This window comes from Hippichthys cyanospilos, chromosome 19 (genome assembly GCF_059441005.1).
Source record: "Hippichthys cyanospilos isolate Australia breed blue-spotted pipefish chromosome 19, RoL_Hcya_1.0, whole genome shotgun sequence".
Lineage (NCBI taxonomy): Eukaryota > Metazoa > Chordata > Actinopteri > Syngnathiformes > Syngnathidae > Hippichthys > Hippichthys cyanospilos.
In genome coordinates this window covers 12,352,398-12,597,979 of record NC_142387.1, presented here as the reverse complement: position 1 = coordinate 12,597,979, position 245,582 = coordinate 12,352,398, and the positions used below count along the sequence as shown (strand labels likewise).

The window sequence follows — 245,582 nt, the reverse complement described above, 5'->3', positions numbered from 1 at the left end:
AAGCCAGGCTGACTGACATCTGCCCTCACACTCTTGTCACCACATGGCTCACTGACTGATAGAGGGCTCAAGCTTCTTTTTCCACGCCGAGATCCCTCTGATGCCCTGGGAGCTCCCTGCAAACTGTCACTTGTGCAGGCTGTGACGTGCAAAAACGAAAACGATGTCATGAAAATCCTACTAAAAAGCCGATTAAAAATAAATAGATATATAAAGGGCTCTGAAGACATTGAATAACATTTTTTAATTTGACATCAGATATTAAGAGGGTGTGCACACTTATGCAAACACATCCGTTTGTTTTATATGAAGACTTTGGAAGATTTTATAAAAGATTTCCCGAGATGTATTTTTTGGGTGGAATATGAATGGCAGAGTTGGTTTTGCATTAATAAACATTGATTAAAAAAAGGACAGTTTAAAATATGAAAGTATCTAAAACAGAGGTTTCAAACTTATTTATACTTGCGTGCGATAAGACTTCAATTTGTGGGCCAGACCAATAAAATCATAGTAATATAGGTATATAACTTTAAAACAACAACTTCAAAGTTATTAGTCTTTTTTTAAAACTGTCAAATAGTGCAAATACAATATCACTGTCAATCATAAAAACATGAACATCACTATTACTCATAAAACATTTCAAGTTTTCCATTTATTATTAAAAAAAATAAAAATAAAAAGAGCTAATTTTCATACTTTACATCACAAATCCATCTCGCGGGCAAGATTAAACCTGTTTGCATGTCACAACTGGCCCACGCGCCGTATATTTGACACCCCTGATATACATATAAATTAGTGGTGTCAAATATTAAAATAAATGGTTAAAAATGTCCAAAAAAAAGGTGTTTGGGTCGCAGTTTAAAAAATAAAAACTGTACCAAAGAAGACAAATGCAATTTATTTTAATGTAATTTTTTTTTATCAATCAATGCAAAAAAAAAAAAAAATCAAAGTGACCCTTACATACTTAGGGTTTCCTGTATGTGGCCCTCGGAGGAAAAAGTTTGGACACCCCTGCTATAGCTGGACAGCTTCATTGATGGACAACAGTCTTGTCGAGGTGAAAGGTCACCTTCAAATTGGCAAACTATGGAGGTTCAAACAAGTACATGATTTTCGCAGCCCCTCCCTCCCCGCCATGTATACGACCCCCCTGGGGGGGGGGGGTCTACACCAAGGAAAGCCCCCCCCCCCCCCCCCCCCCCCACCTTACTATCCCTTGCACTTTGTGGCTGGATTGGATGAGACAAAAGAAAGGCAGAGAAAGAGAATGAGAATCAAACAGGGAGATCATCCACATTCTAGCCCCGCCCCTCCCGCCCCCCGATTGGTCTATTTAGACATCAGCTCTTTTGTTTGTATTTATGCCAAAGCTACCACAGTATGTGATTGTTCGATATCAGCACGAGTTCTCTAGTAGTCACCGATACCATGAGCCGATACCATTAGTTCTTTTGATACACAAATGTCTTCAAAAACAAATCGGTTTTTGGTATATCCCTAATATATATGTATCTTCATGTAATCTGTAAAGCCCGTCCATATGTGCGAGTTTGTGTGTCTCCTCTAGGTGGGATTGACTTCCAAAAAAGAAGAAGAAGGGGGCAGATGGCCTCACGCTTCTCCCCAGGGGCCGCAGCGGGGGTCCGCCGTGCTCCCGCGGGGCCACATTTTCCGGCCCCTTCCATTCTTCAAGATAAGACAAGTGAGTGTGCTAGAAAGATGATGGCGGTAAGGGAGGGGGTCCATTCGCATGCGAGAGGGGCCCGATGAGCGTAAGGCCTGACGCTCGCCTTTTGTCATTCGGCGTGTTGCGCACTCTTCCGCGCAGGTTTCCTCTCGGCATGCGCCTCACAAGACCCTTTTGTACTGCCACTAACAGCACTACATGAGGTATGGGAGATAAAAATGGGTTCCCGCCTTGGCCACCGGGGGCGGTATAGTTAGGATATACATTTATACGGACGCACGAATAAGAACACCAAAACTATGTCTTTGGGTTTGAATGAGTTAAAAAGCTACCCTGCAGTTTTTATTATGTTAGCAAGGTTCCTGTTTTATCAACTAAAAAGCCTTTTTTTTTTTTTTTTTTTGCTAGCTGGCTACCTATGTTTTTGCTAGCCCTTCCATGTTTTTCCCATTATCAATCAGCAATCTAGCTGTATTTTGTATATTAAAATACACATTTTTTCTAATCAGTCCATATATTTTTTCTATTATTTTAGCGTTGAGCTAGCTGGTTATGTTTTGTATACTAACAAATTTTACCAGATTTTTTTTTTTTTGCGAGCCAATACATGTAGTTTTTCATTGTGTTACCATTAAGCTAGCTCTATGTTTTGTATACCAAAAAAATATATTTTTGCTAGCCAGTTCATATAGTCTTCCATTATGTTAGCATGGAGCAAGCTATATGATTTATAGACGAAAAAACTATTTTTTCGCCATTCCTTGTCGATTTTTTTTGTCATAGTGTTAGCATTGAGGTAGCTATCCATGCTTTATGCAATATTTACTTATTTAATATTTATTTATCCAGTCCATGTAGTTTATTACGTTAGCATTAAGCTAGCTTGTAATGCTTTATATATGATAAAAGCCTTTTTTTTGGCTAGCCACTCCATGTAGTTTTCCATTTTGCATTAGCATTAAGCTAGCTATCTCAGTTTTGAGTGTCCAAATATTTCTTGAGTAGTATCCTTGTTTATCCAGTGCAGTTGAGGAGCTTGCGTTGGTCCCCGAGGGAAGGCTTTGCACCATATGGACACTTGCGGCGCACGGCACACACACACGTCCTGCGCGTTTCTGGCCCTCTCAGTGCGGATAATCCCGCCTAAAGTTAAGTCCGTTTACACACACGCGCTCACGGACAACCCCACCAGCTTTTTTTCTCCCTTTTTTTTTTCCTTTTATTTACAAAAGGCGCTATTTGTAAAATAGTTAGCTTCAAGTTGGTTATAAATATTTTATAATGTTGAATTTAATTGCTAAGAACTGGATTTTAATCAATATGTAGATTTTGTATTCTTTTTAATTAATTTATGCCGAAAGAAATATGTACTTGAAAAAGGGAAGTTAAAAAATATATATCCCTCATAATAATATCTATTTTGAAAATGAGTAAATGTAATTTTGATACTAATTATGACTTTCTTTTTGATTGGCTGTGAGGAATCACATGATTCTCTGTGATTATTCAGAGGCATAAAAAACATTAAATTAGTTTGAGTTGGGGCTGCCTCTGATGGTTATTTCAATATTAATGAATCTATCAACTTTTGTCGATTAACCAATGAATCCGATTTTTGAAAACGATGTTTTAATGCTTTCATAAGAAAACAGATTTTCTTTTTCAAAATTGACAGCAGAAATGTTCTATTTTTTATGATCCTTTTACCAGTTTGGTCAATCATCTCATGGAATTGGCTAAAATATTGATTATTGATGTTATTTGCTATCATAATATTCATCTCACTGTACATAAACAAATCAGCTAATGACGCTACCGTATCAATGTCACGGTGCTCCCCCGCCTCCGATTATTTAGCACCTTAATCGGTCTGAAGCGAAAACATCCACTTGACCCCGCGTGATGCGCCTCTGTTGCCGGGCAGATCATTGACCGTGACCACCCGTCACTTGGGAGAGCAGGGGTTAAAGGTCAGAGTATCCTGAAGGGCTTGTGGTGTGTTTAAGGTTGAAAGCATGCCCTCCCCTCTGGCTGAAAAATTCATGATGCCTTTAAAGAGCCTCTAATGCACCCTAACGGCCATTTTACGGCGGTTAGCGTCACCTCCCGCCCGCTAGCCGGCTAGCCGCCCGCTTCCCGGCGTCTAACCTCTTAACACCAAAGATGATCTTGTTTTTGGTCCCCTTTTTTTCTCGCAGTATTGCTCGGGCTATTATTGGGTACCCGCTGGTCATGTGACGTCATCCTCGGCGTGCGGTCGGAAACGCGAGCCCCTCGTTTGGGACGCATTGATTTGTTGGGATTGCCAGCCTCCATTAAGGTTGAAGCTTTGACAGCGGATAGCAACATCCTCGTGACCCACTAGTCAAGGGTGGAAGTAAAGGTGCGCGCTTGGTGCGAATAAAGGAAATGCCGATAGAAGGTCTGGACATGAGCCTCTCAAATGAAATCCCATTTGTGACCAAATTATATTCGTGGAATGAGTACTGCCATGTTAAATGTAAAAATTGCCTAAAGCACTATGGACTCTGGGCCCTGACAGTAAGGGTATCTCCGTTTTGACGATAGCGCTTCTTGCCAATATATGTTTTGCCGATAGAAATCACGTTTATGACCATTTCAAAGGCCGTATCGTTTGTAAGGAATACCCCGTCGCAAAATGAGTAGTTCCGTGGTGAATGTCAAATTGACGTAATCTTCTACGGACTTTTGCATTTATTTAGCTTGTATGGTGTGTTTGATTGTTAATTGCTTGACTGTAACGATGCACTTGGCCAACAGGGCTAAAGCCGATGAAAGGCCTATTTATGACACCATTAAATGATACCGCATTTGTAAGGAACACGCATGTGTGGAATGAATAGCGCTACGGTAAATGTTAAATTTGCCTAATCTTCTGCGGAGTCTTGTTTTTAGCTCGTATGATGTGTGTTTAGCCGTTCGTTGCTTCGCCTTAACAATGCATCTTGCCAATATAGCTAATGCCGACTCAAGGCCCATTTATGACCCTTTTAAATGATAGCGCATTTGTAAGGAGCACGCATTTGCGGGATGAGTAGCACCACGTCGTATGTAAAACGTGACAGATCCTCTATGGACTTTTGTTTGGGGCTTCTGCCGTCCAGTGGATTTGATTGTTAGCTCCAAACAAGACTCCATAGAATAGTCGCCTTATTTTTACACACGCCCCTGTGCTGCTTGGCCCACAAATGTCCATTCCTTACAAAGTTCTTGCATTTTAGAGGATCATAAAGAAGCTCTCCAACAGCCTAGTGTGTGGCATGTGTGCGCTAATGTGCAGGGCGCAATGTGCTTGACCATCCTCCGCGGCTCCCCGCTGTGTTTACCCCGCTGATGGTAAAGATGCCATATGCTAAATGAGCTTGTGTTACAGCTCTGGTTGCAAGGTGGCCACACACACACACACACACACACACACACACACACACACACACACACACACACACACACGCCAGGATTGGGTTATGTCAGCAATATGCAACCCGTGAAAGCTCCATTGATTTGTTGATGCTCTTTTTCAACAATCTTGATTCATGCTGGACCATACAGACAATCGGCATTGATTCATCTGCCAGACATAGCGTCAATTCATTAACGCCGTTGTGACATATGCCCCCCCCTCCAAAAAAAAAAAAAAAAGAGACTCCCATCAGTACTTTTAATTAAAACAAACCACCAAAAAAAAAGTTAATAGAAACAATGCATCCAAGGACAAGAGCACTATTGAGTGACAAGCTAATAGAAGTCACAGATGACGGCTCGGGCTGGAGTGCATACGGTAAAAGCTGCTCCATCCATATTTCTCATAATGCGCATCGCAGCGGAGAAGAAAAAAAAAAGGGGAAAAATGCACAGCTCGGCATTAATTTTCTGCACTTGAGACAAGTTTCTTTTGTGGGGATTTAATGTAGCCACTAAGTGTGCACGCACAGCTTGGAAACATCGCAGTAACTTTTTAATGGCTTTTATGACATCAGGCCTTGAAATGTCCAAGCTAAGTAGAGAAGTTTCTCATTGTCCGTAAGTGGACGAAATAGACATAAGTCTTGTCCATTTTGCAAAATTGCCAATGTGAGGATCCGTGACATTTTTTGCTCAGAATTTTCCGAGTTTAAAATTGCTGAGTCGAAGCTATAAAACGTTAGGCAGATTTGTAAATAATTCACAAAATTAGGGATATGTCCGAGAATGAAATGAGATCAATATCGATGTATTCTAATACTACGCAAAATTCGCTTTATAATGACTCCCTGAAGAGGAACTCAAAAACTCAATCTGGGGAAGGTAGGAAACCTTCAGAAGGGACAGCAGGTGGGAGGAGCTAAAAATAACACATTGTCCCATATGAAGTACATTGAATCGTGATCAATATCATGAGACGGCGAGCGAAAAACGTCTATTGTGTGTTTGATTGGCCATTCCATTTATTCCTGATGCGGAATGGCGGCGATGTCACCTTTGGGCACATCAAAGCTTCATGGCACGGTGAAGCGCTTCTATTAGCGGCAAAAAGATCCTCGATGATGAGCTCCGATTCCTGAAAAGCCCCAGCGGAGTGGAGGGACCGCCCCGCGGGGAATCGGGTTTATTCTGACCTTTCCTCATCTGCCGTGTCTCCTGGTGGTCTCCCAAGTAAAAGGAGACGGCGGACGGGTGCGTGGGGTTGGACCGGAAACCTTTTGAGGTTTCTTTCGCGTCCCACCAGAATTTTTCGATTGCAGTAATGTAAATGAAATTTACATTATGACATGAACAATGTAACGTGTGTTACATTGTATTGTCAAAGTTATTTTTTAATACATCTTTTCATAAAATCAAAAATAAAATGTGATGCTGTAATAGATATTTCAAATTTTCGGATAATTATGTGACTTGTTTTTGAGAGAAATATTAAATTATTACACGTATTCAGAAAATTACCACACATAAAACTCATGTTGTATTCATGCAACCTGAGAAATTACAATTTTGCGACAAAGCAATATTTGTTTCAAACATTTGACACGGCAAAAAAACATATTTTTACTATTTTTTGTAAAATTCATGCTTCAATCTTGTGACTTTACAAATTGTTTTTTTTTTAATATTATTTTCCTTTGATTTTCTGTTTTTTTTTTATATGATTTCCCTTGAGTGCAAAATATGTTTTTATTTTTATTTTTCCCCTGGTGAGGAAGCAATCTGTTTTTGAACGAAAGCATTACTTTGTAGGATTTTAGCAGATTTATCCCGAATTTTGTCATTTTCCTTCGATTGTTAGCATTATTGTTAGCACGCCGGCTAAATCGTGTCCGGCAAGATTTCAAAGAAAGTGTAGGGGGGAAAAAAAAAAGCTTTTAAGCTTCTGCAACCGAGCCTAATCCATCCGAATCAATACACCTGTACTCCTCTCTCCATATTGGCTACACGGGCTAATCATGTGTCTTTCCATCATGCCCCCCGCCCTTGCGTTTCGAGGTCCGGCGCCTTATTGATCGTCGGGGGGGGGGCGGCGAGTAAGTTAATAAGCTTGGGAGTCATCCATCAGCGGGGTAGAGACTGGAACTGCGCGCGACAGCCTTAATCAAGTCATCAGCCGCCATCGGGCATGACCACGGTAATTAAAAGCTACAAAATGACAAAAAACAAAAAGAAATGGAACGAAGGGATAGGGAACGTCCATTTTCAAAAAGCACTCTATTCCGCTCGAGGTCATCGGGAAATACGATGGGCCGGACGATCCGTTGGGTGAGCCCATGACGGGGCCCATCCGTCCAGGCCCAAACGCACTTTTACCTTCCTTCCTTCCTTCTCTTAATGACACTCACGGGCCAATAAACAATATGGGCCATATTTCAAGGGGCGAAACCGAAAAAGGACGAGCTCGTTCGGGGTAAAATGTGGCCGAGGATCTTTCCGACTGATGATATGACCGCGGATGTTTGCTAACAAGCTCCGTCAATCAGTTCAAGCTCCCCGCTCGGTGGTAAAGTTAGCGTTCTATCATTTTAGTCTTACCCGGACAGTAATAACATCATTGAATACAATGAAAAAATAATACCGCTGTTTTTGTGTTTCAGGTAGCTGTTGCTTCAATAATTGCCACATAGATTTGCTTTGTTTTGTTGGAAATAAACATTTTTTTAAGAATATACACTCACTAGAGCGTGTGAAAATAGTCGCAATGATGCTAACTCTGAACTAATGTGGGTTTCCCATAGTATGCTAGCATTCAAATTGTAGCAGATATGAGGTTTTTCTCCTAAATTCACAGCAGTTATTTTTTTTTTGCGTTACATTTTTTTGAAAAAGAAACCTTTTTGAAGAATATATACTCACTAGAGTGTGTGAAGAGGGTCGTTAAAGGGTAAGAATGATGCTAACTGTATGCTAGCATTCCTTTGGGTTTTCCCTTTGTATGTTAGCATCCACATCATGGAGGTTTTGAGGTCTTTTTTTTTAATCTATTTTCTTTGTTTTGTTGGAAATTAACCTTTTTTGAAGAATACATATCAACTTGTGACAGTAGAGTAACAATCATACCTGTGAGCTAGCATTTCTTGGGGGTGTTAGCATGAAAATCATAGACGATATGAGGTTGTTCCGTTTCATAGGCGGGTTAATTTTCTTTGCTCTATGTTTTGTTGGAAATAACCCTTTTCTGAAGACTATTCACTGGACTGTGTGAAAATAGAGAAACAAAGATGCTAACTCAAAGCTAAAGTGACCATGGAGTTTCCCATAGTTTGTTAGCATTCAAACCATAGCTTTGCATACGCTTCCAAAACATTCAAAACGTTTTGTGGTTGAAAACAAATTACAACAGGCGTCAAATTCTGAAGCAGGGGCTTGCCGAAGTTCCTTTTTTGACGGTGAAATATTTTTCCTTTTTAATCAGGCAGTGTAAAGGGCAGCCCCAACACTGATCCCCTCTGGGACTCCAACCGACAACCGCAATCACTCCCTTCTCTACAGCTCATAATTAGCACTCTGAGCACAACAAAAATACACAAAAAGGAGCAACAGGGGCGTGGCTAATGGCGGCTGCTAATCCCGCATGTGTGTGTGCGTGTGTGTGTAATGTCCCTAAGAGCAAGGCAATTACGGCCTCCCCGGATCCGTTAGCCGGTTGTGATCGGCGGATCAGCGGGTCGATGGAGAACAACCGCAGAGGGTTTGTTTAAGCCTTGTGATCATTAATGTGTGTCCCTCGCTGCAAACTCACACACATACACACACACACACACACACACACTGTGGGAAAGAAAAAAACAAAACTTTTTTTCCCTCTTTTGGTATGAAACTCATGATGCGTTCATATTGCCTGGGAAATGACACTTTTGTGGCTTGTTTGTGAAGAAATGATTAATTATTTAATGTTCATGGTAATGTTTTTCTTTTTTATTTTCAGAAAATTCATGCTGTGTTGGTATAATCTGGGTAATTACTATTTCAATTTGAATTTAATAATTATTTTATGAAATATTTCAACACGGTAAATATTTCAACATGGCTCCCAAAAAGCACAAGTTTGAATCATGTATAGAAATAGGTCATATTATGTGTGTGTGTGTGTGTGTGTATATATATATATATATATATATATATATATATATATATATATATCTCATTTTCAGATTTAATTTCAGAAAAATTAAGTTTTTTTCATAAATCAATATGCCTCTTTCATCATGGAGAATAATAAAAGAAATTACAGTACAGAAAAGCCTTGATGGTAAATATATTAACATGCGTTTGTTTTTGTGGGGGAAAAAAATCAATATCCAAACTTAGTAGTATTTATATTATCATAAAACATGTTGCAAATAAAATGATTCACCATAAACTAGGCTGTGTTGAATACTTCCTGGTTCCTTGTCTTTCAAATTTACACGTAAAAAATAGCACAAAACAGGTGTGCTGCCATCTAGCGGTTGATAGGAGAATTATAGCCAATTAAAAACAAGAATTAAGGAAGCATTGTGATGACATTTGTTATGTCGCTAGATCTTCTTTTAACTCGTAGTGCAGCAACTAACAATGATTTTAACAGATTAATCCGTCTTTTATTTTGTTGCTCGAATTTCCATGCATTTATTCAAGCACCTGCCATTATAAATACGACAAGACGCTTTTACTGTTTGTATTATTACATGTGCATGATAATTACATCCCCCCCCCCCCCCGCTGAATGTTGTTTCATCTCCCAGCATGGGAGAGCGCTTGAATGTGCGCGTTATCACTGCTCAACATCAGCGCGGAGAAAAAGCTCTGCATTATTCTTAATGTCCTCATCATTTATTAGGAAGCCATCTTTTGTCATTCGCCGGCTCGCCTTTTAGCATAAGCATCAGGTGGGAGTTAGTTGAGCCCAATCTGCTAGAATTGCTCATCACGGCAGGGCTCTTTATTTTTTGACACTGGGGGAGGAGTGGGGGTGTCCTTGCACTTTTTAACACAATTCCACCAGTCCCTTCCAGTGCTTATTCTTATGCATCAGATGCTCGCTGGTTGAAAGGCTCAGTTAGGGAGCGGGGCTACTGTAAGCTATTCTTAGCATGCAACACAAAAGACTCATTCAAAATCAGGCCTTATTTACTTGTAAGATGCTCAAAAGAGGATCTGCAGAGGTTACGCTAGAGTCCCTCTAAGCTCGCACAGCGGCGACGGCGTCGTGATTAAAAGTGTAATACTGGAGTCATGTTTGAAGTAAAAATGTGCAAAAACAGGAGCAGAATTCAGCAGTTATTTAAAAAGAAATGGTTTATAAGGGAAAATTTGTCAAAAGGCTTGATTTATTAATTCCTGAGGGAAATTTTCGGGCTTTTTGATGTGTAATATATTGCATAGATTTTCAAAACATGACAACTTTCATGATGCCATGTTGCCGTCCCTTCTAAATGCTTGCAAATGGGATGTCAAGAGGTGCACCCATTAAGTGTCGAATTTAGCCCATGTCAGGCTCATTTACTGCCATTCAAATTTGGAAATATTGTCTATTTTGGACATATTGAAAACCTGATTTTTTATGCATTTCCCCTGATTTTTGCATTAATCCTTCCAATGGTAACTCGCAAATAGACATTTTTGCTGTAATCTGGAAAGTACTGCGTATTTATTTTGTGGCATTACACACTGCATCTCAAGGCTTTGTTCATTTTCTTTTGGACATCAAGCTAAAAGTTTGTCAAGGATGCAGACATTGCAGATCACTGTTACTTTATTTTAATGAAAGTATACATCACAGTCAATGCCCCGAAAAAGAAAGAAAAAGGTCAAAACAGTTAATTAAAACAAAGTAACGGCAATTGGCTCCATTCTTTGATGACCGACTAAGCTACTCATAGATTTTTTTGGTGCTCGTTGACTTTCATTGGTCGGACTTCCAGTTATGCCGTGCCCCCTTTTCCCGTACGCGTCGCAGCAGCTAGCCAAGGCTACCGACAGTTTTGTGCGTGTGTTGTATTAATGAACACCAGCCGGGGCGGGAGAAACAGACAGACTGTCATTAGCGATTCCTGTCTGTGTCAATAAAGTTGGCACTGCTGACAGGAAGCGTGCACGCTCCCCTCCTCCAAGGCCAGCGTCTACATAGGTGGCTGATGACATCATGAGGACGCTTTAGGAAGTGATGGGCAGCATCGGCCCAGCACACTCATCACTCAGATTGTTAGAATACCGCACCAACACCAGAGTAACACGTTTGATTGTGTTTACTGGTAGAGATTGGCTCCTGGTGGCGACTAAAAAATAAATAAAACTGCAGATACGCTGCAATTGACTTGTATTGCTGTATTTGAAATGTGTCGCCATGGAGACACAATAAGGAGCTGCATTTGAACCACATTGGTCCTGAAGAAAAAGCTATTTTCTTTTTATGGCTTTCAGTTTGTATTGTGGTAAAAAAAAATCAAAGGTTTGTATGATAAGCAGCCAAAAACACCTCTAACACATATTTTTTTCACTCAATTAGTATTTTTTTAAACAATAAAGAATTATTTCATCTTTATATCCTAAAATAGAATTCTGTAATGTGGTGTCTTGAGGATATATTGTGCCCTGGTTAAGTGACAGTAGTATATTTTCTTTTTTAATTCACTGATTTCAATTAATTGTAAGCATATGCCCATTGCGTCTTCAATATTGCAACAATTATATATTTTGAAAACCCTTTCAAAACCTCATGCAGCGTTACTAGAACGCCATCTCGCGGTGAAGTTGGGTTAACGCAAAGTACGTTGAGATTCATAGGATCCCCTCGCCTGTGTATTTTAGCTGCCACGAGTTTGGGAAAAGGCAATTGATTAACGTGAATTGTGATTTGTGGTGGTATTGTTTTCTCAATTATTTTTGACTTCCATATTTGGTGTGATTCATGGTATTTTATGTGTCACCCTGCGAACACTCGCAGCACTGGGTCAGCATGGATCCCAGCTGTCGATTACGTCATGACGTATGGCGGAGTCCTCAACCCTTACGCTGCCGAAATGCATGCTGGTACAAAGTCCTCGGAGTATTCGATTTTCACTTTTTAGATTTCCAAATGTCAGTGAAATATATCTTAAAACATAATTACTGACACACTCTAATTGGCTAGAAGTTAGCATGAAGTGTTTTGTTAAGAGGAAGCGATACAACGTGAGCTTTTATGCCAATAAAAACTGAAAACTACAAGTCCCAAGATGGCTGAACAAATTTGTTGCTGGTGGCGCGGTGCCTTCAGGATGCCTCTTCTTGTCGGAATAATAAGTCTTCGCACACCTGTAAACTATTCTAACTACTTGATTATAGCCCACAAACGAATATTTACAAGACTTTTAATTAATAACACCGTGTGATCATTTCCTTTTGCGTAGCGTTTTTTGGGGAAGCTACTACAGTTCCCTAATCTCCGACGGTCCTTGGAGGGTGCAACAGCAGCAGCTGCCTGCGAGTCAGATAGATTTCATTCAGCGAGCGACCGCTACGAGGACAACAACAGTCTACCTCTCCTCTGTCCTATGTGAGTAAAACAAAGTCTTCTTCTACAACTTATTCACGTTATGTATCTCATATTTAGGACAAATTAGCACAATAAAAATATTGTGGCGTTGTCGCGACGTGTTTGTCGTTAGAGTGACTGAGTGAGACGTTTAGTGACAGCGTGCTCTTTTGTTCTCACTGTTGTTTGTGTCGTGACAAAAGGAGAGATGCTGATGTTTATATTCGTCTTTTCGTCTTTTGGGACGTTTTGACAACGATGTCACTCGGTCGCACGCGTTGTTTGGCTTGTTTTTTCGGCGTCCGAATGAAAATTCAGCTGTTTAGTCAGGAAAAAGTGGGCATTCTTGGCAGGCGACTTACAGCACTCGAATGATGTTATCAGAAATTGTGGCAGTAAACAAAAATAATTGAATTCAATCTATGTGTTTTAATTGTTGGGTTTGTTTGAAATTCAAAGCAAAAGAATACTTATAAAGTGCGCAATGCCCTTTCAAAAAGAACAGTCTATAGAACAAAAAGGACAAAATAACACGACGTCAAACCAAAGGCTCGTGGGCCAGATAGTGTCCGCCACATTATTTTTATGAGGCCTTCGAAAGCAAATCATGTCAGCTTCCATGATTGTTGTTTAAAATGTTAACCAAACTTATAAATCGTCTGTTGGAATAATTACTTCAAGATATTTTTGTTAAATGTAATTGTATCACATGTAATTTAATGCAACCATGAACATTTTGTTGTTGTTTTACTGTCATAATGTCCCAAATTAGAGAAGCCATAGCTACAAGGTAGTCCAAGACCAAAAGTTTTCAGTTTGACAAAAAAATGTCCAAGAGATTTCATAAATGTAACGTTTCACCAGAGTGTTAAACAGTATAAACTCTGCAAGTTAAGAAAAACAAAAACAGAACAATTCTTGTACCTAACTAATTTCCTCCTTCATTTTTATTCTTTTTAAATTCATGAAAAGAATCCAATTATGTGTCAAAAGCTTTAAAGTACGGAACGGTAACAGATTCGGAAAAGGATCTGAATTGTCTTGCCTGCGGATTTCCTGAGGCATAAGGTGTACGCGTTGTGATTCTGGACATTAATAATTGTTGTTTGTTTTGTCTGTAGGCTGCTGCTCTGTTGCGGAACAAAGAAAACAAGCATCTTACAAAGAGCCGTATCAAACAATGTCAAAATGAGAGCCTAAGCCAGAAAAAGTCCAATTTTTTTAAAGGGGGGTGGATTCCTTGCCCCCGCCCCCACAAAATCACACCTATGAACTATATTTGCGGGTTTTGCTTAGGGGCGTGTGAGGATGATATGGTTCTAGGTGTGCTGTTTTAACAGCAGATGGAAACATGCCCGTAACCAGAAGCGTCCAGTCCACTGCGGGGACACCGGGAGGGTAGTCTTTAACTTCGTCCTCGCCGCCGCCCAACCGAGACCCCATGTGGCACTAGAAGACTTCCCGGGCCCCTCTCAGAGCTGCACCTCTCGTCCCCCGCCTCCTCTTCCTCTCACCTAGCGCGCACTATGACGTCGTCCGACAGCGACGAGACCGGCAGCGATGCCTCCGAATCCCTGGAGATCCTCCGGCTCCAGGACCAGTACGTGGACTCTGAGAGCTGCTTCAAGTCCAAGAGCTTACCCATCCTGAACGGACCCTGCCCGACGGACCGCAAGGAGGCGGGGCTGCTTGACGCCGCCGCCGTTCTCGTGGAAGTGAACTGCCAGCTGCAGCCCAAAAGCCCAGAGTCGCCGTCCTCTAGGACGGACTTCTCGCCTTCGGTGTCCAGCATGGTGGGCCTCAGCAGCTCCCTACCCGTGGACCCCCGCAGGGCCGCGGGGGGTAAAAAAGTCGGGTTCTCCCTCTCTCGCCTTATCCGCGTCCCGGCCAGGAAGTTGGTTCGCCTTACCCTCAGAGACTCGCGCTGCTTCCTGTTCTGCATGTGCTACCTGACTTTCATCCAGTCCCTGATGGTCTCGGGCTACCTGAGCAGCGTCATCACCACCATCGAGAAGCGCTACAGCCTGCGCAGCTCCGAGTCGGGCCTGCTGGTCAGCTGCTTCGACATCGGGAGCCTGCTGGTGGTGGTCTTCATCTCGTACTTCGGGGGCCGGGGTCAGAGGCCGCGCTGGCTGGCCGTCGGCGGCGTGGTCATCGCCGTCGGGGCGGCGCTCTTCTCCCTACCCCACTTCATCTCGCCGCCCTACCAGATCCAGGAGATGAACGCGTCGGCGGGCCAAGAGGGACTCTGCCTGGCCGGCAACGGCAGCGGGCGGGAGGTGGCCGACGCCTCGTGGTGTCAGAGGGACCATCAGGGCAACGAGCACGACCTCTACGTGGCGCTGTTCATCTGCGCCCAGATACTGGTGGGCATGGGCTCCACGCCCATCTACACCCTGGGGCCCACCTACCTGGATGACAACGTCAAGAAGGAGAACGCGTCTCTCTACCTGGGTAAATGCGCCCTCGCTACACGATGCGCTTTTTTTTTTCTCCAATCGCAAGTGCGCAGTATGGCTAAATGCGTCGACCGCAGCAATCGCCGTGTGCTCGGGAAGCAAATCCAGATTTTGTGTCAGCACCTTGGGCTCGGTCAATAGTTCTTTAAGTGGGCTCTGATTCACAAGTATATACAGTATTTTGGGAGAAAATCAATCACACAATTACACTTGGCCTTTATGGTCGAGTTTTATAGGATTTTTCTTCACACTTATAATGCTGCGTATAAACTTTTTTTCTAATATATAATCACCTGAATCCTTTAAATCACGATTCGACAAGACGGGTAATTTACTCAAAAGTATAAAAGACTCTGCCACTGTTTTAAAAAATGGCATTTAAGCAAATATAAAACATTTGATACTGACTTATTTAGTCTATAATAGCTTCCTTCTACATCACTTGAAAAGATGGCTGCACAGGGGCAACATCTTTTTTTTGTTTGTTTGTTTTTTTTTTTAGGGGGGGGGGGGCGGGTACCAGAATAGAGGAATACAACTTAAAGGTGCAATATATCTAAAATGCTGCTATAAATGACATCTTCTCGTTTCATACGTTGCCAGAAAGCGAAGCGCGGAGAGCCTCTGTCACCAAATAGCACTGGAGCATGTTTTTTTTTTTCTGGTATACCCCAACGAGATGGTGACCCCCCCATTTATTAGTTGTTTTTGTACGCTTCTGGTGAAAGATGGCTAATTTTTTTTTTAATCACTGGATTTCCACATGAAATTGCTGTAATGCGAGTTTGTTTGCTTTTTGATAAGCCTGTCAGGGTCGGGGCTAGTGCGGAACCACGGAGACTGCAAAGCGGACCTGCGGCGCCGCGAGAGGGAACGCGGCCTCGTCGGCAGAACTGGGTTGCGTATGATTAATGGAGCGGTACAACGTGTGCTCGCGCGTGGGAGGGCGCGCACCGTCAAACGACAAGTTCTGGCGGCCGGGCGGGAGGAGATGGGCGTCACGGTCGTAGTGCGCGCATAGCTGGGAATGTAATCCTCCCATGTGACCGCCTTGGTGGGGCACCCCTCAATCTGCTCAAGGCTTTCACGCAGAAGCCGCTGGCCCACTGACCTCTTATTACGAGAGTCATGTGATTAAACCTGCTAAACCTTTGTAAATGTAAATACAAACTCTTTTAAAGCGCAGGCATTGATTTACATCCTTTCGGTTGGATTTTATGACCTGACTTGACCCTTTGATTTTTTTTTTTTTGGTTTCAGTGGTAGAGTATCAAGCACCATTTTTAAAATAAATTTGCAGGTTTCTGCGTCTGCACCTTTCATACAGTAGAGTGAAAATCCAACATTGGGCAGAAAGGCGCAATCGCCCGAAGAGGAGAGCGGGAGTCGAATGCAGTGATCATTTCCTGTTAAAGGTTGCTCACCCCTGCGCATTTAGATGCCCGGCATTACACATTGAACTCGTCCTCATGTTGCCTCCACTAGCCTCAAGATTGCCGTATCGATCTTATCCTTGCGTCACCGCGAATCGCTGCAGCCCCGCTAAAAAAAAAAAAAAACAACAACCATGCGTGGACGCTGTCCATTTTGACCTTCACTTTGGCTGTTTTTCAGCGCTGACATGTTCTCACATGTCCGCCAGGCTAGATGTACTCCATTTGCATCCCAGATGCTGGCACGTAACCATGGCAACTTACCCCGACGCAATTATTAGCTAGTGCTTGTCAAAGCTTCCTGTGAAAATTCCAGCCAAGCAGCCCCTAACCAGTGCAAAGCATTTTTGGATAGGAAAAAAGAAAAGACTTAAAATAGTCTAGTCTAGTCATATGTTTTATTTCTGGATTGTGTGCTGGAAAATTGAGACAAACCCCTATATAAAACCCAACAAAACAAAGACACGGTACTATAATGCGATTTTGCAAGAAATTCATTCATGTTCCAATTAATTTGCTCCTAATTTGAAAGAGATAAATGTACTGTTCCTGCTGTTAAAATCTCACGTACCCCCTGGAGTGACTTTACGTACCATACAGCAGCTCCTGGGGAGTTTCCAGAGGTCGTCCATTTTGGGATGTCCTCTTCTATTTGGACATCGTACCCTTTCGACAGATTTCAAAGGCTTATAGAGTGCTTGTGATGGGGCTATTGTCCAAGAAATGTTGTAGTGATGGTCATTTGAAAATGTGAAAATTGATGGATATTTATAGAATATATATATACATATATAATATACTGTACTTGAGAAGTCTTTAAAGTGGCAGCTTGAGGTCAACGGATTCTCCTTGCTTGGTATTAATAGTCAAGTAACGACTCATATGACTGTAGGACACATTGTTCTAGATTCTGTACAGTGTCCAATAATAATATTCTTCCACTTTTCATCTGCTAATAAATAGAATTCGATAGGTCAAGGGCTCGAGCTTGACGAATTACAAGTTGCTGGCGTTGCGCTCATTGACTTATCTCCTGATGACTGTTTTTGTGTAACGCGCGCACATTTAGACAAAACATGGCTTTGTTGTGCGCGCGCGTAATGGATTCTATAGTAAACATCTTGATTGTGTTAAATGGAACCACAGCCAATCAGGAACCTTGCTAAAGCTGCCCCTGTTGCCGGGCAAGCTTACAGTTTGGCCTCACAGTCTACTTCTCCTGCCGCTACCTTCTTGCTTTATGTATCGCGGCGATGTGTACGCCCGTTTTATATTCAAAATATCGGTTTTATGGTAAGACGCGCCACACTGGCGTCACGGATGATCTTTGCGTCGACTAGTTTTCCCTTGTACGCCATGTGACCTTTCCGATGACGCTGGAGGCCGCAATGTGTGTTTATCATCTTCTTCCGCCTCGAAGCAAGTGTGGGAGTCTGGTTTGAGGTGTGTGTATGTATGTGTGTGTTCGGTCATTGCTAGACATCATTTTCCGGATGCCCGCTGGCCATTATCGGCGCACCGGCCGAATTGTTTTGACAGTGTGGGAAGGTTCCTGGGGAAATGCCACAAGCGAGGTTGTGATTGCAGGAACACTGAGAAACCTTTTGTTTTCGGTCATGTCGCCGAGGGGGGGGGGGGGGGATATTTATTTACCCCTTTGTTCTTGCTCACTCTTTGGCCCGCGTTGTTTCACCTAATCCTCCCTTCATCCCCGCCTCTGGTTGAACGAGAATTCAAAGAATGCACAGTGAATAGCGTTTAATTGTCCGCAAACATCGATGGCAGACATTAAACAATGTTCCCTGTTTTCTATAGATAGCCCCCCCTTAAAAAAAGATGAAGCGAGTCCATGAACAAATCGAACTAGCAGAAACCCCCCCAGCTGTCCGGGGGTTCCATGACTTTTAGAGTTAAATCGGCAGACACAGAGGACTTAACGATTATGCTATCCATGCTCTTACGCAAGATTTTCCACAGTACGCGTGGAAATCTTGGTATTGTTCGGCATCAAATAGGGATTGTCACTAGCGAATATTTCTAGGGTTGATTATATTAAACATTTCATTTCCCTAGAAAGTGTGATTGTTGAATGATTGTTGTTTGCTTAGCGGCGCGGTGGCACAGTGAATAGCACATCCGCCTCACAGTTCAACGGTCCCGGTTCAAATTCGCCTGGCTCCGGCCTTCCTGTGTGGAGTTTGCATGTTCTCCCCGAGCCCGCGCGGGTTCTCTCCGGGCACTCCGGCTTCCTCCCACTCCCCAAAAACATGCACGGCAGGTGAATTGGACATACTAAATTGTCCTTAGGTGTGATTGGGCGTGTGATTGGTCGTTTGTTTCTGTGTGCCCTGTGATTGGCTGGCAACCAGTTCAGGGTGTCCACGCCTACTGCCCGAAGCCAGCTGGGATAGGCGCCAGCAATTCTGCGACCCCTGTGGGGATAAGCGGCTATAGAAGATGGGTGGATGTTGTTTTCTTTGTATTGTTTCACGGTTAAAAAAAGAATGATGACGCAACATTACACTATCTCATTATTACTTTTTTGAAAAAGTTAAGCAATGGCTCTGGCCATTATGTTTCATAAAAATCTTATGAATTTACATCAAAATCGATTGTTCTAGTTTTTTTCCTTTAATGGCCAGTAAAGCGCCTAATAAGCCATATTTATTGACATTTCTTAAGATTGGCGGTCTGTTTCGATTACACGTTTTCGTTACCCACGTTATCCTTTTCCGACTTGAAGTTGTTGTTCCCACCCGGAGGGCCCCTCTGTTCCGAACATCCCAAGTCTCGAGGGAGACTGATGGTTTTGAACATCGTCTGGCCACACCTGGCGAGAAAGCCGCCGCGAGAATAACGCGGCGCGAGCCCAAAAAGATGCGACCTGACAAGTAAATTTCACTTGTGAATCCTGGGGCCGCTTCCCCATGTTCCGTGATGCTACTAAATACGACGTTCGACTTCAAGCAGACGTTCTCACGAGGAGCTCAAGGGGGGGTACGCTATTTTAGCCAAGTTTCTGTTATGATTTTAAGAACTGCATGGCTTTCAAATTAAGAGAAAATTGATTGGAAGCTGAGGCAGCTCATTGCTAAATAATTGTGTTGTCAGTAGTGATGCAAAACGTTTACAGGATTGTGTGTCTATGCGAAAGTGCTGGCATTGGGCAAGATTCCACTGTACTCACGCCGGAACTCCGCCGTAGATTTTTTTTTTACCCTTGTCGCGCACGCCGTGGAGATTATGCGGCTGCCAGCAAACAGAAGAGCAGTAAATACGATTACAGACAAGCCCGGATATCTCGCATGATCTCATCAGATATGTTGTTATGGTTACACAGCGAGATATGACCTCTTGTGGGGCGGACCGCTCTGGAGTACCGGGGACCAGATTATCGCGGCGGTAGTGGCAGCCAATGGAAGGAGGCTGAAAAGCTGCAGGTGCAAGCTCATTGCAGAGACAGTTTTTTGTCATGTATCCAAATGAGAAGGGTACCCAGATGCTCCGCACACCCAACGCCCACTTACGCAGCCCCATGCAAATTTTCGGGGGGGGATGATTCAGTTGTTCTAAGACAGCTCAAATGGGGAATTTGAGATTTTAAAAGGGTTTCCGCAGGTATCGGCTATTTTAATATGATCATTTTTAATGCTGTGACAGTGCATATTTCTTTCAGATTAATAAGCAATTAATCGGAAATTTTCTGAACTTTTTGCTACGCTGTGTCGTTGTGAGTCTTTTGACAAACAATACTTGCCTTTATATTCATCAGTGACACAGTTTTCCGCCAGATCAGCCTAAAAGAGGGGTGTCTAGTTCATATTTATCGGGGGCCGCATTGTAGTTATAATTTTTGTCATAATTGTGAAATCAAATCAATTTTAGGTGTGTTTGTCACACTTCTAACTAGTTTTGAAATAAGAGCCCGGTAAAAACTGTTCAAAAGAGATATTGGGAACAAAAAACGCTTCTTATTTTTACCCCCAAATTTTTAAATGTTGAGGACAACTTGCAAATTTAGTATTTTAACCAGAAATTTGAAGTTTGCTCGGGATTTCGCGGGTCACATAAATTGATGTGGCGGGCCGGATCTGGTCCCCGGGCCTTGAGTTTGACACCCATGGCCTAAAATAAAACATGCCGTAAATTTCGCACCATAAGATGCCCCAGTATATAAGCCGCAGGGGCAAAAATTGAGCAAAGAAACTATTTTGGTCTATACTACTATAAACCCTAGGACGCAAATCATGAGACATTTACAGTCTGAAATTTACGATATATTGATTACGTGATTTATCTGCTGGGGTTTCTGGATAAAATGCACAGACAAAATTATTGGTACCTTTTTGAATTTATGAAATTTTACCAATGAAAGTCAGACATTGCTTTTTAAACACGCTTCAACAAAAACTCAAGAAACAGGCATGGATAAAAATGATGGTACCCTTAATATTTTGTTTGCAATAAGCAGTCAATAAGACTTGTGCACAGGCGGGTTCATTTCTTCAAGAAATGTCCAAAGAAATTTGACAAGCAATTTTGGAAGGGGTCAATATAAAGATCCTGCAGAAGGAATGTCGAGCGTCTTGGGTGAAAGCTAAGGGGGATCCCACAGCGAGGATCTTGTGAGAGGCCTCCTTTCGGGTTATATCGACAGGCTTGAGTGTCCGTGTGAAAGGGGTTGTAAAAGCAAAGATCTTCGATAGTTATTTGGATAATTGGAAGGCAACACCAATGTGAAAGAAGGAGGCGGCAGGAAGGATTTGGCCCATCGCCGTTCCCGTTGGCTCTGTTCTTTTCGGTGATTTTCCATCGTTCGGCCATTACTTTTTGCCGCGCTCTACTTTACCCGCTTTGAGACACGTTTGTGATCCAGTCTTTCTGAAGTCTAATTGCTTCTCTCATGATGATACTGTATTTGAAAAGAAAGCTTTTTTAAAGTATACTCTTCTTATCTGGAGTGCCGTGGTAGGGAACTGACATCTCGCCGTCTGGCTCCTTTTTATCTCCTCCATTTTCTGATACGACGAGGGAACGTTTGAGGAGCCATGCCTCCACTATAGTGTGTTTTGTCCCACTCAGGGTTTGAGAACGACTAAGCTGAACCCCCGAGAGTTCACTTTTATATAAAGAATAAAACCCAATACAACGCACGTGACTTTGTCAGTCGAAAGTCCAAACCAAAGGACAAGTGGCATGCAAAGTGACTCGTGGCATTCATTTCAGTAAAGTAGACTGCGTTGCACCCCTTGTGACCAGTCGCATCTGGACTTAGGAGAAAAGCACGCGCAAATAGTCTCTCAACTGGTTGGGTGGCCTCCCGCTGATAGAACAAGTCAGGAGGGCTTTCGGATCGTCTGATGGTTTTCCTCCCTTTCAAGTCTAAGCGCTCTGCCTGTACCGGTTGGTACCGACGGGCCGCCCGGATTACGCATCGTTACTACGCTTTTAATCCGTGAAAACATTCCACACGGCTCGCTTGCAACGTCTGCTTATATCAGGGCCTGTTCAATTTTGCGTCCGTTTTTGCACTTGGGGTACCAGAACTTTTTTAAATGTGTTTTATCTTCTTTTTTTATCAGCAAGTGTTCACTTTAGTTATTTAGGTTCATATACAAAAGTTCGACAGGTATGTGTCCTCTGTAAGGATGGACCATTTAAGAAGATGCTGCCGTGTCAGCAAGTTTACATAGCGTTGCTGTTTCAATGTCACACTTGAATTATTCGGTCAGATCCGGAATGCGTGTATAACGCAGCTTCATGCATCACCCAAAATAGAGAACGCCGTCGTGTTTTGAAGGTCGCAATTTGAATGCAAATTCAAGGTTCTCGCGTGCCGGTGCGAGGGAGTCACCGAATTGTTTGGATGCCGAGCGAGAAAGGGAATTTATTAAAGTCATCTCCCGATAGAGCGCACGAGACGACTTATTAAAAAAAATGAATGCGGGTGTACGCTTTTGAAGAGAACAATCCGATGATTTGTTTGGTCACTTGTATCTCTTATATCCTGTAATTAAATCACATCATTAGCCCGAAGTAATGACTTTGGCCACCGGGGGGGCTGCTTCATTAGCCAATGTGCTTTCTCATCAAGTGTTTGCTGGCTCCATTGTCAAGGGGAAGGGGGGGGGGGGGGGGGGGGGGGGTGAAGACAAGGTCAGGGGAGCTCAGGAGGGAGCGAGGAGGCCAACGAGTTATGCGCCGCCGACGCCGTTCCATTGTTATGCCTTCAAGTTCCATTTACAGTCGGGACGCAGCCGGGCGCCGTACCTGCCGGGATTCTCAGAATTTCCCGCAGTTAAACTACAGTTGTGGCTGTTTATTGTTGGAAATCAAGTTGTAAAGGTGAAGGTGGGAACATTTGCCTCTAAAACCGCTATGGGTACATTGAAGGGGTTTAAGATGAATGTGCTGGGAAAAGGAGGAGGAGTTTGGGGTAGATGTTGGGAGTGTGATGTAAATTTCATCTGATGTGAATGCTTCCTAATGTTTGTTTGTCCGCGACTGTGCGGCGCGTGGAGGAGGCAGACCGGAGTCAGTAGAGCAGCGTTTGGTCCCTGATGGTGAGCGGATGTTGCTGAGAAAGCGTTATCAGGGTTACATGGCAGCATTGGTAGCACCCCACCTCGCCCTTATCGCTTGGTCCGTCACTTCCTGAACCGACCGTTTCCTGTCGTCTCCGCTTAATGCTTGCCGCCGATGGGGGGGAAAAAATAGACATATGCAAGTGATCTCGTTCAAAAGCCGTGTCGCTGTATTGCTCGGGGGATGGTAGAAGGTTATTGATCGTATCACTTTTCTGCCTTGTCACGATTGGATCACTTTGTTGTCCCAAAGGTCAGCAAAGGAAAGTCCGATAGGAAATTCCAGCTGCTGCTCTCTTTCTGGATTAACGTCCGCTAAATCTTTTTCGGCGCTTCATAGCCGCGGTATCGTTTTTATTTCTTTTTTTTTTCCTCCACGCCCATTGAGCACGGATAAACGCCGCCACGTATTGCGAGTCGGACCCCGGCGTCCACGCAAACGCTGACTCGGTCCAAACGCAAGCGGGGAAAGCCGATAGCGCCCCATGGATCAAGTCACTCCAAGCCTGTAAGCTTTTGTCCTTCACGTGCCGCCTCTGAAGGTCTGTTGCGTAATTGAGCCAAGCAAGTTTGCAGTCAAGCGGCCTTCCCTCATTGGCATGCGCTCCCCGTGCGCCACTGCGACCCCCCCCCCCCCCCCCCTTTCCTCGCTGCCACTAGCAGCTCATGTGATGCAGCGTCGCCACCGGCCGCTGTTGCTGCTGTACCAGCACATCTGTCAATCTGAAGGCTCTGTCCCGCGTGCCCTTTACAACGCTCGCCAGTCTTTTCCTGAACAGTCTGGGTTCGGGTCCTAAGGCTGAAACTCTATAATTCATGTATTGGTACATTTCATATTTACAAAAAAAAAAAAAAAAAAAAAAATCTGTGTTTTCCGCACCATATGGCACATGGTATTATTAGGTGCATTCGCATAAAACGTAACAAAATAAAGGCATACATTTTACAAAAAAAGTCACCATAACACAATTTAGCTGTGTTCGATAATGTTTCAATTTATTTGCTCTTCAATTGAAAAGATGAATGAACTGTTACTGTCATGGCATTATATCCGATTTGCTACAAAAACCCTGTTGAAATGCCATATATTCCCAGAAGTAATTTCATTCACCCCCATATGCAAATCTAAACATGCAATTGTCATCAAAGTTATGTTTTTGGAATATGAGTTGAGCAGCCAAATTCTCCAATGTTTATCCGTCTCAGAGGGTGGCCATTTTGCCACTCGCTGTCAACTGAAAATGACATCACAATTGCTCAGATACCACCCAATCACTGCTTGCCTATTTTGTGACTTTGCTGCGGCATATTTCCAATATAAGCGTTTGTCTGTAATACTTAAGATTATTAAGAAACATATTTTATTTGACTGCACTTTTTCCACCCAACATTCCTGCAGCCATTCCCCTACTTCCAAATTTGCTTCCCCTCCCATGCACATGTGCCAATAATGACGCGTATGAATCCAATTTAAGGTGAAGCGACTCTGCCTTCGTCTGAAACTCTCCCGTCACGCACTCCTTGTCTTGTTTTATTTCATTCCAGACTGTCCTCATGCCATTTACGGGCCCGTGAGCCATTATTCATCTCAAGGAGGAGATAAAAAGATAAGACTTTGCCTGGCTTGCCCGCTATAATTAATAGTTTGTCCCCGCTAATATCCTGCCACATTGTGTTACGACGCTCTCTGCCTCCGCTCCGGATTGCGAGAGACCGCGGTGTTAAAAGATGATAGATGTGCATGCGATGTGAGCCAACAGGGGAAGGACACCTGCTTTAGGTGCTTAGAGGACTGAGTCAGGTCTGACGCCGTGGATTTATGGCGCTCAAGAAAGCTGACCTGCGTACTTAAGTAAATATGCTTGATATCACATCTACATTCTGTGCATGGTTCGTTCATTCATGCGGTCCAGTGACGACAATGTAAACAACGTAAATAACGTGCACAAATAGCAAATCAAATGCCAGTTTTTTCTGCCGTTAATAAATGGCCAAAAATCAATGAGATTTTGAAAACGCTGTCATTGCAATAATCCTAGAGGAAAAACACAAACATTAGGGAAAAAAAAGAGGCAATATGGTGTAAATATATCGCCTGGCATTCATCAGTGACATCGGTAATCTCCATCAAGGATAGTTTGACTGTGTGTGTATACTGCATATATAAATATATAGTGGCTTTCCACTTTGAATGTTGAGACCCGTCAAGCAGATGTCAGCAGGAAACATGTGGCAAAACAACTTCCAGTGTGACAAAAATAAACGTTTTAACGCCAGGAAAGTGTTTGAGCATACGCAAGTAGTTATGTAACGCCCTTGCTTGGGGAGGAGCTATTCCGTTGCCGTCTGGGGCCCAGATTAAAGATGCCGTCGGGTTTGTCGCCGTTTTGATTTTTTTTGGGGTGTGAGAAAAAAAAAAGTGATGAAGCAACAAAGGGTTAGTTGAAGTAGTTACCCTTTTGTGTCCAAATGAAGTCTGGGTTTGAGCGAGGCATTTTTTAATGGTCTCAAAAAGTACACACACACACACACACACACACACCACTCTGAAGTGCTAATCCTAGCACCGTGATGGCTCGAAGCAATGTTCCAGGCGTAATTATGGAAAGTTTGACCCCCTCGATTGTCGCCCCTAAATGGCTTTGACTTGTGTCTTTGCTGCAGGCGGCTTTATTTTTTTTTCCACTCGTCCAGCTTTAATGAGTTTCTTTTTAGCCGGATGGGCCAGGGCCCTTTCAACAGCGTTTTAGACACTCCTTAAGTCTAACAATTGAAAGTAACGGAAAAAAATATATATATACAAGTACCCGGGATTTAATGACTGGATTTAAAAATGTAAAATTTGGGGGATTGGGTGAGTTAATTTGATAGATAAATGATTTCGCATGTACGATTAATATTCTTAAAAACGATTTTTTTTTCACCCGCTGACTGCTTCTCAAATCCATCAAGGAAAAGGTTATGATCGTCACATGACCAACAGCGCAGGTGATGTAGTTTTAGTCGACAAGTAGATATTTGTTTAAAGGTAGTCATCGTTCATGCAAAATAATTTCGCTATCAAATTAATTAGACAAATTGTTTTACTGCTAAAAGAAATGATCTATCCCGTTAAGCAAGTTATGCGCAAGCTAGTTTATAATTTTTAATTTGTTTTCTGTTTTTCCATTATAATCTTATATTGCCCGGTCCTAATATACATGTATAATATCAAATAACGGTTGAATTGATTGTCCCCCCTAGAATCATCTTATCATTTTCGATTTTTTTTTTGTTTTCCCACAGCTGTCATGTACGTGATGGGCGCCCTGGGTCCGGCGGCCGGTTACTTGCTCGGAGGCGTCCTCATCGGCTTCTACGTGGACCCCAAAACGCCGGTCGCCATCGACCAAAGTGACCCTCGTTTTGTCGGCAACTGGTAAGTGTCAAAAGCCTTCTTTTATTTTTGGGTTAGTGTCCAATCCGACCAATGACCGTGCTTCAGGTGGAGCGGCTTCTTGCTGTGCGCCATCGCCATGCTCCTGGTCATCTTCCCCATGTTCGCCTTCCCCAAGAAGCTGCCGCCGCGCCACAAGAGGAGGAAGAAAAAAATGGGCTCGTCGGCGGCCGACCTGTCGGGCGACGACGAGGACGACGTGTTGAAGGAGAAGTCTGGCGCCAAGGGCCAAAACGTGTCCTCCTCCATGGGCTTTGGGAAGGACATCAAGGGTGAGGAACTGTGACAATTTCTGAAGTGAGGCAGGGCCATGTGGCCCAAAAATCCAAACTAGAATATATATTTTTTTTAAAACGATTTTTGTAAACATTTATTTTAAGATTTAATTCAATGGATTGTCCCACTGACGTTTTAGCAGCCTTGTGTGCATACTCAGTAAGTAGCAACTAACCCAAGAAGCTAGCATAAGAGGCTAAATCTTCAATCAAACAGATGGAGCGAAATGAAAGGAAGACTGGCGTTTTGCTTTGAAGCATCCGTTTTAGAATCATTTCGGACATTTCCAGCTGCTCTTTGATCCTGGCAAGTTCTGGCCAAGTCCTACATAAATCATCAATCTCCCCAAAAGACTGCAATGTAGTCGTTTGGGAGTGGCCTTTTTTACTGGCTCTTTTTAGCTCCCAAACGTCTTTACTATCCACACGCCATTCATGTTAGCGCAGGATGCTAATATAGCCATCTCGGCCGAATGTGACGCAACGATGGCAAGCTTCTCTATATTGCAGATGTTAGTTCTATCAAGCCAATAAGACGCGGAATAAAGACATCATCGAAAGAGGATGTAGCACAACTGTTAGTTCTTGCAACTTGAAGGGGCTGCCGTTTTTTTTTTTTTTTTTGCCTACATTAGCCGTAAGCTAATGATGTACAAAGTGCCTGTAATCCAATCAATGGCCGTGATTAGTCTTCTTATCCAACAGATTGGAATCCGTTCAGATATCCAGCGAGGATGTTATTGATTTCAAGGGCTTGTCTAATGAAGCGAATAAACCAGCGGAAGCGCTTAAATGCATATTTTACTTCTTTTTTTTTTTCGAGCCAAGTGAACCAGGAACCCCCCATCTTCCCTCCATCTTGCTACTTTTTTAAAATTTTTTTTTAAAATAAGCTCCCAGGGGAGCAGAGTCACGATTCATCGAAATACAGCAGACAAACTCACCCGCCGAGCAGAATAAAAAGCAAAGCATCCATCACAGAAGCCTCATTTATCATTGCGACGTTTTTCCCTTCCGTTGAAATATTGTCGAGACTCAAAATGTTTTTATTTATTTATTTTTCGTCCTTCAGACGACTAAAATTTCCAGCGGCGAATCTCTCCGATCGTGCGCATACCCGGAGTGGCGCGGCTCACTTTTGAAACGTTGCAGATGTTTTTTTTTTGAAGGAACGCGTGGTATGAATAACAAGCAAGCGCATATCAGTCGCGTCTACAAAGTTGTTTTGAAAATACAGATATGCTATCTGAATGGCACTTGGAGACATGAAATTCAGGAGACACGTCTGTCATAAATGGGACCTAGAACACATACCAAGTCTGCCGCTTTGGCTAGAAAGCTGCCATTTTAGGCAAGGAATTTTTTATTTAAAGCACATTTTGTTCACAATGTTGTTGAAGGTTGTTGTTGGTGTCTGTATTACCGTAATTCCCCAAATATAGGACGCACCTTTAATTTTAGGCTCAAATTCTGCTATTTTCTATGTTACCGTGTATATGACGCACCAACAGTTTGGTAACTATGTAAAAACTATAGCGAAACAGAATAAATCTTCATATTTTCTTGTGTTCATATGCATAAGTTTTATATTTTCGTTGCAGGTTATGCGTCGAAGATTTCCCGCATTGTGTAACGTTGAATGCGCTCAAAGCCATAAAAACCTGGTTTAGCACCATCCATTTTCCTTCGGGTTTATGATTGTGCGTGTATATGCCAAAAGACCACAATAAATAAGTCAAATTTATGTTCTTTCTCTAACCGGAGCACTCAGCTGCATATCTTGCCGTTTAATTGAATCGGCTAGAGACATGTGAAAGAGGATGGACTCGTACGTTGGTTCGGTCTGGTCGCTTCTTTTATTGAAGATAATGCTGTGCCAACATTAGCTAACACTAGCTGCAGTTAGCTGCAACATGGGCTGCTAACAGCTTACTGATGTCTGTCCTCTAGCTCATCACATTACCGTAATCATTGTAAGAATACGGCCGATATAAAAATGCACATCCGTGCGTCAAAACTCGGTTGTACACGCCTGTACTTTTGGCCTTCATTTTTGAGGAAAAAAGTGTGTCATGTTTGGGGAATTACGGTACTTTTCTGTAATGTCACGATCGTGTCACTTTGTTTTCCTAAGGGTCAAGAAAGAAAGGTCTCTGATTAGTCGAAGGAAAGAAGTAAATTCCATTTTAGAGAGTTCCAGAAGTCATGAAAAAGCCAGGAGAGCGACGCGCTGGATAGAACGGGATAAGATCTCTTCTGCAGATCTTCTGACTCAGATTATGTTCTCGCCTCCTCTCTCTTATTGATAACTCTGACCTCCAATGAATAGATGAAGGCCTTCGGAAGCCTTCATAAATCCCGTTAACTGGTCGCCCCGTTATGTTGCAAAAGAAACAAGCCAGCGGTGCGTCTCGCCGGAGGGGAACAGCTGAAGAAGGGCTCGCCATCTATCCCCCCCCCCCCCCCCCACCTCCATAGAGCGACTCCTGCATGGAAATGATCTTTGCAAGTCCAGGAATCTGCCTAGCAACAGCGACACGATTATTTACGCCGAGCACATAATTGGCGAGTGACAAGATCAACGCGGGGGCGGCGAATCGTGGAGACGGCGCCCTCGGGCGCGCGTAAAGTCTTCGTTCGCCCTTGACGGCATGAAGCTGGACTAACTGCTTTCTAACTGGGCTATGAGTCATAAAAAAAAAAAAAAAACAGCTTTGTTGATCCTATCTTGTCTGTCTTGTCCCTATAGATTCCACCCCAGGTTTAATCAAATGTAGCTTCACAGGAGGCCCTCCTTAATGGCCATCTCCCAGTAACGAGCCAGCGCTGGTCCCGTGTTTCCGCAGACCTTCCCAAGGCGGCGCTGAGGATCCTCAGCAACGTGACCTTCCTCTTCGTCAGCCTGTCCTACACGGCCGAGTGCGCCATCGTCACCGCCTTCATCACCTTCATCCCCAAGTTCATCGAGTCCCAGTTTGGAATCCCCGCCTCCAACGCCAGCATTTACACGGGTGAGACGGATCATCTTGTCCGAGTTCCTTGTTGGTTAAGCAACCACTTTGACTAGTTAGTAGAGCTGGATGTGCAACATGAAACAAAAACATTGAAAACGGTCTCTAAAGAACACAATGAATTTTAATACGCAACGAATGTTTGCTAGTTTTCGAAACCTCAACAGTGATATGGATCTTCAATAGTTTTAAGTTTTACCGTAATTCTCCAAGTTGAGAACACACCAAAAAATGAAGGCCACTAGTATGGGCGCATCTTATAAATGATAACTTAAAGATGAGACTTTTTTTTCAGCCAGATAAGCCGATGTAAAATTATGGTAATGTGACGAGCTGGACCAGACGCAGTTGCAGTGTTAGCTTCAACTGCCGCATTACTTTCAATAGAAGAAGCGAGCAAACTGAACCGGCGTCCGAGTTCATTCTTGTTAATGCGCAGGAGTATTGCAGTAGCTTTCAAGAACAAAGCGATTATTGTAGTGGTTTGGGCTAACACGCTAACGGCCCTCACGCGTCCACCGAGACTGGAGCTTGTAGCCACAGAGAGGCTAGCAAAGGTTTACATTTATTTCAGCAGAACACTGTGAAAATTCCCCAAACGCTCATTTGCGCTCTCGAACGCTCCTCTCGCTGCGTGAGACTCCGGGCTGCCTCTCTCACTCTCTCGCCCACTCGCTCACCTGCAAGCCACACATTAGCTCTCAGCAGGCACCATACCGGCAACAAATATATAACTTACAAAAATAAATACAAATTTGATGTAAGTCTGTCTTGTTCAAGTTTTTACGTTGTCGCTAAATCGTTGCTGCGTCCTAAACGCGGTAACATAGAAGATACCAGAGTCATGCTCTCCTGCTGATTTTCTTTCAGAAATAAAACTGCTCCTGCTGTCCCTCAAGCAGGCGGACATTTCTTTTTTTTCGCTTTTAATTTGCCCAGCGCTCATCTAATCCTCGAGCGGCGCCGACGATGACGACGCACAGCTCTCGGGATTATCGCGGCACCGACGCGGCCGCGTCCGAGTGCCTCGACGGCCGACATATGCTCGCGCGCGGACATGCGCGCTAAACGCTATTACTTAGTTGCTAACCGCCTGTTGCTAGGTTACAAAGGGGCGGTGCTGTTGCCACGGGCACCTAAAACACGCGTTGAACCGGAAGACCGCGAAGATCATCGACAAGCGAGAAGAACTTCGGAATCCCAAAAAAAGACTGTTAATTTTCACGTCGCTTCTTGTTTTTCTCCTCGCAGGTTTGATCATCGTGCCGAGCGCGGGCGTGGGCATCGTGCTGGGCGGCTACATCATCAAGAAGTTGAAACTGGGCGCCCGCGAGTCGGCCAAGCTGGCCATGATCTGCAGCGGCGTCTCGCTGCTGTGTTTCTCCACGCTCTTCATCGTGGGCTGCGAGAGCATCAACCTGGGAGGCATCAACATTCCCTACACCACCGGGTCAGCTGCTTTTTTTCAACCGTGGAGATATAGGCTAGCCCAAATGGAAATTGCATTCAAACGAGCGCGCCGTCTAGAGGAGTCACAAAATATCACGGGTGCTTCGCGAAGCTTCGTTTGTCCATCGCTACCGAAAAGTCGCGGGGAGCCGGCGGCCGTCGTAGTTGAAAGCGGTCTGTAAAATCAAAACCAAAAATCAAAAAATGCCCCAAATCAGTCTCGTTTTCATCGTTTGTTGTCATTGCTAATCTAAGCCTTGCAGGGTGCCCGCTCAAGCTCTAATGAGCGAGGGATAGATGACGTGCGTCGATCAATATCCAGCGTCACTCGCACAACTGAATCACTCTGTCGCCTCCGCCTCATTTCATTGACACAGCTGCGAATTACAGTATGATGCCATCGTATGCATGGCAAACATTTTGCACATCTAGAAGTGTGAGTGTCGCCCAGTGATTACAAGCCGCATTTAGAAAAGAGAGCAAATGGCAGGGGGGAAAAAAGGTGAATTCAAACAGTCAAATACCTAATTGGGAAGAAAGAAATTCGTGATGCAAAACTTTTTTACAACAAGTATATTAAAAATATAATGTAAAAAAAAAAATAATGAAAACATGTTGTAATTTACTTAAAAATAGTTGCCCAATTGTGACAGAAATATGCAAAGTGAGTGAACATGCAGAAATAATCCAAAACTAAAAGGTGAAAAGGAAAACACTTAAATATTTGAAAAAAAGGATATTTATTTTACACATGCCCCGAAAATTTGCATAATACACAAACACGAGCAACAGTATAAAACGACTAAGATAAAATTAGACAGATTAAAAGAACATTAGATCAAAAAGCACAAACGTTTCTTCACATATATTTTCTGTAGTGTTTTGTTTTGTATTTACAATGAAACCCATTAAAACATTGATTGTCAAAACATGTATCGTTGATGTAAAAATGATATCATCTAACTTTAAAACCGAAATTATTTCTGCATGAAGCAGTTTCCAAACCAAATAGAAGGCCGCGCCTTTTGTGTTGCGAACAAATGTGGCGTTTGTCAAGCGGGCTGGGTTTTTCAGCACCATCGCGCGGAATGTGGAGCCTGTCCTTTTTCGCCCCGAGAACGCGGGCTGCTTTCCTGCTTGCCTGTCTAGACGCCGGGGATGGGGGTTTGGGGGGGGTCATACAATGATCCAGAACCTGACGCTAAATAAATACAGCGGACCCCGCCATCTGAGTTGGGATCGTAAGGCGAAATCGTCCTATGGCGGGCAATAGAAACCTATGCTAATTAGCTAACGCGTGCAAAACATCTACATTTTATATACATATTAAAATTTGGCAACAAAATAGTGTAGAAAGTACTTCTTAGATATGATACACATGTATATAATTAAATATCGTGAATAAAAAACATATAAAGGGGAAAATTAAGTTTTGTTTACCTTTGGCGTAGGCTAGGTACGGCTAGTTACTATTTCCCAATGTGCAACTCTCCATAAAAAACGTCCATTTTTACCTCATGTATCCCACGCGGTTGCAGTCCCACGCTGACGCTGACGCAACACAGGAATCTGACGGGAAGTTGCAACGTCAACTGCGGCTGCCGCATCCACGAGTACGCGCCCGTGTGCGGCTCCGACGGCATCACCTACTTCAACCCTTGCCTGGCTGGCTGCAGCGCCGTTGGCAACGACAGCGGCGGGGTACGTATGAATTCAAGCGGGGACTAGCAGCGGCCGCTAACCGGGTCAAAAACCGCTAATTATTACGTCTTTGTTTATTTCTAACAATAAAATGGATTGTTTTCAATGGAAAAAATAAAGCGGTCATTTGCCCAGCGGGGGCCGAGGACGGACCCTTGGGGAACCCCGTTTTTCGAGCGTTCCGAATATAAGTTTGAAGCACGCGTCCTTCCCGCCGCGGCTCAGGTGAGGAACTACACGGAGTGCGGCTGCGTGCAGAGCCGCCAGGTGATCACGCCGCAGTCGGGCGGCGGCCCCGTCAACCAGCTGCAGCTGGTCATCGTCAAGACGTACCTGAACGAGAACGGCTTCGCCACGTCGGGGAAGTGCGAGCGCACGTGCAACACGCTCATCCCCTTCCTGGTCTTCCTCTTCATCGTCACCCTCATCACCGCCTGCGCGCAACCCTCCGCCATCATCGTCACGCTCAGGTAAGACCATTGTTTTAATGCTGCCGTACGAAGAGCCAAGTGATAAAAAAGAAGTGTGTGTGTGTGTTGTTGTTGTGTTCCTACGTGTGTTTGTGCAGGTCGGTGGATGAAGAAGAGAGGCCTTTTGCGCTTGGCATGCAGTTTGTGCTTCTCAGAACTCTTGGTGAGTCGATTCAAATTTCAGTCGATGCAACGGGCTTTTTAAATGGGGAAATGCTGCCACCCAGTGGTGAGAAATAGAAGCTTCTGCTTGCATAGTTATGTACATTTCTTTGGGTAGACCTTTAACAGTCCAGGCAAATGCTATATAATTCAAAATTCCAGATTTGTTTTTCACTCATATGACACCAATCCACATCACCACAGTTAAAAAAAAAAAGATTCAGTATCATTAATACAATCTTTTCATCAACACGTGGAATCATTCTATTCAATGTCATTCTATATCATCATGTGCTTTCATATCATTTTCAATGTCATACCATATCATGTGTCGTCATATCACTTTCCATATCATCCCATATAGTCTCTTGCCATTTGGAAATCATTTCATTATTTGTTTGTATCACTTTCAATGTCATGCCATATCGTCATCTGTTTTCATATCGCTTTCACTGTCATTCCATATCATCTTGTGTCTTCATATCACTTTCAATATCATCCCTCATCAGATAATCCTCCCATACATTTCAATGGCAATTCATATCATCATTTGTGCATATCACTTTTAATGTCATTCCGTATCATGTAATGTGTTTTCATCAAGATCGCTCTTGCATTTCCCCCGACACTTCGTCTGCTTAAACGTTTCATTTGTTTGTTTGTTTTGTTTGTACATTTCATCCACGCAAATTGTCTTTTTGTGTTTTTTGTCAAATTTGAGCAGCGTACATCCCGACGCCGATCTACTTCGGCGCGGTGATCGACACCACGTGCATGCTGTGGCAGCAGGACTGCGGCGTGCACGGCTCGTGCTGGGAATACGACGTGACGGCCTTCCGTTTCGTCTACTTCGGCCTGGCGGCCAGCCTCAAGTTCGTGGGCTTCGTCTTCATCTTCCTCACGTGGTACTCGGTCAAGCACAAGGAGGAGCGCGTGGACCGCTGGCGCCCCGGCCCGCCGCCGCCCCCGCCCTCGCTCCCGGGCGCCCCGGGCGAGCCCCCGGGCCCGCCCGGGCCGGGCCGCAGCAAGAGTCACGCGCGCACGCGCTCCTGCCCCGTCTTCATCCCGCCTGCGCGGCCCGAGGCGCCCGCCGCCGCCGCCACGCTGCTCCTCTGCCACGGCAGCCTCAAAGCAATAACGCCCGGAGGCTCTACGCTAGCGTGAGCATTTTGGGGGGGGGGACAAAAAGCCAAGGGCTGACTGGCACGCCGCCGTCAAGGTGCTAACTCCACGTCACACTCCAAGCACAAACTGCGTTCTATGCAAAAGCCCCACCCACGCAACTACTGTACTGTCTGTCCCAAAGATGTGATCCCGAAAGAATCCGCAGTTTATCTTATCAGTAATGCCGCCATGATTAATGATTGTATTATGTACATAGAACAGTAGGATGCTAGAAAGGTGCCGTGCCAAGACACCGACTCTCATCCGTTTTCTTAACCGTACCGCAACATCGCGGTACCCTCACCTACACACGAGCGGATTGTGTCCATTCTTTCTTTTGGCAAATGTTGAAAAATAAAAGAAATACAAAAAAATAATCAAGCTTCGCGTAAATTGTCAAGTCCACTGGGGTAAAACGAAGGTAACACAATTTTATAGCAAATCTGTAATAGAATCAAAAAACAGGCAAATGTCCACAGGGATGATTGTGACATGTGCAGTACTATATAACCCCAGCAGAGGGCGCAGTGTCAAGTGGTTGAAATGTATTTGGCTTGGCGTTTTTCATGTTCGACAAAATGGAAATGCATACACGTAAAATACAATTTTATGTGAAACAAGCACACACACAAAACGACAGTCTATAGTAAGGCTTTTTTCGCCAAAAAACGAGTCTATAGTAAGGCTTTTTTTTAATCAAAAAATCGACAGTAAGGCTTATTCTACAAAAAAAATGACAGTCTATATAGCAAGGCTTTTTTCTCAAAAAGCGAGTTTTGTTGTTGCAAAAAACAACCATGTATAGTATGGCTTTATTTGTTCACAAATAACAATTATGTACCCAATGTAACAAATGATCCCTAATAAACATGATTACTGTTACTGATATCACTTTGATAATGGAGAATACTCAACAATTATTGCTATAAAACATTCGAACTTTAATACATATTGCAAAACATTACAATTATAAATTATAACACAGTGCACCACCTTTTGTGTGATTTTTTTTGGACAACTGAAAATGGCCACAAGCCATTCCCTATCACCAGAAAAACAAACAAACAAAAACAGATTTTCGCTTTCCGGCCTGATAAAAAAAAAAAAAGAAGTGAAAACGTGAAGTAAGCAACGTGTGGATCGTGTTGACAACTGTGAAGATATTACAGGATGACGGCACACAAACGTTCGAAGATTTCCGAACTTTGACCCGAGCAGGAGGTCAAAGGTGAAAATTGGTCATGTGAAAATATAAGGCAAGTGGAAAGCGCTGTTTGACGGCCGCCCCATCGCCGTACTTGGTAAACTATCGATACTAAACACCAATACTCGATTTTTCTTTTTTCTTTTTTTACAAAAAGAAAACAACATTGTAAAGCGCGAGACGACTTCCTAGTAGAAAAACAAACTAGCAATTGGGAATTGCCGTTATTTACATACTACTACTTCTATCGCAAAGTCATTTTGTTTGTCTACGTTGACGATTCGATAACAAATGCACTTTTTTGTTTAAAAAAAATGCTTTTTATAAACAACAACAAGGCTGCAGGCTGACTAAAACTTGCAATGTTGTTGTTTTCCTATGATCCGTTTGGAATAGCTAAATACGCTATTTTTGTCAACGAAAAAAAAGCGCACACCTGCTGACATCTTGAAGGGATGTTATCTCTTTCCAGCATGGACCGTCTTTTAATCGTTAAAATGATGAACAATAAGGCATACCGCCATTTTTACGCCAAGGTTAGCGTATGGCAAAACATATTCCGTGATTTTCTTGTACTCATTCACTGCCGCTGATGGATACGCACAGGACGAGCCTCGCAGTCAATCGCTTGCTTAGCGTCATCGTTTATTCAATCCCAAAGACACATTTTTGTTTCCCGTGTGTATGTGTACATATTAAGTACAAGAAAAGTACCTCGAGAAATTGATTGACTAGAGTAATTGATGACTTTAGTACCAGTCGTTTTTAGACACTCCTTCAGCCAAAAAAAAAAAATTAAAATAAAAATCAGTAAGTAGTTGCAATTGAATGTGCGGAATGTCTTTGGGATTGAAGGAGGTTTCCGCTAACTTTTTCCGCGCGTTTGATTTGTGACAAGCGTGTTCGAACCATTAAGGCTAAACGTTGACATTTGCGCCCATGCTCCAAATTGCACTTTGACGCGAGTGCGCCATTTCGTATGAAGTAGCAGCACATAATAAGATGTACCTCAGCGCTAATGCTAATCCACTGATGACTCAACGAACGACTTGTTTTTTTTTTGGTAATCCTCCACCTACGTTGGGAGATAAAAGCGCAAAAAGTCGAGTGGCTAGCTGTGCTGTGCTGAACGCAAGGCAAGCTTGTTTCTTGAGATTGTGCAAATGCAAACATCCGACATTTCGAAAGGACACCAAACGCGACGATCCCACAAATACACTGTAAACTTTTGTTTTTTGTTTTCCCCTCGCGGTTTTTGACTTATTCCTAAATGGCGCGCGCTCCTTTTCTTTGGCAGTAGTGGTTTTCTTTACAGCCGTAGGAAAACAAACAAACAAAACATAACTGCTAGAATCTGAAGGTGAATTTAAATATATATTTTTTTTCTTCACATCTTTTCAGCGAGTCCCGATGTAATAAAAGGCCGTTTAGCTAATGGTGAGCTGAGCAAAGCCCATCAACTTCACCTCATCCGCTATCTCCGAGCCCTCGATTCCGGAAGCCTGCAAAAAATTGCCCTCAGAATATCAACGCTTTCTCTTAAGCGGAAGACGCTACATACACGCTGAGAAACTCACCAGTTTAAAAACGACATTCTTATCGGTTTTGGGCTCATCCACAATTTTCTGCAAGTTTGCAGCGACTGCAAAGTAACAAAGAAAATAATGATTACCGTTTTGTTTTGTTTTTCCACGGCAACACAGTCAAAGAAGTTAATGGCGGCACGAGCACTGACCGACGACGACGTCTCTCCCGTCCACCAGGCCCGCTGACACCAGCTCCTGAGACACTCCGTCTGCCGTGTCTGAACGCACGCACGCGCACACGCACGCACACACAATTGTCAATCAAGCACGAAGTATTAATTAACGTTAACCGTCCTTCGACTGTGATTCTTTGGCGTACCACTAGAGGGAGCCCACGTGCCGCAAATGCTTTGAGACGTACATTACATTACATTAAACGTACATTAATTCACAAATTGGAGAAGCATTGCCAGAAAATATATGGACAATGGTTTAGAATATCTATGAACTTATTATGACATTCAAGCTAGTTGTGCACAAAGTATGAATAGCTTTTTTTTGCACAAGCTATGAATAAATTTACATTAAAAATGATTTAAAAATCACTATACATTTTTGTTGTCTGGATTTTTCGCGCATTACTCAAAAAGTATTTTTTTCACGAATCAAAAGTCGTGAAATAAATGTTTGTTGGGTTTATTACTTTGATTTAAATCATAATCTTCCAGATTAACTGGAAAAAAAAAGCACTCAGAGCGCTCCAAAATGTTTTTTGTTGATACACTTGTCTTACCTCTGCCTGGCATGAATTCAAAGCGGATATCATTTAGCTCCCTCTTTTTATTTCTGTAGAGAATATGGGGTGGGAGGGGGGAGGGGGGGGGCATCCAGATTAGTGTAATAAGGGATAGGCAATAAACTGAAGTAAATGAAGCACCTTGAACGCACCTTAACCGTAGGACCAAGCTAATAGGAGACGTCATGTCACATGAGGAAGAAGGAACCTGTGGAGGATCATGTTTTACACACTTTGCAAACTATACACATTGCGTTTTTTTCCTATATTTGTAAATGTTTTTAAAGGCGTAATAATAAAAGTTTTTTTTTCCCTTCAGCAACTCAAATTGTGGCATCAGTTATATCCATACGAACGCAGGTTACATTTTAACACCCACAAAAATTGAAAAATTGAAAATGTCTTTGTAGTTGGCCATAAACTGGTCTCTACCGCCACCTACTGCCTTGAGGCGAAACACAAGTCAACAAAGAATTTTCGGTTTGCTGCTACCGACGGAATGTAGCAAAAATCGCAGGAAAATCACTGTCCTGAATCTTATCAAAATGCATCTCAAAAATTGTAGTTATAATGGTTTTATACAGTCCAAAATTTGGACAATGTTTATTTTTGTACATAAAAATCATCTACTGGAAATTTCAGCTCCCTCGTGTTTTTTTCTTCATTAAGAAAAAAAAAAGTAATCTCAGATCCTTGTTTTGCCTTGTTTCCTGCATTGCAAGGAGCCATTTTTTTTTCTAATTCCCCTAGCGACGCAATTAGAGCGTTAGCGTTCCGCCATTTTTGCCAGCCCAATCCAGGTGCGTTGAGTACCGACCGGCGTTGGAGCAGCAGCCGCGCTGGCGTTTCCTCCATCGGTTGCGTGCGATGCAGGTGGAGGTGCGGGCGACGGGAGCGCGGCCGCAGCCCGAGGTAGTTCCGTTTCGGCGGCGGCAGGCGCTACGCTCGCAGGCTCCGTCATCTGGAACATCTGAGGGGGGGGGGGGCAAAGGTCACAAGAAAGGTCATTTTTAAACCAAACCATGTGATTGAAAACGTCATACGGGACTCACCGAGTTTTGCGGCGCCTCCTTCACTCTTGGAGACTGGCAAAAGATCAAATTGAAACTATTACATTGTGCATACATTATTGAAAATTATGGAGAGCACACAGGAAGTCAAAGGCACACAGGAAGTGCAGGTGCGTCTCAATACATTTGCAATACTGGAGTGCAGGGCTCAAATCATGAGAAAAAAGCCAGTGGTTTTTCAACCATCCATTACATGAACGCTGGAAAATACTACTCTCTTTAATACTTTAAAAATCGATTAAAATCGCCATGGTCCAGAATGACGGGTGAAAATCCACATTTCATTTTTTGGCCATATCGCCCCGCCTTATTTTTAACATAATACTGACCTGAATCGTTATTTTGTTTAATTAAATCATATAACAGATTTTATTAACAGTATATACAGTATTTATTTTTTTACATTTTTACATTACTCGAATTATTGAAAGGCAATTTCCAACTGCAGGTCAATTATTGAGATGCACCTGTCAGAGGGCACACAGGAAGTGAAAAGCACACAGGAAGTGAAGAGCACACAGGAAGTGAAGAGCACACAGGAAGTGAAAAGCACACAGGAAGTAAAGGGCACACAAGAAAATGAGAGGAGTTAAACAGCTGACACATTTAGTGCCATGAAGCCCTGCCGGCTTCCATGACTGCACGGCTAATAGGAAAAATAAATGATTAAATAATACTTGGATTACTGTTAAACATGAAAAGTTGGAGTTTAAATATTTACCGTTCCTCTGACCTGTTTTTTAAAGCTTTTTTTTTTTTATCTTGAGCGTAAATGTACCGTGAGTGAATGTCAATCAATCTAAAATCAGTACTTTTTTTTTTAAAGCTAGAATAAAAAAAAATCATTGCACACACACACACACACACACACACACACACACACACACACACACACACACATCATCTCATGAGAACCAGAAGTGAAAATACCCTTTTAGTGATTTAAAGTTTTTGTCAAAAATCACACCATGAATTAAAACTGCAATGTTAGCAAAAAAAAAAGCAGCCTAGGACCAAACGGGGTTAGTCCCAAACAGGAAGCGCACATGTACTCGCACCGATGCCGTTTACACAACACATCAACTTATCCGACATGCGGCCGAGAACAAAGCGCGGAGTGGCGGGAAAATGAGGCTTCGTGAAGCATTTGTGACATTTTTTTTTTTTATCCACTGGATGGCGCCTTAGGTTTGAAGATAAAGGCAATGGAAATGTACTGAATTTCCTCAAAATCTTTAAGCCATGAGTGCCATCTAGAGGAGTCATAAAATATCAAAGGTGCTTCACGAAGCTTCGTTCGTCCATCACCGCAAAGCAGCAACTGAGATTTCCACAATTTTTGATGAAAGGTGCAACTGATTGGAGGTGATTTGGTGAGTAAACAAATGTAATTAAAAAAAAATAGATACTGAAGAGAGAGGAATGAAAACAATACAGATGGCTTCCAGGAAAAGGAACTCTCCGTGAAATGTGCTGGATGGAGCAGTTTTGTTTTTACTTGTTTTCTTTTTTGTTTGTTTTTGCTTTATTTTGAACTGACATTAAGATAATACAATAAACTGAGTTTTATATATGGTTAGGGGTTTCAAACTAAGGTTAGGGTTTCAAAAAGGCTTCAAACTAGGGTAAGGTTTCCAACTAGAATGAAGGATTCTAATTAGGGCTTGTAAATAGGATCCCCGGTTTCTAAGTAAGGTTCTAAACTCGGTTTGGGGTTTCTGATTAAAATGGTTAGCTGGCTACAATTTGCTCTTGTTCTGAATGTGGAAACGGGATTGGGTTTCTGTGCAGTGCAAGGGTGGGATTCGGGGGCATTGGGCACCCCAAAAATCCAAAATATTTTGCCATCACTTGAAAAAAAATGCTCTGTGTAGTTTACCAAATTGTGTGTAGTTGAAATAGGCACCCACACAACCAAAAAGTTTGGCTATCCATGCCGTATTCCAATTAAAAAAAAAAGTGATTTACAAGCAGTACATTTGACTGTTTTTCCCGGGTTAGGCAAGTATACCAAGTATTGGGATTGGGCCAATATATGGGTATTTCTTTCGAATGATCTGTCATTGTTTCTTGTGGGAAATCAAAAGCACTGGTAGTATAAGGGAAATCTGTCTATTTTTGCGTATTTTTTAAACGTTTGAACGCCCTGATGTTATCCTTACATAAAAATGTGTCAATGCGGCGTCAATCATCTGCTTTTAGCCAAATAGAAGAGGTCTAAGATGGCGTGGCCGAATGTGTGGAGAGTCCTTCCTTGTTAAGGGAAAGCCATGCGTATTGCGCTGGGCAAGTGAACAACCCTGGACGCCGCCGGCAGCTCGAGTGGATAGGAGAAGCGAACTTGTCGCCTGGGGGCGCCAGCAGGCTTCACCTGCTGCTCCTTCGCCGTCAAACAGAACATACATACGCACAGGTGAGGCACGGATACAGATGCCACGGACGCCACAAGACCAACAAGGCCGGGGTGGGGGGGGGGGGGAACACGGGCGCCGCCGGGCGCGGCTCACCCTCAAGGCGGCGACGGCCGCTTTGCCTTCCTCGCTCTCCTCATCCAACTCGTCGTCGCTCCATTCCCACTCGCCGTCCTCCGTCTTGTGGAGACGTCCGCTAGAACCCGGAACGCGACGCACCTGTGGCGAGCGGCGTGCCGAAAAGATTGTTTTCAGTCGCTATTCCAGTGACTTTTCCCTCAAGTACCGCTAGAGGGAGCCTGTGTAACACTAGAGCGATATCTTGTTTATAACAGTCAACTTTTTTTTTTTTTTTGAGCGATCAATCCCGTCATTTCTCTGTGAAAAAGATACCTTTTTTGATCTCTCTGATATTGAAGGAGCCCGCTGAATAAGTTTGTCCAGGAGGTAGTCGTGGGTCTGTAAAAAGTGCAAAAGAAAATCTACATTTTTTTCCCAAATGGAGAAAATATGGTAAATTATAAGACTGATTGGAGTTTTTGTCACAAAGTTTTCCAGATTAACTCATTCAATCCCAAAGTCATATTTTTATGCTTTATTTTTAAGAGTCCAAACATTCAATCCCCAATACCTACTCAATTTTTTTTTCAATTCTCCATTGAAATGGTCTTAAAATGCCTGCTACTAAATAAACAATGTACTAAAGTAATCACTTTGATATTAAGTACCAAAATAACTGTTTATCTAAATAATTAATTAAGCGCTAAATTAATTGATTTGTTTAGCATTTCTTCAGCCAAATTTGGAAAAAAAAAATGTTATAGCTGGAATCAAATGTCTGAACTGTTAAAAAAAGGTAAAAATATATCTTTGGGATTGAATGTCAACAAGGTAAACGTAAGAAAATGTCCCGACAACCACAGCCCGCCCTCTACCGTGCACCATTGGCAACACTGACGAGCCACGTTCCAATTCGCGCGCCGGTTTTACCGGTCCAACTGCTTCGAAACATTTCGGCATTGCCAAAATGGCTTTGCGAGGTGCGGGCCAAGCAATTGCTGACTCACTCTGCTCCGGCTTACCTTGGCTTTCTGGAAGAATTTATTCTTCAGCAACTCCGAGGACGTTGGCCTGAGAAGCACAACGACCAATGAATCATTAGTGATGTTTGTTGAACGAGGGGCAGCAAGAGGCTTGTAAACATCTTTTATGAGAGCGCAACACTGTGCTGTAGTAATAAAAAAAGGATTAAAAAAATAATGAACTCGAAGAAGAAGCTACATTCTAACCCCCGCCCCAAAAAAAAACACAACAATGGAATAAACCACATGCTAAAAAAACAATAACAATGGAGGAGGACGCAATAAAATGACAGTAATAAAAGATAAGGTAGCTACATGCTAACAAAAAAAAACAATGGAGTACATGACATGCCAACAAACAATAGCAATAGAGGAGGAAGCTAAACACTAACAAACAACAATGGTGCTACATGCTTACAAAAAAAATGTAGTCCATTAAATGCTAACAATAGCAATAGAGGAGGAAGCGACACACACACAAAAAAAACTAACAATGGAGAAGAAAGATAAATACTAACACACAACAATAGAGGAAGTTGCTAAATGTGAACAAAAACAACAGTGGAGCACATTAAATGCTAACAAACAATAGCAATAAAAGAGGAAGCTACATGCTAAAAAACAATAACAATGGAGGAAGCTACCTATTAACAAAACAACAAAGAAGGAAGCCGTTACATGCAAAAAAAGAAAAAAAGGAAGTGTAAACTACATCTAACAAACAATAGCAACAGTGGAGGCTACTACATGCTAAAAAACAACAACAATGGAAGAAGACGCTACATGCTAACAAACAATAACAATAGATAAGGAAGCTAACATGTTAGCAAACAACCAACTCTGCCATTGGCCCTGTGAGGCTTTTGGACACCCTAACGGTTTGAAACTCATTCGATCCTCAAAATGTTTTTATACATTTGATTTATTTATTTATATTTATTTTTTCTTGTGTTGAGCTTAATGAGAGTCTAAAATAGGCTGGACTGAATGAGTTAAACGCTCATAATTTCTATGCCGTATTGCATTATTATTTCCAGCTGCTTTCCTAACATTGAACCAGATGTATGACTAACCGTGTAAATATCTTAATATGTTTTTACACGCATGCGTGCAGCCACCTTTTCTCCGGGTCCTTCTGTAGACACATGGAGATCATCTTCCTGAAGGACTTGCCGTACTTCTTCACCATCTCCTTGTCGCTGACGCCCGTCTCCAGGCCCGGCGGTTCGTTTTGCAGCGTCAGCATCAGCACCTGAAGGCATCAGAGTCGTTTGTCCCTCGGGTGACGACGGCGGCGAGCGAAGGCGCCGCCGACCTTCATGGGAGGGTATTTGTGGTACGGCGCCGCTCCGGTGGCCAGCTCGATGGCGGTGATCCCGAAACTCCAGATGTCTGCTTTGAAATCATAGCCCTTCACCTGGAGGAGAAGTTTGTAAGATGGGAAGCGTTTATCGCCATGGTGACCAAGGACTCACCTGCTCCATGACTTCAGGCGCCATCCAGCATGGCGTTCCCACAAAGGTCTTGCGCACTTTGTTGCGGGTCATATCGCCGCCGGTGGCAAGGAAGGCACTCACGCCGAAGTCTGGCGGGATGACAGCAGACTCGCAAAATTAGGGTTTCAAAACCACCGTTAAGGTTTCAAATGAGAACGTCCAGGCAAAATAACAAAAGCAAACTGAGGAAAGTACTTCCTGTTACCTGCAATTTGCACGGAACCATCTTCAGCCAGAAGAATGTTTCCAGCTTTCAGATCTCTATGGAGGTTGACAATTTTAGACAACAATACAAGACAAATTTTTTTTTAAAAAAAAGAAAGAAAGTGGTCGGCAAAAGTTCTTAAAGATAAACAGGTGGGTGGATGCATTCAGATGGCGCTGTTCTTCCTGCCACCACTTGGAGGCGGTAATGTAAAACGCTTGAAATGACGCTGACAATGTAGCCATCGAGGTTAAAGCTTGGTTGGAAAAAAATAAAAAGTTTTCTTCAATCACTAGGGTTTCAAAAGAGAAAAAAACATATTTAAAGCACAGATTTATTTAAAAAAAATCATGTGGGACATGATGAATACTTAAAATCATAAGTTGCTTTAAAAGATAATCCATTCATTTTATTTTAAACAGTAAAAAAAATACTGTTTGTGCCCAATTAATTTGATTATTATTTTTCAAAATGTTCTACTTATTGGAAACTGAAAATGGCATCAACGACGCTTAAGGCTTAGGGACCAATCATGACACCTGTTGGTCATGTGATGTGATTTGTGTGTTCATAAACTGAACCATGATCGATTGTGATGAAAACTGCTTTCAAAAGTATTAACTGTAGATGAAAAATAACATAGGTATCAAAAGAACTCATTCAATCCCAAAGACATCATTTAACGTTTTAAACAACCCTGATGTTTATTCCCAGTCACTTATTTATATATTTTTTTCCAAATACTTTCAAGTATTAGGCTAATAGAACACCTAAAAATAGCTGATGGTGAAAGAATTACAGAATTATTAAAGGTGGCAGAACGGTTAGCAAGTCTTCTTGTTAATCTGTTATGAATTTCCCACCATACGTGAAAGGCCTTAATAGTTTGCTAATTTAATTTCTTCACATTTGGTAGCTAAAGTTGGAATATTTTTTATTTCAGACAGGCCACAGCTCTGTTCTCCAGCCACAATTCATTCATCTCAATCACGTTGGACCGATTGAAGGTCGCAATCGGATTAAGATTCCTCAAGTCGTTGTTGTCCCATTCAAGTCTCCGTTCCGCTTGGAGCGATTTGTACGGCGGCCCTCAAACGCAACTCACAAAAAAACAAATCAAACAAACGAAAAAAGGTCATCGCAGAAAAAAAATGAAAAAAAACTTGGGACGCATAAGACTAAAAATAATGTCAAAAAAAAATAGCAAAAAGATGAGTCGCAAAAAAAATGCGTTAAAAAAATAAAACCTATCAAATTAAAATAAAACAGTCGCAAAAATAGGAAACCAACAAATGTCATTACAAAAAAACATGACAAGACTAACAAAAGAAATAAAAAAAAAATCAAATAGGAAAACATTAAAAGCATTTGAAAATGACTGAGTGAAAACCTCGAGTCTCCTTGGATCACTTGATTTCCCGACTGCGCCTCCCATGTGCTATGAATGCTGACATTGTGGCATCACTGAGAATAGGGCATGATCTCATACGAAAAAGCCAAATAAAAGTCCGCGCGTGACATCATCGCTGCAGTCATGGCGGTTGGATCCCACTCGCTCTCTTTGCTCCATTCATGCTTCACTGCAGCAAATTAGCGCTCGCTAACATTCAAAGGAGGGGAACAAAAAAATACAAAATAAAATAAATACTTGAATTGACTTCTATTGAAATGAAAACTCGCACTTTATGCACCGTATAAGGCACCACGTACGCCCCATGAGACGGGAAAAATGGAACTTGAATTGAATTGAGTGATTCCTTCGCATACCACTAGAGGGAGCCCATGTTACAAGACTGCGGATCACTTCATTTTTCTAGAATTATTTACTAAAAAATATTTTCTTAATTTCTAAATAACATCCACATCCGCAGTCACGTCCAGCTGCTTTCCTTTGCGTCCCGCGGTCCATCTTTAGTAAGTATGAAGTCACAAATTGACTATTTTTTGGTTTGGGCGAAGGCTGGCAAAAATTGCAGCACCACACATTTCCCGTGACGTCTTTTTATGACAGCTTGTGAGCGTCAACCATAAAAGGGTGACAAATAAAGAAGTGGGCGAGGGCGGCTCGGGTGAAATATTAGCCAGGCGGTTGCCAGGTATGAAAAGTGTCAAGGAGATGGATGCCTGTGACATCACATAACATGTGAATGACAAGCTCAACTTTTTTTTTTTTTTTTTTTTTTTTGTGGGTTGGTGTTGCTCAGAGTGGAGCGGTTCACCGGCACGTGGCAAATATCTGCCGCCAAGACTCTAATTGCTTCGGGGGAAGACGGGACCGTTTGAGTGGGTCCCGACCCCTCCCGCCCCCGAGTGTCCCTCGCTTGCCCCCGAGCGCACACTCATGTGATCCGGCTTAAATGAACTGGGAATGCGCAGCCCCGCGTTTCTCACATCTGAAATGTCATCCTCTCTTACTTAGCTGAAAGTTGAGATTTTTTTTTTTTTTAATAAAAATTAAAATACCATCATTTTCAGACTATTATCCACACCTGTTCATGGGCCGCAATAGCAAAAAATCCTATATAGTTTTTTCCCCCCCAGAATTTTTAGTCTGAAGATTATGGTAATTTTATATATATATAAAAACTTACATATAAAAAATATATGTATATACGGTAACACATAAATTAAAAAAAAAAAATATATATATATATATATATATATATATATATATATATATATATATATATATCTGAGACCGCGAAGTAGGAGGGATCACTGTAATCGTGCCCAGCCAATTGCAGGGCACACAGAGACGAATGACCAATCACGCGCCCAATCACACCTAAGGACAATTTAGTATGTCCGATTCACCTGCCGTGCATGTTTTTGGGGAGTGGGAGGAAGCCGGAGTGCCCGGAGAGAACCCGCGCGGGCTCGGGGAGAACATGCAAACCCCACACAGGATGGATTTGAACCGGGACCTTTGAACTGTGAGGCGGACGAGCTATTCCCTGCGCCACCGAGCCGCCCAAAGAAATACAACAAAAGTTAATTCCCCATAAATTTGACTTTTTTTCCCCCAGTAACATTCAAAATGTAGTCCAACGAGCGGCCGATCCCGCCGAGCGCCTGACCCGAAGAGTACACGTGAGGGAGCGTGAAAGGAAAGCGACGCGGAAGGCCGTCCCGGGCCGCTCGCGAGGACTTAGCCCGGTCTTGAACTGGCTTAGCGGAGAGCTTTGGGGATGGCATTTCCCGCGGCACGCAAAGCCGCCATTGACACATTCCGCTCATGCATATTCATGCGGCGGAGTTCCCGAAGATCCCGCCCGGCGACTCCGGTCAGGCAGGTTTGATTTCTTTATCTCCGTGACCTTAAAAAAACGGCCCTCCTCCATTTCCTCCATTCATCCCAATTCGGTAGCGATAAGCCATAAAGTGCTCGGCCAGACCCGTTTACAGCTTCATCTCCATGACATCGCTGACCTTTTGGGCGGGGGGGGGCGGAGCTGAGTAAATGCCACATCCTTGATATGGTCGCGAGTGGGAACACGCGGCCCGCGTTGGGCGTTTCCGCAGATGGGCCAATGGAAGTTCACGTTTTTTTCTTAGCGGCGATCTCGAAAGTCGTTGGTTTTGTTGGGGGTGATTTTCTGTTTTGACAGACATTTTTTGCATCTTTTCTCAGGGCCGCGATATCATTTGGACTTTAGGAACCACGTGGTCGTTTCTTACCGTCCAAACGTCCTGAGTTTTGACCATAAAAGTACCTAGTATATTCTTTAAAATTAGACTACAAAATTTCACACACCCTCTTTAAAACTTTGTTATTGCACAAGTCGTACTTGTCTAATCATATTAAGACTTTATCCTTGTATAATTACTTTATTCCTAAAGGATACAAATAATGTTTTTTTTTACTTAACTTAGCTCTTCTATTTTTATAAATTCAACTGTCACTTTTTTCCAATACACCTAGAATGAAATCACGATTTTTACCAGCCGTTTTGGGCGATTATGATTTGGGTCGACTTTAATTATTATTAATTAAATTAAATCTAATTAAATTAATAATTAAATTAAATGTTTAAATTAAATTTAATAAATGACGTTAATAAAAGTGACTAAATATTAAATCCTGGGGTTAAATAATCAGACAATGATAATGTATATTGATTTCACATATGTTTTAACATAAATTTAAAATCGATAGCTTGAGCATAACTTGCTTAAATGTGACAAATTAACTCTTTCCTTCCCAAACACGTATTTTACACATTTTTCACGAGTGTATGAATTCGATGCTAGTATCCGTTTAATTCTTCATTTATTTGAATTAAGAAGTTAGTATTGACTGAACGAGTGAGGTAATTATTGTAAACATGTATCGTTAACCACTCGTCTACCATTCTGCCACTTTTGCAAAAAAAAAAAAAAAAAAAAAAAAAAAAAGGATTCACAGTTTTTAGCAAATCTTATCAAAATCCAATTAATCTGAGTCATTGCCCGGCCTTAATTAAAACCTTGATTTTTTTCATTCACTTTTTTCCACATAACAATAACATCTTATATTTTATTATGAAATAAAAAAAAATATTTTTTTCCATAATAAAATATATATATACATATATATATATATATATATATATATATATATATATATATATATATATATATATATATAAATATATAAAATATATATATTTAAAAAAAAAAAAAAATATATATATATATATATATATATATATATATATAAATAAACACATTTTTTTTTCGCATTTTTCTCTGCTTTCCTTATTGCCAAGTATTTACCTGTGTATCTGTCCGTTCTTGTGTAGGTACTCGAGGCCCTCAAGAACATCTTTGAGGACGGTGGCTATACTGGCCTGGTCCAGGACGCCCGTTTTGTGCTCGCCGCGTGAGATGATGTGTTTGATCACATCCAATACTGAGCCTGATGAAGAAAAGAAAGACCTTCAAAAAGACGTTTTTTTTTCAAACCGATATTCTGCATTGTAAAAATACAAAAAAAAAAGAAAAGAAAAACTGTTTATGTTTATTATCTCGCACGCCAGACACAATTGGATGGGCGCCGATAAACTTTGAAATTGAAATGTGGTGAAAAGACAATCCAAGATTCATTAGCTTGTCAAAAAGGAAATCCCCCTATCAGGAGCATCTTGTGCTCACAATTCAAGACTGACAGTCTTTTCCCAGAATTTGCAAGGGAACATTTCGTCATCCCACACTCAGCCAAAACACATCCTGTCAAAAGTGAGACTTTCAAAATAAAAGCCCACACCACAGTTTAGTGTGGCTGCGAAATATGCCATCAACGTGTGGTCAAATTCTAATGCTTTTTATTTATTGCTGTTGCTATTGTTATTAGCTGGAATTGTTCATAAAACTCATATTGTTGACGACAACTTGCTGTTTGTAAGAATTATTTTGGCACAAAATGATCGAAAGATTCCGAGTGACAGCGCTTTGATTGAAAAAATACAAATAAAGTCAGGCAAGAAAGCCTAGAATTTAACAACAAATAATAATTCAAAGTTTAAGTTCAAACTTAACTATTTAATTTGCAATTTAACATTATTATATATATATATATATATATATATATATATATATATATATATATATATATATATATATATATATATTATTATTATTATTATTATTACAGAATTCCTAGCCCTGCAGTGCAATTAATACAAACAAACAAAAAAAACTAAGAAAGCAAAAAAAGGTCATTGCAAAAAATAAAATAAAACACCTTACAAGAGAGAAGCACACAAAAAAGAGTAGGCAAGAAAATAGAAGCGCACAATAAAAAAAAAGAGCATGCATAAAGAACACACAAAAAATATATATTTTTTAAATTAAAAACAATTAAACAATTAAAAAAATAAAACACTTTTTTGCTATCATAAATCGTACACTGTGATTTATTGTGTCGGAACAGATGATTAGATTTACACCATTTTCTATGGGAAATATTGCTTTAGATTTTGTTTGATTCGGTTTTAAGAGCACACACGAAAAAAAAGTTGATAAAAGATAAAACTTGAATTTTGCTCGAATAAACACTTTTAGAAGAATAAAGTAATAGGACAAGTCCATGTTGCATTATTTATTAAGCTCTTATTTCTCTCTGCGCAAAAAAGTTTGGTTTGCTAAAATGCCAGGTAGCGTCGGCGCCTTGAAAACATGCTAATGAGACTTGACGTGTTCGGTCGGTTGAATATGAAAGCAGCTGACAAGGTTGCCCTTAAGCGACCCCCCCCCCCCCCACACACAAACACACACACACCAAAAATGAATCATCCTTTAAATCCTCAAAACACTTCAGAACTTCGATCCCGCAAAATTTTTTTCCCTCGGTACTTTGTCTTGTCACTTTGACAAATGTGTTGAGAATTTCTTCAAACTTTTTAGATGTCTTTCTTAAAACTACACGTGAACATATTTAACTCATTCAATCCCAAGGACATATTTTTACGTTTTCTAAATGAACTTCAAAAGACGTTTTTTTAATGAACTTTTTTTTATTTTTTTAAAACACTTAAATTTTTGAAATTTTGGCAAAAGGAAGTTCTAATAATAGCTGTTATGAAAGTACTACCACTTGACGTGATTAATGTAATTTAATTAATTTAATATGATAATTTATATTAGATATTAAAGTAAGTATTTACTTTATTAGCAGGCTTTTTAGCCAAACACTTTGAGCCGGATCCCTGGGATTGATTGTCTTGACCCTTTTAAAACGTAAAAAGACGTCTTTGGCATGGAATGAGTTAAGAGCGCAAGTGGAAAAGTGGAAAGCAAGGCGGCGGGAGGCATGGAGCGCAAAAGCAACGACGAATGGCGAGTTGTCACGCGGGAGGTGGAGCCGGACGCTGCGGCGTGGGCAAGTCGCTGGCTCAGACCGAAGAAAGAAAGGTTATAGATTACTCCGTTTATGGGACGGAATAAGCGAGGAGTCATCATCAAAGTCCGCCGGTCAGCAGTTAGGGGGATAATTGATGCAGCAAATCCACTGACTGGCGCGAAAATTCACAAAGTCGATCTGGATCGGGCGTCCGGTGCGAGCCGCGGCTTCTTTATTTTCTAGGAAGACATTCCTCCGCTTGCTGCGGCGTGACTCATGTTCCGTCCCGCCGGCTTTTGTAGCTGGATGTTTCTCTGATGGGAATTCAATCAGTGGCCGGCGTTGCGGTCGTACGTCACTTTCCCGACAGGAATTTCCGGAAAAGCCCAAGAGCCAAACGTACGGTTCCAAACATACGGCCCGCGGGCTGGATCCGGTCCACGAGGATAAATAATCCGGCCATTTCTATGTGATTGCAGCTGGACGTGTGAGATTTTGTGTACGGAAATAATAATTGTCCAAATATTGGACCATATAAAACCATGATAATTACAATTTCTGAGATGCATTTTAATAGGCCTTATGACATTGATTTTCCTGCGATTTTTGCGACAGCGGCGGTCAAACTATGTCAGCAAACAGAAAATTCTTTGTTGACTTGTGTTTCACCTCAAGACAGTAGGTGGCGGTAGAGACCAGTTAATGGCTATGTCTTTAAATGTCCTCGTCGCGTCACAGACTACAAAGCCAGATCGTACAATGTTGGTGTAAATTTAACCTACATATGGATGGATAAAACATACATAACTTTAATTATTATGCCTTTGAAAGCATTTACAAAATTATGTCGAAAAATGCACTGTGTAGAGTGTGTGCACTGGGGTTAAATTCCTTTGCACTTCACTATACTCCTTAAAAACACGAGATGTTTTGAAGACATTTACCATGATTTTACCGGTTGAAAATGGATTTTCCTCCATGTGGCCCCTGAGCTAAAATGAGATTGACACCCCCGCCCTAGAGCGTAACAACTGCCGGCCAAGTCTGAATGACGGCTATGGGCGTGTTCATCCGAAGGCAGTGCTCAAAGACGCAGTTTTCTAACATGAAAAGAAAGCGCAAGGAAACGTCCGTGAAATTTCTTGCGGGTATCGTCAATGAGAATCGCTTACGCAATCGGGCCAGAAACGAGAGCGGCCTCGCATGGCAGCCGAGCGGTGAAAAGACAAATCAAGGTTCACGTCCAACATATGACACAGTAAGAAGAAATGCCAGAAGCTGGTGACACATGCCGCTACCAATCGTCATGTGGAGGCTTTTTTTTTTTTTTTTTCCCCATGCTGTATCCATACAGTAGCGCAGAGGAAGTCTATAAACCCGCCTTCCTATCCGGCCATCTTTTAATTGCCACACGCAATAAAAGTCAACATTGTGTGGGCCGAGTGAAACCAGAGAGCGAAACCCGCCGAGAGGCCCGCCGGCTGCTTTGCTCGTGTGCTCAAATCCATCCTAGCGCGCCAGACAAGTCATCTGGATGCTATCGGTTACACGGAGCGCAACTAGAGTCGATTCATTTCATTCACAATTTAACGCACATCTGATGAGTCCGTGACACCTGATATTCAAAAAGATAGAAGAAAAAGAATCGCTAGCTAATTGTGATTATGGAAAAATGTTGTGATAAACTTGTTCAAATAATTTTGAATAGTTTTTTTTTTAATTTATTATTTTAAAATAATTAAAAATAAATATTTAAATGAATAAAAACAAATAAAAAATAAATATTTTATATTTAATTGATAGCAATTTATATACGTATATATATATATATATATATATATATATATATATATATATATATATATATACATATATATACATATATATATATATATATATATATATATATACACACACACACACACACACACACACACACACACTGGATGGATGGATGGATAGACTGATAGGTGGATAAATCTAACAGCCTGTTAATTCTCGATCTTGATAAGACAGACAGACAGATAGACAGATAGATAGATCCAACAGCCTGTTAATGCTCGATCTTGATACATAGATAGATAGATAGATAGATAGATAGATAGATAGATAGATAGATAGATAGATAGATAGATAGATAGATAGATAGATAGATAGATAGATAGATAGATAGATAGATAGATAGATAGATAGATAGATAGATAGATAGATAGATAGATAGATAGATAGATAGATAGATAGATAGATAGATAGATAGATAGATAGATAGATAGATAGATAGATAGATAGATAGATAGATAGATAGATAGATAGATAGATAGATAGATAGATAGATAGATAGATAGATAGATAGATAGATAGATAGATAGATAGATAGATAGATAGATAGATAGATAGATAGATAGATAGATAGATAGATAGATAGATAGATAGATAGATAGATAGATAGATAGATAGATAGATAGATAGATAGATAGATAGATGTATGATGACACTCGGTCTTAAAAATAGTTCTCTGCATTTCATAGGCTACCAGATGTTAAACATTGGCCGTTACGCCGACATGGAGACGGATCCACAAAGCCATGACCACCGCTTTCATCACGTCTGCCCCCCGTAGTGATTAGGAAGCGGCCACATATTTCCTGCTCGTCAAATGACTCGATACATTCCTGGGGCTAAGGAACAATGTAATCAGATACAGCTGCACTCCTTCCTCGGCGGCGGCCTCCTCCGAGCGGCTCCCCTCGCCGCTTAATTGCCCCTCTGCCACGCGGACGCCTCGACGCCAGGCCGTTATTACCCCGACTCTGTCATTAGCTTTTGGCGCCGCGCGGAAGCGAAAGCACCTCGCGCGGGTACACAATGAGGATCGGCGCTGTGACATTCCCCGCAATCATGGCCGACATCGGCGAGAACAACCGCCGTTCCTCCAAGCGAGGGAACGACAAAGCTTTCGCCGCAAAACATGTCATTTTTCATAGTAGTATAATCACTCTTAACTCACTCACTGCCATTGACGACTAAAGACGTCGTAGATTTGAAACGGGGTGGCCGCGAACGCTATCTAGGCATTATGGAAGCGCTTTATGGGTGACTTCCACTTACCGCCGCTTAGCAGCTTCATGACCAGCCACAGCTCATCCTTCACCACGAATGAGGTGTAGTAAGACACGATGTTGGGGTGATGGCACTGGCTCATGGCTTGGATCTCTTTCTGAAACACAAGGAACGGATGGATGCTCATAATTAAATCATTAAAAATGGCAGCGCCAAATTACGATCAAAGAAAAAGGCAAATATGCCTTGGGTATTTTGAGCAAACTCATAACTTTGCTTCTGTTTTCTTAAGCCTTCTCGTATGTGTTTGCAATAATGTCACTGGGTCACTTTGACCCGGGACGTATTTAGTCACCCAAACGTGTCCGAAACATGTAAAAACCGAATTCTATATTTTGTTTCAACAAGAGATTTATGTTCATTTCTCAAGAACAGCAATGATGGCTCTGGGTCAGTTTGACCCGGGATGTATTACGTCACCCAAATGTGTCTGAAAGGTGTACAATCCAAATCCAAACTTTTGTTTTAACAAGAGACTTCTCTCAGTAGTAAATACTCAATTTATACCAGTTTTGTTGCATTTCTTCCTCAGATATAATATCATCATCTTGGGTCAATTTGACCCGGGACGTATTTAGTGATCCAAATGTGTATGAAAGGTAGAATCCGAATCCAATATTTTGTTTTAACGAATGATTTATGTTCATTCCTCAAGAAAAAGACTGGTCTATGATTAGGCAATATTCAATTTATACTCGTTTTTATTGCGTTTGTTACTCTGGAGTAGTAATAACTCCCTGGGTCGATTTGACCCGGTGTCAAGCGTAATTGTCCAAAAGTTTAAAAAACTTATTTGTGATTAACTCTGCTAACTAACCATGTGATTCCCTCCATTTTCCGCCACAGAAAGAGCAATAATATTCTTGGGTCATTATGACCCTGGCTCATTTATAAAATAGTTGCAAAAATGTGAAAAAATATAAAAATACTTCATAGAAATATTTTAATGGACATGTTGATCATATATAATCCAAGCAGAGGTTTTGTCCTGAAAAACTACATTCAACATTGAATACAACTTTCAAATGGGTCAATTTGACCCACAACATAACAAAATGGGTTTCCAAAAATATCAATAATATTGTCGATTTTTTAGGATTATATCCCGGACATTTTCACCAGGATAAAAGAACTCACAAAATTGTATGAATTTCCAGGGATGTTGAGGTGATTTATTCTTACCGCCTGGTGCTCGAGCCTCCTCGAAACAGTAACAGTCCAGTAATGCTGACATATTTCACGACGAGGCAATTAAGGAAATGAAGTGCCATACTTGGCACGGACATGACGTCAGAGGCCCGCAACGGTCACGACGACGCTTAATATGTGCCGCGGTGAAAGAAAAAAGCTTTTATGTGGCTATTAAAAAAAAAGTGTGTATGTGTGTCCTTGGAAAGCAGCGAGAGTGAGGTCATGCTGGAAGCGGAATCCAAATGAATCACCCGTTACTTCAAGATATTTGCGATGAGCCATTTCAAATTCGGTTGGTGGTTGCCAACATTTTGCAGAACAGGGCTTGTAATACTTTTTTAGGTTGAGGGAGCACTTTGAACGGGGACAAATGAGCAATTTTCCATGTTTATCTATTTTTAAAAAATGTGATGATAAACTCAGAAAAAAAAGTTGGAACGCTGTGACGATAACTTTTTTTTTTTTTTTCCAAAAGATCATCTGTAGACTTCAGTCGTGCTTTTCCAAGCTAAGTTGCAATATTAAAATGAAAGGATAAAAGCCATTTTACAACTTTTTTTTTAATCATAGGATGAATGCCCATGTCTTATTTTTAAAACATGACTGTTAAAAATGTGCTTTTTCTAAGAAAAAAAAATCCATTCTTGCACAAAAAACAATAAAAAATTATAATTCTCATAACTAAGGTAGAGAGAAGTCATTTTACTATGTTGATATTTAGTAGTTACTCTATTATTTAATTTCTTTGCAGTAACTAACACCATAATATTGTAAACAAGCCCACTTTTATAAACTAGAAACTCCTGACAATAAATGGTGGCGTATTTATGATAAACAAAGCAGAAAGCTTTAATGAGGTCTTCCTTTGTGTTGTAATAAAAACTGCTAAACACTTTATCGCAAGTGATTTATTCATTTTCCGAGCAATTACCCGCCCCTATTTCGTGCATGTCTACAATGGCTACAGATTTTCCGCCAAAAACAACTTTTTTTTTTTTTTCCATCAACTGACCAATTAGGTTCTTATGACAACAGGTGAAGCAACACTCCGCTAACCGTCGCCGGCTCGTTCTAATATCTTCCGGTCTGGCGGGCCGGGTAAAAATCTCGGCGGGTTGTCTTGCCCATCTTTCCATCTGTGGGCACCAGAGAGAACAATAACGGTAGCGCTTTGACTCCAGCCTCACCCCCATTCCGTCCCGGGACCGCCCGGCTCGTTGGGCCAGAAGACAAACAATGGGCTAACGTGGAGGAAATCGTACTCCGGTTGGCAGGTCTGCCCATCTTTTTCCAGCGGACAATGAGAGAACCGGGGAGGCTCTTTGTTGCGGGGATTAGGTCACTGTGAGCATATGCCGCCAGGGAAAACGACAACAACAACAAAAAAGAAAGACTTCCTGACATGTTCTCATGGTTGGACGCTCTCACACTGACATATCTGTGTGGAGAAAATGTGTGCGCTTTGGCTAGGACACAATGGAGAACATTCGGGCGCCATTGAGAAGGTTGAAATGGAACTATCGACTAGATTTTGAAACCACGAGGGGCAGGAACGCTAGCGCTAAATTTGTAGTTTTGGATGGGAGGATGTTTCGTGGACGGGCGGCATGGAACCACATCATTAAGAGGGTGAGGCAGCCACGAAATAAGAGGTGCCGCTTCAGTAAACGAGACCTTTCACTTCTCGGTTAGAAATACAGTGGGCCCCCGGTTAACGAACCCCCCGTCTTACGTATTTTTCATCTTGCGACGTGGACCGCGCGTTTTTTTGTCCCCCTCTTACGCACAAACTTTTCGTCTTACGAACCATCCAACATGCCGGTCAATGTGTCCGCACTATTTTTTTCGCTTTGCTGCATCAACAAAAACAACTTTTCTCGCATGTCACGGAAATCTACCATTCAAATTTTGGTCAAAAAAAGCAGACGAAAATTTGGCGAATGCTTTCAAAAAATATATTTGATTATTAAAAAAAATTATGAAAAAATGGAGGTGCCTCACATTGAATGTCTGACCTCTTAAAAAAAACAAAGAAACGTTAAAATACGTCTTTGGGATTTAATAGTTTAAGCTAACCCTATTCAAATTTCTTCCCCAAAAAATCCAGATAAAAAATTCATATATGCTGTCAAAAAATATATTTAATTGTTAAAAAAAAGACCAATACTCTAACCTGCACGTGATAAAAAATATATTTGATTGTTAAAATAAATAAATAAATAAAAAAAATTGAGGTACCTCACATTAAATGTCTGGCCTCTTAAAAAAAAAAAAAAAACATTAAAATATATGTTTTTCGGATTTAATGGTTCAAGCTAACCCCATTCAAATTTCTTCCCCAAAAAATCCAGAAAAAAATGTATAAGTTCTGTCAAAAAATATATATAATTATTATTAAAAAAAAAAAGACCAATACTCTAACCTGCATGTACCAAAACACGAGTATGTATGTGCCGTTAATTCATACTATGATATGAAATACAGGCCAAATCACCTCGCACAGATGCAAGTCATGTACATCAGCGACCTTTAGCAACAAAGAAATAGCATCCCACTAGGTGGCGCTTGTGAGGGTTTACCTCGCATGACCTCACGGGCATATGGAGCGCTTTCAAATTATGACGTGGAAAGCCGCGGCCATCGACCAGACGCTGAGCATAATCTGCCAGTGGACTTCAAATGGAAAAATCAAAACGCTACCGATAAAATGAAGTGAACTCTCTCCAGGAAACAAAATTCTGGATGCGACAGCTGTTTTTTTTTTGTTTTTTATCGGGTCTGGCGGCCCGGCGCCTAAATGAATGATTGTGACGGTCCGAGCGTGGGGCTGCGTCGCAAACTGGTGCGGCGGCGGCACAGAGAAGCCACTGTGGGGAAACAAGGTGGCGTCATAAACATCAACATTGTTTCACCGGGAAGGCGCCGGATGAAGAACAGATGTGCTTCAGATTTCCCACGTTGTGATCGGTCAGCGAAGGCCTCGCCAGTAACATTGTATACGTTCAAAGCGGTAGTTTTTCCTTCTCGCGAACAGCTCCAATTGTTTTTGCCGAAGTTGCGCACCGTTCGCGTTCCGCCAAGTTTATTATCGTGTCAACATGCCAGAAGACCACAATGGATAAACGGCTCAAATGGAATTCCGTGTTCTCTAACTCTTAAATCAATCAGACGGAGACCTCATAACTTTTACGTAATCCTCTCCGTTTTAGTAATATTCTTGTGCACAGGTGTCAAACTCCAGTCCTGGAGGGCCGGTATCCTGAATCTTTTCCAAACCTCTCTCTTGAACACACCTGATTCAAATGATTAGGATCGTTTTCAAGCTCCTGCAGAGATTGCTAATAAGCTAATGATGTGAATGAGGTGTATTGAGGAGATAAAACCAGAAAACATGCAGGATACCGGCCCTCCAGGACTAGAGTTTGACACCTTAGTTCCTGTGCGTGAACAAGGATGGACTCGGGCTATGGTTCGTTCTGCTCGCTTCTTTTATTGGAGCAGCTGGTAGCTGCAACCGGCACTGGCTGTAAACAGCCAACTGACATCCGTCCCCTTACGGTAATTCACCGATAAGAATAAATATGCACATCTGTGAGTCAAAACTGGACTTATGTGCCTGACGGATTGCAGGGGGACCACAGAGAGAAAAACCAACTGTAAATCTGCTAATCGGTCTAATTCCTACACTAGAAAAAAAAAAATTAAAAACCGAGGGGAGTTGGCAAGCTCACTCAGCAGCTATTTCGCTTGGTCACAAAATTTGCATTTAAGAAGCTGATCTCACGCGCCAAAGACCACTGAGTCACACTTTGGGATCCTTTCCATCTCCACTGATAAAAGAAGTCATAAGACAAATGATGAGCTCAGCGGCGAGACCAGATTGCATCAAGGTGGCCCGATAAGGCCTGGAACCGGCTCGGAGGACCGATCGGACTTCGGATTAGCGTTGCCCAAATGTATGAAAGATTTGCAACTCAGTATTCGGGAGACTTGACTGACTTGAACCATAGAACAAAATCTCCATTTTCAGGTTTATACTTTTTTTTTGTGTGCAAAAATAAATGAGGTACATAATTTTACGTTTTTAAGTGCCCTATATGCACTTCCGGGTATTTAAAAAAAAAAATGTTTTCAAGTGTTAGTCTATAATAGTGTCTAAAATGGCTGGTACGAAATGACAAAATATTGTCATTTTTGTGAAACTCTTAAGCTAATTTTCAAAGTGTTGATTTTTTTAAATGACAAATGATCAAATCAATCCAATTTATCTCCCAGTCCTAGAAGACAGTATGAAGTGTTGTGAATGCTAATTTAGCTAGCTAACACAAGTCCAGAAACTGAGTGCAAAGTTGCACATGCGCTACCGAATAAAAGTGACTTTTTGCAGGTTTGTTTCTTGATTTTCATGACAGCAAATTGCTTAAAACCCAAAGGTAAAAATTCCAAACTTGACTAAAACGTACACAACGTTACCCTAATAGCATACTAGCCTGCTAGCATATTTTCCGAGTCCTGTTTTTTTTTTTTTTTTTGGTTTGTTGTTTGAAAACAAAATGGAAATTCAACCTTTGTGGATTTTGTGACTCATACGGCAACGATTATTTCAGTAAAAATGTCTCTGACAACATTAATAATAATATGACTTAAGCAATTATCACGCTCTTAAGCTAGCAAATTTGCGCTTACCAAGAGTTCGTCCATATTGGTTTGGCACTTTTCTAGGTTGATGCGTTTGATGGCCACCTTCTCCTTGCGCGGTATGCAGTAGGCGGCTTGAACCACAGCTGTGGCCCCGCTCCCTGGAAAAAAACCAAACAACAAGACTCCCATTATGGATCACGTTAACGACAGCCATCCCGCTCGGATTAGCGCGTCCCGCCGTACATAACAGGCCGGTTATTTTTACAGCTTTCAACTGTGCGCGCTGGGCGGCGATGCTGTGAACCACAGAAGAGGGAATCTCCTGTATGGCCGAAGAATGCTCACATGGTGCTTTACTGACAGCTGTTTTTAACCCTTGCGCCTCCGCGCTACCGACGCGGGACCTTTTTGGTGATTTCTTTGTGAAATCAAAGGAGAAAGCGTTGAAAAACAAACACGAGGGAGTTGAAATTTCACGCTAAGAATATAATCGTGTTCAAGTTCAAAATACAGTCTGCAAATTCTGAACTGTTGCAGCTTGGCGGACTAAATCATTACCACGCATATGTTCGTGGGGACCGGGTTGGGCATATCCACGCTCATTATTATCCACGTTTTTTCGATGGATGTTAAACCTATTTGTTATATTGCATTTCCTGCCATTTTTGACCCAAGCTCTTCAGCGGTGGCTGAGATAGGCCAACAGATAGAAATTTCTCGAATGACTTGTGCGTAACACTTTAAGATAGTAGCTAACGCCCAAGACCACTTAATGGTTATTTTTTTTTGTCCTTTTTCATGGCCAAAGAAGAGTGTGTTCCGCACTGACGATAAAAATAAAAAGAGTAGACGCTGTTCTTCCTTGCTTCTTCTGTTTTTTTAGTAGCGAAGATTGGAACATGATTTGGTTTGACCAAAAAAAAAACATTCATGCAGAAGCAGATCAACATTTTCTTTTTGCGACGCCTCAAAGTAACTAAAGTAAGAAATGTCTTTTGGGTAGAGAAGAATGATTGTCCACCCTCCAGTAAGCTTTTCCTAACCCCCTTTGCCCCCATCTTGGCTATGCCCAAATAATAACAAAGTGTCCATTGTTTGGAGCGTTCATTGAGCCAATGAGCTGATGAATATTTGAAAACGGGGAGGTGAGTTGGAGACAAAATCCGTTGGCGGAGTTTAATTAAAAGCCTGTGAGTTTCACTGTTTACGTTTCGAACAGAGTTTGAGGAAAAACTAAAAATATACCCCGCGAAATAATTTAACATGAGGTCAACTCGGCTCTCCGTGGTAATCCGATAAAATTGCAATTTCCCGTGTTATTTCCTGTATGCGACGGATGCGAAAAAGTTCACTTCTTTGATGCTTGAAAATATCGCAGGACATACTTGACATTTTTTAGTTTAACATTCCATCCTTTTATTAAAAGAAAATGTTAAAATCGACAGTGCTGAAAATGCATTATATATTTTTTTCATGATTTGCTTCACAATATGTGAGAAAAGCAGCAAAAATGTTTACCATTCTTCAAAATAAACATAGAATATTGTATATGTCTTATTCCGATTTAACACAATGGTAATTGATCTGTGTTCAAAGAGAACTAAAGAAGTTTAGGGAGTATTTCTTGTAAAAAAAAAAAAAAAAAAATTCTAAACATTTGGACGGTTTCAGATCTTTAAACGATTAATCGATTATTCGGTGATGAATTTGGCTAATTATTATAATTTTTTATTATTATTTATATTAAAAAATAAACAATAATACTGAATATTGTTTATAATAAAAATAAACAAAAATAATAGAATAATAATAATAATTCATTAATAATCTTGTCAATTTTGTCTTCAAAATAAAGTTTTACTTTCCATCTTTTTTTATCAAAATAAAACTTTAAAATTGACAGTACAGAAATTGCAATATATATTTTAATGATTTGGTTCATATATATATATATATATATATATATATATATATATATATATAAACAAGAGAAAGTCAACCAGTTACATTTGAATTTGATTTTGATCTTACAATAAAAAATTGAAAAAAAAAAAAGGATATAAAAAAACAAAAAAAACAAAAACAAGGACATTAGCAACACTGATTGAATGATTGAAACCTCGGGGTCCAAAGATGTCCAAAGATCGAAATTACAAAATGAATTATTATGGCCCTAAAAAACAAGATGAAAGTGGAAAAAAACCTTTGATCATTTTCAACAATATCTCAGTATTTCCTCTCATTCTTCTTCAGTGAAATGAGCACTGTCTCAAATTGAGTAGGCTACCCTCTTGTGGTCAAAAGTGGAATTAAGGAGAATTTTAAACGGGAGTTAGACCGAAAAAGTGATTAATTGTACAAAATAAAAACTGCTGTTGTTCATTGTAACACGAGCGACATTTTATTAGTAAAGTTGAACTAAACGCTTTCAGTAAAGATGATCGGGAAAAATAAAAAAACCACGAAAGTCACCTGACAGGCTATCAGCAGCCATAAATCATCGTTCGCAGGCTTTGTTCGGAAACTGATCGAAGAGAAAAGAAGTGGAAGGACCGGCCGAGCGAGTCTGTTTCTACCAAATCCATCAAAGTGACAACGTCCTCCTCCTCCTCCTCCTCTTCCTCTTCTAGTAGCGGCCTTCTACTCTGACATTTTTGTGGCTATCTTTCACAACTTTTGGATGGAAGAACGCGGCGGTATTGACCAACTGTCAGACAATATCAATTGTCTGCTGGTGGTTGGCGCTGGCGATAGCAGTGAGCGGGCGCCGCTCCAAACTTCGCGCCCGCTAATGATGAGGGAGAAGACGACTTCATTTTCCGTCGCAAACTCGTAAAAAAAAAATAAAAATGCTTTTATGCCAGCTCCGATTTGACAAACCTGATTTTGACAAACATGATTCCATACCGCATCGATGTATAATAAATATAGGGAGTGAAACGACTTGTTTACTGTTTTTTTATATTATTTTTATTTTAGCAATGTCTGTGTACTTTTCTAGCCCTTTGAAACGGAAAAAAACGGAATAAAATAAATACAAGGAGTGAAAAATCTTGTTGACTGATTTTTTTTTAATTCATTTTTATTTTAGCAATACCTGTGTACTTTTCTTGCCCTTGGAAACGAAAAAAAATACTGAATAAAATAAATATAGGGAGTGAAATGTCTTGTTTACTGATTTTTTAAAATATTTTTATTTTAACAATATCTGGGTAGTTTTCTAGCCTTTTGAAGTGGAAAAAAATAAATAAATATAGGGAGTAAAACTTCTTGTTTATTTATTTTTAATTTTTTTTTAGTAATATCTGTGCACTTTTCTAGTCTTTATAAATTAAAAAAATACTGAATAAAATGAATATACGGAGTGAAAAGTCTTGTTTAGTGATTTTTTAACATTTTAGAATATCTTTGTACTTTTGTAGCCCTGAGAAATGGGGAAAAAAAAGAAGAAAAATACACAGAATAAAAACAAATGAATGAATAAAAAAAATGAAGAAATAAACATTTCCCAACCGGCCCTGATCATCTGATAATGACATGCACGGGTCTGTTGTCATATCACGTAATCAGGATCTGGACATCGCTAAATATTGTAAAAAAAAAAAAAAAAAATCTAATATTAAAATCATTCATTGTTGTTTTTCAATATGATTTTGGCCACCAGGGGGCAGTAAAACGTACATTTCACAAGTACTGAAAGTGAATATTTTTTTTTAGAGGATAAAGAATACATGCGAGTGAGTGTTGTAATATTTTGTCAACAAGAACATTAATGCTATTTGTATATTATAGTATATTCTTATACCTTATTGATATTCAACGTATCAATATAGAATCCATGTGCCACATTAGTATAGACATTTTCTTTCCTCTCGGCATTGTTTCCACCACAGCCTTGACATAAATATCACAAATGATTACAGTATACTGTGGGACAAACGTTCACAAATGTCACTCTCAAGTCAAGTGTCCTCCGCGAGACGGCGTCCGAGCTTCAAAGAAAAACCTGATACATTGACAAAACAAGCTTGCTCTTTGCCAGACTTTGCCATTTGTTTTCTGTAAGCATAATTCTGGATGAGACATATTGTGACTGTTGCCATAAAGCGTCCGATGTGTGAAAGTGACATTGTGATAAAATCGCTTAACTTTAAAGTCCAACATGTCCCAAATTTGCGGTTGCGGGGAGGACAAATGACTTGATTACGACGGTTTCAGCCCTAACTAAAACATCTTTTTTTTTTTTTTTTTAAATGAAATGTCGTTTATGACATATTGTTTTGCAGAATTCCACTACAAAATTCCTCAGTTTGACTGAGTGTATTCACAAATCTTTGGATAAGCGTCCCGGAGAAGCAATCAAAAAATTGATCGAGGCGGTGCGAAAACACGAAGAGGCGATCGCGGTTACTAATGAGGAGTCTCGCTGGGGTCAGCTAGAGTTCGTTAAGTGCAAACGGCACATTATCAGATTAGCATGGCCTTGAATTAGCTTCTTATTGGGGCAGCTATACAAGAGGCGCGCTATGAGTCGCGGCTTGACTTAAAAGTGGGAAAGGACATTTGGAAAAATGTCATTATTGTGATTATTTTTTCAACATCTTTCCGTGTAATTTCTTTTACGAGCAAAATGCATAAATTAACCTGTATCGTAACGAAAAATTACAGAGTTAAACAGAATTACCGTAATTCCCCAGATATAGGACGCACATGTTTATGGGACGCAAGCTCAATTTTAGGGTTTCCTCTCGACGCAGCTCCAGTTCATAGAACCAAAGTTGCGCACCGTCCACGTTCCGAGTTTCCGATTGTATTTGCCTACGATTAACTCTTTCAGTGCCATGGACGGGAATTCTCGTCTTTTAAAATAGTAATAACAATGATAAACTGTAAAATTCTTATCAAAAAACGTTTTTTTGTGGAAGGTAGCTGACAACCTTGATTAATATTACCTAATATTAAGCCAATTGAGTATTGTAGTGATAACTGTGACCAATGGATGGCAGTGTTTCCACACATATAACAAAGCTATGACCTTTATAAAATTTTGAGGAATGGAAATCGTATGATACCATCCACAATAAATTGACATAGCACACAATATTCCTTTGGCCTTGAAAGATGTCTGAAAATGCTAAATATTATTGTCTTCTAAAAGTTTTCTTTTCCCAGAATGCTTGGCAATGAAAAAGTTTAAGAGTCAAATGGAATACGTTTCGTGTTGTCGAACCGGTGGCACTCTTAACTGAATCAGCTGGAGACATCATAACGTCTCCATTTTGTAATATTCCTTTGTCAACAAAGATGCTCGGACGTTGGTTCAGTCTGCTCGCTTCTTTTATTGAAAATAATGCCGTAGCAACCTCCGCTAACACGAGGGGCTATTAGCTGCAACAATCACTGGCTGCTAACAAGCAATTGACGTCCACCCTCTAGCTCGTCCCATTACAATAATTATCGTAAAAATCGTAAATGCACATCTCTGCTTATGTGGCTGACCCATCAAACTTCGTCCAATAGTGTCGAATAAAACAACACTCTAATATTAAAGTTACAGTTTACAGGACGCTCCCATACTTTTGGCCTTCATTTTCTCTTATATATGGAGGATTACTATCATTGTTGAGACGTACTCTATAAAAAAAACAGTGATGTAGCGGGGGAACACTGTAAAAAGCGCGATCAACACCAGGAGCAGAGCACAGTTAGTGTACCCTGACACCGACACATTAGCTTTGTGACTGTGTAATCGCTAGGTCATTAGCGGCATTCAATGGTGCGCTTGTAGCCGTCCGCCCCCCCTTTCTCAAATACACCAAGGGAGGGAATATGTAGAAAGTCATGGCACCCATGTTAAAAATATATAAAAGGGATATCGGGTGGGGAATTAAAAGCCACAAAAAAACATTATAGCTAAATTTGAATGGCTTATCGAGAAATGTTCAGGAGAACGTTTTAAAATGGGAGAGTTTGTCGGAGAACCTTTTGCTTTGATGATGTTCACACACCTTTATGTTCTTAGCAAAGTGGGGTAAAGTAAAGGTAGGGTCTCTTATCTGAGGGGCGGGGCAGTGCACAGCTGCTAATGCTGACTAGGCAATCCTGACCTTGTAATCAGAACATATATATACATATATATACATACATATATATATATATATATATATATATATATATATATATATATATATATACTATAGTGGTAAAGTACAGCATATATGCATGTTTTACTTTCATTTTTAAGGGGAAGAAACGCACAGAAATATTATCAAAAGATATTTTTTACACAAAAATACATTTTAAAAATTCAACCCCTGAGACTTATTTATTTGTGGGTCTTAAAATGGCTGGTAATGAATAATTGCTAAAGTAATTGATTACTTTAGGTCAGAGGTTTCCAAACTATGGCCTGAGGGCCATTTGCAGGCCACCATCCACATTTTTTGCAGCCTGTGGCATATGATATACATTTTGACACAGCCCGCAATGCTATTGTAAAAATTAACAATAAGCTTTGAAGGGAGCCACAGTTAAAAGTATTTTTTTTACCTTATTCCTTATATTTATACATAAATTTTTCAAATATTTATTAGTATTTATTAGTAAACACCAAGTTTATACATTTTAAAATTTTGTGTCAGCCATTTTTAGACCCTTTTTTTAGCCAAACATTGTAAAAAAATATGCAAATATGCACATGGGATTGACTGACGTAAAAATACGTCTTTTGGGATTTAATGAGTTAATACATTAAAAGTAGTATTAATGTTTGGACCATTTCAATGGTGTACTGTATGACCGTTTTTTTAAAGAAAGGTTTTGCCCAGCAGCATTTCGCTGTCCCGTTTTATTGTAATGACTCATTTATTCGAGTGGTTTATTTATTCATGATTTATTACAATACGGCGGTGATCAACCTAGTAAATACTCTATTTACATCTTTTGGAAATTTCCATTCAGTCAACGCGAAAGATTGATAGGGACTCGAAGCACCACCTTTTTTTTAATTCCCCTCGTAAGAGTCTGGAGAGTCAAAACGAAATCTTTGTGAATGATCGCTTTCTCCCACAAAATCTTTCGCCATGCTGCACACTGTGTTCAGCCTCACGCGCTCGTTTCCCCACACCGGCGTAGCCCAACCGGGCGGGGTCGTTTTTCTCGGTGAAATCCTTACACATACTCCCCAAGTTCCAACACCGCCCGGCAAAGACTGTCCCGCGTTCGAGTCGCCCTCCCTTTGGATCGGGGGAAAAAATAAGGATGCTTCGAGGATTAAATAATAAAAGGAATGCTAAAAATCTCGGTTTGAATTGGCGTTCGGCGAACCGCGGTAAGCGGAAGGAATGCTAGCAAGCAGGAACGTCACATACCAATCACCTCGTGCAGCTCGTAGTCATCTTTGTTGATGGACCACGGTTGGGAACTCAGGTCCTCCGACATGGCTGAGGTATCTGCCACTTGACACCGTCGAAGAAAAAAAAAAGTGCCGGCGCCGCAGGCAGGGCGTTGAAAAGGTGGAGGATTAAAAAAAAAAAAGGCAAGTCTCAAGTAATCCAAAACACGGCAACGAAGGCGACACTTTCCCTTGTAGGCGAATCCTGCAGCACTCCTGCTGTCATTCCCAAAGTTTGACACAAGGTCCGCGGCCACGCCTACCGCATTCCTCCTCTGTAAATGTGGACTCCCCGGCGGCCATGTTGGATGTGGTCACTCGGCGGCCATGTTGGATGTGGTCAACGGAGGGCAATAAGTAAATACCGTGGCTGCGTTCATCAGAATATTAAAACACGGTGAAGCCACACGGCTGTCAACTAAACCGGGATTACGTCCGGTATTTGTGTTACGTCACGTTCACGGAACACCGCATTTGATGAATGACAAGTTCGAGAGTCGAGTGGATTCTGCTAAACTTTCAATGGTGGCTACATACTTACTAACATGTGTCGTCTTATGTTAGACTTGCGATAATTTCTTCTCCAATACACAATTAAAAAAAAATTCTATTACTGACCATTCTACGTTGGACATAGTTTTTCCTTGAACTATTAAAATACGACTGATTGCACTTTGCTCGTAACCACGCTTGAAGTGCAACCCGCAGCTGAAAGTGAAGGCTAATTGGGGAGGAAAAATGGAGGCGTTAACTGTAATTTTGATTGGACCAGGATACAGTATGTACTGTTGTGATTGGCTGTTTATTACGGTTACTCGTTCGTGCCGTTTTCAATGGCGACGTTGGCGAGACTTGCACAACAGCGACACACTGTGGACAGTTATGTACAAATTGTTTCGTTAGTTTTCCCAAGTGGTTATAAATTCATAAAATGTTTTTATTTATTCTCTTTATTATATGTTTTGTCAAGGATACGTTGTAAAAAAAAACATGACTTTTTGTGTTTCACTTTTTGTAGTAACATATATAAGAAATGTAATAAAAATCAGTAAAATATAACTATATATTAAATCCAAAATGAACAGATATGTAAACATAAAAGTATTATTTGTGATTTTCTGTCAAACTACGTGGATTTAAATGTATTAATCGCTTTTTATTCATTATTTGCTTGAACTGTTTTGTTCATTTGTGAAAAAATATCTTTTGTATTTATCTTTTTTGCAACAAGCAAATTGTTTCGTCTCTCTAAAACGTAAAAACTTTTTTTTTTAAAAGATATGATCCATAAGTGTAATCTTAAATCACAAATTTCTCATCCACCATATAAAATAACCGGTTGTCGGCTGTATTGTAAATAGTAAAATATCTTTAATAAAATTGCGGTATTAAAAAAAAACAGACCATCACGTACAAATAGAACATGAAATGAAAAGGCACAGACGAGAAGTGAGAAAAGGAATCAGTCAAATGTAGATGTATCAGCACTTCCCCTTCCTTCTGCTGTAATCTCAAAATGATTATCAAAAAGGAAGGTGAAGCGCAAGCTAGCAAAAATATCTTTGTGCACCTGATAATAATCATAAAATACATTCTGAGAAATGTATTTAAAAAAAATCCAGTGTTGCAGTTTGGAAATACATTTCGTCTGATATTGCGTCCAAATAGTTTCTTTACAGATAAAATCGCACGCTTTCAAAATACTTGCAAAAGAGTCTCATCTACGGCAGAGAAAGCGATTTGGCCAGCCGTTGCCAAAACCAGGTCTGCGTGTACGGATTTGTGTAGTCGCACACGGTCAGGAAGCTTAGGATCCTCGGGAATTGTTTCGTCATCGACTTGTAGACCACGGGGATGAGTCGTTTGTTCCGAGCTCCTATCACGTCGGAAGGACGCAAAAAAAAAGGATAGATATAGATTAGGTCAAACGCGCTGTTATCTATAAATCATGTATATATATAATAAATGCTCACCGGGAGAAAGGCTGAGCGCAAACTTTGTCTGGAAGTCGCAGGCGTCACTTTCAATGTATTCGTCCGAGATCACGACAACCATCCTTTTACATCTGCACATAAATAAATAGATGGATTATAAATTGACAGATAGATAGATGGATGGATGGATAGATAGATAAATAGATAGATAGATAGATCTAACAGCCTGTTAATGCTCAATCTTGATAGATAGATAGATAGATAGATAGATAGATAGATAGATAGATAGATAGATAGATAGATAGATAGATAGATAGATAGATAGATAGATAGATAGATAGATAGATAGATAGATAGATAGATAGATAGATAGATAGATAGATGGATCTAACAGCCTGTTAATGCTCGATCTTGATAGATAGATAGATAGATAGATAGATAGATAGATAGATAGATAGATAGATAGATAGATAGATAGATAGATAGATAGATAGATAGATAGATAGATAGACAGACAGACAGACAGACAGACAGACAGACAGACAGACAGACAGACAGACAGTTATGGAAGTATAGATAAATGTATGTATAGATCGATAATTGTATAGAAATATAAATGTATAAATAGATGTATTGATGGATAGAGATTCGTATAGATGTACAGAAGTATAGATAGATAGTTGTTGTATAGCTGTTAAGAGATATAGATAGATACATGTATAGATAGATTTTGCTCGTGCAATACAAAGTCAAGTAAGTGTTATTGTGACATGCTTCTGGGAAGAATTTCAAAATAAAAGTCTATCCCCAAGGCGCTCGTGTCAGTTTATGGGAGGTTTATCAGCGTATTGTCCCGTGTTTCTCATTGCAAATGTGGCTTAGCGAGGAAAAATCAAGCCGATTCTGTGCAAGGACAAGAAATCTGGTCCTACCTCTTCTCGATGAGCTCGCTGGTGATGGTCCACACGCACGATCCGGGCAGGACGTTACGATCGAACACGCAAAGCTTCAGCCGATAATCCGTCTGCTCCAGCTCTCGGATCATCTCGTGAACGAACGCAATGTCGCTCTTGCAGTAGCATATAAAAGCGTCGAAAAGCTCAGGAGAACCTGGTTGTCAAAATATAATTATACAATTACGAAAGGCTTTAAAAAAAGTTTATGTTTTTTTTTCATTGTTTACTGACCACCTGGATCGTCCTCCAGAGTGAGGCCGGACCCTTGAGGCGTGCGAGGGATGCAGCTGTCCACCTCCGGGACCTGCAGGGGGCGGACGGCCATTTTCTTCAAACTCTCGCGATACTTTCTCACGTCTTCCTCTGGCGGAAATACAGAAAAGATACTTAAACCTCCTACACCCAAAGATTTAGTATTCAAGGTTCCATTGTGCACATTTGTATTGTGCCTGTTTATTTGGGTGCAATTCCATCGTTGGCCGTTAGATGGTAGCACTTTTATGACAACGAAGCAAAATAAAAACATTTTGAGCTAATAATTTTTTTTATCTTGCTTTTCACACCTAGAGAAAAATTAAATATTTGGAAGTGATTTTTGACATATTGTGGAATACGTTTTTGACCGGAATAAGATTTGCTTTTTTAACTGTAAACCCGATCAGTAAACTTTACTCTTGCTTTCTCGATATATAATGCTTTTGAACGTTTATATGATTTTGATAGTGTGTTGGAAGACCTTTAATACAACTTAAAATATAATTAAAGACGCCAGTATTTTTTTTTTTTTGCGGTGATATCATTCTGTCCTCATTTTTACAATAACACATTAGGTCGTGATAACATAATTTAATAACCACGTCATTTCGTATTTTTTCCCCCTGAAATGTCAGCTAAATATTACAACGTATTCATATTGCCCAAGCTTTCAAATGTCAAACTTAATGAAAATAAAAATACACTGTATAAATAAACATCCAAATAACATTTAAATGCATTAAGCTACTTTTGATTAAAGACGCTTTCGTGAATATAATTGATGTGAGATACTTTTCGCTTATTGGGCCGTGGAGGGTTGTTTACCACACTTCCGGTACAGTACACAAGTAGACTTTTCACGTTATCTTTTTCAGATTTTAAGTTTTATCCTCGACGTTTGTAATGTTTGTTTCTTATCGCAAGAGAAATTCGGAGGATCTCAACTTTGCCGCAAAAAAACAACATAACTTAAACAGATGTCACCCGCAGTTAGCGGAAGTGTAGTTTTTCATCATGCCACAGTTTCACTTTAAAACAGGAAGTGATTAGATCGATAGAATTATAGATCGATCGATGGGGAAAATGTGACAAATTTGTACCCATCAGAGGACGAAGGTCCTCCATGACGTCGTTCCTCTCCACTTCCTCCAAGATGGACAACAATTTTCCCACGGTGGCCTCGCTCGGGCACGCCTGCCAGTCCTCCAAGAGCCGCTTGGTGGGGTCGGGGACCGTCTGGTAGTTGAGAATCTCCAGGTAAGAGAAGCCCATGGCCTCGGCCACCAGAGTCCAGTCGGCGGCCACCACGGTCCGGGGGTTGAGGTAAAGGCTAAGCTTCTTCCTGACGGTCATGTTGAGTGCGACCAGAGGGGCGGTGGACAAGTCGTCCGACGGCGCCGAGCAGCTGCCTGCCATGTTGACTTTTCGTCGTCTTTTGACAAAGACTACAACTTTGCGCAATCTACCTGACAGGAAGTGCGTCACGCGTAGGCGGAACTACCCCCCCCCCAAAAAAAAACAATGCCTCCAACCGCGCCTTGACGTTTCATTACATTTTTCGGTTTACTCTTTCATGTTGAAACAAAATATTAAGATATTTAAAATAAAAAAAATCGTGTGTGCTTGCAGTAAGAAATATGAAATTGACATAATTGAAGACTCCGCTAATAATCAAGCCCAACTTGGCTTGTGACTGTCACGTGATCAACAGGTGAGCCGCGATTCGTTACTCGAGACGAGAGCGCATTTTCAAGTCGACAGCAAGTTGAAAAATGTACTTTTATATGAATTGTCATGAAAGTAAATATGTAATGTGTGTTTTGGTCGTATTTTTCATATTTGAATGACAATACATATAAATTACAATGCAGAATATGTCGATTTCTTTGATCTGGAAAGAAAAGTGAATGAATTTTCATGAAAGTAAATATGTAATGTGTATTTTGGTCGTAATTTTCATATTTGAATGACAATACATATAAATTACAATGCAGAATATGTCGATTTCTTTGATCTGGAAAGAAAAGTGAAAAACGTGTTTTCCACGCTTTCAATGTGGCTTTTGCTTGCTGTGGTTATGTTTTCTTGTGTTTGTGAAACTTCCACAAATCATGCCCCGCCCCTTTTGGTCTCATGCTATGAGTTTCCTGTAAACGCGGGCTGCACAGATGGGTTACCAAAAAAAAAAAAAAGATTTAAACAAAAATGAAATGAAAACTCTCCGGAATGACAGCACCATTTAATCTGACCATTTAAACAAAACAAAACATTCAAATAGGATCATAACTTAAAATATTCTGTGTAACAGAAGAAGGGAAAAGCACTGTGTGGCATTGTGGCAGCTGGTATTGATCCAAGCTCACAAGTTTTTGCTTCTGGAGAAATAGAAATCAACACCTCTGTTGCCGTGCTGTTTGGGGGTGTGAGACGGACCTTTTCTGCCTCTTGGGTACGGCCCGCTTGCATTCTATGAAACAACAAAGCGAGTTTTTGTTAACTGTGTGTGCAACTTTGAGACAAGTTTTATGTACTGCGTGGTAAAAGAGCGAAGATGGTGCTACTAAGACTGCTATATTAGCTTGTTTTGCTAGCGAGCACATTAGCTTGTCTCGCTAGCAAACGACAGGCTAGGTGCTGTGTTTTATATTGGTTATGTTTTCAAATTTTACAATGCATTAGCAGAGTTAAAGTTTGGGGGTTAACTGTGTTTTTCATGTGTGTTGTTTTGAGTAAAGAATTATTTTTTTTTTAAATTGGTTTTCTCATTTTACACTCAATTAGTGGTATAAATGTTTTACGGTTTATAATATTTTGTATTTAGTATTTCGTATTTTTGTGTTATCTGACAAAATAACCGACACCATTGTTTTCAGTCGTTAAAATTACTCAGTAGAAATGAGGATTTTTAACTTAATGGTCTGGTGACATGCCTGCTACATTAGCATTTTGGCTAGCTTGTTTAACTGCTCTTAAAGGACAAAAAGTAAGTTTTAAATTTGGAATTCAGTGCCTGCTGCGATGCGTTTGAAGCACATGCGACTGACCTGTTTCTTGCCAATGTGTCGGCTCCATTCGGGCGCCATGACGACAGGGGTGGGGTAGGTCTCACCTAGGCTGACGTTGGCGTGCGCTAACGCAGCCTTGCTAAGTGTCCACGGCGTGTGCACGTCAGCGCCCCGGATTTTCTGCAGCTCAGGAAGCCAAAGCCGCACGTAGTCGCCCTAAAAATGAGCATCGGGGTTAGAATTCGGAGAATAACATCAATAAGACAACAGTGAGACCATACATCTCATATTCTAACTATGTTTAACTTGGTTCTCAAATGGAGGTATGAGTTCCCCTGAGGTACATGAAGGTACTTCAAGGGGAATGTGAGAATTTGTTTTTCGGATTTAATTCAATGCCCTTTCGTGCCGTGACAGAAGCTGTGCATTTGTCTTATGAAATTAAGAGCAAATCAATTGGAACATGAAGCAAATTGTTCCTCGATTGTGTTGTAGTGACTCCTTTGCAAAACTGTGAGTGCCTTTAAAGGTATGCTTATTTTCATTAGTGACACTTTTTTACAGCAGACCAGTCATAAATAAAACTGATATTATATAACCTATTTTCTGTTGCTGAATAAATCGCTTGTCAAGCTATCACTACAAATGGCACAGCATCTGTTTTCACTTCTTTTTTTTTTTCTTTTCAAATCCAAAAGTGATGAGCTGGTTAGGGTATCGGTATCTTAGTATCGATACATTTTTTTCAACAATTTTCACACCATTAATTACCGCGGGGAAACGTACATTACTGTCGTAGTCGAGTCCTTGCTTGACCATGTTGAACTTCCTGTTCTCCCGGGGGTCATTTCCAATGCCAGCGCTATACAGCCAGTTGCCATAGTTACTGCAGACGTCATAGTCAATCTGTAGAAGGACATTTACACGCAATTAGAAAAACGCTACCGGGAAGAAGTGAAGCCGAAACAAATATGGATTCATCAATGATAATAAAATTATTACTTCATTTTATTAACTCAACACAAAAAAATTCAAGAATTACCAAAAGGGACTCAAAGTACTCGGCTCCCATCCTCCAATCAAGACCAAGATCCTTTGTGAGGAAACTGGCAACGTTCTGGCGCCCTCTGTTGGACATGAAGCCCGTCATGGCCAACTCCCTCATGTTGGCGTCCACAAAGGGGACCCCTGTACGTCCCTCTGGACACAAACAATGATTAAATACTTTGGACAAACATTTATACATGAAATGGAGCTTTGCAAACCTTTCCATGCATTGAAAAGTGTCATGTCAGTCTTCCAGGGAATGCTTTTATCCTGAAGTCCTGTCAAGGAGAAAATACATTTTCTTGACATTTCCTGTCGCATTCATAAAACGGACAAATTGAAGGGTAATTCACCTTTGACTTGAAACAGCCGATTTCCATATTTGAGCGCTACGAATCGGAAGTAATCACGCCACAAAAGCTCAAAAATAACCCTGTGATTAAGACCAACGATAACACATTTAATTATACTAAATTGATTGAAAAAATACGATTGTAATCCACTCACCAATACGTGCTCTGATTGGCAGTTCGCTCCCTCTCGTATCGGCGTATCTGATGATAAATATATCTCGGCGAAACGCAGCCCATTGCCAGCCTGCAGATTGCGCAGCACTGATTAGTAGAAGTCGCTTTCGTTTCCACGAGAGACGTAAAAATAACACTTGCCAGGGTGCGAATTTGGTAGAATAGTCCACGCCCACTAAGCCGTTGCGAGTCTCCTTGTAGACTGCAACTGCGTCCTAACAGAAAAAAAACAAATACAACATTTCTTAACCGTCTTGTTATGTTGTGGGTCAAACTGACCCGTTTACAGTTAAAGTAAATATTGAATGGAGTTTTAAAATAGTGTTTGTATGCATTTTTGTTACAATGCTTTTTGAAATGTTTTGCAACTTTTTTTTTTTCAATAAAAAAGAAAAATACGGGTCAAAATGACCCAAGAGTATTGTTGCTGTGTCTGAGGAGGTAAAAAACAAAAAGTAATAAGAGGATTTGTTAATTAGGATTTCACAAACAAAACAAAAAATAGTTTCTGAAACTTGTGGATAATTTCGCAAGGCCCCGGGTCAAATTGACCCTTGGATGTTATTACTATTCCAGAGAAACTCACGTAACACATTACTTTGTTACTGTTACTTTGATAGGTTTTCAATCTATAAATGTTTCTAGCACTTTTGGATAAATGTATACACCTCCGGGTCATATTGACCCAGCGAGATTATTGCGGTTTTTGAGAAATAAACATATCACTGGTAAAAATGAAACCCTGGATTTAGATTATACACATTTGGGTAACTAAATACGCACCGGGTCAAACTGACCCGGTGATATTATTGTCGTTCCTTGCAAACAAACATAACAGGAGGATTTAAAAGTGATTTATTTACACATTATTATTTGTGTAAAATGAACTTACCGTGTCCCAGAAATAATGCTGAAGTCTGCGCAGCGCCTGACTTTCGCCACCAGTGCACGGAAAAGCGGAGCGAGGGTCATTCAAAGGCTCTGGAAATAAAAATTTAGCATTTTATTTTAGATATTGCATATTATTTTTCCCATCTGGGAATTATATACATCAAAATTCACAAAGAAGTAATTTATGTCAGCTATTTTTTTAATGATTATTTTAACAATATATTGTAGCTGCTTGCCGGTCTGCTGCAGGTCAGCTGCAGTGGGAATGTCTCCCTCTTGAAGCCCCTGTGGAAGCGGCTTCAGACGGTCCGGGGTCGGCAACTCTTGCCTGACCTGACTCTTGGATTCCACTTCCTTCCTGAACTGAGTATAAACATCTGGCAGCCTGGTGTAGAAAAAATGGTTGAATAAGTGGGCTATCATTTCAAATGCTCTGCTCGGTAGATAGTTTTTTCTAGTTGAAATTGTTGACATTTTTTGAATGTTTTAAAAATATGAGGCTCTGACCTGGAAATGTGTGGAAATGGGAGATCGTCTCGGTGGTAGAGCGTGGACCCCCAGCAGGTGTGCACTTGGACCTTCATGCGTGCGCACACATCCTTCACACTTTTCTCCACCACCAGCTCTTCAGAGGTTACCTGTTGCGCAAGTGGTACAAGAATAAATATGACGACGATGATGATGAAGGCCACTGGAGGGCGCCAACCTCTTGGTGGAAAGCGACAGCGCTGACAGATCCCAGTTGCTGGATGAGGTCTGCGACCACTTCTTCCGGTTTGCCCCGTCTTATTACCAGGTTGCTGTCTCACACACGCACATTTTATAAGCTCATCTTATTCCATGCTTGTAATAGCAGAAATAAAAGGAATCTCACAAATCATTCGAATCGTAACTGCGTCAAATCGTAACTAAGTAAGTCAGCAAACCTGTCTAAATTTTATTGTAATCCCTAAATATAAGACTTTTTTTTTTAGCTGTTAGCAGCCAAATGTCTGTTGCACTTCAATTGTTACATTATTTACAATAAAAGCGAGCAGACTGAACCAACGTGTACACATGCAGTAAAATTACTAAAACGTCCTACACAGTAAAAGAAAATACCAGAGTTTTACCTCAAAATTAAGCATGTGTCCTATACACAGGTCTGTCATATATTTGAGGAATTACGTTTTTTTTTTTTTTTTTTTTTTTTACATCCTACCTCCGCCTATATTTAAGCTGTACAAATGCTCCAGCAACAGAAATTCACCTGCCCCTGTTTATCAGCGTGTTCCTGAGATCTCGGATGCTTTCCAGCAGGAAGCGCAGGCGAAAAGCTCCCGTTTTTGGAAGCTTGTACTTGTATGTTCCGACGTAGTGTCTGGGATCGAAGCAGTAGAGAGGCACGATGTGATCTGCGTGCTTTTGTGCGAAGTGGAACAACTAAATGGAGAAGAAAATAGACATCATGAAAAGGGTACTAATACACACTGTGTGGTGTTTCCTCATTGGGAGGTTACATACTCAAAAATGCCCGCAGTAACCAAAATTCATGAAATGTGATCATAAATGAAAGCCCATGCAGTAAAGTTGATTTTTATTATTATTTGTTTTAATTGCTATAGTTTGTCTCGTAGGACTTATAAGGAAAACAAATGCAAGAAAAATAGCAACACAAACCTGTAACAGAAAAAAGTTAGGATCATAAATGTAAATCCACGAGAGTGAAGCAGCAAACCGTGATGAAGCGAGGGAGCACTAAACACACCAAATAACACATGGATGTCAAAGCAATAACCTTATCAGGCTTTTATTTTGAAGTTTTACCTAGGATCGCTAGTTGCTTGGCAAATCTTGACACGTCCAAGAATGGCGCTTTCAAATGCAGTCGGGCATTTCAAATGTTTAGGATAAAACGCCATTGATGCATTATTAAACCATACATTTTAGAATAACATCCAATTCAATTCTAAGTTTGGTTAGTACACATGTTTAAATAAATAAAATCGCTATTTTCTGATTGGTCTGACTTGAAGAAAATTGCACGGAAAAAGTTCTGTTCATAAACAAAAACAAAACACGAAGTTGCGAGGGAACACTGGTCTGCAGATATAGCCAACTTCAAAATTATTGGAACAGGAAAGTAAATCCTTTTGGGTTCTACTAAACATTTGTGTTTCAGATCAAAAGCGAACTATAAGATTCAGAAGGTCAGATTTTATTTGATGATGTTTACATTTAGCTGTTTTAAACAAATCAGGACAAAGCATCTTTTGCTCTGAACACACCCTTTTTTTAATTGAGCAAAAGTATTGGGACGGGCGATATTAGATTACTCCTACGCTTCTTTCAGGTCAGCAATCCAATCTTTCTGTTTAAGTTTATTGGGAACCAAATTTCCAGTCAAATGAAATTTGTCACGCACTCTTCTACTCGTGGACACTAATTTGCATAACCAAAATACTATATTTGCTTTTTCCGCATTCTTTCAGCACCGAAAATATGCAACTGAATGCATGGCCTGCGGTATACGTTACGCTACTATTCATATAACATAGAACGGAGCACTCGCCATCAAGACAACATGCGATGATACGAAAGTTAAGTTTTCCAATGATTATGATCGCCGCATATTTTAGACGGACACGATAAGCAAATTTACAGCGCTGGTCATTTTATTGTGGAAAGCAAGCCGGAACTTTCAACTACTAGCTTAAAAGCTACATTGCGTGAAACTTGCTTATTGCAAAACAGAGCACAACAACAACAAAATATCACCTCCAAAATATCACCAAAATATAAACGTATAAACAAACAGTTTGCCCCCAGAAAAAAATGAAATCGAGTAAGCTCTAAAAGTATATTTTAAATGTTTGTTGTTAACGTAACATGGAGATATTTACAATTCTTACCTCATTGTCGTGGATTCGTAAATCGTTTCTCAATAAACATATAATCGTGCGGGAGGCAGTCATGACTAAGTGTCGATAACTGCCGTGTAGAACCACGACAAGGACCGGTTCCGAAACACAAAGAGCGGTCTGTAAGGAAGCCTCGTTCCCGGGCTGAGGCAGTCTCGTGCGGGCACGTTCTGGTTGAGGAGTCGGTCACGTTGTCAGACACGCGTTTGTGTAACGACACTTTCGTAAGGTGTTTTTTTTTTTTTTTTTTTTTTTTTTAAATTTAGTATGGACTGCTTTGACATAACCTCAGGTGTGAATTAGTACTGTGTGCGTGTGTGTGTGTGTTTTTTTAAATAATGCAAAAATGCCTTGACAAAACTTCTGTCGTGAATAAGTGCCGTAAAAATAAAATTGACCTGATTTGTCTCTTTCTTAAAAGCGTACTTGTGTGTCATTTTTGTTTGTTCCTTTGTCCACCACTGCAAAGTAATTGGACCAATCAGATTTTGTCCTTGCATGATAAATACCTTAATACACGACTTTAATATGGACTCAAAACAAAAAAAATAATAAAAATATCGCTGTCAAATTCTCAGATTTGAATGCAGTTATAAATGCAGATTTGCATGTTAAAAAAAACCCCACAGACGTCAGTTCAATGATTAACTGGGATTGAAAAAGTTTTCCTTTGCATGTTGTTTTGCAGCAGAGAACATTTCACCATGAGCACCTTCGCTCAGATCCTCAAGGAGATTGGCGAGTTTGGCTTGTTCCAGAAGCGCCTGGTGGCGGCCTTGTGCATCCCCAGCATCTTTGTGGCCTTCGACACCATCGGCCACGTCTTCGCGGGCCTCGACTTCCCGAACTACTGCAACACGGATTGGATCCTGGAGCGGGCGGAGGAGTCCAACCTGACCCTGGAGAGACAGAAGGAGCTCACCATCCCCGTAAATCCAGATGGAAGCTTTAAGAGCTGCCTCATGTTCACGCCGGTGGACTCCAACCTGGGAACCATTGAGCTGTACGGCCTAAACAAGACCACGAGATGCCTCAACGGATCTGAGTTTGAGGTGCCAACTGGGGCGTCTAGCATTGTGACAGAGGTGAGACAAGGATGGTCACCATGGCAACGCTGAATTGCACATAGCCCATTTTTGTCATGTTTTCGCTGTGTTTCTTCGCCAGTTTGATCTGGCCTGTGACAGGAGCACGTTGATCGAGGTGTCTCAGTCTATTTACATGGCCGGACTTATGATTGGAGTCCTGGTGTCTGGCACCATGGCTGACAGGTACAACTAAGGTCTACCCTGAAGGACATGACATGTTTTGCGTGTCCAAACCAATAAAAACACGGAATTTTTGTGATGTCGCCCACTTCTGGGAGATGATTGGACAAAGCTCATACGTATTATTTTAGAGAACTTTTTTCAAAGTCTAGTGTGCCTCCAGTGGACATTCATGGAAATGTGGTGCAGTTTAGTGATGCGGTATCACTAGTGCTTGCAGAGTTGACTCAACAGGTCGCCTCTGAAAATAACAAGATGGCAAACGCTGTTTTTTTGTTTTGTTTTGTTTACTTTCTTGGCATGCATGGAGGAGAATTTGGTCTTTGGCTAGCAGATATAAATATTACATAGTATATTAGACGGACAGAAAAGAATACTGTATTGTTCCAGTTGCTAATGCTATTTTTTGCAATTTTTTCTTTTCAGAATTGGTCGTCGTATCGTGGTCTTGCTCTCCCACCTTCTTCTTCTCTTGTTTGGCGTCAGTGCTGCGTTCTCCCCCAACATCTATGGGTATTTTGTTTTCAAGTTCCTGTGTGGGGCGTCCACGGGGGGAATTCTCACCAATGCTTTCGTGATAGGTGAGTGACAAAAAAAAAAAAATCCCGTAAAGTTGCTATTTCTTTTCCAACTTAATTCCAGCCTTGTTGTTTCACCCAAGGTGGTGAGTGGTGCGAGTCGTCCAGGTTCGGCTTTTGCACCATCGTCATTCAGGGTTTTTATTCCGTGGGTCTCTTACTGTTGGCTGGTCTGGCCTATTTCATTCGGGACTGGAGGATCCTCCAGCTGGCCCTCTACAGCCCTCTTCTTCTAGTCCTAGCAATATTTTACTGGTTGGCACATGACACTCCGGTACTCATTTATAACGTTCGAGTGAGAAGATACAACAAGCTAATGTGCACGTCGTACTTTTGAACCCGTCAGGGTTCTACCAGAATCGGCCCGCTGGCTCATCACTCAAGGCAGAACGGAGGAGGCCGTGAAGGAAGTGTGCAAAGCGGCAAAAGTCAACGGGAGGGAAGTGTCGCAAGATTTGCTGGACAAGGTTAACACCCACGCTAGCATCAAACATCTTCCGTGCCTTAAAAGGGAACCCAAAAGATTTCTGATCAATAATAAGGAACTTTAGGCGGTACTGCAGATTTTAAATAAAACAAACATGCAGATACCTTTTCTAAATACTTATTGAATGAATGAAATGTTTCAGGAAAATATAAAAAAAATAAAGTTCATATGACAAGTTTTATGTTCAGTAGGTTATTCAATTTGAATATTTTAAAAGCCCCCTCATCCCATAGGAGAATGGTTGGACCCAACTTGACACGTGCCACCTCTCGTTACCTGAAAAGTTAATGATTGATTTTTGGGAACACATCTCTACTATGATGCTAAAAGAGGACACTTTATAAATTGAATATTTTTCTGTGGACAAATATTTATTCATAATTATTTATTTAGCGAACAGGTCTGACACTTTGTTAATTATTTTTTGTGGTTGAATATTTATGAATAATTAAGTTAATGACTTCTTTTTGCGAAGAGAGCTCTACTGTAATCCCAAAAGAGGACTCTTTGTTCCTATTTTTCTGTGGAGAAATATTTATTAATAATTATTTATTTTCAAGAGCAGGGACGACACTTTATGTTGATTTTTTTTTTTTGTGGGCAAAATTTATTTATAATTTTTTCTTTTTGGTAACAGATCTTTTCTGTGAATCAAAAAAAGACACTTTATGTTGATTTTGTGGACCAATAGAAATGAAGTTTGAAAGGTTCTAAAGTTTAACAAATCTGACACTGATGGCATGTTTTAAGTCTCTTTTTTTTTAACCCAAAAATGCTTTGCACTGATTAAGGTGTACTTGTCTGAAAACATATTTTCACTGGGGGTACATCACTGAAAATCATTGATCATTTGGTACTAGCCATTTTTAGGGATTCATTTCACCCAAAACATATGGGAAAAAATAATAAGTACCTGGGATGACATTTCTGAGTTTGTGAAAAACGTTCAAATATGCCTTTAGGATTGAATGAGTTGTGCAAATTTGTGTCCAAAAAAAATGCATGAAGTATAATATCATGCTGACATGTTTAGATGGAAACACATGAGACGCGCAACAAAGGCAGCATGTTGGACATCTTCAGGATACCATATCTACGGAGAAGATCGCTCGTCACGTGCTACATCTGGTGAGTATTTAACACCTGACTGTGCACCGCGCTCAACGTTCTCTACCATTGACGGCAATGCACGTCAAATATCCATTTTTACAAAGTGGACTTCAGCGAACGTATTCACTACCATTGACAACTACGTATATGAACAAAAAAAAAAATATTTGGAGGGGGTTGGCAAGTAACTGAGATAAAAATAAAGAAATAATGAGTGATCTTCGATGGGTATTGCAGGTTTGCGGTCAGCTTGTTGTACTACGGCCTGAGTCTTAACGTTGGCAATTTCGGACTGGACATCTACCTGACCCAGGTCATCTTTGGACTGGTGGAGCTTCCCGCACGTATGGCCTCCGTGCCGCTCATCGGGCGCTTCGGGAGACGACGGTTCGAGGCCAGCTTGTTGATGTTTGCAGGGGCGACTTGCCTCTGTATTATTGCCGTGCCCAAAGGTAACAAAAATACGTTAAGTTTTTGACGTGTTTTTATCCCGATGAGAAATGACTTTACAAATTTTTCTTAACGTTATCACACTTTTTCCTTAAAATAAAATCCAAATCTGACTTCACTTGCAAAGTATTCAACTCAAATAAACTAACTCATACTCAAAAATATTATTTTAAATAAAAAGGCAATCTTTTTGTCCCTAAAAAAAAGAAAACTTTTTTTTAAATCCTAGAAATATACAACATAAAAAAAATCATCAATATGAAATTAAATAAATTGAAGTCAAATACGTTTTTTTTTTGGAGTGGAGCTGTCACTCTTGACGAATTCCTAACATAAGCCAATTGAGCACTGTAGTGACAACTGTGACCATTGGAGGGCAGTGTTTTCACATTTACAACACAGCTCTTACCTACATCAACTCTAAATGAAATAGTGAATAATGAAATGAAATGATGAAAATAAATAATGAAATATGACTATTCATGTAATATGAATTTAATATCTCAAAAATGACCTGACTTTTTCTCAGATACAACATTATATATATATATATATATATTTGTAATATTTTTGCCTACTCATTTTAGATCATTCTGTGGTGGTGACGGTCATAGCCGTATTTGGGAAATGCGCATCCACTGCCTGCTTCACCACCATGTATGTTTACACGGCCGAGTTGTACCCCACCACTGTAAGGTAGGCACCCCTCAAAATGTCATTCGTTTGTGCTAGTAGCAAAGCACTCTGTTGGCTTTCTGTGTGCTAGGCAGAGTGGCATAGGTTTCAACTCCATGTGCGCTCGCATGGGGGGCATTTTGGCCCCCTTGATCAGGCTCCTGGGAGCCTACCATGATGCCAGTCCCATGCTGGTGTATGGAATCCTACCTGCTATTGCAGGCGGTCTCTGTCTGCTGCTGCCGGAGACCCTCAACACAGAACTTCAGGAATACACCCAGCAAAGGTAACTTGACCGATCCTTTGAAAATCAGGAACAAATTTTGTATTAAATATCACTTTTTTTTTTTATTCAGGAGGATTAACAAGGCATACGAAGAAGAAGGAGGCAAAAGCACAGCATTGTAAACGATACGGGCGATTAAGCAACAGAAGCTCAACACAAAGTGCCAGAGGATTTTCTCAACCTTTGTTACAATCATTGTGATTAGATTTTTTTTAATAAACTTTTTAAAAAAACCAACAAGCAATTGTAGTAGAGAAATAAATTCTACATTATCTTTAATAGTGCTATTGTTTATTGTTTATATGCATACACACAATTTATTTTCATCATTTTTTCAGATATAAAAAAAACCCTGATTTGGCTCTTTGTTCTTTGTTCCTGTGCATAGAGAGAACGTACTTAATGAAACACTGCCCCCTAATGGAGGGGGGACAATCCTTCAACTGCGTAAATGGTCACGCATGGGTGCCAAGTCCATTGAAAAATGCGAATCGGCTCCAAACTATTTTGATTGCGGTTTTTTTTAATTTTTTTGTTTCGCGTTTTCAACTCCACTTACAGTCCGAGCCAAGTTTTTAAGCATGCGTTGGTCACATGTGTTTGTCAAACCACAATTGGTCGCGTGGGGTGTTTGTACATCCTAATCGAAGAAATTTACAAGGTTAATCATACAACTGGTTCAATGAGACGGGAAAATAATTAGAATTTGAGAGCAACTGCAACATTAAAAAAAAGGGACAAATGCAGGGTTAATATGGCGGAGTCATATTACAAATTAATTAAAAACTGGTTAAAAAACAAATACAACAAGGCGAATCGCAAGTTGCTTTATTTACACACCAAACTGGCAAAAGCTGATTAGTGTTAGTGTATTGCCACACATGCTACACAAACAGTTATTGACTTGTTTTTCAGTTCCATTTTTGGCCATTTCAATCGGTGAGTGGTTTCGTTCAAATATTGAAGTTGCTGGGTGGAAAACAACCTTTTGGGGAATTTTCTGCCATTTTAACATCGTCAATCTTGGAAGTGTTACTATTCTTTTTCTCTATTGTCTTTTTTTTTTTTTTTTGCTTCTGTCAGCAGGTATTTGCTCAAATATTGATTTTGATTATGTAAAGTGTCTAAGGACAAACTATTGTGGTGTAGTGAGTTGCTCCTGCTTAAAAGTGGGATTTTTATGATCGTTATTCGCAGACGTCCGCCAATTCATGTATGAAAGGTTTTAGGGCCGGCTGGATTTTGCACTTGCTTGATAAAGATGTTAATAAATGACCATGGTTCCAACTGTAATGTAAAAAAAGGGCATTTTGGTCAACGCTTGTCAGCAGTTTCTCACTTTCGAGTACAGTAATGAAACAGCAGATTTGGATCATAAAAACCACACATGTCAGTTTAAACATTAACAGTAGGGATTGAAAAGGCTTCGCTTTGCACGTTGTTCGACAGTCCGCCGAGCGTCTCACCATGAGTACCTTCGCGGAGATCCTCAAGGAGATCGGCGAGTTCGGCTGGTTCCAGAAGCGCTTGGTGGCCGCCTTGTGCATCCCCAACATTTTCGTTGCCTTCGACATCATCAGTCAGGTGTTCACCACGCTCGACTTCCCCAACTACTGCAACACGGACTGGATCCTGGACCGGGCGGATGCCAATCTGACCCTGGAAAGACAAAAGGAGCTCACCATCCCCTTAGGTCCAGATGGAAGCTTCGAAAGCTGCCTCATGTTCACGCCGGTGGACTACGACCTGGAAACCATCGAGCTCTACGGCCTGAATAAGACCAGCGGCTGCCTTAATGGATCAAAGCTTGAGGTGCCAGCTGGAGCGTCCAGCATTGTGACCGAGGTGAGATGGGGATGGTCGCCACGGTAACAAGTGAATTGGTCGTTTTTGTCATGCTCTCTTTTGTTTTCTCCATCAGTTTAATCTGGTGTGTGAGAGTAGGACTTTGATTGAGGCGTCTCAGTCCATTTACATGGCCGGACTTCTGATTGGGGCCTTGGTGACGGGCGCCATGGCTGACAGGTACTTTGCACGGTTGACGTTACAGCACCGCTTCTCATTTAAGTCACCGATGGAACTGACATGAGCTGCCTGAAAAAAATGAAGAAAAAAAAAAAACAATGACAAAGGGAGGATACGGAATGGGAGTCTGACGGGTCATCTTTCAGTTCTCGCAGATAAAAAGAAAGAAATCCGGTACCTAGGTTTGGCTTACATTTGGTCCACAGTGGTTCTGAAACTTAAACCCTGTTTAGCAATGCTTTGCTTCATGATATATTTTTTTTATTTTTTAGGTTTGGTCGGCGCTTTGTGGTCTTGCTCAGCATTCTTTTTCTTTGTGGGTTCGGTGTCAGTGCTGCGTTCTCTCCCAACGTCTATGTTTATATTGTTCTCAAGTTCCTGTGTGGCGTGTCCATGGCGGGAATCCTAACCAACTCCTTTGTGATAGGTGAGTGGCGTGTGGCCGTGACATTGCATTTGGGTTTTGCCACTAAAAATAATTTAGACTCTGAAGACGTTTTTTTCGCACTATAAATTATATTTCGGACTAAAAAAACTATAAACCAATAAAGAGCTCACAAAAAATTTGCCATGTATAAACTGCACCGGACTATAATCCGCAAATTCTAACATCAGATATTTTCGCAGAAAGATAGTATATGGACGTTTTTAATTTGTAGTTTTATTAATGTGTTTAGAAATTAGAGCAGCTGCAACATCATTGATAAAAAAATCGAAACACTCGGATTGTAAGAATACTGCACCAACACAACAGTATAATGTCTGATTGTGTTTACTAGTGAGAGTCCCCCTGGTGGTGAATAAAATAGTTCAACCTCAAAATCAAAGCTTAAATAGTATCTCCTTGTGTTTACCTGGAGATTGCCCCCTGGTGGCAACTTAAACCCTTGAAAGATGAGTGAAAATGCTAAACGCTTGTCACTGAAATACTTCATGAAAACACACTTCCTAAAGCCTTGCGTTTACACAAGTGATAAGAGAGCGATAACGCTTCTTAGTTCAAAGTCTTCAAAGTCCGCTGGATTGTTTTCAATTGTGTCTTTTTCAGCGGCGGACGTAAACATTTTTCCACGCTCATCTGTTCTTTTCAACGCCGAATTTCATCTTGCGTTTCACTAAAGGTGGAGAGTGGTGCGAGTCATCTAAGTTTGCCTTCTGCACCATCATCAGCCACAGTTTTTATCCCATCGGTCTCATGCTGTTAGCGGGGATGGCCTATTTCATCCGTGATTGGAGGATCCTCCAACTGGCCCTCTATGGCCCTCTTCTTCCTGTCCTGGCCATGTATTACTGGTGGGTTCCATCACGTGACACCTGGCCAATCACTGGTCATTTTTGCGTGAAAAAAGCCAATGTACACGTGGTACTTTTGAACCTGTCAGGGTTCTCCCGGAATCGGCTCGCTGGCTCATCACTCAAGGCAGAAAGGAAGAGGCCATGAAGGAGGTGTGCAGAGCGGCAAAGGTCAACGGGAGAAAAATTTCAAAAGACCTACTGGACAAGGTTACCCCCCGACACGAACCTCAAGCATCACGCACGCCCCAAATTCATACAGAAGCACCTAACTAACCGCGGAACGAAAAAAACTCAAAAAGTGGTTTCCCGTTACGTGTGTAGATGGATGTGGATGAGCCGTCCAACAAAGGAAGCATGTTGGACATTTTCAGGATGCCGTATCTGAGAAAACGAGCACTCTGCATGGGCTACGTCTGGTGAGGATAACACCGCAAAGCTCCCTAAACGCAACACGAGAGCTAAATGAAATACGTTTCTCAATGCGCGCAACAGGTTTGGAATTAGCGTGATGTACTACGGGCTGAGCTTGAACGTTGGCAGCTTCGGACTGGACATCTACCTGACGCAGTTCATCTTCGGTCTGGTGGAGACTCCCGCCCGTCTCGGCTCTTTGCCGCTCATCGGGCGCTTCGGGAGGCGCCGGTGTGAAGCCGGATTGCTGTTGCTCGGAGGGACCGCTTGCCTCGCCATTATGGCCGTGCCCAAGGGTAACGAGAAAATACCGTCGACTACATAAGGCTACGTTCACACTCCTTCACGCTTCTTGAAGATGTGACTTCCTATAAATATACTATTTACGCATTTTTTTTTAATATTCTTCGGTGTTATTTCAGATCTTCCCATCATTGTGACGGTCATAGCCATATTTGGGAAATTTGCCTCCACCGGCTGCTACTGCATCGTATATGTTTACACGGCGGAGCTGTACCCTACCTCACTAAGGTAAGGTCCGTCTTAGATAACCTCCAAGGTTTCAAAGTATAGCTACAGCTAGTAAATATTTGACGCAGATATCACACGATCCGGATTTGTGGGGCCGATGGGAAAGTTAAAAAACAAACAAACTATAACTGATCCGATCACACGACGGAGCAATATGTCTATTTAAACAATTGGTGACATTTCTGCGTGTACAGTAAATATTTATATGTTTAAAATTAAGCATGTTCGACATGGTTAAACAATCTCTGCCGTGCACAAGTAAAAACATCAATGATCTCTAGAAGGCATTCAAAAACTAGCCAGACATAAAGTGAAAGTTCAGTCAGGTCAAACAAAAATAAACAAATGGACGACAAAACTTCGGTATATTGTAATTAAATTATTTTGCAGCGCCAAGTAAAAGGCTGTTACTATTTAATAATCTTAGAAGTGACAATTGTATTTCATTGAAAAAAAATGCATTAAAGTATATTGCAAAACCACTTTGTTTTTGTCATGTGGAATATGATTGCAATAAAGTAAAAATTTTCATCATTTTCTTTTAGTTTCAGACACTTTGGTGCACTTGCTTCTTTTTTTCCATTTTAGACTAAGCTGTAACCCGTATAAACGCAATAAAAATAATTAACAGTTGTTGAAAGTTGATTTATATTGCGTTTTTCTGTAGTTAATGTTAAAAAAAATACGTGTAGGTATGCTTAAACAATTTTCATCAATAATAATCGTATTTATAGTCAGTGCGTTGACTAGGGGGAGTGGGGGGGCGGGGCACAAAAAGTTCTCTTTTCTAGGGGGGGCCTGGCAAAATATATTTGAGAAACCCTGCCCTAATATATTATTTACCAGTGTGAAATGGCATTGAGTTTCTCACCTGATTCATAAATTATACCGCTACAGTAAAACGGCAACTACGGTAAAAATCCGTGACCGTGGCTTTAAAAGGCGGGGCCGAGACTTGTGATTGATGTGGGTGTCAGCAAATGAGTGTTAAGTTGCCTAATGTGAGCCCCCTTTTTTTTTTGCATTATTCTAATCCTTTAATCTTCTCAGTTACATGGGTGCAGAAACGACGTTAAATAAAAAGAAATGTTGAATTTTTGTGTGTTGCTAGGCAGAGCGGTGTAGGTTTGAACTCCATGTGCGCTCGTGTGGGAGGCATCCTGGCCCCTCTTATAAGGCTCCTTGGCAACTATCATGACACCCTGCCCATGCTGGTGTACGGCATCGTACCTGTTAGTGCAGTGGGACTCTGTCTGCTGCTGCCAGAGACTCTCAACGCTGAACTTCAGGAAAATGTTGCACTCAAGTGAGTTGAGGAACTCTACAGAAACAGATGTTTTTTCTTAACGTATTTATTTTTTTTTGTTTAGGAGGATTGATACAAATAATGAAAAGGCTGAAGACGAATGAAGCAAAAGCGAAACTTTGTGGTTTACAGTTTAAGGAAGATTACAGGCGTTTGCTCTGTTGTCATGGCAACATTAGGTCATCAACGCAGAGTACCAGAGGATTTTGTCCAACACATTTTGTTACAACCTCTTGTCTTTTTTTAAAATGGAAACGTGAGACCCTCTTCATTTGTGTCCATTGTAGGGGACATTGGTTTTCGGTCTAGATGTTTTGACACATTGAGCTACACATCAAAGTTCTAGTTTGAAGACATACTGGCCTCTTCTATGGATGTCTCAGACACAAAATGGACACAACAAGGGACACAAAAGAATAGACTGGGTCTCAGGAGGATATTGGAGCACGACACACGAGGTGGTCATGATGTACACTGCACAAAATGTTCGGAATATTTGCTTGGAATTTGCACTGTGACCTTTACAGTTGAAAAAAGGACAAAGTGTTAAAACACTGAATAGTTAGACATTTGAAAGTTTAAAAGTCAAAAGTCACCTGTAAGGCTTTGAAATTTTGCCAAAAATGTGAATATTTTTTACTTTTCTTGTGCGCACAATATACTAATTTGTGGGTTTGATATCAGAGCCACAAACTTGGACATCTGCTTAAATTTTTTCTCTTGACGTATTTGCTGACAAAACAGCGCAAGAATGATAATAACATTATTTATTTGTATATTATATGTTAAGCTTACTTCCTGGCCACATGATTATTTTGTTAGTTTACCATTTTTGTGGGAAGTCATTAATGAAGATGGAGAATGACAGAGGATCTAAAGATGAACCTTGAGGTACACCTGTCAATATACTTTTAATAAAATTGTAATTTTGTGCACGTTGTATCAATTTTGTGGCTTTGTCATGGCAAGAAGTCCGTAGAAACTGAACGTATGTCCTCCGCACTCCTGCCTATAAAGAGGTTTTAATTTCATGTAAATCTTAGGACCTCTTCGCACCCATCAAAGGTGCAATTAAACAGCAGAGCAATCTTTAGTCACCTATTCAAAAAAATGTGTCTTTAATTAGCAAGATACAATGTATGTTCCACGTGGTTGCTATAGGTAACATAATTACTCTACATGTAGCAATCCATCAAGCTAACATGAATAAATTCCAAGTGAGCACTTAATATGCAGTAACACAAAAAAGATTACCTCACACTATCGAGATTTTTGAAGAAAAATTCAGAGGAATAGGCCTTTTTTGTACATGGGAAAAGTAGAATTTATTCAGAAATATTAGCAAAACGAAATGTTGCATTTATGTCTGAAATACGCCACAAAACTTAAATTGTGTGTTAACAGACATTTATGAAAGTGATGAAAAACGGATTATTCCGATTTTTAGAGGTGAAGTAGTTATTTTTTTCTTTCCCCAAACCCAGTAGCTAATTATGGAAAATTTCTGCAATGCATTGAAATATGATAGGTCAAGTGTTTGATAAACGTTTGGCCAGTAGATGGCAGCAAAATTCCAAGCTAGACTGACAATTTAATGGCCCATGCACGATTGGAAAAACAGCTTTTACTTATTTTAAACAACACACACACACACACACGCACGCACACACACACACTCCACCTCATCTATCACCAAGTCGATTTTGGGGTGAAAATTACACAATCGTCGTTTTCCTCCCTTTTCACACGCACGGGTGAGATTGATTGGTTGACTTGAAGACTGCCAGACGCACAAAGAGCAGCGCAAGACAGATTACACTTCAGCACCATTTTCCAAACGAGGGTTTGTTATTGCTGTGGAGGATGTTCTCCAGCTGAAAGAAGGATGACTCGGATTTCCAAGGTCATCCGGACACTTGAACGCGACTTAAAACACGGCGTGGACTGGTGAAAAATGAACAATTGTGTGCGTTTGTCACTGTCATGCCGCGGCAATCTTTCCCGAACTTTAGAAGCCGTGCACCACCTTTGACATCCTTGTACACATACTTAAAGTCAAAAGAAAGACTTTTGGATGCTTGTACTTTTAGTCTATCAACTTCCTGACAAAAAGTGGGCACCATTCAACTCACTCTCGCCAGCACAGACTACAAAAGTCCAAATTTTGGGGGAAAAATGGTTGTCATTTTTTTTTTTTTTACAGATGTGTGCTGAAGTAGTGGTAAAATATTGGTTATCAAATGTTTTTTTATGAATGAGCTGAAGCTATCGAGTATTTTGGTATTTGGATATCTAACAAAATTCTATCAAATAATTGGGTAATGCGATATCAATAAAATGTATTTTTTTTAAACTTAATTTTGAATTATATCAAGCAGTAGACAATTTTGCTTCCGCACAATAAGATACTTCAATTTAAACTGTTTTCATAAATAGGGCACACTGCATTATAAGGTGCATAGAATAGAAGCTACCGTAGTGGCTGAGGTTGCGTTATGCATCCACTAGATGGAGCTGCGCTAAAGGGAAAGTCAATAAAAACGTGTCTAAGAACTCAGCTAAGTCAGTCAAACTTTCAATCAGAAACTAAGAATAAAGATGATTTGTGAAAAGTACTATCGAAGGAATGGAAAAAAAATACCTCTTGATTATATTGAAAGACTGCTTGGATCGAGAGTTTAAAAAAATATAATGATTCTATTAAATGTTACATCTTTCATCTTTTTAATCAATTTGCAACCAAAAACCTAAAATATGTTGATTTGTTTCCGTTTTTTTCTTTATAAAATTACGCTTTATTTTACAAAAAAAAACAACATGTTTTTCGTCCCTATATAAATTGCTTCAAAATAGGAGCATACATAACATATCAATTTCAAATGGAGTTATAAAAATATATGACTCACCCGAATATAAGCTGCAGCAGTAAAAATTGAGCAAAGAAAAAAACAATTCTGACTGAGAGCCCGAAATCAGACAATTAGCAAAATTTTAAGCTCCAAAATGTCTTGCCTTTGATAAGTGCAGATTACTTTTGACGGTATTGTGCGCAAAAGGAGCCTCCTGAGGTCTGCTCATTAATTTGAAATCAATGTGAACGGTCGTCATCTTGAGGGAGGGAGGGTTTGTGTGTGTGTGTGTGTCTGCCACATCGCCAGCGAGAGCGTCCATCGGCGCATTTGCCTGTGCGCGATGGCACCGAGCGCACCGGGCAGATCGCAGTCGCCGCGCTCGCTCCGCGCACGCATGGGCGCGAGGACCCGACAAGTTTAAACTCCGCACGGATTCTGCTTGCTTTTTCTCCAATGGGATCTCATGATTTCTCAAGTGGGAAACACTAAAAAGTAGGTTTTGTCTTTTAAATGACACTGGAATCGTTTCGGAGTAGGGTTCTGATTCCTCCCACTTGGAAGGAATTCTCTCATGTTTTACATTTTTATGTATATGGAATATGATGAAACAAATGATTGAATTATATTGCAGATAAGATTCTGCATTTACTGGCGACGGTACATTGTGTTAAAGTGAGGAGATAAGACATTCATTCATTCAGCCCCAAAGACGTTTTTTCAAGTGCCATTCAAGAGTCTAGGTATTCAATACCGGATACTTATTTATTAGTTTTAATTGTATGAAGGTGGTTTGCAAAATGGCTGGCATTGAATATTTTGTTAATGTATTACTTGAGAAATATATATATATATATATATATATATATATATATATATATATATATATATATATATTTTTTTTTTTTTATCTTGGACTGTATAAGCCACACTTGACTATAAGCGGCAGGTTGAAATAGCAGTTATGTAGGAAGGTGATACCTGGAAGTTTTTATTTTTCGTTCGGATTACCATAACACTGATATAATTTGATTGTTCGAATACTACAGGAAAACAACAGTAACACGCCTGATTGCATTTTCTAGTGAAGTGTCCCCTTGTGGAGAGTAAAATAGCAGTTCAAACTCAAATTCAATGCTTAAATAGTGTCTTTTTCTGTCTCCCTTTGTTTACTAGATTACCCCTCTAGTGGCGGGTAAAAAAAAACAAACAAAAAAAACCCTGCAGATACACCGCAGTTGAACTATTAGGCAAAGTGTTCAAAGCAAATAAAAACATAGTGGTTTATAGTCTGAAATTTAGTATGGCTGAGTATGGTTTGTTGTCAGTCTACATGTATTGCTGCATCTTTAGCATTCAAATTTCCATTGTCTGAAGTAATAGTCCTCAAATAAGAGACTTGTGAAGGCACTTCAGGGGGTATGTGAAATTTTAACAGGGTTTCTTCAGGCCTTTTCTAATCTACGTAAATGATTTTTAATGTCATGACAGGAACAGTATATTTTTGCTTCTCATATGAAATGTTAAATAACACTTAAATGTGCTCTAGTCACTTCTTTGTAAAACATTGTTTGCCTTTATTTTGTTATGTTTTATAGCGATGCACATTTTGATTAGTGACACAATTTTCCGGCCAGAAATATAATAGATAATATGACACGGTTTATAGTTACACCCAAATTTACCACTGCAACTGCAAATCTAAAGTTAAACAAATCAGAGGTGGCTGGCTGTGCTTTAAGTCTTTTTTTGTCATTCAAATATGCTTCAAGCTGGTTAGCGGCATACCTGGCTGAAAAAAAAAAAAAAAAGATATAGCAGGGGGTTCATTATTAAGACGCGAGTCAGAGACAAGAGCCAGTGTGAACTCCCAGAAAGCTCACCAAAGTGCTTGCTTGCCTAAGACAGCAAGGGATAAAATTTGTGTTTAAATTGAGAGCGTCATCGCTCTGCAGCCAGACGGCGGGAAGGTCTCTTTGGTAATAAAAGGTGAGGATGGATGGTGTGCAAACAGAAGCCCACAGCGACACACACATCATCGGAACACTTATAAAGTCCTCGCCGCTTTCCCTTGTTTTGTATGCCAGCCTTTCATTGATTGCCCTATCCAAGACATAATTGTGTGTTTGTGTGATGATTATATTGTGAAGTTACAGAGATGTTTACAGGATTGAAGCGTGGATGTGACTAGACAAATGGTTGACTGACGTATGGATTATATATTGTGTGTGTTGCTTTCTTTATGTACATCGCAGTACATACAGTACTGTATGGGAAGAGACCATCACAAGATTACATTGTGTGTATGTGAATGATTTGATGGATGATTACTGTACATGATGGGCTCTATTTTCATGAATAGCGACCGAGCAGAGAGAGCGGGCGCTAGAGAGGGAGAGAGAGGGAGAAGGGAGGTCTGCGCCACAGTGGGGGTTGCCCAATACAACTTTAATAACAGCGGTACCTCTACTAGCGAAAGTAATTTTGTATTTTTCGTAAGAAGATTCGCTTTTTACATGTGAATTGCCTAATACGTTTCAAGCCCCCCAAAATGCTTCTAAACCCTTGAAATGAATGTTTATCTCTTTCAGTGCTAAGCAATATTGGAAAATGAAACTAGAAGGCCAGGATATTTTGCATTTTTACTCACTTTTCAAGGCAAACAGAATATTGTGTGCTATGTCTATGTAAATATGGGTGCTGCCATATGAAAGTTTGACTTCCATTCTTCAGTTATACTTGCATGTAGGTAACAGCTGTGTTGTATGTGTGGAAACACTGCTATCCAATGGTCACAGTGGGCACTACAGTGTTCAATTAGTCAAGGGTGTCAGCTCTTTTCCATAAAAAACAGGATTTATTATTATCTCATCCATGGCACTGAATGAGTTAATAAACGAGTTAAATGGAATACCTTTCAGTGTTCTCTTACCAGCGCACTCTTAATTGAATCAGCGTTATCATCATAACTTTAACATGATCCACTCAGTTTTAGTAATATTCCTGTGCCTAAACAAGGATGGATTTGGATGTTGGTTCAGTCGGCTTGGTTCTTTCATTAGAAATAATGCCATAAAACCTCGACTGTTAGCTGCAGCATGCACTGAATGCAAACAGCCAACCGATGTTCGCTCTCTTACTCGTCCCGTTACAGTAACTATTGTAAGTAAGAATACTGCCAATATAAAAATACACATCTGTGTGTCTAATTTCATTTTATGTGGCGTACAGATTAATCCTCCTAGAATGGTGTCAAATTAAAAGAACTAAAAATTGATTTTCTGTATCAAGGTCCTACAGACTACCCTGGTCTCAAGCAGCAAAATTTGTAACCCAGCCTATTCATTTGTGTCCACTGTAGTGGACTTTGGGTCTCAGGAAGGTATAGTCCTGTATGCTGACTTCATGCCACTGATGACCACTTACAGGTCTGCCAAAGGTGTCACCCCCCATGTCGGCGGGACATGGCAATGCTTAGCGAAGCAGCGCAGCCATGGTGGAACGTATCGGACGAGCGCAACGGCAGCGCCGTGGCGCCGGAGGAGGACGGGCGCAACGGCGAGCGCAACTATTACGCCATGCTCTACTCCCTCCTCATCCTGGCCATCGTATTTGGCAACGTGTTGGTGTGCCTGGCCGTGCTGAGAGAGCGCTCCTTGCAGACCACCACCAACTACCTGGTGGTCAGCCTGGCGGTGGCCGACCTGCTGGTGGCCTCGCTCGTCATGCCCTGGGCGGTCTACCTGGAGGTAAGAAACGTTTGTCCTATTTTTCTTGGATTTGATTTGAGTCAGCGAATCACAGCCCGAGTAGAAGATCAACAATTTCGCTGTTGTTTAGCATGCTGCCCCCAGGTCAATCGTAATTCATGAAGAAAGTCCAAAGTTTATAAAAGGCTGCAGATGGAAATCAATCCTAACCTCCCGAAGGCGGACATTTGCCCACTCCAGATCTAAAATTCAGTCGGTCGCAAATATGTCGAATAAGCAGCCGCCTGGCTTGCGCCCTGTCAGCAGAACGCTTCGTCTTCGCTCGGATTTCAGACGACCGGGCGGCAGACGGGAGAGAGCAAATTAACGGGCTAAAAGATAGATGGCCGACTTTATTCAGGTGCTCCATTTTCTGCAGGAGTGCACGCCCTCACTTTAAATTCGAAAGGGAGGAACGACTCATTAAGACGTCAACTTTTCACTGGGAGGCAATTTAAAGGGCATGGCGAATTCGCCTCGCAAACGGGAGTCTGTAGATTAAACGGTTATTGGGTGGCAGTCAGCGCTCATCATAACACGTCGGCAGCCGATTGACGATATAGGTATATATATATATATATATATATATATATATATATATATATATATATATATATATATATATATATAATATATATATATATATATATATATATATATATATATATATATATATATATATATATATGTAAGAGATTTACAACGATCCAGTAAAGCCTCTTTCCTCCTCCAAACAGCATGTGTGTTTTATGATTGAGACTGGCACTGCTTTTTGGGTCTAGCTAACGAGCGGGAGTTGGGGCGGGGGTAGATTACAACATCTGCCCTCAATGGTTGCTGGTCGGGCCAGGAGCCAATCACGTGTCTTGTAGGACACTCACACACGCTTTCAGGCGGGAGATGGGCACTCCTACAAGATGCATGATTGGCTCATGGCCCGACCGTCGACAAATGATAGGTGGAGTTGTTATCAGGCTGAGTTAGGTTTAAAAATGGGCAAAAATTAATTATCAAGTGTCTTTCATCAAACAGAGCACTAAAAATGACTTATTTACGCTGATATTTTATTTTTTTGTGTCTGTTGCCAGCATTTAGCGCAGCCTCTAGCAAATATTAGTGGCTCCCTAGCAGTGCTCGAGTACTCGCGAGAGAAATCGGAGAGAAATCGGATTACTTTTCAGGGGCAGTTTAATGGACATGAACAAAACCACATAGTTGCGTTCATTCTGACACGATTGCAGTTGCTACTGATCACTTTTCAACATACCAAACTGAGTCAAATGTGCCACAAGTTGTGACTTGCTTCCACAAGTTGTGACTTGCATGGAATTGAACCCTGAACCTCTGAATTGGAAAAAAAAAAAAGACTTTAATTCCAACGCCGGCTTATTTCGTCATTTTATTCATCGGTAATGGCCGTATCACAATGTGTAGGCACAAAAACGGCCAAGCGCAGGCAGTCGTGCTTCCCGTCGGCTTTCCCTCCCTAATTGATGGCGCCCCCCCGCTACGTTCCAACAATCAGAACACCCGCTGAGTCGTTTTGCACAGTATGTGTGGGTGGGTGGTGGCGGTGGGGTGGGGGGGGGGGCGGTTTTCCCACACTGTGTATACAATGCTCAAGATCTCAATCCGTGTGTGTGTGTGTTTTGTGAATGAATGGAAGGTTTTTGGATGGGTGATTGAAGCACAGGCCAGCCATCTCGATTTCAAAAACACAATACACAGAATACGCTGTATAGGGACTCAGTAGTGTAATTAACATTATGGATTGACACTCCTGTTATGTTTTGATTGCAAGGAAGAGCAATAAAGTCCACGGGTCAGTTTGACCCAGCGCATGTTTAGTTCTCCAAACAAGTCAGAATTGGAAAAAAGAAAAAAAAAAATCGAATTCAAGCCTTTGTTTTAATTGGTGCGTTATTTTCAATTCTCACAATAAAATCTCCGGGTCCAAATGACCCGGCGGTGTTTTCAATTAACCAAAAGTGTCAAGATACATTTTTGGGTGTGTGTAATGCCGCTAGGTATTAAATCTAGCAATTCTTGTTTTCATTAATTTGTCTCGCTTAATTAGCCTGGCCCGTTAAAACACAAAAGTAAAGAGCAGTCGGTGACAGGCGTAAGTAGGGTGGTCATCACGTAGATAACATCAGGAGGCAAACACAAGCGGGAGTTATGTTTGTGGGTGTGTATTTGCCAACATCAACTCTTTGTGTGTGTGTGTGTGTCCATGTGTGTGTAGGGGCAGACTGTATATAGTCCCACTAGAGTCCATAAATCACAGCAGTGACAGTTATTCACCAAGACTATGTCGCAGGATAGAAGCTTCTACTTTTTTTTTTCAAGCTATGTTGTTGTTTGGCTAAATGCTAAATGCTGAAGATAATTCATGACAAGAAAGCGTGCGAGAATGTTAAACAAATTAAGTCCGAAAAAAAATGTAAACATTTAAGTCGTGATGTATTGTGCAACAATTAGAATTAACAAAGATCGAAAGACCCAAATATTGGCACCGATAATTGTCAAAATGCAAAATATTGGCGCTGGTAATTGTAAAAATGCCAAATACTGACACCAATAATTGTCAAAATGCCAAATATCCACGCCGATAATTGACAGCACATCAATTATCAGCTATGATAAATATCAAAACGCCAAATATCTGCACCAATAATCGTCAAAATTCCAAATATTAGGGCTGAAAATCGTCAAAATGCCAAATATCAGCACCGATAATCCGTCTAACTTTGATAACGATGACGTGTAAACAAAAAATAAGTCACAATGAGTTCAATCAATGCCATCATCACTACGACTAAAATAACTGCAAAGTTTGGAATCAAACAAAACAAAATCCAACAGGATTGGATTTAAATCAGTGAGGAAAACCAAAGGGCCAAAGCACGGACCCTTGAGGCACACCTGACTTCAACCCGATCGCATATAGCCTTCCTTTCGATCGTTTTCATCATGACCTGTGCTCATTTGCGAGGGAATTGCCTTGTCATTAACATTAGCTCGGCCTCAGCGGAGTTTGGCGGACGCGTGACAGTGACAAACGGGCGGGCTAATCTTTGGCGTGTGCTTCGCGCAGGTGGTCGGCGGCGCCTGGCTTTTTAGCCGCCTCTACTGTAACGTCTTCGTCACGCTGGATGTGATGATGTGCACCGCCAGCATCCTCAACCTGTGCGCCATCAGCATCGACAGGTGAGCGCGTGAATGCGCGCGTGACAGACGTCAGCGCTCATTTCGCCACGGCGCCGCTTGTGGAAATGTCAAACGGAATTACGGATTTCCAGGTGTGCTAAGATTTGTGTTCGTCATGTTTCCAGGTGGAAATTGAGAAGACGTGCTGTTGGGTGTTGAGGTGTGATGCGTGAAAATTGAGTGTGGCGTACGTTTTTCGTCCTAAGACGTCATTTTTTTTGTGGCTACGGAATGATAAGGAATTTTTTTCTTTAAAAGTTGTGACGTTCTAACTTTGAAAGAGTAAACTTTTTTTGAGTAAACTACATTTTTCTGTCTATGTTGAAAACATTTTTTTTTTATTTGGTAGAATTTCAACTATATTCTCATTAGGTTACCACTTTCCGTATAACGCTAAATAAATTATAAAACTGAAGTTTAACCTTTCTAATAGTAATATAACTTTTCAAAATGTTTTTTTAAAAGTTTTCTGTAACGTAATGCAAAACTATTATCATAAAAGTATGTTTTTGTAGTTTTTATTTTAGGTTTGTAAAAATTGCTGTTTTGATCACTGTTTTTGCGTAAAATTGCAGATATTTTCGTAAAGGTGCAAAAACTTTATTCGAAACAGAATGACTGTTTTTTCATTTAAATGAAGTTACGTAGAAACATTTTTTCTACTTTGGTAAACGTTTTGTTTTCTTAATTTAGGAGAATTCCAACTATATTCTCATTAGGTGACCAATTTCGTTCCGTAGATTGTTGATCGTAAAATTTACTAAGTTTTGATTACGCTTTTTGCAACAATTGCAGATAACGACGATAACTATGTTGGTAACCATTTTGTTTTCTAACAAATTAACTTAGTTTTGATCATTGTTTTTACATAAATTGCATTTCATAAAGGCGCAACAGCTTTTTTAAAACATTATGACTGTTTTTTCACTTAAATTAAGTTATAAATCGACATTTCTTTCGGCGTTGGTAAACATTTTATTTTCTTAATATAAGAGAATTCCAACTATATTCTCATTAGCGGACCACTTTTTTCGCAGTTTGCTCAATCACTGGCAAAACATCTACATTTGTTGTACCACGACTTTGCACTGAAATATATATATTTTTTTATGCGAAATAAATTTAGTACGGCCCTCGGGAGCCCGAATAAAAAAGAAGCTCCCCACCCCTGATTTTGAGTCGGTTGTTGCTTGCGCGAGTCACCTTAATGACTCAAAGGTGAAGTGCGAAGTCTCATACAAGTCAAATTTATATTCGGCGAGCTATATTTGCCTGGTGAAAAACTAGAAGTAGCGTTTGATCAATTCTCCGGTGACTCACTACTGAGTGGACCCGCTGCTTTTATTCCAGCAGAAAAAAGTATATCTCTGGGAAGGATTGCCGCGTTTGTGTATTTGCCCTGCGTTTGGCCCCACGGAGGAGCTGGAGTAATTAGTCCGATGAGGATAAACAATGGTGGCAGCGAGCTGGCCCCAAATGACATAAACGTGGCATCCGCGTTGGCTCCGACTCCGGCTCGCCCGTTAATTGCCGCCCCTTCCGCAGCAACGTTTTGACAAGCGCATTAAGCACACTTCCTTTCTAGGACGCCCCCTTTTTAGCGTTCCGATCGAAAAAGTTTAGCGATCAAAGCCGCAACTTGTTTACCTCGCCACGGTCGGTCTTCCTATTTCTCACAGCGGTATTTTTTTTTGTTTTTTGTTTTTTTTTTGTGGGCGAATAATTTTCCGGAATGTTCGAATAAAAGGGTTGGCTTTATTTTTCTGCGCCCCCTCAAGAGTGTGCAGTGTTATAATTATGGTTTGAGAATAAAACACGGGGGGAAATTGCTAGTAGAATGAGAAATAAAAGTAAGTTGTATTGAGAGTAAAAAAAGAAATGCTACAAAAAATGTTGCAAAGAAATACAAACTGGGAACTTAATGTCATTTGTTTCTAATGTTAAAAGTATTATAAATACATTTTTAATACAATCTTGTAGTTAAAACACATAAGACAAATTTTTACTATGCAAAATGACTTGAGGATCAGCTATTTTTCTAACATTTCTTAATGAATGATTTTCAGGGGTAAAATAATATTTTTTTCATTCAAAATTATGAGTTATAAAATGTTGACTTTGTCCTATGGAATTATGACTTTTTCTAGGCATATTGTTTTTTCTAAAATTATAATTTATCAATGGATGTTCTGTGTGCGAAAAAAAAAATTCTCATACGTATCCAACTTCTCGTAAAATTGACATTAAAAGACATCATCAAAGACATCATTAAAAAAGTTTTGTAAAGTTAAAACTTGTAAGACAACTTTTTATTATGCAAAATCACTTCCTGTTAATGGTTAACTTTCTATAAAATATAAAAATTCTCATTAATGAGTGAATATTTAGACAGGTAAAATAACTCATTCAAAATTATGAATATATATTGGATGATTATTTTATACAATATTATTATAAAGTTGTACTTGTAGTTTGTAGATTTATGACTAGTCTGATTACATGTATTTTTTTTGGCTTGTAAAATGCTGTTTTCTTCATATAAAAGTATGCTTGTCTTAGCATATTTTTTACACCTCAAAATTTTACCTATTTCTTTAAATTTCATGGAATAAATTTTTTCTCATGCTTTTTCTAATAAAATGTCCATTTTCTTCTCTCTGTCAAAGTGATGACTTTGTTTAAAAAAAAAAAAAAAAAAGTGGTGTGTATGTTCTTGTATGGCTGTACTTGTGAGAACCGCTTTGACTTTTCTGCAGACAAAGTGAGGACATTTAGGCCGGTCTTCACTTGTACACACTTTCTGAGTTTCACACGTGTGTGTGTGTTTTCACGCAGGTACACAGCAGTGGTGATGCCCGTGTTGTACAACACAACACACCGCTCTCGCAAGAGAGTGTTCGCAATGATCGGCACCGTGTGGGTGCTGGCCTTTGCCGTGTCCTGTCCTCTGCTGTTTGGCTTCAACACCACAGGTCAGTCACGAGAACGTGATCGAAAAAGTCTCTTGTGAGCGGTCAGTGAATGCCTCGCCAGTGTAATGTTGAATGTGCTCGAAGCAGTTTATTTTGTGAGTTTATTTTGCGATAACTACCCAAAGTTAAGCATTGTCCATGTTCCATCAACTTTACGATTGTGTGCATATATGCCAAAAGACCAATAAACGAGGTAAATGGAATAGCTTTTCGTGTTCTCTAACCGGTGCACTCTCAATTGAATCTGCTGGAGACATCCTAACTTTTATATGATCCTCTCAGTTTTAGTAATATTCCTGAGTGTGAACAAGGATGGACTTGGACGTTGGTTCAGTCTGCTTGCTTCTTTTATTGGAAATAATGCTATAACAACCTCAGTTAACACGAGCCGCTGTTAGCTGCAACAGGCACTTCATGCTAACAGCCAAATGACTTCCATCTACTAGCTCGTACTGTTATGGAATATAGAATTCCGCAGCTGTGAATCAAAACTTAAGTGACTGAGAGATCAATCTTCTTCGAATGGTGGTGAAGATATTTAAAAAAAAAAAAAAAAAAAAACTAATCTTGAAGTTACAGTTTATAGGATGCACCTACACTGTTGGCGTACTTTTATGCATAGGAAAAAGTGTGTCTTACATTTGGAGAGTTATGGTAACTTTTCACAGTTTGCTAAACAAAAAAAAATATTGGTGTTTGCACATTATACTGTGCATTATGACTGCCAATCAGTTTGCTTCTGACAGATTGTTTAGTATTGCGCCCGTCAGTAACCCAGCTATGATTATTATCTTTATCTGTTTTGTCCAAAGCCAAAAAAAAAACATGTTGGCTGGCTGAACCGCCACCTCATTTGTCTTGTGAATGAACTCCCCCGAGCAGCGTAGCGCGGCCCGTCGTTATTTCCGACCCAATGACAACACACGCGTCAACAAACTGTATTGCCGCATTTTGCTCCATTCCTCAATCAGTGGCAAACAATGGGCGGGAATATGATGAGCGGGTTCACGTCAGGTGCATCGACCATCATCTTCATCAAGCACAAACAAATACTTCCAATGAACTCATTCATCAGGCTTTGTCGCCAGAAATCAGACGGGAATAAGTCGGAACTCTGAGACAAAGTCACAATGTAATAAGGGCAAAGTGATAATTTTTGGGCGTATGTTTATATATACATATATATATGGAATATTTTGAGACAAAATCGGAATGCTAAAACTTATATATATGATAGTCTACCCTACTGGGACCAAACAAAAAAAACAACCCAACAATAACACAATTTGTTCTCAAATTGCAACGTTCAAATGTATTCACATAATTGGAGTAAATCGCAGCCTTTTTGAGGATTTACAGATGAATGCATGATTATTCTGCGCATACACAGTATGGACAGTGAAGACAGTTCATCTTCGCTGTAATCCCTCCTCATCTTTTTTGAGTGTTATTGATCCTTGGAGAGGCAATCATTTGCAGTGATTTTGGTACATAAAGTAGGCGACAAATATTTAACAGGAGAGCTGGTGAATGAGAAGGCAAGCTCCGGATGCCGCTGGCTTGATGTCGAAGGCAATCACGCCTACAGTAATAAACTGTGAGCCGGAGAGTACAGTTGAGTATGTGGCGAGAATATCAAGCAGGGAAGAATGTGGACAGCAAGCCCAGGCACAAATGAGCAACGGAGAATTCGAGTGGGCTAACTCCATTTTTGTCAGTTTTAGTTACGTGTCAAAATGAATAGGGAAAAGGTAAATCATTTCAGATAGGAGTGGGAGTGAGTAATGTGGATGTTGTGGAGAATTCCTGTTGGGCCGCTGCAATGCAACTCTAGCATATATTATGCCCGATATACAGGATCATGACAAACTTTGTTCCTCAAGGTGGCAATCACCACGTCACAGTATTGCTTAACAATAGATTTTTTTCTGGGCCAACATCATTACTGATTATTTGCGATCAATAAGGACAATAACCCATAATTGGAGATCAAATTCATTTTCAGTAAGAGGGAAAAAATATTGGCGTCAAAATTAAAAAAAAAAAAAAAGGATAAAACGTTGTTCAAATATTTTTATGCGAATGTTGAACAACTTTTTTGCTGCGCAATGTGACTGTGGTATTGTAAGCACGTTCGATAATAAATTTGATTTTCAAAGCTATTTTAGACTTATATACTCATAAGGGTATAACTGTATCATCATTGTGAACTAAGGTGGAATAGTCTAGGTTCTGAAACTCCAAGTCGCCCCTTGAAATGACAAAAATGGAGTTAGCCCACTATAACTCTGGTTCAATAATAGTTAGCCCACTGCCCATTTTGTTTCTCCAGACGACCCCATGGTGTGCTCCATCTCCAACCCCGACTTTGTGGTGTACTCGTCAGTGGTGTCTTTCTACTTGCCCTTCATGGTCACCCTGCTGGTCTACATCCGCATCTACGTCTTCCTTCGCATGAGGAGGAAGAGGATTACCTTCAGCCAGGCTAGCGGCAAAGTGCGGCCTGGCTCCACGCTGCCCTCTGTGGTCAGAGCTTTTGTATAAACTCTAACCCTGAACTACAGCAGTAGATATACTTAGTTAAATCTTAAAAGATTAAACCTTATACTGTAACTGTACTGTTATCCCTTCCCATCCGTTTGGCTGTAGTCTCACGGATGGAGAGCTGCGGTTATTTTAGCGGCGCCAGGAAGCCTAATTAGAGTGAAGCTTGTAGCTGAGTGAGTTTCATGAGTAAGCACAATTCTCGGGCACTCCTACAAGACACGTGACTGGCTCCCAGCGCGACCATAGACCAATGAGGACCCCAAATCCCATGGTTACCACAGTACAGTTACTGTATAAGGTTTATTAATTTAAGAATTAAGTAAATATTTGTACTGCACTAATATTTGTCATACATATGTAAAGTATAAATACTTTTGTGTTCAACTCAAAGTAGGGGCTCTCCGGCAAAATAAAGACACACCGTTTAGACCGAGGCTTTTATGTACATTTTTTTCTCTATGTAAAGTGAGTGAGTGAGTGAGTGTGTGTATATATATATATATATATATATATATATATATATATATATATATATATATACTGTATATGCTTTCACACTGTATTACCACAAACATTTCAGCACCCTGAAATTAATCTGCTGCTTTGAGATACTACTGAATGGAAACTAAAGACCTTAAATGGACTAAATGATGAAAAACAGGAATTTACATTAAGTCTGACAAGAGGAAGTAATTGTCAGATTGCTGGTATTGAGCCTTGTGCCGTATGCATAACAATTGCATTATGCATCAAATTCACCTTTGCAGCGGACCCCTACTTTCACAACCAATAGACGCTGGCATATATGCACGTGCGTGCACACTCTGTGACCTTCGGCGATGCGAAACTCAACGTGTAATCATGCTGATGGACGGCGACAAGCGGGGCTGCAATATGGTATCATTATAATGGGAAACCGGTTATTTGGCCTCAGTCGGGAAAAGTAATTTGAAGGAAATTGCATGGCTTAAAAGTTTTAAAAAAAAAAAGAAAAATGTTTATCACACCTTAAATAAAATTTTTTCGATTAGGTTGAACGGATAATTAAGGACAAACACTGAAATTGGAATATGTGTCCCAGTTACATCCGTCATTGTGATATTTTTTAAATGGGCTTGATCAAAGATCGAACTCCACACTGCCTAATATTACAACAGACTCCATCCCATTGGCTGACACGTGCCACTCACCTGAACAAGCCCCGCCTTTTAGAGCTACAAACCACCAAAGCATAAAATATAAAAATAAATCATGATATAAGTCACAGCCCTACCTTTAAGAGTCCAAATGGCTTTGATTAGTGTCCAGATGATTTCTTAATCCAGTGTCTTTTGTCTTCCAACAGGAGACGTGTCTACAGGACGACACGCCCAAGACCAATCACGACTTGTCGCCTATAAGGATCAAAGTGGTGAGTCTTAGTTCCGTACCAAATCCAATGACTTTTTCACATATTAAAACTTTTTACCACACACTATTAACTATTTATTTATTGTCTTGTTTTTTCTTTATTTTTTTAAATCATGACTTTATATTTAAACATTTTGCATGAATATATAGACAAAACTCAAAATTTTTGTTTTAATATTTGGACTCATCTTCCTATTTCTATGTTTTCAAATTACTATTTTAGTTACTATTTACTATTTTGTCAAACGTTTTTAAGATAATTAATCATGGCATTTTGTCATTTTTCTTTTCTTTTTCTTAAAATATTCCAACTTTATTTCACAATATTATTTTGATAATTCTTTACTACATTTTTTTCAGTAAAATCCTTACTATTCTCTTAAATTACTCATTTTTATTTGCAATATACATTTATTACGGTAAAGAATTGGATTTTTTTTCGTGATTTTTTACGTGTTATTTTACGACTTCATATAACAATATTACAACGTTTTGTCTTGAGCAAAAACAGGACTTTTTTCCCACTTAAAAGTGGCACTGAAAGTGTCATGAGTGTGCGCCTGCAAAAGAAACCATCGTATTACGATTGTACTTTTATTTTGTACTTCTGTTAACGATTTTTTGCGACTTCTCCTTGTTTACGATGAAGTGCGTGGAACCGTCGGGCCCGTCCAGGTCCGACCTGCTGTCAGGATGTCTGTGGCGCAAACGGCCCAAAACGGGACCTGCGGAGAACTCGGCGCTGCCCCCGGTGGATTCGCAGAATTACTGCAGCATAAGCCACGCCTCCTGCGGCCGCACCGAGCTGGACGCCGAGCGTGACGACGGAGCGAAGGGGTCCGGGAGCAGTGGGGCCAAGGCGGCGGAGAACAGCCGGCAGGCGGCGCTGTCGGCTGGCGCTAGCTGCGAGGTGAAGGATCTTTCCAACGGACGCACGCATACCACGCTGCGATCGCATACAATGCTGCGGCCGCTTAACACCAACAATTCAAGATTCCGAAGCATGCACGCCCGCGAGAAGAAGGCCACCCAGATGCTAGCCATCGTGCTAGGTGAGGAGACGCTAACATGCGCTAACACTATCTATATTGACACTAACGCTAGCAGTAGGCTACTGTACAAAAATGTAACAAAGTATAAGGGTCATTTCTTGAGTTTTTATTCTTTGTTCCTTTTAATCTGACAACTAAGATGGGGCAATAAATAAAATTGATTCGATTAATTCTTTTTTAAAAAATCAATATTTATGTACGCATTTAAGCTGGTTTTGTTTTGAGTTTATGTTTTTTATTTAAAATCAGTCGACATTATGCAATTTGTAAAAACGCAAAGCCTTTTTAAAATAAATGCTTGTTGGGTTTATTACTTTAATTAAAATCAATTACAACCAGTCAGAAGGATCTCACAGGCCGGATTAAACTCATTAGGGGGCCAGAACCGGCCCACGGGCCATAGGTTTGACACCATTGCATTATTCAAAATCAACACATTTATTGTTGTCTTAAACACTTGGCCCTGGATTTATTTTCCAATCAATCAAATCTTTTTTTTTTAAATCAATGTTTGTTGGGTTTATTACCAAATAAATATGAGTTATTCTTTTGTTTCCTACCTTTTCAGGGGTGTTCCTCATCTGCTGGCTGCCCTTCTTTGTCACGCACATCCTCAACACACACTGCAGGACGTGCGAGGTCCCACCGGGCCTCTACAGCGCCTTCACCTGGCTGGGCTACGTCAACAGCGCCCTCAACCCTGTCATATACACCACCTTCAACGTGGAGTTCCGCAGGGCCTTCATCAAGATCCTCAGCTGCTGAGGAAGAAACAAAGAAGACACCAGAAAAGTCACTTTTCTAGCTGTGAGCGGATAAAAATCGGATTTTTAAATTTCCTTTTCGGAAAAAGGGCTGCGGCACGGATCGGGTGGAGATTTTGTGGAAGTCTTTGCTCCAACGTTGTATTTGCATTTTGCACTGTGTGGACTAACTCATACATGACATACTCCAGCCGTACAGTGCATGAAAAAAAAATTGGAATATTGTAATATATACAAAAAAGTGGACTTTTTTTTAACAAAGATCTGGTTATTGTATTTTTGGCAAATGTCTGTGGTTTGGTGACACTACCATGCAATCGTCTGAAAAAAATAAAATACAGGTCCTATTGTATGTTGTAAATAAAGACATCATTCCATGCACATGCGGCAACGTTATTGTCAGGCTAATAATGATATGCGGATATGACGATGGGAAATCTTAAAAAAAAAAAAAAAAACTGGAGGAAAAAAATAGAGTGGTTCAAATCTCCATCAGGGTTGAACTATAAAAACAAACAAGCAAAAAACAATGTGGTCCTGTATTTTCATTTATTTTATTAGCTAGCAGGCCACTTCCTGGTTCACAATGACCAAGGACATCCCCGTTTTGGAGTCTGAAGCAGGGGGGAACTTCTTTTAACCTTAAAGCTAACAAACAGAAGGTTTCTATTTCGACTCGACAAAAAAAAAAAAAAAAAAAAAAAAAAAAATCATGGAGTTTGGTATTTTTATGAGTTTGCTAGCTACCATGCTACGTCCTAGTTCATAGAGGACAAAAGTTGAAAGGACATAACCGCTTTGGATTTTGGTATGGGTCAGTGCCTGATTCAATTTCAACTCATAGTGAAAAATAAGAAATTGAATTTCATCACAGAAAAAAAAAATCATGGAGTTTAGTATTTTTATTAGTTTGCTAGCTAGCAGGCGACTTCATGGTTTACAGAGGATCAAAGGTGAAAGGAATGTACCATTTTAGATTCTGGTGTGGGGTCATTCCTGGTTGCATTTTGATTAAAAAAGGATGAATTAAACTCTAAGAAAAAAAAATGATCGGGTTTGTATTATTTTTTACTTTAAATTTGCAAGCTAGCAGGCTACTTTCTGGGACTACCATTTTGGGATTCTGGTGTGCTGCGGTAAATTTCGTTATACGCTGTCATTACAGGATGTGTGTATTTTGGGGACATAAGTGAATTTTGGGAAAAGGTTGTAACTGTAACAAAATATGTTAAAAAAGTTTTATCACGGTGAATTTGCCAGATGCACTGAAAGGCTCTTGTCTTCGCGTTTTTATCCTTGGCTGAGGTTAACTGCAGTCACAGTGGTAAGAGGGAATATAATGATCAGAATAACTTACGTTTTTTTTTTTCAGATATCCAAAAAATAAAATAAAAAACCGTGAGAACTCATGAAGTATGAATAATATATATTCAGTATTTTGCAATGTATGCTGCATCCCCACTCACTTCATCACTGAAGAAAGCGCCAATGTTCACACAGCACATTCTTCTCTGTTTTTCCACTTGGAATGTGTGTGAAATCAATATTTAATAACTAAGCGCATATTTAAGCGTTTGTAATCAGGGCGTACAGTATGAACTCAGCGTCATGGTGATGAACACTGTCCAACCCCGACCCCCCAACTCCTTTAATTGAATTTGAATATGGATGAAGCGCAGCTGTGTAATCATTTTTCCTGTGTGTATGAAAGTATGCGTACTTGAGGCCTTTTTGTTGGTCTACTCATAATAGACACGCCCACCAAATTTCATGTCGTCCAGTGATACTGATTTTGAAACTATTTTGGGGTAGTACCAAGCCATTTTTGTGCTCACTCCAAACAAGTGTAGCATATGTCCTGTATGTATGAAAATATGGGTACGTGAGGCTTTTTTGTGGGTGTACTTGTGATAGACACACCCACCAAATTTCATGTCGATTCAGGATACAGATTTCAAAACTATTTTGGGGGTACTATAATGCCATTTTTTGTACTGACCCAAATCAAGTGAAATATATTTCCTGTGTGCTTCAGGACTTCATGGGCTTCAGGGCTGAATCTTAAAAATATTTTGGGGGTCACTAGCAAGCAAAATTTTTTCGGACTGACCCCTACCAAGTGCAATAAGCTCCCTGTAGCTTTGAGAGCATGAGGACTTGAGACTTTTTTTGTGGGTCTGCTCATAGACATACCCACCAAATTTCCAATTTTTGCTAACTGTTGTAGGAGGCTAAATTTTGAAATATTTTGGGGGGCACTACCGAGACAACTTTTGGCCTGACTGCAACTGAGTGTACTTGACTTCCTGTCTCTTTGCACGTGTGGCTTCTGAGACGTTTTAAGTGAACGCGCCCAACAAATTTTATATTGACTTTGAGGGTGAATTTTCGAAACGTTCGGTAGGGGCGCAGCCAAGCCAACTTTTCGGTAAATGTAAATTCTAACCAGGAGGAACACGCTTGTAAATTCATGAATATGGATGTGTCGAGTGCCCGGAGAATAAGGGCGAAGAAACAAATCAATTTCTATCTTAGGGGCCTGTAAACATTCAACCCACAAATGCTGGTGATACATAATAATGAACATTTTTCTATGCTTGCATGGTAATTATTTGTAAATTTAGCTTGGTCCTCAAAGGACTTTATATAAACTGATAGGAAAAAGCTTCTACGGTGTAAAATGAGGGGAATATATTAAGCCGAGGCCTGGAGTCGCGTTCAAGTTGCACTTTTCATCTCCGCCTTATTACAATGGCTGCGAGGATTTTACACGCACACATGCACACGCGCACATTGATATTGTTACTTTTCACCTCTCAGTAAACGCTAGGTTTACAACATACATGGGAAGACAAAGGTAAGCAGCTCATTCAAAAAAAAGTTTCTTCCTATGGGGCCTTGAATGCGCTCATCCAATTTCATGGCAATCTGCTTTGGTCATCATAAGATCAAAAAGTGCGCGGATTTGTGCAGGGTTGTCATTTGCTCCTGGAGGTGCAGTTAACGTAAGCGGAATTGAACCCTTCTGCCCACATTTTGCAAGCTATACACATTGCATTTTTTCCCTAATTTTGTCTCATTACGTCACTAATATACATACAGTATGTACATATATTCGAGAGCTGTGCACAAGAGTAGTGTCCCAAAGTGCTGCCTAAAAATTGTTTTACTAAAAATAAAATTTGAGCAAAAAATGGTGGAGGAAAAAATATTTTTTTTCTATGACCGTTATGCCCCGCTGCTACTATCACATTTAAAAGAAAAAACAAAAATAGCTCACCTGAGGCTACGCAATTGTTAAAGACTCATGTCGATGTCTTTCTGCAGACGGAATATAAAACGGCTTTTGAGTTCAATCAATAAAATCCTGCATGTGTGCGCGTCCTACGCGGCCCCCAGTGACGACTTAACACCATTAGAATGTAATTAATGTGTGCTTTGCACCCCCGGGATGACGTTTAAACCGTTAAACGCAACAGGCACTTAAAGCGGATCAAAGAGAACGTGTACTTGAACATGTCGCGCATTCGACACACATACACAAGCTGTCCAAATAATTTGGTACACTCCTACATATCAATTTGCATGTTTGCCTTCAATGTATTAAATAATATATAAGCAAGAAAACGGATGATGCGGCACATGCTGAGTGACTTACGCCACATCTTCGCAAAGTTAGCTTAAGCCGCTACGTGCTGCACTAGCTCGCCTCTTGGATCAGAAGGAATGTCATGCAGACAATTATATTATATTATATTATATTATATTATATTATATTATATTATATTGAATTCTTTAGTAATTTATTAAATTTATTTTTTGATTAAACAAAGAATCAGATACATATTTTTGAAAAATATTAAATTCTCATCCCTTTATTAGGAAAAAAAAATTATATATATATATATATATATATATATATATATCAATATAAAAAAACGTTAGAAAAAACAATAGACAATAGAAAAGAGGACATTGATTTTCATGAATGAAAAGAAAAAAAACTGTGTCCTAGTAACACAACCCTGATTGATCACTTGAGCTTTCCTCCACTTTTCCAAGCACCGCTGATGGGGGGATGGTGAGAGGAGGGAGCGTCACCTCTGATGGGATGCAAATCTCCTTGAGCTGCTGCACACAAGAGCAACGCACCTCCTCGCACATGCCCCCAGCTACCGCGATAAGACACTCGCCATGGGAGAAGGCAACGTGCAGACGCCTCGAGAGAAGCAGGCTTCTCCGTGACTTCCATTCATTAGAGGCCATTCGGGACTGATTTGAGGTGTCTATTAGTGGGAATAATCATATTCTGGGTTCATAATTTATATGTGGGTTGAGGGGATCATTTGGGAAATTAGTACGATGAAATGATGAAGGGATGTGGAAAGATGGCAAGTCTTCCCATTCAAAAGCGCTTCCAATGAATGCAAAGCGCGCGCACTGAAAGAAACGGGGCGCACTCTGGAGAGCCCCCGTTCGCCGTGTTCCGTCAGATGTTCTTCGCCGCGCCAGATTAAAGGGCAAACGCTGCCGCCGCCCTGAGTATTTGCATCACAATGTCGCTCTTATCTGAGGGGCCGCTGGATAATGAGCAGGGGAAGAAGAGGCCGGACATCGGTACTAAATCTTGTCGGTACAGTGGATAAAAAAACTAGTCTAAAAACCCTTGCTCAACACAGCTTTTTGGGGGGGGGTGGGCTACAAGTGTAGCTCCAAATTTTGAATAATTAGACGCAGGCGCAGCACTCTATTTTAAAACAAATATTTCTTACCGAAATACTTTGCACAAATTAGCCGTTAATTGCCCCCCCCCCCAAAAAAAAAAACAATGGCCAAAAGTATGTGTGCATCCTTACTTATAGTAATTACCATAACGGGATAAGTCAGTTAGCCGTTAGCAGCCAGTACCTGTTGCAGCTAACAGCGGCTCGTGTTTGCTTAGGTTGCTACCACATTATTTTCAATAAAAGAAGCGAAGAGACTGAACCAACGCTCGAGTCTATCGTTTTTCTCACACCGGAATATTACCAAAACGGAGAAAATCATGTAAAAGTTATGACGTCTCTAGCTGATTCAATTGAGAGTGCGCCAGTTAGAGGAAACAGAAAGATATTCCATTTACTTCATTTATTGTTTTTTTGGCAAATACACACAATCATAAACTTGGTGGAACCTGGATGGCAACTTCAGGTATTTATGGCAAAAAGAGCGCATTCAACGTTACACTGTTAAGGTGTTCACTGGGCAGCCACAATGTGGGAAATCTGACCCTTAGAGCGCAACAAATGTGTAACTTACAGATATGTACACAAGGAAATATTAAGAATATACAAAGATTAGATTTTTTTTCTGTTTTGATATAGTTTTTATACTGTTGCCAAACTGTGGGTGCATCCTGCATCCTGTGGGTGGTTACACGGTAACTTTATTTTACATTTATTTTCACCAACCCTTTTTATGATATATATTTTTTTACAGATTGAGCCTAGCTCTTTTAAAAAACGACATTTGAACAGGGCTGTGCAGACTTTCGTGATCTACTGTACATAGCACTTTTGCCATTCTGGAAGTCCAACAGGTGTAGGAGGCAATTCTCCATCATTACCGCGCTGCAGCCCTCCTGAGAGATGCCGCAAATTACACCAATGAAATTAAACGGATGAACGGAGCACATATTGGAAAAGGCACTTAGTAGCAAGATAAGCCTTAAATAGAGGCCCCTTCGCATTCAATTATGTAGCTGCGGCACATAAGTAATGCTTGGCATGCACGGTCACACATCTTTTCTCAGTGGCACCCACCGTAGCTATGCAAGCCGCGCAACCTCCTGGGCTCTACCCCTCAGCCTGTCAATCTTGACAGCAATTACAGCGAGACCTTGCCGCCATGTTGGCAGCTTGCCCGTGATGGCAGCACACAAGAGACGGAAAAAAAAGTGACAAAAAAAGGAAGCTTGATGGTGTTATTTGCATTCAGACTTTTGAAGACGCGTGCCCCCTTCATCGCCGAGTGGTTTCAACCTTTTTTCAATGATGTACCCGGGGCGATTTTTTTTTTCTTTTCTTTACAGATGAGCACCCCTCTAACCAGTGCATAGTGTTTCCAAATTGGGATGGGGACTTAAAACAGAGTGCCAAGACGTCCATGTCTGATTGAATAATCTTTGGAACTACATTTGTAGAGGTATCTCAAGGCGTATTTTAATCCTTGTTTTGTCCAATCTTTGGATCTTGCATCAAAGGCATTTCAGACAAAATTGAAAGAAGACACCCAGTGAGCTGAAATTCCACCCTGATGGCACCCAAAAAATGTTTTGTGTTCATGTTAAAAAGGACGTAGTTTAAGGTATATTCCGTGTAATAATAATCACGCTTATTTTGGTCAATATGGAAATCACGATTATTAATAATGTTTAGTTGGCTATATTTTATTGTCCTTTTTTAAACAAGCAGTTATAAGCAAGCAATAAAAAAATTAAGTAAATAATGATTCATGTCAATACGTTGGGACACAGGCAACTTACAGGCTAACTTACTTGCTGACTGCAAAACAATCAAAACAATGAAGCCAACTTAGAACCAAGCGTATCATTTACTTTTAAGCAAATTTTAATCAATTAGCAGTCAAAATGTCATTTTCAGTCATCTCAAACTGAATTTATTCATTTTTTTCTTCTTAATGGGTCTCAATTGACAGCTAGCGCTGTACAGTTTATATTAGGAATTGGGTGAGAAACTCAACGCCATTTCACACTGGTAAATAATATATTAGGGTGAGAAAAGTTGAAGCTTTTGTCAGGCAAACGTGTGAAACATTGCCCCCTGGTGGTAGGATGACAAAGTGCTTGATTTAACATACAAACACCGGTTTTTTAAATGTTGATATTGCCGAGGATGAGCTTAACTCATCGTGGCAGCCAATATCGTGATCGCGATTAAAATTTGATTACTTGTGCGCGCTAATTTTTAATCAGACCATAAACCTAATTGTCCTCAAAATGATCCCGAACCCAAATTTGTTTGTATCTGGTTTCCTTTTGTTTTGCTAAGCTAGGCTGACTGTCTCCTTGCGGCTCTGTGTATAATGTTGTGTTAACTACAAAATGAACATTGAGTTCAAGTCAAACCTTCAATCCTCCAACTCCTTTTTCTATTGTCAAGCTTTTCTTTTACTTCGCCCCTTTAATCCTTCTCCTCTCCTATCGTTAGACCTCCGCAAACCTGATAATTGAATCACAGCAGGATGTCACAAGAAGATGACTCTTTTTCTCACACAATCCCTCAAGGCCGACCGATCTTTCCGTCGAGGCACTTTGACGACCTTTGACGCTAACAATTCTCCCTTGGTCGAAGAGTTTGTTGATCTGGAGGCTTTAGCAAATGAGACTTTGTTTTAATTTGACATAGAACGCTAATGGTAGCTTTATCTCTGGCTTGATGAGAAACGGCTGTTGGGTTAATAAAGCCTACCGGGTTTTATATTAAAGGCGTTGCATTTACATCAGCGCACAATTTATCTGCGGCTCCCATCTTAATAGAGCAGTATATATCTGCTACTTTCTAATCAATCAGTATGCGTGCGGTCTTCCACTGATAAGAATCTCAAATCTAAAATATAAATTACAACCTCTGACTGGTTTCACTAAGGGATGATGATCACTTTCTAAACAGTCTGCCGAGGATAAACAGGAGACAAAAGTCGGAATATTGGACTTTACTCGTCTCCGTTTACTTTAAATGATGCATCTTTGTTCATCCGTCAATAATCGGGTACGTGACAAGCAAAATAAGTAAATGGCGGAAGAAAGAACTCATTCACTGCCATCGACGCCTATAGACGTTAAATTCACCGGTTGCCAATCATACACTGTGTTTGTTTGAATGAGCCGAGATTAATACATGGAACGATAGCAAATATGCATGCATGCATACAGTACATACCAAATACACTTGCTTGTCGCACACAGCAGGGGAGGGGGCGGGGTTTAGTCCAACTACAGGCCGTGTCCCATGTTGCCCAGCTGTTCTTTTGGCTCCCGAGGCGTATGTCTTCCGCCCGCCCCAGCTGGCTGGCTGCATCTTCATCATCACCGTCATGGCTGAAGTGCGTTCACAGACAGAAAACATCCAATCAGCAGTCAAAACAGTTGTCTAAAAATAGCTCACTTTCAAAGACGCAGACATTATCAGTGACATTGTGTTTATATATTTATTTTTTTAATAAGTTGAACTGATAACAAAAAAAAAAAACGTTTTATTTAAGTGAACTTCCGCTGCTTCGGTTGCAAAAATGAGTTCCAGAAAAAAGTGGTCTATTTACTAAAGATTCCGGCAGTCAAAATGCAGCTGCTGTCATGTTCATTTTAAAATAAGTCTTGAAGTGGGCTGGGCTTGGTGTTGCCAGGGCGATGATCCAAGACATTTTTGCTCTGCACTACAGAAAGTACATCTCAGAGAGGATGTACAGCAACTTTATACTTATTACTTAATATCGTGACATGATATATTGGTTCTCAAATGGGGGTACGGATACCCCTGGTGGTACTTGAAGGAACGCCAAAAGTACTCGAGATTTTAAATAAAACAAACATGCAGAAATCCTTTAAAAAAATGATTGAATTATTTAAATGTTTCAGGAAAATATAACTTCAAAAAACACATTTTATGTTCAGTAGGTTTAAGCCAGATTTTCCCCATACTAAAATATTTATTAATACTTAAGTTTTTTTTCTCTGTGATCGCATATCTCTTCTATGATCCAAATGAGGACACTTTGTGTTGATTATTATCTTGTAGACCAATACAAATGAAGTATGAAAGGCTCTAAAAGTTAATAATAAATCAGACACTGAAGGCATGTTTTGTTTTTTTTAAACCCAAAAACGCTTTGCACTGGTTAAGAAGTACTTGGTTGAAAACATATTTCACAGGGGGTAAAAAAGGTTGCAAACCACTGACATATTCAATAGGTATTCAATATCTTGTATTGGGCGGGAATCATCGTATCGATTGCGATATCATAGATACATTGATGCATCACAGGTGGTATTATGATATTTGTGAAGTATCATAAATTATGTAACTTAACAAGGATGCTTTGCAGGTGGTATCATGATATCGTTACTCCATATCTTGCTGTATCATTGATTGTATCGTATTATGATGACCTATCTTCAATGGCTTAATGTCACATACGTTGATGTATCACAGATGGTATGGTGATATCACACACACGGTACTGTATATTTAATATGTTGCAGAAGGTATAATCATTTTTTTACAGACACAAAAACTTGGTTCCAGTAGTTTCCACCACTTTTAAATGAGGTTATAATCTCTTCAGTGAATAATTCATTTACCTTTATTAAAAAGGAAAAAAAATCAGGCGTATACAAGTGTATCTACATTTAGCATAGTTTAGCCCCGGCAGAGGGCCATTCTCAAACAAGACCAGGCTGTCAAAGATCTGCCCCCTCTGGATGAACTGGCGGTGCAGTTAATTGCCTGTCAAAGTGACACTAGCTAGCCTAGAGCAATAATAATTATAGTACAGTACTGCATAATAAGTACGGTTATAATATGTTCGCTCTATATTTATCATCAAGAACCCTCAGACTGAAAGTGATGTCGATAAAATGCTCGAAATAAAATTGATGCAAAAAATATTTGCGTTTGTCGAATTTGTTAAAAAAAACAACAATATTTTGTCATTGTTTTTTGGGGATATAAAAGGAACGCAACAATTTTATGATGGGAAAGTGTAACCTTTGCGGGAGTCGCACAAATAAAAACGTAATATTTATCCAACGCTGAAAAAGCAAAACAAAGAGTTGATTGCTTGCGCCCGATTTTGCGTCAGTAAACTGAAGCGTGTCATTGCGCCGTCGCTTATTGGCAGTGGGTATACTCGCGGCCCACGCTATGCATTTGAAATGAACATATAGCCGCGCGTACGCCAAACCAGATGCAAACACGTCACTTTGCGCGCTCGTCTCGGCTTGCGATGACACCGACGCTGCCATATCTCTGGCCCCCTTTCCCAAGTGGGAGGGGACTGAGGGGGCGAGAGTCGTACGTTCTTCATATGCTGCCGCCGCTTCTCGGCAGCCTGTTCATCAACAAGGCCGCGGCACGGCTGTGCTGACAACAGAGTTTGACTTCATTCATTCATAATAGATATCAAAACATTCCCCTCTGGGCAACGGACACAGAGATGGTGGAATTGGATTACTTTCTATCTTAAGGGAACTAGAGAATAGGATCAAATCAGTGGAGAATTCCTATCCGATCCAATATATTGTATGTGATGTCGGTATCTTATTACAACTTTGACATATTACATTATTTTACTGTATAGAATGTATCTCGTACGGTATTTAATTAACCCTTGTGCACACACTGCAAACTATACACAGTGCATTTTTTCATTCCTAATTTTGTTAATGCTTTTAAAGGCGTAAGAAAGTATTTTATGAATTATTATATTTATTCACTCCCACCAAAAATATGAAAAATGGTAAAGGTCTATCTCTTTGTAGTCTGTGACGTGAGGATGACACTTAGCCAATAACTGGTCTCTACCGCCACCTACTGTCTTGAGGTGAAACACAAGTCAACAAAGAATTTTTGTTTGTTGACATTGTTGACATGTTGCAAAAATCGCAGGATAATCAATGTCATAAATCCAATTAAAGTGCCTCTCAAAAAATGAAATTATAATGGTTTTGGACAATTTAAAATCAAATTTGGACAATGATTATTTTCGTACACAAAACCTTGCACGCTGCAATCACATAGAAATGTCAGAATCGATGCATTTTGATATTTACATGTTTTAATCATCTGCTGGAAATTTCAGTTTTCCTTCCCAATGAATTTGTAACATAATGCCAAAAGGGCTAAGGATGTAAATAGTGGAGGAACATTTTGGTGGTCATCATGGGAAGCTTAAATAAAGCTAGCCTCATGTAACAATGATAATGTCTGCAGTATGGAAGTATTTTAACTTATTCAATCCCAAAGTCATATTTTTATGTCTTTACAAAATCCCTACATTCAATTCCACGTACTTATGGACGTTTTTTTGTTGTTTTTTTCAAATACTAGAGTCAAAGTGGGTCTGAAAATAGCATGTCACATGGTGGAAAGAATAGCGCTGCGTTGAACATAAATAACATAATCAGCAACGTGAATCATGATATTTAACCCTGACTATCGGTAAATCCTCAAAATCATAAAGGTGACTCAGATGCAAAAAAATCTGGGGTTCTATCAATAACTTGTAGACTGTACTGTAAGGTAATCAAAGAGATTGGGATGTATCACGATAAGTAGTTAAATATCAGTTCATTTTATCAAGTGAGCTTCCTATTGTGCTGGAAATGGCATTCTGTTGAAGTGACATTTATGCCGTACGGTCGACGTGCCGGGTCTCTCGCATGTTAAAAACCAGATGTAACAAATTGGTTTGTGTGCCCCACTGTAGTCGCTCTCATTTCAGAGAGGCGATTCTTCAACAAAAAGGCCAAACGCTCACGGCCTTTTCAACTGTCTAGTGTCCGACCAGAGCCAACACCGCTGACCTTTCCCTCAACTTCAACCTCTACGCCCGCCTGCGAGGCAACAACTTCACTAGGGGAAGGGAAAAAAAAGAAAACAGAAGCTCTTTCATGGCCTCTTTTTGTGTCTGAAATTAGCTTCACATTATCTACAAAAAAAACCCAGTCTAGCCAGTATGTTTTGGATATGGCGCCATGCATAACCAGGGAAACTTTTAGCTTTCGGGCGCAGCATATGACTTCATTCCAACATGGATCCTCAGTGCTGCTGTACTGTTTTTTTTTAACACAAAAATAAAACATTCATTTATCCATTTTCCATAGCGGTTGACCTCATTCGGTTCACAGCTGGTCCAGACTCATCCCACTTGACTTTTTTGATGTCTTTGCGAGACTTAATGGCATTAACAGGTATGGGGACCAGGGGCGTAGCTAGACAAGTTTCTGTCGGGTGGCCAGGGTGACACACCCACCTCGGCGAGGGGTGTCCAATGATGGTACATGCATTTCATCATAGAAATCTTAATATGCAGTTCACATAATATTTGCGTTGAAGAATACTGCATGCGTGTTAAAATGACAAAAAACATATCTCTCAAAAAATAATTGGTGTAAAAATAACCCAATTATGGGCCAAAATAATATTCACGATTATTTTTCTATTTTAAGCAAATTTTAATGAATAAGCAGTCAAAATGTCATTTTTCGTTCATTTCAAACCGAACTTATTCCAATTTTTTGCCAATCGGATTTTTTAAAATGGGTCTCAAATGACAGCGAGCACTGTATATATTAGGAATCAATTGGAAAACTCAACACCATTTTACACTGGTAAATAATATAATAGGGTGAGAAAAGCAGAGGCGCTTGTCATGGAAACGTGCGAAACATTTCCCCCTGATGGTTGGATGACAAAGTGTTGGATTTGACATACATAAGATAGCCGGCTTTTTAAATGTTGATATCACTGAGGATCAGTGTAATTAATCGTGGCAGCCAATATCGTGATCGTGATTCAAATTCGATTATTTGTGCAGCAATACTTAGTCGGAAAAAAAAAAAAATAAAAATCCAGGACACACCCCTAAAACAAACGGAATGATGGCGGAGAGGTGATGCCAGTATTGATATCGGAACCACACTATTATTGACCCAACAGATTTACAGCTCGGATATCATAATTTTCCACTAAGTGTGGGCGTGACCAAAAAGTCACCGCCCCTGGCCACCATGTAGCTCCGCCTCTGATGAGGACTCATACTTGTTTAGAAAAAGAGTCTATCATAGCATTCACATTAAATACTTATGTGAAACGTATACAAATACAAAAGTGCCTCAGTTTTATTTTTACCAACTAATTTGAGAGGATTGACTTGACAAGCTTCTCCTGATACAGAAGTCTCCACATGGTCATTAAAATTTAAAAATACTAAAAACATCCATAGGCGAGAGCTTCTCCAGACCTACAGTAGGTATTTATAAGGTTGCGCATCCACCTGCCGCCACACTTAAATCCCCTCCGCCTTCTAAAAGCCTCCCTGGTGGAGACCAGCATCTTTATCTGATCTTTATCCTTTTTTAAGGAGCGCCAAACTCTCAGCTGTCAGCTCAAACCTTCACATAACCTTCTTGAGTTGAAAAAAAGAAAGGTATAAAATAAACCCGCCATGTGCAGCGCACTCCGCAAGCTGCAAGTGGCAAACCATTTCAAAACGGCATTGAGTTGTCTTGAACCCTAAATTGAGGTGATCGGAATGTTCACTGAACAGATTATACCGGAAAGAAAGAAAGATGACTGCAATATATCAAGAGAATGAGGTGACATATTGTCGATTTTATAACGCAAGATGACTATGACGGCACTCGGTATGCATGTTGGATGATCAAAGTGTATCCAAGTGGTCATCTTGGCTATGACGCACAACTTGGATGCGCGTCAAGGGCAGATTTAAAAAAAAAAAAAAAAAAAAGTCAAATTGAAATCAGGCCTCTTCCAAATAAGGCTAATATATATTACACACATATATATAAATATACACATACACACACACATATATATATATATATATATATATATATATATATATATATATACATATATATATATATATACATATATATATATATACACACACACACACACACACACATATATATATATATATATATATATACATATATATATATATATATATATATATATATATATATATTATATATATATATTATATATATATATACACACATATATACAGTATACACACACACACACATTGATATTATTTATAAATAATAAATATTAAATAAAGATATAACTATGCACACACATATATAAAAACAGCAAAAAGTTTAGACAATTGTGTAAGGTAAGGCATAAATTTGCTAGATTACAATTTTTAAATAACTGCGCCTTGAGTGCAATTTGTGCTGTCAGTGTAAAAACAATCTGTCACTGAAAATGGACGTGGAAAAAGATTTATAAAAGAAAGATAAGATTTCTCAAAAATGGGCACTTCTGCAGCGTAAATGTAATCGGAGATTAGTGATTTTATTTATTACTAACACAATAATAGTCTTAAAAAAAAAAGCCCAACCACAGACAGAGTAAAATACCCTACTTCAAATATTGTGCTAAAAATGAAATACACTTGCATTCATCCAAACATTTTAAGAGTTTGTCCCTAATCTTCACAAATGTTTCTCGGAATTCTACTTAGTTCTTTGGAGCGGGATCACAAACTTGAGGTCCCCTGAGGTTGAAAAGGATGACACTTCACACTTTATTCAATTTGGAGAAATGTCAACAATTTGCAACACATTTCTGGAGAGTCACTAGCGTATGAAATTTGTTGCTGATAACCATTAAGGCAAGCACGATAAAACAATTCTGGTTTCATAATGTTAACCGCGGCGCCAACAAAATAAATCAATCCTGGATTGACCCATTTTGTAACCAATTTCTGTGAAAATCTATTGATGTCCTTTTTTTTTGGGAGGGGGGGGGGGTCGTAACAAATATATTAGAATGGCGCTGAGTCTAATCTCAAGGTCCAACAAAATAAACATTCAAGCTTATTTTACCGAGAAATTGTAGAAAATGTCAAATATTTCCCGGTCAACGATGACGCAAGGAACCAAATAAAAGAAAAGTGCTTTCATGTGAATTTGATGACCTTTTGAGGTGAAAATATGTTCAACAAAGGGCTTCAGTTTTTACAGCAGATTTCTTCTTTCAAACTAGATTTTTGCTTGCTCTTTTTTTTAACAAAAGATGATTTTAAAAATACAAACATTTTATACCCAAATATACCAAATGTATATGCAAAATATACATCAAAATTTATCAGGGCACAACTTATTAAAAATAAGAAGGGACCATCGAGAATCATAGTGTTTTAAATGCAGATTCTTACCATTTCAAAAGGCTTTTTTTTTGTTTTATTATTAAACTAATGTGTCACCATTTTGTTCAGGCTTGTGAAAGTCCCAATAAGTGGTAGAGGTCAAAGTAAAACCTTTTGCAACGTTTTCTCTTAAAAACTCACAAAAATGTTTTTTTTTGTTTTTGTTTTTTTTAGAAATATGGAATTTTTGTAGGAAAACCAAAAAAAGTCAGATAATCATTAACAAACAGCGGGAGGGAAGCAAACTTTCACATCCATAATAACTGGATGTAAAATGTTGCTATTTTTACAAAAAAATCATCAATTTTAATTGCATAATTTTTTAAAATTAAAATCAGAAAAAAAGTGAAAAAAGAACAACCAAATATTTAAAAAATAATACAAAATTTTTAAAAAAAAAACAACATTTTTCATCATTACAAATTACACTGGTTTGTTAGTGTACTTTTTCAAGTGAAAAAGTGTCAACTGTATTGACTAAAGGAATTATGTTGAAAATAATATAATGTCCAAAAGGGGGCGCTGTACAGCACTATGAACACTTTAACATCGGCTATAAGCTAATAATTACCATCTTTATCAGTTTTTTTTTTTAAGATATGAAAATTAATGGATGCCTACTTTATCATGAAAACAATCATTTTGGTAAAAGCTCTTACATTTATTGGCAAAAATATTGGGCGGGCAGTACATTGTACTTTAGAACCCGAATTCTGCAATACAGTATTTCATTAAAATTGCATAAGTAAGTCTTTCAACGAAGAAACTAGAGTAGTGGCTGGTACACTCACCTTTCAAATAGACTTTAACTGTAATCACGATGATTAAAGGATGATCCAATGAGGAATCTGTCCGGGAGAAAAGCGCTTGGAAAAATCCTTGGGTTTTTCCCCAATGGCCCTCACCCAGACTTATTAACAAAGTTTCACACCAGTTGGCTATGGGGTCGTTACACCATCCTGACAACGACAAAAACATTGTTACAAGTGAATGCGCACAAGATATTGGTCATGTGATGAGCTGCTTTCAATTTTTTTATTCACGGGACCAGATGGGCTTACGTTAGCATGAGCGAAACGTGGAGTATTACATAAAGGGGAGGTCAACCCATTCATTTTCTACTTCAATGTTTGATTAATATCTGATTAATGTTGTGTTTGAGGAATATGAATGAACCTGTTTTAATTCATCTCAGAGGGCGGCTGTTTTGTCACTGTTTGTCCCATGAAAATGACATCACAGTTGCTCAGGTAATGACCAAATCATGGGTAAGCTCGCAAACGTCATATGACTATAATCGGAAAACAGGTAACTGGGTGCAACTGTGACAAAGAGACAAAAATGGCCGACCCTTGAGACTTAAAAGAGTGGACTTTGCAGCTTAATTCATATTTTACTAGAGTAATAATAATGAGAATACCATGTTAAGACTAGTTGAGGCATATACGACATATGATTAAAAGTAAATAAATAAATAAAACAATTCGGTTAGTATTTTAGCTTAATGTTAACACACAATGCAAAACACTATATACAGGCTAACAAGTAGCATTGGTGTTTTGGTGTTATAATCTTTGAAGCTATGATATATAACAAATATGTAGAGCAATATCATACTCACATGCATGTATTTTTTATCCTCTGTGAAGAATGACAACTATTACTGCTGAGGAGTAACCCTCTTCATATGTCAGTCTGTAGTATACTGCCCCCAGCTGGCCAAGGGCCACAACAGGAGCTGCACAAAGAATTAATTATTATACAGAAACGGTTTATTTCCATTCTACATTAAAGACATTATTATTGTCTGGTTCTTAAGATGAATACTGTAAAAAAAAAATAAAAGCCTTACAAATATTTTTGGACATTAGGTTAGACTGGATAAATGGAATTTCCATTAAAAGGCGACAGAAGATTAAAGCGCGGTCACGGAACTTTCGAGTTTTAAACTTTTCACTTTTATTTCGAGATATGATTTCCCTTAAAAGTGGCGTACAGTAGCAAAGAGGTGAGGGCAGTCGATAGCAAGCGCCACCATCCATCCAAATTGGGATCAATAGCCGGAAGAAAACACAAGAGGTCGATGAGTTCTCTCTGGTTGCGCGGAGAGCATGTGGGCAAAGTTGCTGTATTTGCCAGGGACCCCAGCGAGGGCCAAGGAGATAAAACTTTTTGATTGCTTCCGTACGGCAAAGCCAATCTGCTGATCCGTGACAATAGCGCAGGGATGATTGTCCGCACAAACCCTCCTCCCGGCTCAATCCATCACTTCTATCTGATGCCGTCTCATTTTAGGCGTTGGCTTCCGTCCGGGCGAGGACTCGTCTTTTCAGGAGGTCCAATTTATCGGCGGCGATGGCTTCTCGGAGGGCGGCGAAGAAGGCCAGATAGTGGCTCGTGTTGTGGAGCGTGAGCAGCACCCCGGCCAGAAGCTCATTGGTGGCCAGCAGGTGGTGCACGTACGCCCTCTTGTGGTTCCGGCAGCAGTAGCAGCTGCACCCCTCCACCAGGGGGCGGAAGTCATCTCGGTACCTGGACAGTCCACGCAGACTGTAAATCGTTTGCAAAATGGGGCGCTGATGGATGGGGTGAAATAATTGGCATTAAAGCCAAGTCAAGAGGGTACACACTCTCTTTGAGTGTCTTTTTCAACTTTCCAATAAAACTCAGAAAAGATGTGATTTGGGGATGCCTTTGAGTTATTTGTTTTTGCATCCCGATCTGCTCAGGACAATCGTAGATGTTTAACAAACTCAGTGCAACATTTACCATATTTTCCGCATTATAAGGCGCAGCTTCAATAAATGGCCCATTTTAAAAACTGCTGTCACATATAAGGCACACCGCATTATAAGGCGCATGGGATAGAAGCTACAGTAGTGGCTAGGGTTGCGTTATGCATTCACTTGATGGAGCTGTGCTAAAGGGAATATTGACAAAACAATCAGGTAAGTCAGTCAACTATCAATTTAATTGATTCAATTCAATTACATTTCAAATTTAAATTTTGTTGTTTATGGCAGTTTGGACGTCATGCAATACTATGTTGCCCCTCACAGGTCAAACCTGGTACTACAATGGACATCCAGATAGGGGGCTAAGACCAGTAAACCCACGGTTTTGTGTCAGATTAAAAAAAGTATGTGTCGAAGTACGACTACTAAGTCCTACCTCTTGTCTTTGAGGTCCATCTCGAAGGGCGTCATGCGTGTCGGGTCATCAGGATGCTGATCTCCATTTTGTTCAGCTGTGCAATCTACACACACACGCGCACACATGCCCAAACCTCATTAATCCTCATCATCATCTCATTTCCAAGCAGATCTACAGAACCAGGACCACTCTGCGGCAGGCCCGGCGGCGAAAAGAAAATGCCAAAACATAACATCATTTGACCCCTATTACGCGACATGGTCTGCACCCCCCACCCCACTCCCCCCACTGTAATACAACGGAATTACTCACCGCTAAGTGAGTTCAGATGAGCAGCTGGGTGAGTTTGCTTTATTTAATGAAAGTGAAGATTTTATTTCGCACTTAATGCTTGAGAAGGGAGTAATATGTAAATATTATAACTTATATGGTGACTGGAGAGAGGTTGAAGCTTATATTGGGGCAAGATGTTAATTTGTGCAAATAAACAGACATATTTGTTTCAGCCACAATAAAAGCTTTCTTTAAAAAAAATTGCGCTAATCTTACGAGAGCATTCATGTTTATTAGAGGAGAGGTGTTTTGTTTGGGATTTTTCCCCGATTTTAGGGTGAGCTACTGCCCATAAAAATCTTTATACATGCATAGAACCAAAAATGAGCAATCAGTAAAAGGCTGACAACCCATGTAAATCTTCATTATTGATCGATAAATAAGCAGATTTGAATTTCCATCTGTTTATACAAAAACAGAACATGATAAAAAGTTGAAAGTGCAGGAAATACACAAATAAATGAATTATGATTCTATTGGTTTGGTTTGTAAATGTCAGAAAATAGGCATAAAAAATATCATAGTGTTCCTAAATAAAAGACTGTCAAAAGAATCAGTCTGCTTTCATGAATGGCTATGGAAATTGGAGAATCTTTACTATTTTCTTTACTAAAAACTGGTCCAAACAATTAGAAAATTATTCAACTAACCATTGCACGTCTAAAGTAACAATGGTGATGTTTTTAGAAATCTGTTCCGAACACAAAAAAAAAATTGGGGGGCATTTTGGCTTCTGGAACTGAATTTTGAAAAGATGCCTTTGTTATTGTGAGGATGTTTTATTTGCATTTGTTGAGGTATTAATCTAGATGAGGCCATTTCATCAGCAGTAGTTAAAGAAGTTGTCATGTCTATCATCCCCCACTATGTCCATTTTCTTTTTGTTTCTGCCGCTGACCATGAAAAAAATGACAGAGGGACACAAATGGCCCTCAGACCCTAGTTTGGATGTTGTTGATATATTTGGTTATCCTTGGTGACAGATTTTTGTTACAGACTCTGACTAACAGACGATCTGAATAGCAGGTTCTCCAAGCAGCCCAAAACAGCTCAGATGGTGTCGCTGCCTGATGGTGTCGATTTGGATTTCACACGTCAGGCACACGATACCTGCTCGACTTATTTCATTTTTTTTTTTTAAATCTCTGACCGGCAGGCAAAAACCTGCACCCGCCACGTCCTGTTTATTTGAAATGGAGCTGGTGCATTCAAACAGATAAGAGGATGAGTGGCTGAATTTACACTGCATGCTTTAAGTGAGAATTCAGATGTGTTTGTGTGTGTGGTTGTATGTGTAGTGGGGGTATAAATCCAGCTCAAGAAATATTCATGTACCTTCTTTTCCATTTTATTTCCTCAGTGCAATTTAAAACTGGAGGTCAGAAATTGAAGGCACCTATTGATATAACCATGTATTCCAAACAGTAGAAAAAGGAGCATTATTTCATTCTAGCATGAGACGCTGACTCACTCTTCTTTGATTTTTTTTTTTTTTTTTTTTTTACACCATTACTGTGCTGCTATTATACCTTGAACTTTTATTTAGTATCTTTGGAGTGAAGCGGGCAATGTTCTTGGAGTCAAGCCTGATGAAATGAGAAGAAAGGAAGCAGCCAGTTGTGACGCACACCGTTATCAATAGGCAACAATTAGCGATGGGGGGATGGAACAGAGTGCGGCAGTGGATTAAGAGTTGCTTGTTTTAGTGTACAGGATTCACTGCTGTGTTTTAATTAGTTTAATTTAGATCAATACCATATTTTCCCCACTATAAGGCGCACCGGATTATAAGGCGCACCTTCAAAGAATGACTTATTTTCAAAATGTTTTTCATATATAAGATGCACCGCATTATAAGGCGCATAGAATAGAAGCTACAGTAGTGGCTGCTGTTGCGTTAAGCATCCACTAGATGGAGCTATGCTAAAGGGAATGTCAACAAAACAGATAAGTCTGTCAAAGACAATATGATAAAGATTATGATCAGATATTAAGAATAAAGATGATTTGTGAAAAGTAAAAAAAAAAAACAAAAAAAAAACAATGATTTCTTAATTTTTTTTAAATGCTCTAGGTTACTGTGGGTTTGTACAAACTTAGTATCTGACTAACAGCAAATCTTGTAGTATTGCGGAGTACTGACGACGCCGGTCAAAAATCGCCCACATGAGAGTGGGTAAGAAAGCGAGAGTTCGTTAGCATGAGTGCCATTGTGTCAAACAGGACTTGCACCCCGAGCTCTCTGGCGGGTGCTTGTAATTGGTCGAAGGGGGACTGGGAATTACTGTTTAACACCGCCCGGCCTGCTCTCACCTCCTTGCCAGCACGGAATCGATTAACGCTGTCTTGAAACGGGGGTTCGCATCAGGCAAGTTTAACGCAACGTTTTTTTTTTTTTGTTTGTTTTTTAATGAAAAGGCTCGGGTCCTGGTCATAACCTTGTTAAGTTTCTCACTTTGGGAGACAATGCTTGCAACCTATCATTGCTTTACCTCCACTGCGGAACTTACTTTGATATTATTATCTATGTAATATTAATTTTCTGTTTGGGTGGGGTGGGAGGGAGGGGGGGGGGGGGGGGGGGGGTACTGCTCTGATGTGACCATTAAGCTAGGAAAATTAAAATAACAACTAGGGTACTGTTCAGATGGGTGAAGATACTCTTGATTTTCTATAATGTTATTCCAGAAATAATGACCAATTAGTGAATCAATGCATTTAGCCCTCTGCAGTTAAGTCATTGAAATTCAACTGTGAGTAGACATTTGAGCCTTGGAGGTTCACTCGGTTTATCACGCTTTCTGGTGGAAAAAATTAATCAAAGAAGGTTTGAGAGAACGGCAATATTACAAATGTCATCAATTTGCTTTTAACCTTTCGTCCTCCATTTCAGATCCAGTGTATGCGCCTGTGTTTGTGTGTGGCAAGAGTGGAGGGGAGGGGTGATATTTTAGTTAAGCAGGTCACACTGCTTGCGGGAAAGAAAAAGGTAATTTTGCCACTAAAATGTGGACTCTGCAACGTAGTGGGCATGCTTATAAGAGGATTTTTCTGGCTTTATCCGGTTCATACCGGATTGGATATGAAGGATGAACTTTTTGGAGCTTGTTTGCAAGCAAAAATAAGGAGATCAAGACAAAAGGTGAAGGTTTGCTGCTAAATAAGGCATACTTATCTTCGCAGAGGATAAAGAATCTATGCCTGTGGGTATTGTGATATCTATGTGTGTTAATTCACTGTGTTCAAATATTTTTCAAATTCTATCTTGAGGGTAATCGCCAGCTCAGCTATGGTGTTACTTATTAAGTGTTAGCATTAAGCTAGTGTATGCAATTCTAATTCATAACTGTGTGATATACATGACAGTAAACTTTTCTTTTTTAAAGAATTTGTCATTTCCTGGCAAATTGATTCATATAGCATATAAATGTATAGAATATCATACTAAAGAAAAATTCACCCCACCTGAGGGTGGCGTCCCATCGTCGTTTTCCGGGTACATCGCCATGTCAAAGCGAAAGCAGAGGGCGCAGCCTCGCTCGGTGACCAGGAATGGGAAAAAACCCTCGAACAGATCCACGCCAGCCTCCACGCATGCCAGAACCTCATCGGGTCGACCCACACCCTGCAAAAGCCTGCAAGTGCAGCCAAGAAAACCGGTAGCTGGAAACAGTAATCATCGTTGGATAAGTTTATTACAAAATTTCTGAATTTCTTCTCTTGTTTTGTCATAATTTTACAATATCTTTCTTTTTTTCACGTCCAACTAAAAACTCATTAAGTACTCAGGTTAAACTTCATCATAATTGCAGTCGGTAATTGCTCTATATAAACACAAGAGCAGCACGTTTACTTCTCTCCACTGTCAGCACAAGAATATTTTGTGCGCTCACTCTCTGGCCTGGCAGATAACCAGCTGCGGGCGTCAAGGTCGAGGACAATTTAGCATTCGAGGAAGACGGCGCACTCTAGTCATTGCGCAAGGTAACTCTCTGATGTTAAAAGAAAAAAAAACCTGCTGATTTATTATTCCTGAGAAGTCACTCAGAACAAAAAAAAAAAAGAGACCAGATGAGGCCTACGACACACTGACATAGCGTTCGTGGGCCTGTAAACGTCAAGTCGATTGCGTGAGTGGAAGCGGAGAAATTGATTGGAGCGTGCCACAGACTGTCATTTTGTATTATCAATGCTGCAGCCTCGCATTCATGGAAACAGCAAAAAAACAGCCCTTTCATTTCTAAATGCACATTTTCATAGAAATCCTCAAACAACTGGCCTGATGTTAGATGAATTATGGAATTCTGTCAACCAAACTGTGCTAATGAAAAACTGTGGAGAGCACAGAGTAAAGAGGCCGTGACAAATTATCAATAAAGCGGGCTAATTTATTGAGCGGAGGAGCCATGAGTCACAAACATTTAGCATGGAATAAACAGATGGATATCAAATAGGACTCATTTTATCTATTGAATATTTGACCAACTCATGGACATCTAATCTGCTGATTGGCATGTCCACAAACAACTACAGTGTTTTTTTTAAAGACACGCTTTTGATTTTATCGATAAGCTCGATGGTGGTAACAAACTCAGCTCACATCAAAGCTAGTGGAAATTGAGTAAAATAGAGAATGTTTCTTGAAAAAAAATATTTATAGAAGTTTACTGTCATCAAATTAAACAAAGCAAAAATAATTACATAATGTATATTTAAAACAGACAGAATAACTGCAGGAAATTTTGCTAAATGCTAAAACTTCATTTAATCAATGGAGATTAGAACAAAAATGTTAAACAATACACACAGACACACAATATAACAATGCCCGTGACAGGGATTCATTATCCTCTGTGAAAAGCGACTGTTACTGCAGCTCATTTACAGTAGTTATGACCATTTAATTAGTGTATATTTGCATTATACTGCCCACTGGTGACGAAGACTTTTCCCACCAGGAGTCATGCAATGAGTGGGTATGCACATTTGATATTTTACATTCTTGTGTTTTTGTTGAATGCACAAAGAGTGTGATAGCACCACTGTACTTACAACTGCAAAATCACCCCTCCAGAAATATAAATACATTATTGTAATTCTTGAATATTTTTTTTTCTCCCAGATAGGTCTTTATACTTCTTTACAGGCTATTTGGATAAATAAAAAAAAATAAAAAAAGTAATTGTCTCCGATGTTAACTGCCAGTGTCTAGCATCTATCGCCTCCTTTCTAATTGCAATCAATGCACCCGTTAAAACCGGCGGCGCTCACCTGGGTTTGTCCTCGGGCAGTTCCTTGGTCATGGCGCCGATGAGCTGAACCCTCAGAGTGCCGTCCAGGCGGCCCGACTGGAGGCCATCCAGGGAGAAGCCCGCCACGGGCCGCTTGGCCGTCTCCCGGGCCGAGCGCGACCTCTCCTCCGGGACATCCCCGCCCTCCACCGCCCCAAATAGCGCCACTCCTTCCAGCTCCTGGCGACCGGTCAAAAGTATCGTACAAATCAAAACCTGCAAACGTGAATCCTTAACATGTGAGCCGATAAAGGGGCTCGGTTGTCATGACGACATATGATGGATTCTTCTTTAACTGATCGATAGTGTGATGACTCATTCCATTATTGATTACACCATACTGGAGAGGTGGAAAATACCATCATTTATCAAAATCAGTCAAAAGTTGTTTTGTTTTTTTTTTTTGCAAAAACTATGTTAGCAGCAGCTAAAATAAAGAAGAGAAGACTGAAATAAAAAAAAAAGAATACAAATAAACATCAACAGCCAAGTGTGTCTTTTCTCTATTTTTCCCTTTCCACCATCCAAAGTAAATAGATAATCACAGTCCATCACAATAATGAGGATAATGGAGAAGCACAAGCAAACGCGCCCACAAATACGAGCACTCAAAGTAGTATAATGACAGTACAAATAATACTGATCATAATAAGGTCATTATCATGACGATCATTACAGGCGTATACAATGTGAATTGATGGATCACTTATTATTATAGCAATCATGATGAAATGGCGGGAAGGAAAGCAAAAAGTGTCAACAAATAAATGACAAGACCAATTACATGATTTCATCAGTTTCATATTTTCATGCTGCTACGATGAAAATAGTTTGAATGAATGAATCTTATTTAACGCATTACCTGGACAGATTTTTACAATGGAACTTCTAATTCACGTTGCATTATTTTCTCCAGGCCAAATGACTCTCAAATTTGAACTGTGCCTCACCTGCGCCGCCTGATGCACCAGCAGACACTCGTCCAAATGGGCCAGGGTCCGTTCAACCGACTTGCGGACCCTTTTGCGAGAGGTGTTCTCCTGCCAGGTCTCGCCGTCTGCCATGCTCACGTAGCAGTCGGGCCGCACCAGCTTCTGCAGGGCCATGAACTTGGCCGCTGTCAGCTCGATGCGTCCGCCGCTTCCCCACACCGACACCGTCTACACGCCAGACAAAAACGGACATTTGGGGACAAGGTTCATTGTTCGCTGGAGTTAGAAAAAAAGAGCAGTTGTGGTTTGTGAATGAGCAAGGTTGTATTGTTGTTGTATCAACATAAGAATACTAATAAACAGTATTTATACTATTTTCCCAGTCCGTCCTTGACCACCAGGCTCAGCAAGATTTCAAGGGGAAACTATTGCTCTGTAGCCTTTGACCCTGCTTTTTCCTATTACAAACTTGACTATAAATTCCTTAATAAAAATGTAACACAATTATTTTGGATGATGTCTTTGGTTTTTCGGAAAAAGTGATCAAAAGAATCAGACAAATGAGCTCTCAGTGATGAATGAAACAAGAAAAAAGGAGAGCGCCTAACCTTGTTGGTTGTGTAACCGGTGGGGCTTGAGGCTGCGGGGTCATGCAGCGAGCAAAACAAAACAGTGTCATGAAGACCTGCGGAGGACGAAAGGTTGGCGGGGAAAATTGCCTCATAAATTCAAAAAAATGGGGCAAATTATTGCAGAATTTGTCACAGAAAGGTAATAATAATCCCATGTTGTGGTTTTAACATATGACACTGTAACATTTCCGCTTCAGATGCCTGAGGAGGCAAAAGCTCACAAGCACATTTACTTTCATAAAGCGATGTTGAATGGAGGTCATGATAGGGCATTTCTATAAATAATACACAGTTTGCCAATGACTACTCAAGGAGAAATCATGTCAAACCTAACTCCATACAACATGACTGTAATCAACCAGTCGAATAGTTTAGAATGGTTGCATAGAATACTTCAAGGTTGCATGTTTGTCTAATAAATATCAGGACTTATTATAATCCATGTTATAAATTATTACAGATATCACATTTTACTTACTCGGGCCACTCTGATCTACAACATTAAAGTTATCGGCAAAATTAAGTTTCCCTTCATCTTAGCCGCTGTGGCATAAGCACGTCCATCTTTCACCTGTGACATTTGTTATCACTTCATGACAGTCTGTTGAGTTTTCAGATGTAATTATTCTGACATGACTGATGTACAGATAAGAAACCAGAATTGAAACAAGATTGGTGGACATGTGTCCCAAATGCTTTTGAAACTTTAGGACAAAAGTGCTTCATGACATTTTTGCAGGCACCTCTATACTTTTTAGTCAGGGCTTTAAAATCACGAACAAATTACTGATCCTTGCGCAGTACATATATTAATTAAAGAGTAATTAATAGTCACGTAAATTTGTCAGCCAAAATACTATTTTCCCAAACTGTCCCCCTTTGAAAGTACCTGAAAACTTCTTAAATCCTTCTTTGAACTCTTCCAAGACCTCCTGATGCTCTGCTCTGGAAAAAAAAAAAAAAAAAAACATGCAGATAAATGATATTATTCAAAGTAAAATACGTGTACAACAAATGCAATGCAATATTTATGGGCATGACTTACAAATGGTCCAGCGAGACTTGGGTGACAGAAGGAAGTTTTTCCAGTGTGTGAAGCGTATCTTGGGTTAAGTGAGGGACTGTACCGCAGTGCGTGTATAGTATACAACCCGGTACCTCCAGGGAGTGTTGTCCCGTCCTGCCGAGCCCCTTCAGGACGCCGAGTCGGCTTCCACCCTGGAGAACTCGAGACAACTCGAGCTTCAACCTGCTAGCAGCCATGCCGCTAATAAACAAGGTTTTGTGAAGCACGTGAATTAGCAATTTAGCTAGCAGGCTGGGGTCTTCTAAGTTCTCCTTTTGTCTCGGAATGCTATTACTACACCACACAACATTCAGCAAAGGCAAAACATATAGTTGCTCGCAAAAAATGAATTCACGCAGCCTTTATTTGAAGAACTATCGCCTACTTTTGGCAGGTTTGAAAGGAAACAAGGCGATGGGTTATGACGTCACGGCGCGCGACTTCAGCAACTCGCACTAAACATCATGGATAATTAGTAATTCTAAGCACTAAAAAACTACTATATCAAGAAAAAATACCAGGACATTAAGAACCACTTTTAGATTGGTTTCGTTTTAATGTGTTCTTTTTACGTTTCGTAAATCTTATTTAGTTGCTATGGTTACCAGAGGGACGCTTAAACGCCCAAGTGCATCAAGGAAAATCCAAACAGTCCAAACAGACATTTCTGCCGCGATAAAACATGTTAAAGGACTACATCAACCAGGAATCATTACAGACGTATTTGATACTCTTTGTTTTGTGACTTTTTAATTATGACTCGACTTTTTTGACACTATCGACAATATAGAAATTACTGTATCTTCGTAACAGATGGCGGCATCACCCGGCAATGAGACTTTGTTCAGGTGTCGGAAGAGCATTTGCAAGAATGCCACAGCAAGATCATCAGGATATAAGGTATGCGTCCTCCATAATGACCATGAACATCATTCCTTATCATAAAGCTTCCTCAATACATTCTCTAATCTATAAAGAAAAGCCTCAAGGATTATTAAATTGAACTAATGTAACACATTTATGATTTTCCCACCTAATCTGCCCATTTAAAGCAAAGGCTAAGCCTTCTCTGGACTTAATCCCCCCGACATTGGCTGAGGTGTGTGTAATCTTTTTGGCAACAGGTTAAAAAAGTAAACTTTTTCAGCTTGTGACTTAAATTAGAACTTTCGGCTTTGACAGCTAGCAAATCAATGTAAAGGCGTTTTTCGTGCGCCAAACGTATGTTTGCAGTTTGATTACATTTGAATCTACTGCAAAAGTTTAACTTTTAAATTCTTAAAATAAATACGTAGATTAATAAATAACACTATTTAAAGTACTGTAATTGGTTGATTACATGTCGGTGTCATTTTTTTTCCATTCCAGAAGCATGCAAGCAAAGGGGACATCGAACATTGGAGAAAAGTGAGCATCACTCAATGTGCAACTCAATTTTGTGTTAAGTCTCAGAATCTGATTAGTGCTGGAACAAGCATTTCACCTGGTGGAATGACTTTTGGGATTTTCTTATTTTCTCCGTTTGTCAGCAAGTGGAGAAGGCCTCGGAGTTTGCCTTGTCCAAGGTCTTCTTCCCCAGAAGACCCCAAACGGGAAGCAAGAGTCTTGCCACGGCCCTGCGAAGCTGGGAGCAGCTGAGGGATCATGATGACGCCTACGCTGAAGGTAGGATTTTTAGAAATAAACGAAAAAAGAAAAAAAAAGTGAGAAGGGTTGTAATGATGACGTGCTTGGATGTCACAGCTCAGAACCTGTTGGGAGACTGGCTGGACAAGACATGGAAGCCTGAGCTGGAGATACATAACCTGACGTGTGAGAAGGGGAGCCCGGGCACGCCGCCGCCCCCTGATTTCAACTACGACAACTTTGATGGTAAAACACTTGCGAGATTAGTGACGATATAAGTATAATAAAGTAAAAGTTCCAGTCAAAAGAGGCTCAAATTTAAATGTAAATACAACTAAAAAATAGTAAAAGTACTCAACCCGGAGTCATGGAAAGGAAAACACACCAAAAAAAAAAGCTCACTTTTGATTGTACGCGATTCAGATCTGTACGACCACCTGGCCGAGGAAGAGGAGCGCAGTGCCGTGGACAACTTCCTGCGAGACCTGAAGAAGCAGGATGTCTTGGATGAAGGGATGATGGAGAAGCTGACGTCAGACTGCGGCAGGACCAACAAGTCCTTCACGGACCCTGTTGTCACCATGGAAGTGCGCCACCAGCAGGTTAGTGCCGACCGAATCTGTTGTGTTGAAAAGGGTGCACATCTTAAAATGGACACTTTTGTTTACTTCCTGCTTTATTAAAAACAATCACCACCTTGGATTTGTATCGGGGATCATTTTTTCACATGAATTTCCATGTCACTTAAAAGCCACGCCCATTAAAGCCATACACACTCAAAGTCACAGTAGAATTTCAAGATGTTAAATAACAAATGTATTTATCCAATTATTTCAGTGTTTGAACAGAACATATATATATATATATATATATATATATATATATATATATATATATATATATATATATATCTCGTATCAAGTACATCGCTAAAGTTACCCATTACTCCTGGTAATTAAGTACCAAAGTACAGTAATAGGTTAACCTAGGTAATCAAATACTAAAGTAATTGAATACTTCAACACCTAAAATAATTAAGTACTTTGCATTCATATTGGACTATGTAGGTCTTTAAAATATCATTTTTTTCTGGAGGGGGCAAATTTTGTGTATCAAAAGTATTAGTGGTATCTGTAATTGATATCGGTGAGTACTCAAGCCTTGCAGACATAATGATATCTGTCTGGAAAAAAAGTGGTATCAAACATCCCGATTAGCCGAATGAATTAACTCTTTCATCGCCGGTAGTGAATGAGTTCTTTTCGCATATCTACAGTTTTTTATTTTTTTGTAGGTGCGGGAGAACAGGGCCATCAACGATGAAGAGGCCAAGCAGAGGCGAGAGAGGGAGCAGGAGGAGAGAAAGAGGCAGGAGGTCAGGAGGAGGCAGCAGGAGATGGTGCAGCAAGAAATTGTCAGGATGCGGCGGCAGAGGGAGGAGAGGAAAGGCCTGGAACAGCGCCTCAAAAACAGGTAACTCCCACAGTCAAATGAAAGGATGAATGAAATTGAAAGAAAAAAAAAAATCTGCTCAGCATGACTCACCACTCTCAATTACACCCGTTGTATTATCCAATGGAATGTGACCTTGTTGAATAGTTTTGAGATGGGTTTTGAATTATTTGAATGGTTCTGAACTTACAGACTAGAGAAAATGATTCATAATGGATGAGTGGTTTCAAGCGGCTGTGAAGGGAACACAAAAAAAAAAGTCAAGGAGCCACTCATGCCGGAATAAATGTGAATTACGAGGTATTTGGGAAATTATTTTCGCCATAAGTGCTCTTGTGAAAACAAGTCAGAAAATGTTGTTAAAATGTTGCCATGGTCAACCGTTTGTAAAAAGTATAGGCAAAGTTTGTTTGATATAAACATTTTATTTAACTGCATTGCATTATATTACCCAACTCCCGAAAAAGATGTAAAATTAGCTTTAGCTTTAGTGGCTATTTAGCTATAGGCCAATAGAATGAGTTTTTTCATCCCCTCTTATTTTACGGTATTTTCCCCGCTTTGCGACAAAAAGAACTGTCATGACCCTAGGGGCTTGGCTGTATTGTGTTGTTGAGTTTTTAGGTAATTGCACTAATCAATAACTTTTGAATGATCAATTGCGTTGAGACTCAAGTTTGTAAGCAGACTTTTTTTTATCTTGGGTGTTCAGTCAACAACAAAACCTTTAATTTTATTTGGGGAAAAATAAGTTCTCCATTTATTAGCGTTTTTTAAATATTTTTCATATAAATAAAATAATACAAAAAAATAAATACAAATAAAATAATTTAAAATCAAAGCATGATTTCTTTTCAAATTTAATTAATTAATGGATCAACAAATAAACAATAATTGTTAATTGCAGCCCTAATCTAGATATTTCTGCATAATGAAAAAAATGGAATTAGAGGGCGCTCCTAAACTTTTAAATTAGTGTTTTCACCAAGCGGTGCCCAATATTTGCTAGATGTTAGCATACCAACAGCTAGCATGTTAGTTTTTGCGCTTACACACACATCCTCACTTTGACAGGGAAAAACTGGAAGGTCAAAGGGCAGCCAAAAGCCTCCAGCTAGCACCTTCCTCTCCCACAATGCAGCATCATCAGCAGCCGCCAGAGGAAAACATGCAACGGCGCCAAGACAAGAAAGTTGAAATCTTTGTTCACCTGCATAACCTGAAGGTCAGTTAGCGGCGGTGCCTTCGTGCTGGCGTGGAGCTTTCCCGCATGTTTACCGTTAGCGTTGCAGTGCCTCCAGAGGCATTTCTCACGCTGGTACTCGGCGGTGATGGAGCAGAGGCTTCGTATGGGCAAGGCCAAGGCTCTGTGTGACTGGAAGAGGCAGCTCGGGGCCTGGCGAGCGTGGCGAACCGTCACGTGGGCGGGAAGGAATCAGCGGGAGGTGTCCAGGACCGAGGAGGAGCTCCGCACTGAAAACAAGTATATATATACAAGAAATTGTAGAGGTTTTGTACAAAATCATCCAATTTTAGGGGTCTTTTGAGCAAATCACCACGGAATATTTAAATTATATTTTTGACCCAAATTGGGTTATTTTGGAAACAAATATTTTTGGAGTATCATTATGGCATCATTTACCGTAATGCCCCAAATATGTGATAGACTTTTTTTGTGATTTTTTCTGGTTTACTATAGTTTTTACATTGTTGCCAAAGTGTTGATGCGTCCTAAGAATGACAACATAGAAAATACTAGTGGGCACAGTCATTGAAAGCGTCCTGCTCTGAGATTTCCCACCATGCACTGTGTTGGTTTTGTTATTTGAACAAGGTGATATTAATGCACAATTCATTTCGTGCACCAGTAAAAAAAAAAAAAATCATATTTTATTTTTTACTAAAGAAGGATTCGGTGAATGGGCGTATGAAACTGTTGGGGTTCGCTGCCTCCAACAAGGTTAAGAACCACTGTTTTAGAGTCTAAAATAAGAGTCTGCAGGTGTCAAATTCTGGTCCTCGAGGGCCGGTATCATACATATTTTACAGGTCTCTCTCCCCAAATCACCTGATTCTAATCATTAGCTCACCAACAAGCTCTGCAGAAGCTTGAAAATGAACCTAATCATTTTAATCAGGTGTGTTTGAGAAGGGCAACTCAAAAACATGCAGGATACCGGCCCTCGAGGACGGGCGTTTGACACTTACGGTATATTTTAGACTCTAAAATATACCGTAAGTGTCAAACACTCGAAGACATGCAGGATACCGGCCCTCGAGGACGGGTGTTTGACACTTACGGTAAAATATACCGTAAGTGTCAAACACCTGTCCTCGAGGGCCGGTATCCTGCATGTTTTCGAGTTGCCCTTTTCAAACACACCTGATTAAAATGATTAGATTCATTCGACTGCAATTTCAACCCTCTTTGCGGGCCATATCAGTCCATTTTTAGTCATTTTATCAAAAATGCATGCCGGGCCGCAAATGTACCCTCGGGCCGTAGTTTGGACACCAATGGGTTAACTATCCCGCCTAATTCCGATACTTTTGTTGCGTTGTTTCCGTATCGGCCTTCCTCCAGACAACAGCAGCTGGCCGAGGAAAGCGACCGGAGGCGCTTGCAACAGCGATGCCTGCACGAGTGGCGCCTGTGGTGCCGGCAGGAGCGCGACCAACGCCAGCTGCTGGCCCAACAAGAGGAAACCCGGCGCAAGATGGCCGCCTTGATCGACGCGGCCACGACGGGCCAGTTTAAACCCTCCGAGACGCTGACGAGCGACCTGTCTGATAACCCCTCGAAGGTACGGGCCACTCAAAAATAGCCGTAATGGAGATTCTGTCCTAACACTTTAGTCCATATGATCCAATATGTTAGTCACACGCACCTTCTGACCTTGCACCTGGTGACCTAAATGCGTCAAGTGCACAATTTTCCACAACTCTGAAAGCGGCTTATGAGGTGAGCTGTGTATATTGAGGGCAGGATGGCGTACGGAGCAGATGGAAATACGGTTCCGTTTTACAAAATAGAAGGTGGAAGGATAGTGGAACAGAGCTCGGGGGACATAAGGAAGCGGCGAGCGGGAGATGAAGTTATACGGTGTGGAGGTCAGTGCGGAGGGCGCGCTCATAATCAGGTTTGCGCTGGTTATGTGTGGAATTGTGGGCCGAAAAAGTCACGGAGGAATTATACGATACGTGCGTTGTCCAGGAGGATAGAAAAGCAAAATAAATGTATTTTTTGATGGCTTTTCATTTATGTTTACTTCATTAATTTTTGGGGGGTACTTTCCCCCCACCAGACATAAAAAGATATACCGTATTTTCCGCACTATAAGGCGCACCGGATTATAAGGCGCACCCTCAATTAATGACATATTTTAAAACGTTTTCCATATATAAGGCGCACCGGATTATAAGGCGCACCCTCAATGACATATTTTAAAACTTTTTTAAATTCAAAGTAATAACAATAAGTCTAAACTCTCAATAGCATAATAACTCAATGTTAATATGAGCAACCTTGTTCAACTGTAAACACACAAAAGAAACAGGTAAAGCTTACTTTATCACTTTATTCCCCATCTACCAATCTCAATATTGATCCATATATAAGGCGCACCTGATTATAAGACGCACCATCAGCTTTTTAAAATAATTAAGGCTTTTAGCTGCGCCTTATAGTGCGGAAAATACGGTATGTATTTTATGTATGTAATTAGTTGTTAAACAAACTAACAAATCGGGAACAAAAGCAAAAAAAAAAAAAAAAAAAAAAAAAATCCTGGATTTCGATTACTGCGGGTATTTTTGTGAAAATAACCTAGCGATGAATGAAGTAACGCCTTATGATTTTTATTATTATTCCAAGTATTCACGTTTAATGCATCGCTGGCCTTTTAATCTCTGAGTTTCAAATATTCGACTGCATTTGAATGCACCGTATGCTCGTCTTTACATCAGCGGCTACCAGAGATTTGTTGAGTAATTTTCAGCTAATGAAAAAACTACAAATTGGCGGGCGTTTCTAAACTTTTGACCGGCACTGTAATGAAAGCTGCCGCGCCCAATAAACTTTGGATAACATCTCCCAAGATCATCTTAAAGGGTTCATCCCCCTCTAAAGTAGTTGGAAAAGGTGAACCAACAGAAAAGGGAGTTTTATTTTGGTGTAAGCCTCTTTGCCGTGACCTGCAGGATGACCCCCGGAAAGCCATCAAGACGCGACATCGTAAAACCCCTTCGGGTACTCGGGTCCGATTCAGCCGCCGCGAGGAAAGTACCAAAACGGAAGAGGAGGAGGAGGAGGAGGAGGAGGGCCAAAACGGAGACGGCGCGGCCGAAATGGACGATGACTCATCCGGCCCGAAGACAAAAACCTGTCAGGGGGGGCGCTTTGAAAACCGCCACGCCGCCCAAAAGAAGATCATCATGCTGCAGAGGAAGCAGCTGAAAGAGCAAGAGGAGGAGATCGCCATGCTTAAGCGGGAGAAGGTCATGTGCGCCTGGGAGCTGGAGGCGCACAAGAATGCTGCCTCCAGACACACTGCGCAGATAAGGTGGGATTTGTTTTCAATATTTTTATGGCGGCTTATCAAGCCTCTATGGAGGACCGAGAGGGCCGAAATTAAATCAATAAATGCGCCGTTAGATAATTCAATAAAAATGTCAATGTTTCGTCAATTAATTACATTTCTTGAAAGCTCATGAAGGTCCCCTATCATCGTAGTCGCCACGTTTCCATCATCTTCAGGCCATACCGATTGATCGGACAAGATTCGAGCGGAACAGGCTTTGGCCCCGCCTACTAACTTTGATGAGCTAGTTTGACAGATGAAATTAATTGAAACACGGCAACAGTAGATCATAAAATAATGAAATAATTGTGTTTATTTTTTAAATATATAATTATTTTTTAAATATATCACGATTGATGATTTAATTAATTAATGATGCATTTAATGAAAAAATGATTTAATGGATTCCGTATTGAAAGAATTAATGAAACATTTATTTCATAAATGAAACATAATTAAACAATGAAATGTTTACATAATTAATGACCCTTTATTTAATTATTCAATGAAACAGATTGATTTAATTCTAATCTAATTAATTAGATATTAAAAAAAATAATTACACTTTTATTTAATAATTTAATGAATCACTGATTTATTTAATATTTAATGAATCATTGATTTATTTAATTTTGCAATTAAATGAAACATTTGGTTAATTAATAGCACTTCATTCAGTTATTTAATGCAGCAATTAATTTATATTTAATTATAATGCATTTAATTATACATTTAATTAATTAAACACTGATTGACATGATTTTATTTCTAAAACATGTATTCAATTAATGAAACATTTAATTAATGAAATTTTATTTCATTAATTAAACATTTAATCAATGAAAGACGTCATTAATGAAATGTTACAATAATTAAACATCAAATTAATTGATTACACCTTTATTTAATTATTGAATGAAACATTTATTTATTAATTTTGGAACTTTCGGCCCCCCAATAATCCTCTTGGTGAACATTAAAAAAAAAAACGCATTCGAGTCCAACCAAGAGTGAAATCATGACAAAAAGTCAAACTCGCATGTGTTCAAATTTCAACAAAAGTTCCAATCTGCCGTGCGGACCTTTCCGAACATCTCCGGCATGAAAAGAAGCAAAGGTAATCATGTCACGTCCCTAATAAGCTTGCCGCCGTTGCAGGGCGCCGACGCAAGCGGCAGAAGCCGACGCCCCCGATACACCCTCGCCGCAAAAAAACAAGCTGCAAACGTGCCCGATCATCTCAGGTGAGAAAAGCGCGTATTCTATCAACGACATTTCTCGAGAAGGATTTGTTTGAAAGTATCATTCATTAGGTTTTTTTAAATGCCATATTTAAAAAAAAAAAACAATGAAACAATGCAGCTTTACAGCTGATATCGTATCGGATCAATATCGGTATCAAACTACTCAAGGCTGTCGTATCTTAAGTGATTTATCAAGGCACCTCGAATTATAATCTGGGTTATAATTGTTTTGGAAATGTCAATACAGTTTGTTTTTATTTCATTTGGATTTTTCATTTATATACCGTATTTTCCGCACTATAAAGCGCACCTAAAAGCCTTAATCTTTTTAAAAAGCTGATGGTGCGCCTTATAATCCGGTGCGCCTTATATATGGAAAAATTTTGAAAATGTCATTAATTGAGGGTGCGCCTTACATATGGAAAACGTTTTAAAATATGTCATTGAGGGTGCGCCTTATAATCAGGTGCGCCTTATATATGGAAAAGGTTTGAAAATGTCATTAATTGAGGGTGCGCCTTATAATCCGGTGCGCCTTACATATGGAAAAAGTTTTAAAATATGTCATTAATTGAGGGTGCGCCTTATAATCCGGTGCGCCTTATAGTGCGGAAAATACAATGTATATATAGAGGGCTGTATGGAGTCAGTCTGGACAATTACAGTTTTAAGCAAAGTAATAAACCCAACATAAATGCATCTAAAGAAGGTTTGATTAATAAAACGTTTTTAAATTGTGTGCAAAATGTTCAGAGAAAATGTATCCTGATTTAACATCAGTCTACTTGTTTGACCCAATTATGGGTCAAAATTGGGTCAATTTGGGTTGTTTTACACAAAACAATCTAATTTTTGGGGTGGTTTTATCCAAAACAACCCATTTTGGGGGGTTATTTTGTGTTAAACTAGAGAGTTAGGTCAATTTGATCCAACTTTATGGGTTATTTTAAACAAAAGAACCCAAGTTTTGAGGTTGTTTAGTCCAAAATGACCCATTTTGGGCACAAAAAAAATCTGAAAGTTGGGTCGAATTGATGAAAATATTGGGCCAGTCCTTATTTTTCCTCATAATTGGGTTGTTTTGAACCCAACAGTTTTTTAAGCGTGTCTTTGCGTTGTCAGCCTTGGAAGAGCGAGCTCGCATCCGCGCCGAGCGGAAGAGGCAAACGGAGGAACTCAAGAGGGAGAAGGAAGAGGAAAAGCGGGTGAGACTACAACACGGACTGCTAAATTGATCTCATTAATATTCCAGCGTGTTTTGTTTAGGCGGAGAGGAAAGCTGCCGAGGAGCGGAAGCGAAAGGAGGAGGAGGCGGAAAAAGTCCGGATGCGGCAGGAGAAAAGACTGGCCAGGATGGTGAGACATTCCAGGTTACCAATGGCGTGAGATTACCGTAATTCCCCAAATATGATGCGGGTATAAATGAGAACCGACATCCACCATTTGAGTCATGTAAAACATGATAATGCCCTCCAGTGGACACGTTTTATAGCTTCGGGTTTGTTTTCGTGTTACACTTATATTACTGTGTTGTGTTTCAATTGCAGTGTAGGAAATGTCACTGATTTTATTTTGGCCTTAAAGCTCACTCTTGCCGCCTCTCTCGCTGCGTAGAAGGAAGAGGAGAAACGAAAACAGATGAAATTACAGCAGCTACTGGAGGATCGGGCCCGTGCGCACTACAACGGAAGATTGCTACGTCGCCGGGGCCTGGCGCCATGGAAACGACTAATAGCGCTCAAGAAGTCTAACGAAGAGGTAACTGAATCCTTTCTTTTTTTTTTAATTGGCAGTCCACTAACCCCTCTCCTACATTAACATTGAGGTTCTGGTTTTATCCAACACTTTAGAGGATCGCTGACCTCCAAGTCCCAATTATACACAACATTCATTTGAATAATAAAATCCTCACTTCGTCGGGCGTGAAATTCGAGTAGAGACAAATCAGAAAGCTGTGAAAAAACAAGTCATTAATGTACTGTATTTAAGGTTGTGTTTTTTATTAGAAGTAACATTTTATTCGCGTATTAAAAGCGGCTCTCCATTGCTTCTAGCGGCGCTCTCTAGTGGTACATGAAAGAATCACCAAATTAAATGGTCAAAACTGTGAGATACTGTGAGACAAAGGAAAACGTAAATTTACTAAGTATTTGTTAAGCGCAGTTCAGTTGTATTTAACTTTACAGTTGCATTTTTCAAGGTATTTGCTGTTAGATATTTGAGTCCTAAGATACGTTTATTACAAGGGTTATGTTTCAAAAAATGTCCATGAATTAAGCATATATTTTTTCGTTTGTTGCATGTCTTTGGTTAATTATGATTTTTTTTCATTGTTGGTATGTTTTCTTGTCTATGACATTAGCTTGTTCAGTTATCATCGTTTTTATGTTTACAGAATGTTTTTTGGGGGGTTTATTTATGATTTTTTTTATTATTTAATTTTGTCATTCTTAAACTGTATGCTTTTTTATTGAAAATATGTATATATTATATTTATATATATATATATATATATATATATATATATATATATATATATATATTATATAAATATATATATATTTATATATATATATATATATTTATATATATATATATATATATATATTTATTTATTTATTTTATTTATTTATTTTCCACAAAAGATGAATTGTGCTATAGTGGGAGAACACTGCAATTCAATAATTATATTTTATATTTAATGTTACAGTTTGGACGAATAATTGCTCACCGACAAATTTGCGAACAATATTTGTAAAAAATATGCCTTTTGTGGGTATTACATGCAATAATATATACATGTGCATTATATATACATGTTACAGTTTGGACGAATAATTGCTCAGCGGCCATTTTTGCGAACGGTAATTGTAAAAAATACGCCTTTTGTGGGTATTACGTGCAATAATATATACATGTGCAGCACATGACATAATTTGCATACCCTTCCGTTGTTTGTGCGACTGTTTGCGTAACCGCCAGCTGGCGGCGAGTCACCACTCGGAGTCCCTCCTGAAGCGAGGCTTTCTGCGATGGCGCCAAGTGACGAGAGCCGCTCTATCTGAGAAGGAAGCTCACGCCGACCGGCTGCACCGGAGACTTTTACTCCGGAGGAGCTTAAGCTACTGGAAAAGAGTGCGTACGCAGCACACGCGCAGACACACAAAGACGCAGACGCTCAATCGGGATGGCAGCGGTCCATCCTCTGGCAGTGACTAATCTCCACGCTGCCCGCATTCCATACCATGTTCCCTATGTGAGAAAATAAGCTCGGCTCGGACTTTCCGGTTAATACGAGTTGGGCCTTTATCGCTTTACTCCACAGCAGAAAGCGTTAGAGGCTGAGGAGCGCTAATAAAGCCGGGCCAGATAGGGGAACAATTTGAGCACAGTCCAGTGAGTCCTAATAGGTTTGAGAGCCATTTGGAGCATAAGTGGTTTTAAGTCGGTGTTTCCCAAACAAAGTGATACAGAGAATTCAATAGAGCCCGAAGAATTCAAGCAGTTTGTGATTCAATGCAAGGGTGACTATCAGAGATGCTCAACACAACCGATACCTCACTTCTTGAGGTCACCGATACCAAGCGCCGATACCGCTATTGCTTTTGATGCAGAAAATTTCCCTGGGAGCTGATACTAGAATTGACCATGCTCTTGGAGTAATTTCATGACCACAAAGTAGAAATTACAAGTAAATTGCCATTCGCGTTTCAAAATTAGTATCTGTAATTGGTATCGGTGAATATACAAGCGTTCGGACATCCCTATTTGTAGATTTTACGAGGGATGGGTACGGAGTACTGAGTACCAATACCAAATATCGGTAGCGAGTTGATACCCGGACTTATTTCCCGGTATCACTACTCGCGATGGGAGCCGATACTAGCATTGAGTGGGCTCTGAGATTAATTTCATAATCCCAAACTAGAAATCACAAATTAGGAGAAAAAAAAATGACATCAGTTTGTGTTTCAAAAGTACTAGTAGTATCAGTAATTGGGATCAGTATCGGTGAAAACACAAGGGTTGAATACTCATACAGGTATCGGTTAGAAAATAAGTGGTATCGGACATCCCTGTTTGTAGATTTTACTAGGGGTGGGTGTGCACCGATCCCAAACTAGAAATCAAATATTGGAAGGGAAAATGCTATAAATTTGTGTTTCAAAAGTTCCAGTAGTATCGGTAATTGACATCAGTATCGGTGAATACTCAAGAGTTGAGTACTCATACTGGTATCAGTTAGAAAATAAGTAGTATCGGACATCCCTTTTTGTAGATTTTACGAGGACGGGTGAGTACCGATCCCATTTTTTTTTTTTAGGAAATGTATAATATGTAAATAAATGTATCTATAAAAGTATATAATGAATAACTTTTTTTGTCCCTTACCTTTACAACAGTCGATTAAGTGACAGAACCTTTGACTATTTAACTTTTACAACAACAGGCAAAAATATTAGGTTCTTCTTCGCAGGGGATCAAGAATCTATGCCCGTGAACTTCGTTGCGTGTGCGTGATCAAATCCAATGACTCTGATTGGATTAGAAATAATGATATTTCCCTACCGCCACGGCAGCTGGAAGACCTGCGGTTACTTCAGGAGGCGCAGGCGGACATCTTCTGCCGCGCCCACACGCTGAGGAGGTTCCTGCGGGCTCTGCTGGACCACGTGAGCCTGGAGAAGAAGCTGGAGCTGGAATATCAGCAGATGGCCGAGGAGCAGCGCGACAGGTCTGGAACGGCGCACTTTGGCCTGGAACTCGGGCAACTTTGCAGTTAGTCAGAAAAGCAATAAGTGTCACCCAGGCCAGATGATGATAAATGAGGTGTTGTGAATAAAAAGGCATTTTTCGAGCTCCTGCGCGGTCAATTAGGTTGGTAAGCGTGCGGAAATGTTTTGCTGTTGGCAGTGTGCCATCTTAACAATGTATTTTGATTAGCATAATGCAAATTAGTTGTCTTAAAGATTGGGATGTGGATATCGTGGGGGGGATTAACTCATTCACTGCCAAAAACGTATTTTTATGTTTTTGTTTTTGAGGAGTCCAGACGTTCAATACCAGGTATCTACAGTACAAGATTTATTTTTTTACTCTTAGGCTTGAGGATGATCTGGTACTAAATGAGTTCATTTTTTGATTCCCTGCTAAAAAAAAATGAACATGCTCTTATTTTTATGTTTATTTATGGTTGCATTTATGATAATATTCTCTTAAAACTAGTTTTTGCTATTAATTAGAGATGTGCGAGTACTGATCCAAAGTATCAGTAGTAGGTCAGTAACACGACTTATTTGAAAGTATCGGTACTCAACACGGTAGGCGATACTAGTATCTGCTACTCTGTTGGAATACAAAATATAAATTACTAATTAGAACAATAGAAAATTCAATCCCAAAGACATATTTCTGTTTTCTAAGCGTTTTATACTGAATATACTTATTTATACAGTATTATATATATGTTGTAATAACTAGCGACACCCGGTGGTTTGGGGTGTCAATACAAAAATTTCTATTGTGTCCCGTTTGCGAGTTTCTGTTGAATGGATGCATGCAAAAATCAAGGGAAATGCATGATAAAACATTGGGTTTAAAATACGTCCAAAATTGAGACTATTTTCCATTTTCAATGGCAGTAAACGAGCCCGACATGGGCTAAATCTGACTACCTCTCAACCTTCCATTTGCAAGCATTTAGAAGAGACGCCAGCGTGGCATATTGAAAGTCGTCAAGTTTTGACAAGCTTTGCAATATTTTAGCCATTTAGTGTTTTTTTTGTATGCTTTTCTTTTGATATCACACATCAAAAAGCCCAAGTTGGGTCAAAATTTCCTGCAGGGGTTAGATAAACAACTTTCAAAATTCATCAACAGCTCACTTTGTGCCTTAACGTGAAATCTTCTTAATCATTCGCTACCGCTGACGGCTATAGACGTCTAGGATCATTTGAACGGGCGTTGGATTAGTGAATTTTAAATGTATAAGTGAATTTTAAAACTTTTTTTTTTCTTTCCCTGACTTCAGAACGGCACTAGGGCGATGCTTGCGAGCCTGGAGGCTGCTTCCTAGTCTGCAGCGCAAGGAAAGGGAGCGCCAGGAGCGGCGGGAGAGACTTTGCAGGAAAGTGACTGAGGTGTTGCCCACTTTCTGGTCACGTCCTCTGTGAGAAAAAAAAAAAAAAAAACTCCCAAAGGCCTCAATGACACTGCGCGTCATCAATCATTTATTTGGAAACAAATTACGGACACACCGATAGCCATATGATGTTATTTTTTCATTATTTTTTTCAAGTAAAAACAGATTTTTACCAAATAAGGCAAGAGGGATGTGGAGTGTAAACTGAACTGATTTGGAATCAGTTTAAAAAAAAGATTTGTTCACCTGATCATTACGTGCTTCATGACTTGTGACAGCTCAATTTCCACACATTACATAAAACAATATGATAAATGATTGTAAAATATTGTATTATGATAAATATTTAAATTATTTAAAACAATAATACGATTTTAAAATAATTAAATACAATAGATTTACTCTTTTATACATTTCACAATTTACAATAAATCTATTATTGAATGATCTGACTAATAAAAGAAAATATGAAAAAAAAATGGGTGGGTCATATTGCAAATATGAATATTTAATCATATTTAATAATAATATTTAATAAAAAAAAATTAATAAGCATTTTAAATGATTAAATATTAATAATTTTCATATTTCTATATAATATTTTGCAATAGCTACATTACTGAATGAGCTCATTTAAAAAAAATAGTAAAAATACTACCAACACATTTGAATTCAATGAGTCCCGTCACAAATGTGTCAAATAATTATGAGGTAAATCCCAACAATTGTTTAATCATCCCATCGTACTTTTTCAATCAAATTATAGCAAGTAGAATACTGAAGCAAAAAAAAAAAAATGAAATGTTCCGCCAAAATGAAAAGACGAATGAAGTCAACTTCTCATATGAAATGATGCGTAGCTCCGAATATGACACAAACGCTCGATGGGCGGAGTTAAACAACAGTCGGCCATATTTTACTCATTTATTCTCCGGTGAAGCTCGCGCGAGTGTTTTTGGAATGCGGAATGAAAATTGAGCCCGTATATGAAAGCGAAACCCCTCAACCGTAAATAAACGTATATTTGTACCTGTCCGAAAAAATAGCGGGCATGGCTACCAGCGCCGTTTCGCGTCACATGCAGATCAGGTGTCATCTGGGCGTGACGACGCCCCGAAAACGGGATGGATGTTGAAATGACTTTCACGCGTGACTCGTCGCCTCGGTTCCCCGGATGGCGCTAGAAGGGGACACAAAAGACAAATCTCGGTGTTGGAAGGAAAAGTCAAGGGGACGGCTGATAAATGAAGACGACGCAATGGAAAGGGGAGTGAGATGCATAGAAATGGGACATTAAATGGGGCGGGGGAGGACATTTTTGATTTTTTTGCATCTATTCAAAGGACATTTTGCTCCATTTTCTCTCGTGTGCCATTTTGGAGAAGTACATTCTAAGGACACTCCTTAGTAAGCCACAGTAAAATAACTGATTTTTTTGCAGAAGATAAAGAATATATGTCTGCAACTATTGTTTAAATGCATCTTCATGTGCTGCTCCATTTGCGTTCGGAAGTTATAACATCAGTAATAATATAACATAAATTGTCTTTCAGTGACATAAGACCATTTAACAAGTTGCTTCATGTTCCAGTTGATTTGCTCTTAATTTGAAAATAAAAGCATGCTTTCCCTGTCATGTAATAAATCAGATTTGTAAACACTTGCAGGAACCCTGGTAAAAATCTCATGTACCCCTTCCTGTACCCCAGAGGGTAAACCCCTATTGAGAACAGCTGCTTTACAGAATTGCACTTCATAAAAACAAAAAGCACGCAGTATAAGTTAAATATAAAGGAGTCACTATAATGCAATTTAGCAACAAGTTGCTTCCATGTTCATGTACATATAAAAAAAGAACACAGTAATAACAAGTACATATAAAGCAATTCACCAACATGATGCTTCATTTTCCAACTAATTTGGTCTTAAGTTGAAAAGAAAATGTTGATTTTCCTGTCCCAGTATAAATTTTGTTGATATCTGAACAACTTTACTTGTTTTTTTCTTCAAGTTAATCAATTCAGCACACTTGTAGGACAAGACATCTGTCCACTAGTCGGACAACTACATATTGTTGAGGGAAAACTACTTTCACTCGAGTCCAGGACGATAGCAACAATGTGATAGATGCCCAGTTTAAATGCATACTTTGAGGTACTAGTAGAGTAAAAATTATTCCAATAAACCACTGGTGTGCTACTAGTAACGGTACGAGTACATCTTGATGACTATCGAAGAAATTCTGCGATCAAGGTCACCATGACGGCAATAAAGGAGTCCGGCCGTGCTTGTAAGGCCCAACGCTGCCCTCTAGTGGCCAAGGACGGAATAGCATCGCTGCGCTTACACATCTGTCCGTCGGGTCCTCGGCATGGTCAAAAACTCGAGCCAGTTGGCGCACAGGCCCCGCGAATGGACACCGGTGTCCACCGCCAGCCCGCACAGGGCCCGGCGACCTGAGCGCTGCCTGACGGCGGCGCGGGCCTCGCGCTCCGTCACGTTGAAGCTGATGTTGAGCACCTGAGTCAGCAAAAGGTGGAGGACACCGCACGTCACCACCGTGCAGTACCAGGCGCAAGTGAAGCACAGGGAGGCACTGAAACAACATTAGGAGGCGCTAGTGAGTAGCACCAAAGTAATCAATTACTTTAGCACTTAAGTCGTGATTTGCTTTGGGACTTGATTATAATGGATCAAAAATCGATTAGGCACTATGATCACTAATGATCACTATAGTTTTTAATTAGTTTTTAATTAATTTCATAGTTTTTAATTAATTTCATGCAAGTCATTTTGAGACCCTCCTTTAGCTAAACAATTGAAAAAAAATGGAAATAAGTACCTGGGATACGATCTCTGGATAATTAATGTCTTAAGATATAGCTTTTACCTTTGTCAGTAAATGAATGTTTCCATGCACCTGTATTCCTCGTAGACACCTGGGCAGTAGAACAGGGCGGTGAGGACGTTTTGGTCCGGACAAACACTCTGCAGGACCAAGCTGATACCGTACAAGGATGTGGACAGGAAGAGGACGAGCGTCAACAGGAAGCTGCGGTGGTTATCCTGGCCCACGCAGCTGTCGATCCTGAACCGACCGCCGTGACGGGTAGGATCCGTGGCGGGTCCGCGCAAACATTCAGGGTAAACAAAAGACGATGCAAAGATCAGCGTTTCATTTCATTGAAATGCAAATCATTTTTAAATATCTCTTTGAGCATAATTTGTTGGCAACCTGTGCCAAAGCAACAATTTCAAGTGAATTGAGGAGCTTCATTTAGACAAACATCTATTGCCGTCATCTCGTCTGTATTTTAATTATCTTTATAATTTATAATTATCTTTTTAATTAACTTTTCTTGTCTTTTAAATGTGATTTTTAAATGAAGTGGTATGGCAGTTCACAGTGAATATAAAGTCTACATACCCCTGTTCAAATGCTAGGTTTTTTATTTATCAAATTCTCACAAATCCGTGCTTAAAGTGCCCTATGACCTTAAAAAAATCATGTGCTGAAGGTTCAGATAATGACCCAAAAAAGCCTAGCTTGAGAATGTCAGGTGACCAACAGGTGAGCCATGATTGGTGGTAAAAATCTGGCATTTCAAATGGGGTGTGTAGACTTTTTCAGTGCTCTATATATTCTTTTTAGATTTTAATTTCGCAACTAAATGTATAGTCCATTTATTTAGCAATTTTCAGCAATAAAACATTTGTATTTTGTCTATAAATTTGATGACTAAATTATTTTCCACATACAATTAATGCTGCAAGAAACACATATTACGGCTTTCCCGCAATCACGTGCTGAGGGCTCCGATAACGACCAATCACAGCCCAGCTTGTGAATGTCACATGCCCAACAGGTGAGCCATGATTGGTCATGAGCATGCGATGTCATTTTTAACGGAAAGCTAGGATAAAAAGTGTTTTTAAAGATACTACTTAGTAGTTAGTAGTTATTATATCCAATTATTTACGTAAAGAGCGGAACCAACCAGACACAGTGGTGGTCGTGACGCAGGACGCAGACCCCGCAGATCCGACAATGTCCCGCCCTCGGGGGCCGGACTACGCGGCACACCGGACACCAGTTCTTCCCATTTGGCTCCGCCTCTTGGAGAACGGGATCTACTTTGGGCTTCACAACGCCCGGGCCTCTCTTTGCGTTGGCGAGGCCCAGCAGGACAAGAAGGACTCCCGTGGTCACGACCCCGACCTGAACGTCAGCCACGCCCCCTCGTGGAACCACTTCCACGATGAACACGTAGTACGTATAGGCCAAGGAGAAAATCGCCAGGCTGAGGAAAAACAACGTCCTGGCTCTGTTGCGGTGGGTAAAGTAGTAGTACCACAGCAGCAAGGCAGGAAGCGTGATCAGAACCGCCACGCCGAGCAGGAAGTGCAACGCGGCCAGGTGCAAAAGCGCCGGAAGGAGAACCAGGGGGGGGATGACGGACAGGTCCACTCTGCGGGCGCCGCCCCGCAGCCACGGGATACGAACGCGGTCGCTGATGTCAGCGGCCACGCGGGACAGAGCCTCTGGACTTTGAGCCTCTCGCTTGAAAAACCTGAAAAAGGTCGCCCGACTTCTTTTTTTCAACTCATTCACAACCGTATACATGTGAAAAATAGATTTTTACCTGAATGAGTTAAGGAACAAAAAAAAAACATTAAGGATTCCATTAAATAACCTCCTGAATGTCAGAGGTTAGGTTTGCGGCGTTTCACAAACGACCACGTCGTTACGTGCCACCCGTCGACCCGTCACGTATGACATTATAGCTAGCTAATAAAGTGTAATAAAAACGCCCCCATTTGCCCCTGAGTTCTAAGCGTTATATAATGACTTTTCGCCAGGAACATGAATAATGATTGACCCTCCGGATATTGAAGGTCTTGAGATGGTAATTTTACCCGAACAGCTAATACGTCATGATTATCATATAAAATGTGTTTACAGTATGCGGTCGGAGCGCCTGCGACCTTCTGGTGATGACTTTTTCACAGTGAAATCAATTCAAATCAAATCGTAGCATATTCAACGTAACTTTTCTTGTTGAAACAAAAATCCGTTAGCGTGTGGAGTGCGCTTCTTAAGCACTCAATTTAGGGAATTATTTCATTTTGGGATATGTTTGAGCGGACCTGTCGCAGGCATCATCCAGGTCCTCGCAGTCGCAGCAGCAAGCTCCCAAGTGAGAACGCTGGCCGTGTCTGTTGACGTACTCGCAGCAGCACAATGGCTCCTTTTCGTCCTCGATTTGTCTTTTCTTCATGGTTGACAACTGTGCTGAGAAACAGTGTTGCATTAAAGACAGTTTTATTTATATGGCGTCAATTGACAACAAGAGTTTTTATTTCTTGGATGTGGGCCTGAAAAGTCTTTTTCGAGTTCTGTGTGTGCCAGATCAGGCGCTAATGTTAGCTTGTCCATACCTGTTTGTTCTCAGTTTGTGTCTCACACTTTACTTGTATCTCCGTCTTTCTTCTCTGTTGGGTGTCCTCTCTTTGACAATCGGTGTCTCCCAGGTCACCAGGCGGGCTTTCGCCGTCAATTTGTTCCTCTTCAGCTTTCTCAACACCAGCAACTAAATCTGTCCGTCTCATTGTTATTCGTCTTCATGGCGCAGAAATAGGACACAATGTCCTTTTAGTCCATTTTGAACTAGAGAAAAAAAAGCAGTCGAGAAGGTGACCACATATTCCAGCAACCTTGTGTATGAATAAAGCTTAACATATGGGCTTACTTGCGTTCAAGTTCTGTTAGAATATGCAGTGAAACTGGTCTAGGTCGCCACTGTGACCCAATGACTGAATCAGGTAGCTCTGCCCCTAAAACGTGCTGATTTCAGAGAGAGCACGCAACTGTTTTGAATTGTGGAAAATGTCTCCTTGAATGGTTGTCACGTGACGTTACGTGTAACTTTCTTGCGTTTTCAGTTGCTATGGTGGCGTTGCATAGCAACCAATTATATTAGCTCACCCAGAGCTACAACAGTGCCTTACACGTGACAAAAAAAACTTTAAACGATACAAAATACAATAAATGTGACTTTTTTAGCAACTTTGCTCAAAGAAGAGTAAAAGTTAGTAACTTGTTGCATTTGCAATACAGCCAGCCAATCAAAACGCGACTCGGAAAATTTCAAAACAATTAAACTCTTTCACTTCCTGGTTGTACCGCTGGTCAATTAGATTTTTAATAATTTAAGGTTCGATATTGCTCTTATACCGTACAAAACTGTAAGGGGAAAACATACCAGAAAAGTTAGCTCATGGCTCATTTCTTTCGATTTCACTTCTCGCAGAAATAGCAGTCGTTCCCGGTGTGGTGAGAGTACTCGGAAACAAACGGTTAATGAGGTTTTAATACATATATTATTTGGTGTGGTTTAAAAAAAAATCCAACCCTTTGGAGTTTTGGTTGTGGCAGTATTTTTTTCTTGCTTGCCTTGCCTGTCGCGTACTAATTACGTCATACAACAGACACCGCCGTGAATGGACAACTGCGCGTGCGCAATGATTTTCGTCACCAATATATATTTTTTCTTGTTATAATTGTGATTTTTTTTTTTAGTAATACATACATCTTTTTCCTTGGAAAGAGAAATTGCGTATAAAAGTTTTTTTTTGTCTATTTGAACTTGAAACTTTGTATCTTTGAAATTGTTGAGCTGTTCCCTCATCAAATATTCCCCTTTAAATTTGTGAAATTACATTTTTTGTAATGTTTTTGCGTTTAAAAGGTGCATAATACATAAGTATATTATTTGAACGGAACAAAATGTTGAACCTGCGGGAAAACAAAAATAAGACGTCTGTAGAATATAAAAACAAGATGTCAATGATCCAGTTTATTTCAATAAATTTGTAAAAACACATCACAGGCTCAGGGCACTTGTGTAAAAAATAATTAAAATGTGCAAACTTGTAAACATAGACATGGATAAATAATGATTCACTTTTTCACAGTAAAACATAAAATATTTACATTTGTGGGTTCTTTTTGGCGGGACACACAAAAGGAACATTTCAAAGAGGTCATTTGATAGCAATTAAAAAAAAAGTGAAGTTGATGTGCAACGCCGCCGTCACTGCGAAGCCGCCGTTTGATTGGCTAAAGCAAAGTTCTGCTGCAGAAGCATCAGCGAACGACGGAGCTGTGCAAAGACAGATGCAGAAAAGTTGCATTTAAAAATATTTTTTCCCTCCAAATCATAAAAACAAAACCAAACATAGCTACCTGCTCTAAAAGATTGATGGAGTCTTGCAGTACAGTTGCGAGCAGCCGCGCCTCCTCTCTGCCCCTGAACGGTGGAGCTTGTCTGAAAGCGTAGTCGGGCGCCATGCTGTTTATGACACACAGCAGGAGTCATAACATGCAAAAGTTACCTTGGGTTGCTTAGGAACAGCAAAGCAAACCTGGCTTGGGTTCTCTCCCTCAGGCGATGCTTTGTGGTCAGGTACATGCGGTGGGCCACGTCCTCCATGGCCCACAGTTTGACGAATAAGCCCATGTTTAGTAAAGTCAGGATCAGCAGACTGAAAGGAAAGACGCCACTAAGCCGTGGTCCTCCGCCCGTCGTTTGATCACTTGATCGTGAACATTTTCTTTTAAATTTAAATAAGATTTTGGACAGTTCTCTCCATATTTAAGACAGGTTTGACTCAGACTGGAACGCTCAAAAGTGATCAGTAGCAACAGCAATCGCCAGTTTGTGCAGTAGAAAGATTTATCACCTTTTATGCGATGGGTTTTTAAGAAAAGAACTTCAAAATAAAAGCATTCCGAGACGTTTGTGTCCATACATAATTTGGTCTGCTATGGTTTATTTTGAAGAATTGTCTTGGCCTTCTCACAAAAATTGGCCATGTGTTGTACTGCATTACTTTGGAAAAAAATTCCATGTTGTGCAGGTACAGGAAATTTTATGGCGTTTTTAATCTTGCGAGTCCCACCCCTAGTGTTTAACTCATTCGATGCCAGGGACGTATTTTCACGTCTTTTAAGAGTCCATACATTAAACCCCAGATACTTAAGTTTTTAATACTTAAATACTAAATTGAAATTTAAGTATCTGGGACTGAACTAATGTTTTGTATTGAATGAATACTTATGTATCGATTTAATACTAAAACATTAAATACTCAAGTATCTGGGATTAAATGTCTGGACTCTTAAAAAACGTAAAAATACATCCCTGGCATTGAATGAGTTAAGGACATTAATTTCCAGACACTTAAGTATGAAATTGATACTTAAGTACATTAACGCATTCAATGCCATGTAGGTAGTTTCACGTTTAAGAATCCAGACATTAAATCCCAGATACTTAAGTTTTTAATATGTAAGTATTAAATCGATATTTAAGTACCTGAAATTTAATGAATGTATGTATTGATTGAATATTTATGTATTGATTTAATAGTTAAGTATTACGTATTGAATACCAAAGTGTTTGGGATTTAATGTCTGGACTCTTGAAAAACGTGAAAATACGTCACTGGCACTGAATGACTTAATGTGCGATATGCCAGAAGTAAAACTGTTTTTGAGAACCGATTTACTGAATTTTTATAATAAGATCCAATAGAGAAGCTGTAGACACAAACTCAATTTTGGATTGCACTGAATCTCATTTGTCGGTTGGTGTGTTTGCGCGCGCGTGCGACATGTCCCGACTTGCAGCAGCAATTAAAAATAAAGGAAACACAAGACAGGAAAAAAAATCCCAATCAGTGATGAGCGTGTTTGTCTTACGCCACACTCATTGCAATGATGATAGGCGAGATGTTCCATCCGTACGGGCTGCTCATCTCCGCCGGGCCTGAACGACAAGAACAGAAAACGCTCACCTGACGACCGAACGGAAGATAATTACAGACGATGTCTGACAATCACCGGCGGCGCTCCTTCGTGAAACGTCTGGCGCAAACGTGTTCAATCATATCGACGACATTAAACATGGGACGCTGCGTTGCGCCGATTGGGCTTTTAAATTTCCTACCATTTTCCAGACAAATATAAGTCCGGTAAGGTAAGCAGAGCTGCATCGTTTCTGAGCAGATTTCCCTCGTCCCAATTTGTGATAGAACTTCCTGTCAGTTAATCATTAACCGAGAGGGATGATGTCATACCCATGCTGTCGCCGTGGTCTTCAGACGATTGGGCGAAATGGTTTTTGGCCTTCTTGTGCTCCATTGTCCGGCTGTAGGTCCGCCGCCTCCGCCGCAGCCCGCCGACCATGCCGGGTTCCGCCGCGCTCGGGTTGATCTCGGCCTCTTCCTCCAGAAGTTCTGCTTCTGGATAGGCAGGCAAAGCGAATGTGCGGATTTTGTCATCTGGACTTAACTCATTCAGTGCCATGGATGAGAATTCTCGTCTTTTAAATAGGTAAAAACAATATATCATAAAATACTGGTCGAATACGTTTTTTTATGGAGAGGAGCTGACACCCTTAACTAATGCTTACCTCATATAAGCTAATTGAGCACTGTAATGATAATTGTGACCATTGGATGGCAAGTGGAACTGAAGAATGGAAGTCAATCTTTCAATGGCAGCGCCCATATTTACATTGACATAGCACCTAAATGTTCACGTAATCTTAACAGACAAGTTGTGTATTACTTGCTTGAATGCCACAGTTAAATAAGTTCACGATTTAGCTCATTTTCAATTAATCCATTTAAGTCGTTCAATGCCAGGGACGTCTTTTCACGTTTTCTAAGAGTCCAGACATTTAGTCCTAGATACTTTTAATACTTAAGTATTTGGGATTTAATTTCCTTAATGTACATAAGAATCGATTTAATACTTAAAAGTATCTGGGATTTAATGCCCGGACTCTCAAAAAAACGTGAAAATACGTCCCTGGCATTGAATGAGTTAATAAATGACAAATAAAATTATTTCAATTTATTGACCAGTCCTATGAGAAACTAAGTAGTGAAAAACAAAAAAATTATATAATAAAAATAATATAAAAATAATGACCACATAAAATATTATAATATTAATATACATTAAGTAAGAGTTTTCTTTTTTTTTTTTTCCCAAACCAACAAAACTAAAATGAATCAGATTCACTTAATTATTTCCCTTTATGAGGCTGCTTTGAACAAGTCCTGGTTTGATATTTAGCGGTTACTATGGAACACAAAATGTCAACTAAAAACAGAAATCCATAAATTGCAGATTTTACTCACCCAGCTGTCTGAAATAATCTTCAATGCCACTCCAGGAGTTTTTGGTGATAAAAGACTTGACCAGGCCCCACGGCTGCTTCTTGTACTTCACATCCGTGTACACCCTAGCAAGCGCAACAGGAACACACGGAGCGGCTGTAAAACGCCTCCCAATCAAGGACGCATTTGGACGCTTGCGATTCAAAAGGATTACTTGAGTCGACACTTGCGCTTGCTGTGACTTTTGATGTAGTAGCGATTCTGCGTGTAGAAGTAGTCGTGGTAGGGAACGTCGTGCGTGTACACCTCAGAGTCCACCAGGTAATACTCGCCCTTCCGAGACTCTTTGTACAGCGTCTGACGACAACGGAATACTTAGTTATTAAATGTTAATAAACGTTTTTGACGGTTTACCGTAGCGTTAAAAGGTTTCAATAATATGGTCTATCACCGGTAATTTTTCTATTCTAACAAACTGCCCCTTTGAAAATGAGATGGCAATCACTGTTTTTACTATTATTTTTTTAAACCTTCTTGGTTTGAGGAGGCGTGACACGTTTTGCATGTCTAAACCAATAAATAGGCTGAATTTTGATGATGTCGCCACCTCTGGGAGATGATTGGATGAAACGTTACCAACCAAAATTAAGTCATGACTCATTTCCTCTTTTGGGTCTTGCAAAACACGACTTCAACAAGGCAAAACCAAGTGCTCATTTTTGATCAAAAACACATTTATGCTAATGCTAGTCAAATAAATTTGCTTTTTGTATCATTTTAAGGATACAAAGTGATGCGAGTTTATTATTTTGAAAATATATCAGATTTTGAGGAGGGTTTTTTTTTTAATCTAGTGCACCTCACAGTGGACATTCATGGAAACTTGGTGCAGTAAAACAATTCTCTAATATATTTAGTGATACGGTATCACTAGTGCTTGCAGAGTTGTTGCAACAACTGCAAGCCACCTGTGAAATTAATTACATGGCTAGCACTTTTTTTTAATGTGCTTGGCATGCATGGAGGATAAGAATTAAAAAGCTTACGGGGCACTGTGACTTGGAAAATAACTTGTTGTAATGAATTGTTCGAAACACACATTTCTTAATGTACCAAATAAATAGAGCTGTAATTTAGAAAAACTATATCTTGTAAGCGCACCTGGTTCTCTGTTGCTGTCGAGAATTTTCCAATCAGAGGGTTACTGATGGTTATGGTGTAGTTCAGGCTCCTCTTCATGTCCCCGCTGGGATCTTTTTGCCACGCAACAAAGCTCGGATCTGAAATAAAACAACAGATTTTGCCAGAAGAAAAACGGGACGGCGGTTTGTGGAACGGGAAAGGGGAGGAACACTCACTGGTTATCTTGCGCACGTGCATGAAGCGGCGGATGAAGGCGGAGTCGGTGAAGAGCAGGTTGAACATTCGGCTGGCGCTGATGTGGAAAACCTTGTTGAGGTAGAGGCGGCCCTGTTCTTGTGGCAGGCCAGTTCGATCCTCTGCTAAACAAATATACAAAATATGATGTAACAATGAGTGACGTTTTGTGAATGTAATGACTTTCATCCATTTCTACAGTTTGGGGGTAAAAAAATATTTCAACATTTAAAAATAATCTATATACGTATATATTCCTCACCTTCTTCCACGCTCTCCGATCCACTCTCCTGAGACACGCCGTCCTCTTTCGTGGACGGTGGCAAAGTCTTGTCGAATGATTCTGATTCCAAGTGCTCCGCAAAAGGAACAGGACTGCGGCGCGGGGACAGGGAAATGCGGCGTTCCTCCTGCCCGACAACGCCGTTCAAAACGTGGGCATAAAGAACGCTTGTGACGCGACATCGCACGACTACCTCGCAATGAGACTTCTGTGAACTGGCGGTGAAGGAGACGTCTTCATTTTCAAAAGACAGCTCCGGTACGGGGAGACGCACGGACGACGTCCTCTCCAACTTTGGCAAACTGCAGTCATCGCCTCCGTGCCTTGCAGATGAACAAAGTCAGAATTATCATTCATTTTATAATGACATTGCAGTCATTTTTACACATGAAATGCAATTCCAATCAAGGCACCCTGTATTGTATTCACCGCTGTCATTTGCCGTCATGCTTACTTGTCAGAAAAACAACATTTGCATGACGACGCGTTCACCTGCTCTGCATGTTTAAATCCGCGGTAAACTGTGTGCTCTCCATCTCCTCATGGCTCAGGCCCAGGTCATTCCCATAGTGCTGCTTGACCATCTGCCAAACCTCTGCATTGGTCAGCGCCTGGGAGGAAATGAAAGTCCATTAGGCTCTTAATTTGGAAGGCTGCAGGAAGTAGAAATGTTGCTACTGTGTGCAGGTGTCATTTACATCCTATATTACACCGTCTCCCAGCAACAGAAAATGAGAGCAACACTGATTAATACGTCACAGTATGCATTATAGTATATTATATAAATGTTAGTATATATGTTGACAGAGTTTGTACCAAAGCATTCACTCATTTTTTTTTTTTTTAGACATTACAGGATGGATGCATTATCATCTTTTGCTAAACATGCATTTTTTTTTTAGGTAACAATGTGTAGTAATATAAATGTCTATTTCATAGCATGAGAGGAAGGAAGTTAGTTTGGGCAATATAGCAAATACTATAAAATATTTCAGACAAGACATAGTTTACTAGTGAGGCAATAAATATTTAGTGGAATAAAATTGAGCCACAACAGTGCGGTTGTGTTTCTCAATTGACAAAATTGCGCCATAGCATAAGACTTGTTTCAGCATTCACTTTTTTTTTTTTTTTTACTTTGTTTAGAATCATTAATAATTGATCATTAAAAAAAACGATTGCATTTTTTGAAATACGAAAAGAAAAACAGATAGCTAATTGTATTTTTTTTTGTTAGTGTTGACCCTTTTTTAATCAAGCATTTGTGCACGTCTTTCTCTCAGCATTTACAAAATCGTATAGCAGTCTTGCTTCTTGGCATTTAATTCCAGGTAATGTAAAATTATTTAGGGGTATTTTAATAGTCTTTTTGGTCCCAAAAAGCAACAAAGTTTCTCTCAATAGGCGAACTTTAACGCAACACGGAATTCATATTCGCATGAACGCACCTTTCCACGTATTCACGGCAAAATAGTGCTTCGTTCCAAGAATAAATTACTTTTTTTTTTAAAAAAGTCTTACAGGCTTGAGGTCATTTTCTCCACCGCCGGTTGCTCGAAGAGCGGTCAAAGTGTGAGGCGAAGTTAGGGGGAAAAAAAAAAAAAAAAAAAACACGTTTGCCCTTCCTTCCCGGAAGTGGAGTAGAACCGCCCACTTCACTTGCCTCACTTCACTCGAGGAAAAAAAAAAACGAAAGTAAAAACTGTTCGCCCACGCAACAAAAATAGATTGTTTAAAAAAAAAAAGTATAGTTATTTAAAGCGTGTCAAAATCCCCCGTATGTTTGTGTTATATGCAAACCCGCACCCCCACCCCCATCCCCTGCTTAGTGGAAACACCCGAGGTCATTGAACTTTACACGGGGTGTTTTTATGCCTCCCAAATCCCCACTGGCACAACCTGCTACTCCGGCATACGACGACAAAAACGGTCAACTAGCTAAATAAACACATTTAAATGTATGGGCTTGTCATCTGCCTTGTATTTCCTTTGCATTGATCGAGAATGTAAACATAAACATTATTCGACAATCCAAAAAGAAGATGACAAAATAGTAAACGAGTACATGGAGTATTTTTGGTACACCACACAAAACTGTTAAATTAAATGTGACTTTTATTATCAACAACATTGATGACCTCCAAACCTGCACGACCAGCTGGAGCTGTCTCATTCGGACTTTGGGCAGATAAGATAAGTGCTGGTGGTTATATATCGGTCAGGGTAAAATTACACGGCGGAAAGAAGGGGGAGCTTGCTAATATTGGTGTCATGTAAGGTGATAAAAAAAAAAATAGCATCAAGAGTTTTCACATTTCGAAATAATTGCCTGCATTTTTTCATGCACGGACGACAAAAGAAAACGCATGAAAAAAGGCTGCATGTGTATTGTGTATCAGATTTTTTTTCATTATTTTTCCAATCTAAAACAACAGATTTCAAACAACGAAGTATTATGTATTTACTATAATATTTATTATTTGATTTGATTTTAAACCATTTATGTGATAATTTTATGATTTTTTTTCCTACCCCCCCAAAAAAATGCAAGCAGAATAAACAGATCGAGAATACAATTTCCTTGGCGAGGGTAATAAATACGGAATTCACTGTACCTTATTGAGCAGGGCGTTCTGCCACAAGCGAAAAACTCCGGTGAAACTTCTCTCTCTCGCCGAGAAGGAAGTGAAGAAGAGCTGTGTGCAGGTGCGTGAGGTAAGGTGAAAAATCAAAACAAAAAAAAACAAAAAAAATCAAAGATGGCACGCCAGATAGGTTTGTGTCTTCCCTTTGTGTGACGAGCGAGATGGAGATTGGCGTACCTTCTCGTCGCTGGTGCAGATCTGGATGGCGTTGGGTATTAGCCGCGCTGTTTTCTCCCTGCTCATGGCGCTGATGTCTCTGAGGGCCACGCTAATCTACTGACACAGCGGGAGATGCATTTATCGTTATACTTTTTCTGTCGTTTTTTTTTGCGGTCGTCCAGTTCAGTCGTGTCTGGCAGTCGGTGTGTGGTATGTCCATATTATTATTATTTTAAACGATAAAATGCTCTATATGATACCATGGCGAAGATCAATCCTAGCTCAGCTGTTATCAGAGCTTGGTCATGTGACATTGGCGATTTGAGCCGTGATTGAAAGAAACAAACAGAAAAAAAACTGAAAAACTAAATATAACTTTTTTGTGGATTTTTATTTATGACCATAACTTTATTGCAGGTTTACCTTGCTATTTTTCTTGATATTTTTTTTCCTTCTTTTCAGACAGACCACACAAAAAGTATTTTTATTTATTTTTTATCAAAAGAAACAAAAAGGAGCGAAGAAAAAAAACGGAACTAAAACAAACAACTAAAAGGAGCAATAATTAAATCAAACTCTTTTTTGTGAATTTTCATTAAGGCCCACAATTTTAGTGCAATTTTTTATTGCAATTTTATTGCACCTTGCTCATTTTCGTGATAGTTTTCCTCCTAAGTATATATTATATATTTATATTTTCATAAAAATATTGTTTTTATTTGTTTATGTTTTAACAAATGAAACAAACTGCAAATATATATATATATATATATATATATATATATATATATATATATATATATATATATATATTTTTTTTTTTTTTTTTTTTTTTTTTTTTTTTGGTGACTTTTCATTCATGACCAGAAATGTATTTCAGGTTTACATCACCATTTTTCTTGATATTTTTCCTTCTAAATCATACCAATTTTTCAAATTATTATTTTTACATTTTTAACTAAAGAAACAAACTAGAAAACGGGAACAAAAGCAACAACAAAAGAAACCAAACTTTGTTTTTTGGGGTGAATTTATGACCGAAACTTTATCGCAGGTTTATCTTGCTATTTTTCTTGATCCATTTCCTCCTTCTATTTTGGACCAGCCTAAAAAAAACCCTACTGCGGATATTTTTGCCAACGTAACCCCGGCGACGAACGAGGGAGCGCTGATTTGTAAAAACTTGGCTTTGAATGACTTAAGTGTGTTAAAACTCCACATTGCGTCCTACCTTAGTGCCACGGAAGACATAGCTGTAGAAACACAGACAATTCTGGGTGAGGTAGAGACGTCCCTGCAGGAGTATGTCTCGTTGGAGAGCACATGGGTAGTCTGAGGAACAACAAACGCGACGTGAAAAATGGCCGCAATCAAATATCCCGCGCGAGCTAATCGAGATAGCTTTAAATAAACCCACCAAGTAGGAGTCTATCCGAGCCGGCCACATCTTTGAACAACCTCCGGAACTCGTCGCATCTCTGTTTGTATGTGGGCACGGGGGGCGGTGGCGTGCTGATACAGTTTGTCAGGTTGTCTGAGCTCTGACAGATAAAAACGGACATTTTGTTACTCTTTTCAGATTTTTTATTTTAATGACTACCTCGTCATCCTCGTCATCAGGGTGCTCATCCTCGATCAGCGACGCCGTCTCCTCCGTGATGTCGTCTCCCGTGCCGGAATAGTTTGACAGCTGATCCATCGATTCTGGCATGCTGCACACGCACACAAAAAATATTTGTGTGTTATCCTGTTAGTTGTAGGAGTTTTTGTTTTGACACTGGAGAGAAGCCTGCTGATATTTTAAGTGGAGGACTTGGACACTTGCGCCTAATGAGCTTTAAAGTGAATGTCATCAAACGTCTCAAAGGGCCCTGAGGGAGCTCATTAGAACGCCAGTCCAACTGGTTTGACTGAATGGAAAAACACACACACACACCGACACGAAACAAACCTTTAAAGTTTCAACTATTTTGGATTTCGGGCAAAGTGGGAGGCCTCCACCAGATCCTGCTGTGATTAGGTGACCATGAATAGGCCAAGATATGAAATTCTTGGCCCGTGAACTCTGCCTAGCAACAAGTGATGACCACTTTATTTTACTGTACCGAGAATGCGTGATATTCATGTAAAACCTGGTCAACAATAACATTTGCGATCTGTATTGCTTATAGATGTCACGTTTCTATAAAATAATACAAGGAAGACAATTAATAAACACTCAAATAAAATTGTTCATTGTTATTGCTAAGTTTTCTATCAAATCACGAATAGAAAAAAAATGCGGTCGCCTATTTGTGAAACAGTCGTTCATCTTTTTCCCGAAAAACACATTTTTTAAACGACTATGACGAGGTTCACTAAACAAATGGTTCTCGGTTTACCACGGTTAAAAAAAAAAGTCTTCGTGACGCACAAAAAAGGTGACTCAGATGCCGTTATTTGCTGTTTTTCTCTCTCAGGTTGCTTAACATGGATGACCAAAAAAATTTTTTAATCGAAATAAAAATGCCGTATGCTCTGAATTTCTGACAAATGATTCCGATTTACGGACAATCTGGAATTACGTCATTACACGTCACTGTTCCAGGTGTCTTTTTTTTTTAATCTGACGTATTTATTTTTAAGATTTAGGGTTCTGTTCGATTCAGTATTTTCTATCATTTTTTATTGTATTGGGGGTTTGACGTACTTTGAAAATTGTTTTTTTAAATAAAGTTTTCAAGGGAGATCAAGCGAAAGTTAAATGAATAATCTTGATAAAGTATTTGACAATTAACTGCGCGAATGTATTATCAGTTGAACATAAAGTTGGCGTTAAAACAAGTTTTTTTTTTTTTTTTTTTTAGTTTAGTCGTTGAATTGCCATTTATTTTCATACAGGTTCTGGAATGTTTAACTTTTTACCAAGAGTGGAAAGAAGCAGTAACTTATCTGGATCCGACTTTGTCGATAAACGATCTTTATCAAATCCACGTGGCTCTAAAAACAAAAAGGTGCCAAATTGTCAACTTACCTGATTCGTAGTGGACCCAGGATGGCGTGATAAGATTATCTCTCCCAGTTTCAAATTGTCTAATTTTCTTTGTTGCCGGTGAGTTTTCCGCTCTTGTGGGTTTTATTTCAAATGTTTTGTTTGGTCTTCAGGTGTAGCTCATATCTTCAAGTGTGTGGTTGCTTCCCTGCTCATTGGGGACTTTTGTGGTGGAATCCATTTTGGACAAGTGGGCGTGGTCAAACCTGCGGGGCGTGGGCTCTCCCAAAACCACAAGTGCATGTGATTAGGTCCAATTTACAAATTCACACAAACAAATCAACCATCGTTAAAAAAAATGAAGCTGCAATTTTTTTGTTTACATTCTATTTTTAAGTGTTTAAAATTCCCTCACTCCCCCCCGCAAGGCACTGTTTTAAAACAATGCGTGACATGTTGAGGAACCAGTCGAACCAACAAAGACAGACACCAGTTTTACCTTTTGTTTTCAACCCGCACATTTAATCGACTTGGGAGCCGTCGGACTCGTACAGACGCCCGCGCGGCAAAAGTACACGTCACAAACAAAACGACACAAAACTACGTCGAAAAACGCTGCAATAAATAGATTGATCTCATGACATTTTGGTAATTTTTCTGTACAGATATGATAGCGTGTGACGTACATCGGAAAACAGCAACCACACACACGTACGCGCGTGATGATGATGATGATGATGTAAACAAAAGAAACACGATTCTTCAAGATCATGCAGAGGATCCACTTGCGCCTACTTGAGGCATCCAATCACAAATACAGTACATGTTTTTCTCTTTGACCTCCATATGAAGTTGTACACACGTTACACGCATGTACACAAAAGGGAAGCACAAAAGGCGGAATGTGATGGAGACCGAAAAAAAAGAAGAAAAAAAAAAGGAATGTCTATTCTTCCAGAGTGCGGAAGGCGTTCTGCATGTCTTCCAGCAGTTGTGCGTACTCGCCCTTTATTTTGGCCTCGCCGTCCTTCATCGGGTCCTGCGTGAGGAGACGTTTAGAAGTCAAACACTTTTTGTGTTCAAATAAAAAGAAAAGTCAAACCTTAAATTTCATGGAGCTGATCCTGTAAAGGATTTCGCCCAGGTGTTCCCGGATCATGGCCCAGGTGATCTTGTTGTCACTCTGCGCCGTGGTCTCCACCGCGTGGCGGGACATGTCGTAGAACGCGATCATGTTGGACAGGATGCCCACCGTCTTGTAGAAGGGACAGAATCTGTGGACCGGCAATTGACGATTATTTATTCATGTCCATTTTTGGTAACACTGTTGATATGACGTTAGATGCCGTCCGACTATGAATCGCAATTTTTTTTCTCACTCTTTGAACTCTGCGGCTTATAGTCCAGTGCATCTTATCTGCAGGTTATTTCCTAGCCACCAGGGGGCGCAATCTCCCAAGAGGATATCCAGGTATTGATTTTTAGTTGAAACCGCTATTTTACTTGCCACCAGGGGGCACTATTCAGTAAACACCATAAGTGCCTTATTGTTGTGTGTGTTGGTGTTATATTATTATCTTATAAATATCTATTATTTCTAAATGTGCAGTCATGTTCAGGATGTAACTAGGTGGTTTGGAAAAAACAATTTAAACAAAGACTTAAAAATTTTACATTTTGTTTGAGGTAAATGAATTAAGCAGCATTTTGCCATTTGTCGTCAATCGGATTTGACATCACAGCTGATCAGAAAATAACCAATCACAGGTCGCCTGGGTTCAGAGTTTGGTCATGTGACAGTCGCAACCTGATATGTGATTGGTCTGTATTCTGATGTCATTTTCAGTTGAAGGCAACAGAAAAAATGTCCGCCATCCGAGATGCATAGAAATAAGTATGTTTTTCTACTTAATTCATATTCCACAAATGCAAGATTAATCAGAAGACTGTATTTACGCTACTGGAGCCGAAGAGAAGACGTTATCGAAAAAAAAAATTGCTTTAAATTTGCAAGTATCGCAATAACTTGGATTTAAGTGAGATTGTTTAAGTGCTGCTGTTTTGTTTAGCCTCAGATTTCAAACTGACTCGCGATGCTTCTTTTAATGAGATAAAAAAACGGACCTGTCATAAGGCGTGTAGCCGTTCTGCTGCAGGAAGTCGTCTTTAATCAGCTTGGCAACTTCCAGCGTGATCTTGTCCGTTTCGGCCAATGACGCCTGCAAGTCGTCAAATGAGCGCCTTTTCTTTGAACACTTTTTTTTTTATTCTACGCAATTGACCTTTCCGACGAGCTGCACGATTTCAGCCAGGTCCTCCTCCTCCTGCAGGATCTCCTTGGCCTTGGTGCGCAGCGGCACAAACTCGGGAAAGTGCTTGTCGTAGTACTCGTCCAGGGCGCGCGTGTACTTGCTGTAGCTTATAAGCCAGTTGACGGAGGGGAAGTGTTTCCTCTGGGCCAGTTTCTTGTCCAGGCCCCAAAACACCTGACGCCAACAAGATGTGACGTCGACGAACGTGGCGTCATGGGAGTAGATATTGCTTTGTTACCTGAACGATCCCAAGTGTCGCTGACGTCACGGGATCTGAGAAGTCACCACCAGGGGGCGAAACACTGGAAACAAACAAGTTGTTCTTCTATGTTTCTTTTGTTTTTGTTTTTGTTTTTGAAACTCACGCTCCAACGATGCTGACGCTTCCCTCCCTCTCAGGGTTGCCCAGACATTTGACCCTTCCGGCACGCTCGTAGAAGGAGGCCAGACGGGCGCCCAGGTAGGCGGGGTAGCCACTGTCTGCAAACAAAACACAGTTTACGTTTCCATGGGTCACAACTATAATACTCTGGCTCCATCTAGAGGCCATTTCGAGTATGAGCAACTTAATATTAAGGAGAGACCTCGTTTTGCTGGACAAATTTTAGTACTTGTAGTTCCTAAACTAATAGATTATTTTAGTACCTTATTCTAAGCAGCCATGTATAGAGCCCCCTTTAGCCAAACACTTGAAAAAAAACACACATCGTAGTACCTAGAATTGAAGATCTGAACAAAAACGTGAAAATCCGTCTTTGGTATTGAATGAGTTAATCATGAATAAACTTTTTTTTTTCCCTAAGCATCCTCCTCACATACCAGCAGGCATTTCAGCCAGACGGCCCGAAATCTCCCTGAGAGCTTCGGCCCAGCGGGAGGTGGAGTCGGCCATCATGCTGACGTTGTAGCCCATGTCCCGGAAGTACTCTGAGAGCGTGATTCCTGCCAGAAACAAACAAACAAAAAAGAATATTCAGCAAGCGGGACTCTTGGAAGAGCGAGTTTGGCGTACCTGTGTAGATGGAGGCTTCTCGAGCAGCTACGGGCATGTTGGAGGTGTTGGCCACCAGCGCCGTTCTCTTCATGATGCTTTCAGTCTTGCCGTCCACTTCCATGGTCAGCTGCGCCGGGATCGCAAAGAGGCGTCAGCGCAAAATACTCCGATAAAATTGACCATTTAGCTCCCAAGACATTTTTCTAACTTGTTTCCTTAAGAGTGTAGAGTAAGAGAATAATGAATTGCTTTAATATCTAATTACCTAAAGTAATCCATTACTATTCACCCGATTTTAAAGAATCGATTCTCGTACTAAATTCACTTAGCACCAGTCATTTTCATACCCTCCTTCAGTTAACCATCTGAAAAAATGTAAGTGCAATGGATGAGAATTCTCATCTTTTAAAATAGTAGTAAAACAAAATTAAATAATACATTTCTTATCAAATACATTTTTTATGGAGGGGTAGCTAACACCCCTGACTAGTGGTCATCTCACATGAAGCCAATTGAGCAATGTAGTAATAAATGTGACCATTAGATGGCAGTGTTTTCACACATACACCAAAAGTATTACAAGTCACCTCTGGGAAGTCTCGCAGAACTTCTGACATCTCATTTCCACGCTCCCCGCATCCCACGTAGATGATGACGTCGCTGTTGGAGTACTTGGACAGCGATTGGGAGATGACGGTCTTCCCGCAGCCGAAAGCGCCGGGGATGGCCGTGGTTCCTCCCTGCACGCACCTGCCATCCAAGCCAGAGATTCGGAGGAGAGTCCAAGTGGAAAAGGTTACAAAAAAAAAAAAAAAAGGACTGACGGGAAAAGGGCGTCCAGGACTCTCTGTCCGGTCAGCAGCGGGTGATTGGCGGGCAACTTCTCCGTGACGGGCCGGACTTGTCTGACGGGCCACACTTGCACCATGGTGAACTTCTCCTTCACACCCTCAAACTCCAGCTCCATCACCACGTCCTGATGGGGGATTTCATCAAACGCATCATTAACCCGTTCACTGCCATTGACGGATATAGACGTCCATTCGATTGGTGCAAGAGTGCATAAATTAACATTCAATTCAAAGTGTTTGGAACCGTTTTAAGCTTTTGTCTCCTTGGAATAAAAAAACAAAAACAATGTTGGTACTCACGGAGAGGTCATAGTGTCCTGGCGGGGCCACGTAGGTTACGGTGCCTCTGTTTTTTGGGGGGAGCATTATTTTGTGCTTGATGAGGGAATTCTCGTACACCATCCCGTAAATGTCTCCGCCTGTGATATGACTGCCAACCTAACACAAACCAAAAATAAAATCGGTACTTGCCCAGCCGTCACGCAAATCTGAAAAGTTATTCAATTGTACAATTTTTTTTTTTTTTTTTATAAAGATAAGTCTTGGAGTGTGGATTTCTTTATGCCCAAGCTTTCCTTTTTACTGTAAATTATTATCATTGGCTCCGATTCAGTTGTCATCCTCCTTAACTAATTATTTTTATTATCTTTATTGACGTTGAGGGAAAAAAAACAATTCAGGTCTACTTCTACATAAAATCTAGTCTCTTAGGTTCCACGCCCACGTACCCGCAAACTCTTGACGGGTGAGAACTCCCACTTGAGGTCTCTGTTGAGGGATCCGATGTTGACGCCTCTCGGGATGTAGATGCTCTGCGTGAGGTCGTTGATATCCTTCAGGGGTCGCTGGATGCCGTCGAAGATGGAGCCCATGATTCCCGGGCCGAGCTCCACGGAAAGCGGCTTCCCGGTACGCAGCACCGGATCGCCGACCGACACGCCGGCTGGGATACTACTTCAGGAAAATGCACATGTACTCGTCCTCATTGTAAAAAAAAATTGGAATTCATCTGCCACTCTAATGCTGATGCATATCCATAGCGTCCAGCCAGGTGGACAGAGAGTGTATACTTAACATTTGACCTTCAAAAAAAGATACATGTCTCCTCGTAGACCTGGATGGTGGCCATGTCTCCCTCCAGTCGAATGATCTCTCCCACCAGCTCGCTGTGTCCAACACGCACCAGCTCGTACATGGCCGCCCCAGCCATGGCGGTTGCCGTCACCACTGCGGTGAAAAAAATAAATACATCTGGGCTTTCGAAATATTTTGGATCATGCAAAAAAAAAAAAAAATAGACGGCGTGGCAGTAACCTGGCCCGGAGACTCCATGCACGTATCCAAACTGGCTCTCTCGGTCCTCATCTCGGATTTTGGGCAGCTTGGATGTGTCCATCTTGACTGGATTCTGTGGGCACAAAAATAATGATCGTGCCTCGAAGGCTGCTGCTTGAAGCGATAATACAGCGTCACGAAGAGGACAATGAAGTAACTGCAGAAATCCCCCCCCCCAAAAAAAAAAAATCCACCCAAACGCCCACAGGAGCAGCTTGAGTACTTCAAGTACAAAATGAAACAATGCCGAGATAAGGTAGGCCTTTTGACTGATTGATTCATTCAATGCACAAATTGACTTCCGAAGCATGGACACGAGCTGTGTGAGTGTGTATGTCCATGCAAACGCAAGATCCCATCATCATCATCTTCCATGCATTCCACTTGAGGAAAGTGAGCCAAAACAAAACGTTTGATGATCATGTGACCGACACATGACTTACGGGTCAGAGAAGGAAGTGGAAAATGAGCATGTATGCGAAGTGTGACTGAATGGGGAACTTACCAATACCCATTTTTTATATATAGTTATTAATAGCGCGCCATAACTGTAATTTCGTTAAAAATGCGCACAACTGCTAATACGTATCTCCGATGTCACTTGAATACAAAGTGTGCGCGTGTGTGTACTTGGTAAACATTGTGTGTTCAGAATGTTGCATGTAAGCGACACGCTCTTAGCGTCCTGGTGTGAATTGAAAATAATTCAAAACGTGTGAAACTCGGCTTGATCGTGTGATTTTTGAATGAATGTCATGACAGAGAAGGACATATTCGGCGCCTCTGTTTCATTTTACGCAAGCGCGTCGCCCAATGTAATTACAGCGAATAACCTTCAAAATAAGCTTGTTAGCACATCGCCGCTAAGGTTTATGTTGGTGTGACATGATAAAGATTTTTTTTTTTTTGAATAACATTGACAGGACATGAGCGACTCATCGGCCTGAAAGGCATTTTGGTGCAATGAATTACTGGTCTTAAAACAACAAGCTGTTCTGAATGAAATGCTGTCTTGAACAACGCCGGGTGGCCGTAAGCACATATCGGACTCACCTTGTGGTTGCGAAACGCTGCTTTTTGCGCTCTTGCTTCGAGAGAAAACGATGCGCGATGTGGTGCGTGACAGCAGCAGACTGAGGTCAGCTGACTTCATTCACTGGACGGAAGCTGCCGCTGATCTGGCCGCCATTTTGGATCCTCCCCCGGAAATGCACGAAAATAGTTACAATAATAATCGCAACAACAGCAATAATAATAGTAACAATAATAATAATATATTGAATATATTTCTCTAACACTAATGTATATTTTAAAAGTATAAATAATAATTTTATGATGTAATTCGACCAAAAGGGCTCGATACCAAAAGTAGCGATAGAATGGAATAGAATAGATTGTCATTGTACAGCAGGTATGCAACAAAATTGGGTGCACTGCTCCAATTTGTGCATATTAAATAAATACGAACAATAAATAGAATAGTACAGTATATCATAGCTTCACAGGCTACTACAAACGTGACTGAAATCCATGAGCCAAAATGGAGTCGCTCGAGAAATTATGCGAGGACAGTTGCCGACTTGATCTGAGATTTGAACCCCAGAACGTTTATTTTCTTAACATATTTTTCATTATGTATAAAAGATCTTGGATTCATTCCAGAAATTATTCGAGTACAGTTGCCGAATTTAGCTCGGTTTAACTCCAGAGCAATATAATTTCCTGACATATTTTTCATTCCTATCTTTTTATCGATCTATCCATCCTCCATGAGGAAAAAAAATCCAGCACACATCATCCTGAAAGATCAAATTCAGGGCATACCTAAATTGAAACCCTAGTGCGCATGCGTAGGGTCAGGGTTGACAGTCTCACAATCGTGGAAAGCAGTGCGGCGGCTAAGCTAACCGTCGCAACGAGCTACATGTGGAGGGTAAAACGGGAAGGCACCCCCGACCCCAACTCTCTCAAATTTCCACGTGTCCGCCCGCTACGACGCTAAAAGTCGAAGCTCGGTGTAAAATATACCCGTTTACAATGAAAGGGTGAGTGTCCGCTTCTTAAACTGCGAATGAAGTTGTTTAACGACTGCATTTTGCCACCGGGGGAGGAGACGGCGAGGCTGCTCGGTCAGCTAGCTTAGCCTAGCCCTGCTAAGCTATTTTTATACTCCGTACGCGAGCCGGGAGGTGGGAAAAAATAAAAAAAAAACTCCACCCCAACGACAGCGCCGTTGATGGTCAAAAGCCATCGAGGATTGCCCGCCGATTTTAAGCCGTTGCTTGTGGAACGCTGGCAACGGGTGCTAACCGGCTATTCCCGATACTTACCTACGAATGTGAGGGGTTTTCAGGTTAATCGGACAACGGGTAAATTCGATGGCAAGAAAACGCGGAACTCGATCTAGTTTGGTGCGCATATAAAAAAATAATAATCGAGTGACATTTTTATTTTAGAGTTTCGGAATGTAGGCACGTAATGTCAGCGATGACAATTTGAGCTCTGGGTTTAAGATGGTTCGTCTTCGTTTGGCTTAACAGTTTTGCGGTCACGGGTTCGAAACTCGACTGTGTGGACATACATGAACTTGTTTGCATGGATTCATAACATTTTAACTTGAGTGAGAAGTTTCGAAATGTCCAGTGGCGTCACTGGCCACTATAAATCGGCTACAAGGTATAGAAGATATAATTGTGGTGTGTGTCGAGGGTGTACCTCACTTTTGTCCCGAAAGTCAGCTGTAATAAGATCCAAATTGGATATATGGGTTCAGCTCGGTCTTCTTCACCTTTCTCCTGCATTGTCAGTGGAACTGTGTATGCGAAAGAATGGTGAGCATTCACTAATGCTGCTGTGTCTACAATGCATTCAAACTAGAAGCTATTGTTTGTTACAACAACAACAACATTTCTAAAGATTTTCAAGCAACATAATTGCACAGCACAAGAAGAAGTTAATAGTAAAACTGAATAAAGCAAAGCTACTCACCGATGATGACCATATTTTCAGGTTCCCCTTGAGTAGCTTGACATGTCAGCCCTGTGACCGTTTCGCTCTTGCTCCAGTAGCCGGATCGAGTTGGGGGACGTGACGCCCCACAACATCAAGCAGCTGAAGCGCCTCAACCAGGTTATCTTCCCCGTCAGCTACAACGACAAGTTCTACAAGGACGTGCTGGAGGTGGGCGAGCTCGCCAAGCTCGGTAAGCCGCGGCTCAAATTAACACGCGTTGTGAGTCTAAGTGACCCATTTCAAAGATTTATTTTTGTCTAATTGATAATAAACATATGCGGTTGATGTATTTTGGTCTTTTTTTTTTAATAAGAAAATCCCGGGTCAAAATGACCCAATAATATTATTACTGTTTCGGAGCGGGGAAAGGCAACTTCAAGATGTGTTAGTTATATGGATTTCACATAAAACCTTTGGATAATTACACCAAATTGACCCAGGGTGTTTTTACTATTTCAGAGAAACAAACGTAACACCCGGGTATAAATTAATTATTGCCTCGGTTACTTGGTGAGTGGGTTAACAATTAAACAAAAAGTGTTTTTGACACTTTTTGGATGAATATACACACCTCCAGGTTATTTTGACCTTGAGATATTATTGCCGTTTTTTGCAAAAAGAACATAAATTACTGGTTCAAATAAAATATTGGACCTAGATTTTACACATTTCTGACACGGATGACTTAATATGCCCAGAGTCAAAATGACCCAGGGGCATTATTATATATAAGTATTATGTTATAATATTTGTATTTCTGATATGAAACAATTCACTGCCATGTAAACATCAAACTACTGAAAGATTCATATAGAGAATAACATTCATGTTGAGTGTTAAAATTAGACTTGAAAAATAGTAATAAAGGCAGCTTTTTGACTTATGATCATTTTCATAATTTGAGTTAATCGTATCAGGTTAACCACCATCCTGGAAAGTGTTGTGTTCAAATTGAAACGTTTCCCTGTATATCCAAGCAACTATGAATAATGTAGAAACGCCCATTGGGAAAAACCCTGAGTATGGGAGGATGATTAAGTGGAAGCGTGTGCGCGTTTGTGCGTGCGTGGCTCTTTTTGTTTCTTTTGTCTGGTAGCATACTTCAATGACATTGCGGTGGGGGCCGTGTGCTGCCGAGTGGACCACTCTCAGAACCAGAAGCGATTGTACATCATGACGCTGGGCTGTCTCGCGCCTTACCGGAGACTGGGCATTGGTGAGCCTCACAAAATGGAGGAAACCTATTTATGTATTACATTTATATTAATGTAAACTTAACATTGTGTGTAGGTACGAAGATGCTGAACCACGTGCTCAATATCTGTGAGAAGGATGGCACTTTTGACAACATTTACCTGTGAGTGTCCCATGTCTCCCGCTATAAATTTGAAAGTCTGTGAAGACGTATAAATCAGTCTTTGGGATTGAATGAGTTAATTGATGACGTAACAATATATATATATTTTTTTTAACCGTTCCAACAGTCACGTGCAGATCAGCAACGAGTCGGCCATCGACTTTTACCAGAAGTTCGGCTTCGAGATCATCGAGACGAAGAAGAACTACTACAAGAGGATAGAACCGGCAGACGCGCACGTTCTGCAGAAGAGCCTCCGCAGCCCGAGCGCGCCGTCCAGCAGGGAGCTACAGAAGTCGGAGTAGGGCGGGCGGACGGGGCGTCACCCGCTTTTCGGAAAAACCAGCACACCTGACCTGCGGATAAAAGAACTGTGACGAACGCCCTCACTTCCACAAGGACGCTTTCAAAGAACACATTGGAGAAGAAGAAACAATAATTGGCAATTCTGAGTTTGTTTTTTTGCCCCCCCTTATTTAATTGACAAAATGTCTCAAAAGTCCTTCTCCGATTGACAACCCAGATTGTGGCGGTTGCGACGCATACTTTGTGTTTGACTTGGTTTTGATGCAGTTCTACGAGCAAAATAGGGACAGGGGGATGGTATTCATAGTTTCTGGTTTTGTCACGGTTTAAAAGCCCGACGCGTGATGTTTCGTGCGGAGTGAAGGGAACACGTTTGGATGTCTTCTCCGTGGGCCGTGAGGAGCGGCGAACAAGGTGGCGGTGCGTTTGAAACGACTTCATTTAAAACCCATTTGGCTCTTTTTGTTTGGTTTTATTTTCATTTTACATTGCAGAGGTTAAGCGTTTCAGAGGTTCTCCTGGGTTTGAAAAATAGTATTGAATGTCAGTGCCTTCTTCCCCAAAGGGGAAAGGCCGGATCTTTTGGGGATGGAGGGCGACACGGCAGAGCTGGTCCCCCCCCCCCCGCAACAACTTTCTGCCATGTCTTGGCTGCCAAAGTTGTTCCGCTTGTGGTCTTTGGAATGGCTTGCGCACGCACGCGCGAGCGTGTTTTGCCCAGAGGAAGCTCTGACTCCGAATGCATGCAAGGAGACTTGTGTCCTCTCTCTACTGTAGTATAAAAAGCATGGTTTCTTTCTTTGGAGAATTTTATCTTTTTCTGGAGCTCTATATTGTATGACTTTTTAACGTCTAAATAAATTACTATTTGCAGTAAAGATGTTGTCTGTCATGAAAATACAAGTACGATGAGTAATTCAAATCGCCCTTTGACGATCAGCTTTCTTTGTACGGAGATCCGAAAGTGCCAAAATTAAATATATACATGTAACCATTAAATACTTAAATAAATTGGCATTATTTAAATGGTTCATTAGCTAAATTGTCAATTCATTCAATGTTTCATTGATTTAAAATGGGATTAAGTCTTGTTAAATGTGTTTTTGATTAAATTATTATATGTACTGTGATTGGCTGGAAACCAGTTCAGGGTGATGGAAAACGGCTGAGATTTGTACCAGCACACCAGTGACCCTAGTGTGAACAAGCGGCAAAAGAATATGGATATGTAAAAAAAATAAAAATACACAAGTGCCAAAATTAAATAATTGTACCAATAAACACGTTTGTCATTAAATGTTTTACTGTATTAATTAAATATGGAATTAAATCAGTTGTATTATATGTAAAAAAAATATATACTCGTTGGCTCTCCTCTTCCTTTCCATTTCTAACTATGATTATGACAAAAAAAAAATAGTAATAGTAAAAAAATAGTATTTTTAAATAAAAAAAAAAACTTGTGTGGATAATTAAGTAAGTATTCGAAAATCCTGCAGACCAAAAAAAAAATCCCGCAAATCCTTTTAAGTTAAATTTGTGAAAAAATAAATATAGTACACGCATACAAATCGTGTGAAGCGTGCACGCGAAAGTTTGCGTCACCCCAAACTGTTGAATCTGATTGGCTCTCCGCTCTCTGAACGCCCGCCTCTTCTTGCAGCAAGGATTGTTTTGGGATCAGGGTTGAACTAGCATGCTAGCTAGCTAGCAAACACTTAGCATCTCGTACTCCACTCTAAAGTCGTCGCAAGCGCTGACACTTGGATAAAATGTCCAAATTACAGGTCAGTGGGAACAAGCGCGCTTATAACATCATTTTATCAGCTTAGTAGTTGCTCACCGCTGCTCGTTTTCAGCTTTATAAATGAGCTAGGCTAACCATTAGCGAGCTAACCGGAATAAGCATAGATTACTATTTACTTTGTGTTTGGATCAGTAGCGTAGAAAATAAATAGCTATTGCATAGTTTTGAGCTATAAGTTATTTTATGTCACATCGTAGGCGCAAACGCATGCAAATTAACTCATTTGCATGACAGCACTGCAGGTTAGTTGCAAAGCTAACTTAAGATTGTGGTTGTAGCAGAGGAACTGTGCATTTTGAACGTGGCAACGCTTGGTTGTAAATTGCGAGAATTTCTACAATTTATACTCACGGACGTATTTTATGCATGTTTTATCATCGCGGAAGTTGTTGCATGGATGTTTGCATCGCAGGACGGCCACAGGAAGGATCTCAGGTCGAACTGGTGAGTGTGTTGCCTAGCCTGATAGGCAACCGGGTTGGAAAAAGATGCCAGAGATGACTGAAACCGAGACAACTGGTCGAAAACCAAAGTAAGGCGTTCTTGGAACTATCAACATTGCTGTAAAGGACGACCTGTGTGTATTTAAGTACTTTTCCCAACTCTTTTGCAGAAAGAAGAAAAACAAAGAATCCCACAATGCAGGTATAATATTTAAATGTGTAATCTGTGTTGACCTTGGAGCTACATACATTTCCTCTCTTTTGTCCAGTCGAGAGACACCGCAAGGAGAAGATTAATGCCGGGATTACTCGCATTGGCAATCTGTTGCCCTGTTCACAAGCACTTAAGCAGGTACGATGCAATCAACTGTGGCAAATTCAGTTCAGTTCACTCACCGTCGTTTCTTTACGCAGAGTAAGAACATGATTCTGGACCAGGCCTTTTGCTACATCACCCAGCTGAAGAATCAAAATGATGCAATGCTCCTGGAAGGCGGAGATAAAGTTCAAGGTGAAGTTTTGCCAAAGCTGATATTTCTGTTGTGAATGATCAAAATTTTTCCTATAGCAGGAAATATCACATTTCCTTTAATAGCAGCAGGGCATAATTATTTAACTGCAGGGAGGAGAAGGCGTTTATATGACAAGAGGCGTGTTTATTTTTTAACAAATGCGGATGAATCGGCGTCACTGATTGGAAAGTCAAATAATAAGTCAATGTCAACCATGATATTTGATACCATTATATAGCGGTTTTCAAACGAGGGTGCGAATGGTCAAGAAGACACATGTGAAGACACATATGAGACTTGAGCATGATTTTGCAGGTCTCACCAAATCTAATTTGATCCTCGTTAAGGCTGTGTCAAGAACAGTAGTTTTTATTTTCAAATTAAGCGAAAATTAAGTGGACTATTAGGCAACTTATTGCTAAATTGTTTGACTCCTTCGCAACACAGTGTTGCCTTTTATTTTAGGTTTGATATGGATGTGCATTGTCATCAGTGATACAAAAAAAACAAACAACGTGACTAAATACTGCGCATATACTGTGCATGTGACAAATGGTTGTTTATGTCCCGGGTCTGTGCAGCGGAGGAGATCCGTCGACTGCGGCGTCATTGCGAGGAGCTTCGCAAGGAGAGCGCCCACTACATCGAGCTCCTCAAAGCCCACGACATCAATATCCTGGAAGATCCCACGGTCCACTGGAAGGGCAAGAAGCGCTGTGCCAAAGTGGCCAAAGTCACCCCCACCCATCAGCTTCCCAAGGGGATAATCGTCTATTCCAACGGCAACGTCGCATGCCCCGCGGGGAAAGAGAGCAGCCCCGGGAAGCAGCCCTCGGAAACCGTGATCCTTCAGCCCCAGTCGGAGGCGAACGTGAGGGTGAACGGAGCCTTGCTTCAAGTGACTTCCTCCGCGGCGGCGCTTCACCCTTCTTCAAGTGTCGCCCGCTCGACGGCGGGCCTGGCGGTGGTGGAGCAGCGTGTGATTGAGAAGCCGCCACTTCCGCCCTCCGTGTCCTACATCGCCCTCCAGCTCCCGGCCGTAAACCCCGGGCTGCCCCAACCGCCCGCCGCCCCTACCCTGACCAACGTAGCCCCCAGTACAGCATCTCCGCTTCCAATGCCCGTCTCCTGTCTCACCACAATAAACCAGACCGTTAGGGACACCGCCCCCAGGACTATAAGTTACACTGCCATCCCCAACAGTCAAGCCCTTCTCAGGGCGGGGGCGGCGGGGAGCACGCAGACCACGTGGACAACTCTGCAGATGGCGGGCAACACAGTGCAGCCCGTCTGCCAGAGTCTGGGCAGCACCACCCAAGCTGTCCACCAGGTGACAGTGTGTCCCCTGGGCACCAAGCCTCCTCCCGTTCAGCCCATTCAAATCCACATGCAGCCTCAACAAGCCCCCGTGACCGCGCACATTCAGGCGAGGGCGCCCCAGTTGCGCTCGGCCATCCCGGTCCTCGCCCCGCAACCGCAGTGCGCCGTGCTCCCGCAGCCGCCCGTGGCCGTCGTTTCTCAGCCGCAGCCGGCCGTGCTCCAGCCGGCGGCGCTCGTCCCGCAAGCTCAACCGCAGGCCACCGTGCTGCCCCTCCTGCAGACCATGCAGGTGCTGCAGGTCAACCCGAGCGGCGCAGCGGCCACGGCGCCGCAGAGCAGCAACAACCCCAGCGTGGTCATCCTGCAGCAGGCCAACTCCTGCCCGAGCCAGCCCGTCATAAGAGAAGAAGTGAGCAACCCAACGCCGTGTCAACATATCGTCATCATCCAGGCTCCCAATCAAGTCGCGCCCACCCCTCCGAACCCAAAGGTCGGCTTGGTGCCCGCCCCCGCCGCTGCCCCTGTTTCAATACCCACCACCCAAACACCCAACACTTCTCCGTCGACGTTGCAGAACGTGGGCGGAAAGCAGCTGGTGCACATCCTCCCGCGTCCGGTGAGCCTTCCGTCACAGACGAGCCAGACGCCCGCCGGAGTCCAAACCACACCCCAGACCATCACTGTGAACGGGCAGGTTTTTGCCCTCCAGCCCATGAAGACTTCGGACAAAAGCGCTTCCCAAAGTACAATCCAACTGGTCCAGCCTACAACCACGGAGGAACCCACCACCAACGTGGCTCTCAAGAGTCTCGGGGCCCTCAGTAGTCTGAACCAGAGCATCTCTCAGGGCCTTCCGATTAGCATTTCCAGCCAGAGCAACAACAACGGCGCCCTCCCGCTTCCCGCCACTCCACCCGCAGTGGTCCAGCAGAAAGGACCTTCTGCTGAGACCGTCCCCGGAGCCGCCGTGGTCCTGCCTGTCCAGCAATTACAGGCGCCGCGACTGAGCCCGGTCAAATCAGGACTAGCTGCTACCGCGTCGAAACCGGCCGCAAAGAGGCTGCGAACGACTCTCCACGCAAAGCGGTCAACTGCAAAAAGGACCAAAGCATCTAAGAAAAGCCAGCTCAGCCAGCCTAGCTCGAAGGAAAACCAGAGAACGTCTCAGGCCTCGGACATTCCTCCCGCAGCCGCCACCGCGGCGTCTTCTGAAACGGTACCAAGTGTCACTCCCCCACAGAGCTCGCCCAAAACGGTCGTTTGCGTTACATCCAGCGTATTTAGTCAAGGCCGACCACAAAGTGTCAGCTCAAAGCCCGAGGACGCTATTTTCAGTCAAGCTACCGCGACTGTTTCGGTGAGCGCAGTTGCGGCGACCACAGTTGCTGCGAGTCCGGTCGCGACTGTCAGCGCGACATCAGTCACGCCTCCAGTGAGCGTAGCCGCGGCCACTAATGACAAAGCGGCCGCCGTTTCAAACGGAAGCTCGGTGCGAGACAAGCCTGTCGAATCAGAAGCTAGCAGTGTAGCCGCCGGAACCACGCAGGGTCACTCCACTCTTTCCTCTACGGTGTCTAAACCTAGCAAATGTGTTGTCGCCGCTACGAGTGGTAGCGATGTTGTGAAAAGCGCCGCCGCTGCCGCTTCGGATTCAGTCTGCACCACAGCAGTCGTCCCCGCAACGGCAAATACACAATCCGTATCTTGTCCCCAGAGACCCAGCAACACAGATCCCGTGCCTTGCAGTAAAGCGCCCACTCCTTCATCCGTCGCGTCCACAACTCCGCCGGTTATGACAAAGCCGCCCGATCCGAACGTGCCAGTCCAAGTTGAAGTCCCTCGGCCAGCAGGGAAGAACATACAAGACCAAGAAGTGACACCTGCTCCGAGCCTAGCAGCACCCACGTCGGATTCAACACCTAAGAAAGACTTTGTGCTATCTCACGGGGTTTACACCAACCTGGATGATCAAACGATGGAGCCCCCCGTGACGGATTCCTCCATGTCCACGGTCGCAGGGGGTGGTAGAGGATTTTCTGTGGCCTCCATGCTGCCTCCGGGTCAGGCCATGAGTGCCTCCTCAGGTTCCTTTGGGACCTTTACCTTCACGTCCGAGCAGGCTGAGATGCTGGCGTTGGCCATGTTAGAACAGGACAGTCCAGGGAGGAGGGCCGGAAGCTGCGCAGGGGCCGACGTGGCCCCGGCAGCGTGGCAACCGCCGAAAGGTCCTCCCAGTAAAGAAAAAGCCCCCACTGTGCAGCAGGCCAAAGTGTCCAAACCCGTAGACCCGGTGAAACCTCCGATTCAGGTGTCCGTCAGAGGCCAGGTTGGCGACGTGTCCGTCAGTGGGACTGGCGGAAGCAGGCGTCCTCAGAACCCGGCTCATCTCATCACCTACTCTCAGTCCCAGCCCCTCCCCCAAGCGCAGACTCCGAGCTCAGCCCAAAGCGGGACCGTCGCCAGCTTGAGCGTCAACAACCTGATCCGGCCCAGCTCCTCCCAGCAAGCTTACCCGGGCTCTCCCAGCCTGGCGGGCCAGCAGTGCTCGGTCCCCTCGCCCGCCGCCTCGGTCCACATCCCGCAAACGTCCAACAACGTGCTGTCGCCCTGCTCGGGTGCGGCCCAGCTGAACGAGTACGCCCCCATGAAGACGGCTTTGATGAGGGCTCAGGCCGAGCGACAAGTCAAGATCCTCTCCAAGCGGCAGGCCCAGGAGGAGGCCATGCTCAATTCCGGGAAGCGTCAAAAACCCTGCCCGCCGCCGGCGCCCACCGTGGGCCACATGGATGTGAAAGGAGCGGACCACGGCCAGATGATGGTGGGCCAACTCCCTCCCTCGTCCTCGGCCATGGCGAGAATCAACTCCGAGGGCGCCCTCTTCTCCACAAACTCCTTCATGAGCACGGTAGTCCGATCCACGAACGCCCACTGCCCTCCCGAGCAGAACCAGCCGGGGGTTCTCCACCCTCCTCAGGCGCATCCTCAACATCCCGCCAGCCAGTTGGGCCAACACGCGGGAGGCAATCTTTACATGAAGCAGCAACAGCAGGAGCAACAAAGGCACCACCTGTACCATCTGCAGCACCACCTAACCCAACCGGACCCGGCGCAGCGCCACTCTCTACACCAGAGGGCGCTGCAGCAAGAGCAGCACGCGCAGAAGAAGAGGGGCCTGGTCCGAGGCAGCCAGACCGGCTCGCCCGGCGCCGCCGTGGCCGTGGCCATGCAACAGAAGCAGCAGCACCTGGAAAAGTCGTCGGTCCCGCAGCAGCACTCTCATCCGCAGCAGGCGTCGCATCCGCAGCAGGCGTCGCACCAGCAGCACGCGTCGCAACAACCGCAGCAGCCGCATCAAGCGTCGCATCCGCAGCACCAACACCATCAACAGCTTCAGCAGCAGCAGAACTCCCACAGCAGGCACCAGCAGCATTTACAACAGATCCAACAGCAGCAGCACTTTCGACACCAGGAGAAGAGCTGCGAGGCCCAGGCGGCGGGGGCTCGAGCCCACCACGGGAACCACCTGGCGCAGCAGGATCACCACAAGGTACGACCCTTATCTCTTTCAATCCTAAGGATGTATTTTTACGTTTTTGTTTTCCCTTGAAATAGTCCAGACATTCTTGTATATTTTTTTTTTTTAGTTTGGTTGTTTTTTTTACTCATAATTGTGTTATTTTCAAAGCAAGGGTTATTAGAAGAGGTGATTGTAAAGGTGCTCCAAGAGCTACATAGGGCTGCAGGATTAATCAAATTTTAATCACAATCACAATATAGGCTGCCACAATCAATTAATAAGATTTTCGACTATATTAATGCTTTAAACCCGGCTACACTACATATCAAATCAAGCACTTTTTTATCCTACCACCAGGGGGCATTGTCTCCTATTTGTTTGCATCGTGCAGCCCTATCCTGACATTTACTAAGTGCCGCTGAAAGAACTTAATGATGTTTCCATTTTGTGCGTCTCGCCTCAGCCGGGTCAAGACCACAGCGCCATGCAGAGGATGATGACCTCAAGGACGCTGGAGCAGCAGCAGCAGCAGCAGCAGCTCATCTCGCCGCCCAGCAACCCGGCGTCGCGTTCATCCGAGCTGTCGTGCGCACCATCCCGCCAGGAGCGCCACCGCGTCTCCAACTACTCAGCCGAGGCGCTGATCGGGAAAAGCACCTCGAGCGCCGATCAGCAGCAGCGCATGGCGCACCACCTCCAGCCCGGCCGGGGCGGCGCCGCGCCCGAGCAGGGCGACCTGCGCGGCTACATGGATGCGTCCGGGCGAGGGAAGGCCAACGTGGGACACAACCCGCAGGGCAGACTCTCGTCGGACCACCCGGGTCCGGCCGACGTTCAGCGCGTGTCCGAGTGTCCGCCGTTCAAAAGCATGGCGGCGGGAACGGGCGCGCACCAGCTTGCCGCTTTTGAGGCTCAGGGTTCCCGCGGGAGCGACATGGCCCCCAAGACGCAGCGGGCGCAGCAGCAGCAGGCGTCCTTCCGCATGGGTCCGGGCCCCCCGCCGGACGGACGAAACCGCGGCCCGGGCGGCGGTTATGCGGGGGTTCACCTCGGCCCGCAGGGGGCGCACGTGGGACCGGCGTTGCTACGCGATCAGGAAGCTTGTCACCAGACTTTCATGCAGAGCCTCCTGTCCCCTGAAGGGAACCACCAGAGGGGGGCACAGTGCTGCCCGCCGGTCGGCATGGAGTACCCCTCGGGGGACCTCCAGACCAAAGCGTCCAGCCCCAACCAGAAAGCGCCCACCATGAACAAAAACCACATTTCTCAGGTCAACGCCAATATGCACGGCGGCGTGCGGCCGGTCCACCCCCCTGAGCCGGGCCGGCCCTCGGCGCCGTCGAGGCCGCCCGTCAGCCAGCATTCGCGCCACGCGCCGCCCGCCAAGCTGAGACCCGGCGAGCGCCCCCGCTCGGGAACGCTGCGTCCCGGCAACCCCTTTGAGCCCGAGGGCCACCTGCCCCTCCCCTCCGGGGGCGGCGTCCTCCTGGGCCGGCCGCAGTCGGGCGGCGAGGCGCGGCGCAGCGCCATCGTCCGCTTCATGGCGGACGGCGCCCAGCCGCCCGCCGACAACAACCTGGTGGCGGAGCAGCACCTGGCGCAAAACTTCGGCTTCCCGTTCATCCCCGAGGGCGGCATGAATCCGCCCATCAACGCCAACTCCACCTTCATGCCGCCCGTCAGCCAGCCCAACGCCTCGCGCACGCCCTCCCTGCTGCCCGTCGAGCCGCAGAACACCCTCCCCTCCTTCTACCCCTCCTACTCGCCGGCCGCCCACCCCAGCCTGCCGGGCGACGTCACCCTGCAGTACTTCTCCAACCAGATGTTCAGCAGCCCCGGCGGCGACAAGCCCAGCGCGCCGCCGCCCCTCAACAACCGCTTCGGCTCCATCCTTTCGCCCCCCCGCGCGGTGGGCTTCGCGCAGGCCAGCTTCCCGCTGCTGCCCGACATGCCGCCCATGCCCATCGCCAACTCGTCGGGCATCACGCCGCACATCTCCAACTTCAGCCTCACCTCGCTCTTCCCGGAGATCGCCGCCGGGATGCCCGCCGACGGCTCGGCCATGCCCATGTCGCCGCTGCTGTCGCTCGCCAACGCCTCCGCCGCCGACTCGGGGAAGCAGCCCAACAGGCCGGCGCACAACATCAGCCACATCCTGGGACACGACGGCAGCTCGGCCGTGTGACCCCCCCCCCCCCCCCCCCCCCTCCCAAATGATGCACTTCAAAGTTTACGAGCAACGTTTTCGGTTTAAAGAAGAATCCATTGTATGTTTGTCACAATAATTCTTTGGGTTTCTCTTTGTTGACAAAGAATTCAGCATTATTGTAATTAAGTTATATCAGGTTATACTGTACAGAAAGAATCAGGACAAATTTGTAAATACACACGTTTCATATCAGAAGGTTAGATTGTGTATTTGTACATAAAGATAAAAATGGATTAATAAAATTTATAAGACGTTTCAAATGGCTGCCTGCTCAAAGTTTGTCTTGCCACTAGGTGGCGATTTTTGACTTCTTGTAGTCTATAGTTGAAAAACCTAAATATTGTACATTGTATTTATTTTTATACCATATTGTATCATTGTTCCAGATTCTAGAACAATGTTTTTGTTGCATTTTTATTAAACATCTTATTAAATTGTAGAATCTAGAAACTTAAATAGTTTGAAATATTTAGAATGGTTCGAAGATATTTAATCATAGCTCAAGTTCGTATAGGCTAAACGTTAAAAACATTTTTTTCGCACACATAACCCCGTGATATCGTGGGGGAAAATGCCTAACCAACACAATTATAAGCATAATAAATATAAATTTCAATAATTCGAAAGTATTTGCTTGCACGTCTGAACGAATTTAGCAGTCCAAGCTGTATGAATTTAATTTATTTGGAAGCATTTTGACAGCAATTTTTTACTCCGGGTTGACATGTTCAGGCTTCCGTATTATATCCGTCGATTGACTTACCAGCTACGCCAATTTTCTCACTCCATTTTCTGCTTTCTGGCTCGTATGAGAGGTTTGCTGTGTTGTTCGAGTCCAAGCGACCACAGACCACAAAGATTTTTCTTTCCTGCGTTTTCCTTGTCCACGTGTACTCATTTTGCGAGAGTTTGATATCACTGTCAAAAACGCACCTGTCGCCATTTTTAAACAACACGCCAACATGCTTGATGCATTTGATTGGCTGAATGCGCTTAACTGGAAGTGACGCTATTTCCGCCTATTGCCGGATCTATTTATAACTCAATAAACGGTAATATTAAATTCATGAATTAGTACAGCTGGGCTGTTCAGCGCAAATAAGGGGTTTTTCAGATTTTTTTTCATTACAAGTCAACGAAAGGTAATACTTTGGAATTGGCAGTTGTTTTCGCTCACGTGACCGGTGGCCATCTTGCGTTGCCACAATTACAATTAAGTAGTGTCATGCATTTTTTTTCTAATTTATCAAACACGTAAAAAAAATAATTACACAACAATTACACCTTTTGATCTTGAATTTAAAATTTAAACACCAAACCTTTTGATTATTTTTTTAAATAAAAATGCACCACAAACAAACAAATCGGCTTCATAAGCTTTTATTTACATGCAATAGTGCTCCAGCGTAGAGTAGACACACACACACACATACACACGGATGCTACACTGTGAATTTCCTTCATTTTTGCTGCCACGTGAAAGGCAACGTGAGAAATACTGACACCCATGGCAGGCGGCCATTTTGGTAACCAAGCAGGTATGAATTCAGCTTATCGGTGACTGATAGAAAAATGTCCATATTCCTGTTCAGTGACTTGAAAAAAATAAATAACTATACAACGCCATCTTTTTCACACAATGTAGCATATGCTTGCTAATAGCTTGTTAATGATGCGGTTATTGTTATACATAAGTTATTGATGGATCCCTAAATACGCTGTGGAATGAGCCACGCGACAAGTGCTGGTGAAAACAAACAAAAAAAATCTTTACAGTTGTTATAGAATTTGACTTTTTTTACATCAAAATAAAAAACTGTACATTTGCAAAACAACTGAAAATTATGAATAAAAAGATTTTAAAAAAGGGTGGGATCTGTGAATAGAGCCTCTTTCGATATGAAAATAACCTTATATACAGTTATCAAACATATTTACAAAGGCATAAATATATAAATACTGTGTTTGTGGTACAAAAATAAATAGATTTCTCCATAAAAAGTCTGTTTTAAGCATATGTTGGTTGACAGGGTGGGACGTCTATGTCCGGTACGGAATTGGCGTCTTGGGATTGGGGCGTCGTGGCGGTGGACGATGATGACGACGTGGTGAAAATTCCTTCGTCTTCCAGAGAAACGACGGCTGGGAAAGATGCCACTTCTGCATTTAGACGAGGAGAAAAAATTAATTTGTTGTATTAAATGGAGGAGGGGCGTGGACACATACGCCAAGCGTTGGTATGGGGCTATCACTTGCTAAAAATGACAAGTTATTGTAGTAGAAAAAGCCCATTAATTTATTTACATTTTAAGAAAAGAATTAATCATAAACATGGATTTTAAAAACCTTGAAAATTGCCATTGCAATCAGCTTTCTCCGGAATATTAACAATATAGAAAAAAAAAAAGATTTTTGTATTTTTCAAATTTAGTTTATTATTTTACTCTATTTTTAATCTTTTTGATCTTTTAATCTATGTTAATCTTTTAATCTATTTTAATCTTTTTGATCTTTTAATCTATTTTCATCTTTTTAATCTATTTTCATCTTTTTAATTTTTTTAATGTATTCTCATCTTTTTAATATTTTTATAGATTAGCATTAGTAAATATGTATATAGTACCTGCACTTTTCACTACTGTCAAACAAATAAATCAAGAATTTAGATTTTTGACAGTTCTACTTTAATAAACTTCGGCGTCAAAGAGCTTTTTTAATTTTTGACGTACGTTTTACGATGACATTTAAAATGACAATATTTAAGAACAGATTACACGGTGTTCAAAAAATGTAGACAAGATTTCAAAAAATGAAGTGTGACAGTTTGTAAATTTAGAGAAAAAAACCAAAATCATATTTATTAAAAAAAAAAAAAAAAAAAAGAGACTCAGAGATTCTTTCTTAAGAATTTACTGTTTTTTTTTGTTGTTTTTTTTACGAAAAGAAACTTGAGTAATTGTTCCGATAGTTGTACGATTCTCTCCAAATATTAGCCAAAGTAGTGAGGAGTGAAAAGGCCGTACTTTGTGAAAGCTCTTCTGTTGCCCCGCCCCCATCCTGGTCCGGCCCGGACTCCGGCTGGTGGTCCAGGTGATGGCAGGACCCCAGGAGTCGGAGCGAGGAGTCATCGCCCGTCCCGAACATCTGCTCGTGGTGCTCGGGAACTCTAAAGGACGGGAAAATCAACCATTGGCATCGAGAACCTGAATGTCATCAAAATTTGTTTGATCATTTGAAGCAAGTGTGTTAGAGAACGGAAACATCCAACATCCAAAACATGCGGATTCTTTGGGTTCTGGCGCGTCTAGAATGTTACCTGGTGCAGCAGCGACACCCGGTGGCCAGCTCATGGGCTAACAAGGTGTCGCACTCCACACCCATATCTAGCTCCTCCTACAAAAAAAAAGGCCAATCAATTAATACAGGCTCTTATTGCTGACAAACTGCGTGGTCTCGGGACGGTACCTGGTGGATTCCCGGGAGACCGCGACACGAGTGATGCTTGTGGACGTCGGGGGGGTAGGCGGCACGCGAGTGGCCATCTGTTGGATAGCGCGCCACCGGCGCCGCCCCCTGCAGAGGCACCATGGTGTACTGGCACGATGGCGACCCGGGGGCGGCCGCCGCCCCGAAGCGCAGGTCCGACATTTGCTCTGGCAAAACAAATGACCAAAATGTTGAACGTCATGGAGGGGAAAAAAAAAAAATCGGTTTCATTTGCGATGTTTGCATTTGTCTGTCATAATGCAATTTCCTTGTCTTTTTTGCGACAGAAGAAGATGGCTGTGGAAGTACTGATTTTGAGTTCAAGCTGCATCTTTATTTGCCAACAGGGAGCACTTTCCACTAGGAAATGCAACAGGCATGTTACTGTTGTGTTGGTGCAGGATTATACCTTTGAATATCATGAATATATACTGTAAATTTTAAACTCCTTTTTTCTTTGAACCCTGCGGCTTGTAATGCTGCGTTTTTTTTGTTTCATAAAGGGAAACAGAAAAAGACTATTAAAGCAATTGATTTTGAGGTTGAACTGCAATTTTACTTGCCACCAGGGGGGCAGTCTTGACTAGTAAACACAATAGACAAGTTACTGCTTTCAGCTTTGAATATCTTATAAATATATACATTTTGGATTCTGAGATGCTCCTTTTTTCTCACTCATTGGACTCTGTGGCTAGTGCCTCTTATCTGCAGTTTTTTTTTTATCAGCCACCAGGCGGGGGCAATCTCCAGGTAAAAAAAGGGAAACAGGAAGATGCTACCGAAGCATTGATTTTGAATTGCTATTTAACTTGCCACCAGGGGGCATCCTCCACTAGTAAACACAATCAGGCGTGTTACTATTGTGTTGGTGCCCTATGCTAACAATCTGAGTGCTATGTTGAAAATATATTGGTTCTGTTCTTATTTTGAAACGTGTTCAATCTGCGAGTAAAAAATGAATCCAAAATTGAAAAAACTTCCATGACTTCACTTTTTCTAGAGTAAAATAATAAGAAAGAAAACAAATCTTTACTCTGCTTGGCCCAGGCTCTCCACAGGCAGAAGGGGATGAAGGCGACGATGATGAAGACGAAGGCGCCCGGGACCACGCACACGATGAGGTAGTGCAGGTCGCGAGGGCGCGGCACCAGGCCGCCCGAGCGCCCCGTCTCGCGGCGGGGGCCCTCGGAGGGGGCGGGCCTGTGGTGCTGGGGGCGGGCCTTGGTCTCCAGGATGACCACGTTGCCAAAGTCGCTCTCGCCCTTCTCGTTGAAGCTCTGCATCTTGATGTCGTAGGCCGTTTCGGGCTGCAGGTCGCCGATGGAGTGCCAGTAGCGGTCGCCTTCCACCACGTCCTTTTTGTAGTCGCTGTCGTTGTCGCTGTCCGTGGGACGGTAGTAGATGTAGAAGCCGTAGATGGGCGTGTTGTTCACCGGAGTGTACTGCCAACGCCGCGGGAAAAAAAAAACGGTCATTAGGAGCGAGAATGAACAAGTTTTTGATCATGAGAATAAACACAAGAAAAGAAAACACATTTAATGGGCAATGTTAAATGTATATATTTTCTAAATAAGGGTTAAGAAATAAAATCGTGACGTTGCAAGAAATCAAGACCTGAAAAAAATAAAATAAAAAGTTAATAACCCCGCGCTAAAAAAAGTATGAAAACAAACTGAATTTAAAAACCAAATCTCAAATCGAAATACCAACTAACTAATACCAATGATACAAAATCCAAAACTCTGGATAGGTAAAAAATAAAAAGTAAATGCCAGATTTCCCACAGGAGCCTGAACGCAACGCAATAATAAACAGTAACAAAACTTTTTAGCGTGCTTACCGTCCACTTGAGAATGATGGTGGTCTCATTGATGGCTTCGTTGTAGGTGATGTAGGGTCCGTCCACGGGGCGTTCGTGGGTCCGCCCCCCCACCACCGTGTAGGCCTTGGAAGGGGCGCTGGGCGGGCTGGACCCGATCACATTGACCGCCACCACCCGGAACTTATAGGACGTCCCTACAGGGAACCCAGAGGAGACGACGGCGTCATAAATATGAATTTTCAAACCGAATCCTCCGGCCGATTGCGACGGAAGAGGGCGGACCTTTCTCCAAACCGGTGATCTCCACGGAGAGCCGCGACGGCGGGATGTTCTCCACCGCCGGCACCCAATCCTCGCCGGCCTTCTTCACCTTTTTGTACTCCACGCGGAAGGACTGGATGGGGAAGCCGCGGTTGCCGCGCGGGATCCACGTCACGTACGCAGAGGTCTCCGTCGCCGTGGAAACGGTCGGCTTGTCGGGCGCCTCGGGAGCTGCGGCCGAGAACGCGTGTCAAATGTCAACGTCAGATTGGATCCATTATGACTAGACTTGCGAATTTGACATAGGAAGGTGTTAAAAGAAATAGCAAAAAAATTCCATGGGAATTTTTTTTTTTTTAATTCCCATGGAAATTTTGCAATTAATGTTAATGACACTTACTGCAAGCTCATCCGGCAGACAGAAGTGAAAGAGAGACTGAGAAAAGTGCATGTTAGTCAAAAAAAGGACAGACAAGTTAGTATGATACACAAACGGAGCGACACTCACCCGAAAGCCTTGGCGAGGGAACCGCGGGGGTCTTTGGCAGATCGTTATGACCTCCTAATCCTTTACGACCTGAAAGACAAAGATTTTTAGGAAATGGAATTCATCTAGAGCAGGGGCGTGTCAAACATGCAGCTCGCGGGCCGAACGTGGCATGCTGGGAGGTCCGTTTTGCGATTCATCGTATTTATTTATTTTGCGGCTCTGAGCATTGTAGTGATAATTGTGACCATTGGAGGGCAGTGTTTCCACACTTAAAACACAGCTGTTACCGGTATGCAAGTGTAACTGAAGAATGGAAGTCAATCTTTCATACGGTACCGCGTATCTTTACATAGACAAAGCAAACAATATTCGGTTGGCCTTGAAAGGTGAGTGAAAATGCTAAATATACTGGTCCTCTAAAGGTTTCTTTTTCCAATAACGCTTGGCGCCCTTGATCTATGGCATGTTAGCAAGAGGCTAGCAGAATACGCTAAGGCACCTTTGCCAGTCCTGAAGGTCATCATGGCCGGTTGGCTCAAGCCGGCGCAGTTCTTGGCTGCCATCTCCACCTCGTACAGGCTGTCGGGCTGCAGCTTGGCCAGCATCAGCTTGTGCAGCGAGCCCGATATGCTACTGGACGTCCACTCGGCCGACGGGTCGCCCACCTGTGTGGCGCAGGGGGAAATATTGTACTGTGACTTTATATCAGTTTTGAAAATTTGGCATAATGGACATTTTTTTTTTCACTAGCCTGGCCTTATATCACCCAACTTGGGCTGACTTTGAAAAAGTCATAACATTGTCAAATATAAATATATATTTACTTTCAATCCCTCTAAATGTTCTGTGGGCTCAGCCCTATCCATACATATATCATTTTTGTTATGTGCAAAAATTGTAAAAATGCAACAAAAGCAAAAGTAACTATGCTGTATATTTATATATTTATGACATTTAAATAGGAATATTTATTATGTCATTATTAAGAGTATTATGACTTTTGCATAATGGGAGTCCAGGCTAAGCCAATCATCAAAGTCATTCAAAGGCTTGCAAATGTGGCCACTAGCGCCCCTAAATTTGACATCTATAGGGTGTATCTCTCGACTTCCTGTTTGCAAGCATTTAGAAGGGACAGCAGAGTGGCATATTGAAAGTCGTCTTTTTTTTTTTTTTTTTTTTTTTTTTTTTACAATCTATACAATATTTTAGCCTCCATGTAACGTACAAAAAAAAAAAAAGAATCTACTGGTTCCCACCTTTCTGTACTTGATCATGTATTCCAGCACGGGGGCACCCCGCTCGTGCCGCGGCCTCCACGTGAGCTCGTAGTAGTCGGCTCTGCCCGTGCGGGGCTGGCTGAGGATGATGGGCGCCTCGGCGGGCAGAATCTGGCCCGGTAGCGCGGCGCAATCCAGAGGCAGCGTGGCCCCCGATGCGCCGGGCCTCACGGGCGGCTGCTCCCTCAGAACTTTATCCGGGCTGAGCGGGCGATACATGGAGGGCAGTTTGGCCCTGGGCGGAATCCCTGCCGAGACAAAGCGGGATAACCACCGCTTTCGGCGCCAACGGAATCAATAATCGCTTACGGGACACCCACCGGCGGACACGGCGATGAGTCGGGCGGACGCCTGCGAGCTGCCCACGCCGTTTTCCGCCATGCATTGGTACAGGCCCTCGTCCTGCGGGCCCACGTTGGAGACGCGCAGGACCCGCGGGGTGAGGCGGTGTCGGGACGAAGGCGAAAGAGGGACGGCGTTGTGCAGCCATGTGACGGTGGGCGCGGGCTTGCCGCGCGCCTGGCAGGTGAAGCGCACCGTCTCGCCGAACGCCGCCTCCTGCTGCTGCAGCTCCACGGCCACCTGAGGCGGCTCTGCGGGGACAAGGGACAAGATCAAATATGCATCCTATATTTGGGACAATTTTTTTTAATCATTTTTGTGGAAAGCAAACAAAAAGATGATTTTACTGTAATTTAATCTGATCTAAATTTAAAAAGATCACCTAAGCCATACCCCCAAAAATGCCATCCGACACTAAAAAAAAAACAAACAAAAAAACCGGAACATATTCCAAAAAAAAAACGGAACATAATCCAACAAGGAGAATAAATTTTGCACGTGCGCGTCAAGGCTGAGTTGATGGTTGACTTGTAGTGAATCGGGGTGGGGGGGAAAACGGAGCTGATTACTGCCCAGCCGTGACTTTAATTTGAGCCAGCTGCAAGAGAGGGGTGACTGTGACAACATATGCGGAAAATTACTGGAAAAACACGAATCCATAACCTGGACAGGAGACGGTGGAGATGACTGTCTGAGCCAGTATGGGATCAAAAGTATGGGATAGAATGTCCGGACTATTAAAAACTTGTAAAAATAAGTCTTTGGGATTGAACGAGTAAATTAAAAAAAAACTCACCAAAGACTTGCACATCATAGAGCACGGCGGCGGCGACGGCGGCGCCGATGCCGTTATCGGCCCGGCAGGCGTACGTTCCCGAGTCTCCCTCGGCGGCGGCGTCGATCAGCAGGTTGCTGAGCAGGAAGCGGGTGTTGTTGTGGACGCGCAGGTCCTCGCCGTCTTTGGCCCAGGTGACGTGCGGCGTGGGGATGCCGCTGGCCACGCACTCCAGCACCAGCCGCTGCCCCCGCGTCACCATGATAGAGCGGGACGCCGGCGGATAGATGATGCGCGCCGCTTCCGACGTGGACCCTGTTGGGAGGGGGGGAGGGGACATTGGCTGCTTAGCGCCTCGAATTTCCTGCTGGTAATTGACATCACAATGTGTGCACTTTCTTTCTTTGAACGGGGTCCAAGCGTTTCAAAGAATTATTGCAGCGGGGCAACATCAAATGAAGAACGTCGCACTTAACTGGCAAGTGTGTGCCACATGTGCGCCATATGTGTCATAAATTGTAATTTTATAGCATACGCTTTATTACAGTAAGCCCCCCATCCCCCTTTCCTGCTTCAGTATTGATTAATTCAGCTATGCTGTTGACTTTCTGAAATAATAGAAAAAAATAATTAGGAAAATAGTAGAAAGTTTGTCGGGTGGGGAGGAGCTAAGTTTAGCCTGGGTTATTAGTGGAAATTACAGAGTCAAGGACCCACGCCCGCTGTCATTTTCCAAATACACTTGACGATGTCCCTGAAAATGTTGATGTAATATACCGTATTTTCCGCACTATAAGGCGTAACTGAAAGCCTTCAATTTTTTCAGAAGATGAAGTTGTTAAATTTGGAGGACGAAAAAAATCAAATAATCACTATGTGAATTCTTCAATTTTTACCCCTGTATTTTATTTATGTGTTTCAGATAGTACTTTCCACAAATCATTTTTACTCTTAATTTCTTATTGTCTTATTTATAATCATAATGTCCTTGATTGACTTAGCTGATTGTTTTGTTGACCTTTTCTTTAGCGTAGCTCCATCTAGTGGATGCTTAATGCAAACCCAGCCAGTACTGTAGCTGCTATTCTATGCGCCTTATAATGTGGTATAACTTATAAATGAAAAACATTTAAAGATAGGCCATCGATTGAAGGTGCGCTTTAAAATCCGGTGCGCCTTATAGTACAGTAATTGAAGATATTATTCATTGAAATTGTAATACATTATTGAGAATAATATCAAAATAATTTAGTTGTTTTTAATTCTTTCAGTGTCAAGCATTATCTGAAAAGGCAACCCCAGCCGATTTTGAGCATTTCGATGGATCTTCCAAGATCAAAAAATATCGTGTGCTATGTCTATGTACACATACTGTATGGTGCCATATGAAAGACCAGATTCCATTCTGTACTTAAGGCAACACCACAATGAATAAATAATAATGAAATGATGATGCTTTATGACCTGGATTGACTTTGTCACTACTGTGCATTATCAAATAGCTTTAATTCCTCGACATCCTAATATGTTTGAGGAATTTGAAGTTGTTTCTAAACTTTTGACTGGTACTGTAAACTTAAAAAAAAAGTTCCTGCATTAGATGAAATCACAAAGACGAAACGGAAGGACAATGTATTCATATTTTCTTATTCAGACAGGAGACGTTTTTCTCCTATTCTAGTCCAACCCTGAGGATAACGACGTCGCATCGGCGACTTACGGCGTATGCGCAGTCGGTCGGCCGAGGAGGACGTCTTGACCTCCTGGGTGACGGGATTGTAAGCGGCGCACTTGTACGGGCCCTCGTCCTCCCGCGTGGCGTTGGCGATCTGCAGGTTCCCTGACGGCATGATGAGGTAGTTCCCTGGAGAAGCGGGGAAAACAGCTCGAGAAGTCATCTTACGGCCAAGGACCAACGTTAATAACGCATGAGGCAGATGTGAAAACAAAGGCGGCGGCCGTATTCACGTGAGCTTTATGCGTTTCCTGCGGGGCTATTTTTACGGCGGGGTGTGGAAACTTCCTACTCGGAGCATATTTGTTCTTTACCATGAAAATATTCCTAAAGAAATGTTTTCAGTTTCTCATTAGATTTTTTTCTAATGTTACCGCACTGCAATACCAGTGTTTACCAGCGGGTAGCAAGCTCGAGTCTACCGGTAACTCGTTCAAATGTTAATTTTCCTCGCAGATAAGTGGATGCTATCAGAAGCTACAGCTCGCAGGCATTATTAGCATACCAGCCGCAAAGCCCGATTACCTTTCTTCTCGTCCAGGCGACTTTCGACGTAAAAACGTTGAAAAATAAACAGCCCACAATTGCAGTGTTTTAACATTCTTGAGATAACTGGCCTTATCAGCGCTTTAATGATGGGCTAAGATAGCGACGTTATGGCATTCCAGTAAATTATGAGGACGGGAAGTGGGAATGTTGGGGGGGGTACCTTTGGATGTCTCCAGCCATTCCTGCTTGACACTGTAGCGGACCTGCGCCTTGGGTTGGCTCTCAGGGAGATGACACTCGATGACGGCCGTGTTGCCTTCGTCTACTTCGATCTCCTGCTGGTCGTCGGGCTCGAAGTCACGCAGCTCTGAGGAGAAAAGTCGGATATGTCAGATAGGTTGGGCATTATGAGGAAAAATATTAAAATGGATGGAAGAAATATCTAGAATGTACTAGCCATGTATGGCTATGCGATTATGGTTAAGCCTACTAAGAACCAAGCACATTTACTTTGAAACACATTTTAATCAATTAGCAGTCAAAATGTCATTTTCGGTCATTTCAAACCAAATTTATTCCAATTTTGGGTCTCAATTGATAGCTAACACCGAAGAATTTTACAGTGTGGTTTCATGCTGTACATGTGACAATAATTCTCTACAATACAATATATATATTAGGAATCAGTTGAGAAACTCAACGCCATTTCACACTGGTAAATATATTAGGGTGAGAAAAGCAGAGTTTTTTGTCGTGCAAATATGTGGGAAACATTGCCCCCCGGTGGTAGGATGACAAAGTGCTTGATTTGACATACATAAGGTAGCCGGCTTCTTAAATGTTAACATCGCTGAGGATCACCTTATTTAAACGTGGCAGCCGATATCGTGATCGTGAGAACAATCTCCCGCATTGTACTTGAGAAGAATTGAAATTATGTTACGACTAGCATTTAATAGTATCATTAAATACTGCTGTAGTGTCCTACGTTTGACAACAATCGCCTATGTTCTTCATCATGGATATGAAGTAGGATGGCAAAAAGAAAAAGCAACAAAGCATCTGAAATTTAAATATTTTTACACATAATTCAAGTAGTCACACAGGCCAACAGCAACATGAAAAGGGCCTCAGGAGATTTCTGGCATGTACTGGCCATGTCCTACATGTGACAACAATCTTCCGTGTTCTTCATACATGGAGGTTACTTTATTTTCTTGTAGATAGATTTGAAGGGTGTGAGGGCTGGGAAAAACTGCGGAAACAGCGAGAAATAATCGGTTTTATAGTCACACTGGTGTTTTTGTCTTCTCAGCACAGAAAAGCAGAATTTGGCAAGATGTTGCGCAGAAAAGCAGAATTTGGCAAGATGTTGCGCTGAACGTTGGCTTTATTTGCAGCTTCTTGACTTCCCAAAGCCTCAAAGTCGTCATTATTAATCCTGTCAAACTACACTGGGGCCGACTCACGTTCTGTGGGAAACGCGGGAGGGAATGGGATTACCGAGGGAAAGGGGGGGAGGCGGTGTCCCGCAGACACACAGTCTGCAGACACAGATCTGACCCCTGAACCCTTAAACCCCCTGCCAGAGGCCTGGCGGAGGGGTCAAAGGTGAGAGGTGTTCGCGCTATAGGGTTTCAGGGACATAGATCCAGTTTGGGTTTTTGGGAGGAAGCAGCACTCACCGCTCTAAAGAGGCCGGAAAAAAAAGAAGGGGGGGGGGGGGGGGGGGGGGTGATGGAAGGAGATGATTAAGACAAAAAGCAACACATATTGTCTATTATTTTTCCAGAAGAACCGTGTGATGTATCCTTTACAAAACACGACCTCGCTCCATTCTTTTTCTCGGGAAGGTGTGTTGTTCTTGGCCCATCGCAGGCCCTTCGCGGTGATTTACTCAAAGCCAAAGAACAAACGGCTTCTCTGCGAGAACGGCTCGAGATTTATTCGCCGGGCCCTGCTGTCTGTCTGCCGGAGCGATAAAACGTGGAGGAATGATGTGTGTGTGTGTGTGTGTGTGTGTGTGTAAGGGAGGGGGGGGGGCAAAATGCACACCTTACCGCAGCCAAAGACATGTCAGGCTAAGTGCTGTGAGCGCTCCATTTGCAAAATCAATCAGGGGGTGTTTTTACAGCCGTACCCCCCCCTCCCCATATCTGCTCACCTTCCTCCTCTTGCATTCCTCCCCGCATATGGGCGCCTCTCAGGTGCGTGCACGCATCGGAGGATTGATTGCGTTCATAAAGGCGAGCAGACCTCCCGCACCGGAGGGCCTGCTTGGCAGAGGCTGGTTTTAAATCCTTCATCTTTATGGATTCCAAATCATAGCGCAAAGGGTAGCCAGGGAATCAAAGTACCCCCATGACCCACAAAGAAAAAAAAAGATGGACGCAGGCACGTATGCACTCCCTATGGAGAAACTCCCTAGGAGTTCAAGGCCTGGTCGTTCCCGATGACAGTCAAGAGTTTTTTTTTGTTTTTTAAATCGTTACACTGAAGATGGATTCACCAAACGGCAGTTTTCCACTGCACTCAATTTTGGGTAGTTGATTTTCCATGTTGCAGTAAACGCAACGCTATTTTATCCAATAGGGGACTGTGGGCAGCAGAAACTCAGACCCAAGCAGCGAAAAGGAGACTATGGAGTGCTATAGCGACACATCCAGGATAGGTTAGCGTGTGTGTGTGTGTAGCTGTGTTTTCCTGTATTTACATCTCGATAAAGACATTCATTTTATCCTAGAGGAGACTGCGGGCAGATGTGGGGTGTAATAATTCTGAAACATCTTAGGTTGCATTTCCCTGCATGTGTGTGTATGTTGGTTATCTTTAGCAGTGTTGTCTGTATTTACTTCTTGATAAAGACATTCGTTTTATCCACGAGGAGACTGCGGGCAGCCGTGGAGTGTTATAATGCTGCAACATCTCAGGCTGTGTTTTCCTATCATGCCAAAAAGTGATAAGGAATGTCTGGAAGGAGAAAGTGGTAGGAGATAGAGAATGTGACAGCCAGGCCTCATCTTGCGTGAAGATCTTGCCTCGACTGGCCCGAAACGCCTTTTGGTGTCATCATCCTCATCCGCATCATGGCGGCTGACAGCCTCACGCATGGCATCACATCACGCACGGCTACATGTTTGAACCTCATCACCGGGGCCAGCTGTCAGGCCCTACTGGGAGCAAATGGGGGTGTTGTGGGAGCAAATGGGGGTTGGGACCTACTCGCCAAGCCCTGGTCCCTCTTCCTGTTCCGACTGGCCCCTGGTGTCCCCCCGCCATTCCTGTGATTCGGGTTACACAGCTTCGGGCCCCCTCGCAGTCCCAAGATGCATATCAAATGTAACCTCGCCGAGAGCAGGCTCGACCCCATTGGAGCGAGGTTAAAAAAAATGGGGACCGACTGCTCTAAAAGTACCAAAACAGATTTTCTGTTGTTGTTTTTTTAAGGTTTGAGTGGGCCAGAGGGGGTGCGCCAATTCAGTCGGGATGTTAAAAGTGGTGCATGGTGAAATTTTGAAGGAAAACTGCTTAATACATACCAAACACTTTCTTATGACTCTTTTAAATGTGCGTGTTGGATACAAGTGGTGCGCCAACTTTACCAAGGGTGCGAAATCTGTAGCTTTTTTTTTCTTTTACTTTCAAAAAGCTTGTTTTTGACTTTTAGTAGGTGTGCAAAAAACTATTTTGGGACACATTTTGAATTTAAATGGGTGCCTTAGGTGAATAGGGATGTTTAATTTTTTTTCTAAACAACTTTTTGAGGTGGGTAAACAAATAATAGGGTGTGTCAACTGCTGCGATGTTGAAAGTGTGCATGGTATTAAAAATCCTGTAAGAAATGCGCTAAAGGTTTTTAAAAGGTATTGTTTTGACTTAAAAATAGATTTTACTTGACTTTTTGGGGGTGTGTCAAGAGGGTGCGCCAACTTTTTACATTTTCCTAAGATGTTGATGCACAGCTAACTAAATTTGGAAAAGCTTGCTCTAAAACTATCCAAACGTGTGTGTGTGTTTTTTGAATGAGAATTGGGCAAAGGGGGTGCGCCAATTCATTCAGTATGTTAAAGTTGGAAAGTCTAAAGTACAGATCTAAAAGACTATCAATTTTTGGGGTGTGTACAGATGTGTGTGTGTGGGTGTGTACAGGGGGAGGTATAGGGGGAGCGCCAACTCTGTCAGGATGAAGGGGGGTGCTGTAAGTGTTTTTCTAAAGAAGGAAAAATATAACAACTTGTGTTTTTTGGATGTTCTTTTGGACAAACTGGGAAAAAAAAAAAAACGGTGTACTGTGTGTGCTGCGTGGGTGGCTACTCACTGGCTGCGGTGACGTCAGCGGGCACACTGGCCAGGGCTCCAACCCCGGTGGTGGCCACACAGTGGTAGCGGCCTAACGTCACGTTGGACAGCGTGGCGATGAACAAGCCGGCGGGTCCCAGCGCCACGCCGAGGTCTCCGTCCACAAGCTGCCGGCCGTTCAGACGCCAGCTGATGGAGGCGGAGGCGGGCCGGGCGGCGCAGCGCAGGCTCACGCTGCCTCCCAGCTTCTGCACCACAGAGGCGGGCTCCTCAGTGAACTCTGGAACTTCGTCTACAAGATGATGAAAGAAATCGTCCTTGTTAATTCCACCATTGTTTTTCCACATATCTTCGAATTAGGCATGCATTAACATTCTTCTAGTTTTTTAATTGTTCTTAGCATGTCACAGTGGTCAGTCACCGGTAAGCTGTTTTTAAGACAAAGACCTCCTCCGTGCATGCCAAGAAGGTTCAAAAAAAAGATTGCCATCTAATTTTTTCAAAGGCAGCTTGTTGAGTCAACTCTACAAGCACTTGTGATACCGTATCACCGAACTGCACCACGTTTCTATGACTGTCCACTGAAGCACACTAGCCTTAAAAAATAAGCCTCTAAAATGGTGCGACCCCAGGGATTTTTTTTTTTTTAATTAAGTTTCAGGCACTTTGATGCACTTGGTTATTTTTTTCAGTTTTGGACTAAGCTGTAACCTGTATAAATGTTGTAAAAATAATTAAAGTAGTTGAAAGTTGATTTATACTGCTCTTTTCTTTTGTAAACGTTAAAAAGGATACAGGTTTAGGTATACTTCAACAATTTATATGGATAATAATCTTATTTATAGTCAACGCATTGAGTGCGTGGGTGTGACTTGTTGCATCAAGGCTGCAAACAGCCAATCATATTCTGCTGTTTTATGCCCGCTTTGTTAGAATACGCAAAAAGTAAAGCACTCATTACCGCTATAAACAGTATTAAAGGTTACTGAAATCAACTTGGCCATGCCAACAACAAATATATTTTAATAACTTGCACGTTGTACAGATCATATATTTAATTTAATTCAACCAAATTGCAGTTAGTCATCTAGTCACCAGTGAGACGCAATTTTGACGAAATTTGAATTCTCTAGTTTCAAGCAAATTACTGTTGCAGCTGCCAGACGCGTTACGCCCTCCCTGCCAGGCGGAATATTTTGTCCTTGGCAAGACTTCCCCTTGCGCCAGGTGTTGGGGAAAAAAATGTTTGAAAAAAGGGACCCTTATACATGTAACATAAAGCAGACCTACAGTAATGCCGAGATCTACTTACCAGAGACAGAAGCGCTGCACTGAAGGCAACACAGTAGTACTGCGCCCAGAGTGCACAAGGCGCGAGTGCTTCTTTTTCTCATCCATGGAGTCCAATCGCGTTTTCCAGACATATTCCATGCAACACCCCTCTGAAACACACACAAAACACAAAGACAGTCAAGAACTGGTGACCAACAATGTAAATCAGATTCTTGAAGATAAATAATAATAATAAGAAGAGACTTTTTCTTCTCACAAACAGGCATCGCCCCCAACAGGCCCGGCATGCATATTAAACTATTCTACATGATTATCAGTTATGTTTGTTTGAGAGGAACAGCAATAATGTTCCTGGGTCACTTTAACCCTGGGAATAGTTTGGAATATTACTAAAATGGAGAAGATCATATAAAGCAGAAAATAACGACTAATTCAGGAAGGTGAGATTTATTGGACTACATATTATAGTATAATCAAGAGTCATTTAAATCCAAGTTGCAACATTTTGCTAATACATTTGAACAAAAACGTTTAATCAATAGATAGATAAGCCAAGTAGATGTCTTTTTACTGAAAAATGGCATTCAACATGACTTTTCAATTGCCATCAATGGCGGTGAATGAGTTCGTTTCAGAAACGCTACGCGACCTTCCTCTTCCATCGCACGTACGCAAAACGGGCGGCCATTAGGGAGGCGTCCTCAGCAGCGACCGCACAATCGAAGTCTTTATTTCCCGACCCCTTCTACCTGCACCCACCCCCGGCCTCCTCTTACAACCAGCTCATCAAAGAGGCTCCCTCATTCTGAGGCCTGCAACATGATGCCTTCCTGCTCAGGTGTAACCGATACAGGTAGCGGGTCCCGGATGGCTGGGGGTTTATTAGCAGGGTAGAAAAAATAAACAAAAAAACAAAGGGGGTGCACCGATGGGAGGTTTAGGGGGCAGGAAGAAATCAAGCTAACAAATGCTAACAAAACCACCAAAAATGAAGTCAACACAAAAGCACAAATAGATCTAGAGAAGTGAAGCTAACATGCTAACAAAGTGAGGTCACATGTGAAGCTACGCTAATACAAATACTGGGCCTTTTAATGGTTAACATGGAGAGAATGTGCATCTCTTCTTTTCGCTCTTGTTGCTCACTGCCAAGTTTCCTGAATTCTTTCCTGTCAGGTTAAACTAACAACTTCCCGTCAGGATGAGGAGGGTGGTCCCGCGTCTCTCAAACCTCCCTTTCTCCCCTTTCCCCCCGATACCGAACATGCGTAATATTCATACTGGGCTACATGTTTGTCCGCGTATCTGTGATTAACGAGGCCGGGGGGACACCAAAGACAAAGAGAGGGGCGAGGAAGACGAGCGAGGAATGACGATGGAAACTCTAAAGCCGAGTTAAAACGGAGAGCTGACGGAAAAACCGCTGTTAACTAAAGCCAATAGTTTCTCTCTCTCTCACACACACATACACAGGACCACACACTGTACACATTAATAAGAGCAATATTGGATTAGCGACCACCCTCCGACAGGCAAAAAACAACACATGCTGTAATAATCACATCATTTATCCAGCCTGCTTTCACTTTTCTCCACGAATGTTCCCTTTTTCGGCATTTACGAGCATTTTACAGCAATGTTGCTAAATCGTTGCTAATGCTACACGGCCAAAAGCAACAAACACGACTCAATTTAGCTTATTGTCGTTTCAGCAGCTGCTCTCGTTGTTAGCTGTTATTCGGCGTTTTTTATGACACCACACTTGTCAATACAAATAAACCGTCAATATTTGTCATGTAACACGGTGTAAAGGTAAAAAGTCAAGCTAGCAATACGGGTCACCATGAAAACATTTGATTATAGCAACATATTGCTCGCTGCTGATAACCATATCACTTATCCAGTCTTTTTTCACTTTTCTTCCACAAATGTTGCATTTTTTCAGCATTTTAGAGCCATGTTGCTAACTCGTTGCTAATGCAACACAGCTAAAAGCAACAAACACAACTCAATAGATTTTTATCATCTTAGCATCCGTCAATCTTTGTCAAGTAACAAGCTTCTATTTTATGTCAAAAAACATATTGTAACTGCAAAATACTAACTATTATTACCTACAGCTACTCATATTGTGCTCGTGTAGCTTAAAGGAAGCTAATGGGATTTTTTTTTTTTTTAAATCGATAAAATGAATAAAGTAGAATTTTGCATTCATGCTAAATGTTCCCCTCATGGTTATTAAATAAACAATAAATGTTGCTTATTGGGTAATGTATAGAAGTATAAAAAAAAAAACACATTATAGTAAGATTATGCGACAGTAAATCGAGCAGCCTTGCTGAAACCGTGACTCGTTCGGTCATTGTCTTCCCAAGTAAAAGCAGACTTTTGTAAATGTCTTATCTAGACAATATATTGTTTGATTTCATGAAGGATGAAAGAAATCATAGAATAACTACTTTTGATAGGGTTAAATCAAACGATTTGGACAATAATAAAGTTAGCAATGGTGCTAAATGATCAAAATTGTTGTGAGTTGATTTGACAATCAATTAGCTGTCAAATAATCAAATAATTGTGCAATTTTGACATTCTAGTACTAATATTCAGTTATGACATGAAAGGTACTTCATCTATATCAATGTATCGCTTGTATTGGATCTCCGTTAGCATGTGCAGGTGTACCGGTCCGAAGAAAACAAGATGTCACATCTTCCCAACTGGCAAATATTTACCTGTCGGAACGGCGGGCATGTTGGGTACATAAACTAACTGTCGCATCACACAAACTGCTCTTACATTTACAGGCTTGTGGGAGGCCATTTAGTGGCAAGCGAGCATGGTAAACAAACAAAGTACGCGAGCCAGCCTGAAGGCCTGTGGCTTCTGTGGCCAAAGCCGCGACAGCTGCTTATAAAAAGAGGCGTGGATGTGCATCCAGCACCTGTGCTCACTGCAGGTTTGCGAAGATTTTTTTTTTTTTTTTGCTAACAAAAGACGTCCGATGTTCAGCTCACAAAATACTAAATGTGAGGTGTCTGGACAAAACCAAGCGTATGTCGGAGATGTTAGTTTTGAGGTATTGACAGAAATACAATTTTTCATTGTCATTTGGATTTACACAAAAACAACCTCATTAATTTAGGTGTATATAAGTGTATACAGTATATAATATAAATTAGAGATTAGTAGACAAATGCGCAGTGTTGGTATGGACTTTTTTCCATCAACAAGTTCACAGACTGCGTTCACAGACTGCTGACAATGTGGGAATTCTGAAATATTCTTAACGCGCAACAAATATGTAACTTACACATACGAACACAAGAAAATATAAAGAACTTTGCAAAAGATGAGATTTATTCTGCTCCGCTATAGTTTTTACATTGGTGCGTTCTACACACGGTAACATAGAAAATACCGGAATTTGACCCTAAAATTAAGGGTGTGTCATATACACAGGTGTGTCCTATATTTGGGGAATTATGGTAATAGTAAACTTAATGGAATTTTTTTTTTTTTTTTGATTGAGGCCAAAGAACCATTTTTGCATAGTTTCATTTGTTTCTTTAATTTAAATGTGTTCAAATCTCAGATGATGTTCTTTTTCCTGCAATTTGAGTTTACTCTCCATTGTTCATTTAACACTTCTTGAAAGTTTTAGGTGGACTATGGATATTTTTCTCAAAACTATGGATTGCAACCTTCAAATTGATGTAAATGTATACATTTATGAGCTACCATAATTATATCATTTTAAGGGAATTTTTGTGCAGAATTAGAATCTCGACATCTCAATTTCCATTTCCGTGCCTGATTTTGTGAAAACGCATCACATATGCGCTCGGTGGTTTAACCTCATATTTGATCGGTATGCAGGCAGTCCAACTATACGTTCGGAAACCCTGATAAACAAAATCCTCCATAAAACGTCACCTTTAACACTAGAAGGGAGGACGGGCTCGGGACGAGATGGATGCTTGTTAAAACAGCAGTAATACGTCAGCCGTGCCTAAAAAACAGCCTCCCCCTGGGCCCTCTCCGAATGTGATTCATTAGTCAGCTGGGCCTGGTGTTTGCTTAGCGGATACCCTGCCTCCAGATGAAAAGTTGCCCTGACATCTATGTCCAACTTTTTCCGTGGAGAAAAAAAAAAAAAAAAACCTCACATACACACAAGCCTCCTACACGGCAGCATCCAGGCTGATGAAAACCAGAACAGTCGCACTCCCCCCCACCCCAAACACCCCCGCACCAGAAATCCATACAGTGCCCATGAGCGGACTTAAAAACTCCTAGTGAGACTTCATATTTTCCAGCTGTGCATGACTGCAAAGCGCAACAGCATTAAGACAGCCTTAGTCAAGCAGGGAAAGTATACACAGCGCCATTTTTGCCCAGTTCTGCATATAAAAAATAAAAAAAATGCATAAGCAGTTCACATCAGGATGTTTTGTTTTGGCTCTTTATTCTGAGTGAAAGGCACAGGGTCAAAGTTGACCCGCAAATTTTAGAGGCAGGATGTGTGTAAGGTCATTCCAGTAGCAACATTCACTTCTCCTGCTCAGTATTGTTGCCGCCAATGTTAAACTATTCAACTTATCCTTCCTCAATATTCCTCTAATTTCAACACTTTTTGACCCATTCTAACAAAACCGATACTAGTACAAATAGTATTTGTATTAGGGCTTATGGACGAAATAATAATCATAATCATTTTGGCCAATATTGAAATCACGATTATTCATCATGTTTGGGTAAACATGTCGATTTATTACCCTTTTAAAAAAAAAAAAAAACAGGCAGCATATAAACAAGGCTCGATACTTACAAATAATAAGAATAAACTCAAATAAAGTAAATATAAAAAAATTCACCATAGCATAGATTTGCCACACGGGGCAACATACCTAACTTACTTGTGGCTTTCCCGCAGCCCCATCTAGTGGATGCATAATGCTACCACAGCCCCTACTGTAGCTTCTATTCTAAGCGCCTTATTATGTGGTGAACCCTCCATATGAGAACAGTTTTAAAATAAGCCGTTCATTGAAAGTGCGCCTAATAATCCGGTTCGCCTTATAGTGCGGGAAATACGGTATATTCAAAATTGTTCTATAATATTCGATACCTACAACCTACAAAGCATTCCTCATGCTTCCATAATTTGTCAGATTCTAGTATGCACACGCAGGCTTCATCTAGTTGTATTCTAAACCTAATTAAGAATATTCCGCAAAGGTTTTCAAGCTTGAAAATCGCCATTTTGTAGTATCTCTGCATGAAAGCGACTATTGTGTGCATAAATGACATCATCCCCATTATCAGTCCGCGCACTTCTATTCTGTTTGATAGGTTCAAACAGAATGTGGGGTCACCCCACAAATTTCCCATCTTCTGAGCTTAAGTTCTGGCTCTGATGCGGTGTCTCCGCGTGAAAGAGGCTCGTATAGTGCGTGCGCTGGACATGAGCTCGTGCTTGAGTGCCTGACAGATGCAAATGACGATGAGGAGCAACAAGTGGCGCCTTATACGTTCATGGTATTTGTGGTCACATGACAAGACACCCCCCCACCCCCTCCTTCTCATTGTAGTCCTAGCCGGGTGGATAAATTCATTTTGACAACCTTGCTAATTGAACAAAACCAAGCTGGAGCCTCCCCCCGGAGTGCTCACATTCCATCTGCTTTCTGGCACGAAGACGAAGATGAGGAAGGGGCCGCAGCGAGGATGGAGGGGTGCGCTTACTAGTAACTCCCCCCATTGAATATTTATCACTCGCCTACCACCCCCCCGTAACTTTTACGTCTTCTTACGCCCCTCCCTTACTCTCTTTCTTCCCCTTTAGATAAACACATGCGGTGTCAAGTGTGAGGAGTGCCGGAGCTTCAACGGGGCCCGCTCTGCCTCCGCGGCCCACAATGCATAGCTGCGGCACGGGAGGCCGGTTGCCCCGGGCGACGCTAACAGGCAGAACGCACCTTAATAGAGTGGAAAGTCATTGTAAAGCAGTGAGCCGGTGCCCGGACAAAGACCCCCGCGGACCCCTGGAGAAAGGGGAGATGCTGCTCTGAAGGACCCGGGGAAGAGCTGATGGGCCCCGTTCAATGACCAAAGAAGGGGGATGGGGTGCAAGGGGGGGCTCAATGACTAAGTGCTAGTGAGTGGAGGGTTTTATGGATTGATGGAGGACGGTGACTCCCACGAACAGACGTCAACTGGCAGGCGAGCCCTTCATTGACACAATGTGCCGACATATTTCCACCAAGCTGCTCGCTTGGCCCATGGCCCCGTGCCACGGCTTACAAAACCGTTTGAAGAGGTTGGCGAGGTTCGGCGCTCTGCTTAACAAACATCCAAGAAGCCGGTCAACAAGTCAACACAAACAAGTAAAGGAGATTTGTGGTATTTAGCAGCGACGCAGGAGCTAGCAGCAAATGTTAACACTCGGGGTGAAACAAATCCTCGAGTGAGTCGTGCGCCAGTTTCGGGTCTAATTTATTCAGTGTTCACGGTCAGAAAGTCAAGCTAACCGCAGCAACAAGTGTTTATGCTGCGTGTGACAATAAAATGTCGCCAACATGGTGAGAAGGCTAACTACAAAATAACTTCCTTGGTACCTTTTATTTTGCAATAAATAGCCACAGGATGTGACAACATAACGGCTGACGTGACCTGTCATTGATGGCAACAACACTACATTGTCTTAAAATCAAGTTCAATTGCACTTTATGCTAATTAATGATGAATTAAAGACTTAATTATGCAGATATTGTATAATATAGTGGCTGGCAGTGGTGAGCAGCACTAGATGCTAGCTGCTAAGCTACGAAGATTCTGCAAGCTAATGCAGCTAGCATCACTCAACGAAATTGGAAAAAGCTGTCAGATTACTTTTCAAACACAGTTTAATTAACTGAGACCGTTGCCGTTCATACTGATCACTTTTCAACAAACCAGAATCAATCGTGTTGTTTTCGCCAGCAAAAATCGCTACTGTGCTTCGTTTCATATACCAAACAGGGGAGATTTGTTGACAATATCACCAATATTCTTAGAGGGTAAAATAGTCTGCTGCTACACTCAGTTCAAATGTGATTATTTAAATGATGTACTCTGTATTCTACAATTCTCTCAACATATAATTGCTTTTTTGAGGGGATTCTGCAATATCAAGATACAATTAATCTAGATCGATCGGCCAGCAAAATTCACCATTTTCCTGAGAGCTGTGAAAGGTCAAGTTGGTTGTAGCATCCAAGCGCTAACAAAAGCAGGACACTACCAGAGTCTTGAGCTGCATTTTGCTGCTTATTTTTTGGAGTTTCTGGCCTTGTATCAAGGCTGAAAACAGAGGCGGGACTATGCCTGTGTGTAAGGATCCATAACAAGGGTGGAAAGTCAAGAGAAAATTCCCAGGCAACAGGTGGAGAAAGACTGGTTTTCACATGCCATTAAATCGCATACAAAAAGCCATCGAAGCATTGCTAACGAGATCCCTCCCTTAATACCCTCAAACCATCTTTCAAGCTAATAATGAGCTATACGCCGGTCCAAATCCGCAGATCGGTCCCTGCGAACCGACACTAACGAGCTACACGGCGTCTTGGGGGGATTAACGAGGGAGATCCGGACAGAATTGAAAGCTGGCTGGCTGGCTGTGGGGCGGGCGTTCAAATCAATTAGGCGGCGTCGGCCAATTTGCATGATTTAGATAAGCAAGCCGAATTAACCGCGGTGGGCTAATTACGGCTCACAAACACTCGCGGACGCATTCCTGCGCTTGGCGTGAAACGATGGCAAGAAGCGGCAGGGCCATGGGAACAGGATGCATTTAAAAAAAAAAAAAAAGAAAGAAAGAGAGGCCATTTGTGTATGAGCCAATCATGTGAAAGGAAGGAAAAATGGTTTAAGATCACCCATGTGAAATAGACAACTAGCTAGCGCTAACCAAAATCTTTTATATCATTTCATGTAAAAATAAATACATAACATGCTGGTTTTTAGATAATAAATGACAATGAACTCAAAGAAATATTACACACAATGTTTTAATTTCAATTTACTGAAAATAACACTTTGATATGAAATTGACTAAAAAATAAGAAATAAGAGGCTACACCAGTTTTAGCTTGCATTTACCGAAAAAGCTAACAAAAGAATGCTTTGCCTAGCTTTAGTTTATTTCAATGCAATTTCATCTTGACAAAATAACAATACGTTTCTGTTTAAGAAATAAAATGAACTCTGTGAGAAAAAACATTACTTTTATGAGGGTAAGCAAGTTGCTAATTTTAACCCAGAAACAAATCTGAATGCACAATGGCTGCTACAATAATAATAATAATACATCTCTGCTATAAAATAAACTAATAAAGCAGAAAATAATTCATTTGCTAGCTTTAGCTTAGCGTAATATGTGATGCCAAAACAGCTAGCATTTTATAATGATTTCCTGCTTTAGCAAACCGCCAAATGGCTGAAAACGCTAATAACAAATTAAGGAAAATGACAACACTACATAAGGAAATGAGCTATGTGAGAAGACAACTATGAATTAGATTACAAGTGGAAAAATGACAACAACTTTCTAGTTACATAACTTGCTAGCTAAGAATCGGAATTTAGGGACACATTACTAAAAAGGCTGACTAAACAAAAACTTGATGGCTTTTGCGTCATTTAATGAAGTGAAAATGAAAACAACTCTCCATTTCTGTTATTAAATCAACCATGTGAGGAAAAAACGAGTTTTGTGGCAAGTCGTTACTGTTTCAGCACCCAAACGGCCCCCTCTAAAAAAGCTAACGTAACAGCCGCAATTTTGAAGCACTCATCACACGCATGCACTTACATATTTTGCGCGGCCACAAGTATGCTCTGGCGGCCTGTTTTCGCTGCCTGCGCGTACACGAGCAATCACACACAGCCCCATTACATGATAAAAGTATACTCACACAAGCGCTCAAATATGCAAACCTCAGGATTTTTCTTGATTTTTCCCAATAGACACACACATAAAAACAGCTGCCACTTATATCTGAGATTGTGGGGTGAGCAACATACGGCACGGGGGCCACACGGAGCTCGGTTTATTCTTCAACATGGCCCGTCGAATAAGCGGGAAGTAGTTATATATATATATATATATATATATATATACTGAATACATGTGCATTCCCGTATTGTAAGAAGAAGGAAGGGGAGGTGGAGGAAAAACTTTCTTGCAGACTGAATGGAACCAATTATAAATCAAGAGCAATGTCTGCCTATTATTCATCAGGAACCCAGGGAGGAGGAAAAAAAAAAGAGGAGAAGCCGGCTCCTCAAATGTTATATGAAAAACAGACATTGGGAACTTGAGATAAGACCTGGCTCTTAAGTCACAAGACTTGTATGTTGGAAAAGTCGAAAAAGAAGGAGGCAGGAAACTGAGAGGAGAAGCAGCTGGACCAGGATTCTGGAGGTGGACAGTCTTTTTTTTGGCTTTTAAAGCACAGTCGGCATTTGTTCTGTCACTCGCAATTCAGTTTTTTCTCCCAAAGAAGTAGAGAAATGTGTTAAAAAGCTGCTTGTTTGGTTATTTTGGTCCCCATTTTAAAGGAGATATGATGGAAAGTGACTTTTTTAAGTGAATCTTGTAATATATTTCTAAAAATTGACATTTACATTGCATCACTCGCATACAGTTTCTCGCAAATGAGAAACAGCAGCTAGGCAAGGCCAAGATCCAGAGTGAAAGCCAATTTCGAACCAAAAGGGTAAGCAGAGCTGCAGTGTTTGCCAATAAAGCCAATGTTGCATCGGTTGTTTACCGCTCACTGGCTGTTAACCAGCTAACTGCTGGCCAGTTAGCATATTAAATGGGCGGACAGGAGTTGCAGAGCAAAGCTTTTTAGGTGTTTATTTTGTTAGCATCTGTCAATACAAATATTTAGGGAGCATTAAAATATGTTTTATGCATTGATGAGCGAACAACCAAAAACTAAACCCCCTCCCCAAAAATAAATGCAAAAAAAAAAAATGACGTCAACCCTATAAGACCAGTTTTGATGCACGGATGTGTATTTTAATATCGTCTGTATTCTTACTTACAATAATTACCATAATGGGACAAGCTAGAGGTCGGATGTCAGTAGTTAGCAGCCAATGTCTGTTGGAGCTAATACCAGCTTGTGTTAGCTGAGGCTGTTATGACAATATTTTCAATAAAAGAAGCGAGCAGACTGAATCAATGTCCGAGTCCATCCAGGACTATTACTAAAACAGGATCATGTAAAAGACTCGTCTATTAATTTTGGTCTTTTGGCTTATACACACACAATCATGGTGAGCAATTTTGTGTTTGTGTATTTATGGCAAAATTAACTTGAGCTGTGTCTCGAGGAAAAAAAACAAAAAACAAAAAAACTTTTGCTTCGAGCGCATTCACTGGCGATGCGTTCACTGACCGCTCACAATGTGGGAAAACTGAAACATACTTAACGTGCAATATATAACTTGCGGAGATGAACACACGGAAATATGAAAACTTTTGCAAAAGATTACATTTATTCTGTTTTGCCATAGTTTTTCCATTGTTGCCAAACTCCTGGTGCGTCCCATAGGTGTCAAACTCCAGTCCTCGAGGGCCGGTATCCTGAATGTTTTTGAACTCTCTCTTTCAAACAAACCTGATTCAAGCTCCTGTTAATGAACTGATCATTTGAATCAGGTGTGTTGGGGAGATAAAACCCGAAAACATGCAGGATACCGGCCCTCGAGGACCGGCGTTTGAACCCTATGCAAGTTTACACGATAATATAACCGATAATAGCCCTAACCCTACAATTAAGAGCAGGTCCTATATTTGGGGAACTACGGTATATCATGAGATGCACTCGAGTAAATCTAAGTAAAAAAAAGCAAAACGCGACGTAAGAAGGAACGCTACGGAGCTTGCTGAGCTGAGGTCTGGCTCTCACGCTTGATGCTGGCCGGCTGACAGGGGAGCACAGTGGAAAATTCCAGCTCTTGATAACCCTGAGGGGCGGGTGGGCGGGCGGGCGGACAAGCATTCATCTGCCCGACGATTCACGGGCCTGGATCGGGTCCTGCCAGCCTACGTGCGATTATCGCTTTAACGTCCTTGGAATGGCGCCCGCGATTCTCAGGGCGGGAAAGTTGATATGCCGGCATTTTTTAGCACAATAATTCATCCAGACGACGAGGTTAAACAAATGTGTGCGAATGAGCTATTAGCGCGTCGCTAACAACACCCTGTAATCTCTGTCCAAACATCTACTTTACACACACACGCACTATTTGTCTACACACACACTCGGGCTCCTATTGGAGTGGATCAGTGAGCAAACAAGCTCTTACACTTCACAATGTGCGTGTTTGTAAGTGAGTGTGTGAGAGGGCTAACTTCATTAGCGCGAGGGTTCTCAAACTTTTGAAGACCAGGGACTCTTAACAGGGGGGACATTTTTTTTCCAGGGACCAGCTCATAATTCTAACAGTAATTAAACAACACTGCCAATAAAGTTATCCTAACAAATTCCTACTTTTGGACAAAAAAAAATAAAATCCATTTGAACAAGGGTGAACAATTTTTAAATTCCACAATACAAATGTATTCTTGTAATAAAATAATAATAATAGAACATTTATGTAGACTAAATAAAGAAATAAAACATAAATACATTATTTTTCAGATTATAAAGCACACCTAATTATAAAGTGAAGTCTAAACGAACAAGTATAATTTGGGAAATTTCCATAATGAACTCATTCAATGCCAGGGACGTATTTTGACTTTTTTTTTTTTTTTTTTTTTAAGTCTGGACATTAAATCCCAGATACTTTAGTATTAAATCGATACTTAAGTAAATTAAGGACATTAATTTCCAGATACTTAGGTACTAAATTGATACCCAAGTAAAAAACGTGAAAATACGTTCCTGGCATTGAATGAGTTATGGCATACCAGGTTATAAACCAAGAGGGAAATAAAGCAAATACAGCAAATGAGTCAAACTTTATTCAACTTTTTTGACATCCAAACATTAGGTGCACCAGATTTTGAGGCACACAGGATTTTTTATCAAATCAAAACATTTTAGACGCGCCTTATAATCCGAATAATACAGTAAATAAATAATTGGCCTGTACACTGAACTCTCCATATCTCCAAGAAAATAACTATATTTTGGAAAAACAAATATAAACGTACATATTTACATATGCATTTGTGATCATTTCTGTTAAACTAGCCCAAAGCTAACATATAGGTTTATTATACCTCCATATATGCACTTTTTAAAAAATAAACATGACAATTTATTGCCACCTATTTGAGAACCTATAAGATATGAAGCTCTGTTTTATCCAATGGGCACTCACTTAGCTTAGTGAGCTAAAGGGATTTGAAAAAAAAAAAAAGCGTGGGAAAAGGTTGCTCATGCTGTTAAGAGGCACCTGAAGCGGAAAGGGATTTCTTCCCGTTTGATGGCGGCATGTTTAATTAGCCTCAGAAGTCTTTTTTTTTTTTTTTTTTTTTTTTCTGTCACATTCTACCCTCTCTATGCAGTCCTGGCTGACAGCGAGGATCAGTGTAGAGATGGAGGGGTGAGTGAGATATGATGCCCCCCACCCAGTGGAGGCCACCTGCTTGCCCAGGTGTCCCTCTATGGCGGGACAGGGTAGCCCAGTTACCTTCCATTAAACAATAAAGAGGACTTAAAGGGCCCAAATACAAAAAATTACACCTAGCGCTTTCATTTTTAACTTCTTGAAAAATGGATGTTTGAATGCATTATATACAAAGGAGTGATAGTATCTGCCCATTGATTAAATAAATCAAACAACCATCTCCAAAACATTACGTCCAAACCAAATTTCTCCAGCCATGACCCGAGAGTAAGGCTGGGCTAATATCCAGAGTCACTTTCAAGCAACAACCAAAACCACTGTCATAGAACATGGCAGAAACTGCCCAATTCTTCATGAATGTGACACCCCAACTACAGTCTTGTTGGATGCACAGTTTGTTACTTTTACATTGCTGAGCAATCAAATAACAAACACACACACACAAACGTCAATGGCTGTATAGCTTTACACAGTTATTGCTGGTTTGGCATACCAACAAAGTAGATTCTCAATGATGTATTTCCATTGTGGAAGTACTTCTTATTGAACCGAAACCCGAGTGACTATTTCAATTTCTTCCTGTCCAGAAGGACCACACAGGTGAAGCCCGAGTCGGCGGCCCCGACTGGACGCCCCGAAAACGACTGTTATGGCCGCGCGAGCGCCCCGCTGTCACAGATGAAAGCGTGCCCTCGAGGAAGGAGATTTCTTTCTTCCCCTTCTCTTTTGTCGCCAATGTTGCAACACGGGTGGGCAACCTTGAGCCCGTGGGCCATGTAACATGCAGTGCTAACTAAAACTTCAACAGATACGTATAAAAAGTACCCAAATATTTTTCAAATGCTCAGCATCTATAAGTAAAAAAATGAAGGGATCTGAATGAGCTGTAGACGCTCTTAAACTGTAAAATATAAAACTGAAAACATAATCGTAACAACGGTTTTCCATTTTCCCAGTTGTGAGGTGTTACACCACAATCACAATGAATAAAATGCTAACATGCAAGCATTTGGGATGCTAATACATAGCGAAGTAGCAAAGCAACATCAAAGAGCATAAAATAATGAAATGATGGCTAACATGCGAAAAGTTGGAATAACAACATATAACAAGCTCGCAAGAGAAATCAAGGTCTTCAGCCTGATGCTCGTTTTCACACGAGTGCCCACAAACGCACCGCGCTCCACAACAAGCTAACAGCGCACTTGGGGACAGGGGGAGAGCATACATTGGAATAACCGCACTCAGGTGGCTATGCACCAAAATACACAATGTTACGTTCCTCCACAGGAGCTAGGTACGCTAACGCTAACAGTTCTTCTTCAAAAGAAGAGCAAATGTAGGACAAATGAGAATGGTTAAATGTTTCAAGTTGTCAATGTCTTTACACTTCACACTGATGTTAATGTTTGGGGTTGAATTATCGCAACTTTCTTACGTCTTGTTTTGCAATTGGCCAATTCACACAGGACCTAAAAATGTGTTACAATAAGAAGCAGGGATTTTTTCCCCCTTCCCAATTTTCATTTTTTACTGTTTGAGACAACAGGGTTGCTAAATGGATAGATAATCAGAACTGGAACCAATTAGTTCAATTTAGGCCCGCCACACATGTCAGAACTCATTACGAACAACACAAAAAAGATCCATTTGCATAAAACCATTAAAAAAAAGTTCATTTAGTTGCGTGTAAACTGGAGCTCACCCCCCCAGAATTATGACCGGTAATTAGGGAGGTTATCAACTTTTATGCCCACATTTTATCATCATTATGCAGCAATGACAGCGTGGAAGGGATGCTGCAAAACACATCATCATCCAGTCACTGACCACCACGTGACGCAAGAGACACTGTTATGATTGGTCAACATCAAGAGAGTCAAGTTAATACAGCCACACATGCCAAAAACATCCTCTCAATCTCTGCAGGGGATTGGTGCGTTCAATGCGCGCTGGGACAAAACAGAGGTTTCCCAAATGTTATTGCTGTGGGGGTACGTAAAGCAAGCATAGCTCAAATGTGTGTGTTCTCCCCAATGGTGGAAATTACGTGGGCTACGGCCTGCACAACGTGCCAAAACGTTATTGCAGCGAAAAAAAACGCGATTAGCAAACACAAAAAGTAGCGCGACGTGTTCCGTCGTCGTCCAAAACACACAAACGGGTTAAAAGTCGTGCGATAAGAACGTGAATGCTAACAAAGTAGTCGCGCAGCGGGTTCACATGCCAAATGTACTTTTTGTAAAATCACGTTTATGAGGTACAATAAATACATTTTCTGAAGTTTTCGCTAAATCCCGTTAGTAGGGTGCACTACTGGAGTTTAAAAAAAAACGACACATGAAACCACGTTAACGAACGTGACCAAGTAACACGCAAACATCACTTTTTAGTGTGTTTTTCTAAAGCAAGCATAAGTTTCGCATCCATTCAACGTGTATTTTAATTGAAAGCGAGGAGCGTGAAGGCTTCAAACTCACCGAAACTGTTCGATTCAGCGCTTGCACCTCGTTTTTTTTCTCAGCAAAGCGATCTTCAGCTCGACTCTTTCTTTGAGTAGTCCTCCTCTGCCACAACAAGAAAAAGAAGCAAAGGCCGTTTTTCTTGCCCGTTATTCTTCTCGCGTTGTTTTTCTTATTTACTGCGGCGACATTTTCTCGGCGTGCTCCCCCGAAAAGGTTCTCACACTGAAAGGTTTTTGGATGACTGAGCTCTCAAACAATCTCCCCCCCACACACACTTTCCCCCTCCCACTTTTTTTGCAACGCCTTCCCAGTCCTCCCATTTCCCAAAGCAGGAGGAGGAACCTTAACAATGCAGGGGGACTGAATCCTATACCCCCCCCCCCTAAAAAAAAACACACACGCACACACACTAAAGAGTAAGACTGCTTTAACAACCGCAAACTGCAACCAAAAAGTCCACAATTAATTTTACATTTAAAATTCCCTTTACAGTACGGTGTCCTGGAAGGGGCAATAAAGCCCCCCCAAGCACTCCTGTTGCTTCATCCCTCCTCCTGATTTTGTATGCGCAGCTTGTATTGGACCCCCCCCCCCCCCCTTTTTTTTTGTGGCCTGCAGGCCCTCTAGTGCAGCTGTGCTGTTGTGGGTCACATTTTTTTTAAACTGTACAATACACACACACACACACACACACACTTCCATACTACACTGATCACGGCCTCCCTGCTCCGTTCATTTCCTTCTTAAGGAATTCTCCACTTCCCTCAGCACATTTGTGAAAATTGAGGCAACCATTTATGCTCTGTTCAGTCATAAATAGCGGGTGTAAGAGGTCAAGTGTCGTGGGTATAAGCCCTTGCCGAAGGTACACAACAATAGATTTTTGCACTACACAATGCTGGGCTCAATTTTTTTCGTGTTTTCTGACAAATTCTGGCAGCGAGAAAGTGGGCATCTGCAGCTAAGAAGAAACTGCGGGACGTTACACCCTATAGGAAAAATTAAAGGGAAAAATAATCGATTTAAATTTCATCCAAGAGGAGACTATGGGCAGAGATGAAGCGGATCCCTGCAGCAAAGTAGAGACTAAGGGGTATAACATTCCAGTAGGACTTATTTTTATGAGTGTATGTTACCTGTATATAAGCCTCTCATAAGGAAAGATTCTACTCAACAGGACACTAAGGGCAGTGAGATGAGAGTATGTCATATTAGCCTCTCATAAAGAAACATTCTATCCATCAGGACACTAAGAGCAGTGAGAAAGTGGACTGCTGCAGCAAACTGGAAAGCATTGAATATAATACAGAATCAAGAAAGTTAGGGCTGCCACAACCAAGAGGAGACTATGGAGAAGTTTGTCGCCACAGTAACTGAGTATGGTAAGCCATGGTGACATTTAACAGGACATCATTGGAGACCTTCAAAAGACAAGTCCTTTCTGCTGCCTGTCTCCATGACGTGTTGAAGGGGAGCAGTGCATGCTGGGAGAGGGGGATTCTGGCGGGAGGGAGGGTCCGACGGGGTAGGGCCTTAGGGGGATGCGGCGTGTTTAATGGGCCTTTCATGGCCGGCCCACAAAGCCCTTTGTCCCACGCTAATTCATCCTGCCCGGCATGGACAGCGAGAGCGGGATAGGGTGGGGGGTGGCAGCTTCTGGGTTGTGGGGGGATTTCCTCTTGCTGAGGGGTACATGTAAACAACATTGGCAAAAACCTGAACTTCCTGGTCGGCCAAGGTTAATGCTACACTCCACACTCTAATTTTTCTACTTTAGGCCCGCAGGCTTCTCAAGGATAACATTTGTCGCATTACTGATGAGCAAAAAAAAATAAAATGAAGCCACTGCTGATAATTACTCCCATTGGGGTGCTATAATCCACTTTTTGCAATTGGCCCTTAGTCTCCTCTTGGGTAAAATGCTACACCCCCTGAAAATACAGGAGACCCTGTTAGTACTCATTGTTGTTTTTTTTCAACTCAAGAAAACAATCTTTGGAATCCAATCATTTGTGTTACCGAATACGATACCCCGCAGTCTCCAGTTTGTTGCTCCGGTTCACTCGCATTGATAGACACATTTTGCTTAGTTTGACGACATATGTAAATATAAAAGTCATTTGTATTTGTCAATCATTATCCCAGTAACTACGCCTATTAGAATTTTATATTCCAGTCTCCACATTTTCCACATTTTTTTGCAGACCTTAACACTCTCCTCTTGAGTAAAATCTTGCTGAGGAACAAAATGCAGGAAAGAAATTCACAAATTTGGGCGAAAAAAAATCCATTAAACAAACTACAAATGGAGAACATTTCATAAAAAGAGAGAAGCCCCCCCCAAAAAAACAAACAAACATTTTTTTTTTTTTTTAACCACACTGTAACCACGAAAACAAAACCTTGTTGCTGGTCATTAATCTTCAGTTGAGGCTTACATTACATCACTGAGTCATAGAAAAATTAGTGGCTTTTATTACATCTGTATTTTTTTCCTTATGCTTTCACTGCGACTCGAAAACGGCATACGCGGTTTATGCGGGTTGACGACATGTCTGTACGTGCACGTCGCTGCGTTGTATTTCTTCTCATGCAAACGTTGCAAACGTGCGCGTTTCTCGCGGCTTTTGTCATCAGGACGTGAATCAACGGAAGAAGCCGCAAGCCAGACTCGTTGATGACGTCACACGAGTGGACAAAAGGAGCCGAAAACACGAGCAGTGGCAAAGCGGAGACTTAGGACTACAAAGTTAAAAAAAAAAAAAATGTTTAAAAGGAAAAAATTATGCATTGAAAACATCATTAACAAGCAACAAACAATGGGGAAGGAAGGCAGTCTTTTTATCTATATGTACTGTATTATTTTATCCAAAAGGAGACTAAGGGCAAGAAAGTACCACAGCAAAGTAGAGACTGTGGAGGGTAATACTGAATTAAAATACATTTTAAAGAAAAATTAGGTGTCTTGTATCTAACTCTGTGCAAGGATAAACATTTTATCCAAGAGGAGACTGAGGGCAGCAACAAAGTGGAGCACCATAGCAAAGTAGAGACACCGAAGTATATCATTGATAACTACTGGGAAAAACTACTGTTTACATCTTTACTTATCGGAAATAAAGCCCGTTTTATCCTAGAGGAGACTAGGGGCCAAGTAAAGTAACGTAGAGACTATGGAAATATAAAATTCAATGACAGGAGCTGCAAAAACACTCATTCGCGGTTCATGTACTAACAATAAGTGAGACGCTTAAAACAACAGGTGTCATTCCCCGAGTGGCGTTGGAATAATCGGGATTAATGAAGCATGAGGGGAGGTAGAGTCAGCAGCATAGTGACCGGAGCTCCACTTCCTGTGTACGCCTAAAAATAAATCCATGTGAGCTGAAAGGGAGTACATGTCAAAAGCCGGACGACTCATTCGTCTTTTTCGCCGTGTTCCTCTGCTGCTAAATGTATAAAAAGACTCCAAAGAGCTCATGGGAAAATGTCTGACTCCTCACAGCAGAGCGCGCATGATAAATGGGTCTCGACTAAAAATGAAGCATGGCACCGTTTTTTTTTTTTTCCATAAAAATGTTTTGGACTATTTTCAACATAATAGACGTGGTACAGTGAAATGAGTTTGAAGGACTAAAATTTAGGCTGGAGAACCTTAACTTGTAGATATGACGCTTATGTATCGATGTTTTAGTATCAGACAACTGGTTATCCATCGATCACTAAGCTAGTCATAGCGAAAGCTATAATTATCACAAGTAGGAAACGAACGAAAATATCCACAAACGTTAAGAAAATGTATTTAAATATATCTTTCGCAAATAGGTTCGATAGATATGAAGGAAAATATCAGACTTGAATAAAATGTACCTAGCTGTAGCTAAGCTAGCTTTATCACAAGAAACAAAATGTCAACATGAGGAATTTTAGGACAAAATCTGGCCATCTATTGCTAAGCTAGCTGCTAACTATCACAGGTTCGGTAAACTCTCAAAAAGATGGGAAAATTGAAAAACAAATCAATTGGGAAGACAACTATCGCAGACAGGAAACAAAAAAATGAACAAAAACGAAAACACGTAAATTATTTCGGACCAATTTTGGACATCGATCACTAAGCTAGCTTGCTAACTATCACAGATTCAGTAAACTCTCAAAAAGATGGGAAAGTTGAAAAACAAATCTATCTAATGGGAAGACAACTATTGCATACAGGAAATGATAAATTAACAAAAATGAAAACACATGTAAACTATTTTGAACAAAATCTACCAACTATCTTTCACGACATTGGCTATAGCTTGTTCAACTTATTTGGCAATTTTCAGCAATATTTTGTTTATAGTTAACTTGATAATTGAATGACTTTTTACATCAATTAATACTTTTATTTTCCATTTTTGACTGAAAAGACATCACATCCTCAAAGCTCGGGTATAGACCAATCACGACTCACCCATTTCTCGGTTTGGCCATGTGACATTCGCAAACTGAGCTGTGATTGGTCATTATCTATGACTGTGATGTCATTTTCAGTTGACGGATGATATGTTGAGATTGTTCATAAAAAAAATTTGGTTGTCGAATTAAATATGGATGAAATAACTTTTTTACAGCTGAAAATGGTGGAATAAGATTAGGATAATAAAATGGGATATAAAATGCCAAAAATATGTTCAGAAAAAAATGTATTAAACTCTCAATGTAGACTTGCTTGTAAAAGCATAGGAATGTCAGGTTTTTTTTGCGCTTTTTATAACTTGATACTTTTTTTAGGGTCAAGCCACCTCAAAAATCCTTTTCATATTTCAATATAGGCAATATAGAGACAATATTGTGTAGCATAAGCCGAGCGGATATTGCATGGAGCTTCTGCGGCCGTTGCGTTTGCGAGCGAAGCTCAAAGGATGCAAGAGGGATTTCAGTTATGAATTTTTGAACGCCGACGTTGGCGAGCGAGTCCAAGAGTCTAAATGAGCGTCGGCCAAACAAAATGACATCCCGTCGTCTCCATGGAGAGACCCACTGGGCAGAAAAACAACAACATGGAGTCATCGTGACACACACACAATGTAACTCACCCTGAGGTCCGACCCCACCTGAGTTTGGACGTGTGCCTCAACAGCACAATCGCTTTGGAATGAAAACACACACACACACGCACACACACTGAGTAAGCTTTAATAATGGAATGAAAAAGAACAATAAAATCTCCGGATATGAAAAGTTCCTGAGGCGATGACACTCGGCTAAACTCAAACTAGCTTCACATGCTTGCAACTTTATGGGAGTGCGTTTGAGTGCATGTGTGTGTTTTGCGACTATACTGGAGCTAGATTCCTCTAGGATAAATAATAGCAGTGAAAAAAATAAAAACAATGATAGCAGCATGTAAGTTACCAAAGCACTTCCTGTACTATGCTCTTATTCTGAAAGACAAAGCATACTATTTCCATTTAGGAAATAGATTCATACTGCCTAAACTACACAAAAAACACTAACATCGTGTTGAAAAGGTATTATGATAAAAATATGTATTATTAATTAAATAGATTTTAAACTCAGTACAGTGGACCCGCAACATACGAAATTAATCAGTTCCGGAGTTGCGAAATCGTCATATGGCGGGCAATAGCTACCTATGCTAATTAGCTAATGCTTGCAAACTCCAGGTAAAAACATCAAAATTTTATATACATATTAAATATTAGTATCAAAATAGTATATTAAGTACCACTTATATATAATATACATGTATATAATTAAATAAAATCATAAATAAAAAATATATAAGGGAAAATTTGATTTTATTTACCTTTGGAGCGATCTGACTTGAGCAAGTTAAGGCCATATTCCCCAACGAGGCTAACGATGTGCATGCCTTCTTTGTATTTCTTGATTATCTCCAACTTCGTTTCCATAATAATCATCTTTTTACGTCTCCCTCTAACATCACTAGCAATCTTGGGACTCGTGGCTAATTAATTAAAGTTTGAATTATGCACAATAAACCCGATATTTTAAGCACTCACACGAGCTCAAGTCTTCATATCGGCATTTTAGTGACAACCAATAGCAGTGCAGCATCTTAGGGATGCCGTGACACCAACCAATAGTAGACCAGCGTCTTAATGACGCCGACCAATAGCAGACCAGCATCTTGGTGGCGTACGCAGTGATGCATGTAGTGACATGCGTGGTGCGGCTCACAGTCATACGGAAACTGACAGCCAAGTTTGAATTTTGTTGTTGACGCCGTAAAGCGGGAAAAATGTCATAATGAGGGGATGAAAAAACTTTGTAACGTGAAAAAAAAACGTAAGCCAGGGACGCCGTAACCCGGGGGTCCACTGTACTATGATTACAAAAAATGGCCACCTGCTTTCATCTGATATTGACATCACAGTTGCTCAGGTAAAAGCCAATCACAGCTCAGCTTGCTGTCACATGACCAAAAAAAAAAAAACAACAGTGAGCCATGATTGGCCAACATCTGAGCTCTTAGAATGTGATGTCATTTTGACAGCGGGATGCAAAATGTTCCCCGCCTGAATTGGATAAACACGAGTAGATTTTACGGCTTCATTTATTTTCCGCAAATGAATCGCGTCGGGTTTATTGAGAATTAATTGTTCGATTTAGTTTGTATTTCAAGTAAACTGTTGCGGTGCTTTGTCAGGAAGATCGGCAAGCCTCGCTCCGTCTGGTGTCTGAGCCCCACACATCATCAAGCGTCATCGTCTGAAAAACTTGTGAATTTATATCCCTAATGGCGCGCGGTGCGCTTCGCCTCTGTAACTGCGTCCAGATGCGGCAGACACTGGTAATTGGACCTGGAGCCAGTTAAATCCCAGGCCCGTTTTTGCTCGTCACCGCAGCTGCTCGGACCACTTTTTCACTTTCTGTTTTTTTTTTAAGTCAATTTTTTTATATTCAAGCTCAGTGTGTGGCTAGGTGATGTTTGGTCTCAAGCAAAGTTCGAGGGGGGGGGGGGTAGATGACAAATGGATGGCAGAAGAGGGCCAGACAGTAAAGTTAAGTTACGGGCGCAAGCTGGTTTTAGCTGAGAGGGTCAAAAGGTGTATGCTGTATATCACATGTAAAAAGAGCGAACACGGCTAGAATGCGGAGGAAGAACAATCCCCCCGTCACACAGAAAAAAAGACACAAAAAACGCATTCAGCATTCTATCTACAGTGACTATAAAAAGTCGAAACACCCCCTGTCCATATTCTAAATTTTAGCGACCTATAACCTTTTCAACACAAAAGATGAATCTTGATGAGAGGGGATGATATAAATCTCGAAACAATAGCAATAAAAACTTTCATAAGGTGGTTGCACAAGTACGCACACCCTCTTAAAATTGGATGTGGTTGTGTTCAAAGTTAACCCATCAGCATTCAAACTCATGGAGTCAGCACGCACCTGCCGCCAAATAAAGTTCAGCTGTTCTAGTAGGCTTTTCATGACGTTTTTATAGTCACATCTTAACAGCAAATGTCATGGGCAGCAGATAGCTTACACGGATTTGGAGGGATCTTACTGCTCTCATGGAACACAATGATGAATGTCTTAATCAAGCGGTGCGGAAAATGCCAGATCAAGCAACAATTTCTTTTTGTTTTTTTGTTTTTTTTTTAAAAAAAAAACAAAAACAACTCTTGGACCGGGGAAAAAAAGCTAACATTTTTTACCTTTTCGGAATCTTATTTTACTTCTGTTTTTTTTTTTGCCTTTTTTTAATAAAGAGATTAATATCAAAAGTCATAGATTTTTAAAAAAATCTGATTTGAGTACTCTTGAGTACTTTGAGTAAAACAAAATACCGTATTTTCCGCACTACGAGGCGCGCCGGATTATAAGGCACACCCTCAATTAATGGCATATTTTAAAACGTTTTCATTCACAATATAGTAATACTCAAAGTAATAACAATAATAACTCAAATAATAACTTTAAACTCTCAATAGCATAATAACTCAAAGTCAATATGATCAACCTTGTTCAACTGTAAACACACAAGAGAAACAGGTAAAGCTTACTTTATCACTTCATTCCCCATCTACCAATCCCAATCTCAATATTGATCCATATATAAGGCGCACCTGATTATAAGGCGCATCATCAGCTTTAAAAAAATAATTAAGGCTTTTAGGTGCACCCTATAGTGCGGAAAATACAGTGATTGGCGGACAACTGATTTATTTAAACAATTGTTAGTTGCAGACCTAAATGACTTGATCAAAAACTAGACCTTGCTCTAAAAGCCCAATAGCAACACATAAAGCTTCAGAAATTTCTGGCAATTAGTGGCAGTAGTAAATATGACTAAAAGTCTTCATTGTTCTGAGCTTTTGACATTAAAAACTTGATATCCTCCACCGTTATCTCTTCTCCCTGTATCCTCACTTTTCCATTTGGGTCCCTCTCATTCACGCACAAATATTGTGTCTTGCTGCGGCTAATCATTCCTCTCTTTTCTAGGGTAAACCTCCACCACTCTAGCTTCTCCTCCACCTGTTTCTTACTCACTACAGATCACAATGTCATCTGCAAACATCATATTGCATGGAGATTCCTCTGTGACCTTCTGTCAGCCTGTCCAGCACCATAGGGAACAAAAAGGGGTTCAGAGTTGATCCCTGCGGTCCCACCTCCACCTTGCACTCTACTGTAACACCCACAGAACACCTCACCATTGTCTTACTGTCCTCACACATGACCTGTATTGTTCTAACATACTTCTTTGCGACTCCAGAGGTCCTCACACGATACCACAGTTCCTCCCTGGGTTCCCTGTCATAAGCTTTTTCCAGATCTACAAAGACATGATGCAGCTAGCTCTGACCTTCTCGCCGCAAAAAAGTGGTCGGAATAAAACCCGCATTCCCAATGGTGAGCTTAACTGGGATGAAGACAGGAAAAAGCACCTGGTTTTACCATCCAAACCTGACTTGGATGTCTTCATCCTCCCTTATTTTGACTCCCTCCGCTATCATCTATCTACCATCCCACCCTCCTTCCCTCTTTTCCATGGCTCCCTCTTGGACTTCCTGCTTTCCAGCCTGCCAGACGGTCGTAATTAACGAGGAAAACGATAGTCCCCCCCTGGCCCTCGGGAACTCTCCACACCGGCCCGAGTGTGTCTCTCGCCTGTGTGTGTGTGTGTGTGTGTGTGTGTGTGTGTACCTCCAGACTTGGCCCACAGTCCCACTTCACTCAATGCGTCTTTATGTTGGAAGCATGAGCTCACCCGCTCCAAGAAATACACCCAATGACTTACAGGCAACATAGAGACGCCTGGTATCCAAGAGAAATAACACAGACACACACACACACACACACACACACTAAGATGGCTGTCTAAGTTCCACATACAATGTTTGCGTGTTCTCCATACCCTCTCGGGCTGCGGGGGCTGATCCCAGATCAGAGAAAGCAGGCAGGGCCGGCTGATAAGGAGCCACGATACACCGATGCTATCTGTCAGTCACAGCCAGGGGGCGGAACTCCGGGTCTGGATGGGGTCAGAGGGCCCTCTTTGCCTCGCTCCCTTGGCGCACACCCACCAGCCCCTTCCTTATCTAAACAAACAAACAAACAATGCCTGCTGGAGTGGCACACACACACACACACACACACACAAAAAGTCATTATGAGAGATCAAAGACCACGAATACAGTCTAATGCCACAATTTAGAGTTTTACACAAAATTCCAAAAACAAATAGCAAGACATCTATAACTAGCTAAATAGTATGTAGCAATGCAGTCAGGGCTCCATGAAAAAAAAAGATACATTAAAATAAATCAATTAATTCATCATATAAATTTTAATATGCAGCTATTTTTCGGCATAGTGTGTATATATATATATATATATATATATATATATATATATATATATATATATATATATATACACCATTTTCTTAATGTTTTTTACATTGAAGTCACGGTATATTTATTTATATATTGGCTAAAGATGGATTGATTTTGTTCAAATAATTTATTTATCCTTAAAACTGTTGTTCTGTCCCAAAGGTTTCCTGTGGGAAGTTTTTATGCTAAATTGGATTGTGCTTCGTTTGCTATCTGGTCACATTTACAGTAAATGCGCAGTACTAAAAGAAAAAACCAAAAGAAAAAAAAAAAAAACAACTCAATTTGATACTGCTCCATCTGCAGACAACATTAATTTTGCCACAGTGAAAACAAAGGCATTTATTTTGACTGACTCGTTCTATACGGACACGACCAAAGTGTTGTTTGTTTGCAAATAGAAGCGTCTGCGGAAAAAAAGCGACGCTGTTAATTTTCAGTTGCAAAGCCACAATGTTTCCCCAACTGAGAGTGGAGACGCTGCTTATAGGGCGGTGGCAGAGTTGCGCGCGGCAAACATTGGCCGTCACCCAACTGCAGAGTTCGGCTTCGGGAATGTTACTTTGACATTTTTTTTTTTTGAACGCTCAAGTTTTTTTTTTTTTTTTTTTTTAAGCTCCCCAACGACAAATCATATATGTCAACTATTTTTCCAAAGCATGTGGAAAACATTAAGGTTTGGGACTCATTGCGCTTTCTCCCGCCCTCCTCACCTCCTTTTTGCTTCAGTCAGTTATTTCTTTCATTGGGGAATTCACGAGCACATCCATCACTGCAAACGAGTAGAGTTGAATCACAGAGGAATCGTGTTTCTGATGATATCGCAATACTGACTGGGATTGCGTGATAATTGCTTTACTGGAAGAAAACATGGCACATGTGTAATTATCATGTCAAATGAACACAATATCGCAACAGCAATAGTATTCGCCACACACATAGTATTCATGATAAAACAATAAAATTATACTAGTGGAAGAAAACATGCAGTGTTTAAGTCTAAAACATCGTGTGTGTGCGCAGAAAATTGCCCAAAATGTTCATATTTTCAGCCATGACTGGAAATAGTCCGATTACTTTTATCTTGTATGATATCGGCCCGATTATGATCATTTCTGGAAAAAAAGAAATTTACTTTGGAAAAGAATGAACAAAATATTTACCGTTTTTCTTTTACGCACCAAACACACCAGTCAAAAAAATGTTTTTGCACTGTGAATTTGAACAAAAAACATCAAAATTTTAAATAAAGGGATGAAAATTAAAAGATTGAAAAAATAATCAAATTCATTGATTAATCAATATAATAATCAAAATATTAACCAGTTATTAAAACAATCATTAATTGCAACCTGTCTATAATGTTAATGTAATACTACGGTCAGCCACAATAACACAAATTTGGAGTTTTAAAGATTTTAAAGATCTTAAATGCAAATTCTTCTAACATAAATGTTTGAACAACCGTACAGTAATTCAACAAACAACAGTAATTCAGCAGGCATATTTGTGTGTACTACTATGGGGTGTGTCGGCCCTTTGCAAATTATTATGTACCTTAAACATGGGGGGAAAATTAAACATATGATAAAATATGATTAAAAAGTTTTCTATCAACATGCATCTGTTTGTGTGTGTGTGTAAAGCAGTGGTGTCCAAACTTGGGCACGGGGACCATTTGCAGACCCCATCTACAAAGCAATCTCAAGAAAAAAAAATGCTTTTCAAATAACTACAGTATATGAGCAATGTATAGAAGTTTGATTGGTTTTTACTGTGTTTGATCATTTAAAGTAAAACAAGAAAAAATTGGAGTGGCCCTCACATTTTTTTTTTTTTGTATGTGGCCCTCGGGGGAAAAAGTTTGGACAAACCTGGCGTACAGGCTCCAGAGTGAGTGAAATGTGTGTGTGTGTTAGTGTAAATATTGTGTTGCGCTCCAGTAGCAGCCCTTGCAGTAGCCGCACGCTTGAGATGTTTATTTTCTTTCCCGACGGACGACTTCTTATCAAATAAGCACATGCCGCACTGCGCGGTCCACTCAAGCCCGCCGCAGGATGTCCCGCCCACGTTTGCCCCCACCCCACTGCAATTAATGAGTGACAAGGACGACGTTGGCGTTTGTCTGGCGGCTGCTATGTCTGCACTTGGACGCAGATAAGGCCTTCACAATGGACGCAGGAGGAGTTGATGTGGGCCACGAGAGTCATAACACTAAGGAGCGGATGAATTGAGCCAATCATACGCTTAAACACACGAGCGTGTTTGTTGTTTTTGTGGGCAGTGTTTGTGGCGGCCATTTTAGGGAACCTCGACAACAAAGTCCATGAATCAACGATGTCTATGGGGTTATTTGTCAGCACAGTACAGTACTTGTTATTGTGTTGATTTTACTTGGGATTTTATTGGATTTTAGACAGACAGAAAAGTTACAGTCAGTCCCCCGCCCTAAATTACTTATTGAGCTAATGATTATTTTATTATTATAATAATAGATTAATTTGTTGATTAATTGTTCTTTGAATTTCCATCCCTTTCATTAAAAAAACAATTATTTCATAATTACTGCTGTTAATAAAAATATATTATTATAATTATTGGTTTTAGAAAAAAAGGTTAAAATATTGATGATTGTCTACTAAAATAAACAAAGATGTTTGTAAATATTTAATACGATAATTAATCTGTGTTCATTGTGAACAAAATACATATGAGAATATTAAGTGCCAAGAGGATGAAATTCAGAAAATTTGAACAATTTGGGGTCTCTAAATGAATCACCAATTAACAAAGGCTATTAAGTAATTTGATTACTAATTAATTGTTACACATTTACTACTTTTTTTTTTAATTCGGGTTCAAAACAACAACCCATAAGTTATGTTAATTATTTATTTGTTGTGAAATGTTGGAAAGCCAATTTCCACAAAAGGAAAACTTATTTTTCTGTTGGCATTTCAGTCTCTTAAAAGTGGCACCGGATCTTCACCTTGCCCAGCTGGTCAAACCATGAGCGGAGCAACTCAGTGGATGGTGAGCTGATAACTAAGAAGCCATTTGCGGGAATAAAAAGATGACTAAAGCTTAACATGATTAAATATCACCACTCACAGGCCTCAAGAATTTGCATACAAGCCATCAAAAAGTCATTTTTACATAATAAGCCCCCTTAAAGTTAAATGTTATTCCACTCTAAATCGCAACGATAATTCAATTAAACCATCTATGTTGAAACGAAGCTTTCAAAAACAAAAACAAACAACAATCATAATCCCTTGACTGATTTCAGCTGTTCCTGAGTGGACGCAAGCGACCAAAAGTCGAGCGTACCTGACTAAGAAAACACATTTATTTTCATTTTTCGTCTGCTTTCCTGAGAGTGCACCCTAACCGAAACCACCTGGCCATTATGAGTGCAGTTTGGGGGGGGGGGGGGGCTCGGCTGCATGTTTACGTCCACGTCTGTGTGAAGACATTTATGCGGCGTGTTGACATCACGGTGCGTTTGTGTGTTAGCGAAAGTGTGTGTGTGTGTGTGTGTGTGTGTGTGAGCGTGAGTTGTGAGAATAAACAAACATGGCGAGAAGGGGACTCACGTGGCGGTATTATCAGAGCTCAGAGAGAAGACAAACTGTTTTTTTCCCGGCTGCTTTGATTCCAAGCGGCTTCTTCTGGTCTCCTTGTCCTTTTTTGTGACCTCACACACACACAGACACACGCGCACGCAAACACACACCACAAATTCAACATGTGGCTCAAATCAGTGGATTATTTTTAGATGGTTTAATCACTTGCGATTGCGTCTTCAGGATCTCCACGCTAAAGCATCTCATCAATGAAGCTTTTCCATCCTTTGACCCCAATACAAGAACGGGTCAAAGGTTGCCAGCCTCATTTTTTTTTGTTTCTTGATTGCAATCAGTCTGACTGCTGGTGATTTGGGGGTGAAATGGCAAGACGGTAAAATCCAATCTACTGCGAGGAAAATTCCGCAAAATAAAAAGTTTGGTTTGGAGGCCGCAGATCAACCCACCCCCAACACAAACACACACACACAGGCTTGTACAGTAAGCACGCGCACACACACTCACAATTTGTGGTGTGGTGAGGCATTCATCTTCTTTTCTTTTTTTTTCCCCTTCTCTCTCTCTCACACACACACACACTGCCTTATACACTCATTAATCTGGGCAGACTCAGGAAATCGCTCCAGCAAGCTGGCGGGAGGCCCGGCAAAAGAGCAAGGGAGGGAGGGATAGTGTTGGGAGGGGGGATTCAAAGCCCGTGAATACAGTACATTAATGAATAATTAAATAAAAGAATATATTTTTAACTAATATATTGTTTTAAGAGCAGTTGTTCTCGAAAGAGTATGTCTGCAAGTATCAGAAAGTCAAATTTAACACTATGACAGGAACAGTACCGGTTTCCTTTCAACTTAAGAGCAAATTAATTGGAACATGAAGCACCGAATTGTGATGCAAAACATGTCATGCCTTTTTGTTTTATACGCATGCACGTTGCCATTAGTGATGCAGTTTTCAGATGAGCGAGGAAAAAAAACAAACAAATGTTACACAATTCCCCCCATTGCGAAACTAATAAAGGTTTATTCCATTCCATTCTTTTCTATTATACTAGACCCCCTCCTAGTTTACACACATACATATTCCCTTAACAGCCCCCTTCTCAATTCTTACAGAACAGAAAAACATACACACACACACAAAACAAAACAAGAAAAGATTCTGGCAGTGTGTTCTACTGGCAGACCTGTGGGGTCACCTACCGCAGACCCCCCCCACCTCACACTCCCTCCTCATTTCTCAGCAAACTCACACAAATCCATACTAAATGTGAACCTTTAATAGTGCGGGTTCAGTAGAAGTGGCACATGTGGTTGGTTAGACACTCCAAATGCAACCCAATTTCTCAGGAGGCCGGGAAGCTGTTCCGTGTCTTTCACATCATTGCCGTGTCCACCGCTAACCCCTCGCTCTGATTAGGATGCGCGTTCGCACACACGAAAGAGAACAGAATGAACGGCCAGATTTCTGGGTGGTTTTGGAGCTTTCTATTATCCGACACTGGAAGCCTTTCAGAAAGAATGAAGGATTTTTTTTCTCCTTACATACTGTCAAAATGATTTCAGGAAGCAAGAATTTTTGGGGGGGGGGGGGGGGATATGCCTCAAATGTCCAAGAACACATCAAGGCAGGGGTTGGAATTGAGATTCGAACCCTGGAGCTTTTGACTGTGAGGCAGCGTGAATCACTTCGCCATGACGATAAGGTGAGTTAATAAATGTCAACGCATTGACTGGCGTGGATGTTCATGCATGTTTGTCAAAATGTCTTCCCTGCAAAGCACACGAAGTGGTGATTTTTAGGGGGGGCGAATCAATTGCTCTCTTTCAGCTCAGTGTATCTGCCGCCGACGCATCCCGACCCAAGCGGGCCGTAGCCCGAGCCCAAGTGCCCATTACAGCGCCGCAAAGGCCCTTATTAAATGTATATATAGTCACGCTTCAGACCGTGAGACAGCCAGCTCTCGGGGAGGGACGGGAACGGGCCCAATCCAAAATGGCCCCGGCTTGCGTGGGCGGCGAGGCCGCGTCGGGTTTCACCGCGTCCGTGCCAGCAACACACACGCACGACGATAGACACACTCCTCCTCCTCACTGGCTCTCATTAGGAACATCTCACTTTAGGCTAGTGGTGTTATTTCAGTGTTTGTAGTTTGTTATGGGAGTGTGTGTGTGAGGAGAGAGGGTAGAAGGGGTGTGCGGCGTGGAGGAGGTGGGGGGGTGATTCCAGATGTGTTTTTTACGGCCCTGGCAGGGATGACAAGCAAAAAAAAAAAAAAAACTTGACGGGGGGGAGGAGAGAGGGCCCTCGGGGATGGAAGCGGGGAGAGCGAAGAGGAGGGGGGCGGGGTGAGTGAATTAGTGTTAGGTGGACATGGTAGTGTTCAGAGATTCTGGGAGAAGTTAAGTACAGGGACAGGCTTTAGGGCCTTGGGGAGTGAAATGGAAAGGGGGTAGGATAGGGGAGGGGGTGAAATTGCTTTTCCTGGCAAAATAACACTCGGCTTTATTGGCTCAGGTGTGCCGAGCTGTGAGCAAGTGTGTGTTTATGATTGCGTGTGCCATGGTACCATGCTGACGTGCTAACCGCTAGACCAGCGCTTCTCAAAAGGGGGTATGAGTTTCCCTGGGGATACATCAAGGCATTTTAAGGGGTACGTGAGATTTTAAGAGGCTTTTTGTAGGGATCAGCATATTTAATTCAATTATTTTTTTTGGACAGGGACCTTTTCAAAATGTATGCTTTTATATGGATGCACATTGTTATTAGTGATGCAATTTTCCAGCAGAGGAGCCAGAGATAGCACGAAAAATATAGTTCCAAGCTTAATAAATTCAACACAAATGTCACAGCACTCTAATTTTTTTTGGGGGGAGGGGGTTACGCAAGTATCAAAAAATTAAATTTAATGTCACAACAGGAACAGTAATGTTTCTTTTCAAATTAGTAGCAAATTAATTGGAACATGAAGGAACTTAGTGCAAAAAGGTTTTATAGTTACTGCTTTACAAAATGTTTTGTCCCTTATTGACACAATTTTCCAGCAGACAAGCTAAAGATATCACTACAATTGTAGTTCCGAGGTTTAATAAGTTAGACACTGATGGCAGAGCATCCTGGTTACACTAAAGTTGAGAACAAACATGGCCAACACTACACCGCAACGAGGCTCCAGGAGACTCCTGCTGTAGCTCGTTAGGTACGCTTGTTAATACGCGTCTGTTTTACGGTCTCGCTTCAAAGAATGACTCCACGTTTCATCTGCGGCTTACCTTCTGCAAGGCCAAGGGTGGGAGAAGAAGCCAAGGGAATTTGTCAAGGTTGAGAAGAGCGAAAACAGCTGCCAGGTCATCTTCTCCTGTCCACTGCAGGGACATAACTTGAGCTGTGTCTTCACTACAAGATGATGTCGAAATTCACAAAAAATGCATGTGAATGCTGAGAGATGACGTCAAATCAAAACAAACCTTTGAGCCGACAAAAGTGCATTATAGTAACACTCCATTTCGAATAAAGTCAGGCTAATGCTAGCGTAGTATTGTTAGCTCTACTATCACAACAGCAAATTTCATAATCATAAGCGATTATGAACAGCCATGCTCGAGAAGCACGATAAAAGGGGGGACTGAGACTCAAGTTTGGGATTAGTGACATGAGGCTATATTCCAATCTTGCTAGCAGTATTAACACTATATTTGCCGTCTTGAAAACGAAATGGCTTGGGATTTGATTGGCAGTAGTACCTGGATACAAGTTACATTCATTCACTTTCCAGCCTGGATGCAGTGGCCTATCATATTGCCTAGAACTCTAGTGGGATTAAATAAGATGTTCTTCACAGAGGATAAAGAATATATATGACTGTGAATGCTGTTGTCTGTCCTCAAGTGGTTCTGCATTTGTGTTGAGGGTTGAAACACAGCCAAATGCATGCCAATCACTGCATAAATTAGCATTAGCTAAACTAAGTCTTATTTCGATAAAACTTGTAAGCTAGGTTACTTGTATCTCAAAGCATCACTGTAGGAGATGCTATTCACAGCTTTTTATGCCTTTTTGCGCCGTAGCGATGACCGCTTACTCGCCCTCGTGTACTAGCTCACAATTCCTCCCCAAGCCTCTACATGCGCGGCAGGCACTCCAGGTCTGGAGAGCAAGGAATTCTGGGGGATCAGAAACAGATGTGCCCCTCTTTTCTTAACGCACACACAACGGCTGGCAGCGATTCAGAACCGGGACCAGGACCCAGCCGGAGCAACGGCCCAGCGTGACCCTGAGCTTGACCTGGTCCGGCGGCACCTCAGACAGGAAAGGGGCGCAATTGGCTTCAGCTGTGACCCCCCCAACCCCGCTTACTCATTAAGACAAACTGTTTTCAAAGGCAACGCCGCTTTCACTACCACTAAAGCCAACACCCCCGCAGCTCTGAGGGAAGGGGGCAACCAAATATGGAAGGATGGGGAAAGGAATGAGAAACAAGTCAAAAGTGGAGCAACGGGGCACAAGGGAGGCATTTTGGAGGGGTGGGGGGGGACAAAAGCTTAAGATGAAGGAGAAAGTGAGACAGAAAAAGGGCAAAGTGTAAAAAAATCCAGACTGAGGAAGGATTGGCCAGGAGGGGAGTTTTGGGGGGAATAAAAATTAGCCATATCACTTGCAGCTGTTGCATAGTTCCCAGAATGCACTGCAACTTGGCACAGGGCTCTTTAAATAAGACAGGGTGGTGTCATGGTTACGTCGGTGTCGAAACATCCACTACAGCGGCGGCGGCTTCCAAGCGAAGAGGGGAAAAAAAAAGATGACGGCTATGATAATGACAAATCGAGCCACGTAATCAGAAACAGAGCTGTTATTAAAATACATCACGTTTGAAATTCAGACGCTGAGAACTTAGGGTACTTTCAACCAGGCGAAGACCTTAACCCATTATGACAACCCACAATAAATAAAGGGATATAAAGTACAAGCACTTGTTAAAACTTCAAAACAACCCATTGTAAAATGACCCCCCCCCCCCACCCCAAAATGGAGATAGTGTGGTTCTCAATGTGTTAGCGAGGAAACAGAACTTTAGGGGACAATACTGCCTAAGAAACAGTAACAGGCTAAGCTAACATCCGCGCGTGTTTATTTTTGTCATTTCTAGGCGTGTATAATCTGCTCGACCACAGCAGCGGTTTAAGTCAGCCATATGGCAAGTAAGGAGGATGTCATGGACAGTATCGTGTACTGTACACAGAAAACTTTTACATTTTCAATTTTTTGAATTCGAAGAAATGGTCAAAAAATAAAAACAAAAATCGGTATATGGGCTAATATATTGGTTTCAATGTAGTTCGAACCGGCCAATGGGAAGACCGAAAAGTTATCTATCGGTATAACGGTCTGATGTGGTTTGAGTTTTTGTTGTTTCTGTGAATTCGGTTAACTTGAGTAGTCCAAGCTTTTATATATTACCTCGAATTCTTTGTCATTGATGACTTTTTCTTAAAAGGAAATGCCACGTTTACGGCACTGACAAGTTATTCTCACTGTAAAAATCAGTCAAGTCCCCACAAGAAACATATTGCGTCATACAGTCTCCAAATAAGACAAATCGAGTGCAATTGTAGTATATACACAAACACACACACATACTATAGCCTTGATGAAAATGCCTGTCATTGTGCGCCCTTATTTGCATATTTCATGTTACAAAGCCAAAGAAAACAAACTCTAAAGCTCTGAGTGTGTTTGTAAGTGAGAGTGGCAGGGCATGCTGAGGTAGATTAATAACAGCGCTCGCAGGGCGAGGTGATGGAAAAGTGGAAGGAAGGGAGGGGGTCTGTCTTTTCAGGGCTGACTGATGTGCATCCCAAATTGATTTATGAAAACGGCCCTTAATCAATTAAGTGTGGAGAAAGAGGAAGAAAAAGCACATCTCAGTGGGGGGAGTAACAGAGAGTAGTCTTGGGGGTGGAATCGCTGCGGGAACGAGTGTGAATGACTCCTTTTTTTTTTTTTGGAATGCTTCTGAGGGATGCCAGAGTGGGCCACAGGTGTCCGACACATTGGATGCCACGTTTTGTACTGCGGTAGAAAACACTCAGACACTCAATGGGGCTGATCTGAGCATCCATCATGGACTGCGAGTGTTGTGTGTAAAGTTTAAAATTGGCTTTCCTGGATATCGCGTTGTAGCGTATCAAAACAAAAAACGCTCAATAAAGATAGATAGATCTAACAGCCTGTTAATACTCGATCTTGATGGATGGATGGATGATAGATAGATAGATAGATAGATAGATAGATAGATAGATAGATAGATAGATAGATAGATAGATAGACAGACAGACAGACCTAACAACCTGTTAATGCTCGATCTTGATAGATAGATAGATAGATAGATAGATAGATAGATAGATAGATAGATAGATAGATAGATAGATAGATAGATAGATAGATAGATAGATAGATAGATAGATATAGATCTAACAACCTGTTAATGCTCGATCTTGATAGATAGATAGATAGATAGATAGATAGATAGATAGATAGATAGATAGATAGATAGATAGATAGATAGATAGATAGATAGATAGATAGATAGATAGATAGATAGATTTTTAAAATAAAGTTGGAGATGGTTTTCATCCTTGCATGGGACAAGTGGAAGTATTTTAAAAAGCCCTTCCCCTGCTTGGCCCATTGTGTTAAGATAGGCATGTGTATGTGTAAGTGTGTGTGTGTCGGGGGGGTTTCATGCTGAGAGATCGTTTCTCCTGGCTGTCAGAGCTCTATCTGGGTTCCAGCCGGAACTAATCAACTCCAAAAGGCCTCCCCATTACCCAGGGTGCAATGGGCCGCAGGCCGGGGGCTGGCCGGTGGGAAAGCGATATGACGCCCCTCCCCGACCCCCGAATGCTGGCTCTACACACACTCACACACGTATAGTCCACGCACATACAACGCTCCCACTGTTTGACGCCGAAGCAATAATAAACACTTGCGATAATATTTTCACAGCAAGCAATGGGCCGCTTCAGATCAGAAAGTTGCACAGCTGCAGAAGACACGCCTGCGCGCACAGGCACACGCGCACAAATACCAAAACACACACTCCATTCAAAACATTCCATTCGAAATCCAAACTTGAGATATTCTCATACAGTCGGTTCAAGAATTTTTTTGCCTATCGTGTGGTAACTTCAAAATAAAAAAATAGTATCTGCATATTTTTTTTTAAATCTGAAATTGCTATATCAGCACCAAAATGACTCCAAGGCAGCTGTTTGATTGCTGTAATGTCTCCCTCTAGTATCAGAACGGTCATTGCAAGCCGATGGCAAAAATTTCAATTACTTCAGACATTTACCGGTTTAATGTAGTATTCAAAGTATAACAGCAAAATACAACTATTAGTTTTTTTTACATCCATTTCATTTTCTTTTCATAGTTTAAAGCAAACCAAGCTTCCAAAAAAAACACAAGACCTCATTTAAAACACGATTTGCTACCTACATTAACTTTTATACATTGTTTGTTTACAGAATAATGTGCTGTCTGAATACTATTTTAGCATCTATTCTTATAGTATCTCATAGGATAGGGTGAATATTTTCCAAAACGGAATCTTTTGTGGACTAAAAGACGAGCGCAATGTGTGCTTTGAACCATGACGACGTGCGAGTGTGTGTTTTGCAAAGTGGCTTGGACCTCCTTCACAGGGGTGAAGTGGGGGCACATGGAAATGAATCTATGAAAGCTACCCCCATTCATCCCGTGCAATCGGAAGTATGACTTGTATTGAGTTCTAAATCAAATTTATAATACAAACAGCATAGAGGCTATTATCATACTTCATCATGAAACATGTTTGTGTTTATCTGTAAATAAAATGTATTTTTTTTTATGTGTTCCTGTGGTGATTGGGGGGCGGTGGGGGGGGGTGCATTGAGAGGCACTCGGATGGGGTTAATCCCCATTCACCCTCGCCCTTCACTTACTCGTCGGGTCACAATGAGCTCTGGCCTGCCATCCACCCCCGCACCCCCATTTTTTTTCTAACTCCTTTGGATTTCACTACATTGAGTAAGTGCATGTCAAGTTGTCGCACTTCGGGATTGCAATAAAATATTATACAAAGATGTAGATCGGAATTCATTTCGCTCAAGAATCAATAAGACTACACTTACTAATGATTGTTTGGATGACTCCATGTCGCCACCTGCTGAATTTCTACCGCACTGCATCACCTCTTGACTCCCTGCACACACTCGAGATGTCTTCAGTTGTCAGAATTATCGGTAGTCACGGTTATCAGCGCGCTGCAAAAAAAGCGACCATGTCAAAACGAGACAGCTAATCAATTGAATGCTGCACAACAAAGAAAATTATTTATTTGTTGAAAGTGGAGCTCAGGGTTAATCAAAACAGAACTACCTTCATGTCTAATCATAAAAATTAAACGTTAATAAGCATGCGATAATTTAAGAACACATTTAATGATGGTATTTAAAAAAAGTCCTCTTCTGGTCATCGAACGTGAGCCGAGAGAGCGAACCAGGCGTCCTGGACTTGCTGCTCGTCCGTTTGCTGTGAATGGACGACATGTTCATATGCAACAACTGAGCACATAAGAGACATCATTTGTTTTGATTTTTGGTGTGTGCATGCATGTTTACCTTTGGGCTTTCATCCTTCTGCGCCTGTTCATAATGCCGAGAATATGCTTGTGACCCAGCTGATCTATAAACTCAAGAAAAAAAAGAGGGAATAAAAATCCCAAATCACATAGAGTGATCCAGTTTTTCTTCTACCTCTTAGGCAATCAGCTTTTAATGCTTTAGCATTTTACGAGTTAGACAGAGGTTTTGTTTTGCTGTTTAAAACAGTTCACAGGTCCAAATGAATTTATTTACAACATTTTACTTGAGTCTCAAAATTGAGATACAATGGATGGAGTCTTGCATTTGAGAAGGCTAGCTGTGGTTTGACAGTGCCTCTGAATCTTCGCCCTGCTTTGTTCTGTTATGGATAGGTAAACCTACAGTATAATGCAAATATACCCCCTCGAATTGTAGTGTGTTTAAATGCGTGTCTCCAGCTCACCGTCTGTCACCGGACGGCATCGGGACACACCCACCAACACTTTCACTGCCACCTTTGTGAAAACACAGGCATCGCTTACAATCTACACTATTATAACAAACGGCATGAATGCCGAAGAGTCTACCTGATGGTTGCGGGCTGAAAGCCGAGGGGGGCACGGGGGAGCCGGACGGGGACACTTGGGCGGAAAGGGTCTGCTTTTGCTGCTCGATGAGCTCCAGCAATCGTCCTCTGGCTGCTGCGTTTTGCCGATTGAGCTCTAGAAGGCGCTGCTGCACACTACTGATGCTGGTGGTATTCTGAGAACCCTGCAACAAAGCAGATGTCCTATCAGAGGCCTTTTTATTATGTTCTCAATTCAACAAATGATATTTGCATTTTATTTTGAGGAGAAAAAATGCATATATAGTGTACCTGGCTGTTTACTTGTTCAACGTGTGGATTGAGCATGCTAGCGCTCTCACGCCGCGAAATCCTGTCAGGCGGCACTGTGCCCGTGCCGACGGAAGCCGGGCGCTTCTGCTCGGCGCCGCTTCTGCTAGGTGCCTCACAGGTGTCTCGGGCTGGGCCAAGCTGGGCATTGATCGAATCTCTGAGTCGGCAGAGCTCTGCGATTTCAGCCTCCAAGGCATCAGGAGAGAGTAGCGACGTGAGGGGGATACTGGAAGCCAAGCTGTGGGCTTTAGGATGGTTGCAGATGCTTTGATGTGTTTCTGTGGAAGATTACTTTTTAGTTTTGTTTTTTACCCCAATGGAATAAGTAGCACACGTAGTTAACAAATAAATGAAGTTACCAGGAATTGGTTGCCAGGCATCTCCCTGTCCAGGTGAGGAAAGTCGGTTGGCGGGAGACACGGAAACAGGTGGTTGCTTGGCAACTGGCTGTTGAACTGGTTGGACAAGGACACTTCTTTAGGTAAAATAAATGAAGGATTATAAAGTAATATTTAAAATGGCAAATTCACTGACAGCTCTTGTATTGGAGTGCATTGACCAGGGATTTTCAAGTGGTACAATTACTCCCTCTAGCGGTGTGGAAAAGAATCACCGCTTGAAGATGCTTCAGTTGTGGTAAACGCCTAATTTCAATGTTTACATTTCATACTTATGATCTTTTTATTTTATTTTCATGTAAATGAAGACTTTCATGTAGTTTAGTTTACATTTTTGCACTGGTTATATTTTTGAGGAGGGTTTGGTCGATGTAGTGTCATATCTTAAGTCTGGGGTATTTCAACTTTATTCCTGAGCTGTTGTTTTTCTCATATCATCTCGATTTTTGTCATCTCCAAATTGAAATCCAAAACACAATATGAACCTGTTGCTACGACATCAGTGCCTTGGGGTTGGTTGATATGCGTCGCCATTGCCGACACCAGCGAGTCGAGCTTCCTCTCCAGCTCTGCTGTCCGCTCCTGCAACTGTGCCTGCGTATAAGTAAAGAAATGAGATCAGAAGATAGCTTGTGTGGAAAATGGCCACTGCATCGCACCTGCAGGGATGATGTTTCCTCTCTCAGAGTCATGGTCTCTGCAGTGAGAGCATCAATTAAGCTTCGCTGCTCTTTGAGCTTCTCCTCCAGCTTTCGTTTCTCCTCGGTCACACTCTCAGCGTCATGTTCTCGCTAAGGAAAAAAAAAATATTCATCCATCGATCAATCGAAAAATGTTTAGCCTTTTTTTTTTTTAACAGTACATTTTTGAGGAGCTGAACCAGACGTGACAGAGCTGAGACCAAAGCCACGGAGAAGCCCGTCAGGCCTTGTGTCGGGCGTTGCCGACTCTGCGGCAACGTTTGCGGACTCAGGGAATCCAAGTCCAACTCCACTTGGGCCAGCATGGTCTGCAGCAGCCCTAGGCCGGACTGTTCCCCGTTGAGGGACACCACTGAGGAGCCGTTCAGCTCTGAGGTCTTGCAAGCACGCTTCCTGGTCCTGGCAGAGCGACAGCTGCCTGAATGACAACAGCAGAATTTATGTACAGTTGTATTCAAGATAACATTTCAAGATTTTTGGTTACCTGGCCGCCCGGGAGAAAGGTCAGGGTTGAGGACTTGCGAAACCAGCAAAGAAGGGTCCTCAACGGCTTCCTCCATGTGGTTTTGTCTGGAGCGGACACGTTGGACTGCCGCTGTGGCATTTAGTGCTAAGATCAAAACCAGGCTGATTTTACATATGGACATTTAAATCCAAGATTTATAGAAAAAAAAAAAAAAAATACCTGTTTGGGCTGGCGGTCTGCGGGGCGTTTGAGGACTAGTAAATCTTTGCTCAGAGACGCCATGATGAATTCTTTGGCGCTGATGCCCACCCATCTTATTTTTTAACTTAAGTTTACTGAAAAAGAATAAAATACATAGTTGTGTGAATGTGTCTGTCTTAAATCAACCATTTACATTGTGACTACCTCTGGAGTAGTCCTCCCTTTGCAGGCTCTTCATCACTGTAGTTATAGTCATCCTCTGATTCAAGTATAGCCTGAAATGATGTTTTTTGTTGTTTGTTGAGAAATATACAAATTACAAGTGCAAAATCAACAGCCACAACATTGTGCAGCCAAATCCGGAACTGTGAATTACAATATATTACATATTCATAATGAATAACCAAATACATGAGCATTTCAATGTCCTACATTATTTATTCATGCACAAATAATACATGTCTTGTATATATTTGAATACATAGTCAAATATGTTCTTAAATCACCTCAAATTTGTCATTTTATATTGATCAAAGCCAAATAAACACTCCTTGGACACCAGCTCACACACCTGTTGATCCAACAAGGACTCATTGAGGGATGACATCTCAGTGGATGTTTGGAAAGATGGAGAGTGAAAATTTGGAGCCATCGTCACGCTGGGATGTCCTACGAATTCACATGACATTTTCTAGTTAGAAATGTCAGTACAAAAAAAACTGCTAAAGAAATTATGCTAACCAGCCAAAGGGATAATTTCATCATTTATATGCTTATATTTAAATTATAAGTTTTCAGATATCATGGGCCCTTAAGTACGTGATTGAAAATTTGCGGAATGTGGCATGATAATAATTCTACCAGTGTGCCTGTGTGGTAGGTCTCCAAATAAATCATGGACTACAGCCAAGGCTCTGTCGGAGCGGGCCAGCACATCCTCCAGCAGCAACTTGTCAGAAAACACCTGAAAACCAATCCATTAAAATTTACTTAACAAAAAATATATAATTAAGTATATAATCTTAACAATAGCATGCCTCTCTCATGATTGTGTGACTGGTCTTATCCAAAGGACTACATCCAGCCTGCCTGAGGCGAGATTTCAGTGCCTTTTCTCGCATCTCCCACTGAGCGGCGGGCTTGTTGTGCGACTTGTGGATCTCGTGGCGATATTTCTGAACACACACAAGTAAAATAAATCGTTACCTGATGTATTTATGCTTAAAGATAGTTTGTAAAGAATTTGAAAAAAAAAAAAAAGTTTAACTAGCCTCACCAGCTCTGCAGGGGTCAGCTTGTGCACAGATAGGTCACTGACCGTGCTCTGAAAACAAAACATTGCTTCTTAAGGTGTGAAATAGTGACTCCTCAAAGTCATACAGTCATTTTTGTTTAATCATATTATTCAGTAGTTTCATATTTACGGCCATAGTTTTTTAACATGTCATGTTAGTGGCAGATTATGCAGCGTTCCGACTAACGAACACGTCCAGGTTACATCAAAACTGTCGTAATCCGAGGAACCATCAATACTGACAGAAAAGTTTATATGTACTCACCACCCACTCTCTCTTGGGAGGAGGTGCTGTCTTCTTGGCACGAAGTGGCTTTTTCAAGCCCTTGCCATGTTGCGTTCGACATCCTCCTCTAGCTAAAGACATGTTCGATAAAGTGCAATTTGAAATGGATGTCAATGAGTTAGCATTAGCATTTGCTAGTAGCGACTTTCACGGTGAGCTAGCGAATATTTAAAGTTTGCGTTTTCTAAAAAAGAAAAAAAGTAAACGTATGCCAATACCGACGATAGTTTTCCAAGTGATGGTTTATTTAAATATTTAAAAACGTCCCAAAATGGCAGGCGAGTTGCTCGCTTCAAATACGTCTTTAATGATTTGTTGTGAGTTTTTCAACCGTCCCGCGCCACTTCCCTGTACTTGTCGTCATGTACACAAAAGAGGATGATGGGACATGTAGTCATTGCACCTGTTTATAAAAAGTGCCAGTTTTAACGCAGTTTTTTTTTTTTTTAACAGATATCATGTTGTCTCGCCAAAACGGATAAACGTGATGATATACCATACACATAGTTTCTAATCCTCTGTATTTAGTGTGATTTTTACAACGGTTGCGCCTTTGCGTCAAGTGCATGATGGGAAATGTAGGA

At 41.2% G+C, this 245,582-nt stretch overlaps 16 protein-coding genes and 1 long non-coding RNA gene across 40 annotated transcripts; 8 read left to right on the top strand and 9 right to left on the bottom strand.

Annotated features, from left to right (window-relative positions):
• The first annotated feature begins 14,206 nt into the window (after nucleotides 1-14,206).
• slco5a1 (solute carrier organic anion transporter family member 5A1) lies at nucleotides 14,207-35,735 on the top strand. Its single transcript, XM_088401510.1, has 9 exons — nucleotides 14,207-15,134; nucleotides 26,442-26,574; nucleotides 26,641-26,864; nucleotides 29,714-29,878; nucleotides 31,130-31,328; nucleotides 32,866-33,028; nucleotides 33,254-33,498; nucleotides 33,597-33,661; nucleotides 34,385-35,735. Exons 1-9 carry the CDS (start codon nucleotides 14,207-14,209, stop codon nucleotides 34,822-34,824), a joined length of 2,562 nt encoding a protein of 853 aa, XP_088257636.1. The 3' UTR covers nucleotides 34,825-35,735.
• oxsr1b (oxidative stress responsive kinase 1b) lies at nucleotides 35,625-68,488 on the bottom strand. 2 transcript variants are annotated; one of them, XM_088401514.1, is made up of 19 exons: nucleotides 67,757-68,488; nucleotides 60,432-60,544; nucleotides 54,543-54,651; nucleotides 49,370-49,511; nucleotides 44,615-44,670; nucleotides 44,389-44,498; nucleotides 44,229-44,330; nucleotides 44,032-44,165; nucleotides 42,914-42,962; nucleotides 42,225-42,290; nucleotides 41,928-42,050; nucleotides 41,720-41,800; nucleotides 39,403-39,435; nucleotides 39,168-39,320; nucleotides 38,503-38,558; nucleotides 38,348-38,400; nucleotides 37,764-37,832; nucleotides 37,606-37,670; nucleotides 35,625-37,530 (listed from the first exon to the last, which is right to left on the bottom strand). In XM_088401514.1, exons 1-19 carry the CDS (start codon nucleotides 67,824-67,826, stop codon nucleotides 37,456-37,458), a joined length of 1,659 nt encoding a protein of 552 aa, XP_088257640.1. In that variant the 5' UTR covers nucleotides 67,827-68,488; the 3' UTR covers nucleotides 35,625-37,455. The 2 variants fall into 2 exon arrangements, with proteins under 2 accessions (XP_088257640.1, XP_088257641.1); XM_088401515.1 differs by lacking the exon at nucleotides 41,720-41,800.
• On the top strand, nucleotides 36,068-38,162 carry LOC148407967 (uncharacterized). Its single transcript, XR_015863579.1, has 2 exons — nucleotides 36,068-36,125; nucleotides 37,732-38,162. It is a non-coding gene; the product is annotated as an uncharacterized LOC148407967 (long non-coding RNA).
• Nucleotides 68,489-69,128: 640 nt separating the features above from the next.
• myd88 (MYD88 innate immune signal transduction adaptor) lies at nucleotides 69,129-72,386 on the bottom strand. 2 transcript variants are annotated; one of them, XM_088401581.1, is made up of 5 exons: nucleotides 72,025-72,386; nucleotides 70,901-71,032; nucleotides 70,646-70,823; nucleotides 69,753-69,844; nucleotides 69,129-69,655 (listed from the first exon to the last, which is right to left on the bottom strand). In XM_088401581.1, the coding sequence occupies exons 1-5, from the start codon at nucleotides 72,338-72,340 to the stop codon at nucleotides 69,501-69,503; spliced, it is 873 nt and encodes a 290-aa protein (XP_088257707.1). In that variant the 5' UTR covers nucleotides 72,341-72,386; the 3' UTR covers nucleotides 69,129-69,500. The 2 variants fall into 2 exon arrangements, with proteins under 2 accessions (XP_088257707.1, XP_088257708.1); XM_088401582.1 differs by having other exon boundaries at nucleotides 70,904-71,032.
• Nucleotides 72,387-73,146: 760 nt separating this feature from the next.
• On the bottom strand, nucleotides 73,147-83,162 carry cry-dash (cryptochrome DASH). Of its 2 annotated transcripts, none has more exons than XM_088402523.1 (14): nucleotides 83,042-83,162; nucleotides 77,644-77,816; nucleotides 77,101-77,194; nucleotides 76,902-77,032; nucleotides 76,631-76,779; nucleotides 76,396-76,484; nucleotides 75,645-75,718; nucleotides 75,484-75,573; nucleotides 75,330-75,409; nucleotides 75,195-75,254; nucleotides 74,972-75,129; nucleotides 74,716-74,835; nucleotides 73,969-74,145; nucleotides 73,147-73,391 (listed from the first exon to the last, which is right to left on the bottom strand). In XM_088402523.1, the coding sequence occupies exons 4-14, from the start codon at nucleotides 76,976-76,978 to the stop codon at nucleotides 73,284-73,286; spliced, it is 1,182 nt and encodes a 393-aa protein (XP_088258649.1). In that variant the 5' UTR covers nucleotides 76,979-77,032; nucleotides 77,101-77,194; nucleotides 77,644-77,816; nucleotides 83,042-83,162; the 3' UTR covers nucleotides 73,147-73,283. The 2 variants fall into 2 exon arrangements, with proteins under 2 accessions (XP_088258649.1, XP_088258648.1); XM_088402522.1 differs by lacking the exon at nucleotides 83,042-83,162 and adding an exon at nucleotides 79,286-79,512.
• LOC148407963 (solute carrier family 22 member 13-like) lies at nucleotides 78,701-84,357 on the top strand. 2 transcript variants are annotated; one of them, XM_088402520.1, is made up of 11 exons: nucleotides 78,701-78,726; nucleotides 79,983-80,379; nucleotides 80,462-80,565; nucleotides 80,989-81,143; nucleotides 81,224-81,395; nucleotides 81,487-81,607; nucleotides 82,661-82,755; nucleotides 82,975-83,189; nucleotides 83,775-83,883; nucleotides 83,954-84,148; nucleotides 84,219-84,357. In XM_088402520.1, exons 2-11 carry the CDS (start codon nucleotides 79,999-80,001, stop codon nucleotides 84,268-84,270), a joined length of 1,599 nt encoding a protein of 532 aa, XP_088258646.1. In that variant the 5' UTR covers nucleotides 78,701-78,726; nucleotides 79,983-79,998; the 3' UTR covers nucleotides 84,271-84,357. The 2 variants fall into 2 exon arrangements, with proteins under 2 accessions (XP_088258646.1, XP_088258645.1); XM_088402519.1 differs by lacking the exon at nucleotides 78,701-78,726 and adding an exon at nucleotides 78,917-79,218.
• qtrt2 (queuine tRNA-ribosyltransferase accessory subunit 2) lies at nucleotides 80,012-136,267 on the bottom strand. Of its 10 annotated transcripts, none has more exons than XR_015863713.1 (18): nucleotides 136,122-136,267; nucleotides 134,618-134,839; nucleotides 134,462-134,517; nucleotides 133,549-133,625; nucleotides 132,959-133,168; nucleotides 131,989-132,188; nucleotides 130,183-130,352; nucleotides 126,403-126,487; nucleotides 125,228-125,763; nucleotides 124,853-124,969; nucleotides 124,023-124,190; nucleotides 116,211-116,368; nucleotides 108,067-108,267; nucleotides 106,318-106,438; nucleotides 89,642-89,732; nucleotides 85,615-86,242; nucleotides 84,073-84,163; nucleotides 83,109-83,166 (listed from the first exon to the last, which is right to left on the bottom strand). XR_015863713.1 is itself a non-coding variant. In XM_088402527.1 (8 exons), exons 1-8 carry the CDS (start codon nucleotides 134,833-134,835, stop codon nucleotides 125,523-125,525), a joined length of 1,257 nt encoding a protein of 418 aa, XP_088258653.1. In that variant the 5' UTR covers nucleotides 134,836-134,837; the 3' UTR covers nucleotides 125,013-125,522. The 10 variants fall into 10 exon arrangements, 1 of the variants encoding a protein (XP_088258653.1); XR_015863708.1 differs by lacking the exon at nucleotides 136,122-136,267 and having other exon boundaries at nucleotides 85,615-85,807; nucleotides 85,895-86,242; nucleotides 134,618-134,837; XR_015863715.1 differs by lacking the exons at nucleotides 83,109-83,166; nucleotides 136,122-136,267 and adding an exon at nucleotides 80,012-80,193 and having other exon boundaries at nucleotides 134,618-134,837.
• On the top strand, nucleotides 85,023-90,572 carry LOC148407962 (solute carrier family 22 member 13-like). The gene is made up of 11 exons (XM_088402521.1): nucleotides 85,023-85,087; nucleotides 85,598-85,993; nucleotides 86,070-86,173; nucleotides 86,446-86,600; nucleotides 87,295-87,466; nucleotides 87,556-87,676; nucleotides 87,791-87,885; nucleotides 87,962-88,176; nucleotides 88,303-88,411; nucleotides 89,523-89,717; nucleotides 89,782-90,572. The coding sequence occupies exons 2-11, from the start codon at nucleotides 85,616-85,618 to the stop codon at nucleotides 89,819-89,821; spliced, it is 1,584 nt and encodes a 527-aa protein (XP_088258647.1). The 5' UTR covers nucleotides 85,023-85,087; nucleotides 85,598-85,615; the 3' UTR covers nucleotides 89,822-90,572.
• Nucleotides 92,912-108,651, top strand: drd3 (dopamine receptor D3). Its single transcript, XM_088402524.1, has 8 exons — nucleotides 92,912-93,061; nucleotides 95,995-96,315; nucleotides 99,413-99,525; nucleotides 102,361-102,497; nucleotides 104,830-105,023; nucleotides 106,390-106,455; nucleotides 107,104-107,506; nucleotides 108,075-108,651. Exons 2-8 carry the CDS (start codon nucleotides 96,031-96,033, stop codon nucleotides 108,269-108,271), a joined length of 1,395 nt encoding a protein of 464 aa, XP_088258650.1. The 5' UTR covers nucleotides 92,912-93,061; nucleotides 95,995-96,030; the 3' UTR covers nucleotides 108,272-108,651.
• ccdc191 (coiled-coil domain containing 191) lies at nucleotides 135,392-150,124 on the top strand. Its single transcript, XM_088402518.1, has 17 exons — nucleotides 135,392-135,538; nucleotides 136,007-136,045; nucleotides 136,168-136,303; nucleotides 136,382-136,510; nucleotides 136,688-136,866; nucleotides 137,559-137,737; nucleotides 138,791-138,941; nucleotides 139,009-139,199; nucleotides 140,301-140,520; nucleotides 141,917-142,278; nucleotides 143,455-143,540; nucleotides 144,663-144,745; nucleotides 144,807-144,896; nucleotides 145,155-145,298; nucleotides 146,523-146,675; nucleotides 148,121-148,275; nucleotides 149,572-150,124. Exons 1-17 carry the CDS (start codon nucleotides 135,452-135,454, stop codon nucleotides 149,711-149,713), a joined length of 2,526 nt encoding a protein of 841 aa, XP_088258644.1. The 5' UTR covers nucleotides 135,392-135,451; the 3' UTR covers nucleotides 149,714-150,124.
• zdhhc23b (zDHHC palmitoyltransferase 23b) lies at nucleotides 148,110-156,136 on the bottom strand. 5 transcript variants are annotated; one of them, XR_015863705.1, is made up of 9 exons: nucleotides 155,946-156,136; nucleotides 155,433-155,527; nucleotides 155,122-155,350; nucleotides 154,831-154,970; nucleotides 153,681-154,253; nucleotides 152,603-152,770; nucleotides 152,030-152,278; nucleotides 150,713-150,862; nucleotides 148,110-148,219 (listed from the first exon to the last, which is right to left on the bottom strand). XR_015863705.1 is itself a non-coding variant. In XM_088402525.1 (8 exons), exons 3-8 carry the CDS (start codon nucleotides 155,290-155,292, stop codon nucleotides 150,826-150,828), a joined length of 1,338 nt encoding a protein of 445 aa, XP_088258651.1. In that variant the 5' UTR covers nucleotides 155,293-155,350; nucleotides 155,433-155,527; nucleotides 155,946-156,136; the 3' UTR covers nucleotides 150,235-150,825. The 5 variants fall into 5 exon arrangements, 1 of the variants encoding a protein (XP_088258651.1); XR_015863704.1 differs by lacking the exon at nucleotides 148,110-148,219 and adding an exon at nucleotides 149,563-149,707; XR_015863706.1 differs by lacking the exon at nucleotides 148,110-148,219 and adding an exon at nucleotides 149,563-149,707 and having other exon boundaries at nucleotides 155,433-155,517.
• A 383-nt stretch (nucleotides 156,137-156,519) lies between these two features.
• gramd1c (GRAM domain containing 1c) lies at nucleotides 156,520-167,537 on the bottom strand. 4 transcript variants are annotated; one of them, XM_088402552.1, is made up of 18 exons: nucleotides 167,351-167,537; nucleotides 165,935-166,049; nucleotides 165,755-165,878; nucleotides 165,569-165,669; nucleotides 164,356-164,451; nucleotides 164,149-164,229; nucleotides 162,026-162,144; nucleotides 161,727-161,856; nucleotides 161,513-161,660; nucleotides 161,232-161,375; nucleotides 161,035-161,153; nucleotides 160,088-160,230; nucleotides 159,895-159,998; nucleotides 158,824-158,985; nucleotides 158,447-158,513; nucleotides 157,108-157,227; nucleotides 156,929-157,034; nucleotides 156,520-156,845 (listed from the first exon to the last, which is right to left on the bottom strand). In XM_088402552.1, the coding sequence occupies exons 2-18, from the start codon at nucleotides 166,046-166,048 to the stop codon at nucleotides 156,777-156,779; spliced, it is 1,947 nt and encodes a 648-aa protein (XP_088258678.1). In that variant the 5' UTR covers nucleotide 166,049; nucleotides 167,351-167,537; the 3' UTR covers nucleotides 156,520-156,776. The 4 variants fall into 4 exon arrangements, with proteins under 4 accessions (XP_088258678.1, XP_088258677.1, XP_088258674.1 ...); XM_088402551.1 differs by having other exon boundaries at nucleotides 158,824-158,988; nucleotides 161,232-161,372; nucleotides 167,351-167,536; XM_088402548.1 differs by having other exon boundaries at nucleotides 158,824-158,988; nucleotides 167,351-167,535.
• A 264-nt stretch (nucleotides 167,538-167,801) lies between these two features.
• On the bottom strand, nucleotides 167,802-173,997 carry atp6v1ab (ATPase H+ transporting V1 subunit Ab). 2 transcript variants are annotated; one of them, XM_088401471.1, is made up of 15 exons: nucleotides 173,854-173,997; nucleotides 172,780-172,873; nucleotides 172,564-172,692; nucleotides 172,194-172,408; nucleotides 171,766-171,903; nucleotides 171,439-171,590; nucleotides 171,202-171,364; nucleotides 170,633-170,741; nucleotides 170,440-170,562; nucleotides 169,986-170,100; nucleotides 169,859-169,922; nucleotides 169,591-169,794; nucleotides 169,433-169,527; nucleotides 168,411-168,582; nucleotides 167,802-168,347 (listed from the first exon to the last, which is right to left on the bottom strand). In XM_088401471.1, the coding sequence occupies exons 2-15, from the start codon at nucleotides 172,859-172,861 to the stop codon at nucleotides 168,255-168,257; spliced, it is 1,854 nt and encodes a 617-aa protein (XP_088257597.1). In that variant the 5' UTR covers nucleotides 172,862-172,873; nucleotides 173,854-173,997; the 3' UTR covers nucleotides 167,802-168,254. The 2 variants fall into 2 exon arrangements, with proteins under 2 accessions (XP_088257597.1, XP_088257598.1); XM_088401472.1 differs by having other exon boundaries at nucleotides 172,780-172,900; nucleotides 173,870-173,968.
• A 659-nt stretch (nucleotides 173,998-174,656) lies between these two features.
• Nucleotides 174,657-178,353, top strand: naa50 (N-alpha-acetyltransferase 50, NatE catalytic subunit). 2 transcript variants are annotated; one of them, XM_088401474.1, is made up of 5 exons: nucleotides 174,657-174,845; nucleotides 175,869-176,002; nucleotides 176,909-177,028; nucleotides 177,103-177,169; nucleotides 177,297-178,353. In XM_088401474.1, exons 1-5 carry the CDS (start codon nucleotides 174,838-174,840, stop codon nucleotides 177,472-177,474), a joined length of 507 nt encoding a protein of 168 aa, XP_088257600.1. In that variant the 5' UTR covers nucleotides 174,657-174,837; the 3' UTR covers nucleotides 177,475-178,353. The 2 variants fall into 2 exon arrangements, with proteins under 2 accessions (XP_088257600.1, XP_088257599.1); XM_088401473.1 differs by having other exon boundaries at nucleotides 174,658-174,845; nucleotides 175,866-176,002.
• Nucleotides 178,354-179,131: 778 nt separating this feature from the next.
• Nucleotides 179,132-187,543, top strand: usf3 (upstream transcription factor family member 3). Its single transcript, XM_088442010.1, has 7 exons — nucleotides 179,132-179,262; nucleotides 179,695-179,814; nucleotides 179,896-179,927; nucleotides 179,995-180,077; nucleotides 180,140-180,236; nucleotides 180,819-185,104; nucleotides 185,538-187,543. The coding sequence occupies exons 2-7, from the start codon at nucleotides 179,771-179,773 to the stop codon at nucleotides 187,257-187,259; spliced, it is 6,264 nt and encodes a 2,087-aa protein (XP_088298136.1). The 5' UTR covers nucleotides 179,132-179,262; nucleotides 179,695-179,770; the 3' UTR covers nucleotides 187,260-187,543.
• A 1,104-nt stretch (nucleotides 187,544-188,647) lies between these two features.
• boc (BOC cell adhesion associated, oncogene regulated) lies at nucleotides 188,648-218,867 on the bottom strand. The gene is made up of 17 exons (XM_088402534.1): nucleotides 218,672-218,867; nucleotides 203,575-203,704; nucleotides 202,282-202,554; nucleotides 198,184-198,330; nucleotides 197,460-197,603; nucleotides 195,761-196,054; nucleotides 194,943-195,215; nucleotides 194,602-194,870; nucleotides 193,842-194,007; nucleotides 193,361-193,429; nucleotides 192,874-193,083; nucleotides 192,610-192,785; nucleotides 191,803-192,211; nucleotides 190,749-190,936; nucleotides 190,600-190,676; nucleotides 190,307-190,449; nucleotides 188,648-189,443 (listed from the first exon to the last, which is right to left on the bottom strand). Exons 2-17 carry the CDS (start codon nucleotides 203,684-203,686, stop codon nucleotides 189,292-189,294), a joined length of 3,102 nt encoding a protein of 1,033 aa, XP_088258660.1. The 5' UTR covers nucleotides 203,687-203,704; nucleotides 218,672-218,867; the 3' UTR covers nucleotides 188,648-189,291.
• A 21,608-nt stretch (nucleotides 218,868-240,475) lies between these two features.
• Nucleotides 240,476-245,314, bottom strand: spice1 (spindle and centriole associated protein 1). 2 transcript variants are annotated; one of them, XM_088402622.1, is made up of 17 exons: nucleotides 244,978-245,314; nucleotides 244,695-244,742; nucleotides 244,456-244,593; nucleotides 244,280-244,382; nucleotides 243,990-244,087; nucleotides 243,623-243,693; nucleotides 243,437-243,552; nucleotides 243,236-243,361; nucleotides 242,913-243,169; nucleotides 242,710-242,841; nucleotides 242,536-242,644; nucleotides 242,012-242,107; nucleotides 241,632-241,930; nucleotides 241,342-241,525; nucleotides 241,218-241,269; nucleotides 240,791-240,854; nucleotides 240,476-240,701 (listed from the first exon to the last, which is right to left on the bottom strand). In XM_088402622.1, the coding sequence occupies exons 1-17, from the start codon at nucleotides 245,077-245,079 to the stop codon at nucleotides 240,642-240,644; spliced, it is 2,055 nt and encodes a 684-aa protein (XP_088258748.1). In that variant the 5' UTR covers nucleotides 245,080-245,314; the 3' UTR covers nucleotides 240,476-240,641. The 2 variants fall into 2 exon arrangements, with proteins under 2 accessions (XP_088258748.1, XP_088258749.1); XM_088402623.1 differs by having other exon boundaries at nucleotides 243,236-243,346.
• Nucleotides 245,315-245,582: the final 268 nt, after the last annotated feature.

Excerpts from the sequence above, each read along its gene's own strand:
- slco5a1 (XM_088401510.1), top strand. The coding sequence starts at position 14,207 with ATGACGTCGTCCGACAGCGACGAGACCGGCAGCGATGCCTCCGAATCC. Across the intron at positions 33,499-33,596 it reads GCCATCATCGTCACGCTCAG|GTCGGTGGATGAAGAAGAGA; the intron begins GTAAGACCATTG and ends GTGTTTGTGCAG. Across the intron at positions 33,662-34,384 it reads TGTGCTTCTCAGAACTCTTG|CGTACATCCCGACGCCGATC; the intron begins GTGAGTCGATTC and ends AAATTTGAGCAG.
- oxsr1b (XM_088401514.1), bottom strand. The coding sequence starts at position 67,826 with ATGTCGGAGGACCTGAGTTCCCAACCGTGGTCCATCAACAAAGATGAC. Across the intron at positions 42,051-42,224 it reads TATCAGAGAGATCAAAAAAG|GTGCGTCGCGTTCCGGGTTC; the intron begins GTATCTTTTTCA and ends CGCTCGCCACAG. Across the intron at positions 38,559-39,167 it reads CGGCTGCTGCTCCAACGCCG|GTTCCTTCTTCCTCATGTGA; the intron begins GTCGGTACTCAA and ends GATCCTCCACAG.
- myd88 (XM_088401581.1), bottom strand. The coding sequence starts at position 72,340 with ATGGCAGGCAGCTGCTCGGCGCCGTCGGACGACTTGTCCACCGCCCCT. Across the intron at positions 70,824-70,900 it reads TCTGGAGGACGATCCAGGTG|GTTCTCCTGAGCTTTTCGAC; the intron begins GTCAGTAAACAA and ends TTTGACAACCAG. Across the intron at positions 69,656-69,752 it reads TGCGCTCAGCCTTTCTCCCG|GAGCTCGGAACAAACGACTC; the intron begins GTGAGCATTTAT and ends CCGACGTGATAG.
- cry-dash (XM_088402522.1), bottom strand. The coding sequence starts at position 79,348 with ATGACTGCCTCCCGCACGATTATATGTTTATTGAGAAACGATTTACGA. Across the intron at positions 74,836-74,971 it reads AGTACTTTGAGTCCCTTTTG|ATTGACTATGACGTCTGCAG; the intron begins GTAATTCTTGAA and ends GTCCTTCTACAG. Across the intron at positions 73,392-73,968 it reads GACACATTGGCAAGAAACAG|AATGCAAGCGGGCCGTACCC; the intron begins GTCAGTCGCATG and ends GTTGTTTCATAG.
- LOC148407963 (XM_088402520.1), top strand. The coding sequence starts at position 79,999 with ATGAGCACCTTCGCTCAGATCCTCAAGGAGATTGGCGAGTTTGGCTTG. Across the intron at positions 81,396-81,486 it reads GTCCTAGCAATATTTTACTG|GGTTCTACCAGAATCGGCCC; the intron begins GTTGGCACATGA and ends TGAACCCGTCAG. Across the intron at positions 82,756-82,974 it reads CTCGTCACGTGCTACATCTG|GTTTGCGGTCAGCTTGTTGT; the intron begins GTGAGTATTTAA and ends TGGGTATTGCAG.
- LOC148407962 (XM_088402521.1), top strand. The coding sequence starts at position 85,616 with ATGAGTACCTTCGCGGAGATCCTCAAGGAGATCGGCGAGTTCGGCTGG. Across the intron at positions 88,412-89,522 it reads CTGTACCCTACCTCACTAAG|GCAGAGCGGTGTAGGTTTGA; the intron begins GTAAGGTCCGTC and ends GTGTGTTGCTAG. Across the intron at positions 89,718-89,781 it reads CAGGAAAATGTTGCACTCAA|GAGGATTGATACAAATAATG; the intron begins GTGAGTTGAGGA and ends TTTTTTGTTTAG.
- drd3 (XM_088402524.1), top strand. The coding sequence starts at position 96,031 with ATGGCAATGCTTAGCGAAGCAGCGCAGCCATGGTGGAACGTATCGGAC. Across the intron at positions 99,526-102,360 it reads TGCGCCATCAGCATCGACAG|GTACACAGCAGTGGTGATGC; the intron begins GTGAGCGCGTGA and ends GTTTTCACGCAG. Across the intron at positions 106,456-107,103 it reads CGCCTATAAGGATCAAAGTG|TGCGTGGAACCGTCGGGCCC; the intron begins GTGAGTCTTAGT and ends TTTACGATGAAG.
- qtrt2 (XM_088402527.1), bottom strand. The coding sequence starts at position 134,835 with ATGGCTGCTAGCAGGTTGAAGCTCGAGTTGTCTCGAGTTCTCCAGGGT. Across the intron at positions 133,169-133,548 it reads CCGGTTACACAACCAACAAG|ACGGTGTCGGTGTGGGGAAG; the intron begins GTTAGGCGCTCT and ends TCTGGCGTGTAG. Across the intron at positions 126,488-130,182 it reads CGATGGGACGCCACCCTCAG|ATTGCACAGCTGAACAAAAT; the intron begins GTGGGGTGAATT and ends GTGTGTGTGTAG.
- ccdc191 (XM_088402518.1), top strand. The coding sequence starts at position 135,452 with ATGGCGGCATCACCCGGCAATGAGACTTTGTTCAGGTGTCGGAAGAGC. Across the intron at positions 139,200-140,300 it reads GAGCTCCGCACTGAAAACAA|ACAACAGCAGCTGGCCGAGG; the intron begins GTATATATATAC and ends GCCTTCCTCCAG. Across the intron at positions 148,276-149,571 it reads GCCGAGGAGCAGCGCGACAG|AACGGCACTAGGGCGATGCT; the intron begins GTCTGGAACGGC and ends CCCTGACTTCAG.
- zdhhc23b (XM_088402525.1), bottom strand. The coding sequence starts at position 155,292 with ATGAGACGGACAGATTTAGTTGCTGGTGTTGAGAAAGCTGAAGAGGAA. Across the intron at positions 152,771-153,680 it reads CACGACCACCACTGTGTCTG|GATCGACAGCTGCGTGGGCC; the intron begins GTTGGTTCCGCT and ends CGGTCGGTTCAG. Across the intron at positions 152,279-152,602 it reads GGTGTCTACGAGGAATACAG|TGCCTCCCTGTGCTTCACTT; the intron begins GTGCATGGAAAC and ends ATGTTGTTTCAG.
- gramd1c (XM_088402548.1), bottom strand. The coding sequence starts at position 166,048 with ATGCCAGAATCGATGGATCAGCTGTCAAACTATTCCGGCACGGGAGAC. Across the intron at positions 158,989-159,894 it reads AGATTATTTCAGACAGCTGG|AAGCAGAACTTCTGGAGGAA; the intron begins GTGAGTAAAATC and ends CTGCCTATCCAG. Across the intron at positions 156,846-156,928 it reads CCATCAATCTTTTAGAGCAG|CTCCGTCGTTCGCTGATGCT; the intron begins GTAGCTATGTTT and ends GTCTTTGCACAG.
- atp6v1ab (XM_088401472.1), bottom strand. The coding sequence starts at position 173,953 with ATGAAGTCAGCTGACCTCAGTCTGCTGCTGTCACGCACCACATCGCGC. Across the intron at positions 170,101-170,439 it reads TCTGGCTGAAATGCCTGCTG|ACAGTGGCTACCCCGCCTAC; the intron begins GTATGTGAGGAG and ends TTTTGTTTGCAG. Across the intron at positions 169,923-169,985 it reads AGCGTCAGCATCGTTGGAGC|TGTTTCGCCCCCTGGTGGTG; the intron begins GTGAGTTTCAAA and ends GTTTGTTTCCAG.
- naa50 (XM_088401473.1), top strand. Across the intron at positions 177,029-177,102 it reads TTACCGGAGACTGGGCATTG|GTACGAAGATGCTGAACCAC; the intron begins GTGAGCCTCACA and ends CATTGTGTGTAG. Across the intron at positions 177,170-177,296 it reads ACTTTTGACAACATTTACCT|TCACGTGCAGATCAGCAACG; the intron begins GTGAGTGTCCCA and ends CCGTTCCAACAG.
- usf3 (XM_088442010.1), top strand. The coding sequence starts at position 179,771 with ATGCCAGAGATGACTGAAACCGAGACAACTGGTCGAAAACCAAA. Across the intron at positions 180,078-180,139 it reads GTTCACAAGCACTTAAGCAG|AGTAAGAACATGATTCTGGA; the intron begins GTACGATGCAAT and ends TTCTTTACGCAG. Across the intron at positions 185,105-185,537 it reads CGCAGCAGGATCACCACAAG|CCGGGTCAAGACCACAGCGC; the intron begins GTACGACCCTTA and ends GTCTCGCCTCAG.
- boc (XM_088402534.1), bottom strand. The coding sequence starts at position 203,686 with ATGTCTGGAAAACGCGATTGGACTCCATGGATGAGAAAAAGAAGCACT. Across the intron at positions 195,216-195,760 it reads CTATGATGTGCAAGTCTTTG|AGCCGCCTCAGGTGGCCGTG; the intron begins GTGAGTTTTTTT and ends TTGTCCCCGCAG. Across the intron at positions 192,786-192,873 it reads GATCACCGGTTTGGAGAAAG|GGACGTCCTATAAGTTCCGG; the intron begins GTCCGCCCTCTT and ends GGTTCCCTGTAG.
- spice1 (XM_088402622.1), bottom strand. The coding sequence starts at position 245,079 with ATGTCTTTAGCTAGAGGAGGATGTCGAACGCAACATGGCAAGGGCTTG. Across the intron at positions 244,088-244,279 it reads CCTACCACACAGGCACACTG|GACATCCCAGCGTGACGATG; the intron begins GTAGAATTATTA and ends GTGAATTCGTAG. Across the intron at positions 241,526-241,631 it reads TTGAACAAGTAAACAGCCAG|GGTTCTCAGAATACCACCAG; the intron begins GTACACTATATA and ends GCTTTGTTGCAG.